At 33.7% G+C, this 262084-nt stretch overlaps 33 protein-coding genes, 3 long non-coding RNA genes, 1 other non-coding gene and 5 pseudogenes across 54 annotated transcripts; 20 read left to right on the top strand and 22 right to left on the bottom strand.

The window, feature by feature from the left end:
• Positions 1-1171: 1171 nt before the first annotated feature.
• On the top strand, positions 1172-5490 carry LOC146933536 (cationic amino acid transporter 1-like). Of its 3 annotated transcripts, none has more exons than XM_085705318.1 (3): positions 1172-1310; positions 2386-2767; positions 4016-5490. In XM_085705318.1, exons 2-3 carry the CDS (start codon positions 2389-2391, stop codon positions 5383-5385), a joined length of 1749 nt encoding a protein of 582 aa, XP_085561444.1. In that variant the 5' UTR covers positions 1172-1310; positions 2386-2388; the 3' UTR covers positions 5386-5490. The 3 variants fall into 3 exon arrangements, with proteins under 3 accessions (XP_085561444.1, XP_085561443.1, XP_085561445.1); XM_085705317.1 differs by having other exon boundaries at positions 1210-1480; XM_085705319.1 differs by lacking the exon at positions 1172-1310 and adding an exon at positions 1406-1543.
• A 4072-nt stretch (positions 5491-9562) lies between these two features.
• Positions 9563-11888, top strand: LOC146933537 (Ubiquitin carboxyl-terminal hydrolase family protein). 2 transcript variants are annotated; one of them, XM_085705335.1, is made up of 2 exons: positions 9563-11266; positions 11508-11888. In XM_085705335.1, the coding sequence occupies exon 1, from the start codon at positions 9812-9814 to the stop codon at positions 10979-10981; it is 1170 nt and encodes a 389-aa protein (XP_085561461.1). In that variant the 5' UTR covers positions 9563-9811; the 3' UTR covers positions 10982-11266; positions 11508-11888. The 2 variants fall into 2 exon arrangements, with proteins under 2 accessions (XP_085561461.1, XP_085561462.1); XM_085705336.1 differs by having other exon boundaries at positions 9563-9768; positions 9957-11888.
• Positions 11889-14725: 2837 nt separating this feature from the next.
• LOC146933538 (DNA damage-binding protein 1) lies at positions 14726-26105 on the bottom strand. The gene is made up of 19 exons (XM_085705337.1): positions 25777-26105; positions 25635-25683; positions 24832-24891; positions 24622-24713; positions 24009-24060; positions 23804-23866; positions 23639-23688; positions 22291-22366; positions 21289-21498; positions 21055-21161; positions 20799-20907; positions 19801-20001; positions 19444-19659; positions 18441-18551; positions 17199-17474; positions 16575-16849; positions 16108-16459; positions 15729-16013; positions 14726-15533 (listed from the first exon to the last, which is right to left on the bottom strand). The coding sequence occupies exons 1-19, from the start codon at positions 25878-25880 to the stop codon at positions 14952-14954; spliced, it is 3270 nt and encodes a 1089-aa protein (XP_085561463.1). The 5' UTR covers positions 25881-26105; the 3' UTR covers positions 14726-14951.
• A 2143-nt stretch (positions 26106-28248) lies between these two features.
• Positions 28249-31240, bottom strand: LOC146933539 (Carbohydrate-binding X8 domain superfamily protein). Of its 2 annotated transcripts, none has more exons than XM_085705339.1 (5): positions 31161-31240; positions 30889-30966; positions 29333-29677; positions 28676-28706; positions 28249-28555 (listed from the first exon to the last, which is right to left on the bottom strand). In XM_085705339.1, the coding sequence occupies exons 2-5, from the start codon at positions 30944-30946 to the stop codon at positions 28462-28464; spliced, it is 528 nt and encodes a 175-aa protein (XP_085561465.1). In that variant the 5' UTR covers positions 30947-30966; positions 31161-31240; the 3' UTR covers positions 28249-28461. The 2 variants fall into 2 exon arrangements, with proteins under 2 accessions (XP_085561465.1, XP_085561464.1); XM_085705338.1 differs by lacking the exon at positions 31161-31240 and adding an exon at positions 31082-31134.
• Positions 31241-35784: 4544 nt separating this feature from the next.
• Positions 35785-39063, top strand: LOC146933540 (uncharacterized). Of its 2 annotated transcripts, XR_015007499.1 has the most exons (3): positions 35785-36325; positions 36995-37114; positions 38364-39063. It is a non-coding gene; the product is annotated as an uncharacterized LOC146933540 (long non-coding RNA). The 2 variants fall into 2 exon arrangements; XR_015007498.1 differs by lacking the exon at positions 35785-36325 and having other exon boundaries at positions 36340-37114.
• A 91-nt stretch (positions 39064-39154) lies between these two features.
• Positions 39155-39940, top strand: LOC146933541 (uncharacterized). The gene is made up of 3 exons (XM_085707840.1): positions 39155-39493; positions 39556-39606; positions 39686-39940. Exons 1-3 carry the CDS (start codon positions 39155-39157, stop codon positions 39938-39940), a joined length of 645 nt encoding a protein of 214 aa, XP_085563966.1.
• Positions 39941-43943: 4003 nt separating this feature from the next.
• On the top strand, positions 43944-45633 carry LOC146933542 (protein kinase PINOID-like; annotated as a pseudogene). Its single transcript, XR_015007500.1, has 2 exons — positions 43944-44642; positions 44741-45633. The product of XR_015007500.1 is annotated as a protein kinase PINOID-like (transcript).
• Positions 45634-49022: 3389 nt separating this feature from the next.
• On the bottom strand, positions 49023-50799 carry LOC146933543 (uncharacterized). The gene is made up of 2 exons (XM_085705341.1): positions 49922-50799; positions 49023-49837 (listed from the first exon to the last, which is right to left on the bottom strand). Exons 1-2 carry the CDS (start codon positions 50670-50672, stop codon positions 49023-49025), a joined length of 1566 nt encoding a protein of 521 aa, XP_085561467.1. The 5' UTR covers positions 50673-50799.
• Positions 50800-53973: 3174 nt separating this feature from the next.
• Positions 53974-55078, top strand: LOC146933544 (uncharacterized; annotated as a pseudogene).
• Positions 55079-60153: 5075 nt separating this feature from the next.
• On the bottom strand, positions 60154-63113 carry LOC146933545 (uncharacterized). 2 transcript variants are annotated; one of them, XM_085705342.1, is made up of 3 exons: positions 62746-63113; positions 61599-61811; positions 60154-61382 (listed from the first exon to the last, which is right to left on the bottom strand). In XM_085705342.1, the coding sequence occupies exons 1-3, from the start codon at positions 62920-62922 to the stop codon at positions 60636-60638; spliced, it is 1137 nt and encodes a 378-aa protein (XP_085561468.1). In that variant the 5' UTR covers positions 62923-63113; the 3' UTR covers positions 60154-60635. The 2 variants fall into 2 exon arrangements, with proteins under 2 accessions (XP_085561468.1, XP_085561469.1); XM_085705343.1 differs by lacking the exon at positions 61599-61811 and having other exon boundaries at positions 62746-63035.
• Positions 63114-68440: 5327 nt separating this feature from the next.
• LOC146933546 (uncharacterized) lies at positions 68441-70074 on the bottom strand. Its single transcript, XR_015007501.1, has 2 exons — positions 69798-70074; positions 68441-69249 (listed from the first exon to the last, which is right to left on the bottom strand). It is a non-coding gene; the product is annotated as an uncharacterized LOC146933546 (long non-coding RNA).
• A 2218-nt stretch (positions 70075-72292) lies between these two features.
• LOC146933547 (uncharacterized) lies at positions 72293-75274 on the bottom strand. Of its 3 annotated transcripts, none has more exons than XM_085705352.1 (3): positions 74728-75274; positions 73847-74008; positions 72293-73617 (listed from the first exon to the last, which is right to left on the bottom strand). In XM_085705352.1, the coding sequence occupies exons 1-3, from the start codon at positions 74824-74826 to the stop codon at positions 72466-72468; spliced, it is 1413 nt and encodes a 470-aa protein (XP_085561478.1). In that variant the 5' UTR covers positions 74827-75274; the 3' UTR covers positions 72293-72465. The 3 variants fall into 3 exon arrangements, with proteins under 3 accessions (XP_085561478.1, XP_085561476.1, XP_085561479.1); XM_085705350.1 differs by having other exon boundaries at positions 73823-74008; positions 74728-75270; XM_085705353.1 differs by lacking the exon at positions 73847-74008 and having other exon boundaries at positions 74728-75273.
• Positions 75275-78754: 3480 nt separating this feature from the next.
• On the bottom strand, positions 78755-81162 carry LOC146933548 (uncharacterized). 2 transcript variants are annotated; one of them, XM_085705354.1, is made up of 3 exons: positions 80831-81162; positions 80111-80317; positions 78755-79949 (listed from the first exon to the last, which is right to left on the bottom strand). In XM_085705354.1, the coding sequence occupies exons 1-3, from the start codon at positions 80924-80926 to the stop codon at positions 78966-78968; spliced, it is 1287 nt and encodes a 428-aa protein (XP_085561480.1). In that variant the 5' UTR covers positions 80927-81162; the 3' UTR covers positions 78755-78965. The 2 variants fall into 2 exon arrangements, with proteins under 2 accessions (XP_085561480.1, XP_085561481.1); XM_085705355.1 differs by having other exon boundaries at positions 80111-80284; positions 80831-81097.
• A 4564-nt stretch (positions 81163-85726) lies between these two features.
• On the bottom strand, positions 85727-87820 carry LOC146933549 (uncharacterized). The gene is made up of 2 exons (XM_085705356.1): positions 87564-87820; positions 85727-87064 (listed from the first exon to the last, which is right to left on the bottom strand). Exons 1-2 carry the CDS (start codon positions 87639-87641, stop codon positions 85898-85900), a joined length of 1245 nt encoding a protein of 414 aa, XP_085561482.1. The 5' UTR covers positions 87642-87820; the 3' UTR covers positions 85727-85897.
• Positions 87821-90417: 2597 nt separating this feature from the next.
• On the bottom strand, positions 90418-93583 carry LOC146933550 (uncharacterized). 2 transcript variants are annotated; one of them, XM_085705344.1, is made up of 3 exons: positions 92827-93583; positions 91766-91984; positions 90418-91565 (listed from the first exon to the last, which is right to left on the bottom strand). In XM_085705344.1, the coding sequence occupies exons 1-3, from the start codon at positions 92890-92892 to the stop codon at positions 90618-90620; spliced, it is 1233 nt and encodes a 410-aa protein (XP_085561470.1). In that variant the 5' UTR covers positions 92893-93583; the 3' UTR covers positions 90418-90617. The 2 variants fall into 2 exon arrangements, with proteins under 2 accessions (XP_085561470.1, XP_085561472.1); XM_085705346.1 differs by lacking the exon at positions 92827-93583 and adding an exon at positions 92150-92307.
• Positions 93584-94755: 1172 nt separating this feature from the next.
• LOC146933551 (uncharacterized) lies at positions 94756-96814 on the bottom strand. The gene is made up of 4 exons (XM_085705357.1): positions 96730-96814; positions 96620-96688; positions 95979-96224; positions 94756-95890 (listed from the first exon to the last, which is right to left on the bottom strand). The coding sequence occupies exons 2-4, from the start codon at positions 96680-96682 to the stop codon at positions 94958-94960; spliced, it is 1242 nt and encodes a 413-aa protein (XP_085561483.1). The 5' UTR covers positions 96683-96688; positions 96730-96814; the 3' UTR covers positions 94756-94957.
• A 1419-nt stretch (positions 96815-98233) lies between these two features.
• Positions 98234-102543, top strand: LOC146933552 (CAAX amino terminal protease family protein). 3 transcript variants are annotated; one of them, XM_085705358.1, is made up of 7 exons: positions 98234-98367; positions 98696-98922; positions 99227-99287; positions 100049-100173; positions 101835-101897; positions 101990-102114; positions 102252-102543. In XM_085705358.1, the coding sequence occupies exons 1-7, from the start codon at positions 98265-98267 to the stop codon at positions 102382-102384; spliced, it is 837 nt and encodes a 278-aa protein (XP_085561484.1). In that variant the 5' UTR covers positions 98234-98264; the 3' UTR covers positions 102385-102543. The 3 variants fall into 3 exon arrangements, with proteins under 3 accessions (XP_085561484.1, XP_085561485.1, XP_085561487.1); XM_085705359.1 differs by having other exon boundaries at positions 101990-102089; XM_085705361.1 differs by having other exon boundaries at positions 101990-102049.
• Positions 102544-102713: 170 nt separating this feature from the next.
• Positions 102714-103912, top strand: LOC146933553 (protein NOI4-like). 2 transcript variants are annotated; one of them, XM_085705362.1, is made up of 3 exons: positions 102714-103097; positions 103273-103464; positions 103581-103912. In XM_085705362.1, the coding sequence occupies exons 1-3, from the start codon at positions 103089-103091 to the stop codon at positions 103605-103607; spliced, it is 228 nt and encodes a 75-aa protein (XP_085561488.1). In that variant the 5' UTR covers positions 102714-103088; the 3' UTR covers positions 103608-103912. The 2 variants fall into 2 exon arrangements, with proteins under 2 accessions (XP_085561488.1, XP_085561489.1); XM_085705363.1 differs by lacking the exon at positions 102714-103097 and having other exon boundaries at positions 103264-103464.
• An 8043-nt stretch (positions 103913-111955) lies between these two features.
• LOC146933554 (very-long-chain 3-oxoacyl-CoA reductase-like protein At1g24470) lies at positions 111956-119119 on the top strand. The gene is made up of 3 exons (XM_085705347.1): positions 111956-112676; positions 117259-117328; positions 118650-119119. Exons 1-3 carry the CDS (start codon positions 112057-112059, stop codon positions 118899-118901), a joined length of 942 nt encoding a protein of 313 aa, XP_085561473.1. The 5' UTR covers positions 111956-112056; the 3' UTR covers positions 118902-119119.
• Positions 119120-120188: 1069 nt separating this feature from the next.
• Positions 120189-121568, bottom strand: LOC146933555 (S-adenosyl-L-methionine-dependent methyltransferases superfamily protein). The gene has a single exon (XM_085705364.1). The coding sequence runs from the start codon at positions 121218-121220 to the stop codon at positions 120462-120464; it is 759 nt and encodes a 252-aa protein (XP_085561490.1). The 5' UTR covers positions 121221-121568; the 3' UTR covers positions 120189-120461.
• A 2179-nt stretch (positions 121569-123747) lies between these two features.
• On the top strand, positions 123748-136851 carry LOC146933556 (uncharacterized; annotated as a pseudogene).
• A 9917-nt stretch (positions 136852-146768) lies between these two features.
• LOC146933557 (uncharacterized) lies at positions 146769-147306 on the top strand. The gene has a single exon (XM_085705366.1). The coding sequence runs from the start codon at positions 146822-146824 to the stop codon at positions 147122-147124; it is 303 nt and encodes a 100-aa protein (XP_085561492.1). The 5' UTR covers positions 146769-146821; the 3' UTR covers positions 147125-147306.
• Positions 147307-150249: 2943 nt separating this feature from the next.
• On the top strand, positions 150250-150808 carry LOC146933558 (uncharacterized). Its single transcript, XM_085705368.1, has one exon. It carries the CDS (start codon positions 150307-150309, stop codon positions 150619-150621), a length of 315 nt encoding a protein of 104 aa, XP_085561494.1. The 5' UTR covers positions 150250-150306; the 3' UTR covers positions 150622-150808.
• Positions 150809-152052: 1244 nt separating this feature from the next.
• On the bottom strand, positions 152053-152938 carry PSBY (photosystem II BY). The gene has a single exon (XM_085705367.1). It carries the CDS (start codon positions 152796-152798, stop codon positions 152190-152192), a length of 609 nt encoding a protein of 202 aa, XP_085561493.1. The 5' UTR covers positions 152799-152938; the 3' UTR covers positions 152053-152189.
• Positions 152939-154590: 1652 nt separating this feature from the next.
• Positions 154591-155119, top strand: LOC146933560 (uncharacterized). The gene has a single exon (XM_085705369.1). The coding sequence runs from the start codon at positions 154649-154651 to the stop codon at positions 154964-154966; it is 318 nt and encodes a 105-aa protein (XP_085561495.1). The 5' UTR covers positions 154591-154648; the 3' UTR covers positions 154967-155119.
• A 3542-nt stretch (positions 155120-158661) lies between these two features.
• Positions 158662-159312, top strand: LOC146933561 (uncharacterized). The gene has a single exon (XM_085705370.1). The coding sequence runs from the start codon at positions 158724-158726 to the stop codon at positions 159024-159026; it is 303 nt and encodes a 100-aa protein (XP_085561496.1). The 5' UTR covers positions 158662-158723; the 3' UTR covers positions 159027-159312.
• Positions 159313-161460: 2148 nt separating this feature from the next.
• DIS1 (Actin-like ATPase superfamily protein) lies at positions 161461-167367 on the bottom strand. The gene is made up of 9 exons (XM_085705348.1): positions 167006-167367; positions 166341-166800; positions 165752-165898; positions 165263-165355; positions 164905-165024; positions 164252-164362; positions 163792-163917; positions 163146-163244; positions 161461-162081 (listed from the first exon to the last, which is right to left on the bottom strand). Exons 1-9 carry the CDS (start codon positions 167053-167055, stop codon positions 162001-162003), a joined length of 1287 nt encoding a protein of 428 aa, XP_085561474.1. The 5' UTR covers positions 167056-167367; the 3' UTR covers positions 161461-162000.
• Positions 167368-178363: 10996 nt separating this feature from the next.
• On the bottom strand, positions 178364-179190 carry LOC146933563 (uncharacterized). Its single transcript, XM_085705349.1, has 2 exons — positions 179000-179190; positions 178364-178667 (listed from the first exon to the last, which is right to left on the bottom strand). The coding sequence occupies exons 1-2, from the start codon at positions 179102-179104 to the stop codon at positions 178578-178580; spliced, it is 195 nt and encodes a 64-aa protein (XP_085561475.1). The 5' UTR covers positions 179105-179190; the 3' UTR covers positions 178364-178577.
• A 3762-nt stretch (positions 179191-182952) lies between these two features.
• Positions 182953-185041, top strand: LOC146933564 (Transducin/WD40 repeat-like superfamily protein). Its single transcript, XM_085705371.1, has one exon. It carries the CDS (start codon positions 183519-183521, stop codon positions 184845-184847), a length of 1329 nt encoding a protein of 442 aa, XP_085561497.1. The 5' UTR covers positions 182953-183518; the 3' UTR covers positions 184848-185041.
• Positions 185042-186718: 1677 nt separating this feature from the next.
• Positions 186719-187920, top strand: LOC146933565 (ribosomal protein-like protein). Of its 2 annotated transcripts, none has more exons than XM_085705376.1 (2): positions 186719-187221; positions 187336-187920. In XM_085705376.1, the coding sequence occupies exon 2, from the start codon at positions 187344-187346 to the stop codon at positions 187773-187775; it is 432 nt and encodes a 143-aa protein (XP_085561502.1). In that variant the 5' UTR covers positions 186719-187221; positions 187336-187343; the 3' UTR covers positions 187776-187920. The 2 variants fall into 2 exon arrangements, with proteins under 2 accessions (XP_085561502.1, XP_085561501.1); XM_085705375.1 differs by having other exon boundaries at positions 186719-186778.
• On the top strand, positions 187083-187229 carry LOC146933566 (small nucleolar RNA snoR137). The gene has a single exon (XR_015009279.1). It is a non-coding gene; the product is annotated as a small nucleolar RNA snoR137 (small nucleolar RNA).
• LOC146933567 (protein SIEVE ELEMENT OCCLUSION B-like) lies at positions 187855-191564 on the bottom strand. Its single transcript, XM_085705372.1, has 7 exons — positions 191304-191564; positions 191105-191209; positions 190368-190819; positions 190148-190257; positions 189803-189945; positions 189144-189635; positions 187855-188709 (listed from the first exon to the last, which is right to left on the bottom strand). Exons 1-7 carry the CDS (start codon positions 191496-191498, stop codon positions 188092-188094), a joined length of 2115 nt encoding a protein of 704 aa, XP_085561498.1. The 5' UTR covers positions 191499-191564; the 3' UTR covers positions 187855-188091.
• A 1120-nt stretch (positions 191565-192684) lies between these two features.
• LOC146933568 (glycosyl hydrolase 5 family protein-like) lies at positions 192685-196007 on the bottom strand. The gene is made up of 4 exons (XM_085705374.1): positions 195560-196007; positions 195144-195391; positions 193860-194380; positions 192685-193268 (listed from the first exon to the last, which is right to left on the bottom strand). Exons 1-4 carry the CDS (start codon positions 195965-195967, stop codon positions 192769-192771), a joined length of 1677 nt encoding a protein of 558 aa, XP_085561500.1. The 5' UTR covers positions 195968-196007; the 3' UTR covers positions 192685-192768.
• Positions 196008-197733: 1726 nt separating this feature from the next.
• Positions 197734-201310, bottom strand: LOC146933569 (E3 ubiquitin-protein ligase RGLG5-like). The gene is made up of 12 exons (XM_085705377.1): positions 201144-201310; positions 200562-200909; positions 199996-200080; positions 199762-199902; positions 199565-199678; positions 199393-199490; positions 198989-199068; positions 198816-198921; positions 198593-198720; positions 198300-198483; positions 198090-198146; positions 197734-197978 (listed from the first exon to the last, which is right to left on the bottom strand). Exons 1-12 carry the CDS (start codon positions 201153-201155, stop codon positions 197898-197900), a joined length of 1434 nt encoding a protein of 477 aa, XP_085561503.1. The 5' UTR covers positions 201156-201310; the 3' UTR covers positions 197734-197897.
• A 7816-nt stretch (positions 201311-209126) lies between these two features.
• LOC146933570 (uncharacterized) lies at positions 209127-209981 on the bottom strand. Its single transcript, XR_015007504.1, has 2 exons — positions 209398-209981; positions 209127-209309 (listed from the first exon to the last, which is right to left on the bottom strand). It is a non-coding gene; the product is annotated as an uncharacterized LOC146933570 (long non-coding RNA).
• LOC146933571 (paramyosin) lies at positions 209442-213994 on the top strand. Its single transcript, XM_085705378.1, has 5 exons — positions 209442-210912; positions 211025-211101; positions 211275-211386; positions 211571-211687; positions 213505-213994. The coding sequence occupies exons 1-5, from the start codon at positions 209590-209592 to the stop codon at positions 213859-213861; spliced, it is 1986 nt and encodes a 661-aa protein (XP_085561504.1). The 5' UTR covers positions 209442-209589; the 3' UTR covers positions 213862-213994.
• A 954-nt stretch (positions 213995-214948) lies between these two features.
• LOC146933572 (uncharacterized) lies at positions 214949-216791 on the bottom strand. The gene has a single exon (XM_085705380.1). It carries the CDS (start codon positions 216419-216421, stop codon positions 215237-215239), a length of 1185 nt encoding a protein of 394 aa, XP_085561506.1. The 5' UTR covers positions 216422-216791; the 3' UTR covers positions 214949-215236.
• A 296-nt stretch (positions 216792-217087) lies between these two features.
• On the bottom strand, positions 217088-220781 carry LOC146933573 (Pentatricopeptide repeat (PPR-like) superfamily protein). Of its 2 annotated transcripts, XR_015007502.1 has the most exons (3): positions 218109-218244; positions 217856-217914; positions 217088-217195 (listed from the first exon to the last, which is right to left on the bottom strand). XR_015007502.1 is itself a non-coding variant. In XM_085705379.1 (2 exons), the coding sequence occupies exon 1, from the start codon at positions 220640-220642 to the stop codon at positions 219095-219097; it is 1548 nt and encodes a 515-aa protein (XP_085561505.1). In that variant the 5' UTR covers positions 220643-220781; the 3' UTR covers positions 217873-217914; positions 218109-219094. The 2 variants fall into 2 exon arrangements, 1 of the variants encoding a protein (XP_085561505.1); XM_085705379.1 differs by lacking the exon at positions 217088-217195 and having other exon boundaries at positions 217873-217914; positions 218109-220781.
• A 3820-nt stretch (positions 220782-224601) lies between these two features.
• On the top strand, positions 224602-227033 carry LOC146933574 (protein-tyrosine-phosphatase MKP1 pseudogene; annotated as a pseudogene). The gene has a single exon (XR_015007505.1). The product of XR_015007505.1 is annotated as a protein-tyrosine-phosphatase MKP1 pseudogene (transcript).
• Positions 227034-228315: 1282 nt separating this feature from the next.
• Positions 228316-232145, bottom strand: LOC146933575 (uncharacterized). Its single transcript, XM_085705386.1, has 7 exons — positions 231833-232145; positions 231633-231732; positions 231037-231157; positions 230811-230932; positions 229691-229812; positions 229452-229606; positions 228316-228746 (listed from the first exon to the last, which is right to left on the bottom strand). Exons 1-7 carry the CDS (start codon positions 231957-231959, stop codon positions 228732-228734), a joined length of 762 nt encoding a protein of 253 aa, XP_085561512.1. The 5' UTR covers positions 231960-232145; the 3' UTR covers positions 228316-228731.
• Positions 232146-240747: 8602 nt separating this feature from the next.
• Positions 240748-244377, top strand: LOC146933576 (alpha-galactosidase-like). The gene is made up of 12 exons (XM_085705387.1): positions 240748-240769; positions 241176-241244; positions 241687-241846; positions 241952-242209; positions 242381-242555; positions 242725-242786; positions 242908-243071; positions 243229-243326; positions 243423-243481; positions 243578-243712; positions 243812-243893; positions 243980-244377. The coding sequence occupies exons 2-12, from the start codon at positions 241183-241185 to the stop codon at positions 244249-244251; spliced, it is 1527 nt and encodes a 508-aa protein (XP_085561513.1). The 5' UTR covers positions 240748-240769; positions 241176-241182; the 3' UTR covers positions 244252-244377.
• A 312-nt stretch (positions 244378-244689) lies between these two features.
• On the bottom strand, positions 244690-251351 carry LOC146933577 (SKP1-like protein 19 pseudogene; annotated as a pseudogene).
• Between the last annotated feature and the right edge of the window lie 10733 nt (positions 251352-262084).

Raw genomic sequence — 262084 nt, forward strand, 5'->3', positions numbered from 1 at the left:
AAACATTAATTTATTATTTTCTTGATTGAGAGAGAGAGAGAGAGAGAGAATGAGATTCAAATTCACTGTTTCATAAAGAAGTTGGTTTTAGATTGATTGCTGGGAAATTGATTTTTACAGTCCATCTCTACTTCTACTTCTAATTCTTCTTTTTCATTCTCTTTTATTTTGTAGCCGAATCATTTAATAAAATCGCAGATTGGATGAAAAAGGACAAATTGTGATGAAAAACCACACATAAATTTCAACCTCGTGGGTTGAGATGGGTTGGTGTGTTGTGAGTAAGGAAGATGATATTGGTCGTGAAGAAGGAATGAAAGGAAAAAGACAACCCATGTGATATAATTGTTTTATTAATAGCCATTGATTTGTTATTAAAAGAAATGAACGGCTAAGATTTCGCACAGGAGAAGACTGGAGAAACAGTCCACGGAAGACAATCCTTTCCCGTCAAACAGAATTTAGAAAGGTGACTTGTTGTTCAAATTTCTTTCATGAGGTCCGGTTAGCGACTATGAGAACACATCAATGTCACCATTATGCTAACGGGTTGAAGACTATTAAAGATTACATAAAGAAAGTTTGAAATTTTGTCCTCGACACTTCTAATGGATGATTGAAGAGTGTCCTTTATTACAAACTTAGTTTTTTGTTTTTAATTTAATCCTTTCTTTTTTTTCTCTCATGTTACCCAATAAAAAATCACCATAGCCTATGTATCAGAATGAATTTTTAAACAAAAGCTTAGCAGACATTTTTTTAAAACAAAATTGAAGTATCCTTTTTCGGCTTGAGATGCTTGTCATGTCAATCAACAACCTTGAATGCGTCACTGAAGTTAGATATTTTAAGTTTGGAAGCAAAATAAAATAATAATCTATATGAGATTAATTACCTATTGTAGCATGTAAAAAATGGATGATGCACACTTGAACCTCTTTTATGAGGTTTTACATTAGATGGAGAGCCATGATTGCTTAAATAAATAATAAAATTATAAACTTGATGATTTAATTATTATATTATAAGTGTGACAATCACATCATTCACATTAGCAACTACCCATTAGCAAGCTTGTATCGGCGATGTTGCAAGCAGTACACTTTCGTAAGCTTGAAATACAACAATAATATTCGAACGTCCCAATTATTCTTTTTCCTATGATATCACCAGCATACTATATATATCATATCAATTTTTCTTCTCTTTGTTTAAAAATTTATTCACCTTATGAGGTGTACTTAAACATTTTCCCTTGAAATATATTGTTTCAACATAGCCACTTGCAAAGCAATTAGATTGGACCGAATGTATCATCCTTGATCTTTTTTTCTTTCTTTTTTTATATATGAAAATCATATTAGTACCCTCTATTTAACATGTTGGCTATAAAAGATTATGATCCACGTACTAACGAATTTTTAAAGGAAAAATGGAAGATGCAATTTCTTCATCACCTTCCGTTTATCCCATTCTCCATGTGGGTGTTAATCTTTTTATTGTTTTCCACGTATCCTGAGTTTATTGTGTTTGCATGTAAAAGGTTTCGTCTGTCACTAGTTACTTTATTTTTATTTTTTTCTTTACCGTTTTCAATTTGGTTTAACTTGTAGGTATTGGTGCAATTCTCTAATATTGTGTGTATATAAAATCAAATTATTCGTTCGATAGTTTTTTATGATGTATACTTTACAAAAATTATCGTTGGATTGAAAGTTTATAACATATAGATTATCTCTATATAATATATATGATTTACGTCTAAAGCCTTTTTATTCTTGTTCACAATGACAATATCTCAAAAAATATTGACACGGTAAATAAATGAATTGAAAAAATTGAAGTTATTGCAGTTTTAAAATGAGCGATGCTATTTATCTAGATAGATTTTTGTCCCGAACGCTAGCGAAAATTAATTGTCCAATAAAATTGTTTGCTGGCCACAAAGGAGGTGGTGGGGCATAAGATTGTTTCGTGAAACAATCGGGATAAAAACTGTCGCGATACATAACAATTTCCTTTTAAAATTTATAAAGTTGTTTTAAAATTTAAAGATTAAAATTAAATTGGTGGTTTGAAGCTAGAAACTAGATTAATGCTATACATAGGGTGGAAAGCAAAGCTCGATGTAGCTGTCATTCTCTAACAAATGAACCAAATATTTGTTTACATACATACTAACATTACCCTAAAAAAATGGTAGACCATTTATAGGAATATTGTAGTTGTATCCTAGGTTAGTATAAATTACACAAGAATCTCACACTCTCAAAAGAGATTCCACACACATGCTCTCATAGCACATACACATATTAATTCTTGTTCTCCCCTAGACTCTTAAGATTGGTTTAAACTGGATTGATCAAATTAAATTATATGACACAGGAGATGGGTACAGAAAACAGTGGAGCAAGAAGTGAGTTTTTCCCAGAAGATTCATTCAAAAGTTTAGGTGATTATGGAAAAGCATTTATGAAAACACCATTTAGGTTGAAAGATAGAATGTTTACACGATCAAAAGATTACATGGAGATTGTGGAGATGAAAGCTAGAAGCAGCCATCAAATGAAGAAGACTTTGAATGGTTGGGATCTTATTTGGTTCGGAATCGGCGCCGTCGTCGGTTCCGGCATTTTCGTTCTCACGGGTCTTGAAGCTCGTGAGGAGGCTGGTCCTGCCGTTGTTTTGTCGTATGCTGTCTCTGGTATCTCTGCTTTGTTGTCTGTTTTCTGTTACACTGAGTTCGCTGTGGAAATTCCTGTCGCAGGTTTATTACACTGTCTAATTTTTCTTCATTGCACTATGTTTTTCATTTCATGCTTTAATTTATCTATGAATATTATACCTTTATTTAGGAAATTTATTTTGTGATTTATTTTTTAAGGAATTTTATGATTAAATCATTACAAATATACTTTTTGACAATTTCTTAGAAGATGTAATTACTTAAAGAAATTTATATATTTTTCTTTAAAAGTATGTTTGAATAGAGGATTTTGAAGGGTGGAGAGAGATGACTTATTTATATTTTTTAAATTAAAAAATTTATAAAATGTTTTCTTACTTTTTTTAATGAATATTCATCGATTATATATATATATATACACACACACACACACACACACACATACATATATCAATGATTAATTACACGTCCTCGTGAGCTTAGCTCAGTTGGTTGGGACAATGCATAAAATATGCAAAGTTCGGGGTTCAAACCCCGGCCACTACCAAAAAAATGATTAATTACTCATGAATTGAAGGTAAGCGGGGCAATAAGCTGATCCGCTAAGTCTTTTTGTAAACACAACAATCATGGACTTAGCATTGCTATGCATTCCCACCTGTCTCCCCTTTCTGGCGGTCTTGGTTTTGCCGCCTGACTATATCAATAAAAAATATCCAACAAAGTCATGTTTATACTTAAAGCTGGAAGTTCCTTACAATGAACTATATGCATCCTAAATATATCCAGACATACCGTACGAATAACATCAATTAAATGTGATTGAAATGTTATTGTGACATAGCCCTCCAAAACTCACCTTAAAAACATACTCTAAAACAGCAATAAGAAAATATTAGTAAACAATACTTTTTAGTCTTATGCATGCTTCTACTTCTAATCTTGATGTTATATGTATAAAATAATTTACATTTTTGGATCTTCAAAATTAAAAATTTCCTTACTTGTGATTGCATATCATATTTGTCATTTTTTATCTCCTATTTTTCTATACATTTTGTATTTCTTAAAGTTAGAAGGGATACAGTATATAGGTAGCAAAGGTGTTAATTTTTAATTTTTTTATAGTGTTATGGTTATGGACTTCTGTTTTTTCTTTTAAAAAAAAAAAATTCTAAGCATACCCTCTTACCTTAAAAGTTAAATCCAATGCATACTTAATCACAAGAGAATCCCATTTTCTACATAATAGTTGATTTGGCATATTTAGTCACTTAAATTTAAACTTGAGACTAATTGAGTTATGTGGGTGTTATTGTTTGTTATCAGGTGGGTCATTTGCATACTTAAGAGTAGAATTGGGAGACTTTGTGGCCTTCATAGCTGCTGGAAACATACTCCTTGAATATGTTATAGGAGCAGCAGCCGTAGCTCGATCATGGACCTCCTATTTTGCCACCCTCTGCAACAAAAATCCTAACGATTTTCGTATAATAGTCCACAATATGAACCCTGATTATGGTCATCTTGACCCTATTGCTGTTATAGCCCTCATAGCCATCGCCACCCTTGCAGTCTTAAGCACCAGAATCTCTTCTCTCTTCAACAAAATTGCAACAATCTTTCATTTAGTTGTCATTGCCTTCATCATCATTGTTGGCCTAATCAACGCCAACCCCGAAAACTATGCTTCATTTGCTCCTTTTGGTACCAGAGGTGTTTTTAAAGCCTCAGCTGTTCTTTTCTTTGCTTACATAGGCTTTGATGCAGTGTCAACTATGGCCGAGGAAACTAAAAACCCTGGCAGAGACATTCCTATTGGTCTTGTAGGATCAATGGTAATTATCACTTTCATATATTGCTCACTAGCAACAACACTATGCCTTATGCAGAACTACAAAACCATTGATGTCAATGCACCATTTTCGGTTGCATTTAGTTTTGTTGGATGGGGATGGGCTAAATACATTGTTGCATTGGGAGCATTGAAGGGAATGACGACCGTTTTGTTGGTTAATGTTGTCGGTGCCTCACGTTATTTAACTCACATTGCTCGTACTCACATGATGCCTCCTTGGTTTGCTCTTGTTCATGAGAAAACCGGGACACCTTTGAATGCTACAATTGCAATGGTTACAATAACTTCCGTGGTTGCATTTTTCACTGATCTTCGTATTCTTTCAAACCTATTGTCGATTTCAACACTTACTATTTTCGTTCTTGTAGCAATTGGGATTTTAGTGCGTCGTTATTATTCAACTGGGGTAACTACAAAAGATAATCAAGTTAAGCTCATTGTATGTGTTGTTTTGATTATTGGATCTTCATGTGGCATGTCAGTTTATAGAGCAATGAGTGATGGTTGGATTGGATGGGCATTTTCAGCACCATTGTGGCTTTTAGGAACCGGAGGTATTTGCCTTCTTGTTCCACAAGCAAAGAAACCTAAAGTTTGGGGGGTACCTTTAGTTCCTTGGTTACCTTCTTTTTCTATTGCTATAAATATATTCCTTCTTGGATCTATTGATAAAGATTCATATATAAGGTTTGGGATGTGGTCAGGGATTTTGTTGATTTACTATTTTCTCATTGGTTTGCATGCTTCTTATGATGCATCAAAGGAGGTTGAAAGCAGACATACTATGGCTCAATATGTTGACAAAGAGATTAACAATGTTGAAGAGGAATGTAAAAATTAAAGGCAGGGGTAATTAGCCAAGGTATGCTTGTTTAGTGAATATGAATTGTGGCAAATGTAAGATAATAAAGTTATTGGACTTGAAATTGAGCTTCTATGTTTCTAAGTTAGTGGTCCATTAAGTATTATTATATATTCTATTGTAACTAGAACTTTTACCCGTGCTACCGCCCGGGTCATAAACAATGAAGAAGTTAATGTGTTGTTTTATGACGTCCGTTTGTTTGGATTTTTTTTGAAAAAAAATCTATTTTTTAACTAAAAAATTACTTTTATATTTTTTAAAAATCATTCTTGATTTTTAAAAAATCCTAATAAAGTCAATTTTAGCCACAAAATGAAAAGCCAATTAAAATAGCTTTTTCTAAATCTATTTATTTTAAAAATGCAATGAAATCAAGTGCAAGAGTTTCAAAACAAACTAAAAATGATTTTTATGATAGTAAGCAAAGAGAAGTTTGTCCTAGTAGATTATTTTAACCCAAAATATTTTTATTTTAAAGCCGAAACAAAGTTAAAGATCAAACGGTTATCCTAGTTTGGCGCCTAGCAATTAGTTTGACTCTGAACAACCATATGCAACTCATGGGGAACCCTGCAATTAATAACCATAACTCCTTTTGAGTGTTGTAATCATTGCATTCATTAGTGGAGAGAACAATTGTTGCAATTAAATTGTAAGCATTGGTGTTAGTTATAGTGGATGCTATGAATGGATAACAGAAACACATACAAAAGAATTCTAAATTAATAAGAATGTGCTTAACCTTATGCAGCAAAGCCTAAAAGAAATCTATTGAAGTTTAAATCTTGTATAAACTCCAGCAAAATAATTCAGAAGAAGTAACACATTGAAAAGGAAAAAAAAAACATTCATAAAATGCCATATAAATGTCCTCTTTAACACTGGACATCAAAGGCAACCCTTCAATGCTCTATAACAAAGTTCCAGTTATGCCAGAAAATAGAATATAAGTAGTAGAATATTTTTCTCATCATGGTCAAATAGGGAATGCATAGTTTGGAGTAGACTTTACAAACCTCATTTATCATTGAAATCAAAGACACATTATTGTTGTCATGATGTTATTTACCGGTAAAAAAGTCTAAAAGATGATAACTTCATCACATATATTGGAAGCAAACTTCTAATGGAAAAGTCCAACTCAATGATTGAAAAATCTACTTGCTTTTGAACTTGCTCACTTGATCTTGTGAATGTCATGAAAATTAGAAACCAACTATATAAAATATCATAGATAAAGGTAAAGAAACGTTGCATGAACAACAACCACAAAACTATAAAATAAAAAACAATCAAAGCATACGTAGAAAACAAAACACATCTAATTATTGACAACTCTGCACATCATCTTAAAGTTATTACAAAAGCTCAATCTATTGAGATCTCAAATCTGCATCCCGAAAGAAAGACATACGGGAATTGCAAAAGAAGCTCCAAGAAAGCAATACAAATTCACAAAAAACACATCAGGTCTGAAGGAAAACAAAATATCAAAAAGACTCCCATTTACAAAATATCATAATCAGTGACACCACCACTTTCTCTGTTCTAGGCTTCAAACTATGCAAACATTTCTCCGTTATAAGCTTCAAACTATGCAATCGTAGAAGCAAAATGAAAATGGGTTTGGAGATTGAGAAGAGGATGAAGGAGTTATGTTTTGAGAGAGAGAGAGAGAGAGAGAGAGAGAGAGAGAGAGAGAGAGAGAGAGAGAGAGAGCTGCTCTAAACTCAGTTATGAGAAAAGAAAGAGAAAGAGAAGTTTTGTTTTAAGAAAGATATGATCATGTGGAGCAAGATATCATATTGATTTGATACACACATTTAATGCACCATTTGAATATGGAAGAGGAAATTTGAATTTCAAACCAATGTGGTGAACCGTGCAAGTCAAATAACAGTAAATGCAATCAACCCAACATTAACATCTAGCATTGATGTGTGTAATCAAGAGTTAAAAAGCAATCAATGAAAATTATATCCAACGTGACCAAGAGCATGAAACGTAACATGCATGGGAAAATGAAAATTTGAAGTTTGATCAAATCAAAGGATGAGATGAGATTATTTGATCCAACGGCTAAGCATGATTGGCGCCCAAAATGGTAGGTTTAGGGTTTTGCAATGTTATTAGCAATGTTAACAAAGATTAGATATAAGTATGACATATTGATAAGTAATACTATTGGTATTCTATGAAAGTCTGAAACCCTAGTTATCGTCTCTGTTTTGTTATTCTCTATTAAAAAATCAATTTTACACGGTAAAACAATCTCAGCCGTCGATTAGAGATCGTATGGCCAAAATCTGTTACAGCATCATGTTGTAACAGCACTGAATTCAGATCCAGTTGCATGTGGTCTTTTCTTTTTTTCTTTTTTTTTGATTAAAAGTATGTGGTCTTTTCTTATTATTGGTGAAGACTATGTTAAATTTCTAGTAATATCTGACAATTATTTTTCCAAGTGAACTGAAGTGTAAGAATTTAGCTATATATCGTAATCTCTGAAAATTTAGAAGTTCTACAAGAATATTGGGTTAAGATCCTCTCCATTTGTAATTTGTTCCATTTGTTGCAATTTGGAGAGAGATAGACACAAAAAAATAAGTGGTGGGTCCTATCACTAAGTGGATCCCACCATCATTAATTTTTTTGTGTCTATCTCTCTCCAAATTGCAACAAATGGAACAAATTACAAATGGAGAGGATCTTTACCCAAGAATATTATGAATGTATAAGTGTAAGGCACGTTATCATGAATAACAAAACTCAACTAACATAAAAAGGATTATAAAATCTCCTTAAGGATTTGAATCTTCAAGCAAACCTTGGATTTTGGAATAGCTCCTAGGGAGAGTCACTCCACAATTAAGCATTCATCATAGCAAGTTTTGCATTTGTATTTCCTAAACTCAGAATTGCTTACATTTCTTGCATTTAGGCAATCGTTAAAAGAAGCATAAGCTTTGAAAATTCTTAATAGATCAAACTAGCTCTTCACCACTAGAACATGAAAAATTTAAATATATGTTATGGTTAACTCGAAAGGAGATATGGAATATTCACTACTAGTTTTTATTAAAAAATATTTGTAATGATCAAACGAAAAAAGGATAAGAGGTAGTCATCGATTATAAAATTGCTGTAGTGACTAAACTAAAAGATAATCAGGAGTAATCACTACTAGTTTTTATTAAAAAATATTTTCAATGATCAAATCTAAAGAGAATTTGGAGCAATCACTACTAATTTTTATTTTATCATGAAAAGTGATTTTTTTTTAAATCATAAATTTACGATGAATGCTGAAAGTATATACATAGGTTGAGTTAAGTAAAAAAATAAACATGAACTTGTGGTAACATAAATTAAAGAAAAAAAAATTGAAAGACCAAATCGAGTCTTTCAAAATTTTCTCCTGGGCCAATTCCCTGACAAAAAATAAACTCAAATTAGCCCCCGACGTTTTCATACCGAGGACAAATTAGCCCCTAACTCATTGTATTAGAGGGACTAATTTATCCTGAATATGAAAATGTCCAAGGCTAATTTAGGTTTATTTTTTGTCAAAGACTGTATTGGCTCGCGAAAAAAATTGTGAGGGACTGATTTGAGTCTTCACTCTACAAAAAGTAAGTATTTGGGAGGTCTAAACATCAATTTGTAAAGAGAAAAAAAAAAGGAGATGGTATTGTGATTCCAAGCCCAATTCTCATCCTTTTTAAGAGGGTAATTGCTCTTCTCCCATCTGTTTTTGCTCATTTCCGTCAAATATATCGAGCGTGAGTTAACTCACATAAATGTATTTTGGGGAATTAGTCACTTTAGTCCCTGAATGGGAAAGGAGTAGTCGCTTTAGTCCCTGAATACAGAGAAATTGCAAAACAATCCCTGAATGTAGACTCTGTTAGTCAATTTCAGGGACTAAATTGCATTCAGGGACTAAATTGACTAACAGAGTCTACATTCGGGGACTGTTTTGCAATTTATCTGCATTCAGTGACTAAAGTGACTACTCTTTTTCTATTTAGGGACTAAAGTGACTAATTCACCATGTATTTTTTCAACGTGAGTTAAGTCAATTTTCAGCGTAGGGCGGAAACGAGGAAAAACAAAGGGGGGGATAAAAGCAATTCTCTTTTGAGTGCCCTTCATCATTCTTCATTCACTAGAAACAAAAACATTTTTATTTGAACAATTAAGAAAAAATTAAGTAGAACAAAGAAACAAAACAAAACTCAACAGCTGCTGCCGCTTTGAACTCAATTGGCCGGAAAACAACGGCGGAGATGGCCGTCGGCCGCCATAACTGCGCCACCTCCATTCCGCACAAAAGCGTCGCGTTTGACAACATAGATTGTAAGTAAAGAGTTATCTTCTATTCCGTTTTTAAACAAAAAGAATGTTTCGTCCTTTATTTAGTTCTGCAAGAAATTATGGTTTCCTTGATGGTGTTCGACAAGGATATATTTACCAGCAGAAATTTAGTTTGGTTAATATAAAATTGAAATGGGTGAAAGATAGGACAATGGATTCTGTTGTTGTAGGTAAGAGGGATCTTAAGGCCGCTGGAATCCTTGTTTCAATTATTTATTCTTCTTCTCAAGATTATGTTCCCATTTACCGTCTTTCTCGGCTTCGCGGACAACTTGGACTTCCGGATGAAATTAAGCTTGCTGTTTTTATTAGAAGATATCCTAATGTTTTTGTTGAGTCCTTTTTTCTTGATAGTGGTGGCTCTCCTGTTCCGTGTTTTGGATTGAGTCCTGAAGCGATGAAGATTCATCGCGAGGAGGTTGATATACTTCGGGAAAATTCGTTGGAATTTAGAGATAGGTTGTGTAGATTGCTTATGTTAACAAGAGATTGGATGCTTCCGCTACAAACTATTGATCAGTTGAAATGGGATTTGGGTTTACCATATGATTACCAGGATTCTTTTGTAATGAATCACCCCGAAAGATTCTCTTTTGTTCGTCTCCCTGACGATCGTGTTGGTTTGAAATTGTTGGTTTGGGATGATAAACTTGCTGTATCAGAGTTAGAGAAGAATGCTTCTTTACAACAACAGGTAGAAGACATAAAAAATGGAACTTTGGCATTTCCAGTTAGTTTCACCAGGGGTTTCGGTATGAAAAGGAAAAGTATGGAGTGGTTGAAAGAGTGGCAGAAACTCCCATATACTTCGCCTTATGCTGATGCTTCTCATTTGGATATTCGAACTGATGTATCTGAGAAGAGGGTAGTTGGAGTCTTTCACGAGCTTCTTCACCTTACACTTCATAAGCAAACCGAACGTAAGAATGTTAGCAACTTACGCAAACCCTTGGCGTTACCGCAGAAGTTCACTAAAGCGTTTGAGCGTCATCCTGGTATTTTTTATATTTCTAAGAAGAACGATACCCAAACAGTTGTTTTGAGGGAGGCTTGCAATGGCGGGGAACTCGTTCACAAACATCCCCTTGTGAAAATTAGAGAGGAATTTGCAAATCTGCTGAAGAAAGGACTACTTGATAGGAGTAGAGGTGTATACAAGAAAAGTATAGACGCTAATTTGATTGAGGAAGTTTGAAAGAAAGTTTGCATTACTGAAAAAATTAAGCAGTTTAACTCTAAGGATGAATCGCTGATATTATGAATATGGTTCAGATGGCCCTCTACATAACCCTTGTTAATATATGTTAAGGTTGTATTTCTCTTTTGACATAATGTTCATGTGGTTTGGCATAGTGAGATTCTTGAAATGCCTTGATGGGATGCATTAGTTGCCCTGTTCACCAACTTCTTCCACTTAACCTGTGAAGGCCTATCAATAAAAAGTGGCAAGGGTGAGATGGACATGCTGGCAAAGGTACAGGTACTGCTGCAACAGAATTTCACTGCAAGAAAATTTTATTCCAGAATGTTTCAAATTCTTTATATTTTTTATACAAAAAACATCAGGTTGCCTATACTGCTAGCATATTTTCTTTGCAAGCTAATATACTTTTCCAGGCATTTACGACATGAGGTTTTTGGACATTATATTTTCTTAAATGAAAAACCGGACGAACTTTATCAGTCTGTCCTAACGGAAGTTTTATTTTTATAATGATAAGATACGGAGGTCCAAGCTTCAGATATCTTGGTATGTCATGTTTCCAGCCACAAGTTGTATGTTTTCTGTGGGGAAAATGTTTTCTGTTAGGAAGAAGAAACATAAGGCAATTGCCACCACCTATAAGGAAAGGTGTTTCTGGTCATGTCTGGATTGCTACACTGTCAATCTTTAGATATCTGTTTCTTATTTTTTTAAGATAAAAATCTAAGTGAGATAGGTTCTCAGACTTACAGGTCAAGCAGGTCTCAAATGCTCGAAGAGCACTTACACCGATATTTGTAGATTATCCACCAACATAGTTCTCATGTTATCAACGAAATTTGAACTCAGTCTTTGTTAAATCTTTGTATATTATAAGTGAGCATCTTTATCACCTAAATCAGCCTTTGTTGTTAAGAAATCTTTTTCTAGAAGCATAAATTTCACCCATATTTGTTTCTTGAAGCATAAATTTAACCCCTGATGTTGTACCCAAAAAAAAAAAAAAAATTAACCCCTGATGTCATTTAAACAATCCAAAATTACTTTACCAAATTAAAGTCCATAAATGACAAATATCATTTAACAAATTAAGTTGATTCAAACTTTTTAATGAGTAAATCTATATTTTGAGAAGAGTAGTGCACTGGTGTTCGAATAACAAGCTGCACCAAAAAAACAAATACACATGCGTGATTGAATCTAAAAAAAATCAATAAATTTTCAGTTTTACCCATGAAATTGGACACTTGTATATACCATGCTCCCTTTGTTATCAAAACAGATTCTAAATTACAAAATGTTAATTAGTCAGATTATTCCGTTAAAGAGTATTCTAATACTCAACTAGTTTGTGTGTGTTGATACGACACATCAATTGCTTCTTAGAGCATCTACAATGCTAGAACCAAAATTTTGTTCTTCAATCATTTTTTGTGGGTCCATGGATGACACATAAGATTTAAGAACCATCACTCATTTTTACTTCAATGCAAGAACCATATTTATGTTCTTATATTACTTTTTAAGGTCCCACAATAAACCCCACATAGCAGCTTTTTGTTATGTAGAACAGGTTCTTGTGGTGCAGCCGTTCTCCACCTTGGATGACAAGTGGATGTTCTCCAATGCTAAAAAATAACAAGAACGGTTTGGGTGTGTAGAACATAGTGTAGAACATGCATTGGAGTTGCTCTTGGTCATCTAAGCAAACTTCAAAAGATCAATTTTCCAATTTTGATTTCCTACCGTTACAGCCGAATGTTATAATACTCAACAATCCGATCTCAAATTGATGATCATGATCATTTATAAATCAATTTTACCGTTGTATAAAATCAACAACCAAAATTGTCTACTATGCAAGTCAAAACGGGAAAAACCTGTCAAATTGGGTTTGGTTCGGACGGGTAACCGTGGGTATGGGTTTTGTTGCCATGAGAAAATATTACTCAATTTTTAAAAGAGTGTTACTTTTCCCACCCTATGGCCTTCTCGCGCGCCCTGCAAAAATTCCAAAAATACCCCTGGTCCGGATTATGTTTTCCAGACCAGATTGTTACTGTTTCCGGATTATAAAATCCGAACAAAGATGATATGAATATTTTGTGTCTTTCTTTGATGTCAAGGGTCTCTGTTGACCGTTATATGAACCCCACATAAGCTGAAATGCTATTGCAGGGTTCATAGGAACGGTCAACAATGACCATGACACCACCGACACTCCTACAATACTTAAAAAATTTGAAGAAAATGGAAGGAAAGAGGTGAAGTGAAGAATGAATGTATTTGTTGAAGATGGAAGCCTATTTTTAGCCTTAAACAAGTCCTAGGTCATTAATACAGTCAATGAAAACGTGTTAGTAGTTGTAACCGTCCAACCACTAATTGATGGCACTCTTTCAAAAGAAGTCAAACTCTCTTTCAAAAGAATCCAATGCTGAAGCATTCCGGATTATACATTCCGGAATGTCCTTAGCCCTACAAAGAAGTGCAAACGTTCCCCTCGTTCACCATAAGAGCACCATAATCGCACTAATCCGGAAAATATATTCCGGAACTAAAAGGTGCATTCCGGATTGTATATTCCGGAACGCTTCAGTGCCATGGCCGGTGGTCTGCACCACACGCATTTGTCGGTGGTCAAGTCAAAAAAACGTGTTTTACCACGTTTTTTGACTGCATTAATGGTTTCCCAACCATTTTTCACCCACCCCTCCCTATAAATACCCTTCCAAACCCCACCATTTCTCACACCATCCCTCTCCTCCTCTTCTTCCTTCTACAACCATGGTGTTCCATCGTTGGCCTTTCATAGATAAGGGCCTCGTTGAAAACTTTCAGGGTTTGTATGAACGGTCAATGAGGATGGAACCGCGCTGCAACGAAGGGCGGTTCATCTGAGGGTCATGTGGGTCAGTGTGGTTATTAGCTTCGTCTGTCGGGGCGTAAGTCTGAGCACCCCCCACCTCCCTCAGGGGCATTTGTTTCTTCTTCTCGTCCTCCTCTTCTCTCCTCCTCCGGTTTTCCTCCAATAAGCAAACTACTGGTATGTCCCATCACATATCAGTGGTTTGGCACTTAGGAGATTAGAATTAGGCTCTTAGGAGATTAGAAATAGATTTAGGATGTTATGTAATAAGCTTAAAAAACTTGAAAATTATTGTAATGTATTGTTCATATATTAATAAAATGAGTTGTTTTTATGTTTGTGTCTTTTTATTTATGTTTTTTATTTTATTTGCATTTTATTTTAAGAATTGTAGAACTTAAAATTGCAAAAGTTCTGCTAAAATACTAGTCCGGATTTTAAAATCCGGAGACATCTGAAAATTACTAACAATGCATTCCGGATTACGAAATCTGGACTAGGGGTAAAATTGGAAAAAAAAATAGGGCGCGCGAGGAAAGCCATAGGGTGGGAAAAGTAATCTCTTGAATCCAACCGACAAAGCATATAACTACCAGTATTGAGACAACATTTAACCAAGACGTAATCATATGGTCTCAAACAAAAGCAACGGTTTGTACCCAAAAAAAAAAAAATCAATTAGAGAATCTGATATTAGCATTTTTCTTTTTTGTCAAGATTAGCATTTTTTTAACGCATCGAGATATAAGCAATATGTCAACACAAGACGTCCGATTCGACCATCTGATTTCTTACCCCTACTTAATCATTTGTTACATACAACTGTAATACGTAACTGACAGGTTGAAAAAATAATACATAAAGAAAATGGAAAGCTCAGTTATGCCTCTACATATTAACATACACCATTTGTGATCCATTGTCAAATGCAAACCATTCCATAGTCACAGCATCACTGAAGGCAAAAGCCATGGTAAAAGTATAAAACATGGTTAAGTTATTCTAACCCCAACAAACGCACAAAAAAGAAGAAAAAAGTTACAAGGAGAATAAAGAATAAAGAAACAAAAGAAGCTTCAAATGAGGATAAACTCAGTGCAACCTAGTCAACTCTTCTACTCTCTTGGCTAACTCCTCAACTGAAACTTCCATCGCCTTGGAAATCTCATCCATCTTACTGCGTTTGAGATCAAGAAATGACTCGATTAAATCCCCATCCAAAAAGTTTCTGGCTTCTACAGTTTTCTTCTCATTGTTAAATGATCTCCACTGCTCGTGGCTGAGTCCTCCAACGCCTTTAATCACCTTCCTCAAGTTTGACTGAAGCTTCTCTAAGAATACATACTGCTCATGAGGAAGAGAGGCGATTACCCCAATAACACCATTAATGGTGCCAAATATAACAGTTGGAATCTGGCCTACGTCGGAATCTGGCAAGCGCATAACAAGAGAGCCATGCCGAAACCGATTGATAAACTCTCCAAGGTGATACTCACCAGCCACTTCAAGACGACCCCGTTCTTCATCAGTGGCGCCTTCGCTATTTTTTCGAACAGTGAAGAGATTGAAACTGTTTTCTGCACCAAGGTATACATCATCATCGAGGATTTCAACAGCTGACATCCAATTTGCATTATAGTCCCGAGCTCTCTCCTCAATAGCACCTTCCTCATGCTAAAACAATGAAAAGCAACAAATGTATTATTACAAAAGGAAACTGAGAACTCAATATCCAGAAAATTAATGTATCCATCCAGAAAGTATTGTCATGTCTATAAGAGAGGAAAGAAAAAGGAAATGGTAACCTTGGAAAAGTGAACACTTGACATTGACAGATAACTTCAGCATTTAAGACAAACTCAGACTTACCTTATAGATTAACAAGGAGATGGACTTCATCAGATCACCGACTACAATAAAATCTCCTCTAGTTTGCACATATAAAGCCAGTATGTGCCCGTGGTGTCCACATTCGGACTGTAATTCACGAGTACCGTCTTCCCGGAGCACCCACTTGTACAGCTGAATCTTTTGATTAATAGCAGCAAGCAATTTACCATTAAACGCGTTCAAGCAGTAAACAGCTCCTTTTGTCTCTTTCTCGGCAACTAACTGTAGCTTCCCCTCTTCAACAGAAAAAACGAGAATCCTTCCCTACACTCACATTGAAATAAATAAATAAAATGAAGGTAGGATATTAGGAGCTTTGACTAAATCAATACCGAAGAATGCACATTTATCAATTTACCTTGGTTGGTTCATTTTCCTCAGGCAATACATATGCAGTTCCAACACAGTAATACACGTTATTATCATCTGAGAAGGAGCAGCTAATTATAAAGCAACCATATTCATAAGTGTCAAGTGGATAAACTGATATGAAGTCAAAAGTCTGGTCATCCAGCAAGCGGACAAAATGCATTTCAGATTCTTCAGCACTTGCTGAGTTATACTTCAAACTACAAATAGCAAATGTCCTAGTTTGCTCCTGATGGCATATCCGCCGTGCATGCTCCCCCAATGGAATAGTGCGAATATGAAGTTTTTGTATGTCATCAATGGTGCCAATAGTAAGCTCACCTTCTTTTGCAATCGCTAAACTGTTAAAGTCGTTAACATTGGTTGAGTACCATTCTGAATAACGGATTTTGCATTGAAGTACAAGACCCAGAAACAACGATAGGGGATAAATGTGGAGCAACAAAAACAATATACCTGTCGGGAAAAGCAGCAGAGTTGAAAGGGCACATGTGACTCACTTCCTTCAGATTAACATTACTATAAAGTAGTTTTTTGTTACTACTATAAATCACAGTTGGCCGGTCAGATGCAGCAAATACATGGGTAGTATTCTTGGATGAGAAAGTCCGTAGAGTAATAGGTTGTGTTCCAAGAGAGACCTTTTTCCTATCTGTTAACTCGCCCGTGCTTGTGTTCAACATAAAGTTTAAGAGATGGCCATCACCAAGGGCACATAGCAAGTAAGATATCTGGAGAACAAAATGGTAAACGTGATAAACTTTAATACAATGTTTTGAACTAGGAAAGCAACCACCATTAAATAGATGGAAAATGAGAATGCAAGCTTGGCAAATGTGTAAGTAAATGTTTGAACATTATAAAAATATTTAGCATGAGCAGATTTGAAAAAAGATATCAATGTAAAATATACCCACAACTACCAACATATGTTAAAACCTAAAATTGCTAACAAAAAAATTTAACTTACAATGAGAGAGATGAGTAAATTTAAATCATAATCGGGCATTTTAAAAACAAAATAACTGAGTAGAAGCGGGATAGCAAAACATAAATAAAGATAGCTTAAGGAAAGCATACCCCTTCAAACGCACAAAGAAGAACAGATCGAGGTATTATCTCTCCTCCTAAATGCTCCTTTGTGATGAGATTAAGGTCAGGAAGAGAAAAAAGTCTAACACTTATGTCAGTCCACATTCCAACTGCTGCTAGCTGACTCTGATTGGGATTTTCACCAATGGGATTAATGTCTAGGCATGAGATTTCATACTCCAGTTGGGCATGCTTTACTTCTTGTAATATACCATCTCCAATTTCGAGGTAAACCAAGTGCCCACCACCTGTAGCCAACAAAACCTGTCTCCATGTGTAACAACAATTACTAACTTGACTACAAAATGGGTGTTGGAATAGTAAAATGCAACAATGGAAATGTGCATAACGTAAAACTGTAAAAATAATGAGTGAGGCAAATTGACTTAAATGGAATAAGAGGAAAATTTTGAGCATGATAGGATATTGTGCCAAAACTAGCTCTAATACCAATTGATAAGTATAAATGTACTTGGAGAGCTCTCCCTTAAAAATAAAAGCTGGTTATTAAGGGAAAAAAAACCCAATCACTTAAATACTTTTCCGAGCATCCCACAAATAAATAAATACTCAAGTCCCTAAGTCTTCTAGTGATGAAAAACCCTTTCAACCCAAGAATAAATAAAGTAAAATTTGCATATTCTAGGGAACTAACCTTTGGAGAATGCAAGCAAACGATTTTCTAAGTGAATGAAATATTGAAAGAAGGCATTTGAAAACTAGAGCCTTCACACCAATCTAACACTCATTGAAATTTGAAAGCCTCTACGAATCTTCCTTTTTACCCCTAGAGAAGACATAATCGTTGTTCAAATAAATTCCCGAAAAACTAGTGACAACTGTTTTACAAACACTAGTTCAATTTTTCTCAGGACGTCTTTCTCCTTTTAACTTAAGAATTAACCCAAGGTAGCAGCTATTAGCATTACATTCTACTTCAATGACCCTATAAGTTTTTAAAACGAAACTTTCCTCCATATAGCACTAGCAGCTGCTAGCGGAACCAGTACTCTATAAACTAAAGATAGGGAGCTGCTTGTTGATGACCAGTTGTCAACATCCTTACAGCTAAGGCATATCATGATATTCCCATGGGAAAGAGATGGAGAAGAAATTTGAAAGATAAAGTGATTCTGACTCTGCTTAGAAATGCCACATTTCAATTAGCAAACCATGCAAACAACATCAGCACTTTTAGAAGATAACATTTATAAAGTATCCAAATCAAACCTGGGTTGCATTGGCAGTAGCTACATTTACTGAATAGTCTGACGGTGCATGCCACTCATTCAGGAGCTCTCTGGTTGTGGAACTGACTAGTCTTACAGAGTTTGAAGTGACCTGTTAGGTTGGTTTATTAGATAATGATAGGTGACTAAAATTTACTAAAATAAATAATATAGAATAGTACAACAGAAGAATTTTAGTTTAGGGTATCAACTAACATATATTACTCAGTCATAGATAAACTCCAAAGGAGAATGCAAAACTTAAGTATTCACTAGAAACTTCAAGAATAACCACACATTTCTTCAAAACTTTGGTTCTTTTGATTTCAACAAGTGTCAATTCTTTCTGTTAGATTTAAATTATGACCTATCAGTAATCTTTGTATTCATTAAGACTATAACTCTTTGACATTAATTGGAAAAAAAACAATAGAAAACAGCAGCAGAAACTAAACTTTATCCCACTCGGTGGGGTTAACAAATCTACACAAGATAATATCTTCTTTTAATAAAGATGATTTCATTTGAAAGAAAAGTGACAGCAAAATGGAGACTGAGATTGAAAAAATTTGAACACTAGTATATATATTTTGAACAACTGTTGAAATCTAATGAACACCATAGTACTAAGAAATAAATCCTGTCTTGGGTAAAGATATGAAAATATCTGTACACACATTATACTAATATTTTGACTCCAGATTATTTTTATATATGCATCCAGAAGATTGAACATGCCATTAACAGTTCGAAAGGGGTACCTTATTATACAAAAAATGGGGTACATTCTTTGTTATTCAAATTAGATTACATGAGAAAATTTTAAAATTAAAGAAAAGTGGTCATGTAGAAACCACATGACAGCATTTCTGCAGCTATGAACTGCTTTGCTTTGTTGACAATATGAAATGCTTTGTAAACATCCATATTTCTAAAATTATACAAAGATGTAGGTGTTCAGTTAACAAAAAACACCATAGTAGGAAAAATAGATAAAAACCTACTTGTACAAGTTGATTGTGAACTGCATCATGGCAAAATAATGTCTGTACTTGAGAAGAGAATCCCTCAATCTCAGTTTCTTCCAGCTCATCCTCGAGATTCATTGCTAATATTCTTGTTTCACTTATAAAACTTACAACCAGGAAAGTGTCAAAAGGATCATCTGTTGAGGATCTTAGTGACCACATTCCTTTGATACCTTGAAGTTCTACTGATGCCTACATAAAATGAATGCATCTGAAAATTAATATTTTACAAAGCATGTATTATTTATTATAAAAATAAAATAAAATCTTTTTCTTTTGGTTGAGTCTTGGATGCAAAGGTCCGACAGAGAGACAATAAAAAAGAGGGCTTACCTGTTCATTGATACCTATTCCATTACGAACAACACGTAGGGAACCATCCTTGTAAGCTCCAGAGCAAGTCACAACCTGACCTTGGCCTTGCCTTTCAAGGTCTACCACACAGAAGTCAACAATGGGCCCCAAATTGACATACCTTTCCAAGACTTCCACATAAGAACCTTTTGAATCAGGCTGAAGATTTAGTTTAATGAGCTGTATTTTACACATCAGAATTTGTTAATAGGTGTGTCTGAATATGGATGTGAAAGTAATCAGCAATGTATATGCCATAAAACACTTTGAAGGTCTTAAAAGCAGGATGAGAGAGCAATAAAAGAAAACTAAAATATTGTGAAACACTCCATATTGTAACTGCTAGATAGAGATTAAGGGCAGTGTCCTGCTTATATTGTCTTGTAGATTTATGTTTTGGATCATGCTAACATGTTGCCCTAAGGGCACAAGATAAGGTTTCCACAAATAGTAAGTATTTATTGAAAAAATTAATTATCAAAAGTTTAAGAAATAAATTGCCACAATTTCCAATATATAATTTCCATCTTTAGTACCTTGACATTTGCCATTAGGGCACATGTTAGCATTTCCCTATATTTTTACCTTCTCTTTTCATTTGCTTTGTCTTGAAGTTGGAATATTAAATATTTGTCATATATATGTTGTTAAATTATGTTTGGTGTACTAGGATATGTTTTTTAAGAAACATTTCAAAAGCCTCTTCCAGTTTACCAAAACTCTGTTTGTCAGCCTTGCTATTTACTGTATAAACAAAAACATACTCTCAAAAAACAACACTTAAATCAGTACTTCTGAGAGTCTGGATTTTGAATACAGCTCATAAGGAAGCAACCCAACAAAAGATACAGACTCCATGCGACGTTCAAAACTAGTGCTTCGGGAAGTCAGAGTTTCAGATAAAATCGACTTTCAAGTATGTATTAACTTAAAAAAAAAAGAAATTTATAAAATAATTTTCAACTTCCTCACCCCACCTGTGAATCTCCATAGCTTGAACCAATATAGACAAATGCATTATCAAGGTATGAAATCGTAGATGCAATGGAAGTCTCCCCAAGGGGCTCTATTTTGAGACCAGTAACCCTACAAAATAAATGTCTATTATAAATCATAAGATTCGGCAGTTAAAATAGTAATACTGACTATTCCATCAATCAACGTGCCAATGCACAATACAAAGAACAAATATAGTAAGCTGACATTGAAACAAAACTACGAGTGATTGCGTACTTTTCTTTCTCGTGGGTTATTACAAGTAGACTAAGCAACCCTGTATGGTCACCAAGTAAATATCTAGAACCATCGGGATCAACTCTTCCATAGGCTTTTGTAATTGCCTGAAAAGTACATAAGGTATAATTTAGACAAGCGCAAAAATTTGTGACAAATTGGTACAGTTCATGAAAATTTGAAAATCCACAATGTGACTTAAATGGAATGAGAAGATACAATTATTTAACATACAGCTCTGATTGGAATAGCTTTAAAACCATTAGCACTGCAGTATACTATGGTTTCTTCTCCAATAATAAGCACACCACAGAGTGGTGGGGGAACCGGTATCAATAAATCAGCCCCATTATCAAGACTGTTTTGAGACCATGGGCCCTCAACAAAATCTTTATCCTTAAGAGCAACCTCATATGTTTTAACATGACGGGCATCTTTGTTATCCTGACATTGATGAAAATGTAATATCAAAATGTTAAGCTAAAAGCGGTTACGTTTCGAGCCAAATATATTACATAATGGAAATAGGAAAAATTGCAGCAAATTTCATTAACATGAAATCATACAAACAGTGAATAGATTAAGTTATGCAATTGTATAAGTCCAACCATAAACTGTAGAACTATGACATATGGCTCTGAAACCAAAAACATTTTAAAAATTGTCATAAACATCTATCAACATCAACAATTTCGATACAGATCACAATGCAATCCTGATCCTTTTTAGTTACTGCTATGATATAAGAAATTATCTATTCTACTTCCCATAAACAAATCTTTTTCTGTCTCAAATATATTAACTTGAAAAACGAAAGGAATTATTATCCTGGTTTAATGCTTGCTACAAGAACATAATCTTTAGAGCAAATGAAGACAAATTTCCATTCCTAAAAATTGTGAAATGAACAAATAACTCTCTCAATAAATTTGAAGTAGCATCCTTTGAACACATACTGCCATAATATTTTTAAGCCTTCCTATGAAGTGTTAGATTTCTAGGTAAATTTGGCAGAGAAGAATTCCAACGCATTTGAAGAACAAAACTGTTGATAAATGCATAAATTCAAACAAGATCAAGAGGGTGTAGTAAATCTCCCCTCCTTCTATCCAACCCAAAAGAGTTGAGAAAGGTAAAGCAAAGAAGCAAAAGGAAATAACAGCTCAGAGACTATTTGATGAACTAAGGAACTAATATCCCCCAAAACGATAGGTAAGATAGTGTCAAAAAAAAAACCTGGTAAAGAACCACGATAGTTGGCTTTGGACAACCATACAGAAATTTAATGTCCAAAACTTGGAGCTCCTCAAGCCTGAAAACAAAGAGATCATAATTTTAATTATCATAAGCAGAGAAGGAAAATAAGAATGAAAAAAAACTATTAAATTTCTTTAGATTAAAAAATAATTAACAGCTGTAACTGTTTAACAACGTTAAAGACTGGTTATTTGTTACCGTTATGAGTTATGACCCAGAGAAACTGTAATGAAAAGAATAGAAATGAATTATTGAAAATTCGATAGGCAATAAAAATGAGGCATAAGATTTCCCCCAAGGGTTTCTCCTTCACAAAGGTTCTATCTTTTCACTTACAAGCAATCAAATGCATATAGACATATTTCAGCATTCTTTATATATCCTATTTATACATATGTCTCCTCTAACTAACCAATTATCTCAATTTGCTTAAACCTCCTGCATCACCAACAACTCTGGCATTCGGAGAATTTAAAAGATCACTTACACCCATATTTTAATGTCCTCTAAGATAACATAACTGAAAGCTGAGTGTGAACGAACTTGCAAGCCACTGTGAGATCCGGGGAGCAAAAATAAACCTAGGGTTGCATTTTTTTAAATAACAGCGGGAACCTAATACAAAAGACTTAAAGAAACTGAACTGTATTTCCAATGGTTTAAAACCATAAATCCATAAACGATTCCACCATGAATGATACAGTTTTTTTATAACACATGTCTTGTTGAGGAGCTAATGAGCTATTATCAATTTGTAGTTAATTTTGAATTGAGCAACAGGCCAACTTACTATTTATTGATCCATTGACCGAGTTATGCTACATACATGTTTTCTTTTTTCTTCTCCATATAAAGATGGCATTATTATCAACAAAAATTGTCTCTTCTACATTAATAAATGATTAATATGACAGATAACTGAAAACGGGCAACCCGGTGCACTAAAGCTCATGCATACGCAGGGTCCGGGAAGGGGTCCCACCATTTGGAAGAAAAAAAAAAAAGGTATCTCAACCATCTAACCGGTAGGAAGGTTGGCTTTTAAAACCATAACCTCTACTAAACTTGATAAAAACAAATTATTCCAAATATATGAATAGTTCCTTTTGCTGTTTCAAAGAAAATGATATGTAGACATGAACATGACACAATATCCAACATGACATAAGTTCAAAGGTCATGCTTACGCAATCAGGACTGTGGTAACTGGTAATCATTAATCAAGGTAATTGACTCATAATTATATGATTTATGCATACTTAGTGAAGAACAAATTGAAAATAAACACCAGTACATCTACACAATCAAAAAACTATGATGTGATTACCTGATATTAAAAGCTTCCTTGAGCTGTCCTTTATTGTCAAAGGGAATAACCTGACATCAATGAACGTGTAATTATTCAAGTTATGAACAATTGAACATTAAAACCTGAGTCTATGGTCATTCCAATCCATTTTCACAGGATAAAGAATAAGAAAAAGTTGCGCACCTTAAACAAACCGTCATACAAGTGGAGTCCAATCAACCTACAATCAGGATCTATAATACCAATCTGCAGAGTGAAAAAAAAAATGTTGAAATAAACTAAAAAAAAAAAATCATCTGATCCTAGACTATCAAGCATTGATGTTCTTATAGAATTGGGTGAACAAATCACCACTCAAGGTTGATTAGAAGTGTAATAATTTTAATACCTGACCATTATCCGTTGGTCTTCCTATACGATCAGAAACATCCCCCATTGATCTGGATGGCAGAAATGAAACAGAAAATCCAACAAATAAATGAGCGAGTAAAATATTACGTTTAGGACAGAAGCCTATAGCTATACATAGATAAAACGATCAGAAACGTCTAATTATGGATTTTGATTTACAAATACACTGTTTTTAAAAAAAAAGACAGAAGTCAATCTATAAGTCTATCTTTTGATATATATTTTAAATTTAAAAAAAAAAAAAAAAAAAATTGAAAGAGCAACATGATACATGAGCATATAATATCATGTTGTTCCTTTGATTTTTTTTTAAATATCAAATAAATATCAAAATATAGACTTAGCCCTCCAAAAATCAACTCGCAAACACGCCCTTACAGACTGCATATGAATAATGAACTTCCCCATTCCAAACAAATTAACAAAATGAACTAGTGCATCAATAAATTCGCAATGTTATTGCTAGTACAGCCATATGATATTAACCACAGCTGACTGCTGGTGAAACCTTGCTACACTACATCAACAATAACTAAACATATTTTGAAAAGAAATTATAAATGAAAGAATTTGAGTTTTCTCATGCATACCGTGTAACAAGCTCGGATTTCTCGGTATCCCATTGAAGAACACAAAACTTGTATCTTTCGGTAGCAATGAACAGAAAATCCTGTGTTTCACCCTGTTTGAGACACAAACAAGTGGAAAATAAAAAGAAACCAGAAATACCTTAGTTTGAGAACAAAACAAAAATATATTATATATCATTCAATAAATAAAGATGTTTTTATGATTCTCACATGAGGGCGAAATAGCTCAAGCGTAGCAATTCTTCCATATAACGGCACATCCAAAATAGACTGCAGAAAGAAAATTCACATTTATCTGATTATTCCATTACAATTTACATAACCATCCAAAATTGAACATGTAAAAAGTAACAACAACATATTCGAAACAAAAGCATTAAGCACAAAACTGTAATGGATGTTCGTTACCACTTCAGGACGAGCCAAAATAAATTCTATTGATTTCGACATTTTTGGTTTCTTTAGAGTATAATTGATTTTACCATTAGAATTTATTCTAACTTGGGCCATGTTTTGATTGACTAATTGAAGCTTATCTACTGGCATAAGGCATAAGCACTTAAAAAGATTGATTGAGATAACCTATCGAGACAGCCTGTGACACGTTAATAACCTATTTTCCGCTTATTATTATCACAGGCTCTCAAATATATAACTTGTGAAAACATTATACAAAAACAATTTATTTTATACTTTGTAACAGAAATATCTTATACATAAGCGCTTATCCTATAAGTTGCAAATTAAGTTGTTGATCCAAACATGGCCTTAAAGCTAGAATTTGAAGTTTTTGATTCTAAAATTGATTTTTAGACTCAAATTCAACATTCTACTCAATTTTACATTAATATATCCATACATAAATCACTAAAAACTAATAATTGAAAATCAAATTTCCACAGGACCGAACAGAAATCACTTTATGGTTGAACTAAGTTTTAGTGGAAATCAATTAATTGAAAATGAATATTTAGAAGCAAAGACACAAGAGAATATAGATTTGGAATATATACCTGCAAGCCCTGAGCAGTAAGCAAGTGAATCTCGATACGAGTACATTTCCTGGATGAAAATTAAAAGAAATGAATCAAGAAATTGAAAAGAAATATTGAAAGAACCCTAAAAGAGAGAGAGAGGGAAAGAGGAAATACTGACGCGAGAATGAGATTGAGGTCCTGAGGACTGGTAAAATTGCCGACGCAGGAGTGAGTAACGTTGGTAGGTTTGTGAGCGGTAACAACGTAGTTCCATATACTCATCTTTATCTTCGAACAGTTTCTCTCGGTGTTGATGGTTTTACAGTGAGAAATGCGATAGGGTTTTGAGTTTCAGTCTTTCACTTCTCACAACTACGGAGCGGTGTTAACAATCACTCGATTGATTGATTGAGTGAAGGGTGGTTTGATTTGATTGGGCCGTTGTGTGCGTTGCGACGCCACTCTCTCACTTTCACTTCTATATGACCCAAACCCCTCCTCGAATTTAGGTTCTAGTTCTGTTCTAGACAAAACTATTTCTTCACAAAAATATGTTTTTTGTGAGAAAAAAAAATATTTGTTCTATGCAAATATACACACACTTATGTATGTGAACGTAATTCTTCGGATATTTATTTTATGGAATAATTTTTTATTGGTAGTAATCAAACTCGATACTTCGGAATCTACAACGCTCACACACATTGTGTATCAATCACTTGCGCTAGATTTAATGGCTCATTTATTAAAAGAATTAATTTACGTTCTCATGTAAAGATTACAACTAACATGAATTCACGTGCGAAAAAATAAAATTCATATGACTTTGCGCGCACACAAAATTCACATGTATAGGCATAATTCTCTTTTTGTTCTTTTTTTTCTATAAATATCATTATAAAATTGCTAAATCTGCATTTAACGGTCATTGATCTCCAAAAATGAAATTTGAATCCTCTAATGTTTGAATCAAACATAAAAGCATCATGTTTATCATCTTACCACTAAAATCTACTCGACCTCATCTATATATTTTTATGGTTATATTTTTGAAATTGTTAAACAAATAAATTTTAATGTTAAGATGATGAACAAAACTCTTCATATTTGAATTAAACTAAACATGAGAGGTTACTATCCACAAACTTTTTTTTTTGAAAGAACAAACTTTTCTTTTGATATTAAAGATTTAGACTTTTTACTAGAATTGATGGTTTGGACTTTGTGTTTATTGGATTGCCGAGGCTAATAGAAAAAAGGTTATTTTTTCCTCAAATGAGGGTCTAAGGCACCAAACATAATCACTCCCTAACTCTACGAGGTGCATCTACCTCCATTCACTTCCCTATAATAGTGATCAACGTAGACAATCCATCATATATCATAGAAGATGTGGCAACATGAGAATCACTCTTTAGCAATAGTATTAGTTAGTCTTCATTTAAGTGGACAATATTAGTGGACACTATGGGATTGGATTGTACTAGAGATTTAGTAACCTCTCTATACATAATTTTGCAAAATAGTTTATTTGTGCTAACCAAAAGCTAGTTTCTGTTATACCAAAAGCTCCAAAGGTGATGTCAAACACAATTTCTCAGTATGAGGCAACTTCGTGTGAGAAAGAACTACCATATTACCAAATAGTCTATTTGTACTAACCATTTAGATTGGGTAACCATTTCAATAACTCATCACATGGAGATAGAGATGGATATCTCATCCCATCACAAATCATTCAGTAACACGAGACAATAAAATTCTTCAGAAATTGAAATACAAGTAAAACCAAGAGAAACAATTGAAATACTAGTAAAGCCAAGATAAACAAAATGCTTAAGGTACCATCAAGTAAGAGAAAAGCTTACAATTGAAATACGGATTAATAGACAATTGCTTTTCTCCCTTTGTTTTTGCTCATTCACATGCCAACGTGAGTTAACTCACCTTGAAAAAGTCGAACGTGAACTCACATTGAACATAATTAAGAAAATGAGCAATTTTAAAAGGGAGAAGAGCAATTCTCGGATTAACATCCCCCAATACAAGCTCTTAAAATGGGTCCTGTATGATGGGGACACAAGCCCAAAAAATTGGGGTTTTTTGGCCCAGTCTAATTAGTTCATATAAAAAAGCTATACTTAGTAAAAATATTAAAATTATTAATAAAAATATATTTAAATACATAATAGTAATTTGATTCAATTCAAAAAATAAAACTTGAGTTCAGTTAATGTAGAAAAAACCACACTGTATCCAATCATATTTCTCATCAGATAAATAATCATGAGAAACTAATATAAAGTGACATTAGTGACCGGCTAAAAACAAATATAAAGAGAGACTTGGAAAATAAAATGAATGAGTAAACCAAAAAAGATGAGAAAATTATATTAAATGGATCGGACTAGTTTAGTCCACATAACCCATATAATGGGAAGTCAATCTTAATATATAATATGCGCCTCAATAACAAATGAACCGCTCTATTCTAACTCATTTATGTAATCGAATTCGTGAGATCAAAACTGATCGAGTCAATTTATTTGACAGCTCAAATATCAACTATAAAAACGGAGGGACCCTTAAAAAAACCAGAGGGCCATCAAACAAGCAGAAAACAAGAAAAAAGAATATTGAGGCGCCAAAAGAAACGAACAGTTTGTAAATTAAGTACACTGCAAAAAGATATAATTTGCACAATTATAGATTCCTGTCTTAGCCCAACATGAAAGCTAAGAATACCTTAGCATCATCAACATGACCACTATTACAAAATGCTAACAAAGCTAAACTCCCTAACATTCCTCTAATTCCTTTTTCCTTTTGTCCACCGACCATAACATAGTATTGGTCACATCCATTAGTATGAAAACAATAGCAGAGAAATGAGCTTCAACCACACTAAACTTTTGTTATGCTTTCCCAGTGATGGTGGAGCAGAAGAACCAACAGAGCTGTAACATAAAACAATGAATTGCTATTATTAATTATTAATGTAATAGTAAAATAAAATATTTGTAAGTTTCTTTCAACTTTGGCAAATTAGTAATGTTATGATATGATATGACACATACCCAGGTGAAGAATAGACACAGTTTCCATAACCTGAAGAGAAAAAAGAAAAACACAAACGGTTAAGTATTATGTACTCAAATTCCACAAAGCTGGATTAATTAAAGTTGTGAGAAGAAAATAAGGTGTCCATTTGTGCATTGCACTTAATGTTGAAAAAGCACCCAACAATAATGTGTCAAATGTAATCTTTATGTCATCAAGTATTATGCTTTCTCTTCTACAAAATAATACTTCTAGCATACACAAACAATAGCTCACATTTAAAAGTGATCCTCCAGTATCTTCTAACAAACTAAAAATTAGTTGGAAAACTTTAAGTTTCAAACTATTAGCATATAACTTTTTGCAATTTTAGATAGAAAACTTTAGTTTCAAATTTAATAAAACTGAAAATGATTAAAACAAATGAAAGTCCATTGACAAACAAAGATGAAAGGTAGAAGTTACTGAAATCTTCTGCACAATGATATATATTCACCAAGAAGCAAGAAATTCAGTAAGGAACACACAATTGATACTTTTTACAGATTGCATAAGCATCATTTTAACCAAAAAGTTAAAGTATAAACTTCCATATTTAGAATTCCCATATTTAGAATTCCCATATTTCTTTATATAAACTTCCACCAAAGTAAAACATATCAAATTGAACTTACTGGGATTCTGTTTTGTCAAAGTAGCAGTTCCTCCAAAATTGCAAGCAATATCAGAATTCCCATTTGTCTGATAATAGCTATTGAAAGCAAAAGAAGCATGAGAAAGCAGTGTGTCTGGATCATAACAGGGTCCACCTTTCTGTATGGCTTTACAATCAGCCATTCCAAGTCCACATGCCCAATCTAGAGCATTCTGCAAGTCAGCTTGGGAAACACCAGCTTGTGCCACACACCATGTTGTGCCATCAAGGAATGTTGTATTGCCTTCTGGTGGTGACAATGTTCCATCTGGAACTGGAATCACTGCATCTGATTTCTCTTGCACCACAATTCCCCTAGCCATGCCTAAAAACAAAATTACTAATAAGTGTGTGTTTGTTTCTGCTATGACAATAATTAATTTTGAACGAAAGTAATTTATGTTTGGATACAATTATACTATAAAGTATGTGGAACAATAAATTTCAAGCTAAAAACAATTTAATAGGCAAAAGCTCCAAGTTAGAATTAACTCTATAAGCAAAATTAATTTTACTCAACATTCAAACATTTCAAAACCAATTCTACACAACTATAACTAATTTTGACTCCTCCAAAATGGGAACCAAACATGCATTAAAAGAGCAAATCATGGCCGCTAATGCTATACATCTTTGTAAATTATGGTGTGCTATTGCGATATTAGAAAAAGCTGCATTTTTTAGCTTTAGCAAAATTATGCATCACCGTGATTTTGCCAAACTTCTATGAATCCAAACATGGACTTTATGAGCCAAAAAGAAAAAGAAATGGTCCTTCAATAAAAGAGAACATCAGTAAAAGAAAGTGATCTCGCATTTTATATATGCCTCAAATATTTATTAAATTTTAGACTAATTTAGGGATTCTAGTATGAAGGAAGTAAGTAAAGTACATAACACTATCACTATTTTCCTTCATCTTCCTCTTCAAAGTAAAAAACTGTCCTGCTTTGCAAAACCAAAATACTAACACAGAATGGTTTTAGGGTTTAAACCAAAATAAGATTGCAAATAATGGCTTAAATGAGATACAGCAAATATTCCATCACAATACTCAGAAATGTAACTCAACAAAAGGTTAAAAGAGCTTAACAAAAACATAAAAAATCAAGTTTTCCCTTTATCTGATTAATTACTAGACTACAAGATGAAAAGTGAAGATTGGTTTGTTTAGAGTACTTTATTTTAGTTATCTTTCACTTGCTAAGATTACAAAGAAGAGCTTTAAGCACACTTTCTCTTGCTCAAGAGTCAAATACTATTCCATTTTCTCTGCAAAAGTAACACAAGTCACCATTTTTACCTCCCCAAATAAAAATAGCATTCCAATGACAAATCAGAAAACTAAAAACAAAAAATAGAAAATGAATATTTTATTTAATTTATTAGTTGGCATCAATGTATCGTAAGAACAATAAGATCTGCTAAACTAGACTACTCAAGAAAAATGCAACCATCAAGTTAGCATTTTTATATCAAGGGAATGATCAAGAACAAAAACAAGAATGAAAAACAGAAAGATACAAGCAAACATACCAAGATAGCAGCATTCCATGAAAGCTAGGAAAAGAAAAAACCATATTTTCTTTCTCATGGTTTTGAGGTTGAAATGATCTACAAAAAAAGTTATTTATAACTTAAAAAAAATATTCCAAACTTCTATTATATGTTTGAGAGAGTAAGAAAAAGCACTTATTTTAGTGTCTATGGAATGGAATAAGCAGTTTACTTGAAGAAGGTTTTATTTTCTTTTTCACTTTTTCTGAATTTTAATTTATTTTAGAAGAACAATGCAATGAAATGCATACCTTCTGAAGTAAGTAGTACTATCTTTGGCAGAGTGGAGCAGTGAGTGTATTTTTAGTCTTTTCGCGCTCACATAGCTACACACACAAAAAGGTGGTGGTACTGTCCAGCATGTAAAAGAAAAACTTATTGTCATTTTCAACAATTAATTTATTTCTTAAAATATGCATATAAATCAATTAAATTGCCTTTAAAGTACTACTATAGTACTTGTATAATAAAATTCATCAATTGAGTTCAAACTATTCGGATGTTATTTATTAATTTTATATACTTTAATGTTTAAATTGAAGAAATGATGATATTTTATGGACTAAATTAACGTTTATTTTATTATTTTTGTAATGGCAAACTTTATTACTGTTGGAACTGAGTTGTAAGAATAATGAATATTATGGTATTGACGATGTCAAAGAAATTTAGGAGAACAATTCACAATTTAAACTTTGCATTTCTTATGTTTTTCACAACATTCGATGTTTACTACTGTTGCTAATTGATAATAAAATTGATATTGCGTTTGTTTCATGAAAGTCTAAAAATATAATTTTGAAGAGTTGACTAATTTTTTTATTTGGATGATAAATTGAAGAATTTTAAGAATGAATATTTTTTTAGATGATTTGTTAGTACTGTGTCTAAAGAAGTTTGAAAATTATCTAAAATTCAGATTTTTATTTGAAGGGAATGATCTCTACAATTAAGTTTTGAGAAAATTATACTCCTCTCCTCTCAAAATGTTTGAATTACGCTCCCCTCTCCTCTTATGTTAAAATATACACTTTCCTCCCTTCTTATTCAAAACATATTAGAAAATATTTCACTTCTCTCCCTTGAGAGAAGCTTGAATTACATTTCACTCTCTTCTTATGTTAAAATCTACGCTTTAGTCCCTCGATAATTTTTTTTTATTTCTAATAATCTAGCAAAAAAAAAATCAAACACACTTCAAAGAAAAATAATATTGTGGGTCCATTTTAATACAACCAAATTTTGAATACATATTTTTCGCTATTTTTTATTCACAATTTCATTAACATATAGTTTTAAACCCTATTATAAAATATGAAACAACCCCGAAAAAATTAAAATATGTGAAAAATTGCTAAAGTCGATTAAGTATGGTTATTTAAAAGTGAATTTTATTCTCTAAATTATAAGATTAATAACAAAATATTTACATTTAATTATCATTGACATTTAAATTATAAAAAAACAAAATTATTTAGTTTTTAAATGGTGATTCAAAATTATTACATATTATAAAAATATTTATTTATGTTAAAATAGATTAAAGTGTAGTGCATATTTAATGATTAAGGGAGTGAGTTGTAATTCAAGCATCTAATAGAGAAGAAGAATATAAATTTTACTTTTTAAGGGAGAGACGTGTATGTTATAACATAAGAGTAAGAGGAGTGTAATTCAAGCTTTCTCTCAAAAGGGGAGTGTAATTTACTAAAACTAGTAATGATTAGTCGTAATGAAAACGACATATGACTATTGACTAAAAAACGACATATGTCCATTGACCAAGAAAAAACGACATAAGACTTTGCTTAATAAAATGACTCCTAAAATGGATTACATCATTCCCTCAAAAAAATGAATTGTATCAATATGGACCGTTCGATTAAGTCCATCTAATTGATCAATATAACTTATAGGGAAAATCATCCTATCATCAAGCAAGAAAATTGTTGGATTAGTTAGAAAGAAGCAAGATTACTATTGCATGATGGGATTGGCAAGAATCAAGGGAGTTAGTGGTCTTTTTTTGTTGGACGATATAAGAGTTCTTACCAGCCTCTTTCTGTTTTTATGGTAACCATGAAATTGTTCACGCCCAACCAATTCAGTCACGTCTCATTATCTCATCATTCAAAACTAACTGATATCACAATGCATAGGGCATTTGCTTAAACCTAAAAAATAATTATCATAGTAAATGAAATCGGCAAATAGGAATTTAAAGGTTAGACAAGTTTTCTCGTGAGCCGATGAAAGGTTAGGTGAAGGGTATGACATCCAAATGAGAGATAGTTGATTCTTTCTCGAATTTACAAATTAGTATACGCATCTTAGAAACATCAGATTTAGTCAAAGTTTTATAAAAATGGACGATACAAAACCCACGTTCCATGTTTATAGCGTCGCAAACTGCAAGGAGGGATGAGTAAGGAGACTCATTTTAAAGGAAGGTTGCACACGATGAACCTTGTCAACGGATCATGGTGTGATGCGTGAAGCTGACAGCCGAACGTGGGGCACCACGAATCCATCAGCGAGGAAAAACCAACACACCATCCACGAAAATAGTCGAGCGTGATTAGACATTGTATGTCACATTGTTTCATCACGTAGGAATAATTTTGCCAGTAAAGACCTACTTTCTACAATGTATTAGACACAAGCTATTTTTATTCTTCTATTTTATCTTTATTTACATGTATTTATTAGTCAAGTAGCAAAAACTCGAAAACAATCGTACTTAACGCTCTAATGGAGCAGTTAATGAACCTATAACTAACGGGAACGATTCCTTCCCCGGGTTAATCTCTTGAAGAAACGAAATCACAGTTGAAAACATCAGCCAAATACTCGACTAGTCTCAAACTCCATCAACATTTGAAGAAAAAAATTACAAACATCTAATAATCATATGCCGCACGTGCAAGTAGAATTGAATGGTCCCTCAGTCATAAAATAAACGGTCGATGAAACTAAAAGTTGGGTAATTTAGTCCTAGTAAGTGTGGGAGTGAAAATAAAAGTTTACTGTTTTTGTTCACTCAAAATGGCCTACCGTCTTACGGATTTAACCCACTGGAAGAAATAAAACTTACTAACTTGGGGTCACATTATCACTCAAACACCCCACGTAAAGAGAGCTTTCAACCCTCCACAAGTTTTTAATTCAATTGGTAAAATGTTAAAATTGTACGCGTGGGTTTTCAATGATTTTTGTTGTTTTGGTTATCTAAAAAAAATTCCCATCCCATTTGTTTCTTGTACTTACTATTATAAATGAGATATAATAAGTGAAAAAATACATAGTTAGCGATGTGTTCCCATTGGACCACTGGGATGTGTGAAAAAGTACATAGTTTGATAGTAACCACTGCACATCTATGAGAATCACCTTGACCCCATATGGCTTGCATGTCATTAGATGACCTACGCGCCACATTTAAGCTTGATAGGGTGAAGTTTATTAAGTGAATAGATGAATTTATCCATGAAATTGTGACTATGATCAAATTATATCATTGAGTTTTTAGAATTACCAACAAAAATAATCCCTACGTTAATGTAGCGGTTAGTCAATATAGTATCTGTTTGGTATAGTGTTTTCCCATAGTCATATTATTATCATAGTATCATAGTACCATAGGTAAAATGTATTGTAATATGTAAGGTTTAGAGTTCGATCTCCAGACACTCTACTTATTCACCTTTAAGAATATGTTGGGGCCGAAGTTTGAATTCTGAACACTTCACTTATTCATCTTAAAGAGGTGAATTTCTAGCCACTAAACTACTTAACAAAAAAAAACCCTAACATTCGAACAAATCGGGTCAAATATCCACACACAAAAATAAACAAGTTAAGTAGTTTTGAATATGTGGTGTTTTTGTACACCAGAAAAAAGAGAATTGCTTTTTTAACTCCCTTCCCCCTCTTTTTGATAAATAACTCTAAAAAGACATTTTTTTTTCTTCGGATTTAACATATTTTGTAGATAACTCCCGAAATATATTTTCATCCTAAAGAGAAAAATTGAGGGGGCCAGAAAAGCAATTCTCCAGGAGAAATAGAAATAGGGTTGCCCGTTTATTGGCCCAACAGGCCCAATTGTTTTTGATAATTTTCTTTTTATGAAAAAACCAAACAAACCCATAATTTTGTTGGCTTAAACCTAAAATTAAGCTTGCTTTAAAATTTGGGAAAGAAAATGGATTGTATCACTTAGTTAAGTTTAATGAATTTTGTTGAACAAAGCTATAATAGTAAAAAATAATGTATCAATTATAATAGTCAATTTAATTTTAATCTATCGATATGTAACAATGATGTGTTTTGTCCATATGATAATCATATTTTTATTTAACGCGTCATGTGATGTTGTGTAAGGACTAAATTCGATGAACCGTCTTGATTGAAATATTACAATTTGGGAAGAAATTGCTGATTCGTAGAAGTTATGAATGAATTTGATTGAACTTTTCAAGTTTTGAGACAAAATTTGTTACTCACTCAATATATATTTTTTGTTGACAAAAGGGTTGAAAACATATTCCTTATCCTCTCTTTTCCTTGCAAAAAAAATCCCAGATTCTCAGTTTGACAATAGCGATCCTCCACGTTAAATGTGGGATATATACGGCAAGAACAAGACATATGACATGAAATGGATTTGCTCTACGCCAGAGATCGGGAGTTCAATTCCAGCCTGGACTAAAATACACACATCATCATACTTATTTCTAATATGAATAACATTGCTAACAATTTGTGCCAACCCTAATTCCTAATGATTTTGGCTCCAAATTGTTCTGGCCATTAGATCAATCTATGAATTGAAATTAGTTGTTTTTGAAAATTACAATGCATTTATTTTAGTCAGTTTCCAAACAACTACACACTGCTCAATTCCAATGCATTGGGTTAGAATTGAAACATTTCATCTCTGCCATCCTCCGCTCTCCCTCCCCTCCCATGGCATCTCCCTTTCTCTGCTCGCCTTGCCTCCTCCGTCGAGATCTCGGTTGATTTCTCCGTTTCTCTCTTCACACCAGGTCGAATCTCTCTCTTTCTCTTTTCTTATGCTTCTCCCTTTTTCGGTTTATAACTTATGCTTCTCCCTTTTTCAACTCCACTGGCGCTGAACATGACGGTCAGATCCATGCCTCTCAGTTGTGACGGTTATAGCAAGGGAACCTAATATGATACATAGGGTTACTGTTCTCCAATGAACGAGGTGATTACAGAACCTTTGTATTCTTCTACACTTCAGAAACAATTTGGTGACGATTTGTTTCCATATTTGTCTTTCTCCACAAATCTATTTCATATATGTTTACGTTCCATTTTTTTTGTTTCAACCATGGAAAATTCTCATGAGAACAAACAAAAACCACCGAATGTGAAAGATAAGCTAAAAAAGGTAAATACGAATTCCTCTTTGTGAATAAGTTTCCCTTCTTAATTCTGTCCAGCTGTTGTTTGCTAGGATTATATGGAGTATTGTGAATTTGAAATGGGTTTTAAAACATTGAATGAAAAACCAAATTATATGTGAAAGTTCATAAATAAGTTTCTCTTCTTAATTCTGTCCAACAGCTGTTTGATATATTGTCTCTATGAACTTTCACTTATAATTTGGTTTTTCATTCAATGTTTTAAAACACATTTCAAATTCACAATACTCCATATATCCTTTTGAGTTTTTAAATTGTAGCCATGACTAATAATAACAAAGTTGGTTACACAATTGGTTAACCTTTCTATTCTATTTTGGTTTAATTTTTTTGATTGATATTTTGCATAGAAGGTTATATCTATGAAGTATAAGGTTTGGAGATGACATTGAAGATTTCTTTTGCTTTAAAATATTTTGAACGGCTTGACATGTTCTTCAAATGAATTGTTGTTATAAAAGTCATAATTTATAACATTATATAACCAATACTTTATAAAAGCTATAATCCATATATTGCTAAATGATTGTAGTTGTTGCCATGCCATGCCCAATCTCTTGCTTTTGATTAAGTGATTTTGTTACATCATAGATTAAATGATTCTCTACTCATGATATTGTTGTTGATGATCTTAGCTTTGACTTAGAAGGGCAATATATTGGAAGCTGCTCTGGTGATGGAAGCTTAGTTCTTCATAGACAAAAACCATGTATATCGGAAGTCTTGCCCAATTGTCTCCTCTTCACATAACATGGGTACTCTCTCTTCTCCTTCTATTATTTACTCATACTCACATTCATTCAACCAGTTAGATTGTGTAGATTCTTAGAATTGAAATTGAAAATGAATTGAGAGTACTTTTAAATTGATTGTCTAGAATAGTTATATGCATCATGTTGAGACCACAAAATTTCAAAAAAAAAAAAACTGATTCAATTATGTGTTTGGCTTTTGGCTGCTTGAGCATGAGTTTATTTTGAGGTCTTTTTCTAATTAGTTTTTCCTAGACAACCCTGGCTGCATCCTCAACAATTAGTTAAAATGTTGAGTGGCTGATGGTTTTATGCACAACCACAATGTAATATTGATATTAAGGTTTCCAATAACATGGTACTTAATTTTAAAAAGCTACATAGAAATTAGGAAAATTAAGGTAATCTCATTTTTTTAATGCGATTTGGATTCCAACTATATTTGAATTATTTTATGCATTTCCTTATAGAATAAGTTATCTATGATTTTTTAAACTATTTTTTGCTATAATTAATTTAATGAAAACGTGCAGTTTTGATCTGTAAAGAGTAAATAGTAGAGGCAATATATGTGTGGTTAGGTTCTTATAAAATAGTTATCTATGTTTTTTTTGGAGCTATTTTTTGGCAATAAACCTATATTTTTCGCGCCCCTCTCTCCACAATCTGAATTTCAAAATTCCCTCTTCAAACCTCTTTATCCGGCGCGGAACCCTACCCTTTGGTGTTCTCTACATTTGTGTTCACAACGTAATAAATGTAATGCAATTACCTATACAATTAACTGTTCTGTATCTTCCTTTGATTTTCCTATCTCTGTATCTTCCTTGGCCTTTCCTATATAAAAGGCAATATCCTAATTAGTTCAATGTCACTCAACCATCTTAATTCCAAAGCATACTCTGATGAGTGATGGCCAACGATGAGATCAGATACCTTATCTCTTATCATTGTTTGACAGGTATCCTTAAAAGTTTCTGACCCCTGGTCTTCTATTTTAAAGATGATAGTATTTAGAGTATAGTTTAAAACTCATAAATTTTCGTGTTGTATGTAAAAGGCCCATTGAATCCGAATCATGTTGATGATTTGGAGAAGACCGTAAAGGAATTGTATGTGAAGTATAGGACATACATCATAGAGTTTGATGTTGATCATGTGGGTTTATTACAATGGTTTACGTTTTGTTTCTGTGTTATAATATCAGTTGTATATTCATTAATGGCATTTTGATTTGGTTTTGTGCTTTCAGGGTGACGTCATGCTGCCAACCATGTTTGGACATGACTCTGGTGACCAGATTGGTCGTTACGCGACGTATAGTTATCAATAGCGCCCCGCCGCCCGCTTAGCGCCCGCGATAGCGGTTTTTTTGGCTTCTCCACGTTAAACTGGGTCGGTGCGTGTCAGTTGGCCGATGCGGTCAAAAGCGGCCGCTATTAGCCGGTGCGGTGCGGTCTGGGAGCGGTCAAAATCGCTGATCCATAAAATGAAGATGAAATCAAGGATGAGGAATGAAGATGAAACGCATGACTGCTATTAAACAGATCAAGGATGGCTGGAAGAAGAAGAAGACATAGAAGTAGGAAGAGAAAGAGAGAAAGGATGAGGAATGAAGATGGTTGTTGTTAATGTCAGATCTGAAAGAAGAAGACTGGAAGAAGAAGAAGAAGACTGTCAAGCGGCAGCCGCACAGGAGGAAAGAAGGAAGACTGTCAAACTAGGTTAAAGTTGTAGAAATTTATCTGGGCCCTAGGGTCTAAGGCCCAATACTAAATGTTTTCCTTTTATAAACACTCCACTCTTTTACTAATACACACATGTCTTTCAAAAAGAAAAATAGTAGTAATATATGGTTGCTGTTAATGTCTTTCAATAATGGTTGTAAAAATTAATAAACCTCTACTTGAGCAATAAAATAATAGTAGTAATATATGGTATTTTAGTATTTTTCATGAATTTTGAGTAATGTTTAAGGTGTTTTAGTATTTTTTTTTTCTAATAGTATAGTATTTTAATATTAAATATATTAATGTCTGCGTCATGAAAAAGCGCCCGCTTCGCTCCCGCATCCCGCGCCGCGTCAATTTTTGGGGTGGCCGCGCCGCCCCGCATTTCCGCTTTGACAACTATGACGCGACGTTAGTTGATCCCAACTTCAATGAGTTCGAAGTTTTAGTGCAGAGGAATCATGGTGGCATTTTTCTGACCAAGGGATGGCGCGCCTTGCATTACTTTTACAATGTTTCACTTGGTGCATGGGTTACCGTAGTTTTTGTTGGAAATAGAAAGTTTAAGATAAGAATGAAGGATATGTTTGGTGAAACGATTCGATATCCAACTTTCAGCCCTCCCATGAAGTTTGTCGTTGACAGGAATGACGTTTATCCTAACATGATTCATGGTTTTCAATCCCCTTCGGACACGATGTTATGAATTTCCAGTCCACTTATGAGAAGAAGTTGTCTAATGATGAAATTAAAGCTGGTGTGATGGTAATTGCAGTACTGAAGTGCTATGTCCATTTCTTTAGTGTGTATATTTTCATATACCAACAAGTTCATGGTTTTTCAGGAACTTGCTTATAATGGATTCTGTGAGCTAATCCTTGATAGGAGAAATACTGCTTTGAAGCTGGTGGATGATTGTGGGAATAAGTGGGATTGTACTCTCATCTTTGATAGTAGGCCATATCCTCATTTTCTGGTTGGTGGTGGTTTCAACCGGATGATTCTTGCAAGAAGGGTCAGAGGTGGTTGCCATGTCATGGTTGGTGCACCTGGTGTTGGGAGCAATGACACACTGTATTTTAGAATTGTTTGCTGCTAGGGTTTTATTGTGTTATTTAAGAACAGTCTCCATCGAACTTGCTATTATGTGCCTGCTTGCTAATTTTAATTATTATGAACTTTGTGTTTTGCTGGAGTGTTGCGATAAATGCACCTCTTTTATGAATTATTTTATGTAATTTCCTTATTATTAACTTATCCAATGTTAATGCTTATTATTAATATTCCAGTTTATTCAGTTTATTATATAATATCCAGTATAATTATACGCATACCATTATTCATTTTTTTTCTGTCTTATGAATGATTGTGTAAGTATAACATCAGTAACTTCTGTTTGTGTTCACCATAACACAACTTTTGAAATATCAGAATTTTTATCATGTGGTGTTGTTTATACTTTAGCAATGGGATAGTCTCCTATGTTTGCTTTCAAAATGATTTTGGACCATAATCATTTCAATCATCTAATATTGATCATGGTTATACTTGAAAGTTTCCTTGAGCTTAGGATTTACAGAACTAGTTGACAGTGCATACTAGCTGTTATGTGTTTTATGTTAACTATGGTCTACATATATGAGAAGTATATTCCACCATTCCATGACAATTTTATTATTCTGCTGAAAACTCAAACAGTTTAGACGAATCCTCAATATGTATGTTAGTATTTGGACAATTATGAAAACATCTTTCTAATCTAACTATGTTGACACATGCTGGTGTGGTAATTCTCACTCCAAGTATGAATTAATTGGCAACATAATAATCCAATCATGTTGTCACAGAGACACTGGTGGAATCCTTTCCAAGTATCTATTACATCTCAAATTGCAATCTAACTTAGAGAGTCGTATATGGTCATTCCAAAAAAAAAAAAAAAATTACTTACGGGTAAAAGCTTCTTTATACTAAACAATTATCATATATACGTATAACATGTGTTTTTATAAAAGACCGGATGATATTTCGCACCTATATTTTTTAATAAAAAAGGTAGGTAATGTTTAGAACTATATATGACCCGTGCGGCAGCACGGGTGAAAAGTCTAGTTTTATGAATTGAAGACCTCTAATTTAATTTTATCGTTGCCATTCTTCTTGAAAAACTAAGAAAAAATCTATATCATCTCCAAAATCTATGTTATGAAAAAATTTAAAGCCGTTAAAACCGGTTGACTAAATCTTTCTCCTAGTTTAAAATATCGTGTCAAGGAAAATCCAGACTTAATACTACAATCACCTTACTAATCACATGATCAAATTTGGATTGTTTAGGTATAATATCATATATGGTGAGACAAAATCTGCAGTTAGATGAACAACCACTGATAAACAAATTTTTATATTATAGAACCAAAGAAGATACTGAAACAATGTAGAAGTGTAGAACAATTTGGGAACATACGGCGTGGACATTGTATTATTATGGTACCGAGGTGGAGGAACTGAGATTCCCACATGATTTTTTTTATATCTGTGTTGTCTTGATGCAGTTGTTACGTTAATTAATTGTTTTTATTGATGAATTTTCATTATTGTTTCATGTATTAAACTAACTTATAATCTAATCTAAATACGTAAAGAAGATGAACGAAATTAAGATGCTGCTTTTGTTCTCTAGTTTATTGTTTTAAGTTGGTAGCATGATGTCACAGTGGTCTTCAGCAGATCGTAGTTTATTGTAAATCAAGGTTGAGTTCCTGTCTAATGTAACATATTTTGTCCTATTGTCGGCCTATCAAAATAGCGGGAATATTGGTTAGTGTTTTCTTTCTCTAACCGCCGGTGCTTCTTTGGAATTGTCCTCTCATTATAGTTCTCTACTTTGTAAACTAAAATTTATGAACGAAACAATACGTTGCTTAATGCTTATAATAAATAGGTTATGGATTTCCTAAAAAAATAATATGATTAAGGATGACCATCTAAAGAACTATGCTCAACACTTTGAAGGCCTAAATACTGCACCCATCGAGCAAAAGCCTAATCTTGTGATCATAAGTTCTTCGCCTATAAAAGGACCCTTCGTTGTCACCACAATGTACACATTATGTATCTCTTAATCTTTCACTCTTTGTTCTTTTACTAACTTGGTGCGTAGATATACTATACATGGTGGGCGGTTTGATAGTGAAAATATAATAGCAGATGATCCAATTGATTTTGGAGAGATTTTGAGTGTCAGATATCATTTTAGAATTTATGGTTATTTATAAACAAATATTTCCGTCATCTCTCATTCAATGCACGACCCCATAACGTGCGGAGATATCTTGAAGACTTAATTGAAAATTGGAAAATAGAACTTTTAAATATGAGTGCATATGTGCATGTCATTATTAATATTAACTGCGTCTCTGTTTCTTTAGGCATTATACGGTCATTCATGGTTCATCATCAACCTTTTCATTAGACAATTATGTTTGAGTGCATGAACGCCAAAAGGCTAGCTTGATGGAGTACCAAACATAAAATTGTGGTTCTAGATAAGTCAATTATTGGAGATTTTTTTTTATCTGCCCTGTTTTTTCACTTTTCTAAAAATGCTCACGCTCCTTACCGTATTTAATAACACACAAATTTAAGTAGTACATAATAATCCTGTTATCCAATTTTGGAGAAAAAACAGAGAAAAGGAATACTGATCCAGTGTCCGTAAAATGAAAAGAGGATATTGATAGGATAAATGAATCCTCGACTGATTTGTACTCCCTCCGGTCTCAAATGTAAGAAACTTTTCACTTTTTTGGTTTATTCAATAAATGATGTATGTGGTCTATAATAAAGACCACATACATCATTTATTGAATGAATCTAAAAAGAGAAAAGTTTTTTTTACATTTGAGACCGGAGGGAGTACTATTTTCCGACCATAAATAAGTTATAGGTAGTAGTTTTAGAAAAATGGTATTTGTACAGAGTTCTTTCTCATACTAATCTTATATTTGACTAATAAAAAAAAAAGCTGTCACAAATGGTTTGTGAAATATCACTTCCTCTTAATTTTATTTTTTTTTAAAATTGCTAACAAATGTCCTAAAATATAAATATTTTAGAATTTGTGCAATCAAATTTAAAAAATCTAAAAAATTACATTTTTAATGTAAGAGTTTTTTCTTTTGTTTTCTTAACTAGTATCATATGATAGAGGAGAATACATTTGGTGCATCGGTGTTGTATTCAAAAAAATAAAAATAAAAAAACAACATATGAATTGGCAACACATATTTTCACACATTTTATAACTCCATTGATCCTAACTTTATGCTTCTCCAATTTTTTCCTCAAAGTAAACATGTCGCCAAGGAAGGATAAAGCAAAGGTAACTTAATCAACGTTACACAATCTTCTCTGTTTGGCCATTAATTCAACGTTACACAATCTTCTCTGTTTGGCCATTAATAAACACTAGCAGATGCATAAAAAATTACAAGCAGGATTGACCGTTGAATAGTTGACTTACTGAACCTTTTTACAGAGGCGTTTCAGTCATTATAGACAATCCCTATCTCTGCCTGCAAAAACAAAAAATACTACTACAAAAAACATAAAAATTGCTTCACACAACACAGTCTGTAACACACGCTCATGAGAGTAACCTACCCAGTAAATTGTCAAAGCTTGAGCTATGCTTCAAAGAAACCTTTGCCACGTGACAAACTTTCCCTTCCTCAATTCGTCACACCCCTATACTGCACTGCTACTTTCCCCTATCCCCCCACACGTACCAAAACACACCCTCCCTCTCTCTCTCTCTCTCACGTGCACCCTTCCCACCCTTTTTCTGTGTTAAACTCAGTTTTATTTTAACCTCATTAGCTTAAATACACATCACAACCACCTCCCCCTATACCTATACTCCTATCTATACCCTATTTCTGGCCTAACCTGTGCCTCCTCTTTTATTAATCTGAATAAAAATCTTCGTACAAATAAAATTTAATTATCTTACCCTTTCAAAATTTTGTGCTCCCAAAACCCTAACCAAAACTTTCACAAACAAGAAACAAAGCCTGCACTTTCTATATAAATATAATTAACCTCGTTTCATTCAACCTACACTACACTGATTCAAGTTTCAAAGTTCAAACCCTCTGTTGTGTGCAATCAACAGTGAAACGAAACCCATACTATTCCAATCTTTTTCTCTTCTTCTTCTTCTTCTTCTGTTGTACCATGTTAGAAACTGGTGCACGTGATTCTGAGTTGAGTTTAGAAACTGTGAATTCAAGTTCAACACAACGAAGCTCAATGAGCAGTGAAAGCATTTGCAGCACTAGTTTCAGCCGTCTTTCATTCGACCTTCTTCCGCCTTCACCGGAGAGTCTCTCCCTCAAACCTCACCGCTCCTCCGACTTCGCTTACTCCGCCATCCGTTCCGCTACCTTCCGTCGCAAGTCCGCTCTCACATTCCGTGACTTTCACCTCCTCCGCCGTATCGGCGCCGGAGATATAGGCACTGTTTACCTCTGCCGCCTCAGAAACGAAGAAGATGACACTTGTTTGTATGCGATGAAGGTTGTGGATAAAGAGGTTGTTGCATTGAAGAAGAAATCACATAGAGCTGAAATGGAGAGAAAGATTCTGAAAATGCTTGATCATCCTTTTCTTCCTACACTCTATGCTGAGTTTGAAGCTTCTCATTTCTCTTGCATTGTTATGGAATTTTGTTCCGGTGGTGACTTGCATTCCATACGCCACAAACACCCTCACAACCGTCTTCCTCTTACTTCCGCTAGGTAAATCTCTCAAAACACAGTCTATTTTACGAATCTAAACTACAAGAACTGAATGTATAAGTTATATGCTCATGTTATTTTTGTATATTGTTACTCAGATTTTATGCAGCTGAAGTATTGGTGGCATTGGAGTACCTTCACATGCTAGGAATCATTTACAGAGATCTAAAGCCTGAGAATGTGTTAGTTCGATCAGACGGTCACATTATGCTTTCAGATTTCGATCTTTCACTTTGCTCAAATGCAATCCCAGCCGTTGAATCATCAGATAATTTACAAGATTCCACTTTTTCATCAACATTACCCTCCCACACTCGTTCCCGTTCTTTTCCTACACCATTCACTTGCTTTTCAAACCGGTTATTCAAGTCACGTAAGGTTCAAACCGTTCAACCAAACCGGCTTTTTGTAGCTGAACCGGTTTCTGCCCGCTCTTGTTCGTTTGTTGGAACACATGAATATGTCTCGCCGGAAGTTGCCGCCGGAAACTCCCACGGCAACGCCGTGGATTGGTGGTCGTTTGGGATATTTATCTATGAACTTATTTACGGTCGTACTCCGTTTGCGGCTCCATCGAATAAGGAAACACTGCGTAACATCTTAAAAAAGCCTCTTACTTTTCCAACACCCACGGCCTCAAGCACGCTTGAACTCTACGCGCGGGATTTGATTTCCGGGTTACTTAATAAGGATCCGACTCAACGACTCGGGTCTAAACGTGGGTCGGCTGACGTCAAGAAGCATTCGTATTTTAAAGGGATTAATTTGGCGCTGATTCGTATGTTAACGCCGCCTGAAGTTCCTGGCTCAAGAAAGCCAAAAACGATGTCGTTTTATCATGGGAAAGGGTAGTAATAGCAATAGTAGTAGGGGGCAACAAACGGCGTCGTTTGATGTTTACTTTTGAAAAAAAAGAAAAAGATGAATGATGGATTTTGTACCACGTCTTCAATGACGTGTATTTTGTATATTGGACTATTGGATCAGTTAATTGTCTATATGTCTATGAACATAGGCATATATAGGTGACTCAATTTAATAATAATTAATTAAAAGCTGAACTTTCCTCTTGGAGTATGCCTACAGAGGAGACCAGCGTTGAAAACTGGCTGGATAATACTAAATGGAGAAGATTCGTTGCTTTGTTTCTTTTCTTCTTCCCTACTCACATTTTATAACACTGCCAAAATGCACTATGAAGTCAATATTATACGCAAATAGAAATTCGTCAACTTAGAAAAATGTAAAATTATGGCAGCATTTAAAAACTCAATGAAATTAATATATTGTGATAGTTTAATCCTACCTAAACCGAAAGGGTTTAGTTACAACTCATCATCGATCTGTTTAAAGAGGTATAATTAGGTAGGGTACCAGTTTTTAACTTGTTTCTGCCTCAATGCAGGGAACAAACAAAAAACAGGAGCGAAGTAACGTGCGGACAATGAAATGTGTGTGTATGTGGGTGTCGTCCGTTTGATACCAATACAATTTGACCTTAGAAATGTTAATTGAGGAGTTTGTTTCATATTATAGAATCATATTTTTGGACATGATTATTCTTGTGGAATACTACTATCATGAAGAATATTATTTTCGGGTATATTCTATAATATTCATGCTATAATTTAAGCTACTATATTTGATCAAGTTTTAGTCCTTTTTCATCAATATTTGGTTTCATATATTGTTCATGGACACAAACAAGATACTTTATAATTCTTCAATAAAACACACAACATAATCTAACTTATGCTCGTCATGGACCTCAAAAGTCTTTTAATCAACCAAGATTTTCTCCATCTTCTCTCCACGAGCAATTGTAATTTTCTCCATCTTTATGGAGCCTTTATATTTCTTGTGCATGGAGTCCCAAATATCCTTCGTCATATCGCACATGAGAATTGTCTCCATGATTGACCCATCAATTGATTGGAAATGATAATTCTTGACCTTGAGATTGCAAAGCTTGCTATAATTTGCTGACTTTTGTTGCTATGGAGTTGCTTTTGTTGATGCTATAGTGACACCTTTCTCATTTCTCAACCTATCCCCATTATTCCTTCGAGCAAAGCAAGTTTTCCATCAACACAGCCCAATGATCATAAAATCCATCGAATTTGGAAATTGTAGGTGGCATGAAATTTGATGTTTCAGCCATAATCGAGACTCCATAACATGAACAATAGACCAAGATTTCAAGATGAAGTTGAATTTGGCAGAAGAAATTCAAACGAAAGGCGAATCATGAAGTAAAAAAAAAAAAAAAAGATGAACATGTGTAACCGAATACAAAACTAAACCAAATTGTGTTTTTTGTATTGTTTGAGCAAACATGACCCGAGCTTGGGCACCTAATACATATTGTAGGATAAAAAATGTGACTAGTCATTTATCTTGATAGAACATATTGTAGGATAAAAATGTGACTACTCACTTAAGTTGGTATATTAATTTATGTAAGTTTAATTTTTATTAAGTAGTAGTAAACGATGTTATAATTTTTGGTTATGTGGCACATGAATTGTATTTTAAAGGTTTAATTTAGTCCCTTTAACTTATGTTGAAAGTTTAATTTGAGAGTAATTCTTAGTTGGTTACATGACCAAACCATTTCCCTTGGTCACAACCAACCAATAACTGACACTTCATCACATTTAAAGAGAGGAGAGAGAGGAAATGGAAAATGTGAAAGAAGAAGAAAAACATAAGAGAAAGTGATCAAATGTCATTTCTTGGTCTTATGACCATCCAAGACTTTCTCTTAATTTGATCCCTTAATTCTTTATAAAGTCCAATTTGTTCCCAAAGTCAAACATAAAATAATTAAAAAACAAAATAACATTACACATGGACGAAACATCAAGATCTTGCAGAAAATTAATTTGACTTTGACTAACGTATTGCACATAAGAGACTAACCCATATTAATAAAGATAAGTTAAGAAACTAATTTATCGATTTTAAAGTTATGAAATCAAACTGAATTTTAAAATAAGTTAAGGTGTCATTATTTTTGTTTTTTCTATTAAAATATTAAAATATCTCAAACAAAAGATAGCAAACAAATATTTTTCAAGCAAAAAACACAAAGCTATAAAACTATCCTTTTTATTTATTTCACTTCACTTTGGACTTACAGGTTCACGACATGCTCTTATCAAAACCCCAATAGATTATTATTTTCTTAGGGTGTGTTTGGATGGAGGGTTTAGGAGGGGAGGGTTTAAATTTCATTTTTAAATTACGGACACTATAAAATATTTTTTGAAGAGTTAACATATTAACATGATGAATGATCATATAATACTTAAATCACACTTAATTTATTTTAGAGAAACATGTTATATAGTCCGTAATTTAAAAAAAAAAAATAAACCATCCCCTCCATTCCCCTCCTAAACCCTCAATCCAAACTCACCGACTTTATCAACACAACAAACTTTATCAACACAACAAAGCATAAGAACACAACTACTTCAAAAACCTCAATGCTCACTAAAAGTGTTTTTACTTTATTATGCAGAAATGTAATTTTTTCAAACACCTTAGAGGAAGAGTGTTAGAGCGGGACTCCTACTAACATGATGGCTTATCAGTTTTAAATAAATAAATAAATAACTATTCAGGTCATCAAATAAGCAAATCTATAAGATGGGCATTCAAATAACTTTGCATAAATAGTTAAAAAAAAAATACAGCTCCAACTAAATTCAATGTGTCATTGTGCGAAATTTTTTTTTTTTTACCCTACTTTATTGCCAAAAATCCAAAACTACCCTACTTTTTCGAAAAATTGCAAAAATACCCTACTTTTTCTGACTTTCTGGTACCACTCCACTTGGAGTTGCGGGGTACCCTAAAAAGTGACAAAATTTTTGTCCTTATTATACCCCTCAATCTCCACTTGCGGGGTACTTTATATTTTTTTTTTTCCGAAATTTTATGCTACAACGCAATCTCCACTTGCGTTCTATTTTTGGCATTTTTTTTAAAATTTTTAAATACCCCTCTACTCCAAGTAGAGTGGTATAATAGGACAAATTTTTTTTGCATGCATGGTGTACACGTTAATGATAACTTAATGATAATAATAATAATAACTTAATAATAATAATAATAATAATAACTTAATTTAAAAAAAACTAATTAAAATTATATAACATTTAAAATACCATAAAATCTACAATTATTATAAAACATGTATTATTTCATCTACTATAAATACTTCCTTTAATTTTTCAATTTATCACACCATTTCAACTTATATTAATAATGTTAATTTAGGCATTAATAAAAAAGTAATTATAATAATAATCATAATATTTATAAAATAAAACACATACGAAATACAATAAATATGAAATAAAGACTAGATTTCTACTGATGTCTAATATTAATGCAATCTTTGCGGGAATGACCAGGCATCCTACAAACGCCACATCTTCTCTCAGTTTCCACATCGTCCATCTCGGTCCTAATGCGAGTAATTGGTGGACGACCTTTCTTTGCCCTACGCATGGACTTGTTGGGAACCACCTTCAGTCCTTCATAATCAGGCCAATATGTCTGGTGGTGAACCACGTCGAAGTGGATGTTGTATACGGCGTATACACACTCATTCGTGAATTTGTTATCGACAAAAGTCTTGTAGTCATGACGAAAGCTAGAACATGCGGCAATGACATGTGAGCATGGTAGGTGTAACGCTCTGAATCGTCCACAGTCACACCATTTATTTTGCAGGTCCACCTTGTATTCTCCCTTTGGTAATCCTTCTCTATGGTCGATGGTTTCACGGACGGAGAAGGTATACCGATCCCGGTCAAACTGAGTGACATGATGACTGTTGGATTTAATCACCTCACCCCTGAGATATTTCATGATGTTTTCTGAGAATGGCTCACCAGAATTTACCCTTGCCGCTGCCTCATGTCCTCTTTTAGCAAACAAGGCCGCCAACCTGTAATATGATGCTTTCACAATAGCTGTGATCGGGAGTCCTCGAATACCTTTATAGACGTTGTTTTGTGACTCTACCAAGTTACTTGTCATGTGGCCCCATCGTCGACCATCATCATGTGATTGAGTCCACTTTTCTTTGGGAATGTTGTCCACCCATGCTAAAGCCTTTCGGTCTGCAACAGCAATTTCGGATCGGTAGTATTCAAATGTTGGGATGTTCATGGCGTAGCCTGCATTGTTTTGCAAAAAGTTAGTTGTGTGTTCTTTAAACAAATAATATATCGAATTTACAATGAAAGAGATATAATTTTTACCCATGCCTTCAACTTTCTTCTTAAGTTCTCCATCCTTGAACGATCGCATAAAGTTTTGTGCAATGTGTCGAACACAAAACACATGGCTTGTCGGAGCATCGTGCCATCCATTCTGTGGATCATCATACGCGCTCTTTATCGAAACATGTCTATCAGAAATGAGGCATATGTTCGGTTGTGGGGTGACATGCTGCCTTAGATTTTTCAAAAAGAAACTCCATGCCTCCTTGGTCTCGCCTTCGACGATTGCGAAAGCAATGGGAAATATCTTGTTGTTCCCATCTTGCGCAACAGCTAACAACAATGTTCCTTTGTATTTACCATACAACCAAGTTGCGTCAATCTGGACAATTGGTTTGCAGAATTCGAAACCCAAGATGCACGGACGAAAGGCCCAAAAGAGACGCTTGAAGACAATCTCATTGACCACTTCTGTTGATGGGACCGTTTGAAAATCGATAATTGTTCCTGGCAAATCTTTTTCCATAACCATCAACCACTGTGGTAGTTCTTTATAAGACTCCTCCCAGTTACCATAAATTGCTTCAATTGCCTTATTCTTTGCTCTCCATGCCTTTCTGTATGAAATTGTGTAATTAAACTTCTCGCGGATGTGTGTCTTTATAACATTCACTGTAATTGAAGCATCCATATGAAGTAGTGACATAACACTTTCACATATGACATTGTAACTAAGTTTCCGATGATCTTGCGTCAAGTCTGTTGAGACACATGTATGAAGATCCTTCATTTTTCCAATCTCCCATCTATCACTTTTTTTCCTCCACGAGGCCCGCAATTTGAAACCACAAGTTGTATCTTTACATTTGATGACAAACCTTTCTGGATCTGATTGCTTCACAGAATAATCCCATGAATTTTTGATGTGATAATATCTAATTGCGAGAATACAATCATTTTTGTTATGAAATTGCATCCCCGGAGCAATATCTTGATCGACCGGAAGATTCATTGTCCGATAAAGCTCAGTTGAGTGGTCATCATTGACATTGCGCATGGACCTTGGTGGGTTGTAAGAAGCTCTAATCGGTGAAATTGGTAGTTGTGGTATAACATCGTCTTCGTCTTCTTCGTTCTCATCACCGTTTTGTGCGGCAAGGAGTTCTTCATCATCATCTTCTTCATCATCTTCAACTTCATCGTTTGATTGATCTTGGAATTGGGAAGTGTATATATTAATTTCTTCGTTTAAAGTTTGGGGTTGTGTCGAACGGGATGGTGTTTCAGAGGGATGAGGTTGAGTTAATAATCTTTGTGGTGGGTACTCATTTTGTGACCATTGTGACTGAAAAGGTTGCGATAAGGGTGTATCGTAAATGGATGAGGGGTTGTAGTGTGGTCGGGACGACGACGGGTTGTAGTGTGGTTCGGACGATGAGGGGTTGTAGTGTGGTTGGGACGATGACGGGTTATATTGTGGTTGGGACGATGACGGGTTGTAGTGTTGTGGGTTATAATATTGTTGTTGTGGTAGACTTTGGTGTTGACTAGAACTTGATGGGTAATTTAACTGAACGTTGGATGTTGGATTCTTCATCTCGAACGTAACATAAAGCTCTATATAGGACAAAGAACTATGACTTTTATGTACGTCAAACATAAACTCGACATCGTCGTTATCAGTGATTCTTAACGCCTGATAGTGAATTGTGGTAGTTCCAACAAACATGGGATTCCGGCATATAATTTCAGACACAACCATATTATTTCCGATGCATACTTTTTCCGCTATTCTTTTTTTGAGATGCAAGTAAGTACTAGCCATACTCACTTTGAAACCTTTGGTATACTGACTTTGAAAAAAAATTCTAGATTCATTTTGTTTAACTTCTCCGTTATAGCACACGAAAACGTTTATATTTGGGTGTGGTGCCATTGGTTTGGTCTTAAGAAATGAGAAAGATTAGAAATGGTTTTGATGCAATAACAATATGGAGATACCATCTATATATGCTGTTTAGTCTCCATTATTTGTGCACCCAATTATAAGCTGTTTAGTCTTCCATTATTTGTGCACCGAAGTCCTCCAATTATATGCTGTAAGGACCATTATTTGTGCTCCATTATTTGTGCACCGAAAAAAATAGTCAAAAACGTTTTCACGCGCGAATAGAACGCAACTTCCAGTTGCGTGGTAGTGTGTCACGCGCGAGTGTAGCCATAGAACGCAACTTCCAGTTGCGTGGTAGCTGACCCACGCACCAGCTGCAGGGCACAACGCAAGTTGGAGTTGCGTGGTAGGTGTGCACGCGCCACGCTTATTGGCTGTTAAAAGACAGCATGTCGGTTCTTTGGAAACTTGTTGTATGCTTCACGTGAAGTGCCATGGAATGGTCATTTCATGCAGAAATTTCATGCAGCAATGAATGACTCTTTCAACACTGTAGAAAACCATGCGTCTGCTGCTTTCATGCAATTGTCATTTCTATGATTTATTGAGTACTGTTAATTCTGCAAAATGTATAGTTTTCTAGTTCACTTCACAGAAACCACACTACTACTTCCACCATTTACACTCATTCTTTATATTATAAATACCACACTTCTCTTCCTACTCTTTACACATATTCAAATTATATTACTCACTACTACTTCCACATTTTCTTACTCACTCACAGAACCTTTTATTTCTCAAGCAATGGCATACTTGTGGTTGGAAGATGAACATAGATCCTTGGAACAACACATCAGAAAATGGGTATATATAAATATTAATGCAGTTTTAATATTATATTTTATGATTCTTATTAGTTTTAATATTTTCATAATTTTATTTATTTTGTTTTTTAATTATTAATTCAGTTTTAATATTATGTTTTATTGTTGTTAGTAATTTAAATATTTTCACACTTATTTAAATTTTGATTTTTGTTATGATTAATTATGTTTTAATTTTATTCCTTTATTATTAATTCGTTTTTAATTATAGTATTTGATTTTTTTTATTTTATGACTAATTTTTTAATTTACTTATATATCTTCCCTATTTTTGATTAGGATGAAGAGGGTCAACCTCTAACCACTCGTACACGACAACACCAACAACCAAGTCGTTTTATTGAAGATTATCTACGTCAAGCTGGATTTTTTGAGGTTGCTCAAATAGGGCAAGTAGGGCGTTACAAAATTGACAGGCATATCGTAACCGCTCTTGTAGAAAGGTGGCGATCTGAGACACATACATTTCATTTTCGAACGGGTGAATGTACAATCACTTTAGAAGATGTATATATGTTACTTGGCTTACCTTTTGGAGGGCAAATTGTTACGGGTCCTCCCCATCTTTCGTGGAATAATTGTGCTCAGCTGATGGGAATAACTCCTCCACCGCACAAAACCGATGGTTTTACTCTCTCGTTGGCGTGGTTAAAGGATAATCTTGTTGATAATGACTTCAATGAACAATCGCCTCCAGAGGTAAAAATACAACACACTAGGAGGTACATACTATACCTCATTGGAGGGTTCTTGTTTCCAAATACAACTGGATTATTTGTGCACAACTCTTGGTTGTATTTGTTAAGGGATTTTAATGAAACAAGAAAATATAGTTGGGGGTCGGCAGTTTTGGCTTACCTTTATCGTGGCTTGTGTGAGGCGTCACGCCCAAACATAAAAGCTGTTGCTGGATGTCATTTTCTCGTACAAGTTTGGGGATATTGTCGGTTGAGTCATATCGCTCCGAGAAATGACAAACCACTCGAGTGGCCGCTAGGATTAAAGTAAGCATGGTCACTACATTTTTTTAATTAATTCCCTCGCATATTCTCACTTCTTATTAATGTTATTATATGGTAAATTAGTTACTAATTTTTTAATATCATTTCTTAGATGGACAGGAGTAGGTTCAAGATACTACGAGAATCCAAGCCACGACACTATAACTTATAGAAGAAAGTTTGATGACATACTTGAACATCATGTAATATACCTTGATTTTTAAATTATTTGTTTATATATATATATATATATATATATATATATATATATCAAAATTGTTAAACGTACACTAAATATTCTCTTTTGTTTGTGCCAGTTTAAATGGAGACCATACAAGAAAGTTCCACACAATGTGCCTGATGACTATTGGGATTGGACTGCAACAACTTACCTTATATGTTTTGACAAGGTAGAATGGCATCCAACCGATAGGGTCATGCTCCAATTTGGTCTGCCACAAGAAATACCGGGGGCCCCAAAAGACATGCGGGAATTCCATGTGTTGGACAAACGGTACAAGACGTGGTACGAATCCAATGGTTTTCGCTTTCCACAAGAGAGCCAACATTGGGACAATTGACGTCGTTATACTCTACCTCGCATGCGGCCAAGATCACTCACTCATACTCATGCGTATATTGAGTGGTTGACAACCACATGCAACCCACGACTACGGATTTCAATTGACACAAAACCATCTAGTTCAGATCCAGACGAAGAAGAACAGCCGGAGCATCAACCTGAAATTCACAATGACCAACCACCAATTCATGATGATTTTTGGGATCATGATATTTTTTCCCAACTACAAGATCATCAATCCCAACCACATCCAACACAAAACAGTCATGGTTCTATAATGTATGAATTTCTCGACACCCCCCAACAAAATATCATCCAACCACCACCATATACCACTCCGAGAAATGCATATGACCCTTATTATCAGTCAACTTATCAACAAAATTCAATGCCAAACTTTGGTTACAATGACCCAAACCAAGCTAGCACGTCCAACAACAACTACTTCTCCTATAATGACCCAAACCAAGCCGGACCGTCCAACACCAATTACCCCCCCTACAACATCCCACAATACCCAATGTACACCAACAACCCACCAACACCAACAAACCTACTATCTCACTTCTCTCCGGCTTCAATTAACTCCAATGAACAATTTCTGGATTTGGGATGGCCAACAAGGGAACACGATGTGTCGTTGTCGTTGGGTTATGGTAGTCAAGTACAATCAACTGCAGATAACAATGACGAAGACCAACACGACCCTCAAGTAAATCGTGGAAGACATCGTCGAAGACGAGGGTGTGGGACCGCAGGGCATTTATAATAATTGTAGATTTTATGGTATTTTAAATGTTATATAATTTTAATTAGTTTTTTTTAAATTAAGTTTTTATTATTATTTTTTATGCATGCACCACAACATCACGTGATTAAATGCATGCAAATTTTTTTTGTCCTATTATACCACTCTACTTGGAGTAGAGGGGTATTTAAAAATTTTAAAAAAAATGGCAAAAATAGAACGCAAGTGGAGATTGCGTTGTAGCATAAAATTTTGAAAAAAAAAATAGGAAGTACCCCGCAAGTGGAGATTGAGGGGTAAAATAAGGACAAAAATTTTGTCACTTTTTAGGGTACCCCGCAACTCCAAGTGGAGTGGTACCAGAAAGTCAGAAAAAGTAGGGTATTTTTGCAATTTTTCGAAAAAGTAGGGTAGTTTTGGATTTTTGGCAATAAAGTAGGGTACAAAAAAAAAATTTCTCATTGTGCAAGTCATGCATGAGTTGGGAAACAAGAGTGTCTTAAAATCAAAATAGTCATAAACTCAGTAAGCAAATCCTAAAACCACTACCTACCTACCATGAATAAAGTAGAAAATGAAGATGAAGTTGCAACACTAAATCGAAGCATCCATCACCGAGCAATGAAGAAAGGGTTCGACTTTAGATGTGGCAGATTTGAGTGTTTGAGATATTCTAGTAGACTCATCCATTGCTGTGGCCAAGTCCTTTTGGCAAGAAGTCTCTTCATCTAATATCTGTTTCTTCCGTGCTTCAACTTTTCTCAATTTAATCTCAGCATCTTCAATGGACCTCGTATTATTGTCTCTTTTCTCTTTTAGCGTGCCAAATTGTTTTTTTTTTACGCTAAACACCAGCTTAACATTTCATAACATAGAGAACATTACAAGCAGATAACGTTGACATTGAAGGGGCATTCCCCAACAATTTTGAAGATCCAATACAAGAGAAAAACCCTACAAGAGCATGATTTGCAAAACACATAAACTTTACTGACAAATATGATAAATTAAACCAAAATTCATAACCTAACAACCCATTCATCAACAACTTCCATCTTCTACTGCCGACAAAGGAGATGTGAGAATCCAAAGTCTTTTTTCCTATCCAGTTACGGATCATTTTTTTGGCTTCATCACGCGTGTTTCGACTAAACTTGGTCTCGGATTTGTTCACTTTATCATGCTGGACAAAAATCAGTTGATAAAAGGCAAAGGTATTGAAGTGGGGAGCATCCTCATAAATAACTACACAGCTTATGTGCTTTATAGCATCAAAACTCAGTTGTGATACACTTTTAATAACTAAACCTGAACATAAAACACATAACACAATACTGCACACATATAACGTAAAATCAACAACAAACACACAAACACTTAAGCATAAAACAAACAACACAAAGTAGACTAAACTGCAAATCAACCATGGAGGCTTTGGTGGCAGACGACACAGATCTGGATCCGGCGGCACAAATGCGCTCATGGAAGTGGAGGAAGTGGGCGGAGGTTCAGGTGGCGGCCGCTCAAATGGGGTCAGATCTGTTATGGTTGAGGTTATGTGAGTGTTGGTTGGAATGGTGGTGAGTCTCTCACAGTGGAGGTGGGTAGAGATGGAGGAAGGGTAAAGGGGAAAAACAACCCTCCATAGCGGGGGAGAAAAGGACCTCCATGGTGGAGGAGACAAACCTCCATAAAGGAGGGATGAGAGACCTCCATGGCGGAGGGGGTGGAGAGCCAGAGATCTGAAGGGGAGAGGCAGTAGCAGCAAGGGTGGGTTTTTAGAGAGAAGTGAGAGAGCTTCTCTCTCCATAAAGAGAAATTTTTACATGGGAGCGAACCTAACACGAAACTTTTAAACGTAGCCAATTACAATATGACATGTATTTAATAAAACTTAAAAAAAATACAATTTAATTAAAAACTGGAAACGGGGAAACCGGAGGTCTCTCTCTCCAAGTCTTCTCCCATGGTTGTTCTCTCTCAAACAATAGTTAAAAATGGGTGTCTCTCACCGTCGTTGGATTTCATCTCCCATTCTTCTTCTCTCCTCCTCATCTTCTGAACCCTCTTATCGTCCTTCTTCTGCTCCAGACCTTCATCCCTCTCCTTCCCACAATTCCAATAGTTGTCATGAATCAGAGCCAAGCCATACTTAAGTTTGTGAAATTCCTCACGACACAAAAGAGAATGCTAAGGATTCATGATTTAGATTTCCTAAAGAAATAGATTGAGAAAAGGAGGACATGCAATTGCAAAGTACTACCGAATATGCCATATGACATTAAAAACAAGCAATTAATTAATAACGAAAAGGGTTTGAGTCTAGGTTGGGAGTGGATGATGGTTTTGTAGGGAGGCACAAATGGAGGGCGCTAGTGGGGTTGGGGTCTGTCTGAGTAAGGAAAGAGCTAATAGCCACGTTATCGGTCTTGTCTTGTTGATAACCTTGAGACCGGCGAAGACTGCGCTCCAGCTGGTGGTGAAGGAAAGGGGGAAGGAACTATAGATTAGAAGGAGCTGGACATGAACCGTCACGGTCTTTCTGGTGAATCAGTGCTGTTTGCATAAGGTTTAGTTGTAGTTCCGCGGATAGAGGAGCTGCCTCGAGCATTGGTATGAAACCTGGAATATTTTATTTGAAATCGCGATGAGTTTCGCCAGGGCCTCTTTCCTCCTCCCTTTTCTGCTCACTCGTAAGGGGTCCGGACCCCCACAAAGGGAGAGGGAGTCGACTGAACATCTCAGCCATTGGCGGGAATTTCGCCCGCATCCGATCCTCAATTCCTGTTCACTCCAGATGATCGTGTTGGGTGAATTGTGACCTCGTACGATCGTGTCGGGTGAGCAACAGCCGCTTCGTCACAGTACTTACTTATGGGCTAACGGGTCACACTTTGGCCAAATATCCTACAAAGAGACTCCCGAGAGCCAGAAGTATTAAAGGAATGGCCATAGGAATGGGCGCATCATGACATCGTAAGATGTCTCACCCGAATGAATTAGTTGGTACGCAGGTGGCTAAGTTGTGGATATGTCGGGTCCTCCTGTCTTTCTCTCCTCTCGCGAATGTTCTGTATTTTATTATTTTTTAATTATTATTTTGCTAACAAAAAAATTTGATTGGTTGCTTAAAAGTGACGTGTTATGTTCGACTTCACCTAAGAATTTCTCCTCTAGAAAAGGGTGTAGCGTGCCAAATTGTTTAAGTGTCTTCTTTGCCTTAAAAAAAGTTAAATCTTTGTTGCTAATGGAAGTAAACTAAAGGATACTTAAAAGATGAGAACTAGAAGTTAGAATTAAATGACTTGCGAGGAAAATTGACTTTATTTTTATCTTTCTTTCATCTTATTTATTATTTCTCTCTCATATAACACACAAAATTACACTTTTGAATTTAAACCAACCATTCAATAGTTTTCTTCTGACTTATTCTTCTCTTTAATAGAGAACATGAACCAAAGGAAATGTGTCATTGAAAAAAAGGAAATTCGAGATATCAAAACCCAGAAAGAAAGTAGTGTACCATACACCAGCAAGTGAGTCAAGATATGTCTTCCCATTAATGTCATATACATGACTCCCCTGGTTTCATTAAACAGGTAAACTACACACACAGAAACTATAGAAGTCTTTTAAATAAAATAAAATAAAATAAAGGGAAACTTCATTTACTAACATACATTACATTACAAATAACAGAAACATAGCCTGGGGACCTAAAATTAAGTAGATGCCCATTCCCATGTCATTGATAACATTTTCCACAAAGAAAAAGATAAACCAAACAAAAACTTGAGATCAGGAATGCAATTAGTTAGCACCTTTGTTTGTCCTAAACATCATGCAGTTCCAGAGATTAGATTCTTATTCTTCTCTTTGAAGTGGTTATTTTTTTATAAGAAAAAAGTTTACAGAAATTGAATTTTAGGTAATTACCAGTGACATCTTCACTCCTACAAATACTTGTGAAAAGTTTTAAGACTCAAAGAACACTCCTACAAATACTTGCATATGACCAGTGACATCTTCAGATTAAAATTCCTTCAATAAAAACAATCTTACATTAACATAAGATTTGATCTCATGTTCTTTTTGAGATATGAAGTTAACAATAAGCAATAGCATAAATGTACGTACTTGTGATTTATTTTTGTTGATGCAACACAACCTCTCTATTTTGAACCATTAACCGCTTGATTACAATATATAAAAATTAAATCATAATTTATTCTTGTTCCTTTTTTTTTTTTGACAATAGCTCTATTCTTGTTATAGATAACCTTGATTAACAATTTATTAATTAATTTTTAAATTTTCGTAAGTTCTTAACACTTGAGGTAATCCTATCTAAGACATATCGGACACTAAACACAAATATCTTTCGAACTTTGGTTTATTATGTTGTGAGAGCTTAGCCCATCTACTAGGCACAATCACGCAACCTTGTTGGAACCTTGCTTAAAGCTTTTATTAACCCAAAATAATATTATCAGCTAAAATAAATCGTATAAACTAGTAATGGAATGAGACAACAATGGAATTGTGACTGAAACTCCAAAATTGTGCCAGAAAGCACTCTAAACTAAAGTTGGCGGACGGAGGTTGCTAATTCTTGACAAACATATGCTGAGTCGTAAATTGAAAGATGAAAATGTGGTTTGAGAGAAGATATGGGTTGTCTAAAAATATAAAATAAAAATCGGATAATTGGTTGTTTGTGTTGCCTCTGTTCATTCTTAGTTTGCCAAGTGAGCAATAATCTTATAGGTATATAAGTCAGGACCCTAATAGTGTAAAACAATACAAACACAAGCTAACAAAGATTTGCAAAATAAACTTCTATTAAAATGACCACCCTAAAACTTACACTCTAATACCATCCCTTTTATTTCACTTCACTTTGGACTGCATAATTCTGCAGGTTCACATCATGCTCTCATCATAATCCAAGACAAACAAAGATACCAGGCCTAATCCACCAAACCCCTATAAAAGGAGCAAGAGGCACACTCTACTCCTTTACACTTCAGGGACCATACTGAAGGCTTACATGCTTCACAATCATAAGAGACCAGCCTAAAATGACAGACCAAATAAAAATAAAACTGATACAAAATGTTAAGAAGTGTTTTAAAATCAAATAGGTTCTTGAATAAGCAAGTTAAGAAGTGAACCACTGCATCCAACTAAGCTTTGAAAATCAAAGTTTAACATTAACGTGTTTTAAAATCAAGAACTAGACTACTTCAAGAACTTAAATGCTCACTAGACTACTTCAAGAACTTAAATGCTCTCTGAAGTGTTTAAAAATCAACATAGTCATAAACGCAGTTAAACAAATCCTAAAACAACCACCATGAATAAAGCAGAAACAGGAATATGAAATTGCAATACTAAATTAAACCATCCATCACTGAGCGTTTCAGAAAGCGACTGACTTTAGATGTGCAATACTGGACTGTTTGAGATATCGAGGTAAACTCATTCTTTGCTGCGGTCAATCTTTCTTTGCAAGCAGTCTCTTTAACACATATTTCTTCCAAATTCTCTGACAATTCTCTCATCTTCTCTGACAATTCCTTTATCTTCTCTGTCACTACCTTCTTCTGTTCTTCAAAAACTTCCAATTCACTTTCAGCATCTTCAATTATTGTCTCTTTTCTCTTCTAGAATATCAAACTTATCCAGAATTTTAATTGCGTCAATTACCTCAGCTAGACTCATGCGAAGCCATTTAAGATCCAGTTGCATACCTTGTTCGTATCCGTTGACAAGAGCAATCTTGCTTTCCACGAAACTTTTTTCGATTTTTTTATGATCCTTATCTCCAAAGTCGTGTAAGATTCCACAGATTATCTCCAACAATTTTGAACGGTCTTTCACCGACTTTGTCACACAATTCTTAGCAATATCTCCATGCTTGCCGATAATCTTTCTTAATGTAGGCATGAATTCTGGCTTCACTTCATATCCATAAACAGTGTCCTCAGGCTGGCTTTGAATTTCCGAATCAACCTCATCATCACCATCATCATTTCTCAACATGGCAACCACTTCAGTAAATTTGAGGAGGCTAAAAGATGGGGATGATGATCCAGCTCTAGAAATAGACATCATATTTGTTACTTCCTCAAATCTATTTGAGGCTTGAGTTTCCTCTGCCAAAGGTTCCTTTTCATGAGGGATAATTTCTTCAATTGTGTTCTGTCCATCAATTTGATTTGAATTATTGGACAAGGGCATCTCAGGTATACCTGCTGTTAAGTTTTCAACATTTTCAGCCTCTTTCTGCCCCAAATCTGGTTCCAATGTGAGAGGATGAGCAACTTGTACCAGGTCTCTTGATGGGGATTGTACTTGATCACAACCTTCCTCTTCAACTTGATATGCCTACATCAAATTTCATAATATGTATATAATTAAGAATTAAAAATTCCATCTATATATAGATGATTTCTTTGATAGTAAAAATCTAGAAGTAATAGATGCTGATGAATGTTGGCAGAAAATAGAACTAAAAAACTAAGATGAAATAGGTGTTATGAGGCATATACTTGCATATAATGTGTGAATAAGAAAAAGAAAAATGTATTTTTTATTTCATACAGAATTGATTGTGTTGGCTGGTACATCAAGTTGTTGGATGCTATCAGAGGAAGAAGACTGTTCTCTTGAGATCTTAGGCTTTGAACATCTTAGTTCAGTTTCTATAAGCCTTTTAGAAAATCTAAAGTCACGGCGATCAGAAATCACGTTGGAATTCGGAGGTAATCGCTTTCTAGCAGAGACAGGGCACTCCCAAGAACTCCAAGACTGTGACTGAACATATACACAAGCCAACAAAGTTGAAAGTAAGGATTAAACCAACACGACAAAGACATTTTGTTTAGAGAAACACAAGAAACATGTCAATGTACATCCTCTTTGTATATTACTGACATTCAGAATATTGAAAAAAGAGTAATTAGCATATATACATTGATTTACAAGTTAAAATTTTTGATTTCTTGTAAACAAACAACAATGTTGTATTGAATGTTAAAATATATGGTTTATATTACAATATTGAAGAAATTTTCCTTAAAATAATTTCTACCTGGTGTGGGTAAAAAGGAGAAGATCATGAGAATGACAAACACACAAAACTCACTTTTCATAATTTAAAAAAAAAATCTCTCCTTTAACATGGAAAATTCTATGGTGAAGTCTTGAAAATGACTTTTCTGGTAAAGTTAACACTATAACATCAAAAATGCAGTGAGTAACATCCCACTGATTGTACGGTGACATCAAAAGTTCAGTCCTCATTGTATCATCAATCCATCAAATTAACAAGACTACACTTAATCTAATTTGATCCTACTTTGTTTTAAGTGTAACACCCCACAAAGTGTAACACTTAAGACTATTACATAATATCATCAACTCTGTTTGCATGTTAAATATGCCAACGGTAAAATAGTATCTGTAAGTCCAAGATTTTGCAAGCATTACTAGATGAATTACAATTGATCATTAATCAACAATTTAAAAATGAATCAAACATTAAGATAAAAATTAACTTTTCCAAAAAAGTCAGTTTACCCTTAAATAAATTCTACCTCTCACAAACTGAAATCATCATCCAAGTTCATGTTTTTTTTTTTTTTTCAATAAAAATGTCAACTTTAAAAAAATTCCACTTCTATAAAAGCTAAAATGATAATCAAAGTTTATGTTTTTTTTTTCCTTAAAAAGAAAAAAAGATTATTACCTCAGAGTGGGAAAGGTTGTGATCTTCTATTTTCTGCTTCTTTGGTCTCCCCACTTTCCTCTTCTGCTTTTTTGGTCTTCCCCTCTTCCGGGGTTGTATGACTAGGTTGCCTTCCTCGTCCAAGTGTTCCATTTTTTGCTTCTTCGGTCTCCCTCTCCCTCTCCCTCTCCCTTGCATGGTTATGGCTATGTTGTTGAATAGGTAGAAATGAAAGAGGTTTTTGTGTGTGTTGTTCTTAGTTAGTACAATGAAATGAAATGAAAGGAGTGTGAATGCCAACCTAAGTAGATTAGAGTAGAGACCGTCTGTTACACTAAAAGGTGAAAAAGATGGCACACGTCAAAGATTCTCAATTTGATTTTCATTTTATTTTTCAACTAACTAATGTGCTCTTTCTATGTTGAGTCAATGCTAAATGTGGTCTATAGTGGACCACTTCTTTCACCTTTGGATTCATCTAATCTAGTTTTCAAATGTGAAACACAACACAATCATGTTCTGTGATCAAAATTTATTACTCTTAACTATTTCAATTAGAGAAATAATGTTAAATAAAACAATTAAATTTTGTGTTTGAAAACTCGATTACATGGCATAACTATGGTGTCTACTATAGACCACATTTAACATTGGCTCACCATAGAAAGACCCACAATTAATTGTGTGTATTCAACCTAGCTAACCCCTTGTAAGTGTAACAGTATCCTTTCATGATTAATACCTATGGGATGGGATGGGATGGGATGGGATGGGATTAAAAGACTCCCACCTTTTATGATTAAAATGAAGGAGAGAAACATGAACAATTAATTACTCCTTGAGAATTGGTTATTTGTCGCATTCATACAATCACGTGTCTTTGGTCGTTCGATCATGTATGGATAATCTAGATTTAAGATTAGAGTTATAAATAAAATTAAATCCTTTTTTAACCTATCTAATTAATATAGTAACTACCCGACTGCGTTAAAAAAATTGACGGCATCAAATCTTATCTCGGGTTTTAACGTGGATTATGAAAATAAATCATATCTTGTGTCTCTTTTCCCGATGTTGTGTTACAATCTAAACACACACACTCCCCTCCCCCAATAGGAATCCAAATTGGATTCACTGCCATCAAGAAAAACACACATTCAAGACAATCTAAAACGTTCTATTTTGATCAAATGGTTTAAAAGAAAAACATATTTAATTATTTATTTTATATTTTAAAATTTCGAGATTTAATCTGGATTGTCCAATTAAGATTGGACGGTTTATGATGTCTGATTGCATGAATACGAGAGAAACCCGGTCTCTAGGAATCAAGGTTACTAAATTCATCAAATTTGTTGGGAAGGTTAAGGAATCTATTGTAAAAATGTTGCTAGGTATCAAACTGAATGTGATGACCTTGTTAATGATGAATATTTAACTAAAGATGCCTTCGATTGAATTACCACTTTTCCATCAAATTTAGTTTCAAATTAGGGTCATTTATAAACTAGTATTATTTTTCATGAACAATTCTTCGGAGATGAAACTAATCTAGCCAATATTAATTTGAAGATAAAATACTATGTAAGTCGAGACCTTTCTACCCACAAAAGACTTATACACCACCTCATGCAAGAAAGACTTAGAAAATTGCTGTTCACACATTAGAGAAGGCTGGGACACACATGTAAAATACGTTTTTGCCCCCTCGGCAGTTAACTGCCGAGGAATTAAAAATCCGGCTGCAGTTAACTGCCGAGGAATTCCTCGGTAGTTAACTGCCGAAGTTTTCTGAACATAATCAGAACGAACAGAAGCAGTTTCCAGTTTCATTCTTTTGGTTCAAACACATCCAAATTCACTCCAAAGCACATTTTCACGAATTGCAAGTCAATCATCACCACATTATCACAAGTAAGTACCCTTAATCATTGCAATGTTAATGTTAGTTTGTTTAGGTTTATTTTTTAAAAAAATTAGAGTAGTTTGCATGTGGTTAGGTTAATGATGATTTGATGATTAAAATTGACAATTTGATGATTGCATGTGTAGTTTTTGAATTGATAAATGAATGTAGATGTTGCCTATGCTGTTTAAATGATAATGTGGCTTTGAATGGTGGCAAATGAACACAATTTGAATATGTTTTATACCTTGCACACAAAGTGTTTGATCAAATGCCTCAATGATAATTATATTGATTATTTAGTTAGTTTAGGTTATGGAAATGATAGAAGTGATGTTAATTATAGTTTGATTAAGTGTATATTGATTTTTTAGTGTATTTAGGTTATGATGTAAATGATTAAGTGTATAGAAATGATTAAGTTATGATGGTTATGATGTATATTGATTTTTTAGTGTATTTAGGTTATGATGAAAATTATATTGTATGAATGATTTTATTGTAAGTGTATAGAAATGATTAGTTTAGGTTATTGATTTTATTATAATGATGATTGTATGAATGATTTTAGGTTATCGAAATGATGTTGATTGTTGTTAATGTTAATGATTAAGTTATGACTAGTGTGTTTAATGTGTTTGATTATGTTATGGAAAATGATGTTAATTTATTAAAAATTTGTGTAGATATGGCCGATCAGGAGCCCATTGATCCATCTAAGATGATAGGTGGTAGGCGTGCTCAGACACAAAGCTACCGGAAGGAGAAGGAGAGGAGAAACGCACATATCCCAAAGAGGGGAAGAGGTCGGAGGGGGGGGGGGGATGGCTCAGGGAGTTCTCAGCCTTCTGAGGCTTCTCAGGCACCGCCTGAAGAGTCGTAGGTGGTTGACCCGACCCAGGCGGTGGAGTACCTGAATTATCAGGATCACCATGATGTGACCGACGGTGGGTACGACGAGCAGTATATGCCAGAGCAGCCGCATATGCCAGAGGAGCCAGACGAGGATGACATTGCAGCAGCGGCTGCTCCGGAGGTGTTGCCTACGGACGCTCCCTTTCCTGGAGGACCGCAGGACATATCTTTGCTTCACTCTTATGCCAGTCATGTGGCATTGCCGCTTTGGTATAATAAGGATGACGTAAGTATTTTTTTTTTTTAAATGTTCTTTTTTAAATGTTAACTTTTATATATGTTTTTTTTAATTCCTTTCTTTATGTTTAATTATTTTCTTTATTTTTCCTTTCTTGATTTAAATTGTTTTATTTATATGTTTAGATTATATGTTTTATTTATATGTTTTATTGATATGTTTTATTTATATGTTTTATTTATGTGTGATTTTCTTTAAATTGTTTTATTTATATGTTTTCTTTATATGTTTTATTTATATGTGACTTTCTTTAAATATGTTTTATTTATATGTTTTATTTATATGTGATTTTCTTTTAAATTGTTTTATTTATATGTTTTCTTTATATGTTTTATTTATATGTTTTCTTTATATGTGATTTTCTTTATATGTTTTCTTTATTTTTATTTTAGCATTTGTTAAGTTTAATATTTATTAGTTAAATGTTTACATTGTTTAAACTATGTTTATTTTTCTATTTTTGCAGTGCCGCAAGAAGCGTTTTTTAAAACCAATTAATCATGGCCCCAAGATTTTGAGTCTCGGACGTCCAAACCCCAATCAGAGATGGTTTTGGGATCCGCTTATGCAGAGTGGCTTACATGATTTGGTATACTTGGGCTACGCCACTGTGCCTCACGCTTTGCTGATGACTTTATGCGAGAGGTGGCATTCCGAGACCAGCACTTTTCACATGCCTATGGGGGAGATGACTGTGACTTTGGATGATGTCGCATGTCTTATGCATGTCCCGATTGAAGGGCGGATGTTGGGCCACCGGAAGAAGATGCTGAGACATGAGGGAGAGGCACTACTGATGACTCACTTGGGTGCGTCGAGGTCGCAGGCAGAGAAAATCTGCAATACTGAGTATGGTGGATACATTAGTTATCCTAAGCTGAGGGAGTTTTATACGACGCACCTTGGTAGAGCCAACCTTTTGGCGGATACACAGGATCCAGAGGAGCTGGAGGAGTTGGAGAGGGTTAGGACTTATTGTGTGAAGTCCTACCTTCTATACTTGGTTGGATGCCTGTTGTTTGGGGATAGAAGCAACAAGCGCATCCAGTTGATTTATTTGACGACTATGGCGGACGGCTACGCGGGGATGCGTGCTTATTCATGGGGAGGGATGGCACTTGCATACCTGTACGATGAGTTAACTCAGGCTTGTTTGCCCGGAGACAGGCAGCTTGGGGGAAGCGTGACACTGCTCACTGTAAGTAAAAATTAAATTTAAATTTAATTTTTTTTGTTAACTATTATTATTTTGTTATATTTTGTTATATTTTTTCGTTAACTTTAATTTTTTTTGTTAACTATTATTATTTTGTTATATTTTGTTATATTTTTTTTGTTAATTGTAAATTTTATTTTTTTAGTTAACTTTAATTTATTTATATGTGATTTGTATGGTTTATGCAGGCATGGTTTTTGTCGCACTTCCCTAAGTTTTACACTGTTGATCCAAACCCGGACTACATTGAAAATTTACCGGTTGCGGCGAGGTGGACTCTTCAGAAGGGTCATGGAGAGGGGGCCACGTATCGGTCATTGCTTGATCGCATTACGTTTGATGACGTATGCTGGAGGCCGTACGAAGGGCACAGGGAGTTCCAGCCTTTCGAGGAGGTATTTTGGTATTCTGGCTGGATCATGTGCGGCGACCGTAGGGTGTACCGTCACCTGCCGGAGAGGGTATTGAGGCAGTACGGATACGTCCAGTCCGTACCTAGACCTCCGACGGATGTTCCAGCGCTGACACCGGCTGAGATTGTGCAGGCCTTCACGGACTTCCGCCCTCGCACGCTTAAGGCGGATGATTGGGGTGAGCAGGCAGGAGAGCAGCCATGGCGTATGGCAGAGGGCTATGTACGATGGTACACGCTTATGTCTCACCCTCAGATTTTGCCACTTCTTCCGGGAGATGTTCCGAGGCCTCCAAACGAGGAGCAGATCGTTGCAGAGCAGTGGGAGCGGTACGAGGCGAGAAGCTCCCCTGACACCTATGACATGGTTAGCGGCGCTGTTGCCCATGCTGATGAGTTTTTGGGTCAGGAGGTGATGAGCATGACCCCTCAGCAGTTGTATGCGGCCTTGCAGGATGTTAGGCAGCAGATCGCGCCGATCATTACCAGGAGGAGAGCCCAGAGACCGAGGAGGAGACACCAGCAGCACCAGCATGACCAGGACCAGCAGTAGGATTTTTAGGATTAGGACTGCTAGTATTTTTAGGATTTATTTTTAGGACTTTGGTGTATTTTCATGACATTTGGCCGTTTTGTTAGTACAGTACATTTGTTGTTACTTTGTTTGGATGACATTTTTTTATGACAATTGCTCGTTTCCGTATTATATTTTCAATTTCAGTTATGTATGTAATTTGATTTGACTAGCTTTATGGTTTGGCATCGAAACAATGTGTTTACAATGTGTAAAAACACATGTAACAGGTTCTGCCTTCAACAGGTTCTGCAAATTCTGGCTTCAGGATTACTCGGCAGTTAACTGCCGAGGAAAAGATGAAACCGGCGGTAGTTAACTGCCGTGGTTTTCCTCGGTACTAAACTGCCGAGGTTTTCCTCGGTACTAAACCACCGAAGTTTGTTTTTTGATTTTTTTTTTTGATTTATTTTGTTTACTTAGAATTTTATGTTATTTAAAATATTGCGATAGAGTGAATTCGAATAAATATTGCGATAGCGTGAATTCGAATAAATATTACAATAGCATGAATTCGTTCGAATAAATATTGCGATACAGGTTTCGTTACATTACATAAATGGGGCATTCCAACTACAACAACTGTCTTACCTCTGAAATGGGGTAAATTCAAACTTGCCAAACGGCGAGGACTCAAGCATTTCGCTCGCTATTCATGCTTTCCTTTGAAAAGAATAAATTTTTGTCAGGCTTGATTTAGATGAAGGTATTCAAGTGCCACCGAAATGAGGTCCATTCCTTGACACCTAATACCTTCATCTAAACCAGCCTAACAAGAATTTAATCTTTTCAAAGGAAAAACATGAATAGCGAGCGAAATGCTTGAGTCCTCGCTGTTTGGCAAGTTTGAATTACCCCATTTCAGAGGTGAGACAAATGTTGTAGTTTGAATGCACCTTACCCTAACTAAAGACGATCTTCTGGCGGAATCAAGTTGTTGATGATATCTTCAGTTGATCTCAGCAACGTCACCCGCATATCGATCCACTGGAACTTTGTGTGCTCCCAATACATGCTCGTCACGTTTTCGTCGTTCTTTAACTCCACCCAAGTGAATGATACGCTCCCCTCGTCGAGCTTTGGACGTTTATACAAAATTTTTTGCACCCTCCTTGTGTCTCTGGGGTTGACTCCTTGGTAGAATTCATTCAGTTGATCCTTGAGACCTCTTAACGCTACATCAAGGCACCGAACCTTCAACCTATGAGTTTCTCCGCCGTTGAATGTTGCATGAACGTCGATCCATCCGGCCATTGTTTCAAATCTACACACATAGAAATTTAAAAGAATCAATGAAAAACTCATTCAAACATTGCAAATTATACATAGACTCTAAAAATCATAAAAATAACCCTAAAATGTAATTGTCTAAAAAAAAAAATTAACGTAAAATATAGCAAAATTATTCAAATTATATTTACTCTTAAAATAAATCATATAGTCTTACTAAAATAAAATTAAAAATATAAAACACCAAATAAAAAAATAATCCTAAAATTTTTAAATTATAACATAATCATCATGCAAACATTTTAACAAAATTAATCAACTAACATCTAATCTAAAAATGATTTATCACATGTAAATCTAATTAAAAACTAAAATAAAAAATTAATTTAAAACACCAAATTAAAATATAACCAATAAACTTTAAACTATAACATAAACATCATACAAACATTTTACTCTAAAAATGAATTATACTATGTAAATCTACTCAAAAACTAAAATAAAATAAATATACTCAAAAACTAAAAAATAAAAACATTTATAACAACTAAAATTTAAGTTAATAGCATTATAATTACTTACTTGTGATTTTGTTGAATAAATTTGGTTGGATTTGGTTGGGTTATTTAGAGAGATTTGTGAGAGAGATTTGAGACAAAAAATTTGAAGATGTGATGAATAATGGAGATGAGAAAGCTTCTGCCAGACTTGTAGCAGAAAACTTCGGCAGTTAACTACCGAGGAATTCCTCGGCAGTTAACTGCAGCCGGATTTTTAATTCCTCGGCAGTTAACTGCCGAGGGGGCAAAAACGTATTTTACATGTGTGTCCCAGCCTTCTCTAATGTGTGAACAGCAATTTTCAAAGACTTATGGTCCTCCTCATAACATACCTTCAGGCCAATGCTACAACGGTGGCAAAAGACCTATGGGCAACCATCCTAGGATTGTTGGAGGTTCACAGGTAACAAGTCAATTCTTCAAAAGCAGGAGTTTGAATCAACTCCCAAGGGGGAATAGTTCGAACCATATTGCATTAATTTATAGTTCCAACTATAAATTGGATCTCTCATATTTTTTTCTTAGGGACTAAATGAACCTTCACTTTTTTTTATTTTTTATTAATGAACCATATTACATTATTTATATATACTTCTTATTAAACTCTCTTTAAACCCTTGCATAATAATTTTTTTAATTATTTGACCATCATTTGCTTAAACCAAGTGATTGAATTGGGCAAGTGATTCTCCAACGAATCTTTTGAGAAAGTCTAAGTTCCATTCTCGGGTGAAATAATTACTGACCAAACTCTATTTACCTTTCAAATGAATTTTAAATCACTTGTGCCCTCTTCCTCCAAGAACCAGGAGGTTAACACTAAAATGAATTTGCTAATTTTATAAACTTTAAACTTACAAAAACTATTGTCTATCTCGATTCTATAGAAAATTTCATTTGTTTTGATGCAAAAAGAGATTTAGCAACAAAAAAAAAAAAAATGACAAAGGGATTCTATTTATTTATTTCAAAAAATATATCGGGGTGGGTTCTTAAAAATCTTAAGAGAGTAAAATCACTACAAACTTTATTTAACAAAAAAAAGATAAGGTTTAGCTAAAGCTAATAAATTATCCTTTTAATTAATTTATAAAGTTATTATTCAAAATAAAAATTAAATTATAAAGTTATTATTCTTTTTAAGAATTTTTTTGTACAGAAATTGACTTCCACATACTTCACCACAAGTCATGAAAATTTCAAGACTCAACAAATACTCAAGTATTTACATATAACATCTTCGCATCAACATCGACAATAAGATTTTGATCTCAAGTTCTTTTTTTTTTAGATATGAAGTTTTTTGTTGAAGGAATTTGAGATATGAAGTTATTATCGGTATGTATGTACTTACTTGGTTTATTTCTATTGATGCAACACAGACTGTTGGGACTTATTATACACATGAAAAGAGTCCAATTCAAAAGACTTGTCCATCAAGTAGATGACTCTAATAAGTTAAGTACCACATCGAATAACGCATTTATCTAATCAACCTGACATGACACTCGTAACAAACGACACCAGTAGCTTCTTATGTAGCATGCTCAATTAAACTAAAAAGTGATTATGCAGCTTCTTATATGCTTAGCATGTGTTTGGAAACTCACGAAACCACGGTGAAAAGTCACCGTAGGCAAAAAGCTACACCAACTGGCTTCTCAAAACCACGGTGAGATCGGCTTTGAACATGCAGTAACGGTTACTCACCGCACAAACAAACGAGCACTTAATGCGTGGCTTTCATTTGTTGACTGTGCTAAAGGGCTTCTGCCATCTACCGAATGTAAAACCAGCTCTTATAGACATACATCCCATTTAGCCAATCCAAAGGTATACAGCAGGAGAGAAAATTTATACATGAAAAAGGTATCTTAATTTTCCTGTGAATATTTCCTAAAGCACAATTAATGGGAGGACTTGCAAAATGTGACAAACCTATTTGTGAAAACTAAAGAAAACTATCACACCCAAATTCAAGCTTTAGGGCCCAGACATTGTTGATGGATTTATTCTCTTGGTGGTAAACCAATATCATGCTCTTCTCTCACTAAGATTACTGTCTAATGCCATTAGTTCTCTCCAGGGTATCTGGATATAGTGCTATGGTTATGGACCAAAAACATATAGATGACACTCTAACTAATAAATCATGCTATACTTTGAGTTAAGAAAATTTTCACTTCTTATTCAGAAGTAAGCAACATGTTCTATGGAATAAACAGCAGATTTTTTTATAGCTATAGTAGGAAGAGAATAATCAATTTCCTACAAATTTTCTAATAGATGTTCAACCAGCCAGATGGTGATTAAAAGCAAAACTACTTCAAGAGCAACGAAGCATAACAACACAACTAATTCAAGAACTCAACTCAAGTCAATGCTCACCTGGGGTGTTTTTACTATATTCAGCAGAAATTCAATCTTCCCTTATACCTCATAAGAGGAAGCGTGGGACTCCTATAACATGATTGTTAATTTGTTTTCAATAAATATACCACTTATCTCATGCAAGCATTTTTAAACATCACTCAGCCACATTCATATGGAAATTCAAATTACCGTGCATAATACTTGTCTATAATCTTAAACACTTGTAACCAAATTCAATGAGTAATTGGTTAAGTCATGCATGACTTGGGAGACAACACAGTCTTAAATAAAAAAAGTTATAAATGCAGCAAGCAATCCTAAAACAAACCATCCACCACTGAGCATTTCAGAAAGCGTTTGACTTTAGATTTGGCATACCCAACTGTTGTAGATATTGTGGCAGACTCATCCTTTGCCATGGCCAATCTCTGTTTGCAAGCAGTCTCTTTATCACATATTGCTCTCAACCTCTCTGACGCTTCCTTCTTCTCTTCTTCGCATTCTTTCAATTCACTTTCAGCGTCTTCAATGAGCCTCCTGTTATCGTCTGTTTTCTCTTTTAGCATAACAAACTTCTTCATAATATCCCTTGCGTCAAGTGCCTCAACTAGCCTGGTGCGAAGCCATTCGACCTCCACTTTCATACTTTTTATTTCATCCACCTGTTCAATCTTGGTTTTCAGGACTTCTTCTCTGATGTTTGTTGCATTCTTTTCGTCCAAATCTGATATAATTCCACATATCATCTCCAACAACACTGAACGGAATTTTATAGACTTTGCAATGCAATTCTTAGCAATATCTCCATGCTTACTGATAATTTTTCTTAACATAGGCATAAATTCCCGCTTCACTTGATATCCATTAATCGTATCCTCAGGCCGGCTTCGTACATTTGAATCAACCTCATCACCATCTTCATTTCTGACCATGTCAACCACTTCAGTTAGTTTGATGCTAAAAGATGGGGTTGGACATCCAGCCCTTGAAATAGACTTCATATTTGTCACGTCCTCAAACCTATTTGATGCTTGAATTTCCCCTGACAAAGACTCCTTTTCAAGAGGGGCATTTTCCTCAAACCTATTTGGCACTTCCTCAAACCTATTTGAGGCTTGAATTTTCCCTGACAAAGACTCCTTTTCAAGAGGGGCATTTTCCTCAAACCTATTTGGCACTTCCTCAAACCTATTTGAGGCTTGAATTTTCCCTGACAAAGACTCCTTTTCAAGAGGGGTGTTTTCTTCAAATGCAATCTGTCCAGCCATTTGATTTGAATTCTTAGAGAATGACATTTCAGCCTCACCTAATTCCCCCACATTCTCGGGTATACCTGCTGTTGAATTTTTAACATTTTCAGCCTCTTTATGCTCCAACTCTGGTTCCATTATGGGAGGATAAACAACTTGTACTAGGTATCTTGACATGGATTCTACTTGATCAGAACCTTCTTCTGGAACTTGATTTGCCTACACCAAATCTCATAACATATACAATTAACTATTAAAAACTCCACTTATATATAGATGCTTTCTTTAATAGTGGAAAACTAGAAGTCATAGATGCTGATGAATATTGGCAGAAAATTAAACTAAAAGATTAAAGATAAAATAGATGTTATGAGGAATATATATATGCATATATGTGTGTAAATGAAGTGTATTTATTTCATACAGAATTGACGGTGGTGGCTGGTACATTAAGAATTTGGATGTCATCAGAGGTAGAAGAATGTCCTGTTGATATTTTAGGTTGTGAGGTTGCTCCCATTTCAAGAAGTCTTCTCGAGTATCTCAAGCTCCGGCGGGGATTCGGATTTAACTGCTTTCTAGAAGAGAGATGGCATTCCCAAGACTCGGACTGAACATATACACAAAGCAACGAGTTGAAAGTTAGGATCAAACCAACAAGACATAGACAGAAAAAAAAATAGAAAATCCCAAGAAACATCTCATTTTACATCCTCTTTGTATATTACTCTTCTTTTTTGGCACCGAGGAGAATTGAAACCTGAAACATTGAGAGAAGTACACTCCAAAGTCCCAAGCCAACACCACCAGGCCAAAACCCAAATGGGTTCCTCTTTGTATATTATAGACATTCACTACCAGGATAATGAGTACTAAGCATATACATTGATGAAGAGGTTTTGCTTTGTTATAAACAACCAAAAGTGTTGTATTAAATGTTAACATGGTTTTTTGTACAATATTGAAGAAATTTTCCTTTCACACTTCCTACATGCTGTGAGTAAAAGTAAGAAGATCATGAGAATGAAACACACAGATGAACAAAATAATAATTTTCATGTGTAGTGAACAAAAATCAAGTGGATGAACAAAAAAAGTAATATTTTTCAAGAGAAATTGATTTTGGTTCCAAGTTCACGTTTTTATTCAATCTCATATCAATAAAAATGCCTCCTTTAAACGGTTCCTACTTTTTTTTTGGACAGAAACATAAAATCATCATATTAACACTAATAACACAAATACTGATGCAAGATTTAATCTAATTTCATATCATGCATGTATAATTGTTTAGAAGCTAAAACAAGAGAAAGTTGATGAAAACATCACCATGTTGTTATTGTTGTTTGTGGTTGAATCTGAGTTAGAAATGTTGACATCTTCATCCCTTTTGTTCCTCCTTTGTCTCTTCATCCTCCTTGGTTGCATGATTGTATTCTTGCAGCTGCAGTACTCAGAAAATAAGAGATTTTTTTGTGTGTTTGTGTTTCTCACTACACTAATGCACTTTTTGAGTATAAGACACGGTTATTTATTTATTGTTTTCAATGTTAAGAAAATAGTTGTTGAGGGGTAATTGTAATGGGACAAAATAGTCTTGGTAATATGATAAAGGAGTGTAGGAGCAGGACTTAGGAGACCTTTGATGTAACAATATACCCAAATAAGTGATTCTCTCAGTGCTAGGGTTGTATAGCTTAATACTAAATGAAGAAAAAAAGCAGGGAAGAGTCACATGCAAACTCAGCTAGGCATCCAAAGCAAGTGATTCTCTCACAGCTTTTCGATTTATACTTCATTAATTGTATATCATCTTTTGAGTTTTCTTTACTTTCTTCATGCTTTTTTGTTGGGTAATTTTTGTAATTACCATCATTATATGAAGTTTTTACCATCGATTAACAGTAATTAATCCTGTTGAAGAATCTATGAGACACATAAAATGAGTTATTTTGTCTTAGTATAATTTTTTTTCCATACACGTAAGTAGGAATCAAACCCTTGATCATAAAATATTTTTCGTCTAAAATACTAGTTAGCAGGACCTTGTTATAATACTTTAGACGGAAAACATTTAGTTGGTCATATCATACATATTTGGACATATTTTTGAGAAAAGTTAGAAAAAAAAAGGATAAATTAATATATATTTTTAATATAGTTAAAAAAAATGTATTTTGTGTGTACCAAAATCATGCTTCAAATACGTGTGAACATACCAAAGCAATGGAGATGCATTTGGGCACCTACTCATTAGAGCACTCATAACATTCTTGTTTTTTTTAACCGTTCTTGTTATTTTTCTTCTTTTGCAATAGACGAATTTTTTTTGGTCCTAAAGTGAACGAACGATTGAAGAAGAAATAGTGTAACGATTTTTCTGTTGTAAGAACTAATTTGTCTCTTTTTTAATTAATGTTAGACTTAACGGTCAATTTCGAAATAATATCATTATAAAAAAAATCAATTTTGTTTTTAAAGTGAAATAGATAGATATTCGAGGTTCGAACCCTTAATTAATGTTAGATTTAACGGTCAATTTTGAAATAATATCATTATAAAAAAAATCAATTTTGTTTTTAAAGTGAAATAGATAGATATTCGAGATTCGAACCCGCCCCAGTCAATTTCAAAACAATATCATTATAAAAAAAAATCAATTTTGTTTTTAAAGTGAAATAGATGGATATTCGAGGTTCGAACCCGCCCCTTATATATACATGTAATATCTCTAACAAATACTCACAAAACTAGAATGTATCACTTTACCAACCATTAATCATTTTATTTTGAAAACTCTATTTCTTGTGTTATTTATCTGGACAAGTGGGATTTAATCTCCGTTTCTTGAGTAAAACCTATTTCTTTCAAGCCGGTAATAAATTATAAAGTATCTACCACACTCGTTTTCTTAGGACAAACGTTGAATGTTATAAAAAATAAAAAAATGGTTACGTTATTATTTTGACATTTCACACGTGATTAATAGAAATCGGTGTCAAAAATGGTTCCCCTAACCCATGCATCCCTCAACCTCAGCTCCACCTTCGTTTTTCTCGTTCCGACACCCCTATAACAACCATCGTTGGAACAATATTATCGGCCTTCTAATGTCATTCACTACATAGTAAACCAACCATCCTCTGGAAAACAACAATGCTGTAGAAGCTGAAGCTCCACATTGGTTAGTTTTATTCCATAAACTCATAATTAAATTCATTGTTTACTGTGTTAATGTTTCTTCAACAGATAGATATCTTAGTCTTCTCATTTTGCACCTACTTGTTAAGTAATGCTATTAAATATTCTTTGGCCATTACAGGTGTAGAGTTTTTAGCTTATGTTGCTAGTTATCTACTTGGCTGTTGTAACAAAACACAGACAGTTTGGTGAGCAATGATTATTGTAATCTTGTTATATCCTATTGAAAACACAACTTGCATAATTTGGTCTTGTAAAATTTACCTTGTTACATGCATTCACATTCCTTCTGTAAAAAAAATCATTCATTTACATCCTTCAATACTGAAAACTGAGAAAACATGATACGTGTCTAATGTAAATCAAGGTTGATCCATATGTGCACATTTATGCATACATATGTTTTTTTTTAAAAAAAAAAAAAACAAGCTTGGATCACAACACCTTCATATTACCTCAAAGGCAACCCTTCAACTAATTGATGTTATAAACAAAACAATAGAGCAGCTCCTCCAATACACAACTAAGAAACTGAAATTCTACCAAATCAGTACACCACAGATTAACAGATAACTAGAACACAGGTAGAAACAACCCTGCAAATGCAATCATACTACAACTATTATCATGTTGTGTAAACACAGGTACCGTGGATCTTTTGAATTTTCTGAGTATCACCAAAGCCTCAAAACACAGCTACAAAGATACAAAATATTCCAAAAATCGACTACTATTATCATGTGTAAACCTAGACTTTTGAGAATAAAATGATAAACATGGCCAGCACACACTAACAACCACGCCCTGAAGGAGAAAAATGAATGCTGCATAATAACAGAACCAGACTCCGAGGTCTTATCAAACAAAAACAGATCCTGATCCACAGACAGACATAATTGGAAGCACCGGCCTCTGCACAAGATCAGGATACTGCACTGACAGATGAAAAACTGAAGCCGAATAATGATATGACAAAAGTAACAGTCCAGCACCTAAACACTATTAACCGCTCCCAAACAAACTAAAAGATTCAACAGCCACTCCCTTAAAGAGTAATTAAATACTTTAGTCCTCGATCTAAGAATACTCCACGATAAAATCTTTGTCTCCCCCTCTACCTTTTCCCAACTAAAACCGACTTGATTGAAAATCATATCGTTTTTAACCTTCCAAATTGTAGAGACGTTTGAGAACCAAATTACACCGAGGCTCTCCCCAATCTTCCTATTACCAGACACAAGCCCTTTGATTAAAAGCATAAGAAGAGCATACCCACCTTAACCGAGACACCAAGCCATTTCATGGTCTCCCTCTAAATTACAGATAAAATAGGACAGCTGAAAAATATATGATTTACGGTTTCAATCTTACTGGACCCATCCACACAGAGAACAGATGAGTTCAAATAAACCTCTCTTTTGCTAAGATTTTCCTTAGAAGGAAGCCTATTATGGAAAAGCTGCCAAACTAACACAAACAATTTAGAGGGAATTATCGGATTCCACCACATCTTTGGCCCACTCTACTTCTTCCAAGTCTACCGCACTTAACAGATGGTAGGCCTCTTTCTCACAACTAAACTAGTTGTAAAATCGAGAGTTAATCAATTTTATCGAGTTTTACTTGATCTCATAAGAGTTTATAAAAAGAGAGATTACAAGCATGTTAACTTGTTTTCGTGACCTAGAATTGTAAACTCATCAGAGTTTAAAAGTTAACTGAACAGCTTAACAACCTTGGTCTGAAAGATAGCAGTCTCAATTAACTGACTATGTAGCTTCTTATATGCTTAATTAATGTGTGGCTTTTACTTTATCTTCACTTAACTGTGCTAAAGGGTTTCTGTATGTAGAACCAGCTCTTGTAGACATACATCCCATATAGAGAAACCCCAAAGGTATACAGTAGGAAAGAAAATTTATACATGCAAAAGTTATGTTACTTTTCCTGTGAACAGTTCCTAAAGCACAATCAATGGAGGACTTGCAAATGTGTAGTCCAAGATTATGCTCTTCTATCAAAGAAAACTGTCTAATGCCATTAGTTCTCTCTAGGGTATGTAGATATATGCATATAGCATCATGGTTAATTTGTTTTAAATACATATAGCACTCATCTCATGCAAACATTTTTAATGATCAATCAGGCCATCATATAAACAAATCTATGCAAGCATTAATATGGAAATTCAAATCACTATGCATAAGTACTTGGCTATAATCTTACACTTCCAACCAAATTCAGTGCGTAATTGTTCAACTGATGCATGAGTTAGGAAACAATGTCTTCAAATCAAAATAGTTACAATGCATTAACAAATCCTAATACCACTACCATGAAGAAAGGATGAAGATGAAACTGCAACGCTAAATCAAACCATTAACCACTGAGCATTTCAGAAAGCGCTTAACTTTAGATTTGGCATACCCAACTGTTATAGATATCGCGGTAGACTCAACCTTCGCTCTAGCCAATCTCTCTTTGCAAGCAGTTTCTTCAGCACATATTGCTTCCAGCATTTCAGACACTTTTTTCTTTTGTGCTTCACATTTTTCCAATGCATTCTCAGACTCTTCAATGAGCTTCCTATTACTCTCTTTTTTCTCTTTCAGCACTGCAGATTTCTTAAGAATATCCTTTGCCTCACGTACCTCAATTAACCTCATGTGAAGCCAATCTACATCCACTTTCATATCTTTTATTCCACCAACAAGACGAATCCTGTCTTCCAAGACACATTCATTGATATTTCTAATATTGTTCTCTTCGAACTCGGCTATGATTCCACAAATTATCTCCAACAACGCTGAACGGCCTTTTACCGACTTTGTCAAACAATTATTAGCAATATCTCCGTGCCTTCTGATTATTTTTGCTAATATGGGCATGAATTCTTGCTTCACTTGATATCCATTAATCGTTTCCTCAGGCTGGCTTCTCATTTTGGAATCGATCCCATCATCAGCTTGCTGTCCCCACATTTCCACCATTTCAGTTAAATTTAGACTAAAAGATGGGGACGAACATCCTTCCCTTGAAATACACTTCGGATTTGTTACTTCCTCAAACCTATGTGAGGCTTGAATTTCCCCTGCCAATATCTCCTGCTCAAGAGGGACACTTTCTGCTTCAAATGTATTTTGTCCAGCTATTTGATTTGAGTGACTGGACAATGACATTTCAGGCTCACCTAATACCCCCACCTTTGGTGTACCTACTGTTGAATTTTCAACATTTCCAGCATCTTCATTTTCCAACTCTGGTTCCACTATGAGAGGATGCATAACTGATACTAGGTATCTTGATGGGGATTCTACTTGATCAAACCCTTCTTCTGGAACTTGATGTGCCTGCATCAAATCACATAACAGATAGAAATTAACAATTAAAAATTCTATTTACACATATAGTTACTCTCTTCAATTCAATGGTAAAAAACTAGAACTCAGATGTTGATGAATGTTGGCAGAAAATTGCATTAAAAAACTTTAAAATAGATGTTATTTCATACAGAATTGATTGTGTCGGCTTGATCATTAGTCTGTTGGTTGTCATCAGGGGCAGAAGAAACTTCTCTTGAAGATCTTGGTAGGGGTGTTGTTTCAGTTTCTTCTATAAGCCTTCTGCAGGATCTCAAGCTGCGGAGGCGATCGGAAGTCATCCTGGTATTTGGATTTACTTTCCTCTTTGCAGAGGCAGGGCAATCCCATGACTCAGACTGAACATATATACAAGGCAACAAGTTGAAAGTTAGGATTTAACCAACAAGACAAAGACAATAGTGAAAAATATATATTTGGATAATGAGTACTAACTACTAAGCATATACATTGATGAAGAGGTTTAGCTTTTGTTATAAACAACCAAAAGTGTTGTATTTGAAAGTTAACAAATAGTTTGTTGTACAATATTTAAGAAATTTTGATTTCACACTTTCTATCTAATGTGAATAAAAATAAGAAAATCATGAAATGACACAGAAAATACAAATTTTCAACCAGTTCGCCAAAAAAAGTAAAAAAAAAATTATCAGAAAAAAAAAGATTTCCACTTTAAGTAAGATAAAAGGGTAAAAGGAGAAGAGATTGATTTTGCTTCCAAGTTCATGCTTTTTTTTTTTTTTTTATCAATCTCATTTCATATGATACATGAATACTAATCTAGAAGCTAAAACCTGAAACTCATTATTACAAAGCATTTTGAAACAAGAAATCAATGGATGAAAGTTTACCTGATTGTTAAGGTTGGTTGATTCAGTGTGTGAAATACTCCGAGCAGCTTCACCCCTATTCTTCCTTTTCGGATTCCTTACTATCCTCCTTGGCATGGTTGTGTTGTTGAATGCAGAAAATGAAGAGAGGTTTGTTGTTGAGTAGAGAGAGAAATAATGAAAAGGTTTTTGTTTCTCACACGCTACAATGTTGGGACAAAAAGAGTTGTTGAGGGAATGGGACAAATTTGATTGTACTATGAAGAAGGAGTTTGTGTGTTGGGTGAGACCGTTGCAAGGGTTGTATTTTTAACCAAATGTAGAAAAAAAAGGAGGGAATGGACCACATGCTAAACATACCCAGAAATGGAAAACAATTTATCACCTTTATCTTTGATATCTTTGATTTGATTTGATTTGATTTTTTGTTTCAATGTTTGGTTTGGGTCATAAAGTCAGTATTTAATAACCTGAAATGTAAAAAGAAAATACTTGAAATAAAAGAATGAGTTCAAGTTGGAACACAAGAATAAAAAATTTGAAAGAAAAAAGAAGAAGAGTTTTTAATAAAATAGTGGCTAAAGTGCAACTTTGGCCCCCTAACTTTCAAAAAGTTGCGATTTTGGCCCCTTAAGTTTGAAAACTACAATTTTGGTCCCCTATGTTTTAGCCCCTTTGCATATTTGGTCTTTTTGGTCAATTTTGACCGGTCAACGCCCATGTGGCATGCCACGTGGGTAATTATTAAATTAAAAATAAATAAAAAAATCATTTTTTAATTAAATAAATGAAAAATCTAATTAAAAACATTTAAAAAATCAGGAAAATTGAAAAATTAATAAAAAAATTGAAAAAAATTCTGAAAATATTAAAAAATTGTGGAAAAATGAAAAATTAATAAAAAATTGAAAAAAATTCAGGAAAATTGAAAATTAATAAAAATGAAAAAATACGGAAAAAATTTAAAAATTCTAGAAAAATAAAAAAAATCTGAAAAAATACGGAAAAAATTTAAAAATTCTCGAAAAATTAATAAAAATAAAAAATGATTAAAAAATGAAATAATCTAATAAAATGAAAAATAATGAAAAATTCTGAAAAAAATAAAAAAGATTAAAAATTTTTGGAAAAATGAAAAATTAATAAAAAAATTGAAAAAAATATTAAAAAATGAAAAATTTTCGAAAAAATTAAAAAGATTAATCATGTGTATTTATAAACCGAGCTTAGGTTTTTTCAGTGTATTTATTTCCAAAAAATTTTCAGTGTATTTTTGTGTATTTATAAACCGAGAATAAGGGAAAAAAATATGTGTATTTATAAACCGAGCTTAGGTTTTTTGTGTATTTATTTCCAAAAAAATTTCGGTGTATTTTTGTGTATTTATAAACCGAGAATAAGGGAAAAAATATGTGTATTTATAAACCGAGCTTAGGTTTTTTGTGTATTTTTCGAAATTTCAAAATTTTCATTTGTATTTTTTCCGGGAACTTTCGTGTATTTATAAATTCGGAATTTTTGTGTATTTATACACTGAAAAAACCTAAGGTCGACATATATACTAATGAAAATTTCGAAAAATACTAATGAAAATTTCGAATTTTTTTTAAATATTTTCCAGAATTTTTATTTTTTCATTAAAATTTTAATTAGAATTTTTCCAGAATTTTAATTTTTTTCATAAAATTTCGAAATTTTATTTTTTCATAATTTTTTTTTTTCAGAATTTTTAATCTTTTTTATTTTCTTAGAATTTTTCATTATTTTTAATTTTATTATATTATTTTATTTTTTTAATCATTTTTTATTTTTATTAAGTTTTCCAGAATTTTTAAATTTTTCCCGTATTTTTTCAATTTTTTCATTTTTCAATTTTCCAGAATTTTTTTATATTTTTTTCAATTTTTTTATTAATTTTTCATTTTTCCAGATTTTTTTTAATATTTTCAGAATTTTTTTCAATTTTTTTTATTAATTTTTTAATTTTCCTGATTTTTTAAATGATTTTAATTAGATTTTTCATTTATTTAATTAAAATATGATTTTTTATTTATTTTTAATTTAATAATTACCCACGTGGCATGCCACATGGGCGTTGACCGGTCAAAATTGGTCAAAAGGACCAAATATGCAAAGGGGCTAAATCTTAGGGGACCAAAATTGTAGTTTTCAAACTTAGGGGGCCAAAATCGCAACTTTTTGAAAGATAGGGGGCCAAAGTTGCACTTTAGCCTAAAATAGTAGAAGGACTATTTTTTTCATTTCAGTGAGTTTGAGTGCTACCAAGTAATTTCTTTACTTCATATTCATCTTCTCCTTTTTGCTTATTGTTTTTAAAACTTTTAGTAATATCTTTAATTAACAAAAATTGATTACTTGGATAAAGTTGAGAGTTTAAAAGTGATTGGGTTGGGTTGTTTGGGAGTTAGAGTTGATTGAGTGTTTGAACTCGTTTGTTATAGGTTCAAATAAAAATGACTTTTAGATAAATAATTTGAGGGATTATTTTTAGAGACTTTTCAAAAAACCATAAACAATGATTGAGAAAGCAAGTGAACAAATGTAAAAAGAAAATACTTGAAATAAAAGAATGAGTTCAACTCGTATGTCCGCCACTAAACCCGCGGACATACGAGTTGGCGGGCCGGCCAAACAAAAAAAAAATTTGAGAGAAAAAACAACAAATTTTTTAATGCATTTTTTTACAACTTAATTGTAACAAAACACTATGTTGCTGTTATCATAAAAAAATAGACATCAAATAAATTTATGGTAAAAAGAAGATAATTAACAAATTGTGAATTCAACATTATACTTAATCGTATTACATGTCCCCTTGAGCTTAGCTCAGTTGGTAAGGACAATGTATAACATAAGGTCTGAGGTTCGAACCCCGGACACCACAAAAAAAATACTTAATCATAATATAAGGAAAAGTCACCAACATAAAACAAATTCGCAACATAAAACAAATACTAAAATATATCCAACAACCAATATAAATTCAAAAGGATAAAATAATTCTAAAAAAAGAACGAAAAAACAAGTTAAACAAGTCGGCCCACCCTAGCCCTGCCCCGTTTTTTCAATGACTTAAGTGGGGTGAGCCAACTTTAGGAAACGAGTTCAAAACTTCGACTCAACCCGTCAAAAATAGGTGGCTAAATGGACCGGCCCGACAGGTTGGACCCGTGTTGCCACCTCGAGTTAAAATAGTTTTTTTATTAGTGTGGTTGAAAAAATATAGATAGATATCATAAACTATATTTTTCTATCTCTTTTAGTAAAAATTGTTTTTTTAAAGTTAATCAAAATAGCTATATCATTTTTCAGAATAAAAATCATTTCGTTAAAAAGTGATTTTTGCGAAAAGTTTACACACAAACATAGCTATAACATAAAATAAAATGAGTTTTGAAAAACCTAAAACAAACTTTCAAGTAAGTTGTTTGATGGCCGTTTCCTTTTGAGTTTTGATTTTCTTCTAGCCTTTGTTTTTTGTTTTTGATCGACTTTGGTAGATCCCTTGGCTTGATTTTTGTACTGTGGAACATGTTTTATTGCATGTACTGTGGAAGTTATACCCTACACCCCTACATTTATACCTTCACCCCAACAATTAACTTAAAGTACCAAATTTACCCTTTATATAAAATAAAACCCAATCACACCCCACCTTTTTTCCTGAAAACGCACAAGTGTTCACCCCCACCTTTTCGCACAGCAAACAGTAAGAACCCTTCTTTACTCAAAACGTTCGATTTGATTTTTTCTTTAACATGCATCAATTCTTGCAACCCTTCTCTGCACATTGTTGGATGTAAATTTAATTAAAATAAATACAATCAAATTAAAAGAGGAGATAAGTGAATTGGGAATTGCAAGAATGATCGAGAAGCATGCCAAACCCAAAATCTGGAAAATAACAAAAAACTACCTAATTATTTGATTCATGCCATGGCTTTCGTTGGATTACTCATAATCTGGATTTACTATCTTAACACCCAAATCTTTGATTCTTTTGAAACAAATACAAAAAATCAAGAGAATTGATGGTGGCACATGAAACCTTTTTCTAAGATTTGGGTGAGAATCGGCCAAGATTAGATGGGAGTGATTAGGTAGGTTTTTTTTGCTTTTGATAAAAAAAAAAATCGGAAATGTCAATATGAGTTTTCCGAACTTAAATAGCTAACCAGAAATGTATATTAAAGTTTTCCAAAAAAAAAAAAAAAGTGTTAAAATGCTATGTGGGGTGAACTAGGAATCTGGAAATTTTTGCAAAAGGGGTAAAATTGGATTTTTTAATAAATTGTATGGGTGAAGGTATAATTGTAGGGTGCAAGGTAAAATGTCCTCGTTTTTATTCTGGCTTCATAAAAATAAAAATATAAACTTGCGCAATGAAACAGATTTCCCATCTGTAATTGTAGTGCTTAACATGCATTAGGTTTGGTAGACAAAAGGAAAGTAAGTTCATACACGCAAAAGGTATGTTACTTTTCTTGTGAACATTTCCCTAAAGCACAATCAATGGAGGACTTACAAATGTGACAAAGTTATGCTTGAAAACTAAAGAGACAAAACATTTTGAGCTACCCCCCAAATGGTGATTATAGCATCTCAACTAGTAAGAAAACAATCAATCAATTTCCAATACATTTTCAGACAGATGTCCTACCATATGGTGATCAAAATCTATTTTTCTTTAGACTTTATTAGCCCAACAAAGCATAACAACACAACTACTTCAAGAACCTCAATGCTTACTTTAATTTTCCCACACACCTTAGAGGAAGAGTGGGAATACTCCAATAACATGATGGTTAATTTGTTTTAAATAAATATACCACTCATCTCATGCAAACATTTTGAATGATCAATCACAAATAAGAAAATCTGTAAGGCACATTCATATGGAAATTCAAATCACCATGCATGCATAAATACTTCGCCATAATCTTACACTTTGCCACCCAATTCCACGAGTAATTGTTCAAGTCATGCATGAGTTGGGAAATAACATAGTCTTAAGCCAGTACCATTGAAGGAAAAAAAAAAGAAAAAAGGAGATGAAATTACAACATACTAAAGCAAACCATCAATTAATGAGCAATCAAGAAATCGTCTCACTTTAGATTTGACATCTTTGACTCTTTGATATGTTTTGGTAGACTCATCCTGCATTCTAGTCAATCTCTCGTTCCAATCAGCCTCTTTATCACATACTGCTTTCAACTTCTCTGTCAATTCCTTCAACTTCTCTGACACTTTCTTCTTCTCTGCTTCACACTCTTTCAATTCGCTCTTAGCTATTTCAATGAACTTTCTAATGCTGTCTTTTTTTTCTTTCAATGTGCCACTCTGCTTAAGAATCTGCCTTGCCTCAAGTATCTCGGTTAGCCTGGTGTGAAGCCACTCAACTTCCACTTTCAAATTTTTTATATCATTAACTTCACCGATCTTAATTTTCAGGTCTTTTCGTTTGATGTTAGCAACATCCTTTTTGTCCAAATCTGATATTATTTCACAGATCATCTCCAAGAAAGCTGAACGAAATTTCACCGACTTTGTCACGCAACTCTTGGCAATATCTCCATGTTTGCCGATAACTTTTCTTAATATCGGCATAAGTTCTGGCTTCACTTGATATATATTAACCATGTCCTCAGGCTGGCTTTGCATTTCAGAATCAACCTCATCATCTTCCGCTCCCGCCATGGAAACCAATTGAGTTAGTTTGAGGCTAAAGGATGGGGATGAACATCCAGTCCTTGAAATACACTTCATATGATTCTCATTTGTTACTCCCTCAACCATAGGGATCCTTTCTTCTTCAAATGTATTTTGTCTAACCATTAGACTTGAATGGTTGGACGGTGAATTTTCAGCCTCATCTTCTTCCTCCCTCATTTCTTGTCCACCTACTGTTGAGTATTCAACATTTTCAGCCTCTTTATGTCCCAGCTTTGGTTCCAATGTGGGAGGATCAGCTATTTGATGAGAACTTTCTTCTGGAACTTGAGCTGGAACATCAAGCTGTTGGATGTCATCAGGCGCAGCAGAACATCCTTTTGATATACGAGGGTGTGAACATCTTGACAAAGATGTTGTTCCAGTTTCAACAGGCATTTTAGAGGATCTCAAAGAGCATCGGCGATCAGAGGATCTTAAAATGCGGTGTTGATCAGAAACCATTGTGGAATCCAAATTTAATCGCCTTCTAGTAGAGACAGGGCAATCCCTAGACTCTGACTAAACATATCCATAAGGCAACAAGTTGAAGTTAGGATTAAATTTAAAATATCAAAAAAGATAATATTGATGAAGAGGTTTTGCATGTTATAACCAACCAAAAATGTTCTATTCAAGGCTAAGCTAAATATTATAGAAAATTTCTTTTAACACTTACTTCCTGCTGTGAGTAAAAATGACAAGATCATGAGAATGGCGTATGGTGAACAAAAAATGACTTTTTAGTCATTAATATTGGCCAATTAAAATTCTATGGTCCATCAGGAAATGAAAAATGACTTCCACTTAAAATAATCTTTTTAATAAAAATGTCAACTATTAAATAATTTCTACTTTTCTATAAGGCAAAATCATCACCAAATCCACAGAAATAACACATAACACTTCAAGGTTTAACAAATTTCATTTTATGCTTACTACTAGTCTAGAAGTTAAAACATGACATACATTACTTACATCAACATTAGGAAAGAAGAGAGGAGAGTGGATCAAACTTTACCTTGTTGTTAACTTTGGTTGTTGACTCACCCAAGTTCTTCCTTTTCTTCATCCTTGCTTTTCCTTTCTTTGGAGGCATGGTTGTGTTGTTGAGTCCAGAGAAATATGAAAAGATGTTTGTGTGTTGTGTGTTTCACGTTGCAATTGTTACTAATGAAATTTTTGAATATAAGACTAACAATGTATAGAAATTCTCTCTCTACCACATACACACACTATTATTGTTTTGAATTTTGAAACAAAAGTAGTTGTTGAGGAAATGAAACAAATTAATTAGTACTATGAATTAGATACTAGATAAGGTGTAGGAGACCGTTGGAGGGGTTTATATATATGTAAAATTGTGAATACTAAATGAAGAAAAAAAAGGTGGGAAGAGTGTTAATTCTGAAAACATACACCAAAATGGAAGATTCTCACCCTTGTGGTGTCCTTTTAGGGTGAGTCAATGCTATACTGTACAACCTCCACATTGGCAGTGGCGTATCCAGGACCCTGAGTCAGGGGTGCAAAATTTTAACTCTAATATATACATATATTTATATATTGAAATAATACAATTTTGAGTGCAAACACAAATTAGTCCCCGACTTTTTAGACGGTCTCAAATAGGTTCTTCGAATTATAAATATTTTAAGAAGGTCTCCAACTCAATTAAATTATCAAGTTGGTTCGTATATTTAACAACTTACTATCAATTAAGTTCCTATATCTTAACAATATTCTATGAATTTATTCCTTATATATCAAACAAATTACTATCAACTTTATTCCTAACATATTATCAAGAAGATTAATATAAGTGAAATTTCACAGAAAAATGAATCTTTCTAAAATACTTATAGTCTTTGATATCTATTTAAAAATGTTCTACAAAGTCGAAGACTAGTAAAAAGATGAGTAGTTCAACTTGTTTGACTTAAAAGAAAGAGTTAATAGTTTTAAACTAAGACAAAGGAGTAGATGCATTGATTAAAGTACTAAAATAAATAAGTTTGCATAAAAAAGGATGTAATTATTGCTTAGTAAAAAGTAAAGACTTGTATTTCTAAGACAATGTTTCTATTAATGGAATCCTTAAACAATGCTCTTAGGACACCGGTTAGAAACCCGTAAGTTATTAAGTTATATATTCCTTACTTATGCCTGACTTTAGATTTAGAAGATTAAAGCATTAAATAAAATGGATTGCTATATTAATTAATAACTAAAAGACAAAGGCTACTATAAAAAGTAAAAAGTAAAGGCTTAATTGCACTTTTTGCCCCCTATCTTTTCAAAACTTGCGGTTACTGCCCCTTAACTAATTTAAATACAAAACAGCCCCCTAAGTTTGGATTCTATGGCAGTTTTGGCCCCCAAGGCTGACGTGGCACCCCCAGAAACTTAGGGGGCTGTTTTGTATTTAAATTAGTTAAGGGGCAGTAACCGCAAGTTTTGGAAAGATAGGGGGCAAAAAGTGCAATTAAGCCAAAAGTAAAAGGCAAGTTGATCTCAAAGCCTTGATGCTCCATGCCTCAACCTCCCATAAAAACACAAGAAACCCAAAAAGGTAGTACTTTGAAACGCAAAAAGTGGGAGAGCCAGCTGATTGGTGCAAATTAAATAATTGAGGGTGTGCAAAGTAGCAGTAATACTGAATAATAGGGGGTAATATACACAATTTCAGGGTGTGCAGGTGCACACCCTCACCAAGGTGTAGCTCCGCCCCTGCACATTGGAGAAGTTTTATGTACTCTTCCTACAATTAGTGGGTTTTATTCCATAAACGCGTAATTAAATTCATTGTTTCCTTTGTAAAAATTTCTTAAACAGATAGATATGTTGGTCTTCTCATCTTGCACTTATTTGTTAAGTTGGTCATTGCACTGAAAGAGTGTTAAGCTTATTATGCTTGCTAGTTTAAGCTTATTTCTTAAACTGATTTCTTGCATTATGAAGCAGCGGGAACTCTGGACTCTGGAGGCATTATTTTAACAACACGGATAGTTTAGTAAGCATTGACTATTGTTATTTGTGTTTTATCATATTGGAAACACAACTTCTCGAGAAGAGTAAAATTAACCAATAGAAAGTATGTTTTTAAAGAAGATTAATTGAATGATTTGAAGGAACCTCAAAAAGAGTGTTGCAGAAGGAATCAAATATCCCAACTTGGTTTCTTTCAATTGGATTGGAGAAGCAGAACACATAAGGTGTTGATTTTGTCAATGGAATAAGGTGAAGAATCTGTGAATGGTGGAAGAATAGAAGAACCCATTTAATTTCCAAAAGATTCAAATCTCATCATCCAAAAAATACATGTCTTTTTGCTTGATAAACTCTTCTGAAATGCCCTACAAATCATCCACTCATTATATCCGAAACTAAAAGAAGAGAAAGCCCAATCATACCGTGCCAAGCGATTGAGTTGAGTAAGTATTAAATTTTTTTAACCGAAAGAAACATTATATTTGAAAAGATAGCACTCTCAATTAACTAATTATGTAGCTTCTTATATGCTTAATTAATGCGTGGTTTTATTTTATCTTAACTGTGCTAAACGGGTTTCTGCCATCTGGTATTTATATATAACCAGTTCTTATGACATACATGCAGAAGGTATGCTACTTTTCCTGTTAACATTTCCTTAAAGCGCAATCAATGGAGGACTTGCAAATGCGACAAAGTTATCCATGAAAACTAAAGAGACAACATTTTGAACTATCCCACCCAAATGGTGATTATAGCATCTCAACTAGTAAGAAAATAACCAATCAAATTTCCAGCAAATTTTCAAACAGATGTCCATACGGTGATTAAAATCTATTTTTCTTAGATTTTATCAGCTCAACAAAGCATAACAACAGAACTACTTCAAGAACCTCAATGCTCAATGGAGTTTTTTTACTTTATTCTGCAGATATTTAATTATCCCACACACCTTAGAGGATGAGTGGTGCTCCTAATACATCATGGTTAATTTGTTTTGAATAAACATACCACTCATTCATGCAATCCTAAAACCACTACCATGAAGAAAACAAAAACAAAAAAGAGGTAAAATTGCAACATACTACAGCAAATCATGAACCAGTGAGGAATTAAGAAATCGGCTGACTTTAGATTTAGCACTGCTGATTTCTTGAGAAGTCTTGGCAGAGGCATCCTGTCTTTTAGCCAATCTCTCTTTCCAAAGAGCCTCCTGATCCAATATTGCTTTCAACTTCTTTTTCTGTGCTTCACATTCTTCCAGTGCACTCTCAGCAATTTCAATGAATTTCTTATTGTTGACCATTTTTTCTTTCAGTGTTCCACTCTGCTTAAAAATCCCCCTTACCTCAAGTATCTCTTTTAGCCTAGCATGAAGCCAATCAACTTCCACATTCAGTTTTTTTATATGATCAACTTCAGCGATCTTCTCAGTCAGGTATGTTTCTTTGATGTTAGTAACATTCTTTTTCTCCAAATCTGATATGATTTCACATATCACCTCTAACAACGTTGAACGGCATCTTACCAACTCTGACGTGCAATTCTTTGCAATATCCCCATGCTTGCCGATAATTTTTCTTAATATCAACATAAGTTCTGGCTTAACTTGATAGCCATTGACATTGTCCTCAGGCCGACTTTGTATTTCAGAATCAACCTCATCATCATCACCCTCTCCCGCCATGGCAACTATCTCAGTTAGTTTGAGGCTAAAGGCTGGGGATGAACATCCAGTTGTTGAAATACACTTCATATGATTCTTGTTTGTTACTTTCTCAACCATAGGGATAATTTTTTCTTCAATTGTATTTTGTCCAACTATTACATTTGAATGGTTGGACAGTGAATTTTCAGCCTCATCTTTTTCCTCCATCATCTCTTGTTCACCAACTGTTGAATTTTCATCATTTTCAGCCTCTTTTTGTCCCAGCACTGGTTCCAATATGGGAGGATGAGAAACTGGGTCTGATACTAGGTATCTTGAAGGGGATTCCATTTTATCAGAACCTTTGTCTCGAACTTGACATGCCTGCACCAAATCTCATAGTAGATTAGATGAATAATTAACAATTCCATTTATATATAGATGCTTTCTTTAATGTTAAAAAATTATAACTCATAGATGCTGATGAATGTTTGCAGAAAATTGCACTAAAAAAATAAGATAAAATAGATATTACAAAGGATATGCTTATATGAGTGTAAGCATGAAACATATTTATTTCATACAGTATTGATAGTTTGGGCTGGAACATCGAGCTGTTGGATGTCGTCAGGGGCAGAAGCATGTCCTCTTGATATATGAGGCCGTGAACATTTTGACAAAGATGCTGTTCCTGTTTCAACAGGCACTTTTGAGGATCTCAAAGTGCGTCGGCGATGAGAAATTTTTGTGGAATTCATATTTGATTGCCTGCTAGCAGAGACAGGGCATTTCCTAGACTCCGACTGAACATATACACAAGGGAACAAGTTGAAGTTAGTATTAAATTTACAAGAACAAGACAAAGAGATTTTGTTTTAGAGAAACCCAAGAAACATGTCACTACTGTACACCTTTGTATATTACTGACATTCACAATAGTGAAAAATATTAATAACCAAAAATATAACCTGTCATGATATTGAGAACTAAGCATATGCATTGATGAAGAGTTTTTGCATTGTTATAAACAACCAGAAATGTTGTATTGAAAGCTAAGGTAAACATTGGAGAAATTTTCCTTTAGCACTGTCTCCCTACTGTGAGTAAAAAATGAGAAGATTATGAGAATGACACACAAAAGAAAAAAGATAACTTTTCATGTGCTGCAAACAAAAATCAACGAGACGAACCAAACTTAAAAAGTTAATTATAATATATCCACATTTGAAGACATGTATATGCTATATATTTAGGTATTAATCTTGGCTACTTAAAACTTCCAAGTTCGTATTTTTTTTTCAATCTCATTTCAATAAAAATGCTTCCTTTAGATAATTTCTATTTTTCTAAAAGGAAAAATAACATCAAATCACAGAAATAGCACTGCAAGATTTAATCTAATTTCATATCACGCATACTATACTAGATATGTGAGTAAAAAAAAGAGGAAAAAAATGATTTTGATTCCAAGTTGATGTTTTATTTTTCAATAAAAATGCTTCCTTTTAGGTAATTTTTACATTTTATAAGGGAAAATCATCATCAAATCCACAGAAGCTAACTAAAACATCCATACTAGTGTTTAATCTAATTTCATATCATGTATACTATACAATATACATTAAGAAAGTGGGTCAAAATTTACCTGGCTGTTGTTTGCTTTGGTTTTGGACTCAGCCAAGTTCTTCCTTTTTTGAATCCTTGGAGACATGGTTGTGTTCTTGAGTGTGTTGTTGTGTAGAGAGAAATGAAGAGAGGTTTCTGTGTTGTGTGACTCAAAATGTTTAGAGTTTCTCTCTCTATCACAGACACTAGTTTGTTTTCAATGTTGGAATAAAAGGGAATATGACACATTACTTAGTACTTTGAAAGAGTGTGTTTACCAAATGAAGAAAAAAAGGAGGGAAGAGTTAATTCTCAAAACATACCCCAAAATGGATGATTCTCATCCATTTTATTTTATTCAATTAATTTTGGGCTCCTAAAAGTATTTTATTTCCACATTTTTTTAATGTTTATACCAACTTCTTAATATCCAAAAAGCTTGAATAAAGTTAGATATTTGACTCTGGTTTTTTTATAAAACTTATGTTAAAAGACAATGTGATGCCAAGTTTGTATTGTATATAATATGAAGTATTTAGTTTTAGTGTGTGGTTATAGCGACCGGTTTTCCTTGAAACCGGTGATAAACGTACTTATGAACCATTTTTTCTTACAGCCTGCATTAGATGTTTAAAAAACATTTCAAATAAAAAATGGTTAGGTTATTACTTTGAGTTCCTTCTTTCTCAAAATCCCTCAACACAATATGTGGAATCAAGTCTCCGCTGCAGTATGCAGAAGCATCGTTGCACCACCTAATTGAACTCACACAGCACAAGAAATAGTGAGAGCTCCATCCCATTGTCGGAAACACCTAAAGAGTTCATCCCTCAACCTCAGCTCCACCTTCGTTCTCCTCGTTTTGGCATCACCTTTGCAGTAATCATCGTTGGAACAGTATTATCGGCCTTCCAATGCCATTCACTACATAGTGAACCAACCATCCTCTGGAAAACAACTATAGCATACAAGCTGAAGCTCCACATTGGACAAGTTTTATCTACTGTTCCTACAATTGGAGGATTTTATTCCATAAACTCATAATTAAATTCATTGTTTCCTTTGTTGAAGCTTCTTAAACAGATAGATGTTTTGGTCTTCTCATCCGCCACCTGCTTGTTAAGTAATGGTGATAAAAAAATTGGCCATTGTAGTGAAATAATTTTTAGCTTATGCTTGCTAGTTACCTACTTGGTTGTTGTTTCTTTGTCTGTTTACAAATGTTTGTTAGTGGAGTTTTTTTTATTAACCTCTCAACTTTGTCTGAGTAGAAATTAAATTAACTAAAAGAAACTAATTATATTTGAAAAGATAGCACTCTTAATTAACTAATCATGTAGCTTCTTATATGCTTAATGTGTGGCTCTTATTTTATCTTAACTGTGCTAAAGGGTTTCTGTCATCTACAAACTTATACAGAACCAGCTCTTATAGGCATACATCCCATTTAGCCAACCCAAAGGTATAGTTCAAGATTACGCTCGTCTTTCACAAGGATCACTGTCTTGTGCCATTAGTTTCTCCAAGATGTCTAGATTTAGTGTTGGCTGTTGTGGTAATGAACCAAAATGATATAGATGACACCCTCTAACTAATAAATCATGATCTATTTTGAATTAAGATTTTTTCCACTTCTTATGCAGAATTATGCAACATGTTCTATTCATTATTCAATAAACAACCTCTAGTAGCAATAGAATAATCAACATATGTTCAACCAGATGGTGATTAGTATCTGCTTTTCTTAGACTTTATCAGCCCAACAAAGCATAAAAACACAACTACTTCAAGAACCTCAATGCTCACTAGTGTTTTTACTTTATTCTGCAGAAATTTAATTTTCCCTCACACCCTTAGAGGAAGAGTGGGAGTACTCCAATAACATGATGGTTAATTTGTTTTTTAAAAATATACCACTCATCTCATGCAAGCATTTTTAGTGATCAATTAGGTCATCAAATAAAACAAATTTATGACAATAAGGCCCATTGATATGGAAATTCAAATCGCCATACTTGGCTAAAATCTTACACACTTGCAACCAAACTGTTCAAGTCATGAATGCGTTTGGAAATAACAGTCTTAAATACAAAACAGTTATAAATCAAGTACGCAATCATAAAACCACTACCATGAAGAAAACAGAGAAAGGGAGATGAAATTACAACATACTAAATCAAATCATCAACCAGTGAGCCATTAAGAAATTGTCTGACTTTAGATTTGGCATCTTTGATTCTTTTGAATGTCTTGGTAGACTCATCATGCATTCTAGCCAATCTCTTTTTCCAATCAGCCTCTTTATCACATACAACTTTCAACTTCTCTGAAAGTTCCTTCTTCTCTGCTTCACATTCTTTCAATTCACTCTCACCAATTTCAATGAACTTGCTGATGCTGTCTTTTTTCTCTTTCAGTGTGCGACTCTGCTTAAGAATCTGCCTTGCCTCAAGTGTTTCAGTTAGCCTGGTTTGAAGCCATGCAACTTCCACTTTTAGGTTATTTATTTCATTAACGTCATCAATCATCCTTTTCAGGTCCTTTCCTTTGATGTTAGTAACTTTCTTTTTGGCCAGCTCTGATATTATTCTACAGACCGTCTCCAACAATGCTGAACGCCATTTCACTGACTTTGCCAGGCAACTCTTAGCAATGTCACCATGCTTACCGATAATTTTTCTTAATGTCGGCATAAACTCTGGCTGAACTTGATACCCATTAACAGTGTCCTCAGGTCGGCTTTGTCTTTCGGAATCAATCTCATCATCTTCTTCCTCTTCCGACATTACAGCCATTGCAGCCATTTCAGTAAGTTTGAGGCTAAAGGATGGTGATGAATATCCGACCCTTGTAGCACTTCTCCTATCATTCTTATTTGATATCTCCTCAACCATAGGGATACTTTCTTCTTCAAATGTATTTTTTCCAGACATTAGATTTGAATGGTTGGACAATGAAATTTCAGCCTCATCTTCTTCCTCCCTCATCTCTTGTATACCTACTGTTGAATTTTCAACATTTTCGGCCTCTTTATGTCCGGGCTCTGGTTCCAATGTGGGAGGATCAGCCATTTGATGAGAACCTTGTTCAGGAACTTGATATGTCTGCGCCAAAAATCATAATAGATCAAATAAACAATTAACAATTCCATTTATATATAGATGATTTCTTTAATGGTGGATTATTTCATACCGTGTTGATAGTTTGGGCTGGAACACTAAGCTTTTGGCTGTGGTAAGGGGCAGCAGAATGTCTTCTTGATATACGAGGCTGTGAACATCTTGACAAAGATGTTGTTCCTGTTTCAACAGGCCTTTTAGAGGATCTCAAAGTGAGGCGGCGACCAGAAGATCTCAAAGTGCGATGGAGATCAGAAATCATTGTGGACTTTGGATTTAATTTCCTTCTAGGAGAGACACGGCAATCCCTAGACCCTAACTGAACATATACACAAGGCAACAAATTGAAGAAGTTGGGATTAAATTTAAACCAACAACAAAACAAAGAGAAATCTTTTTAGAGAAAGCCAAGAAACATGCCATTGTACATGATCGTTGTAAAGTGAAAAATAGTAGATCATGAGAATGAAACCTAAAAAAGGTTACTTTTCATGTGTAGTGAACTAAAATCAACAGGGTAACCAAAAAAATATAACTTTTTTAGTCATTAATCTTGGCCACTTAAAACTCTATGGTCCGGTCCATCACAAGATAGATGAGTAATTTTTAAAGTTTCCTTTATTAAAGTAGTAATTTTTATGAGACAAAATCACGCAGAAACTATAATGGTGTTAGAAGGTAAAAGAAGATTAGGAAAGAAGAGAGAGTAATTACCTGGTTGGAATGTTTGGTTGTCAACTCAACCATGGTCTTCCTTTTCTGCATCCTTGGTGGCATGATTGTGTTGTTGATAAGAGGTTTTGTGTTGTCTGTTTCAAGCTCAAGCTGCAGTGTGAGTGTTCTACTTCTACAAATGAAATGAAATTTTAGAACTATGTAGAATTTCTCTTTCTCTTTCTCTTTCTCTTTCTCTATATGATGTTGTTTTGAATTTAGGATTAGGATTGGAAGAAAAGGGGATGGGACAAATTACTACGGAATAATGTAGGACTAGGAGACCGTTGGAATTGTATAGGTGAATACCGAATGAAGTAAAAAAAGGAGGGAAGTGTTTATTATTTTCTGAAAACATACACCAAAATGGAAGATTCTCTCTCACCCATTTCAATTAATTGTAGGGTGGGGTCCTTTCTATGTTAAATGTGGGCCACCTCTTTTGACCTTTGGATTCATCTCATCCTTTTCTTGGTGTTGGAACGGCCATCTACTAGATGAAGATTTGGTACAGAAGAGATGTGTACTCTATGCAGATCATGCTCAAAATTTGCTTCTGTTTTTTGGTCAAGTAAGCATGGAGTGTTAATCCTTACTAAATTTATTTTTTTAATTATTATTTTAAATTTAACACTTTTTTTTTTGAAATATTTAAATTTAACACATTAAGAACGTTATAAAGAAAATATATGTAGAAAATAAGCTCAAAATATAATTTATAGGTTTATATTTTCATTATTTTATCCTTAACTTTTGATTTTTTTTTTTTGTGGTGGCCGAGGTTTGAACCCCGGACTTTGCATCAACTGAAAGTTCACGAGGACTAACTTTTGAAACTTTAAACACGGCATATTTATTAGCAAAAAATTCATATTTACTTAATTTAAATAATACTTTTTTTTGAAAAAACAATATATAAGATTCTAAACATGTTTATAAAAATATTGTATATTATATGCAGGAGTTGGGGTTAAATAATACTATTTTTTAAAAAATTTAGAAGTTTGAAAATAAATAAATAAATTTGGATTTGACATGGAATAAATATGTCACTTCTAGCAAGATTTTGATATGTCACTTTTTTATCAGAGTTAAAAGCAAATTTTGATATATTTATAATGACCAAAAACTTATTTAACCTTAAACAATATGTGTTACAAATTATGTAAGACAGGTTTAGTAAAAAATAATTACATAAAGATTTTGAATAAATTATAGAAATATTAATAAACTTTTTTTGAAAGAAGAAATATTAATAAACTTGTATATATATTTTTTGTGGTGTCAAATTTATATATATTTTTCCTCGTGAGCTTAGCTCAGTTGGTAGGGACAATGCATCGCGGCCACCACCAAAAATTTATATATATATATATATCTAACATTATGTTTTTATTCTATTATTTTTATTCTGGTAAACTAAAAAAACTTCCATTATTATTATTATTTTTTGTTGATAACTTGTATTATTTTTATATCCTTCAAAAAAAAACTTGTATTATTTTTTATTATGGTCGAATTATTTAATTTTGAGAAAAGCGAGAAGCAAGAGCAACCCAAAACTTTGCAGATTTCATTATTTATTTATTATGAAATATCAATTACATGCTTCATATATTATGTATGTAGTATCATTCATTCATACATGGCCATGCTTTATCTCTCGCACACTCTCAATTCCTGGAGTTGCTGTAGTACTATCGCTCACACAGCATACTCTACTGCTACCTTCATCACTCTCCCTCACAGTTAGTTAATCACACTCTAAACCTTCTTTAATTTCTATTTTTATTAACCCCGTGTCATGTAATTCAACTTAATTAATTGCTGATAGCATAATTACTTATGTATAAGCTATCTCTATAACAAAAAATGAAATTATTAACTCAAGTTGTGTTCATATAAACTTGTTTTTATAAGTTATTATCAAAAGTTTATGGGAATAAGCTAAAATCATAAGCTGTTACTATAAGCTCTCACAAGTTGTTCTTCTCACAGTAGATAAGATAAGCTCAAATAGTCAATTCTAACAAGCCTAGTGAAATTGATTTTTTTTTTTTTTTTTTTTTTTTATAGGGAGTAGATATAACACATGTTCTTTTGCCAAGAAATCCAAGAGGGAAGGACCTGATACATCTGTAGATCTCTCAAACGACAAATCTGTTCAAAATGACAACTTATTGGACACTTCTCTTAATCCACTTGTTGAGAATGCTAACCCTATTCCTTCCAGGAGTGCTGTGCTTCAAGCTTGCATACTGACTTCTGGTCTCATTGCTGCTTTCGGGACAGTGATTCGCCAGGTTCTCCTTCAATCCGTTTCCAACTTTGTTGCATTTTTCCAATTCTATTGTATTGTCTATTTTAGCGATATAACATGCTTGCACAATAAACATACATTTCATTTCGCCATCATAGAAACTATTTCAGTATATTAGCAAGGAGAGTTAGTTGAATTCAGGCTGAAAGTTCTATTATTAACAACCGATTTCTTAATGCCAGCCAAAGCTTGGTTTTACACAAGATTGTTAGCCGTGGAAATTTGCATACACAAGATTGTTTTTTTTTTTTTTTTTTTTTAATTAATCTTGTTTTTACAACTTGCAGGTGTCTCATGTTGCGTCAATAGAAGGATTGCCGGTCTTGGACTGCTCTACAGAAGTATCATGTATTACACTTTTATTTACTTCTTCCTGCTTTTCTGTTTTGCAAGTTTCTGCTAATTCTCTTCGATTCAAATTGATAGAAAGATAACATGAATCAAAATAAAATAAACATTGTCTCAAACATGTGGTATTACCATAAAGCAATACTGTTGTGGGTGAAATACTGAAATGCACATGACAATTTTGGATTTTCAAGTGGTATCACAGGTGAAAATTATTGAACATGAAGGTTGATAATTTTGTAAATTTCCAACCATAAACTTAAAAGTACAACATTTCCTCTGAAATGTTCTTAATAATTGGTGTGAGGCTTCACATGCTATGATATATTTATTGTGGGTTATGACTTTATCATGAACATTGACATGTAATCCAAACTATCTTGTATTCTGGTGGTGGGACTTTAAAGATAACCTGAATTGACTTCTAATGTATTTGTGTAACCACACAGTCACTATTGTTCCCAAAGTTAGTTAGGCTTAGTTCAGTTAGGAGTTAACCAATTTTGTTATAGCTTCTGTAGTTACATATGTATAAATACTTACTTGTACACGTCTCAATTTACAATGACAAATACAAAACTGATTCAGTTACACTTTCTTCTCTGTCTCTCTGAATCTAGAAACTTCTCTGAAGCTAACCAATGGTGATTACAGAATTATAACAATTATAACTGAGCTGATTTCTTGTGGTAAATGCGTTTAAAGTATTTGTTGTGATGAGTGAAGTATCTTAAGACTTTTTTTTCTCCTCTTATATGCAGTTGGTTTTGAAATGTGGCATCTTGAGATGATTACAGGAATTGTAGTATTAATATCATCAAGTCGCTATTTGCTATTGAAGACTTGGCCGGATTTTGCTGAGTCTAGTGAAGCAGCCAATAGACAGGTAACTTAGATGGAAACCATAAAATCAACAGTGAAATATTTATATTATTGAATGAAAAAGATGAGCTTAGAGCTCTACAATGGTGGGATAGTAGAAAATGAAAGAGATAAACCAGAGTGTGAACACTCCTACCAGAGCATAATGCTCTTAACCAGAGAGAAACTCTCCTAACAAACTCTAATAATAATTCTCCACGAGTTACACACTACCCTTCCCTCTCTTTTATAACAGAAAAGTTCCCTAAAATCATGAAATATTCTAACTGACTCCTATTTCATCTGTTAAGGTTAGTTATTGGGCTTAGGCCAAAAACCAGTGTTCTATCATAAGTGAAGGAACTGGATTCTCTAGTCTACAATCAAAATGTCACACTGTCATTGCAGTTGGACAATAAGCACTGTTGAATGAAGATTGGAAGACTCACATTTTGAGTTAGCCTTTTAAATCTGAAACTCACATGGTGGAATAAACTTCCTGCCAAGTAGTAGAATCTGAAAAGGAAGCATTGAAGGTGAAGTGGCATGCACAGATCCTCTTAAACCTAAGGTAATTGTTATGAGTAGCAAACTGTCAGATAAACGTCACCACGATTATCAATTCTCACGCAATACCTCACTTCCTTTTATTTCTTATTCATTGGTCTCGCTCGCACGAACAGATGAATCCTGCTCCCAGTTTTCTCTGTTAACTGTAACGAAAGCTTCCGAGCCATCAGTTAGTTTTGGTTCTTTTCTTGTGAAGCATTTTAGCTATGAATTAGTAAAACTGATGCCTTTGCTATGGTGTCCGAGTAAGTGTTTTATCTTTGAATTAGTTAGTATTTGCAAGCTTCGGTTGACTGTCAAACATCTCTCTCTCCTCCGTCAAACACTTCCTATTTCACGAGAATTCATAGAAAATCGAATCACGGAGAAGACTCTGAAATCAGTCATGTCGTGTAACAAGGAACCAACACTGTAGTCACTCATCAATTCAAAACAAAAGGTGTGAATATTAATGAACACATTGCACAAGACATTAAAATGACGGTTTCACTCAGTCTGCTGCTCCCGAGATCCTGTCTCGGTGACCCCAAGAAGAGAACCAAAACCACCCAATGGCTTGAAAGCTTTCGTTACCATTAACGGAAAACTGGGAGCAGGATTCATGTGTTCGCAAGAGTGAGACAAGTGCATAAGAGAAGGAAGCAGGTTTCAGATTGTGCGTGAGAATCAATAATCGTGGTGATTTTTATTTGAGAGAGTTTGCACTCCTAACAATTACCTTTGGAGGCTTAAGAGGATGCATGCACGTTATAAGTCGTGGCTACCATAAAGTAGCACTTATTGAATTTAAAATATGAATGAATAGTTTGGTTTTCACCCAACAGTTACGAGTTACTAAATGCATGGTATTCTGACTGCAAACAATGATAGTCCATAACTGAATCAGTTCATAGCTCTAGAAAATTCCTTTAAGATAGTGTAAGCTTGGCATTGTTATTAGCGGATTGCCATTTAAAATTTGAATATTATATAGTAGATGGTATTTAGTTAGTTAAGTAACTGTTAGTGCAACGAAACTAGAAATAATTCCGGCCAGCAATGACTTTTCTCACAACTCAGTTGCTTTAGTCCATTTTTGTTTTCTAAACTCTGAAAATATTTTGTTTTCCAAATCAGGTCCTTAGCTCTCTCCAACCTTTGGATTATATTGCCGTTGCAGTTTTGCCTGGAATTAGTGAGGTTAAAACAGATTTACTCTTCTTGGCTTATTTTACCGTTCTTATTTATTTTTCATCATGACTTAAATCACATCCTACCATCTTGAATTCCAGGAACTACTTTTCCGCGGCGCAGTTCTGCCACTTTTGGGAATGAACTGGACGAGTATTGCGGTAGCTGCTTTAATCTTTGGTGTTTTGCACATAGGCAATGGTCGAAACTATTCCTTTGCCATCTGGTGCATGTCCCTAATTTCTGAAAATTGGATTGTTGATTTAAATTCCTTTTATCGTATCCTCTCCATGGCACATCCATTTTTCATTGTTGTGTTGTTAACCTGATCTAATTAGAATCATATTATTGTTTATGTTTCAGGGCAACCTTTGTTGGTCTTGTATACGGATATGCTACAGTTTTATCCTCTAGCCTTGCAGTTCCCATGGCTTCTCATGCAGTGAACAACCTGATAGGAGGGCTTTTATGGCGGTACACATCAAAGCAGAAATGAAATGAGTCATTACCATCTTCCATCTCAATAGATAACTCGCTATATCTACATTATTCAACCTCCCCGTCGATGGGTTTGGTGTTATATAGTATGATTCGGACTCAGAAACAATCCAAGAGATCTGTTTGCAAATGTAGCAACTATTGACTGCAAATGCTTTCTCCATTTTTTAAGATAAAATGTAGGAGAATGTAAGTCTGTATAGTAGATTTTTGTTGTAATTATGACCAAAACTATGTCATGCAAATTATTTACCATAAATAGATAACTAAAATTTGTAACAAAAAAATTAGATCTTGGTTTGGTTAATGTTGTTATTACCTGTTAGGATTAGTTAACTTTACCATTTTCCAAAAATGGCCTCATTCCTTTTGGGACAAAACTTTGGTTTTCTGCTACCCTTAAAGAATATTCCCCTTAAAATAAAAGGAAAAAAAGAAAACAGAAAAACCAAATCACCCGCGTGTTGGACGAGTGGGGCCACGCAGGAATGTAAGACACAACCAACATCTAGCTTGCATTACGCATCCTTTCTTATTCCTTACCCCTAGCTCTTATAAAATCTTACATTTCCAATCTGTTTTTTAATTCCATTCAATCTCTTCTTCCTTCTGTTTTTCTCTTCTTTCTCATCTTTGTTGTCTATTCCTTATCCCCCTTCACAAATTTGGGTAACCATCAATCATCACAAAGGCTTAATCTCCATGGCTTCGGTAAGATATTCCCATCCAAACCAATGATTTTAATCAATTTTATTTGGTTTTTCAATTTTTACTATTATCATAAATGAATCGTCTTTTGTTTATCATGTACAAAAGGGTATCTTGATCATCATTTATATTGTTTAGGTGTGAAAAATTAATCTATGTTTTGATTCATATGATGCAGTATGAAAACAACGGAAGGCCTTTACCCAAGTTTGGGGAATGGGATGTGAATGATCCTGCATCAGCTGAAGGATTCACTGTTATATTCAACAAGGCCAGAGATGAGAAAAAAACTGGTGGAGGAGGATCAGGCCGAGTTAATTCACAGCGACTTAGATCTAATTCGCGCAAGGATGACGATAAATCCTCCAAGGTAACATATCAATTCAATTGGTTACATTAATGTATTTTCTCTTAACAATACCAACAACAGTGTTTGTTATGATTTTGAATGAGGCATCTAATAGTTACACATTATTTTTGGTGCAGAAAAAGTGGTTTTGCTTTAAACCGTAGACAAACAAGGATGTGTGCTATGCTGCACAGAACATATGATTCCATTCAGTTTTCTTGTGAGTTGTTCTGAGGCCACATCTGTCGCCAAAACATGGATTGGATACAAAAAGACAAAACAAATAATCGTTATAGTTTCTAGTTTCTAGTTGTTTTGTCTTTCTTTGCCACCTAATACATGTCATGGATCTATCTAGCTACTTGTATTATCCTCCAGCCAAAAAAATGTAATAATATATGTAAATAGGTGTGAATGAAAATAACTACGTTCTGCATTTACAGAAAGCAGATATTGTTGGGTTTTAAAACTTTCTACATGTTTTTGTGCCTATGTATACCCCTTGGATTAGGCGTATCATAGTGTAACATATGTATCGTATCTGATATCAACATGACACGATACGATACATATGATTATACCGAATTATGTCATTTTCTCAAATTATTATTGGTGTGAATGTGTCTATCTCGTGTATGATGTCCGTGTATAGTATGTGAAAAATCTTTGTATTATTTGTATTTTTAGCTTTTGCCGTCTTTATAGAGGAATCTTTTAATAAATTGTGAGGATTGGGAGTGGGATTAGTGTCGTTGAATGAAGACAAAATGCTACCAGCAGCAGCATGTTGCTGACCATGACTGATAATGGTGATGATATGCATTTTAATACATAATTTATATGGTACTAGACAGTATATATAAAAAATAACGTAATGTTTTAGTAATATATTGTCGATTGATTGACTTGAAATAGAGGCGTATTATTAAATGATTGTTTAGGAAGGTGAAACACGATGCTTATTTACATTTACATTTCTTATTGTTTTCATATTGGCCTATTGGCAATGAAAATCAATCTTTAAGCTACTTATAAGATTGGTGGTTAGTGATCTATATTAGGTGTCGTTAATGGGAAGAAAAAGGAAGGAGAAGTTGATACAAGACAAAACCTTTTGACATAACTTTGTTTAATTAAATATTAAGAGAATGAATGGGGTTTTAGCTTTGACAAAAGGCTCATAGAGTACTTCATATTTAGTCTCAACATTGCATTTCAACGTTCCAAATCATGACTAAGGAGTCTTCATATTTAGGAGGTGCAGTTAGTAACTTAGTATTCATTAACACACCAGGCAATTGTGGGGTATTTGTCTCAACGTTATGTTTCAAGGTACTGCTGAAAAATTCTAAAAACACCTCCAATTTATTGAGTTACAATTTGTACATTCATGTTAATATTAGTGATTCCTTCTCATCTCCCTTGATTTTGCCTAACTTAACCTTCTCTCCCGGTATAATTGATCACTATATAGGCATGAAAGCAACAAATGGGTATGAAAGACATTTGATTGTCAAAGACATGATTTGATTGAGCAATGAATAAACAAATAATTTGACTCTTTTAAAATAAAGAATGCATTTTAGTTGATGTAAAATTATAAGTGTGGATTATAAAATCAAGAACTGAACTAATAATAATAATAATAATAATAATAATAATAATAATAATAATAATAATAATAATAATAATAATAATAATAATAATAATAATTTGAAAGTCTGGTTACATTTTCCCCTTGACTTATATTTGAATTTTAAATTGGTCCCTTAATATTAAAAGTTGTCCTTTTTATCCTTTATTTACTATGTTAACCAAAATTGATCATTTTTGTCAAATACATGTAAACAATGTTAGTGAAAAGATGATGTGACATCTAGTATGATTTCATCCTAAATTATCCTCTGAAATGCATCATAAAAGCATTATTCTTCTTCAAATCCTAAGGTTTATAAAATTATTCATCTTCCCAAATTATATAGTTAATAAAATATTTCTTCTTCTCCAAATTGGGGACATCCACCCTTACACATAAACAACTGTTGTGAATTAAGACAAAACACATTAATACTTACATATGTGAAGCAAAACTAATAGCAACTAAAACTAAAATATCAAACAAGCACACAAAATAAAACAAGACACAGAAGAAAAAGGAAAACACAATGACATTTGTTTCCCTAATACGACCCAAATTTAACCTACAACGGGAGAGAGATATCTCAAATTTTCTATCAATAAGTTTTTTACAAAGAACCCAAAAAGGTATAAAAAATTAGCTTTAAGTTTTAAACTCTAATTTCTACCATTTCTCTTTCCGTGATCAAGATACTCAATGATTTCAATATTTTGACTGTGTTTCAACTCTAAAAATGTCCTTTTGATTAACCCTAGGTTTGCTTTACAAAAAAAAAAAAATGTTTTTTTCTTTTTATCATTTTTCATTTCTGTGTACCTAAATTAAATGTATTTGTAGTTATGATTACACAAGCATTGCTCGCTTGAAAGATGCCATGGACGAGCCTATGGGTTTGTTAACCTTTGATTATGATCATGGATTGATGTTAATAAAGGTGCAATATATTCTCAGTCTACTGTGTTTATTTAACCATGTCAGCTCCATATCAGAGCTACATATGAAACTATGATGAATTGATTTAGCGTTTGGAGTTTGGACGGAAAAGACCAATGAGTTAATAGTGTAAAATGGAAAGAGTAAATTGACTTTTTTTTTCAATTAAGGGACCAACTTAAACCTCACCAATAAGTTAAGGCTAATGCTAACTTGTGTTTTTAAGATAAGTTAAAGGTCTCCTTAAAACTCCGAAAATATTCTACACATAACCATCAGAAGTTACGTTTTGGTCCAACCTAAACGCACCCATTCTCAAAAGATAAATTTTGATGCACCAATCCACTGATTTAATGACAGGCTATTCTTTTAACAAATTTTTGATGTGATGGTTATATATAGCGGTATTTTCGGCTTTTTAGGGAACCTGTGAACAATTAAAGGGACATATAGAGCAACTTTCTTAGAAATAAGAGAAGGGGTAGCTCTAAACCTCATGTATGCATTTTATTTGCCTAATTGGGAAAGGGCTACTAGGAGATGGCTTTTGAGATGGGCCAATATATAATTGTGGACACCATAAACCATATATAATTGTGGACACCATAAAAATATTCACGGTCACGACGATTTATCTTGATCTTGACCAATTATTTTTAGAAAATTGCTCTTCTAACTTTAAGAATTTCCCTCAGCAACAGTTAATTGTCGTTTGCGTTCTGGTTTTATAGAAACAGCAACTCCAATTACTCGCCTTACTTTTCAAATCACAAAAAAAGAAAGAAAAAAAAACTCCAAACTCCCTCAAAGCAACAAGCATCTAATTTCATGTTTCAAAAAAAAAAAAACAAATAATTTCTTCAAATTCAAGTCACTAATCATTCTAATAACAAGTAAGTATTCATAATCCCTTACCATTGACATTTTATATTTTATATGTTCCATTTTTTTGTTTAAATTGGAAATATTTTAGTGTTTATGGTTTATGTAATTTTTTTTTTGTAGTAAATGATCAAATGTTTGCATTATGAATGCTGTTTAGACTAGATTTAAGTTTAATATGGTAGTTTAAAACATGAAATAATCCAATGAACCAAGAATTTATATTTTGAACTCTAAGTATTTGATGAAATGTTTGAAAGAGTTTACCATTGATTTTTTTTTTCATTTCTTATGTTTTGTATATATGGTTGACAGGCATAAGCTCGTTCGCTAGATCTAAACAACCTCCATCAAGTAGATCTGGACAAACTATAAAGAACCATAAACACATATCTGGTAGATTATATGACCAAGTTAGTCGCAATTTACAACACTGGAAAACTCAGTGTTCAGGGTCCAGGTTGATGTCACGTTGTTAGATCTGAAGGATCAACTAGATTAAATCAATTGTCGACTCAACCACAAAAACACAAGGAGGGTGGACAATGTTGAGTATCGTCGTCCATCGATCGACTGAGATGGAAGTGTTCAGTTCACCCATATGAAGCTCAAGAATAACGACGACGTGTGAACAATGTTCTCAATATTTGGTCAACACAATACTAAAGGATCAACCGAGTTGGATGCTTCATTGGTTAGATATTTTGAAGATATTCAAAAAAGTTTAATTGGTTCCAGAACATAAAAAAAATCAGGGATTGCACGGAGGAACTAGATGAAGATGTTAGGTTGTTTGATCTGTGATCTATTATGTTGTGCTTTATTATGTTGAAATATTATGTTTTTTTAGAGAATGTTGTATCATTATGTGGTTGGATTTAAGTTTAATTCATTGAAGTTTATGAAAATATTGGCATTGAAGTGTCTTACTTAGTTAAGGATTTACTAGTCTATTTGAGAAAACTCAAAATAATGGAGAAAACATGTTTTGCATTCTACCTAATGAGTTGTGCAAATCCTTTACACTAAGTAAATCCTTTGAGTTTTATAATCCTTACCCTTAGTAAGACATTTCAATGTCAACATTTTCATAAACTTCCATGAATTAAACTTAAATCCAACAACATAATGAGACAACATTTTTAGGAAGAATGACATGTTAGGCTTTCTTAATTGTGTATATTTACTCTAATCGCTCGATTTGAATGGAGATAAAATAAAACTATAAATTATCATATATCGTTTTCTATTGTCCTAAGCAAATGGCATGTTAAACAATTGGAAGGATATTGATATGTGTTTTGGAGAAGTGTGGAAGGTGATGTTATTCTGGTGCAAGTCAGAACCCAATGATAGTTAACTGTCATTGATTCTTTTAGTGAACGACAATATAGGGTTAGAAATGAGTCGAACCGAGTCAAACTTAAGTTCATCTCGGCTCGTTAAAAATGAACTCGGCTCAAAACTCAACTCGATTATGCCACAAACTTTTTTTTTAGTTCGAATTTGATTCGACTTAAGCTTGTGAACAACTCGGTTCGGCTCGAATTAAAGGAACTAAAAAAAAAAAAAAAACTATAACCAAGGTTTTTAAGAGAGACAATTTCAAAGGAAAACGTAAACCTTTGGGTTTAATTAGCACATAATAGCTAATCAGTGGCGTATCCAAGACCCTGAGTCAGGGGTGCATAATTTTTAATTTTAATAATTAATATTAATATTAAAATTATAAATTTTTATATATATGTATATATGGTTACCAAAATTTGATCTAGTCATATTTTTTAGTATTTAATAAATATACATGAGCCTTAATACATTTATGGAAAACTAAAAGTCTACCAATTACAGTAAATAACATTAAAAGTCATTTTTATGGAAAAATTAAGAGCATTAAACACGTCATTCATGGGAAAATTAGTAGCACTAAACACACCAGTTAATATCAGTCACGCTAAACTGGCATAGTCTTGTGAGGAGGTGCAAAACTAAAATCTCAGGGTGTGCATATGGCAATAAAACTAAGAGTACTGGTGCAAATAACAAAGATCCAGGGTGTGCAGGTGCACACCCTCAAGCATAGCTGGATCCGCCCCTAAGCTAATAGCTAATTAATCCATTAGCCACAGTACGTTAAGAGATGCATCATCAGGCTACTCTTTTATATAGACTTTTGCTCAATATTACGCACAAAGTTTTCGATGTGGGACAAATGTAGTTTTCATGCTGCATTGTTTCTACGAGTAGCTAGTCTCCATAATTTTGATTCCCCCTCTATATAGCACTGCAATTGTTATTAGAGAATTGTGTATGGATATGCAATGAGTCACGTTACGCATCTCAGAATCGTAAGGTTATTAAAAAAGATAACAAGAGACTTTAGAATCATGACTCATGCCTGAATTGTGAACAATAGAAAGAGGAAATTAAATGGGATTGGTGGGAGGTGGAGGTTGGACTGAAACTAGGTTTTTTTTTTTTTTTTTTTTTTCGAAAGGGGGGACCGAAACTAGTTATCCATCACTAAATTATGTATAACTATATGTACCTTAAAAGATGGAAACATCAAGGAAAAGTACATTAAAGTATTAGATCTAATAGATCCTTGGTAATTATATAAATTAGTTACAATAATTTGAAAAATACAGTTCACAAACATATAGGATATTCTATTACCCACAAGCAAGCACACAAAATTTTTTGTCATCTATATGTGGCTAGTTTAATTTTCATCGAAGTTGAATAAATTATCCCCATTTCTTCAAATGGTAACATGATCCTCACATTTGGAAAATTGACCATAAAGTTATTTTCATCAATTTTTAAAAAGTTAATTAATCTAACTATCTTAGATTTGGATCCTCTCCAGCAGCTAAATGGTGCAATTATAGTAGAAAGGAAAATGCTACTTCTCAAGAAAAATAGCTTCAAGAATTTTTCAAGACACAGTTGGCAAATTTTAATTGGATGATTTATTTGTCCACTTCCTATTTTTCAGCCACACCTCCTTGAATTGTGGCAAATAGTGCATTGTGATTGGCTACTCTTTATTCTTGAAGAATTCTTGATGTTATTTTTCTAGAGATATAGCATTGCTCTAGTAGAAATAGTTAAATCTAAAAAGAGAAATTTTACCTCTCTACTCTCTAACGGTTCTCATTGATGCATCGTGATGTTAGTATTTTCAACTTAAACTATATACTCTTAGTTCAAACTACTCAACCCTCTTTACATATACAAATGCCTTAAAGACACTTTTTAGCATAATATACATATATACATATATGTATATGTGTGTCTATATATATGTGTGTGTGTATATATATATAGGGTTTGCTAACTTGGACCAACAAAAAAAGATGAAGGTCTAAGTCAGTAAAAATGCACATTTTTATTTGGACAAAAAAACAATATATACTAGTGTAAACCAATTTAAAGTAATAAATAGTTTAGTAAATATCTTTCAAACTATTTGTTATAAAATAAAAGTGGTTCCAAGTGTGAAAAATCTTTGTATTATTTGTATATTTAGCTTTTGCCGTCTTTATAGAGGAATGTTTTAATAAATTGTGAGGATTGGTGAGTGAGATTAGTGTCGTTGAATGAAGACAAAATGCTACCAGCAGCAGCATGTTGCTGACCATGACTGATAATGGTGACGATATGCATTTTAATACATAATTTATTATATGGTACTAGATATAATATATATAAAAAATAATGTAATGTTTTAGTATTATATTGTCGATTGATTGACTTGAAATAGAGGCGTATTATTAAGGGAAATGATTGATCAGGAAGGTGAAACACGATGCTTATTTACATTTCTTATTGTTTTCATATTGGCCTATTGGCAATGAAAATCAATCTTTAAGCTACTTATAAGATTGGTGGTTAGTGATCTATATTAGGTGTCGTTAATGGGAAGAAAAAGGAAGGAGAAGTTGATACAAGACAAAACCTTTTGACATAACTTTGTTTAATTAAATATTAAGAGAATGAAAAAGGGGTTTTGCCTTTGACAAAGGCTCATAGAGTACTTCATATTTAGTCTCAACGTTCCAAACCATGGCTAAGGAGTCTTTATATTTAGGAGGTATAGTTAGTATTCATCAACACATCTGGCAATTGTGGAGTATTTGTCTCAACGTTATGTTTCAAGTTACTGCTGAAAAATTCTAAAAACACCTCCAATTTATTGAGTTACAATTTGTACATTCATGTTAATATTTGTGATTCCATCTCATCTCCCTTGAATTTGCCTAATTTGAGCTCCTCTCCGCTATAATTGATCATCGTCACTATATAAGCCTGAAAGCAACAAATGTGTATCAAAGACATGATTTGACTGAGCAATGAATCAGATAAATAATTTGACTCTTTTAAAATAAAGAATGTGTTTTAGTTTTTTTTTTTTTTATAGGGAAAAGAATGCATTTTAGTTGATGTAAAATTATAATTGGAGATTATCAATTATATTTGAAGTTTAAATTGGTCCCTTAATTTTAAAAGGTGTCCTTTTCATTCTTTATATTTAGTTTGTTAACCTTTATTGATCATTTTTGTCAAGAGCAATGTAATATATCAAGAAAGATTTTAAACAACAACGTTCGTGAAAGATTGTTATTTTTAACAACAAAATGAAATTTATTAAAATGAAATGAGAGTAGTACAATAGGTACTCACCCACCAAAATAAAAACTCAACAATCTAATAATTAAGACAAAGTAATGAATTAGTGAACCCTTCATAATACATAAATCCTACCCATCCCCTTCTTTCTTTCTTCCTAAAAGCTACCACTTGCTTTTATAGCCTCTACTACCTCATCAACCCATAGGGACTTGGAGGAGAAAATTTAACGGTTTCTCACCTAACAAATCTTCCATAATGTTGTGTGTTAGATAAGGGTTAGACCTTTTCGGTATTTAATTTTTCAAGAATAATGATGGAACACAATCAAGAACAGAAATGATGCTCCCTAATAAAAGCAATAACACGTTAGGTATACGTCATTAAACACATTTAACGTTAGCCATCTCCTCTCACTATCACTATAAATCCAAAAAAAAGGAATAAAGGACACCCATACACTACAGTAGAATTTATTTAAGACTCAAAGCTAACACTTCCATTCACATTCACAATCACATACCACAATGCATCAACTTGAAGTACTCATTATCTTCCTCCCATTCCTCCTAGGTTTAACCTTAACATTCAACTATTTCATCACACTCACTACATGGATTGTCAACACATGTCTCCGATCCGACAAACACCTCATGAAAACCTACGGTTCATGGGCTCTAATCACCGGAGCAACCGACGGCATCGGAAAAGCCCTAGCCTACCAACTAGCACAAAAAAATCTCAACCTCATTCTTGTAAGCAGAAACTCAAAGAAACTTGAAACAGTTAAAAACGAAATCATGACAAAACATCCTCACATTCACATCAAAACCATCACCATCGACTTTTCCGGAGACTTCGCTGACGGTCTCCGGGAAATAGAAGTTTTGGCTAGAGATTTGGATCTTGGTATATTGATCAACAACGTTGGGATAACTTATCCTAAGGCTATGTTTTTTCATGAGGTGAAGGAGAAAATGTGGACGAAGATTGTGAGTGTGAATATTGAAAGTACAACTAGAATAACGAAAGCTGTTTTGGGTGGTATGATAGTAAGGAAAAAGGGTGCAATAGTAAATATTGGGTCTGGTGCTGCGGTGGTTGTGCCTTCACATCCTCTCTTCACAATCTATGCTGCAACTAAAGCGTAAGCTATAACTTTCATCAACCCTAGTATAATTCAACTCTTTTGGTACTATATTGTCTTTTTCTGAGACACTGTCTTCTTTTTTTTTTTTTTGAAGAATTGGTAATTTTGTCTCTTACATTTTCTTTTCCTTTTATCATTGTTATTATTTTATTTCACTCTTTTTATTTTTTTTTTTCTAGAATTTATTCCACTCTTATATTTATATTTGGACACAAATATGTTTCATATACTAATTTAACACTATTTTTTTCTCTATTTCTCTTTCTCTCGTATCACCGGTATATCACATGCATAGTTCTATTTCATTATTACCACACTTGCCACACCTCTTAAATGTGTATCTCCCATCTCTCAACCCAACTGTTATTCATGCATATCAAGTTTACCGACGCCAAATAAATGTGTGCCTTTTTTTCATTGTAAATGTATTTTGAATTTTAAAATAATTTAATAACAAGCGGTAATATATTATTATCACCATTATTTATTTTTTTAGGGGTATTATTATTATCTATGAAAGGTAACAATATACTAACACAAACTTTTAGAAACTACTCCCTCCGTCCCGGAATAACTGACCCATTTTCTAAAAAAAAGTGTCCCAAAATAACTGACTCATTTCAATTTTCAATACAACTTTCATCATTCCCAATACAATATATTCCACTTTCCCCTTTATTTATACACTTTTCTTAATCTGTGTGAAAAACCAAAATAGGTCAATTAAATTGGGACGGCGGGAGTACTACATATGTCTCAAAATATAAAATCTTGTTGAGTTTTTTCTTTATCCTATTTTACGATCTCTTTGAATTTTCAATTATATTAAATATCACATCACATAATAACAAAGGGTTGAAGGTACATATAAACTTCAATGAGTAATTCATGATGTACCGACTACTACTGAGTTTACCAACCATAACTCAGGTGATTGTCTGAAAGAACAGTGCAGTAGGTGAATGAACATTTATGATGTACCGTTCGAGGTAACACGAGAAATGATATTTGAACAATTATTTTTTAATAAGTCGTGGGACAATCAAAATATACTACTTCCTCCGTCCCGGAATAACTGACCCATTTTCTAAAAATAAGTGTCCCAAAATAACTGACTCATTTCAATTTTCAATACAACTTTCATCATTCCCAATACAATATAACACTAAATAATACTACTACTTTTATCATTTCCAATACAATATATTCCACTTTCCCCTTTATTTATACATTTTTCTTAATATGTGTGAAAAACAAAATTGTGTCAATTAAATTGGGACGGAGGTAGTAATGAATATAGGTATTGATACAAAAACCAAAGCAATAGAAAAAGAAAGTAAAAATACAATGTAAATATGAAAGAAAAATTTGTCATAAAATAGTTGTTCAAATATCATTTATTTACTATTAAAAGAAAACTAAATCCTCATTTAAAAAGTAGAATAGAAGTTAGAAATAAAAAAAAAAATATAACTATTAAAAAGAAAAATGTATACACATTATTCAAACGAGTATAAGAAAATTTTGTGTCTATGAATTTTGAATACAAAAATATAACTTGTTAAATATAGATTTTCAAACAAAACCATCTCTATATATTTTCTTTTAAACCACAATTTTTTCCAAAAAAAAAAAGGAAGAGTAAGAGAAATTGTAACTTGCAAGGCGTTGTTTTCTCTCATATATTCTTAATCCAAATCAAAATGTAAAATGAATTTATACAGATACGTGTGCATTTCCTTACTATTATTTCCATGTTTTTACGCAATTACTACTTCCATTTTTATAGACAGATACTTGTATATTTCCTTATTATTATTTCCATTTTTTTACGCAATTATTATTTCCATTCAAAAACTGTTTTTTACTAGCACCGATTATTAAATAAGGTGGGAAGGTGACATTAAAAATGGGAAAAAGGACAATGAAATTGGCAGGGAGAGCAGCTGTATATACTTGATGTGTAGGGGTGGAAATAAGCTAGGTCGAGCTAGGCTTTGCAAGACCTGAGTCTTGGCTGCCAACTTTTTTGAAGGCCTAAGTCTGGCCTGCAGCCTGTCATAGGCTTATTTTTTAGGCCTGAGTCTGGCTTACTGAAAGCCTGATATGATCTGTTAGCCTGTTTAAAAGCATATTTCATATGAATATCTTTTAATAAGCAATGTGATCTAAGTTTAAATAGACTAGCAAACTAATATATCAATTAGATTAAACTCTCTTTTAATAATCAAGATGAGTTTTTAGGGAATTTGATTATATATTGTATCATATTTCAATTCTAGTTTATAATAATAAATTGAAATATGAAAGGAATATGCTAGGCCGAGCTAGGCTTTGCAAGGCCTAAGCCTGGCCTGCGGCCTGTCATAGGCTTATTTTTTAGGTCTGAGTCTGTCCTACTGAAAGCCTGATATGACCTGTTAGCCTCTTTAAAAGCCTATTTCATATGAATATCTTTTAATAAGCAATGTGATCTAAGTTTAAATAGACTAGCAAACTAATATATCAATTAGATTAAACTCTCTTTTAATAATCAAGATTTCTTCTTTCTTCTTTTCTTCTTCAAAAGATAATCAAGATGAGTTTTTAGGGAATTTGATTATATATTGTATGTGTTTGGCAACACGTTTGAAGCAGCCAAACCTCCATTTTCTTTTTCAAACGTGGTTTTCAGAATTTTTTTCTTGTTTGGGTGAATGAAAAGTGCTTTTAGAAAACGTACGTTTGGGTTCACAACGCCGGTAGACATAAAGCTGAAATTCCTAGCTTCCACGTTAAAGCCAAATCGCGTTTGGGTTTTCATTTTCGGTGATTGGAATACTTTACCAAATTACCCATAACTTTCTTCTTCACTCCAACCTTGTGTTTTATCTTTGAAACTCAACCACACAGATCTGAAACTCAGCCACACAGATCTGAATTTCCTTCTGCAAGTTGAAGGTCATTTCACAAGGAATCTTTCAGCTTATTTGATAAGGATGGTAGAAAGAATTGAATGAAATTATTGAGAAAAGTGTGTAGAAACATTGAAGAAGTTGTAGAAAAGTGTGGTAGTTTTTTCTTTTTTGATTGGTTGTAGTGTTTTTTTGTTGAAAAAAGAAAATCATTTTTTTAAGTTGGGTTGGGTTGCACTGATTTTTGTTATAAATGTGATTTTTTTTTATCACCGCACCAAAAATACAGCTTGGGTAAATATAAGAAATTTTATGTTTAGGGGTGTTTGGTCATTTTACATTCAATATCAATTTTGATTCAAACTATCCAAACAATATCATCAAATAAGAATCACTTTTAAACAAGTGTATCCAAACATAAATCAATTCACCTCAAACTCACTTTTAACCAAAATCAATTATCTCAAACTCAATTCTATCAAAATCAATTCTCGCCACCGCCATACCAAACACACACATTGTATTATATTTCAATTCTAGTTTATAATAATAAATTGAAATATGAAGAAAAAAAATAATGTATACTAATAAGCTTAAATTACTTAAAAAGTTAACAAATTTTCATTTTAATTCAAAGTATAAAATATAATATAATAATAAATAATATTATTCATATTTACTTAAATAGGCCGGCCTAATAGGCCTAAGAGGTTTTTTGAATGGCTTGTGGCCTGACCTTTTAAGCTAAATAGGCTTCTAAAAAAGTCTAGGCCTTCTCTGTTTAAGAAAAAAACCTGCTCTGACCTGACCTGTCGTAGGCTAGGCCGTAGGCCCTTGTAGGCCGGCCTGGCCTATTCCCATCCCTATTGATGTGATAGTGGCAATGTGGCATGCATCATGTTTTATATTACATTTTAGCACCGGTACGGTACATATCTGAAGGAGTAAAGAAGAGGTTATTTTTTGAGGTGGAGGTTATTACTCACTCCACAAATCTTAGTTCAACAACTAAGATTGCTCAAATTGATAGGAAGAACACTCTAACAGGAATTCCGATCTTGATTTCTCAATTTATTTATGTGTAAATTTTTAATAATTCTTGTTATTGTCTATCAAATAAAAAGTTATTAAGTTCAAACTTATGTTTTCAGCTATTTTATATGGTTCTATCTTTTTTCTTCATTTTTTACTAATTAATTTTTTTTAGAGGATACTAATTAATTTTATTTTTTTTTTGAAATAATTAATTTTATTATTATTCTTTCTTTTTTCCTTCCACTAATCTATTTTATTTTCATTCGCTTACCAAAAACTATAAGCTATATAAGGAAAAGAAGAAAGACTTGTTAATTTGAGCACAAGCTGTTGAGCACACTATTTAAAACATCCACACACTAAAATACATTTTCTTTAATTATTTAAAAAAAATATTATTTTATTATGTTCTCTCTCCATCTTTTTTCAATAATGTATGTACTATGTATGACTAAAGCTAGTCAGATGAGTTTTTTTTTAATATATTTCAGTCAAATGTTAATTTATTTAAATAAATATGATATGAAATAGTATCATATTTTTAAAACACACCATTTCCGCTATCATTGGCTAGTATTTTACTATTCGTTTTTGTATTTTAATTTTTAACATGGCAAAAAATGTTACTTAACGAAACAAATGTCATGCAGATATGTAGATCAGTTTTCAAGATCTTTATACATGGAGTACAAACAGTATGGAATCCACGTGCAATGTCAGGTATATATTGTTTTTAAGTTTAATATGATGTATTGAAAATTTAAAACAAAAACAAAAACAAAAACAAACAAAAAATAGCAATACAATTATATACTAGTACGAATTATGGCCATGTAGATATGTAATGATATTTTTGTAGAAAATCATATAACAAAGTGATACCATGTTAACCTATGATTAGATGACTTTATAAAAGAAAATGGTCACAAGAACAAATGAATGGTGCTACTGCTAATTAGTCACATAAACATGGGAATTTTTTTTTTTATAGTAATAAAGAATTGGTTCTACTTTTTATTCATGTTTATTATTTTTTGTGTTCCTAAACATTAGTGATAAGACTAGCTCTAAATATATGGGATGACACTAATATTTAATTTTTTTTTTAAAGAAAGTTGAGTTGTTATATAATTTTAATTTTATTGTGTGATTGGAATAACCTTTTTTCAAGCTAATTCATTTTACAAATAAAAAATAATAGTTTTAACTACTTTTAATTATGCATTCAAAGTGAACCAAACATTTAATTCCTCTTTAGCATTAAAAAAAACAACTCTTTTCTTACACGACAAGAATTTCGACAAATTCATTAGAAGAACATTTCCTCCCCTTCCCTACAGGGGCGGACCTGGACTCCCAATATCAGTGTGGCAAAAAAAATTCCCGTAAGAACCAAGTGGATGTTGTTACTCACCTCTAAGTAGCAGATTAATTAAGAATATAATTTGAAATATAAGATTCTAGCAACTTGTTATGTGAATCATGGAATACTTACTAGGTAGAATCCTAGTCCATGAAATTAAAAATATATATACATTTATCCCAAGTGATGACATCAATTTGATATCTTCATCTCAAAGAAAAATCATTCAGACTTTAAAGGAAGTGTGCAAGTGCTTGTGAGGATGTGAAAGAAGAAGAAAACGTGGGCTAGCTGATAGGAATAAAAAAAAGAAAACTGATGAGCTGGGCTGTTGGGGTGCAGTGATATAAAAAAAAAATATTGGGCCTGAGCTGGTGTGGCTATTGCCACACCCTGCCCTGCTCAGGTCCGCCCCTGCTTCCCTAACAGATCTTAAGGAACAACCGAGGTGGAGGTTATGTTTGACTACTGTAAAATACATCCAAACGTATAAATCAGAGACCAAATGCAATATATTTATGCATCGAGCCACACTAGTATTATTATTTTCATGCATTTAAATTGAACCAACATGCATGTGTGTTGCGGCTCTCATTTTTTGATTGAATTAGCATGGTCAATTTCTCATTCGTATTCTTGCTAAATATATTAGTGTTGATAATATTGCATGAAATGAAGGTACCACTATATGTTGCAACAAACATGGTATCAAGGGTAGCATCAATTGGAAGAGATTCTTTATTCATGCCAACACCTGAAGGCTATGCAAGAGCCTCTATTCGTAAAATTGGGTATGAAACAAGGTGCACACCTTATTGGGCACACTCAATTCAGTGGGCATTTGCACGCTTAATCCCTGACCCACTTCTTGATTATTGGCGCATGTCCATTGGTTTGCGACGTAGGAGTAGTCACAAGAACAAGGAGTAGAGTCTAGAGAGTTAATTAGGACGCTTATCACTGTTTATATGAATGAGTTTGAATTTAACTTGTATGGATTGGTTCCTATCAATAAAAGAAAAGATAATGTTGTTAATTGCGAAGAGGGTGAATGTGATAATGAAGCAGGAAATTGTGGACATTTGTTGGTCGATAATGAGTTTGGAATTTTTTTATGAAATGAAACGGGAAAAGGTTTGTTTGTGTTAGTGGGTTGGTGGAATGAAGCGGGAGTATATTTTTTGATAATCAAGCGTTGTTAATTATAACATCAACAACCAAGTTACGCTACATGCATCACACCTTAATGTTCTATATAAACTATGTTTGAATCAAACCTGCTAGCCTCTGAATCTTTTCTAATAGTTTTTTTTTTTTTATAGTTTTCTTAAAAACAAAATTATCTATTTTGATTTGATTTTCTTCTATTTTATCTACTTTTCGTACTATCGCATCTAAATATCTTTTCTCTACATGCTCAAACCACCTAAATCTATTTTTTACCATATTTTCTACTCGTTTAATTTTACCACGCATTCAACACAACATCATCATCTCTGCTACACTTACTTATTCTCTTATTAGTTTTTAACTGCTCAACACTCTGTACCATACAACATCGTCAGTCTGACTGTTGTCTGATAGGTGGTTAATGTGATGATGATAATAATAATAATAATAATAATAATAATAATAATAATAATAATAATAATAATAATAATAATAATGACCTTTTCAAAAATAATAATAAAATAATGATGATTTGGATATTGGGTGGTGTAAAATTGGTTGTCATGTAATTTGTAACTCTAAAGAAGTTTAATTTGTCATCCTCCAAAAAAATATAATTTAGAGTGGTAATAATTGTATCCTCGCTAATTAAACTTAATGTAGAATTAGTGGATGTGCATTGTCAATGTAAAACAATTTTATATTATTTTTTTTTTGAGGAAAAAACAATTTTATATGAGTAATGATATTTTGACATCCATTTGATGACAACTTTGTTGACAACCTTGTTTTTCTCACTTCTTATTGGTCAAAAACAATGGAGAGAGAAAAATGAAGAGAGAGGATAACAACATCATGTGAGTATGAGAGAGAAAGTTGTCAAAAAGTTGTCAAAAAGTGGCTGTCAAAATATCATTTCCCATTTTATATTGACATCTAATAAGAACTCGCTAGTTTACCACAACAAAATTGTTGTTCCCAAACTATCGATTAAATCATTAGATGCATGCAGTATGCCTAAAGTTATCCTTAAAGTCATTCGCAATCACAAAGTGGCAAATATGCACAATCAATATCCACTACCCAACGTCAACTTCATCAAACAAATCAAGTATACATGCTTCATTTGAAAGATAAGAAAAAAACAAAATCTAAATCCATTCAAATATATCCAGAAAAATGTAAAAAGAAATTTAACAAGAATAACAAAAACAAAGGTAATTAGAATTCTACAGAACCAACATTTCTGATGAAATGTGTGTTCGGTGTCCGATATCGGTGTTTGGTGTCCGATCCGGTGTCTATATCATTGCTCATATGTTAGAACCGACGATGAGCGGGTGGTGGTTTCTTGCGAAACACAACTTCAGTATCCAATCCAAAACCATCAACTTTACGAACATGAACCAAAACCGAATTCTTGAAAAGTTCAACAAGAGGCTCAACACTGTAAAGATCATTAGCGGAATATTTATCAGCACGACGAGATAACGCCACGTGTAACACACAAACACCATTAGGTTTCAACGTGCGTTCAATCTCAGCGACAAATTTGTGAGGATAAAGCGCATGATCAAAGACGTTGGAGAATTCAAAATCGAACGTGTCGTTATCAAACGGTTGGTTATGGAAATCACCTTCCACAACCAACGGTGGATGTGGAACAAGGTCCATTCCGATGGAATCAACAACGTTGATTCGTCGTAGAGCTTCGACTTCTTGTCCAACCCGTGCACCAATGCATAATGCTTTGGATGTTTCTTGGAGGAGATTCTTGCTCTTGAGTTCGGAGAAGAATTTGGCGAAAACCGGGATCTTGCGGTTCCAGTCGCGGGTTGTCCATATTTCTCGTAGTTTTGGGTTGAGAGTTTTGTTGAGTTGACGTTGGATGTAGGCTTCATAGGATTTGTAACCGGGTCGTATTGTTAGGTCTTTTTTTGATGTTGTTGTTGTTGTTGTTGTCATGGTGTTGATGGGTTGTGTTGGAGAGAATAGATGGAGGAAGAGAAATGGGAGGGAGAGAAAGAGAGAGATTAGGAAACAACGAAGAATGAATGGTTTTGTTAATGTGATTTTCATGTCCTATATCTTTTGTGTTATGGCATCAAATAATGAACATTGCGTTATACTTGGAATGTGGTTTGTGTAATATTTTGGTTTTTGTGTGAGGTTGAGATGGTTTTTTGGGGGGCCATGAAAATTCTGGAGAGAGATGATTAAAGAAAAAGAGAGAAGAAAAATGTAATGGGAAAGATGGAAAAGGATAATGGATACGTAGTTTATAACGTGAAAATATGGCATAAGATGGAGGAATGCGTGGTGTGTAGTGCGCATGCAGTGTAAATGTGAATCAAGGTGGCATTGTTTCATTCTGTTTTTGTTACTTGTTAGTAACTTTAAGCATCCCTTTAATTTATCTATAATGGTGTCATTATCCATCAATGGCATATAACATGTTATATGGATTCCCCTAAAGTGGGGAGGAGGCAAAAGAAAATTAAATAATTTGGTAACGTACTAAATGGGTCCGATCTTTAGCCAACAAAGTTAATTATGTGACAAATATGCTTGATATACATAGCCATGATTGTAGGAAGTAATAAAGAGAAGTAGAGAACAAGTCAAATTGGATTAATTAGTGGAATCAATTACTATTATGGATTATACCTTTTTTGGTGCATTAAAATTAAAGAAATCATATCGTAAAAATAATAATAAGATATGAGCCGTCCCACGTAAATAAAATATGGAAAGCTTGTGTTAATAAAGGGTTTGACGACAATATAAAATTTCAATTGCAATAGTTTTGTGAAGCACTTTGGCTGCTTTGAAAATTTATCCGAAATAGTGTACCAAAAAACATAAATCATTTTAACTTTGGATTACGTTTGGATTCTGAATAGAGATATATATTTGTATTTTATATGGAACGTTATTCCGTTGTCGTGTAGAAAGGGTAAATTGAACAAGAATCACAATTGATCACGTGAGGTTAAGCTTGAATGAACGTAAATTGCGTTGGTGATGTGAAGTTGCAGAACAAAAGAACCAATAAAATGTAAACTGCAATTTTTGCATATAGGTTCACCAATCACCATATTCATGTATTGCATTGCATCGTTACATATGCAATCATATTGGTCCCCGGGTACCCTGCACCCATTGCAATGGCATTTCAATACACCCAATCTTCAATCGGCACTCCTTCCAACTTATCTCAAAATGTGAACAATATTAGCTACAATTTATATCTGTTAATTTTTTTTGTCCATCTTGGTGTTAACCTTTTATGTTATTGAGATCACAAGGTTCTAAAATGTCGTGAATTTAAATGTTGTATAAGTTTAATCATATAAAATTTAAAAGTATTTCTTCATAAAGCTAGGTTAAAAGCGTACATAAATGTTTTACGGAGTACTTTTTTTATAAGAAAATATTTTATACTTTCAAGTATACTCATTTCTACACATTTCTATATAAAAAAAAATTAGGACCGCTAAAAATGAGACTCTACGTGGTTGTCCATTTCAATGGTAGTGTTGTGTTATGACTCAAAAATTGAAGATTTGGAAAAGTGAAGAAACGTGACACGATTTGGCAACCGTGTCACGATTTCTGAGGGCCGAATGCATGTTTGTCTTGGAGGGAAAACGTGACACGATTTTGGGAAAACGTGACACGATTTTCGGCTTGCTGGGCAAGTTTTCAGGATAAGGTTGGTCGTACCTTGGGTCGTACGTATCAACCGTGTCACGATTTGGACAAACGTGACACGATTTTGACAGATCTGAAACACGTTATAAGCATTCTTTGACCCATTTTGTTGGGTAAGCTTGGTGAATCTCATGGAAACCAAAGGAGGGAACTTTTAGGGTTTTAAATACTAAAGGTTGAGGGTCTTTGGGTGAGGTTCAAAGCTTCAAGATGTGAATCTTGGAGAACCAAAAGAGGGGGCTCTTGGGAAAAGGGTTGGTGCCTTTTGGGGAAGATTCATGGGGTTGGGAAACACATGAGTGAAGAGTCTTTTGTAAGCAACATGGGTGAGTCTTGTGAAACCAAAAGAGAAGATCCTTAGTGAAATCAAAGGCTAAGGGTTGGTTCTCTTTTGGGGGTTAGATTCTAGTGTTGGGAAACAATTGTAAACACCTTGGGTGAGTGAAAATTCATGAGTGTCTTGTTCATTGGTGAGATTGGGAAAATGGGTAGAAATTAGGGTTGTTCTTTGTGAGCTTGTTGAAGCTAATTTCTTGTAACCCATTTGTATCTCTTTGTAAGAACTCATTGATAGTGGATTGGAGAGATCAATCTCTCCCCCAGAGTAGGTCAAGTTGGACCGAACTGGGTGAACATTTCTTGGTGTTGTTATCTTTTCTTTACTCTCTTTATCTTGTTTATTCCTTGGTTGGATTGTGGTTTTGTTATGCACTTGGTTTATAGACTAGGTCTATATTGTTGTTGTTGCTTGTGGTTAATTTTGGTTATTGGTGGTTGCCATTGATACTTGCTCCACACATCATAGTTTGTATTGGTGTGAAATTTGAGTTCGGAATTCACAACAATTGGCGCCCACCGTGGGGCAAGGGGAGAAGTTTGTCAAGTGTGCACCATGGGTACCAAAGGTTACATCTTGGAGATGGAAGCAAGCATGGTTCAATGGAAGTGTATGGAAGCATTGAAGGTTGAGGTTTCGAAGCCGGTCATCCTAGCACAATCGAAGAAGGAAAAGTATGAAGAGAGGAGGTCATGATGGTGATGTCATGGCGGTGATGTGTGTGTTCCCAATTATCAAGTTCGGCCTGGAGAGGCGGTGTGAAGAATACTCGCAATCAACCTTTGAGGTGGAGTGGCAAGGTGGAAGCATAGTGTGAGTACGCATTTGAAAGTTGAGGTAGAGAAAGCTCAACTTGAGGTGGAGTTGATGACACCGGGAATGGTACGACTATGGAGGCCTTGGGTGCTATGCTCTAGTTGTGAGCATGTGAATTCTTCAAGAGGACGGAAGGCATTCCGGGGGTTGAAGAATGTTTGGCATGGCTTGTGGAATTACCGGAAAAGGCCAATGGTAATTGGAGGCAAGTGAATCTTCGGGAGGACGGGTTTGATCACTCCGGGGGCCGAAGAGGTTATGGTGTAGGCTTGTGGAACTACCTAAAAATCCTAGTGTAGTTGGATGCAAGGAACTTCAAGAGGGCGGAAGGCATTCCGAGGTTTGAAGAGGTAAAGGTGAAATCTTGTGGAACTACAAAGTGTAGTTGGATGCAAGGTGAAGAATCAGACTTGGAAGCTTGTGGAACTATCAAGGATGGTTGGATGCAAGTGGAGGTCGGTGTGTGGATCAAGGTTCAAGCGGGGATTTGGACTTGATTGGTGTTGTGTCTTGAGGAATAGTTCAAGGCATGGTTAAGGAGAATGGTGGTCGATGGTTAAAGTGGCATCATCATCATTTTAGAGTCAAGGTGGAGAATGTTGTGTTATGACTCAAAAATTGAAGATTTGGAAAAGTGAAGAAACGTGACACGATTTGGCAACCGTGTCACGATTTCTGAGGGCCGAATGCATGTTTGTCTTGGAGGGAAAACGTGACACGATTTTGGGAAAACGTGACACGATTTTCGGCTTGCTGGGCAAGTTTTCAGGATAAGGTTGGTCGTACCTTGGGTCGTACGTATCAACCGTGTCACGATTTGGACAAACGTGACACGATTTTGACAGATCTGAAACACGTTATAAGCATTCTTTGACCCATTTTGTTGGGTAAGCTTGGTGAATCTCATGGAAACCAAAGGAGGGAACTTTTAGGGTTTTAGATACTAAAGGTTGAGGGTCTTTGGGTGAGGTTCAAAGCTTCAAGATGTGAATCTTGGAGAACCAAAAGAGGGGGCTCTTGGGAAAAGGGTTGGTGCCTTTTGGGGAAGATTCATGGGGTTGGGAAACACATGAGTGAAGAGTCTTTTGTAAGCAACATGGGTGAGTCTTGTGAAACCAAAAGAGAAGATCCTTAGTGAAATCAAAGGCTAAGGGTTGGTTCTCTTTTGGGGGTTAGATTCTAGTGTTGGGAAACAATTGTAAACACCTTGGGTGAGTGAAAATTCATGAGTGTCTTGTTCATTGGTGAGATTGGGAAAATGGGTAGAAATTAGGGTTGTTCTTTGTGAGCTTGTTGAAGCTAATTTCTTGTAACCCATTTGTATCTCTTTGTAAGAACTCATTGATAGTGGATTGGAGAGATCAATCTCTCCCCCAGAGTAGGTCAAGTTGGACCGAACTGGGTGAACATTTCTTGGTGTTGTTATCTTTTCTTTACTCTCTTTATCTTGTTTATTCCTTGGTTGGATTGTGGTTTTGTTATGCACTTGGTTTATAGACTAGGTCTATATTGTTGTTGTTGCTTGTGGTTAATTTTGGTTATTGGTGGTTGCCATTGATACTTGCTCCACACATCATAGTTTGTATTGGTGTGAAATTTGAGTTCGGAATTCACAACAGGTAGTAATGCCACCACTGTATCTATATTATATAAATTTGTGACCTTCCTCAAGTCTATATATGGAAGTATTTTTCTCATCATATTTTCATGACATGTGGCACTCTCAATAAACAAATTTTCTTATCATATTCTTATGACACGTGGCACTCTGAACAAACAAAGCATCCTTATGCATTTGGCTTTCAATACTCTTCCATATTAATATTTGTAACCATATATATCATTTTTTTTAATACATATATATCATGTATATATTTTTTTGGCCAATTCATGATTCTTTTTAGCCAATTCACATTTTTTTGAATTTATGAATTAATGAAATGAACTAACTTTTATTTTTATTTTCATGATGATAATATAATAATAATAATAATAATAATAATAATAATAATAATAATAATAATAATAATAATAATAATAATAATAATAATGTGAGACAATTTTATTATAATATATTTTATAATTGATATTAAAGAATGAAATTTTAACGAGATTATTTTATATAATATCATATTTCAATTGCATGTGTATTTGAATATGAAGAAAAAATTGCATATATTCTTTAATCTATTAAAAAGATTATCAAATTTATAATTTATCGAAAAGTATAAAATCTAAAAAACTAATAGTAATAAAACAAATATTATTTCATTAAACTGTTCTTTTTTTTTTAAGAAATATCATTAAGCTGTTCACCCTACAAAAAAAAATCATTAAGTTGTTCAATTTTAATTTTAGGATAGGAAAAAAAAAGCGGAATTGAAGCTGATTGTATTAGTCAAAGAAAATCATAAACATATCGAAACCATTATTTCAATTGATTTGTATTTAACAAACTTTTTTTTTTTTGGACAGAAAAAAAACAACTTAATGAGCTCATTTTATTAAACAAGAAAAAATATAAAGATTTACCTCATTTTTTTTTTTATGTTTTTGTTAATATTTTATAACATATATCGAGCCATATTATTAAACAAAAAAAAAACATTTTTTCTTTTGCTCATAATAATTCTCCATCTTTGGACCTTGCCATTAAAACTTATTTAAGGCTGATTTAAGACTGATTCTCCATCTTTTGCCAGATTGGTGTTTTGGGAGCAAAACTATTTAAGACCTAACCGATAAAACCGATAAATTATTAAACAAATTAAATGCCATTCAACTAATAGTCCTATTTTTGTTCTTTTTCTAATGCAGGTCATTTAACAAAAAAAATATTCCTTAAAAAAAATTATATTTTGCTTAATAGGTAAGACATGAGCTTGAATTTGATTGGTCGAGATAAATGTGGTTGTTTTACGTAATTGTCCTCTAAAATCTATTATAAATTAGACCCATTGGCCAACACTTTCTTCACACCACAACTCCTGTTTTGCAGTTGTCTTTCATATTCCTTTCTTTTTCTTTCGGTAATTTTCGTAATTTTTTATTCATAATTTTATTCTTAATTTTCAGGTATTTTTCTTCCCTTTTATTTCGTTAATTCACATCAAAACTCCAATCAGCTTTCTTTCTATTTCGTTGGATTTTTTATATTTCGTTATATTTTTTTATTGTTTCTTCTTTGTATCTCTTCACAACTAAATTACACCAAAAAATTTGTTCACCGTCAAAGAATAAGGATGTTAAATGTTGGTATCGTGAGAATTTGTTGATTTGTATTTCTATTTGGATCAAGATGTGTGTTGTTTCTATTTAGCTTTGTAGTGAATTTGACACGTTCAATTTTTTGATTTTATTTTAGGTATGGAAAGAGAGTTTAAAAAGGCGGAGGAGAGCAACTGATTCGTTTTATAGAAGGCTAGAGAATTGATGAATAAGGATTGATGGACTTGAAAAGTTGTTCCGATCAAGATTCATTCTACCCTACATGCATATACCACTATTAAATTTTTTAGATTCAACTACAGAAGGAGCACAATACTTTATGGGAAGACCAAGGATACATTTTTTCACTAAGAGTCATAATTGTACATTCTTTTACAAGGATGATCATATATTTTTTTAATACATTTTTTCAGCCGTAAACATATATTATGTTATTATTTATTCAATTTTTTTTATATATATTATGTTATTATTAATGCTAAGTTCCACATTGTAATGGTCTTTCTATATGTTATTTATTATTTATTCAAAAAAAATTATATATATTATGCTATTATTAATGCTAAGTTCCACATTGTAATGGTCTTTCTATGTTTGTTTTAGTGTTGTATTATATCTGTTTGGAGGGTAGTATTTGAATGTGTGAATTTTTCTATCACTTTTCATTTAGTCAATTTATCCTACATGTTATTCTCATTTGATTTTATATATTTTAATTTATATATTTTAATGTTGATGTTAAAGAAGAGATTAAAAAGATTATGTTGATGTTAAAAAAGAGATTAAAAAGATTACGAGATTGCTGATTTTTTTTTTTTGGTGTTTTTAATCGCAACTCTTTGACAAGAAGTTCCAAGACTGGAAAACCATTAACATGATTTGGCAGTCTAGATCCTACATTTTTGTCAATATTCCCAATTTGTAAATTGAATAAGTGGTATGTAGAAAATAAATTAATTGATCAATATTTTTTTTATAGAAATAGAATAGAGTAGTGAACGTTGATATACATTTACCTTTTGTGATTAGATGACAAAATATAGAGCTAAAAATTAGTTAAAAAATTGTGGTGTGGTAAAGGGTATTTGTGGTGCGTTTTAAATCAGTTTTGAGGTATAAATCATCCGGTCCAAAAATAAAATGATATGCGTTTAGGTTTATATTGAAAAAAACAAACTGATCCAATATAATGGTTTACATGAATATGTTTTTTGATATCCAAATTGAAAAAATGTAATTAAAATTATATTCTTTTTATAAAAGAAAATTTCTAATTTAATTTTAACTATAATATGACTATTCCTTCAAAAAAAAAAAACTAATGTGACTATTTTCTATCAATGCACTTAATGAATATTGATTTCATAATATCACTTTAAATTAATTTCTCTTTAATTCTCTTTTGGTAAAAAAATATGTAACTTTACTTAAACCATCCACAACAGAGCACCATAAATTAGGTGCTTACATTTATTTCATATGTCCACATCACTCATTTTACGGTAATACTTAATAAGCATCATTTTTCTCCAACCCAGCACCTCAAAATAAATTATTAAACAGGTCCCACAAATAATTTTATATCAATACATTTTAACAACATTTATTTATTTTATTAAGATTTATTAAATGAGACTCATCAAAAATGAAGAGAGAGAGGGTGTTTCCATAGCCACAATTTTCCATAGCCACCCATATATTATTCTCCACAATGGGGGTGCTTATTTAATGTGGTGCTAAATAGGTGAAGCACCCATCATTGTGGATGGTCTTAGATGTGATTAAAGAAGAATGATTTCATAAAATCCATTTAGAGTAATTTTTTTTGCCAATAACTATAATAATTTGAAAATTATTAAATAATCACAGCTCTAATTGTCTTCTTTCTATTTCGTTAGTTTTTCAATTGTCTCCTCTTCGTACATTTTTACAATTAAATGATATCAAATGTCGATTTTGTTTATGATATAAAAACAACTTCTTCATTTTCAAACAAAAATAAATTAAAAATTTCATCAATTTATCGAAAATATTTATACAAAGTCCTATTCTCTTTTGTCTCTATCAGTCGCTAATGATTTTTTTTAGAAGAAGCCAAAACAAAATTAACATAAATAGTTATCATCCTAATACAAGGTGTGGTTGGAGTCGTAACCTACAAAAGTCATACACATATACCACGAAGCCAAATCGGTTGAACAAAAAAAAGCTAAATGGACATTCCAAAATAAACTAAGACCATCCACAACAGAGCACCCTAAATTGGGTGCTTACATTAAATTCGTATGTCCACATCACTCATTTTACCATAATACTTAATAAGCACCAATTTTCTCCAACCCAGCACCTTAAAAGAAATTATTAAATAGGTCTCACAAATAATTTTATATCATTACATTTCAACAAAATTTATTTATTTCATTAAGATTTATTAAATGGGACCCATGAAAAATGAAGAGAGAGAGGGTGCTTTCATAGCCACCCTTCTCCATAGGCACCCATGTATTATACTCCACAATGGGGGTGCCTATTTAATGTGGTGCTAAATAGGTGAAACACCCACCATTTGTGGATGGTCTAAGAGATTTTTCCCCAAGTATGCTAATCAAATAATAAATTACAAGACATGGCTTTGAGCTATAATACTAATATTGGGAAGCATCTTTCAACCAATCATTATTTTGTTAAAGTTTCGAATATTTTCACTCGGTCGTATATGATCATTTTCATAGAAATAAACAGTTAATTAGTCCCTAAACTATCACTCTTTCAATAACTTAATCTCTAAACTATTAAAATCAACTAAAAGATCATTAAATTGAATTTTTTACATGGTCCACTGGTGAGAAACTTCGCAGAGTCTTCGCCTTAGACTCTGCAATTTCTCAGGAGAGTCTTTGCCTTAAAATGCATCTATAACTATGCATTGATTTTTTTTTTTATCCTTTCCTTTTTGGACTTAGATATAACTTAAGTAAAGTATTGATTATTTAAACCATTTGGTTTGGAAGAAAAAGATGTAACACATGTATGTTTTTTTTTTTTGTCAGCAGACAAAATGAAAAGTATCACTTGAAATTAACAAACACAATTGTGCGGTTGAAGTTCAAATTACCTGAGTGAAAGTGTCCAATCTAACAATATAACGACATTGTCAATCGAGTTAGATCTTACAAACATGACAGTATTTTTTTAATATGGCAAAATGAAATATATTAAACCAAGAGAAGATTCCAACTTGGGCAAGAAATGCAAGGCTAAGACTCAAAAGAATATCAAGTTATATTACAAACCAAACACCGGCAATAAAAAGCAACAAAACAATACATATGAACCAAAACAAACACTAGCTAGAAAACAAAGTTCAAACACCCGCCGGCAATGAAAATCAAAAGCTAAGTGTTTAGCTTTCAACCACTAAAGATAACACACATTTTTGTTATAAATGCTTTGTTTATTTTTAATAGATATGTAGATGTTCTCATTTTCATTTTCAATAAATCTAAACCCATTTATTAAATTTAATGGTGTTTTTATATGGTCCATCAGTGAGAGACTTAATAGAGTCTTCATCTTATAATCCACCTATAACTATGCATCACTTTTTTTTTTTTGGTTATTTTCTTTTTTGACTTAGAGACAACTACAACAAAACATTGATTTTTTAAACAAGTTGTTTTAGAAGAAAAAAACATGTAACACGTGTATTTATTTTGTCAATAGATGAAGTGACAAGTACCATTAAGACACATAAAATGGAAATATCCAACGTGGATGGTCGTAGGAGTCAAGAATGAATATGTTTAAAAAATTTGAGACAATTTTTAAGAAAATGATATAAAAAAAATCTTACAAAATTATTATATTAGACAGGACAATTTTTCATATCGCGACATGAATGCATGAAAAAAAATTGTACAAATTTTTCTAAATAATATGTATCAAATAATTAAAATTAGAGTTATAAATACATAAATCATAAAGTTATGAACCTTTTTCAATATTTTTTTTCTTTTTTCCCTAAAAAAACATTTTTTTCTTTTTTAAAAAATTCACATTAATAAAAAAAAATATTTAGAATGGCAAACTAATTTCGTATTTGTTTTCCACCCGTTGTTTACTCTCTCTATTAATAATATAATTATTGTAATTTATTGATTTAATTGATTATAATTAAATTCACAATTATATGTTTAAATTTAAATATTAAATACTGAAAACAGAACACAAATTTATGATGGAGATTTGGTGTTAACTTTGTCTGCATTCAATAGAAAGTAGCTTCAAATAGTTATAGTCGCAGTGATTTTTGGATGTCAAACTATTAGATTAGTTTGAATCTTAATTCGGTTCCACCACCGATCTTTCATATTCCATTTATTTTTCAGGTATTTTTTTATTCTTAATTTTTTATCAGTAGCTATCTATAATAGACTAATAAAATCAACTTATACTTAATTGTTGCAGTTCTGGTGATTCTGTTAATAAAGTCAACACAGGTATGGTGGAGGAACTTAAGGAAATGGTTGACGTGTTTAATAAATATGCAAATAAATTTCATCAGGTGCGGGATCATGTGGAACAGGGCGGAACACCAAACTTTTCGGTTAGATTGCTTGGAAGACATAAACGGGACGCGAGGATGCACAATCTACTGACATGTGACGAAGTTGTTGCTCTAATTATTGGTGATTCAAATGATATGGAGAATGGCAGAGATGTTGATGCTAGAAATGCAGCCGAGGAGTATAAGAGGTTGTATGAAACTGAGCCTTATTTCATACCTTTACAGTATCCTCTGTTGTTTCCTCGCGAGGAGGATGGTTTTAGTACAAATATTCCAATTAGATCTGTTGACCATGGAAATAAGAAGCGGACACGGATAATAGTTACCATACACGAATGCATTGCATATAGAATGCAAGACAGGGTCGTTGAGTATGGCAACGTTGTTAACTCGAGGAGATTGTTGCAAAATTTGATGTTGATTGCTATACTATGATTGAATCGCAACGGTTGTGGTACATTAGAAAAAAAAAATCAAAACACCATAAGGTGCGGCATTCTGAATGGTTTGCACGAGGCAATGGATTGGGGTGAAACTGATGCGTCTAACGTTGGATGAAAGATAGTGTGACCGCCGTCCTTTACGGGTGGCAGGCGTTACATGTTTAATAATTGTCAGGATGCAATGGCAATTTGTACGAAATATGGATATCCCGATTTGTTTGTAACAATCACGTGCAATTCAAACTGGCGAGAAATTCAAGATTTTCTTAAAGAATGAAACTTAAAGGCATCTCATAGACCTGATATTGTTTGTCGAGTGTTCAAAATGAAGTTGGATAAATTGATGGGAGATTTTAAGAAGGAAGAATTGTTTGGCAAAGTTGACGTAGATATATATTGTAATATTATGACACCGTCTTTGTCTGCATAATAAATTTATGCAGGTATACATTGTAATACTATGCGGTATACATTGTTGATGTTTATTTATTTTTTAAATAAATTATTACACCATTTTCGTCTTAAAATAAATTATGACATCATTTTTGTCTTCGTAATAAACAGGTCATAGTCACGTTATTTTCGAGTGCGAACTATTGTGTTGATATTGCCAACTGTACTAACAGTTATTGTTTTGTTGGCAGGCATGTACACAGTCGAGTTTCAAAAAAGAGGTCTTCCGCATGCTCATATCTTGGTGTGGTTGAGTTCAGGGAACAAACTGAAGACGGGTGCTGACATTGATAAGATCATATCATCCGAGCTGCCTGACAATACACTTTATCCAAGACTTTATGATGTTGTTTCTTCTTATATGATGCACGGGCCATGTGGTGGTGCACGTCCCTTCTCGCCTTGCATGGACAGGGGCAGATGTACGAAATATTATCCGAAGGATTTTAAAGGAACTACGATGATAGACGACGAGGGTTATCCGAGGTACAAACGTCGCGATTTTGGGATACATGTTGACAAGCAGGGGGTCCAATTGGATAATCGCTATGTCGTTCCATACAATCCACATCTTCTCATTAGATACAGAGGTCATGTAAATGTGGAATATTGTAACAAATCCAACTCCATCAAGTACCTTTTCAAATACGTTAACAAAGGCCCTGATATGGCATTGATGCAGTTGTCTGTTGACGGTGATAATCGTGATAAGTCCAAGCCGGTTGATGAAATAAAGCAGTATTACGATTGTCGTTATGTTTCACCTTGTGAGGCTGTTTAGAGGATATTTGCTTTTGATATACACCATAAATGGCCTCCTGTTCTCAAACTAACGTTTCACTTGCATAATGAACAATCGGTACTATATGATGGTGATCAAGACATCGAGGATGTGGTGATGTATAACGAGAAAGCGTCTACCATGTTTCTCGCGTGGTTTGAAGCAAATCGTCGGTATGTAGGCGTGCGATCTAACGTGTGCTGAATTTCCAACAAGATTTACTTATGAGAAGAAAGACAAACAGAGGCAGCCACATAAACTAGGATATCAAATTGGAAGGCTTCATTACATGCCGCCTGGTATAGGGGAGTTGTACTACACGAGGATACTATTGACTGTTCAGAAGGGTTGCATGGGATATAGATGCATAAAAACAACTAATGGCCATACCTATGACACGTTCCAGGAAGCATGGTCTGCTTTGGGATTACTTGACGACGACAGAGAGTTTATAGATGGTATCACGGAAAATGGTGAGTTAGGATCAGGCCATCAATTGCGTTGGTTGTTTGTGCATCTCTTAACCACTAGCACAATGACGAGCCCTGATATAGTATGGGCTGCGACATGACAATTACTGTCCAATGGTATCTTATTTGAACTTAGGAAGCATCTGAATATTCCGGGTAATGTCTATTGTACTTATTACGAAATCTATGCACCATTTTTGTTTTCTTTACGATCTAATTTTTGCATTTTTTTCTCTAGCTAAAAAGGCACAGTTTAGAAAAATGTTTAACACAGTCGTGCTCAAAGTATTTTATGCCTATCTCAATAAATATATTTATCTATTTAAGTAGTGATAATAAACAAATACAATATTCTTTCAAAAAAAAATAAACAAATACACTATTAAATATTTTTTTATTTCATGACAACGGGTTTATACAGCAATATATAGAATAGAATGAAAGGATTTAAATACGAGTGTATGCACGTAGGAAAATAATAACTTAAGTAAAACAAAAATAAATTCAAGGCTACCTAACAAAGTAGACACACCAGAGAGCTTTTCACTATTTTTTTTAGACGACAAATATTATTCTTCGTTGAGAGTGCATAGGAAACGCCAAGCACTCGCAGAAATGAACAGAGGATGAATACAAGAACCAACAAAGGCAACACGCCTGCACCAAAAAAATCATGAGGCCAAGGTGTAAACTAGGTTGCCTTAATCAAAGACCAAACCCAGCAAAGTACCACGACAAACTGTGGTGCTACCTACACGAGAGTACCCCTGTCTAACAATCTAATGCCCACAAAGATCCTCTAAAAAATCGCAGCTGCACTACAACAAGCCAAAATACCTGCAACTAAAAAACAAAAAAGCCAAGCGGACGCAGCAACAATTATGCACACACAGAAGCCTCCCAGCCAGCGGCTACATCACGTAGTAGCAGCGCAAAATTGACACCAACACACCCATAGATAATGCAAACATCATAAGGTTAATGCAGGACCTACTGCCAACGCCACAAAACTATCATATATAGCTTTTCCACTATGTATATCTTGGTTAATTTGATCACATTTTCTGTTCTTTAATTGATTATTTTTTCATGTTATCTAGATTAGCGAGCTATCATGACATCATTTTGTAGCAGTTCCTATATCTATTTATTTTCGCGTTAAATAAATAATGGCTTGGGAAATCCTTTACAAATAAGCTTATTTTTTTAGTTTGAGTTAAGCTGGAGAAGCTTTTTTCGATTAAGAATTGAGTCGTGACTTTAATATCATTTTTTTCTGTTGCATTGCATATATTCTCTTACTATCATTTTTCTTCAGGTGTTAATATTAATTTCGTGACTTTACATTTAATATGAAAATCTGCATATCGGTGACGATGACATGAATAACCTGTGTTTGATTGAAATTGAAATGCTACTTCAGGAAAACAGACGGTCGCTTACTGACTTCAAATTTATGCCCATGCCAAACGCAGCAGACATGCCAACTTTCACAAACAAGATTATCGTTGATGAGCTAAATTACAACAAAGTTGATCTGGAAAAGACACACACTGATCTGTTATTGATGCTGACTGATGAACAAAGATGTGTGCATGACAAGATCATGGTTCTGACGACGGTGGTTTCTTTTTCTTATATGGTTACGGTGGTACTGGAAAAACCTTTATATGGAAAACATTATCGGCTGCTGTTAGATCGAAGGGGTTAATTGTATTGAATGCTTACGATGGAAAAGGATAGTCCTAGAGCAGATCTGGTGCGTGCTACAAAGTTGATAATTTGGGATGAGGCTCCAATGATGCACCAATGGTGTTTTGAGGCAGTTGACCGATCATTGCGTGATATCATGTCCAAGAACGATCCCCTAAATGAGGTTAGACTTTTGGTGGAATGACAATAGTTTTAGGTGGTGATTTCAGGCAGATATTGCATGTTGTCCGAAAAGGAACGAGGCAGAATATTGTTGATGCCACAATCAATTCATCAAAGATATGAGCTTATTGTAATGTGTTGAGGCTTACTGTTAATATGAGATTGGGTGCATCTTCGGTACCTGCGGAGCAGGAAGAAATTGCTAATTTTGGCAAGTGGATACTCTCAATTGGAGACGACAACGACACTTCGGATGAGAATGGTGAAATGAAGGTAGAAATTCCTGAAGATTTGCTCATGTCGGACACAACAAATCCTTTGATGTCACTTATAGACTTTGTGTATCCCGATTTGAATGATAACCTTGGTGACCCGCTATTTTTCCAAGAAAGGGGAATACTCGCACCAACGCTTGATTCAGTTGAGCATGTTAACGAATATATGATGTCACTGATTCCAGGTGAAGAGAAAGAGTATTTAAGCTCTGATTCTGTTTGTCGATCGGGTGAAAATTCTGATGTCCAAAGCGAGTGGTTCACAACGGAGTTTCTTAATGGTATTAAGAGCTCTGGAATTCCAAATCACTGGTTGAAACTAAAGGTGGGATGTCCAGTTATGCTGATGAGAAACATCGATCAGGCCAATGGACTGTGTAATGGTACGAGGCTGACAGTTACACATCTAGGGAAGAGCACGATAGCTGCTACCGTAATTACAGGAAAAAGGGTAGGTACCAGGGTATTCATTCCCGGGATGAATCTTATTCCGAGTGATCCAGGACTACCCTTCAAATTCAGGCACAAACAAAATTTCCATTGACACTTTGTTTTGCAATGACAGTAAATAAAAATCAGGGTTAATCTTTATCTCGAGTGAGAGTTTATCTTCCTAAGCCCGTGTTCACGCATGTACAACTCTATGTCGCTGTCTCTCGAGTTAGTTCTAGAAAAGGTTTGAAGCTGCTCATCTTTGGATGAAAAGGAGACCACAAATGTTGTGTATCGCGAAGTTTTTCAAAAAGTATGATCATTGATTATGTTTTAGAATTGATGTTGCTATAACTTAGGAAACTAAAGTTGCGTATTGTTTGGAAGTCGTTTTTTTTTTAATTTCTTTGTAAGGCAGACTGGTCATTACAGGACATGCAATTTCTATATAAGCAGATCCTCCTGCTATTGACTTTTAGTTGATGCACTTTTCAGGTATAACAATACGCGGAACTTTTTCTTTTACATCGTTGTTACCCTAAAATACAATATTTACATTAGACCATTTGTTTTGTAAAAAATAAAAACAAATAACAATTGGCGTTTCTGTAGCCCAAACTATATTTATACACACCCGTAAAAAATTTAACGTTTGCATTCACAGACTAGGTGTATACATCTGACACTGACTATTATATAAAAAAAATACAAATATTTTAGTTTTAATGATTAATAAAATACATTATGTCAACAAATAATAATATACAGTACGTCGGCGTATTTTTGCAAAAATATTGCATATGCTAAGTTTAACAATGAATACATCTTATACTACAAATAATTAGTATAAGTATAAATCCAAATACTTTAATCGTTATGTGCAATGTTTAGATATTTCAAAATATATACAAAATTAACAAAATTAAGATGATATTTTTTTCCATATCAAATTTAAATTATAACCACATTTATAACTTTAAGATAACATAATATAAAATCTATACATTTGATCAAATTTTTTTTATTTCCCCGTGCTTGGCACGGGTCACTATACTAGTTTGTATATATATGCGAAGGAGAGTCTTCAAATACAAGATAAGTAGGATTCTTCAGCAATTTATACCCATCGACCAAAAAATTTTAAAAAAAATATACCCTTCTTAAGAGCATCCACAATGGTAGTAAACTATCTTTAAATGAGTCATACATATACATGTCATTTATTTATAATTTTTAAATAAAAGTACATTTTAAAGACTCAATGTCTCAAATGGTACTAAACTAAAAAAAAAGTCTTTAAATAGATCCACTAACATGTACTTTAAAATGTGCATTTAGAAAATAAACAAAAACAAATTGAAAAGAAAAAGAATCACGCGAAGATGGTGCACACTACTTTTTTATACTTTATTTTATATTTTAATATTGGGACTTTTTACTTGTTGAAAAGAGAGTCTTTATATAGTTGCTGGTAACTAATAGATACCTCTCCTTTTCTTCCTCCAATGGGGGTCCTTAATAGGTAGGGGTTCTTGTAAAATAAAGGACTCCCCGTAAGTGGCGTAGCCAGGACCCGAACTCAGGGGTGCAAAATATTTAACGTTCGCTAATAAATATTATTAGTGTTAATGCGTATAAATTACCAACAGTAATTTTTATGAAACTAATATAACAAATATTATATAAATTCTTTTTTTTTTAATGACATCAACAAGATATCAATCTTATATGCATATTTATTTAAGGGTATAAATGAAAGTGAAAAATCCACTATAAAACCATGTATTCCCTTTATATATAGTATAGATATAATATAATTTTTGGTGCGTAAAATTTAGGATGAGAGGATGATGTCTTAGTCTAAGGTAGGAAAGATCTTTGATCTCAAAAAATACGTATTTACATTTACTTCGCTACAATGGTATTAGCGGGCTCGAATTTGGAACCTTTAAATTCAAGGACTATGTTTTTAGCACTAGATCAAACCTTAAATTTTAAATTTTAAAAATCAATATGTAGCATATAGTATTGTAATTAATGGTGTGTCTATATATAGACACACACCTGCACACTACTGATTAGTGGCTTAATATTAAAGGTTTGTCTAACACTAGTATGGACACCCGTGCCAAGCACGGGCTAGAATTTCGTCATACTTAAGGGAGATGATATTGTGATGTATCAAATGTCATTTAAAACTTAACATTGGATAAAAAGAGTGCACATTGAACAACAAATAAGTGACAAAATACATACTTAAGTCTTAAAATTTCGAATAAAGATGTGATATTTCTCTCACTTGTGTGGTTGGTCTTTCTCAAATATGTCAATCCACACCAGTGTTTGCTCCCCATAAGGGCCAACAGCTGTATGATGTCCCGGTTTAATATTGTAGGAGAGAAGGAGTGGTTCTTGGTGATGAATCACGAACACGAAGACTCTGACACTTAATGAAGAGATGTTAATGTGTCAAGTGAGTTAAAATTACAGTTTAAGAAAGAGTAGATGTTGAACAACCCAACGTAGTCTCCCATGAAAATCCAAACATTATGAAAATCCAAACATTAGACACAATTAAAAATCCAATTTTATGTGTCTAACTTTTTTCTAAATTAATCATACAAAAATATCTAACTCCTTCAATAAACTCATAAAATTACCGGCAACTCACTCAATCTCTGAATTTAAAGTTTCCTTTTTATTAGACATATATATTTCTTGATCTCAAGTTTCTTTTTCATCATATTTATTTTTCTAGTTTTCATTTTATTTTCTCATGAAAGAAAAGAACATAAACCCCCTATATTAAATTAGAATCAAATCGCTACTTTGACCATGTTGTGCCTTCGTTTGACGTTATTTGACTATGTCACATAATCACAGACACGGAGACCCGCACACTTGAGGGAGAGATGTTAATGTATCAAATTTGAGTTAAATTTCTACGATGGATGGAACAATAGATGTTGAATAACTTATAAGTAAGATGATCATATACATAGACCTAAAGAATTTAAATGAAAATGTGGTGTCAATGTGAAATTTGACCAAATATGTGTTATGTTGAGTCGACACAATACGTGCTTATTAGACATTTGAAATTGATGTTGAATTTGTTTAATGAGTTTAATATTTTGGTATCATAGTTACTTAACAATATCCAACTCTTTCAACAAACCCATAAAATTACCAATAACTCGTTATTTTCCCTTATCATTTCTTTTATATATTTAAATTCCTTTTTCATCTTATATCCTTTTCTAAGTTACTTTCTCTTTTCTCATGAAAGAAAGGAGAAAAAATACCCTTCTATGAAATCGCCACCAACCCACATTTTTTTACCATTTGTACCTACGACACCTTATTCAGCTATTTCACCAGATCATAGACATAGAGTCTCACATTTAAGGGAGAGATGTAAATGTGTCATGTGTATTTGAAGTTCTCTATTATTTGCAATAGTAGAAATTGAGCAACATATAAGTTAAGTTGTTGGATGAAGATGTGGTTAGTCTCATTTGCGGGGTTTCTCTTAGCTATATACAATGATCCAACCAATTGTAGACTCCCTCAGAACTCGGAACTTTATGATTCTAGGTTTGTTAGTTTTTGGATTCCATTTGCTTAATTTTTTTGGTCAAATAAGTAAATGGTCCCCCTAAATATACAAACATTTGATTTTAATTCCCCTAAAAAATTCTTTAGGTTTTTAGTCCCTCCAAAATTTTTCCATCCATAAAATTAGTCCATACTTTTCAGTCTACTCATGTCTAACCTTTATATTTTTTAATAAAAATTTTCAGAAATGGGTAGAATATTATGACAAATATAGGTACATAAACCTCCGTATTTGTTTTTTTATTTATAATTTTTGTCTCTCTTCTCATGTAAGAAAGGTACATAAATCTTCCTTCATGAAACCACTACGTACTAACCCACCTTTTTTTACAGATGTTGTGCCTCTGTTTGACCTTATTAAAGAGTTTTAATAACATATAAGTGAGACGACTCATTTACCTAATGTCTTAAGATTTTGTGTGAGGACGTGGCGTCAATCTCACTTGTATTGTACATTGAGATAAATTCTTTGTTAAGTTTTACATGTCATTTATTTAATTTATATATCTTAAGCTTTTGTTATGCCTTTATATTATCTTATTTGGTTACGTTACCATATCACAGATGCAGAGAGTCTCACATATAAAGAGAGATATGTTAATATGTCATATGTCATATGTGAGTTAAAGTTTCACATTAGATGCATGAGTAGACAATAAGAAGCGTATAAGTGAGACGATCCTTATACCTAATATATATCTTGAAGATTTGAATACAAATGTGGTGTCAATATCACTTGTGTGGTTGCTCTTAGTCTAATGCGATTATCAAACTTAGTATAGACTCCGCTGAAAGTCCCAACATTGTGGTGAATTCTTTTGTTCATTTTTGGATGTCATATGCTAAATTCTTTTATCTTAAATTTTAGTTCTTGTACGTATGTCATTCACTTTGGTGCATTTTTTTCTTGAACCCTTGTTATTTAAAATTCCTTCACTTTGTTCTTTGGTGGGATCTGACAATAGAAAAATGTAAATGTGTTATGTTAACAAAATAGATGCTTATTAGACATTTGAAGTGAAGATGTGATATCAATCACACTTATATGGTTACTCTTAGTCTAATATGATGATTCATCCTAGTGTAGATTCCCCCGAAGTTCCAACATTAAGATGAATTATTTTGTTTGTGTTTGGATGTCATTTTTATCCTAAAATTTAGTTTTGAGATGTCATTTGGTTTCATACTATTTTTTTTATTAAACCTTTATTATTAAAAATTCCTTCACATTTTCTCTTTGGTGGAGTTTTTTTAATTAAGTCTAATTTCTTGGTAATATAATATCCAAAAATCTTCAACTCTTTCAACAAACTCATTAGATTACCAACAAATCACTTTATTCCTTATACTCTCACAATCAAACCATACACCTTATTTTTTTCCTTATCATTTTTCTCATGTTCAAATTATTTTTAAATCCTTTTCTTTTTTCTAACTTCCTTTTGCTCTTCTCATGAATTTTTTATGGTGTTTGTTTTATTCAATAAAAACATCAAATGGTATACCTCAATAGTCATTATCATGCAATGATCATTAAAGAATTATCCAGTATACCTTTTTCTTTCTTAAATTAGTCATAAATATATAAAAAAAAATTACCTTAAAAGACATTTATGTGCTATGAAAAAACATAACATGCTCTTTTTTTCAAGTCAAATTTTATAGAAAATCAGTAAAATTGAAATTTAAAAAATCACGGGATATCATTTAGTTCTCCTGCAAAATGTTGTTGTTGTTGTTGTTGTTGTTGTTATTATTATATGATTTTTTCCATATTTATACTCTTGTATATTTTTTTTGAGGGAATTTATACTCTTGTATATTGTTGTGGGTGCATTTGGTCTTATTGATGAATACAGTTCATTTGATTAATTACTAACAAATTAGAAATCTATAAAGGGAGATAATTCAAAATGCAATATTATTGTCAAATGAAATTCAACATGACAATAAAAACAATTCAGTCAAGGAAAATAACTGAAATTAATGGAAAAAAAAATTCTTGAAGGCCAGATTAATGGAAAAGATCTCCTTACCTCTTTTACTTGATTAGATTTATGCTTGAAATAACCGTTATTTTTGAAATCATCATCCTTTAGAAAATTTTGATTACACACGAAGAGAGAACATGTGAATCTAGAAATCTATCTAATACTAAATGAACGTACAGTTAAAACTCTATAAATTAATAATGTCAGGACCGGAGAAATTTATTAATTTAGAGAGTTATTAATTTATCGATAAATTAATAATTATTAATTTAAAGAGTTTTTAAGTAATTTTACTGTACATACCAAACAAAAAGGCAAATTAGTCTATGCCTCTTAGAATTACGTTGCAGCGAACCTTGGGACTCAACGTAAATTAGTAACTACTGTGTTCATATGCATTGGAAATCAATAATGACTTTTGAAGTACAGTAAATATAAACAAGAGGAACAAATGTGTTCAATGTATTCTTAATATATTTTTTTTTCAGTTTCTATGAATTATTAATTTATGATTTTCTTGGGACCGAAAATTATAAAGGGATCTCCCGAAAAATTATTATCTTATTATTTTATCGAGTTTTTCAATTTTTTATCGAATTTAATAATTTATGAATTATTAATTTATTATTTTAGAGAGTTTATTAATTTACCGAGTATTAAATTAAAGAGTTTCTACTGTACTTGTCAGAAGTGAAATGAAGTTTCTTTAATTTTTTAACTGGAGTTTTGCTTTCATTTTTTCTTTGAAATTTAAATCTTTTAGCATAAAGTGATAATTAGCATTTTATTTTGACTATGAGTGTAACTTGCAATGTTTCAAACTCCTATCTGTCCTAGTGGGCTTAACTCAGTTGATAAGGACAATGCATAATATATGCAAGGTCCGGGGTTCAAACCCCGGCCACCACAAAAAAAAAAAAAAAACTCCTATCTCACAAATACAACATCCTTTAAAAAAAATCTTGCCAATACAACATGAAGTCCTTCAATATAATCTTACCGTACTCAAGACTATATATGATCTTATTCTTCTGCATATAAGATTTGTCATTAGTCATTCACTCCAAAAGTCATGGCTTTATTTTTTTTGAGGGAAAAGTCATGGCTTTATATTTTGATGTCATTGACGCTTTAGAATACGTATAGTTATTTATTTATTTTTTATTTTTATTTTTGCTCCACAAGATTAAAAAAAATATAGTCATATAGCCTATGACACTTATGGTGACACTGACTTACATCATTTTCTCAGATTATTATCCATATTGGTGTTTGTGTCGTGTTTGCGTTTGGCTTCATAGAATATAGCTATATCATGAGAATTGTGAGTTAATGTTTACATCCTTGAATTATTCAATTATGTCTTATTGTGATCTATTATGAACTGTGTTGAGGAAAAGGCCATAAGATCACGTGAGATGGAATTGCTAACTGCTAAGTTATATCGTATATTGGCTATCATGAAAACAAAGTGAACAAATAACAAAGTAGTTAGCAATTTTTTTTTTAAAAACCGAATAAGATAGCATCTAAACACAAAAGTGAAAACAACAAAGAGAGAGATACAACTACGTACACATGGTTTAATTGATAAACCAACAATAGTTAAACAAACCTATAGTAGAATAATATGTTAGTTTATAGTTACCACAAATCAACCATACATGAAAAATAGAAAAAATAAGCAAAACCAAAAAATCAATTATCAACTATCACACAAAAAACAGGTTGAAGAAATATAAAACTGGTAGAAGATAGATCACTATTCTATTTCTATGACAAACGTTTAGATTGGAAGCTATATTTACAGTAACTTAAGATTAATAGAGACACGTTAGAAAAGAATTCAGTAATTCTAAATGATTATGGTCTTCACTACCAAAAAAAATGATTATGGTCTTGTTAAAAAACCACATATGACTAAAAATCACATAAGCAATTGCGTATGATTTGTGGATCGTAGAATAGAAAAAGTGATGGAATCTGCTAAAATTAAAGGCTAATTAGTTACTTTTCCTGATCGCTTACATGAATTGAAAAGCAATGCATTTTTTAGGAAAAGTAATGCATTTATTAGCAATTAAAAGTAAGAAGAAAATTTGGTTAATTTGCACCTTGTAAGTTAATGTTTTTTGACAAATTTTCACTATTAAGCAATTAGAATAAATGACAAATTTTAATATGTATCATGCATGTGATTCAATATGTGTTGAAACTTATTAAAAAAATATACGTTCTAATATGAATGAGTGACTACGCAATAACCAATAAGCAAGCTTTATTTAGATGAGTATGCGTGTGTTAGTGATGTTTTGTGTTAACCCATAGTAATCCGGGTTTTTTCATTCAACATGTCCTTAGAGAACTTATTAACCATTTGAACTCGATTATTTGGTTTGTGTATTAGTCATATCGAGGTGTATTAAAAATGTTAATTTAACATATTAATTATGTTTACCAATGAATAGTATCAAGTGTACTTTATTTTTTATGCTTTAAGGGGCAATGCTTAGTATCGTGATAGTAGTTTCACGAACCACTTGCAATATATAGCAGTGCCGTTCTTTAAACTACAAAATTTAGATATTAATTTTTTTTTATGCGCTATTACAGCAATTCTACTTTTTTTTTTTTTTGATAACGAACCATTTAAAAAAAATTGGGGAACTATATTAAAACAATCCACTAAGGCAGTTTATTTATGTTCTAATAGGTTAGAGAGAATCCAAATATTTGTGGAGCTTGCTAGAGAGAATATGCGTATATAAGATGCTATCTTATATTAACATTTGAATTTGGATATGAGAAAGGAAAAAAAAATCTCCAATCTTTAAATTATTAACTGATTTTGGTTAGCCAATTAGAAGAGATAGTAAGAAGATTATCCTAAAAGTTGTCACAAAATTGATTGCGCAAATATCACTACTCTTTTTATTATTACCACTCCAAAGTTAAAATCCACTTCGAGTTTGATCTCGACTCAACAGTGATGCATTTCTTCTTGTCTACCGGTTTGTTTCCCTCTCAAGTTATTACCACTCCAAAGTTAAAATCCACTTCGAGTTTGATCTCGACTCAACAGTGATGCATTTCTTCTTGTCTACCGGTTTGTTTCCCTCTCAAGTATAAATAGGAAAAATAAAGAATAAATCAAATTTAAGCACCAAAATAAAATATAAAAGAGAAAAATATTTAAAAGTAAAATAGCAACATAAGAAATAAAAAAAAAAAAGAAATGTTAAACAAAGAACATATGAATGTATCAAGAGATAGAAAAATTAGCGAGTATTAAGGTATTAAAATAAATAGAAGGGGGTTGAAAGCGGTTATATTTGACCGTAGTAATAGCAAAATCTTTCATATACATTTTAATTGATACATGATGCATTTCTTCTTTTTTCTTGATTGACTTCCACATAAGATAAAAATCCGGTAGAAAACAAAAAACGTATAAGCATCGGAAAAAAGAGAAAAATACAAAAAAGAAAATGGCAAGATAAAAATCACAACAAAAAGAAAATTAAGAATAAGAAATAAATATTAGCAATACATAGAATGAGTATTGAGGGATAAAGGAAAAGAGAATAAGGTTGAAAATAGTGATTTCGAATGTGGCAGTTCTTGAATGTAGCAATGCTTCCTTTATATACTAATCGTGGGTAGAATGATACTTTGCATAAACTGTGAGATTGATTTCTTTGAAATCAAGGGTAATATTGATTCTACACTAATAGCATTGAAGACATTGATTATTTTTCTATAATAGTTTAGCATAAAACATGGGATTGTGGCGATATATGAGGAGGAGAGTTGATGAATGAATATTTGAAAATTTTCTACAATAATTTAGCATAGAACATGGAACTGTGAGAATGAACATTTGAAAATTTTCAATAATAATTTTTCGAAATTAGAGTCGAAAAAGAAAAAAAATATTTATTCTTCTTGTTCTAATCTTGATATAATTTAGTTTACGGTGATAAGACAATATGGTTCAATTTTTTTTGGTGTTGTTTTACATATTTTTTTGGTGTTGACAATATGGTTCAATTTAAATGTACAGAATACATATAATTATTTCATTTTAAATAAATGGAATGAATGTAATATACACAAAACGTAATTAAGGCAACTTTCTTGATCAAATGTACAATGCATTGAACATTTTTATTAGAGGAGCAATAAATGCTTGAGAGAAACTTGAGACGCCACGTGTACTTTTACCCAAAGAAGTATGTTTTTGTATTATATAAAGATAAAGATGTGCAACATTGCACTTGTTAAAACAACTAAAAGTAGCAAGTTTTTATTGAAAATCAGTAATTATTTATTGAAAATTTATTTATTTAACTCTTATATCTATTAAAGAAATTACACTATGGTTTTAACCTTTCATGTATATGTTCCATTTCTTTCAAAAAAAAAAATGTATATGTTCCATTATCATATTATATATATCTTCATGTTATTGAGATCACAAGGTTATAAAATATTTTTGGAATTTCAAATGACCAACGGCTTTCCTCACACTTCGGATTATTACTATAAAATGTATGTACATTATCAACCCTTTTCCGACGACTATTCCAACCCACAAATAAAACCCACCAACATTCCTTTATAACATCAACAACAACGTAAACAAAAAAGCACAAACACAAACAAAAACGTAAATAAATCATGGCACATTCAAGGCATGTTGTTATTCTCGCCCTTGCAATGTTGGCCATGATTGGCCTTACCTATGCTGCAGATGCACCAGCACCTATTGAAGATGACGGCGATGAATATCTTGTTGGAACTAGAAGCGGGGATCCTCCTTCAGCAAGCGGCGGTATTGTGGCGGGACCCATCGGTGGACCCGTGCCTCCGGGTGCCTTCGATAGTACTGCGCCCGCACCTAGTGCTGCCTCTAGCGTCTACTTCTCCACCGTCGCAGGAACGGCTGCAACTGCTGCAATCGCTGGCTTCTTCTACTTTTGATATTATATATCATCATCATGTATATGTCTGATCACTACTTAGTTATGTATTGTTTAACTTCGTACTGATCATTCATGCATGTAATTTTTTATTGGATATGTAATGTAATCGTTACATATACCAAAATCTGGTTTTGATCTGCAACAAAATAAAAAAGTTTGGTTTTGATGTGTTTGTAATAATGATTTGTGGTTCAATTTTTTATTAACCTTGGTGACTAGATTTAATCACTATAAATAGTACGTATATAAATTGTTGAGAATGTTGAATTGTGGAGGAACAATTATTCTTTTAAACTAGTACCGGTATTAGTTTGTTAGTTTACTTTGACAAGAGAAATAATTAAAACATCTTAACATTATTCTTAAAAAAACGCAGAGGCAATAACAATGGGACAGAAGCTTGAATATCTAGTTTCTTGAAAATGCAGAGAAAACAAATGGGACGCATAACCAAACAGGATCGAAATCATGATATGAAAATTTGATTATGTTGTTTGTACCCAAAAAAAAAATGATTAAGTTGCACGTAAATGAGATTTAGGACCATACCAACACAAATGTAATTAAAAACATCCACTATAATTGTCCAGTGTTGAATCTACCTTCCCAGATTCATCAAAGAACTCTATATTCATAAAAAGAAGTTACACAAGTTAGATTCATGTGTTAGATTTCTAATAAAATAATTTTCGTCCTCGGACATTTTTTTGTTATTAAACACTGGATGAATAATTCTTTGAAAAAAAAAATACTAGATGAATAATTGAACATAACTTGAGAACACATTAATATTGGATTGAAATAGAAACGATGACACAAACCTAAAACGTTCAGAGATTGCATAAGTTCGATCCAATCACTATGATCAAGCCGAATGCAGCAGCAACAAGAAGTCTACAAGACTTTCTAGGTATAGTAAGGAAAACCACAACTCCCTCACTTGATCAATTATTTTCATTTTACAAGTGTATATAAATGTTTTATGTTTTATACTCTTTTTTATAAGAAAATATTTTATAGTGTTAACTATACTAGGACCCCTAAAAATGCGACTCTAGGTGGGTTGTCCATTTCAACAGTAGTAATAGTAATGACACCACTGCATATGGGAAGGAGAGTCTTCAGATACAAGATTAGTGGGATTCTCCAGCAATTTATCCCATCGACCAAAAGTCAAAAAAATATTTATGTGGAAACAAGAATGTTATGATCCAAATATAAGCAAAGCTCAATCATCAAAGTGTAATCAACAATTGATTAGAGAAAAGAGACATGTGTCACTTGATCCAACAATTAAGAGATAATTCTCATAAGAAAATATCCACTTAAACTTCTATATAAGGGAGCAATAAATAGAAAGAAAGGGATGATGAAAAATGATGAAAATCTCTCATCTCTCTTTGATACTCTCTAGTAGAGAGTAAGTCTTCTTCTATCTTTCTACAAGTTTCTTATATGTCCATTTACACTATATCCATCAATTTCTCTTGTATTGTGTAATTCCGCGAACTCAATACAAAGTGGTAACGTTTAGGGCACACAAATTATTAAACTTGTTGTGTACCCATGCACAAACACTCCTTTAACCTTCAATTTTACGATTTGAAAATCAATGGTTAGGATGTAATGGTGAAATTTGCAACCGTTGAAAGTGTATTTTTGGGATGCATGTGTTTATCAAATAAAAAATATATTTAAATTATAAATACTAGAACAATAAAATATATAATCAAGAGAGTTTAAATGAAATGATAATAACTCTCTTTTTTTTTTGTTTTTTGTGGTGGTGGCCGAGGTTTGAACCCCGGACCTTGCATATATTATGCATTGTCTTTACCAACTAAGTTAAGCTCACGAGGACAATGATAATAACTCTCTAGCAGCTTAATCAAATGTCCTAACTTTTAATCCAGTCTTAAAAATGCAGCTGTATTAAATCTCTTGAGGATATTTGATTTTTTTTTATAAAAAATAACAATAAAATATATAAATATAAATAACGGTTAACTTGTTGTGAGTAAATTTTTTAAATTTTTTCTCAACTTTTATTTGACATTGTGTACAAATAAACCTATTTTCTCATATTCAACTTTGTATGGTTTTTCTGTCATTTTTTATGAATTATTAGTTACTATTAAATTTTAAAGAATTCAGTTTAGCAAAATAAACTAGACTCTCGTAACATGACGAACTAAAATTCAAATCCTATATAAAAGAGATGTTCATCTTTAATGTCGGACAGTGCCTTAAATATAATTACCTAATACGAAAATAATGTGTAGAAACCAAAAAAGAAATTTTTATTTTTGTCAAAGAAAACAAAAAAGAAATTTTTATTAAATGATTAACATGTCAAGAAAAAAGTAAAAGGAAGAAAGAAAAAAAAAGGCAATATATATTTTAAATTATTCGTTACATTCACGCTGTTAATGAAAAAAAAATGGCCAAATTAGCTGACAAAAAAGATTTTTTTTCCCTAAAAAAAAGAATAGACAAAATTATTATTATGTATTTTTTTTATAAGAAAGGTTTACATTTTATTTAAGCCTCATTCTAGAAACACTTTTTGTACATTTAGAACATCACTACATCCATACCATTCAATTTTCAAATGATAAATCAAAGGTTAAATGTATGTTTGTGTACAATTTGTGCACCCTAAAAAAGTCACCATACAAAGTTATTTCACTATTTGTGTTATATTTATGTGGGAACAAGAACCTGCCCTAATTAAGGCCAATAAAGTTAGAGATTTAGTTCTCAAATTACTCCCTTAACATAATGAGTTAGCGATTAATTTATTCTTAGTATGAAATTGTCATTAATTATTTTAGATTTTTTTGTCAGGGATTGAATTGATTTGCGAAAAATTGTGAGAGACTAATTGAATTCACTCTTCTATCTATTAAAAAATTACATTTTGGTTTTAACATTTCATGTTTGTTCCATTATCATATTATCTTCATGTTATTGAAATCAAAAGGTTCTAAAATATTTTTATAATTTCAAATGACCAACAGTTTTCCTCACACTTCGGATTACTATAAAATGTATATACTATATTATCAACCTTTTCCTACGAATACTCCAACCCACCAACATTTCTTTATAACATCGACAACAACGTAAACAAAAAAGTACAAACACAAACACAAACACAGGCACAAATACAAATAAATCATGGCACATTCAAGGCATGTCGTTATTCTCGCCCTTGTAATGTTGGCCATGATTGGTCTTGCCTATGCTGCAGACGCACCAGCACCTTCCCCGACTGAAATTGAAGATGACGGCGATGAATATCTTGTTGGAACTAGAAGCGGGGATCCTCCTTCAGCAAGCGGTGGTATTGTGGCGGGACCCATCGGTGGACCTGTGCCTCCAGGTGCCTTCGATAGTACTGCGCCCGCACCTAGTGCCGCCTCTACCGTCTACTTCTCCTCCGTCACTGGAATGGCTGCAACTGCTGCAATCGCTGGCTTCTTCTACTTTTGATTATATATATGTCCTCATTCATGCATGTAATTTTTTAGTGGATATGTAATGTAATCGTTACATATACCAAAGTCTGGTTTTGATGTGTTTGTCATAATGATTGAGGTTCAATTTTTCATTAAGCTTGGTGACTAGTTTTTGTTGGTTTACTTTGACAAGAGAAATAAAACATCTTAACATTATTACAGACGGTGAATATTTTTATTTTTTTTTTTGAAAGAACAGACGGTGAATATTATTAAGTTAAGAATTTTTCATTTATAATATTTAACGCATAAACAAACGGGATCGAAATCATGATATGTAAATTTGATTATGATGCTTGTACCCAAAAAAAATGATTAAGTTGCACGTAAATGATATTTACGTCCATACCAACACAAATGTAATTTAAAAATTATTAACATGCAAACAGAGTTGATGATAAAATCTTAATTGTTACACTTTGTGGGGTGTTACGCTTAAAACAAGGTAGGATAAAATTAGATTAAGTGTAATCTTGTTAATCTAATGAATTGATGATACTATGAGGACTGAACTTTTGATGTCATTGTACAAAGAGTGGGGTGTTACTCACTACATTTTTGATGTTATAGTGTTAACTTCACCAGAAAAGTCATTCTCATGACTTCACCATAGAATTTTCCAAATTTTTTAAAAACATCCAATATAATTTTCTATAAATAAATATGACGTTTAAGTAAATTTGTGAGCATGAAATTTAATTTCTAATAATGAGCTAAATGACAATCATATATTCTCTAAATATGATGCCTTAAGAAAGATTGACTTATGAAGTGCAAGCTTTACATATCAATTAGGTTGATGACTCTAGTCTCTAGTATAAGATCAAAGGAATCACATTACTCATAGTACCGTCGCCAAGCTAACAGCCTAACACTGTAGTTACATTTTTTTTTTCTTTCTTGAGGGACTATAGTTACACAAGTTAGATTCACCTTATATACTACCCTAATGTGTTTCTAAATAGAAAGTGGTATTAGGAATCAGAATTTTGAAGGAAAAGAAAGAAGCTTGGAAAGCTTTGAGAGAGATTTAGATTCAAATGGAATCATATTAACAAAAGACAGAAAATAATACAGTAAGATCTCTGTATAGAGCAATTAACGACCAAACTAAATGCTAACTAACTTTAACATGCTAAACAAATTCCAATACATATTCTGTAACAGCCCCCTCAATGTCAAATGTTTTAGTCTTTGCAACTACTTACAGTTAATTCAACAAATTTACAAGACATGATATACTTAATCAACACATTTTGCTTATGCATTTATTATGTCATAGCTAGCCTAATGAAATCAAGATGTGCATACTGCAGCTACTGGAATGATTCTTAACTAGCAAACTAAATGCCAACCAACTCTAACAATCTTAACTAATTCCTAACAGAATATATATTCAGAAAGATAAAAAAAACACAAACAACAGAATGATTTATATAGCATTAAAAATATACATGTTACAAGAGAAATGAATGATTTATATATCCCATAACAACAACAAAACAAAAACTAAATTTTATTTTTTATATATAAGAAAAAGTTTCACTGTCTCATTCTGTTGATTTGGTTAAGAGCAGGCTGCAAAATATTATAAAGAACCCAAAGAATAGCTGGTGCTACCACAAACAACAGAAGCTGACCCCTATTATCACTACCAGCAGCTTCAGCAATTGCAGCCATTTCACTAGCCATTGCATCTTGTGTTGACACAAACCCTGAAGCTGCTAACCCACCACCAAGACCTAAACCAATGATAACTCCTTTATCGTTACGCATACGGTTGATTTGGTTAAGTGCTGGTTGAAGAATGTTGTACAGAACCCAAGCTATGGCTGGAATTAATGGTAACAGAAGTGCTAAACCACGGTTGTCTGATGATCCTTCTGCTATTTCAGCTATTTGTTGTGCTGCAAAAGCTGCATCACAGGTTGAGAGTGTTGAGAATATTGCTCCTGCTAGTGCTGTTCCTGCTATGGAAGTTGATAGTTTAATGTTTCCTGTTGTGGCAATTCCCTTTGGAAGAAGGTTCTTGAGGGAAATGAGGGAAGTGGGGTTTGTAATGAGCTTATTTGGGTTGTGGAACTTTGGTGAACTAGTAGTGTTCAAGGACTTTGAGTTGATCATGGTCATTGCAATGATGGTTGATGCCATTGATGAGTTGATATAGATGAGAATGTGAACGGTGTTTGAATTTTGGACCTGAGGAGCAATGAGAGAAAGTGGCTCTAAGTAGTGGTTGGAATTTTGGGTTTGGAAGTATATTTGGTAAAGTGAGCTTTGAGAAATGAGGACCAATGGGATTGTGGTTTGTAGATTCTTTTCTTATCACAATAGTGTGCTTGGTATGAGATTTGGACCTCATATTTTTTGGTGCATTTCTTATCATTTCACTTATGTGTGCTTCCTAAAATGCATTATGTTATGTTCTTTCATTATAAATAAATGTGAATAATATTTTTTTTTTATTTCTATATTATTATATTAGATTTTGTAGTTTGTGTTTAATTATAAATGCGTTAACATTTTCAATAATTTAAGCATATTTATCGATATTTATTTTTGGCTATTAAAATATATTGTTCTAAAATAGAATCAAAAAATGATTACGTATAAAGTGAAATTCTTTAAAATGTTATGTTAAATATCAATCTAAAATTTAAATTTATTGGTTTGTTAGTTAGTAAATCTATTGAAAGATAGATCAAATTACTTATTTAAAGATGTTGATATGAAATAGACAATTAAATATGTTTTTAGTTTCAACAAAATTGTCATCTTTTAAGTTATTTCCTACTTAATTTTAATAGTTTTTTTGTCCACACAAACAAGCTGCATGCCCCCCTCAAAAAAAAAAAATTGCATGCAGTCTTTGTCCTTGCTAAAATAAAATTTGTTTATTTATCCATTAAATCTATAAAAAAAATTACTAATTTTTTGCACATATGTTTAGAACAATATACAAAACTTATTTGCTAATTTTTTTTTACTCTTAGATGAATTAAATATGAATTTTTTTAATCGCTAAAAGTTTGAGGTAAAAGTAACCAAAATATAGGCGTGGAAATCAAACTTTGAACTTATTTTTATCAATGAAGTTTTTTATAATGGTCTAAATATGTCTGCAAAAATTTGATAAAAAATTTAAGAGTTTAAGGTTAGTTAAACAAATTTTGTTTGGTCAAGGACTGAACCTGTGTGCAAAAAAAAATATTAAAATTAAGTAAGGTCTAAACTTAGAAAGTCTTTAATTTATAGGAACCAAAAGTATATTTAACCCTTAAATATATTAACAATTTCTCAAAAAAAAAAACTAACAAATCATATCAAACTTTAAAAAATGCTAATCTTAAAACTAAAAATAAGTTTATTACAAGTAACAAATTACTCAATAATGTTATTATTCCATACTTGACGATTATAAAGTCTAGCTTAAACCTTCCCTCAAAAAAAAAAGTCTAGCTTAAACCAACTTATTCCTGCCCCAATCTACAGTATGTTGTATTGTATCATTAGGTTGTAGAGAATCCAAATCTTCATTTACCCAAAATATAATTTATTTTTATTTTTTTTAGTTGTGTTGCAACTATAGGACGCTTTAATTTAAGTAGAAAGATGAATTAAGTTGGATGTGGATCTTAAATAAATGATTCGAAGAAATTTAGATCTAACTATTCCATTCCCTCTTTAGACAATAACATGAAGACCCAAATTTTATTTTGAGCAAATTTCTCACTATAACTAACCATAGCCATTTCTAGCAACAAACCCAAAAAAAAAAAAAAAAACTAGCTTTAAATAGTCTAAATTAGATGTGTAAGAGTGTTTGATACCAACGGCTATACTCACACTTCGGAATACCTTTGAACTATTATAATTTTATTTTATGTATATTATGAATCATTTCCTACGACTACTCTAACCCACCAACATTCCTTTATAACATCAACAACAACATAAACAAAAAGTACAAACGCAAACATAAACACAAACACAAATAAATCATGGCACGTTCAAGGCATGTTGTTATTCTAGCCCTTGTAATGTTGGCCATGATTGGCCTTGCCTATGCTGCAGATGCACCAGCACCTGCCGAGAGTGACTGGGAAGAAGATGACGACGAATATCTTGTTGGAACTAGAAGGGGGGATCCTCCTTCAGCAAACGGCATCAATGTTGTGGCGGGACCAATTGGAGGACCCGTGCCTCCAGGTGCCTTTGATAATATTGCACCTGCACCTAGTGCCGCCTCTACCATCTACTTCTCCTCCATCGCAGGAACAGTTGTAACTGCTGCAATCGCTGGCTTCTTCTACTTTTGATTATATATCCTCATCATGTATATGCATGATCACTACTTAGTTATGTATTTCTTAACTTTGTCTTGATCTCTCATGCATGTAATTTTCTTAGTGGATATATAATGTAATCATTACATAAATCAAAGTCTGGTTATGATGTGTTTGTCATAATAATTGTTGTTCAATTTTAGATTAAGCTTGGTGACCAAATTTAGTCACCATATATATAAATTGTTGAGATTATTGAATTATGGAGAAACAATTATTAATTTAAACTAGTACTAGTTTATAAATATTATAAAAGTTATTTAATTTGACAAGAGAAACAATTATTATTAAATTATGGAGAAACAATTATTATTAGTTTACTTTGACAAGAGAATTAAAACATCTTGAACGTTATTAAACCTGTGTAGACACCTCAACGAACTCATGTGGACACTCCTCGGCCCGAGCCGAGGACAATGATTTTTCTTACCTGCTCCCATTTCGAGTCAAGAGAATGGTAGTAAATATCACAAAAGTTAAGAACTTTTTAGCTGTAATATTTTATAATTTGATTTATAAAAAGAAAGAACTTGTTAATTTAGGCGGCGGGATGAAGGTCGTGGTGCAAGTAAGATGGAAGCTTGAATATCTAGCTTCTTAAAAATGCAGAGGAAACAACAATGGGACGCAAGATTTAGAGATTAGACGCATAACCAAACACTAACAGGAATGAAATCGTGATATGTGCATTTGATTAAGTTGAACTTAAATGAGATTTAGGTCCATACAAACACAAATGTAATAAAAAAGGGTCAATATAATGGACTTTTTATTCATAGATGGCAAAGATATTTTAACAACTTCCGTGAAGGTAGATTTGACACACAAAATACAATTATTTCTAAGTTTGTCTTGAAAATACAAATTAATTATTTGTCAATGTAATGAAAACAATTTTTTATAAAGACTTGCAGATTTTGATTCTTTAACAACAAAACTTGTCACTAAAAACACAACAAAACTTGCTCCAATTAGTTGTTACTCTCTCCGATTTCGTTGATAAAAACCAAAAAAATTAAAATAATGGCCCACATCAAAGGGTCTTTTAACGCTTTAATATCCCCATTTAGGGGAGGAGATTGTCTCCAGTGGTTTCTCTCTCATGTGTAATCCAGGCCCTCCATTAAATAGGTGAAATAATGTGTTGTAATATTAAAAAGGGAGAGAGAGTGTAATTAAAGGTGGATGATGAGCCACTGCAGAAAACAGGAGAGATCTTCACTGGAGAGGATCCACTCCCCCCATTTAGATCACAAATTTGAAGTATGGGTACTTCTAAAATGGTGAAGTACTTGTATCGAATACGTGTATGGTACTTGTAGTGTACCTACCGATTCCTATCCATTTTTACTTGGTTTTTTTTTGCGATGGTGGATATGGCCAAAATGTGCATGCATGCAGTGGAAAAATAGCAGAAAATATTTTGATTTTTTATTGTATTCCAATTATCTTTCATGTTTTAGATGAGAATAGTGGAGGCGGTGGAGGAAAAAAAAAGTAAATCTCTAAAACATAGAAGTGAAGTTACACACATAATTAAAATATAGGAATATTATTATACTAATTTTATCACAATTGAATTACTTTCTTTCAAACATATTTTCGTCCTCGTGAGCTTATCTCAATTGGTAAAGACTGCGCATAATATATGTAATGTCCGGAGTTCAATTCAAACCTACGCCACCACCAAAAAAAACATATGTTTCTACAAAAACGGCAGCAATAATTTACTCAATAATTTTCTACATATTTTATATTAATGTACGTTTGATTTTTAAAATTTGTCATACTTTGTGTACTGAACATGTATGCATCATAGGGCCACAACGGGGTTTGAACCTCGAACCTTTGCATATATTATGTATTGTACATACCAACTGAACTAAGCTCATGAGGAGGACGGTATAACATCAAAATAATTTGTTTTAAATATAAGCAAAACTCAATAACAAATATAGTTATTCCCAATTTATTCTTGAATTAAATTTAGATTTATTTTTTCAATTTTTGTTATTCTTGTGATATTGGCATGTTTACAAGTTCATTTTTCAAGAGACATGAATTATGTCATCAAAATTTTAAGGGTCGTGAGGATCTTTTTAGGGATACAAAAGAGCTTAAGTCCAAAAAAGAAAAACTAACAAGAAATTAAATGAGGAGTAGAGACTCCTTTAACATCATCACTAATCAACCGAGAAAGCTCGATCGAACAAATTTTAAATTCTGGCAATCCCATCACCCGCAACACATTTAAGATTGGCTAAAGCATCCACACATTTGTTAGTCTCACGGTCAATACGAGTGACAAATATGAACATTCCAACTCATCTCCAAGAGATGATTAATATTTTTAATAATCCTTCCGCCTATTGCATTCATACTGCCATTGTGACACTGGTACCCCTTTGTAAGCTTTTAATCACCACTTCCGAATCGACACATAACTCTACAGCCGCAAAACCTTTCCGACTTGTGAGATTTAAACACTCTAAAACACCCCATAATTCCGCCACAAAAGCATTACAAATACCCAAACTTTTAAAGAAACCACACACCCAACTACCCATAGAATCACAAATCAAACCACCACACCCTGCCAACGAACCCTCCTTACAAGTACCATCAGTGTTTAACTTCTCCCACCCCTCATGAGGCGGAAACCATTGAATAAAGTCGTCACTTTTGGCACTCTATGCACCTTATTCAAACTATTCATTGCTTGAAAGTGATTATTTGCAGCTTCCTTTATTTTTTTTCCATGCATTTTCAGGTATGTTGTAATCATCATCATGGTTTTCGTTGTTTCTCCATTGCCCTTAAAGAGTGGCATGGTGTTAATCAGAAAGCGCTCCAACTCACCATTTTCTTTGTTATCCAAAACTTCATTCAAATTAAGCATTGCACATTGCTGCAAATTAACAGCAAAAAAACTGATTCCTTTGGAGACACGGAACAATATTAAACCAAACAGACATACATAGTATTTGGACAGTCATGGAGTGCGTGCAGCGACGTTTCCGCTGTACCTTTACACTTACAAAGAGGATCGCCAAGATGCATTCTGCTCTTGTGGTAATTGGTAAGCAACCTACCATGTAACAGCTGCCAAATGAAATATTCAACTCGTTCTGGGACTGCAAGTTTCCAAATGAGTGATGCTATTGACAGCGAGACTTTTTATCCCGAACGTATAGCGAAGGAACAACAGCCATTGGATCACGTGATTTGTGGAATAAAAAGGTTGGTGGAAGTAAAAGGGAAGGTGCGCTACATGAATTATTAGGCTGTCGTGAATATTTCGTGGATTTTGTTTCGCGAGATGTAGCATTAGTCTCTTAAATAATTGAATCAAATGCTGAAATTTAGATCTAACCAGTCCATTCCCTCTTTAGACAATAACATGAAACCTCAAATTTTTTATTTTTATTTTGAGCAAATTTCTGACTATAACTAACCATAAGCATTTCTAGCAAAAAAACTAACCATAACCATATATTGTTGATGTATACTTCCATAAATAGTCAAAATGTGAGGTGTAAGAGTGTTTGATACCAATGGTTTTTTCCTCATGTTTCGGAATACCTTTGAACTATAATAATTTTATGTATATTATGAACCCTTTCCTACAAATACTCCAACCCACCAACATTCCTTTATAACGTCAACAACAGCGTAAACAAAAAATACAAACACAAACACAAACAAACGCAAACACAAACACAAATAAATCATGGCACGTTCAAGGCATGTTGTTATTCTGACCCTTGTAATGTTGGCCATGATTGGCCTTACCTATGCTGCAGATGCACCAGCACCTATTGAAGATGACGGCGATGAATATCTTGTTGGAACTAGAAAAGGGGATCCTCCTTCAGCAAGTGGTGGTATTGTGGCGGGACCCATTGGTGGACCCGTGCCTCCAGGTGCCTTCGATGCTACTGCGCCCCCACCTAGTGCCGCCTCTAGCATCTACTTCTCTGCCGTCGCAGGAACAGCTGCAATTGCTGCAGTTGCTAGCTTCTTCTACTTTTAATTATATGTAACATCATCATGCATACGTAAGATCACTACTTAGTTATGTATTTCATAACTTTGTCGTGATCACTCATGCATGTAATTTTTTTAGGGGATATGTAATGTAATCATTACATACACCAAAGTCTGATTTTGAAACAAACTAACAACTCATTATATGAAATGTGTTGTTGTTTGTCATTTTGAGAGGAGTTATGTAATGTGTTTGTTATAATAATTGTTGTTCAATTTTACATTAATCACCATATACAGCACAATATAAATAAATTGTTGAGATTGCTGAATTGTGGAGAAACAATTATTCTTTTAAACTAGTATTAGCTTATTCGTTTACTTCGACAAGGGAAATAAATATCTTAAACATTAATAAAAAGATGGTAGAAATTATAGTAAAAGTTAAGAATTTTGTATGTATAATGTTTGAGGATTGGATTTAGAAAAACCAAGTACATGTTTGTTCAGGCGGTGGGATGAACGTTGACGTGAGATGGAAGCTTGAATATATACCAAGCTTCTTGAAAATATAGAGAAAACAACATTGGGACGCAAAATTGGATGCATAACCAATCAAGATCGAAATCATGGTACAATTTTTCTCATTACAGTTTTCTGAATTCGTCAAACTAATGATATGTAAATTTGATTATGTCGAAGGTAATTAAGATTTAGGTCCATACCAATAAATCTAATTAAAAACATCTAATATACTACTGCCTTTTAATTCACGGATGAAAATGGCAAGACCTTTAACCACTACCGCTAGAGAAATGATATTTTGACAACCACTTTTTGACAACTTTTGGACAACTTTCTCTCTCATACTCACAAGATGTTGTTATCCTCTCTCTTCCTTTTTCTCTCTCCATTGTTTTTGACCAATAAGAAGTGAGAAAAACAAGGGTGTCAACAAAGTTGTCATCAAATGGATGTCAAAATATCATTACTCCTACCGCTAAGGTGGATATATTTTTTTTAAGATTTTTTTAAATAAGCTATGGTGGATTTGATACCATGCAAAATAAATATATGTACTGAGTTTATCTTGTAGTAAATACAAATTCAACATTTGTCAATATAATGAACACAATTTTCCATACAGACTTGCGTATTTTGATTCCATCACAACAAAATTTGTTTGTGTGTTCCAATTAGTTACTCTCCCTACAAGTCCAGTCTCGTTGATAAACAAAAAAAAAATCAAAATAATTAGTTTTAAATATAAGAAAAAAATCAATAATAAATGTAGCTATATTTATTCTTGAATAATTTATATTTATCTTTTCAACTTTTGATACAGTCGTAAAATTGGCATGTTCACAAGTTCATTTGTCATCAAAAACAAATTATCAGTTATCACGTAATGCAATTAATAAACTTTCTTAAAGGATGTACTCTTTTTTTCTTCTTCTTAAGTATAAGACCGAAAAGTGTTTTAAAATGTTGGACAATATATATCTCAAAGAGCAGTGTTAGAGACACTTGCTTACACACTCTCTTAAATATTTTCTCAATGTATAGTGCTGCGTCCCCCTCTTTTTCAACCTCTTACCTACTAACAGTACAACAGATTGAGATTGTTTCGACATTTTTTTTATTCTGTACTTTTTGACATCTCACATTTTCGCCCCCCGTGTTTTGACACTTCATCTAGAAACATCAAGGGCTCCAACAAGAATCGACATTGAGCCAAACACCGGTGAAGACAAGAGCAACGATAGAAGGAAGGAGAGTACGGTGAGGAGGAAGTGGTTGTCGATGGTGCACTGGAAGAAGACAATGGGGTGGTCATGGGAAAAGAAGACGAAGGCGGCGAGGATGACAATGAGGAAGACGACGGGATGAAGTTGGAGTGGAATTAATGGAAGACAAGTGAACATCTTTTTTCCATTGTTGTGGTTCTTGATTTACTTTAATGGCTTCCTCCGCCAGCGGAATTTTTTGTGTGCGGCGAAGCCTAAAGTTCCCCCAATGAGTCACCATCATTGTGGATTTTATCCACCCATCGATACAGCCCAGAAAAAATTGAAGTTACCCTAAAAATTCAAAAGAATGATGGAAGCTGTTAGTGTGATTATGGCAGCCTTTTTTGTTAACAATAAATGCTTTGTTTATTATTTAAAAAGAAAATCTAATTGAAGATGACAAGTCTGATCTGCGGTATATTTCTATGGTGTGAAGATGGTACTGAAATTATATTGCAAAACCTTCATATTGACAAAATTAAAAGACAAAGGTACAAGTGCAACCGTTTGCACTTTGCACATATGACTTTTGAGATGCCAGTTATAAATATATTTTTTAAAAAAAAAAAACTATTAAAATATTCCCCTAATTTGAAAACTAGTAAACAAGTGAGGAGTTGAAAAATTAGAAATTTGGCGCCATACACATGGAGTGTTTGTGGGATAGTGTTTGAGCGAGTGACCATAGCATTTCTCTATCTCAAATCATTAATAGTCCTGAAGTGTGCATTACATACCTAAAAATGCAAAAATTATGTGATTAACATTAACACAAAACTTGCACTAGTGCTTATTAGTATTACAATTCAATCCCAACGAATTTAATCTCCTGCCTAGAAAAGTACTTAATGTTATATCAGTCCCAACAACAAATGAAAAAATGCAGAACATTACCAAACTCTAAGCTGAACACTAAAAATTGCCATTCAGCTCAGCCAACATTTTGTCAAAAATCAAATTCTATCTACCAATAAGTACCATCTGGACCTGCTGGCAACCATATTAACCACATGATGACTTGAAATTGGCTTCCTAGGAAGAACTGCAAGAATTAAAACTGGAAAAACATTTTTTTTTCACTGAATATACATATTTTACACTTCTGCTACCCTGGAAGATTGGAAGAGAGACTGTGAGATGAAACGAGGATCAAAATAACCAGACCATAATTTCCTTTTTTTATATCAAGAGAAGAGACTGCATCCATGGTCAGCTAATTCATCTTTTGCTTTAATACATCCCCTTGAAAACAGGATTTGTGCGGCAAATGCTTGCTCCATATTCTTCGTATTCTGCCTTTGTATGACAAGCCTGCACATTGCGAGCCAGAAATTATAAACACACATTAGCTCTGCACCAAGAACGGATGGAAACAACCAAGTGATGGGCTCAAGTGGTTAATGAGCTCCACCAATGGGCGAATCGTTCGAGAGAGAACCCTAGTTCAATTCCTGGGTGGAACAGTTCTTGGCCAGGCTTCACTTACCACACAGCCGAACTCCAGATTACTAGGGCCCCTTTCCCCTATGAACCAGAGAGTTAACACAGAGAAAAAAAGAAAAAAAAGGATGGCAACGGCTATTTTAAGAACAGTAAGAAACTATGGACTCTGTCTTCCTGGGAGAAAGTTTTTTTTTTTCATAAAAAGGACATCTTAATCTACAAGGAAGACGACTACAACAAACCTAGTTATCTAAATTTTGAGTGAATCACTAATTTAGTCTTTCAAATTGTAGGTATTAAGCAATTCAGTCTCTGAATTAACAATATTAAAATATGGTCCAAGAAATTCACATCATCAATCACATCCAAACTAGTCTTTTGAGTCAATATAATCCTTCAAATTGTCTTGGAGTTGGACGGATTAATTTGATCAAGATTTTTAATTTCAAGTATCACTTTAGAATTTCGTTCCTTTTTAGAGATTAAATTGTCAGACCCTACCATTACAGAGACTAAATTTGTGATTAACTCCTTAATTTTACACGGATCCAATATCATGTTTTCAAACCAAGGAAACAATACCATAAGTCGTAACCATTTAGTTTTTTAACATGCATGCAATCGTAAATTCATTTAATGTGGCAAAGCATTCAACATCAACCCAAATCACAAATGATAAGCAAAGAAAAGTAAAAAAACTACATCCAGGGCATTGTCATGCAATCCATTCACCGGTGCTTCCTCGGGAGCAAGACATAATCTAAGATTTTTTACAAACAAATAACAGTATAACCTAAACCTAAAGAACCGTTTTATCCAACATCATAAGTCTCAGAATAAATGTGTCCAGGTCAAAAGAGATTATTATTTTGATTTTTAGACATGGTAATAACAAGTCATAACCCAGAAAAAGGTAAAAGAAAAAAGCATACCGTAAAAAATTCAGGTGTTGATGCAAGCACTGATCCACCAAACCAAACTGCAAATCTTTGGATAGGATGGCTGAGTACATTGACCTCGACTGGATGTGACTGTGGAATTCAAGAAGTGAAAAGAAAAAAAGAGTAAGTGCCAGATCAAACCAATAAACATATGGCTGCGAGGCTTTTCATAAACTATGAAGCACTGGCACTCCTCGGATTAGACGTGTCCTGGTGTCAGACACGTGTCGTGTCCCACTCCGACACGACACCGACACATACAATTATACTGAATTATGTGATTTTCTCAAATTATTAGCGGTGTCGGCATGTTAGTGTCCATGTATGTATCCGTGCTTCATAGTTCACAAACACTGCCAATGTGAGAACTTCTTCCAAACATGTGTACATGTGGAGGAAGACTTGTCTAGACGTTGAATACATGAGTTAAGTAAAGTAAACCGAATCAACCAAAAACTAACACCTCATTATTTTAAATCATGTGGAATGAAGATTTATGTAATTACATAATATAAAATAACAATGTGTCAATGGTTGACTGGTTTTATTCCATATAGCTTAGCTATTGCAAACAAGGTTTATAAAAGAATTTTTCATGTGATCATCAGTTTAAGTAAAGGTATCTGTTAACTCTCACTTTTATCTCTCCATTAAGGCGCGCTTCAGCTGCAAGGACACGAGCATCAACTATTTTCTTTATATCACGTTGTAATCTCCTGTGAAAATCCTTGAACATTGTTGATCCTCCTGACAACACTATATTCTGAAATGAAAAGGACAAAATGGGCAAGTCGTAAAGAGGTCAATCATTAAGAACATGTAAAGTGGAGGGATTGAAACTAATAAGATCATAAATCAAAGATCTGGGGTGGTTTTCCGACTGATAAGCCTCTGGGCCAACAACAGAAAACGCACTTCGCCAAAGATTGAGATTTACAAGTTCTCGAACATTAAGGTTAATCTGATTACTCACTAAAATTTAAAATTTCAAGCATGTCATTTTAAAACAGCATATTGAAATATTGAAATAAAGTTGGTACTTTCAGAGCATATCTTATGCAAAATGTCACCAATTAAATTGAGATGAGGTGCTTCACCTTATATAATGATCTCCTTGTGTCAATTGGCGCAGACTGAATGCACTTGTCTATTACAACAGGCAAAGGAGTGGTGAAGTCGCTGCCATATATCTCGGGATTAAAGAAAACCTGCAAAAGTAATAGGGTAAACCCACGGGAATCTTTAAATCACCAATCCTATTGATTCAATGACCAAAATATTACACCAAGGAATGCTACATTTTCATGATTTCTTTAGTAGATGAAGGAACAAACCTAAGGAGTACAGAGATCAATAGCTAATTGGGATCATCAAGTCTCTTAGGAGACTACTTGATCAATGATCCCAGGTTCCAATCCCAACCCGGATGTGCATTGCCTGCACTTAAGCATCCCTTTCCCATCCCCTATCAGGATTTAGAAATCGTTGATAACCCAAAAAGGAAAAGCAACAAAATTTTTACCTTAAAACCAGAAGATATAATAAGGGCAAGGCAAAATGAATAGTACCATTTTTTCACAGATAATCCCCACTAAGAAAGGTGTTTATTCATGACAGAAAATGGGAGGTAATCAGGTGTATGTTTATTTAATTCATCAGTTCACGACTCAAGCTCAAGTATTATGACCCAGAACTTTCTCAGAGATGTGCTATGGATGATAGAGAAATTATAACGGGCCAAAGAACAAACCTCGGGGCCAAGAAAGCGTTCATAGCCAATATCACAAGAATATGGAGCCCCAGTCTTTGGTTTAACGCCTCTCCATTGCTTGATATACTTGGCTGGTTCTTTGTCATGCTTATTATATTCCTGAGAGAAATTGAGCAATTATTATAAAAGAAAGTTATCAAATAAATCCAATAGATAACTTTATGTCCCTTAATTCACTAAAAAAGAAATCAAATTAACGTGCTGAGAAAGCTTAGACATTGAACAAAAAATGTTCGGATTAACAAAAAAGCAAAGAAACAAAGCTATTGGCAGCATCACACCACAAACTCCTTAAATGATTATGCCAAAGAAATATAAGCAGTGAACTCAAGACAACCTTAACTATGTCAGAGCAGGTGTAGCAATGCATTTCCTTCACTTTCCGAGCCACTTCGAACGAGTCTTCTGGTGGTATATTCTCTCCTCTTTCCTGCACAAATCAATGTAAACATGAGACAGTTCATGAATCTGGATTAGCAACTTGCAGATCAAGAATTGAATATTACAACCTTGGTCAGTACCAAAACTTAATATGGCAAAACGTATGAATAAGATCTAAAATCATGGTATAAGTAAACTTCACTTGAATCGCTTCTACTTATCAACTACGTAACGACAACAGTGTTATCATAAATACATCAAACCCCATTCATCCATGATTAGCATTAACCAATGCATGGTTTCACACTTTCACTATCGAGTCTAACTAAAACTAGTAATTTGTGAGAACCTTTAATGTTAACAAGCATACAGTCACAGATTTTAAAATTAAGGAACAGGTAGTAGTGGCACAATAACATTCTAATTTTATACAAGGATTACCTACCCGCATTAGCTGCTGGACGAAAAGAGTAACATCCTTTCCCGCAATAGGAACTGATTTGATGCTACTTCCAATAACATAACCATCCGCAACTGGTACAACATGTGTAGCCCCATCTCCGATATCAACTACGACTCCTGTCATCTCACACTAAAAAGAATTCTAGATCAGCCTAAAAACTTCAAAAAACAATAATATATTACTTAAAATCTCCAATATGCTAAGCCAACATAACATTCTATATTCAACAGATGATAAACTATCCCATGCGCTTGTAATATTACAAAACCACCGCAACCAGTTCTTACTCAACAGAGTGATTCACTTTCGGTTTCAAGCAAGATATCCAAAGCATTTTGTGTTTAGAATTTAGATAGCTAGCTAGCAAGTTGTACAAAAGATTTACCACGGGTTTGAATAAATAAAACCCCTTCAAAACTAACCATCCAATTCCATTCCATTATTCCAATTCTATCAACATAATACAACAGCCGGCAGCATCTTTCCGCTAGGCAAGTTTCGTAAATCAGACAATGTCATAGTATCCTATCATAATAATACAAAATCTTTTTTACTAGAACAAATTACACACCTTAGACGTAGTGTAGCCAGCAGCGAGAGCAAGCACAGAATTCACGGCAATGTAAAGTCCAGGCACATTAAAAGTCTCAAACATAATTTCCCCAGTATACTCACGACTCTCAGGCGCTGTCAACGGACTCTCGGTCAAAAGAAAATAATGATCCTCAGGATCACACCGCAAATAATTGAATATACACTGCTGCCAAAATCGCTCCATGGCATCCCAATTCTCAACCTGACCATGCTTAATCGGGTAAGTGAGATTATAAGTACTACTAGATCGAGACTTAGAAAGCGCATCGTCTCCAATAAAGAAATCAAGATCAGCCATAACCCCAGCATTATGCTGTGCAATCCAATTTCCTTTAGAAGAACTTCTCGATTGATTCAGAAACGACTCGTTAATCGCAACCACACTAGGAACAATAAAACAAGGTTCAACATTACCAGCAAAGCCCATTTTCGTATACCTGCAACAAAAACACATTTTTACAAATTCAACACAAACCCAATTCGGATATCTCAATATCACACACAATTCCACAATTCCAATAAAAAAAACTAAAAAATATCCCATTCAGGCATTTCAACAAACACATGGTGTGCAATTTTGAAATTATGTAAAAAAGAAAGTAAACCCAATTGGGTAAATAGAAATGGAGTGAGAAAAGGTACCCGGAGCCATTGTCGATGACAACAGCAGGACGAGAAGCAGCTGGGTCCATTAGAAATATCAAAAAAATGGTGAAAATCGGAAATGGATCTGTGAGAGAGTAATTCAGATCCAGTAGAGAGATTTAGGCAGAGGATCATGGTAGTGAAAAAGAAGAAGAAGAAGAAGAAGACTTTGATCGAAAGTGAAAGGAGCGAGTTAACGTAAGATTGTGGTTGTTGGTGATAGCTCTATGACTACTACTACCCATAGTTTTTGTTTTCAACTATGATAATAAATTCATTCAACATTAATTTGAGAAATGAATCATAAAACAAACTCTGTTTTGTTTTCCTAAATATACTTTCCTTCTCAATGGATCTTTCTTTCTTTCTGTTATGTCTCTTCTTCTTTTATTGTTGTTATTATTATTTCCTTTTTTAATGTTATTTTTTTTTTTGGTTTGTTTGTCCGTAAAAACCAACAGGACAACCTAACCTTTCTTTTTCGGTATTGACGGCAGGTTAATTTGGAGGGTACAAATGGGTGGGGTTGTTTTGATTATAGGCCGTGTGATTTCTAGCTTCACCTGAGTAGATCATCACTTTCAGAGTTCAGACCCACCAAACATGAAAATTATTCATTGAAAGATTAAATAATAATTAAAAAAACATTTTTATGTTATTTTTTATTTATTAATTAATTCAACCGTTAATTTTGTCAAACATTATAAATTTAACTCACGAACGATAACTAAATTAGTTGTCAAGTTAGCTTATTAGTTAGGCTCTAAATTATACGTCACTTTAACAATTTTACATTGATTAAAAAATGTAATTAATGTTGTATAAAAAATAGTAATTGTGCCATGTTTTATAAAAATATCTTTTATTAATGGTATAGAAAATATAAATTAAAAGAATTGAAAAAAGAAAAAGTAATAAATAATAAGGGACATAATAGGAAAGTAAACATTAATGATTCTTTGATATTGTAAAATGACATATAATTTGAAACAAACAAAATTTGCTAGAATGACGTATAATTTAGAACATAAAAAGTATTTGTTATCTTTCACAAGTGGAGCATAATTCTCAACACACTTCATGTTTAAAATAAAGTAATCCAAATTTCATGTATCACCACGTTTTATATGGTTTATTGAGAATTTAAGAATTTCATTTTTGAATTTAGAAGAATATGGGGGTGGAGGTGGGGCTTTCATGCCGTTATTTTTGTTAAAAATTGATAGTATTGTGTAGTATGTTCTAATTTTTAAAAGAGCGTATATATTACTCAATTTTACAAATTTTGCAACATTTATGATTTGCCATATTGATTCACAGTTTATAAATACTTTTTTTTTTACAAAACAATATACAAACATGTGTTTTGTTAATTTTCACAAGACATTTAATAAGTTATGTTATAAATTAATTCACAATTTACAACTACATTTCTTTTTTACAAAACAATTTACAAATACATGTTTTTCTCAATTTTCACAAGTCATTGAATAAGTTATGTTATAAATGAAACCATGCTTTTGGATACAACTTACAAAATTAAAATATATTCAACATAACTTGTCAAAATAAATCATAATTACATCTCATAAGTTACAAAACAATTCGGTCTTCACAATCGAATGATATTGGGAACTATTTTCTACTAAAATATGTTCATATAAGCATGGGCGGAGCCACCACCTCGCGAGCTCGGGCACTCGCCCGGGTTCGATCGATATTTTCTTTATATTTCGCCCAACCCAATAGCCCATTGATCCACTTGAAAAATTAATTTTTTTGGGCAAACTCAATATTTTCATACATGCGCTCACAAAAATTCTTGGCTCTATAATTTTTGTCCAGGCTATGTAAAATTTTTGGCTCCGCCACTGCATATAAGAGGATAATATTATAAGGAAAATGCTAACAAGTCCCCTCAAGATACTTGTTAAGAAGTTTAAATAAAAAAATTTGTCTTGAGAATGATGCATTCAACACACTAAAATTTTAAGGGTCGTGTTAACTTGTGCTCTTATGGCACATGTTAAGCAACCTAAATAGAGCAATTTTGCATTGAAAAACACAATATAACAACTTTTAAGAAATTGAATGCACGCCTTTTGATATGTGTATTTCTATAATGAGTATCTTAACATGTGCCTTGAGGGCACAAGTTAACATTAGCCAAATTTTAAAAAGTAACTTTTTCTACATAAAATTTACCAATTTTTTCTATTTTTAAATTCTTAACAAGTGCCCTTGTTAGCAAGACTCATATTATAATATCATCAATTATTCATCACTTGTGATTTCAACGTTGAATTTCACATTAGAAGGTTTCACATTACAAACGTGAGTGTCTCATTTTCTTATGAGAAATTCTTAGCAAGTGCCCTTGTTAGCAAGACTTGTATTATAATATCATCAATTCTTCATCACTTGTGATTTCAACGATGAATTTCACATTAGAAGGTTTCACATTACAAACGTGAGTGTCTCATTTTCTTACGAGAACATGAAATGTTGATGAAAAGTATAAGAAGTAGTTAAAAAACATGTAAACAACTAACTATTTAATCATGTTTGCTCAAGAGATTTACAATTAACTTTTATTTTTAAAATACTTAACATAGATGATATTCACAACCTTAAATAGACACATTTAGGTTGAAATAAAAATAAATAATTTTGTTTGTCTGAGTATTTTTCTTTTAGCTAATACTGGAAAAGAATATATATATTGTTAATAAAAATCAATTGGTAAATTGATGCATATTTTAGGTTTTAAAACGGTCTTTGTTACAAAATTTAGATTCTCGTTCAAATAGAAATTTTTCTTACCTATTTTTAATTTCATTAGGCTGAGAGTGCTTGTCAATTCCTCAGGGAAAAAAATCACGAGAAGATATTCATTTGCTTTTACCCTCGCCAACAATGGAAAGTTAATGGGTATTTACCGCTGCAAAATTCTTTAAGAGTTTTGGTAAACGTTCTAACATCGATACTTGCAAATTAAATAGTCCAACATCATCATTCTCCTTTGTTGCAATTGCTGCAATAATTGTTTCAAAGGAGTTATAATTAGTCACCTTCATCACTTCAATCTTAATAAGATTTATCCATATAAGAGATATAATTAACCTTATCACTCTATTGTAGCTTGCAGTCTCCAAACGTATCAAGTTTCAGATTGGTGATGAGAGCACCAAAGTTTTTAATTTGCAATATCAACTTAACATCCTATATCATCGTGTTCAACCCCTCTAGGTGCGGAATCATTTGAAACATATATAAAACACAGTTTACAAAATTTGAGTATTTAATATTAATTTAATAAATGTTATTTATCAATCAAATATGTCTGAAACTTCTTTTTGCACCATTACCATCGTACTTCCCTTAGTTTCTTTTAAATCCAAGCACACCCATTATGGATATAACCAAATTTCATGTTTTTTCAGATTTTTTGTTCTTCAATAAGGTTCGTTTTAATGAAGTTTAAATGCGAAAGTTGTATGATATATGAACTTTTTCAATTATAAATCCAGAACTTGTATCCACCAGTCACAAACTATTTTAAATAGTTTTACATTAAACAGTTAAATGTAATTACAATTGTTTGATATTTCATTATAAAAGAAAAAAGCCTTAAATCATCCCTGAAAAATGTCATAAATCAGTGTTCCTTTTGAGCAAACTATTATCTTTTTAAAGCAACTCTATAGTAACCAAAAAAAAAAAAGCAACTCTATAAGTTTCTCATGTTGAAGTCTTATGTGATTTCTTGAAGATAGAATTTAAATTACAATCAAATTAACGCACGTTAAAATAATCACATTTCTCATTGATTGACATACTAGGGTATGAAGTTTTGCATAAAATCTTTGAGTTTTGGTAAAAACTAAAATATTTATTTCTTTAAAGTCAACTCCGGAGGTATAAATACATAATATTTACCACTTAAAATTGTAACAATTTTCATATGAAGTGGGCAGAGCTTGGAGCAACAAGTGACCACAAAAAACAGAAGTGTTCCAAGCATTTACACTGATGAAGATATACTCCTTATAAATCATGAAAATAAGATTTTGTTAAAAACTCATAATGGATATATTTTGTACCTTTGGTAATGTTTTCAAAAATATATTTTAAATGAATCATATACCTTTTTACATTTAGTAATGTTTTTAAAAATATTTTTCAAATGAGTCATATGCCTAGAGTCAAATTAAATATTTCTTCTATTAAGGTACAATTCACAATCTCTTACCACACCAAAATACAAAATGTATTTTGCGTTGAAGAATGAAAAGCCACCACAATATTTTACCATCAAACTCTCCATCATACCCAGTTGACAATGTCATGTTGTCTTCATATTTTCAAATCCATTAATATAACTGACTTCAATTTAAAAAAATAACATATCTCACATTTTATGAAATTATGAATATCATATTAAATATATATTTAGATACAGTTAAATCTCTAACATATATAAAATAAAATAATCATACCTTTTCCAACGCAACAACACCACAATTTATTTGTGTCTAGCCATTATCCCTTCATTGAATCACCATTCATAATTTTCAAATGTATAAAGTTTATAAAATTTTAACCATAATTTTCAAATGTATAAAGTTTATAAAATTTTAACCATAATAGACAAAAAAATAGTATATTAGCTTTGCATAATCCTCATCCAATCACATTTTTCAAGTTGAACATAGAATGTTGATTGACATCCCAAAAAAATTCCAACATATTATTTTCTCAAGAAAAAAAATAAGGAAGTGTAACCTACATAAAAATAAGTTAACTAAAATTATAATTAAAGTTATTATTATTTATCATCTTTACAACTTCGATTTATTCAGAATGGTTAAAATCTTTCTCTTGAAAAAATCAACACATTGATTATGATAGTTAGTTTAAATTTTCAAGATTATATAAAATACATAATTATGTGAAAGTTTGAAGATGTAAAATAGTTGTGTTTTTTTATGAAAAATTGTCTTACTATTTATTTCTTATTTTCAATTTTAATAGTTACAAAGAAATATTATTAAACTAAGGTCTGAACTCTACACAAATACAAAGTTAATACATCCTCAGATAATGGACATGAAGAAATGGACATGACAGATCATACATAATTAAAAATTTCAAAAATCTTAGCGTAAAAGGTACCCGACCTAAAAGACAAACATTATTCATTGATCGAACAATGGACAAAAGACTAACTTTCTTTGATTCTATATATGTGGTAACAAGATAGGTTTTAGGGTAGTGAGGATTGTTATTATCCTTCCGGGGTTTATTTTCCTCCTCATCCTCTGGAGAAGAAAAACAAAAATCCAAGTGTTAAAATAACACAATTGTGAGAAAATCATTTTCTACTAAAAATTAATGTTTATAAAAGAGGATAATATTTCAATAGCATCAAATTCTTCATCATTTGTGACTTAAACGACAAGTCTCACCTCGGAAGGCTTCACATTACAAATGTGAAGGAGTCATTGCTCATCAGAACGTAAATGACGTTTCCCCAAATGACAAAATTCATGTTGACAAAGTGATAGAACTAGTTAAAAACAAGCATGTAAATAATTATTTAATAATGCTTGCTCAAGAGATTCACAATTTTATTTTTAAAGTACTTAACATAAATGATTTTTAGACACATTTAGATTGAAATAAAAATAAATAATTTTCTGTCTAAATATTTTTCTTTTAGTTAATATTGAAAAAGAATAAACATATTGTCAATAAGAAATCAATTTCTAAATTGATGCATACCTCACATAAAAAAAAAAAACTCATTATTGTATTGTATAGGTTCACAATCAAAGGCATTCACACCTCTCCTAATTTGATGTTTAAAAGATTTGGACTATTCGGCATTCCCTCATAGAAAATCTTGAGGGGAGGACATTCATTTACCTCTACTTCCACCAAAAATAGAAGGTTAATGCAGAACTTACAGCTAGAAAACTTGTTAAGGTTTGGCAACCTATCAAACACCAATAAGACCAAATTAAGTAACCAACATCAACATTGTCATTTGTTGTAATGATTACTTCAAATGAGATACAACCTTTAGCCTTCATCACTTCAAGCTTGCCAAGACTTCTCCCTATAGAAGAAGTAATTAAAATTATCAGTCCATTGCAGTAGGTATTCTCCAAATATATTAAACTATTCAAAGATGCACATTAAGGAATCAAGTTTGTAAGATTGGGACAATATTCAACTGCGAGGTGTCCAATAAACTCAAGAAGTGGGTGGGGTCCTTCACATACTTTAGGTAAATCAGATAGCCTCAAACTTTTTAGCCGAATCTCCTCATTTAATATTCCGTCATCAAGGAATATTTCCTCAAAGGAGCATGATTCAAGACCACATGCACTTCGGAGAAGCTCACGAGTATACCTCATTTACCAGTATACCTCTTCTTGGACATTCATCGGTGATCATCATTTAAGGTTTCTCTTCGTGACTTCTCATTGTTTTTATCGAAGTTCACATTCCTTATGTCACACATTATGTTCTCATCAAGTTTATCCACCTCTGTTTTCCCTATCCGATTTTCCGTTCTTTTCGTTCACGTCATTGTTCTTTCTGCTCTTGATGTCGTTCTCATTGTTTTTGTCATCGTTTTCATATTTCTCGTTGCCGTTTGTGTCGCTGTTCTGATTGTTCATGTATTGTTCCAAACCAAAGTTTCCTTTGTCGTCGTCATTCTTATCATCTTTATATGCAGGTCTGTTGTATTGGTTTTTTTGCTATATCTTTTTATTCTGTTTGTTCATGAATTGAGGTATCTCCTCACAATTTGTTTTGTAGTGTTGTAACTGAAAGTTGAAGCAGTTAGTATTATTAATATCTTTCTTTCTTTTGTGGGTGGTACACACACACACAGATATATATATATATATATATATATATATATATATATTTGCTGTTGAATATGCTAGCAAAGTAGGAGAAATCATTTGATGTCTTGAAGACATTAAATCAAGTCACAATTTACCAGTATCTCTAATTTGGTGTCGGACTAATAGTTTTTTTGAGGGTGTTTTCTTGAATCAATTTTGTTCAAATTGTTTGTATTGGTGTGTGTATTTGGTTTTCTCTTTCTGTTAAGACAAGCATAAAGCAAAATGTAGGTGAAGGGGACCAAACATCACTTGGGAGATAGCCATCTCTAAGACATGCACGTAAAATGAGTCACTTGTTGAATAACCGGTCCATATTTAAAATGCAAGTGAAAGAACCACACTTTTTTTAGTGTAGTATAATTTCATACGTCGGTTTAACAGAACAAATAAACGACGTTCATGCTTAAGGGAAGTCTATGTCTATTTGATGTCAACTTAGGGGAGGTTGGTGTTTATTTTTAAACAAGAAGGGGTGTTTGTATCATTTAAAGAGACCTTAGTGGAGGTCAATGTAATTTCCTCTTTTTTAATTGATGTTATTTAAAATTTGCAGATGTTTAGTAATTTCCTGAAGAAAGTTGTTAGGATGACAAGAAAATGTTCGGTGGACTTCAAGGATAAGACTCCTGAAACCAATGTTATATTACTCAATATTCTTTTGTTTTTAAGGATAACTCATATGTGCCATATACGAGAATATCCTGAGGATGCATTAACTTTGTATTTGTGTAGACTTCACACATCATCCTAATTAGTTTAATAATATTTATTTGATTGATAAAAAAATATATTCATTTAACGTTAATGTCCATATAACAAATAACATAGTTACAATAATGTTGTCTTTCAAAAAAAAAATGTTACAATAATGTTTATAACATATTATTATAAGGTTGTTTTTATTTTTCTTATTTTAACGTTACAACATTAATATAACTATGTTTTTAACCAAAAAAAATTGTATAACAAAGTTACAATGATGTTATTACATTACAACAATATTTTAATTAAAAAATAATCATAACAAACATGATTGTTTAGAACTTTATAAAGGAAATAAGTTCTATTCTAAAAGACTTTTAATGGTTTAAATTGTTTTTCACAAAGATAAACAACACATTTGTATTATTTTCAAGAGATTCAATCATAACCATTTTTGTTAAACCTTCATTATCAAACATTAGAATCATTCCTCGGTTCTTCAACGTAAAACCATATCCAATAAGCCCAAAAAAATGTGCAAATGAGGAATTTTGAATTTCCTTACTTTAACTTTTGAAGTAAAAAGATTGTGCTGTATATGGTTAAATTAGAAACAACTATGTCAACCATATCTAATAGACCTTAATTTTAATATGGAAGATATACATAAAAGAAGAATTCATAGAGATCACTTTCTTGCTAGTAAATATACAGAGAACTTTAAAACCAAAATCATCAAAATTAATATTTTATAAAGGTATCAATTAGCAAATATAAACTGAAAAACAACAACAAATATCTAAATAAGTGATTTTTCACATAGATCTAGATTTTTCTTCGTGATTTCGTCATCTGAGTGTGGCGGTGTGTTGTTCGTCGTCTTGTGCGGCGTTGTTTGATTTCCCGTCTTGGTGCGGTGTTCATTTGATTCATATTGAAAGATAGATTTATTCAATCAAAGATTTGGGCGTCAACGTTGCAGATCCGGAGGCATGGGTATTTCGGTCACTTTAATTTTATCATATATTTTTGTAGGCATTTTGCCGTTATATGCTATTAACTTGGATGCTGTGAGTTTGTTCGCAGATTCATCCTTTACGTTTTTAGCGGTGTTGAATGATGTACTCTATCGATTTGAATGAATGAATATCATTTTGTTTTTGACAAAAAAAAAAAATCAACGTATGAACCACAATGAAAAGGGAGATGTAGAAACAAACATGCCTTTTATGTTAATTCAACTGTTATAAGAGAAAGACCGGGACATGAAAACCGTCGTTTTTAGATTACCCCATGATGTAGCAATGCTACCATCTATAAGTCTGCTAGCTAGTGTAGCGATACCAACGTTTATCGCACCATATATCAAAACCTTTTTTTCAATAGCTTTCCAGAGGGACAATGCCTCAACGCAACCACGTTAAAACTGTTTATGTAGACATTCAATGTTGGGTTGTTATGTCCAAATTCACCGCTCTCAAAAATAGGGTTCAAACAGTCTTGATTTGAAACAAAACTGATTGATTATTTGATTTATATATAATACTTTTGATGAAATATTCATATGTAAAATTAGGCTTGAATTAAAAAACACCACCCATCGTTTATCTCATATTTTACCGCAACATAATTGTTCTGGATCGGCTAAAACCTTTAGGCCCAATACAACTACAACCCAAATAGCGCATTTGACAATATTACTCGCAGCACACCCCTTCTCCGCGAGGGGGGGGGGGGGGTGCCGCAACTAAGACCAGTTCAAATGAATTGTAACGTCTCTGCCCACGTTCCTGCGAATCTCTCCTCGACGGTTACACTTCCTACGAATTCGTAACCGCCGAGCGCACATGTGTCTTACAACTACTCTGCAAACACCCACCTTTATATAAAGGGGACTCCTCGCAGTCCCCAAGGTAAAATCTATCTTCTCTCTAAACCCCCATTATGATCTCTTACTGACTTGAGCGTCTGCATATACACAACCCCCCCTTTCTAGTATTCAAACTGACGTATTCCACCACATTACAACCACCGCATTAAAGAGCACCAACATTCACCTTCTGATCATGTACAATCAATAACCACATATTCGTCCAAACTAATTGAACACTTTATTGCATATTCCATAACATTCATTGTAAGAGGAGACATAAGTTATATATTTAAAAACGTAAAGGATTAAGTCGAAAAAAAGAAGATAAAATACGAAAGTGCTACCTGAAATAAATTAAGAGACAAATTGTGTGATTTTGTCTTAATTTAAGGATGATTTAGTTCCAAATACTGTGCATGATTTGATTAAAATGTGCAAATTATTCAAAAGATTTCAGCTTAATGATAAGAAGCCGACTATGTAACTTTTAAAGAATATGGCTCAAATTCCACCAAGACAATTGTAAATTAGCCCCGCCCTAGGAGAATTTTGTACTTGGTTCATACTTACTTTAGTTCTCCGTGAGACAGTTGGAAACTAAGCTTGACTAACTTTAAAAAAATCGTGTCACTAAGTACAAAATGACTGCAAACAGAGGCAACAAAGGAATGTTACGACAGTAACTGCAAAATGAAGTGCTATCCTCAACTAGAAAAGGGCAAACTTTCACCATAAAATGTGTGGCTGGCCAAAAGGCAGCAGAGCAGACACCATGTGGGCTGGAGATAAAAGGAAACGGGCAACTGGGGTTTGTTTGAGGTAAAGACCTAAAAGGTTTCTAATCTACAAATGGTTCCGAAAGAGAGGATGAAGTCAAAATAATAACCTTAAAAATGGCATACTGACAAAGAAAGAAGGGGAAAATCAGATTTTGCCACTTGTTGGCACAACAAAGCTATCCCATGATTTGGCTGCGATTTCGGCCGATATCCAAACAACACAAACACATCCCCATGAGTTTGCTATAGCAGTCAGGACACTTTGCTAAATCATGATAGCAATGCTATATGCTGCCATTGACAACCCTCTTTAGAATTTCTAGCATTTTGAACAGCTAAAGCCAATAAGAGATTTTCTACTTCTACAAGCACCTGCTTATGATTCCAATAATGTCAATACCTTAGTATGAATCCAACATACAAATCACCACTAATGTAGTCACCTGCCTATTGCTGTTACTGTTAGTATTACCATTTTGTGATTCATCAATATAATGATAAGAAATTCTGTAGGAAATTATGAAAATCTCTTGTATTGTGAACAGTTAAAGCCAACAAGAAAGATATTTTATACTTCTAAAAGCAACCACCTATGATTACACCAATGTAAATTCGTAAGTATGAACCCAACATGTAAATCATTGTATTGTTGCCTTCCAATTACAGTTAATATTGCCACTTTTTGATCCGTCAATATAACATAGGGAAATTAAGTAGGGTAATCACGATAAAGAGATTGAAGAAGGGATGCTGTTGATGCATCAGTGCTTTGATATAATTTGCTGCCCAACAAGCAGGCAAATGTATCTAAATAAAACACAAACAGAAGTGTAAGAAAGCAAACATATACTCAAAGGAAATGACAACAGGATATGAAATATGCATCGCAGCCAGATCAATAGCCCACAAATGTAGACTTAAATTCCAGCAACTTCCACACATGATCCCTACTAAGTCGGCTTCCACATCTCACACTTTCAAAGGAAAATAAAGTTTCTTGGTTGCCAAAAATAAGCAATGCAAACGGTGAAAATATAGTTCATAACCCGAGCCAAATACCGATACACAGACAAAATCGAGCAAAGCTAGCATTGTTCCAACAATTATTGGCAAGTACCATTTTAGGGAGCAATATCATGTATAACATCAAAGGACAATCTTACATATCCACTCAATTAAATTTGAAATGCTCGTCGAGTACCATATTTTATTTGAGCATATGACATTACATTGACAACAAGAGAAATTACAAAGCAGAGGATAGAAAAATTACAACATTATGTTTGAACTCAATATGAAGAATCCTTCTGACTGGCTTGCTCCCGAATTAATTGTTCTCTGACCCTTCTGATCTCCGCTTCCTTCTCCAACCTCTCTTGCTGCAACACATTACACCAATTAAATAACACAAAATATTGATCAAATATTCATAATAATACTGCAGAATGAATATACGAATCAAAATCCTTAAAGAACAAATTCACCACAGTCAATAACTCAGTTACCTCAACATTGCACACATAAGTAACAATTCGTTATAAGATGAAATCTAGGGTTTGAAATTTTTGTTTCCTCTTAAATGAGTGAAATTAATCAATACAAAACAAATATAGTGAAATTGAAATTAAATATGGAAATTATCCGAAAAGGAATAGCAAGAATTGAATTTTGATTAGAAGATGAAGAATTCGAAGAAGTAAGGGGTAAGAACCTTTTCGTCCTGATGAAGAGCGATCCAGACATGGACTTTGTCCATGGATTGCCAGAAAACGAATGCTGCCAAGGACATTCCAAAGTACGTTGCAACCTTCACCATTTTGAATCTTTATTCTGCAATTCCTTCTTTGCTTCGATTCAGTTTCAGAAATCAATTTTCTTTCTTTTCCACTTCTTCGTTGAGATGAGATGGGAAGGGAAAGTGAATTATTGTGAAAAACACTTTTCTCGGGCTCAAACTTTCGGCCCATCATTATTTCACATAGACCAAATATTTGCACCTCCATCTTTTACTCTCTTTTTCTCATAAGTTCTTTTACTAAAATAATCTCTATATGAGGCGTGACAGATGTTAAATTGAAAGTTTTTTTTTTTTTTTTTGAATAACCTTAAATTGAAAGTTTAGACTCTATTCATGTTGGTCTATTTTCAATTGCATCGTCCCCGTGAGCTTAGCTCAGTTGGTTGGGACAATGCATAAAAATGCATAAAATATGTAAGGTCGGGGTTCAAACCCCAGCCATCACCAATTTTTTTTTTCAATTGCATCGTCATGTTTTACTTATTATCAAAATACTCTTAATTATTGTGTATGTTTTTATAATTAATAAAAAATATTATAATAATAGTATAAATAATGGTATAAATAAATTAGCTCTCCTAAATCATAATGGTAAACCGGAAAATAACAATAAAAAACATAAATTATTTTTAAAAAAACTAATATTGGAGCAAATTTTTTAATTCTTATCATTTAATCGATATGTTCATATATTTTCGACATGGATGTAGTAGGATTTTTTTCCAAAATATTATTATTATTTTTTCAAACTGGATATCCTATTCATTCAACTGAAAAAACTAATCCTCCAAAAAAAATTCTCATGATTTTAACTGGTGATGATTTTCAGAGCTATATTTAAATTCAAGATCTTTGATAAAGTTGCATGGAACCCGAACCATCTTATCCAAAACATTTCATTGTGGGATAATTGAAATAGTCGACCATGATCAAGGTTTGGTGTTTCCAATTCCATCATGAGTGATGAATATCCCTTGTTTTCCCTAAGTATGAGTAAGTGATCTTCTGTATCTGAAGAAGTTGGGAGAGGGAGTTATGTATGTGGTTACTAAGTTATTGAATTGCGGGAACTTGGTTCTTTGTTCCTCGTCAAACCGAGTTGGGTATAAGGCCAACTGATTTGATGATTTAAAGATATATTCAACATGTGCGGAATTTAGACTAGAGAGTATCGACTAAGGTAATTAATGGAAAATGTTAACTTGTGCCCTTGGGGCACAAGTTTAGAAATTATACATAGAAACTTTTTTTTGAAAAGTGTGCATTCAATGCATTTAAATTTTAAAGTTTTATCTTTTCAATGCAAAAGTTATCTTTTAATTCCTTTTTTAGCTTCTTAACTTGTGCCCTTAGGGCACAAGTTAACATGACCCTAAAAATTATAGTATGATGATATATTAGTCCATAGTTTTTCGAATATAATGTCTATAGCGGCGAAGTGCTAAATAAATTTTGTTGTTTCATGTATGAACTACAAGGTTTTATGTCTGTCCATTGTTTTACAAAATTTAATTTTTCGGCAGAAAGAGCATAAGTATATAACTCGAAACAAAAGTATAACTAAAATTTCTAATTTTTTTTTAAAATACATGTTAATTTTACCGTTAACGGCGTTTTTGGTCTTTGCCATATGAGACAAATTTGGTTTTAGTCTCTGTAATTATTTTAAAGCAACTCCACCCTTATCATGTTATATTCTTTTACATTTGGTCCTTGTTGTACATTTTAGTTTCAAAGTGAGTTCAACTCAATCCCTATGAACCAACATGATTTTAATCAAACTGACAAAGTGCATGTTTGGTATTACATATGTTTGTCAAAATCAAGATGATTCACTATCACTTTCACAATGTGATTCTTAAGGGAAAATACTTTGGTGACATAATGTCACCGTGACATTAAATCTGGGCCACACAAAAGTGTTGTGTTGTGTGGCTCAGATGTGTTGTATGTGTTGTGTGGCCCAGATGTTGTGTGGCCCAGATTTAATGTCACGGTGATGTCACCCAAGTGCTTCCCGATACTTAACATGTACAAAAAGTGTATGTTTACAAAAACTACAAAATATGTTGCCAAAAAAAAAACTACAAAATATAGCTTATGTAAACTCAGAGCAGTTCAATGTTATTTTAATAAATTAACTCAAACCTAATAACAAACCTGCAACAAAACTACTGCACATTTAGAAAGAAGAAAGTATAGCATACTGTGAGACCAAACTATGGTCATCAAACTAAAGATTTACACAAAAGATTGGACTTGGCTTAGCGCCTTAGGCTCAATGTAACTTAGTTAAGTACAAAATTTAACGATTATATTAGAGCATGTTCTCCCTAATAAACTTTTGAATTATAGACAAAACGACAAAAAAATCATGGTCAACACTTAGCAAAGTTGAGCACCAATAGGAGACAAATAAATATTTTAAACTTTTTTCATGAAAAGAAAATATCCGCAGGACGTATAAAATACGTAATTTGGAGTTTTGTATCTGAGCAATGCTATATATCTAGAAAAATAACATCAAGAATTCTTCAAGAATAAAGAGTAACCAATCACAATGCACTATTTGCCACAATTCAAGGAGGTGTGGCTGAAAAATAGGAAGTGGACAAATAAATCATCCAATTAAAATTTGCCAACTGTGTCTTGAAAATTTTTTGATGCTATTTTTGTTGAGAAGTAGCATTTTCCTTTGTATCTTGCTATCTGCGTTCCTTTTCATTCACCAATGCAATTTCGTGATGTAGCCATGCATTTGTGCAGGATTATTTCACAAATGATGACCTCCCATTGGCGGATAGTACCATAGAATACTGGCGATAGCTTCGATGAATGAATATAACTCGCGTGGTTGGTTAAACCAAGAACAACAATTTAACCTCAAAAGAGCAATTTCCATTTAAAAAATGCAAGTGTGCAATTAATACTACTAGTACCAGTATAAAAAAATGGCAACTTGAACACCGGCAACGTTTGACCCCAAAAACAATACTCTAGCAAGCAAGTGGCAACCATATATAAGCGAGCACAGCAATGCGTATTCTACGCACACGCCAATCCTGGACCTGTTTTAAGAAAATGAAAAAGAAAGCAATAAAATGATTATTTTTTTTGACGAATAGAAAATTTCTATTGAGTTATTAAAAAATCACAATTTTTAATATAACATTGTCATAGATTCAGAGTATACATCCTCCGGTCACTATTATAAGCAAAACTTTGCATTTTAGGTTCATTCATTAAATGATGTATGTGGTCTATAATAAAGACCATATACACCATTAATTGAATGAATCTAAAATGCAAAATTTTGCTTATAATAATGACCGGAGGGTGTACACCATTATTTACCGTTGACTAATCTTCTAAGAAAATTTATTGAACACTAGAAATGAATTATCCTTTTTCAATCGGATTTTTTATCTATAGGTTAAAAAATTTCTTGAGTAACAAGGTCTAACAATGCAGCAAGCTTTCCAAGAAAACGGTAAATAATTTTTTTCGATAAATAGAAAACGAATTAATATTTTTCCTTCTCAATAATATAGAATTATATAAAAAAAAATCTATTGAAAAATGTATTATTTTTTATCAAGCAGTATGATGGCTAAAATTTCTACCACTAGAGTTGGAACCTGAAACTTGAATATTACAATGTCGTACAAACTAAACCATGTTCACGGGAACACTACTGAATTAATATGAAAATATATCATTTTCTTACAACAATGTCATAGATTCGAAATACTAATCTTCAACGATAATTTGTTGCACACACTCAATGAATATATATATATCTTCTTAATCAGAATTTTCATCGATTACAATAGTAAGAGATTGAACAATGACCAGTACTTATTTTAAATGTTGAAATTCTAATCACTTGGATCAATTACATATAATTGCAAATACACTATTCTTTAGTGCTTTATTAAATTAAAAATCACAGTAATGATATTTGAAAATCACAGTAACAATTTTTCTTAAATTTATGACGTACATCTACACCAAATAATATCGATCTTTGAACAGTAATTCTACAGTTCTACTCATTATAAACGAGATACAATTCTAGTGGACGATACCTCAACAGCAATATCGAATTATCCAATAATAACCTTTTCCCATCTGTCAAGTTGGCTTTTAATTGATCATCCTCCGGCAAGCTCACTAAATGCTCACTCCATCTCTGTCTCTAAGAAGAAAAAAATAACAAAAAGAAAGATACCCCAGCCCGTCGCATTAAGAAAATAATTAACCTTGGACCCATCGCTCCTTTCTTGTCCCCTTTCTTGGCTTCACACCATTACCCTAAGCTTTCCTCATCATCTCATTTCACTATCATATTTTAATCTATATTTTCTGCGTTACTTTCTCTCCCTCACAACATAGTATCCATATTCAAACTATCTCTATCTATCAACTAATCATGAGGTTACGGTGGTTGTTAGACACATGCTCCTCCGCCAACTGCGCCACCACCACCCACAACTCAACCATCTCACTCCATCCATCTAAGAAACAACAACATGCATCTGACTCAAGCACTTCTTCTTCTTCAACCCTAAACTCTGACGACAGCACCTCAACTCTCTATAGCAACTACTCAATACAAACACTCCCATCAGTTCCATCTCTCCAAAAACTCTCTTCTCAAAACCTCAACAACTTCTCCGTCTCCTACCACTGCATCACCTCCCTCACACCCCACTCTTCCCGCCCTATCACCTCCCTTGCCCTCCACAACAACCTCCTTTACGCCGCAACTGAAAACCAAATCAACGTCTACGACCGTCAAACGTGTACATATCTCCACACCTTCAACACCAAATCCATTTCCTCCGGTTCAACTAAAACCATCGCCTTCTCTAAAGACATGGTCTTCACCACTCACCAAGACTGTAAAATCCGTGTCTGGAACCACCACCACAAAAACAACAACAACCACTGCAAGTTAACCACTCTTCCCACCGTCAACGACCGTCTCCGCCGTTTCCTCCTCCCACAAAACTACATAACCATCCGTCGCCACGTAAAACGTCTCTGGATTGAACATGCCGACGCTGTCACGGACCTTGCCGTCTCCAACGGCGTTATCTACTCCGTTTCATGGGACAAAACACTCAAAATATGGAGAATCTCTGATCTTCGTTGCTTAGAATCCCTCAAAGCACATGAAGACGCGGTCAACGCGGTTGCAGTTTCTAACGATGGAACCGTCTACACAGGATCATCGGATAAACGAATACGCGTTTGGGCGAAACCCGTTGGAGAAAAAAAGCACGTTCTAGTTGCGACTTTGGAGAAGCATAAATCAGCGGTTAATGCTTTAGCCCTAAACGAGGACGGTTCAGTGTTATTTTCAGGTGCATGCGATCGTTCGATATTAGTATGGGAACGAGAGGATAGTGCGAATCATATGGTTGTGAGTGGGGCTTTGAGGGGGCATCAGAAAGCAATACTGTGTTTGATCAACGTCTCTGATTTGTTGCTGAGTGGTTCTGCGGATCGGACGGTTAGGATTTGGAAGCGGGTTTATGATGGGTCGTTTTGTTGTGTTGGTGTTCTCGATGGTCACCGGAAACCGGTTAAGTCGTTAGCGGCAATTCAAGAGTATAATGATGAGGATGAAAGTCAAAGTTCTCCAAACGGCGTCGTTTCTGTGTTTAGTGGTTCTTTAGACGGTGAAATAAAGGTTTGGCAACTTTCTATTGGGTGTGATCTGGCCTCTCAGGGTCAATATTTTCTGAATTCCTAGAATAGAATGCTGTAATAAAATCAGAGTATACGAAAAGAAGAAGTACAAGGAATGTGTACAAGGACAAAGTACAAATTAGTATTTGATTTATATTTTTATTTTTACTATTTGTGGTAGGGCAAGAGATCTAATATCCAATTCAATTTTTGGTGGAATCATATGTGGTTTTTGAAATATAACGTTGTTATGATAAATATAAATAGGGTTAATAGTGTTTTACCCCATGTAATTTTTTTTGGATTCCGTCATTGTAATTTGAAGATTTTTTCGGTCTTAGACCTTCATGAAAAATTCTGCCCCTTGTAATTTGAGGAAATTTCGGTTTACCTCCCGCAATTTGAGCAAATTTCGATTTACTCCCTGTTAATTTGAGCAAATTTCGGTTTACTCCCCTGCCATATCATCGATTTTGTACAGTCAAAATTCATAAAGGTCCAAAAGTAAAAAACTTCAAATTACAAGGATGGAATCCAAAAAGAAAATTTTACGAGGGAAAACCGGAAATAATCTATATTACAGGGGGTAAAGCACTATTAACCCATATAAATATTGACAATTTATGAAATAGATAGTATATATATTTTTTAGGGGAAATATATGAAATATTTGATAGGCTAAATTACATCAGGGCCCTTTATGTTTGAGGTTTGTAATATATTGGTCATTTTAAGTTATTTTGTTCACATCTAAATTCTTTTGAGGTTTGTAACATATTGATCCTTTAAGTTGGGTCACACATAAGTCATTTAAGTTTGTAAATATTTTCGATTTAGTTCGTCAGACACATCATCATTTTTGTAACGTTTGGTTAACAGATGGACTAAATGGAAAACGTTTATAAACTTAAATGTGTGACCAAAATAATGTAAAGCATCAATCTGTTACAAACCTCAAACTTAAAGGACTTATGTGTGATCAAAATAACCTAAATGATCAATCTGATACAAACCTCAAAATTAAAGGACCACTTGTGTAATTTAACCTATTTATTAATAATTAAAAAAATATACAATAGTTCTAGTGAACTTAACTCAGTTGACTAAAAAAATAACAAAGAAACCATATATGCTGATATTAAACAAACATCTATGTTAAATGAACCATATTGATATAACACTTCAAAATAAAGAAGAAAAAAAATGAAGCACATAAATCAAACTAAGTTCTTCAACACTTGAAAATTACTTTTGCCTCTTTACTTAGTCAGTGTTTTTTTTTTTGGCTTAATGAACCTCTTTCACCTGGGTTGGAACTTTATACCAAGTAATAAAACAATTTTTTTATTAGAAATATTTTGTATAAAAAACACTTTTTAGTAGATATGCATATATCAATAGATTTATTGGGCTTTGCAGGCTTTTTTGATAGCCAATGTCTGACTTATTTAATTAAATATATATTTTTAAAACCCTAAACCTTTTACTTTTAATAAATAGGTTAGACAAAATCAACCTTAAACATGTCAATTTTTTTTTTTTTTTGAAAGAAAGACTTAAACATGTCAAGCTGTAATCCCCTCTAGACCGATCAGACATATTCCCACCTTTATTTGTTGGTACACAAAAAAAAAAGGTCAGAAATATAAAAATTTAAATTTTCCAAAAAAACATAAATTCCAATTTTTCTCTACATAAATGTGACCTTAGTAATTTAGGAACTTCAAAAAACTTGGTGAGGTAAATGTATAATTTCAGAGGTATGTGTTAAAATTTTCTAAAAGTACTAAAATTTTGGTTAAAAGCCCAGTCGTATATATGGGTCCCGGAGTCCACAACTTCCCTTTACTTTTTCAAAGCCCACCTACTCTCATCTTCAGTTTAGGTTTCTTTCTGTTTCATTATAAAAGCAGAGCATAGGAAGACAACTTTCTCATCAACAAAAGCGAAAAACCCTAGCCGCAAGGCAAAATCAAAAGCTGTTTCAGATTTATAGTACGTTTCACTCTCCCAGTCTAATGTTGTTTTTATTCTCTTCTTTCTAAGAACTATGTTTTATTTAGTGTAGTTTGTTAATAATCATCGCTTTTGATAGGCGTTGCGTTCTTCGTTAGTTTCTCATGCCGAAGTACGTGTCAACGAAAGCGTATATCAATATCAACACGGACTTTTTTTTTTTTCTTAATTATTTGTTAATTAAAGAAAAAAACATCTGCGTATTATCACCATCGCAGTTTGTTTTATTGTCGTGTTGCTATATTTTCATAATTTATTTTAGTTTTAATTTTTATGAATTGTTGTTGCTTCACAATGGTGAACCCTCCTTTATTTTGAAATGGGAGGTTTCAAGTTTCCCGAAGCATAAATTAAACCAAAAAAACCAGTCTCTAACGGCTCAGTGTAATTTAATTTAGCTACACTACGCCACCTGTCTACTGGTACATTTCACAATTCATTTTTGCACACCTCTACTTTGAATTAGTTTTTGTTAATTTTTTATTTGATTATTTGATAATTTGTGTAATTAAACCAATATTTATTTGTTTAATCAGTGGTTGAAATGGAACAATCTTCCAAGCCAAATGTACCTTCTATACCTGAAATCAAAATGAAACAAAATCAGAAAAAGAAGATTCCTTCGCCAAAGGAATTGATATCCTATTACGAATCACAAGGAATGGATTCACAAGAAGCCTCATTGAAGGTCATAGAGGATTTACAGAAGGCGTTGTTTGGAGTAATTTCATCTGGTAAAGGTAAAAAGGATAGGCTTATAAATGAATCTTCTAGAAAGATGGATTCGGTTAATCAAAGACTTGCTATACTTGATATGAAGCTTGATACTAAGCCTGGATTTGTTGAGACGTTTGCAATTGGGGTTGTTTCTGGTGCTGCTCTTAATGGAATTGGTGCTATAATGCCTCACATTCTTTCACCTATTGCTCAGATTTGGAATTCTGTTACCTCAGCCACTAAATCTACCCCTCAATGACATTTTGTACCCTTTTGTTTTATTGTTTAATTTAATTTACAAATGTAAAAACGGCTAGTGTTCATTTGTTGTATTATAGTAGTTTTAATTAAGTTATGTATTATTTGAACATCAAAATACAATCTCAACATTTGTTACATCACAATTACAATTCATACATCAACAATATAGATATAACGTCTCAAATAATGTATTCTAGTAGTGTAAATAAATAAATGAATAAAAAGATATCACACTCTTTAAATCTATGTATCTTATTTTTTGTTTGCTGATATTTTATTTAGGGGTTAAGAAAGGTGGTTTAGTAGTGTGTGATTCACTCGTTGCAGCATCGGTACATGTAGAACTTTTCCATTGGCTGGCCACACTCAGCACATACAATCTTGTCTGGAATTGTTCCATCAACTCCTGGAAGTATTAACCTGTTACAATGATGTGGTTGTTGGATTCCTTGTATGTAATCATCCATTGCAGGCAAAACTCCTTTATCATTCACATCACCCTTCCACTCATCCAACTCATTAAGGCACTTTAAAAACGAGTCACCTTTGCCCTGTGTCATTCTTACTGTGCCTTGACTTATTATAGCCCAACCAAGATCACTGCTATCAAAGCTTAGGATTCTCATTATTTCTAGCATTATTTGGTCATTTTCCACTGTTTTGCTTTGTTGTAATTTGGAATGCCACATGCTTTCAAGCCTAACCCAGAAGAACCAAATTATTGTTGGGTCGGCGAGTACGTTGCTCAGATTTTCGTCATATATGGTTTTGTTGATTCTTTTAACTTTCTGTCCTGGGTTGCTTTTCCCTACATACATCATTTCCAGTGGAATTTGTAGAGTTCTTGCCATTGATTTTGCAGCACTTGTGAATTTCCTGATCCATTCCATATCATCCCCTCCATACAAGCATATGTATTTGCCTGCCGTTACCTGAAACAATGAATAATAAGATCAAAAGAACGGAAGCATATTCCATGCAGTAATTGCGTGACGCAGTTGCTAATTTTGATTGTCCGGTCTAAATCGGTGGCCAAGAAGATTGTTTATAACAGACTTTATGAATCGGTGATTTGAGCTGTCTGATATCAAATTAACATATGATATTGTCTACGCATTTAAACATGTAATTCCCATGGAATCTGGATCCCAAAAGAACAATTATTATACTAATAAGATCAAACGTTAAATGGATCCCCTATCAGTCTATCTTTAGGACGGTGAGGTCATTATTATAACTGTCGTGTATTTGATGAAGGAGAAAGGTGAGAGAGACAATAAACATATAGCTGCTAGTTAGCCACTTTATTAGTTTGGTTATGCTATGTTCATATTCATATATAGAGAATGAAAAACATAGGACTAACCCAATCAAAGAGTAATGGATCAATTGTATCTGCCAATAGTGCAAGTCCCCATGCTTCATCTTTCCAAAGAGCTTCCTCCCTTAAGCTAGAGAAAGGATAAGCCATGCTTCCCCAAATCCACATCATGTGTACTGCATTCAGGTTCACAACCTTCCCCTGTGGATCCAACACCACAAGCATAGGCTTTGTGTTGAAAAGCCACACCTCCTTAATGTACCTGATACTTGCCGGCTCCAGAAGTGAAGGGTCATAAACTGAGTACCATGGCATCATTGATTGCAGTCTCTCAAACTTCTGTTTTGTTTCGGTCCACGAGGCTCCCTTTTCCACAATTGGAATCCAAACAAGTTCATATTGACTTTCTAACCTTGTTGAATCTTGGCGCGATTCTTGATACATTTGTTCAAAAATCACAACCTCTTGATCAGATATATGGTGGAGGTCTGTTATGTAGAGCAACACAATTTTCTTCCTCAACACCTCAATGCTAACCTGAAGGCAGAAAAATGATTATGAATTATAGATTAGTTTATTGAAATTGTTGTTGTAAGATTGCATTGTTGTTATTGTTAGCAAATCTTGATTAAAGCTGATGTCAATAGAATATAGATTCACATATATTGTGTGTGAAATGAAGAAACAACAGATTCTATGCTAACCCTTTGCTTGGTAGAACCATCAAACAATGGCAACGGATCATCCTTGCAGCGAATCAAAGCTTTTAGAACCTTAATGTTATCCTGGTGAGATGTCTCAAAAAGGTGCTGAAGTGTTTGAAATGCTTCTTTCTGTTTGTTGTCATCTGCATCATAACATAGTGTTTGGACGTATAGAGATTAGAGAAATTTTACCCAAAGAAAAACCATACAGTGTTTCTTCCTCATCTTCATGATTAACACACATGCCTAGTTACTGAATCCAGTAACTAAATTGACTTAGGCTTGTTCGACAAGTTCAATTCTATCCGCTATCCGCTATATTTTAGCAATCAAAGCCTTAATTACCTAAATGTTGACGACAGATGGCGAGCTGATTTTGAAGGTGACCATTCATGCTGTCTAGCTTCTGAGTCAAACTGGAAAGCTCCCATGTCTCTGTTGTTGATGTCATGTATCTAAAATCAACATGTTAGAGTTAATATTACAATACAAAAACAAGAAAAAACATTAAGATATTTGTTGTTGGTGCAGGAAAGAATTAAGAATAAGATAGATATAGATGTACCCTTGACCCAAGCCAATGATGCCGAAAATATGGGATGCACATGCCACAATACTCCTAATAATCCAATAAACAGCACTAGGAATAAGAGTGGAAGCAGTCAACGTTTCAGGTGCTTCATGGTCAGTGTACTGATCAGGAAGCTCATGAAACTCCACAATGCAATCAGTAACATCCAACATGGCCTTGAGAAGATGGTTCACAGCTTCAAATTTAGGTCCTAAATCATCAACTTGATTCAGTGATTCATGAATATGCTTCAACAATGCAACTGATTTAGCAAGACGGTTGGTGGCATAAAGCTGAGCTACAAGCCAGAATTCCCCTAGGTTGGCTGCAAATGCTGCTAATGCTATCACCACTTTGGCATCCCATGAATAGCTTGATAGCATTCCAAGTATTCCTATGGCTATGGCATGAGCATCTCCCCCACCCATCATACACTTGCAAGATATCTAATACAAGCATGCATCAAAACATTAACAACTTGAATTTGACATATCTAGTTCTAGAAAATATTCGGTTTTTAGTGCCGGCAATGCATTTTTTGTAGCACAGTTTTCAATACTGTCACTCGTATTTGGGAGAGCTTGTATAAACAATTTACGGCATGTTAATAAACTGTCATAGCTTATGACGATAATTTATAATTTATACGAAAGTAATTTGACTTTATTTAATCATTTATTATAGAAATAGTGTTAAATATGCATGCTGATGCATGGAGATGGATGGGAAACCTCGCATGAAATTTTGTTAATTGCGTGATACGAAATCTCTAGCACGTCTGATAAGTCAGACTCGTTGGCATTATCCTTAATGGCACCCATTTGCACTTGCTTTCCCTGTGTAAAATTTCAAAACAACCACAAACATAAACATAGTTAATTAACAACCAAAAAGCATAAGGATACTAGGTCAATATATGCATACACATACCTGAACGATGTCAGGGATGAGAGAAGCTGCATGGCGAAAAACGTCTTGAACAACATTAAGTAGAGGTCTAACATCAACATGTTCTTCAATTGGAGCATGAGTGGCGCGGATTTGTTTTGTCATAACCGTATCATCTGATGCCGAAAACATGTGGCGCATAGCTCTAGATTGGTTCTTCCGTGGTACCATTTCCATTTTTTGATGAAATAATAATGGTTAAGATCACTAGTTCACCACAACTGGGTTAATTCGACTAGTGTTAGTCAGCTAGTTGTATGCAGAATGCAATATATAGTGAAATTGATGCCAAACTCTGTTGAATTTCTACCTTGCTTGTGTTTTGGTTCAAACAATATAAAAAGTGACAAGGTGAAAATGAAATATTGGATAAAGGATTGGCAGAATTTATACCTTTCATCAGTTCAGACTTTCTTATTATTATTGGTATCTTCTGTCAAACAGTTGTAAAAGTAAAACGATTTACACAAGAGTGTAAACTTTTATGGGAAATTAATTAATGAATTACTAACTTTTATACTTTGTTTCTCAGTAACTCATTAGTGTCTAGGCATCACACTTTTTAGACTAACACGTTGTAAAAATTATGATCAATACAAAAATTTAATTTCTTAAAAGAGGAATCATGACATAATAGTTATTGCAAGAAAGGTATAAATAAAATCATTAACATCGTTGCAACTTTTGTGATGTGAAAGAATCATTACTATTTAGTACAAGTGTCATTACTATATACGATTTTTTTATACCATACTTTTCCTTTATCATAAAACAATCAAGGTAGAGATTCCTCTGCTAACTTTTTAATCCAAGAGGGCCATAATGTAGTACTAGGAGTGGATTGTAATTTTTCATTTACATTTTTCACCATAATACTAAATGCAGTTAATCTAATATTCACATGGATGTATTGACCACAACACTTTCTTGCTATTGAATTAATTGCTGATGATACTTTTAAGGCTTAATTAATGATTTGGTCCCTTAAGTTATTTGTTGGTTACATTTTGGTCCCATAAGTTATTAACGTTACAATTTTGTCCCTCAAGTTATTTGTTGGTTACATTTTGGTCCCATAAGTTATTAACGTTACAATTTGGTCCCTTAACTTATTTTTTGGTTTCGTTTTGGTACCTTAACTCTTCCTCCGTCAACCACTCTGGTCCTTTATGTTATTAGAGTTAAGGGATCAAAACGAAACCAAAAAATAAGTTAAGGGACCAAAACGAAACCAAAAAGTAAGTTAAGGGACCAAATTGTAACGTTAATAACTTATGGGACCAAAATGTAACCAACAAATAACTTAAGGGACCAAATTGTAACGTTAATAACTTATGGGACCAAAATGTAACCAACAAATAACTTAAGGGACCAAATCATTAATTAAGCCAACTTTTAATGAGTACATATGGTCTAACTAATTTACACTAAAATAGTTAAAATAAACTTATTTTGAGTTCAAATATGGTTTCATAAAAAGCTCCAATAAATTTAGCTCGGATAATGTCAAGGTTGATGAAATCGACCTCCTCCCGCTATCAATAAGTTTAAACCATTGGCTTCCAGGGTCACATGAATGATCATTGCTCAAGCATTTACAGGCGTTGGTCACAATGATGTTGTTATCATTCACATCTAGACAAACATTTGTTGATCCACTGTTAATTTTTGATGAAAGGTGCAACTTGGAGTCTGAGATCATGTCCCATTTAGAGTTAGGATTTGAGCATAGTATGCTAAGTGTTGCAGGCATCCCTTCTTTCACTGCTTGTATGCAATAGTATGTACCTTTTATTGATAGTATCTTCTGTGGAGTGTAGTTCCAACCATCAGAAAGAGAGCATGGACCTAATTTTAGTGGCTCTAGTAGTGACTTCCTTATCACGCAAAGACCGGTTGAAGGATGGAATATCAGTTTGTGTGGATTGCCTACTGTTATGCCTGGACCTGTGCAATGACAAAAAGAGTATATAATTAAAGTCTTCATAAAGTGGTCAGAATTAAATATGTTATCTTAGGAGTCCCTTATTGGATGATCTATAATCCAAAAACGCGTTTATACGTGGGTGACATCTGTCACCTTACAAACCGATTTTGTAAGGAAGTGAATTTATACATGAGAGACACCTCTCACATTACAAACAGGTCCTGTAGGGTTGATTAAACCCCAACCCAAATTCTAAGATATTATTTTTAGAAGTTAAAATCACGATCAGATCCCTGCAGTGACCGTGAGCCATTAGATATAGGTGCAGTTGGATCTTGCATCAAATCTAACGATTCTGTAGCAGCTGCACCATGCAGCCGCTACAGAGGACTCAAATTAGATTAAAAAATCACATTTAGTTTTAGCATCATAGAATTGACAATCGAGAGATCAACCGCCAAGTGGTGGTCATTGTAGTTCAACTAGCCAAAGGTCAATTGTCAGATTAATCTAACGATTGAGAGATCAATCCAGCAACAAACTTCTGATTCGATGAGAAATAGAAGAGATATTCAAATCTGAGAATTGAAGTTTAGTAATTATGTTGTTACCTCGAAATGGAAGTTGGAGGGAAGAAATCCTTTGCAAGAAGCTAGCATTTCTAACTTGTGTCCAATCCCAATTGAGAATCCCATAAAACTCTTCCATTCCAATAACCCCTTGTCTAAAGTAGTAACTACCAACCAATGTCCACAAGGCCCAATCCAAATCAAGTTCAGCTGCATATGCCATAAAACAGTTAAGATAACGGTTGTCATTGACATTAGTGCCCCTCAAGTCCACACCAAATTCACTCACAAACAATGGCCATCCTTGGTCCACTAAGTAACCAGACATTCTCTTCATATTTCCAGCCACTTGTCCACATACTTGATTTGGGTTGCCTGATGCCCAAGCTTGACCATCAGTAAAGGCATACCAGTGTGCTTCAAAGACTAGTTTCCCCTTGAATGTTAGGTTCACTGGTCTTTTGGCAATATAGGATAAGTCTTTATCAAAATTTAATCCAGATAAAATTACAAGAACATCTGGATTTGCTGCATGAACTGCTTCTGCTCCTTGTACCATATACCTTCAATTCAAACAAACATCAACTTATCATCCATGTAACATGTATTTTTTATCTTAAAAAAATGGAACATGTATTTTTCTTTCTCTACACTTTTAGTCTTAAATTTGTTTTTATTCCTCCATAATAAGATAATCACTCCTTTTGATCCCGATAAAGTTTTTCAAATGTTTTGTTGGCCACTCTTTTCTGTGAGAAAAGGGGACATGCACCGTCAGTATAAACTAGTTTTACACCTACGTCTAATAAAAATGAAGAATTTGGCAGTTATTCTAAAAAAATGGTTACAATATATGATTAGCTGACAAGATGATGAATTTTTATTGGACGACTACACTGTTAGTGAACCTCCATTAAACTCCTTTTCTAAATGTGTCACCATTAGTCCTTTCCATAACTTTCTCTGTCAGAAATTATATATGGCAAACAAAAAGACATGGTAAATGAATACCACTTCATTTATAAATTTTATGCCACAAGAGGTGACATGAATTTTCTTTGCACATATAATTTCTAACTTAAGAAATTATAGAGGGAGTAATGTTGTCACATTTAAAAAAAATAAGAAGACTGAAGTTTTTAGAACTAAAAAAGAGAGGTTAAAGTTTACGAAAATAATTTGAGAGCAAAGACAACAATTACTCTATTTTAGGAACTAAAACAATATTTAATCTTTGTTTTCACTAAACCATTATTTATATATGCATCTCTAATTGGATTTTTGGCCTTTTAATATTTTTCTTCCAGTCTAAGTAATCTTTGTTACCTGTACCAGTCGTCGACATTCTGTTTCGGACCTCTAAGTTCATTCCTCAAGCTCATGCCAACCACATTAGGCACTCCATTGAAAAGAGTAGCCATTTTGGTGAGGCCCTGGACCCACAGATTAGGGTCAAAATATTGGTCACCAAAAAATCCATTACCATCAGAGTTACTGCAGCACCAGCCTGGCTGTGTAATATGGTTGTCCAAAATCACCATCACATCATTGTCACCAAGACTTTTCACTACTGCCTGGAGTCACCACCACAAAACATTGCCCCACTCTTAGCTCAAAGTTTAAACAAACATATAGAATACGTATAAAATACTTTTTTAATCAGATAAATTACATCTTCTTACAAAAAGCTAGTTGGTCTTATAAAATTAATTTATATGCATAGAAATTGTAAAATTTTGTACCTGAAAAGCTTGAATAAGGGAAAGATCAATGATGGAAGGATTATTTGATTGAAAACCAGCTACAGATTGAAGAAGACCAAGGTTCTGAAATGATTGTCTAACAGTAAGAGAAGAAAGAGTATCATTAGTAAGAAGAAGGATAGGCCAAGTGAGCCTAACACAGTTAAATCCCATAGACTTAATTCCATTAGAAATAACATCCACAGGCTTTTTACTGAGCCCTTCAGCCACCACAGCATCTAAATGAGACACCCAATTCAAACATGCTAGTTTCACTCTTTCTCCATCTTGATTCACTATCCATCGTGAACTTGTTCCTAGTGGAACACCTTTCACTGCCACCACCGGATTCAATTCTAATATGGTTGCTCCGATTAATATCAACATGATGCACCGCCACAGACTCATTTTGTGTTTCTTTTTCTTATGATATGATATGATATGATGTGATCATAAACTAATGATACTGTCGTTTATATATAATAATATATGATCCATGCGGCAACATGAATATTCAATGACAAGTAACTTTGTTGTATCCTATTTTGTCATCTTTCCTTTTAAGTATATTTAATATAGTCTTGTACTTTTGTATACGCCTTACCACTTCATCATGGAAACAAGTTTTATGACATGGTAAAAGATAAAATATAATCTAGAGTTGCTGACTTCAAATTTATAATTTTTTTGGGATGTTTGAACTTAGACTTCAAATTTTTTTTTGGGATGTTTGAACTTATTTATCCTTACTTTTTCTACAAGTGTTATGTTGGCGGTGTGAGTGTGACCATGTTACGATTTTAGTACGCCACGTGTTAGATTTCTGTCTCGGTTTTAACTATTTAATAATAATAATCTGCATTTAAATAGTTTAAATTAAATTAAAAGAATAATCTTCAATTTCGAACTGAGCCAACACGTGTTGGTAACATAAATTATTACAGTACAAGATTAAATTAAATTACAAGAATAATCTTCAATTTGGCAAGTATTCTGGAGCTCGGTCGGGAGCAATGTTAGAATTTGAACTCGGATTTTCTTATACAATTCGTCATTAAGTTCGTTAATCATTTATTCATTTCAAAGCTAATATTTAATAAATAAATTACTAGTATAAATTTTGATAATAAAATAAAGGTCTTGCTTAATAAATTTTGCCGGTTAAAAAAAATTCATGCTTAAAAAAGATAAAATAAAGTTCCAAAACCAAAATTACATTTTAGATTAGTAGTTGAGTTCCTAGCCCTTCTTCATTTAAAATTAGAGTCTTGCTAACCAATACCCTAAAGATATTGTTTAAGAAACCCAAAAAAACAAAATTTGTCTTGAAAATTTAAGTAAAACATATGTTAAAGTCATAACTACATAATTTTTAATACTATAAAAATAACTATTTTTGGATGCTTAAAGAATGTCTTAAAGGCACTTGTTAGAATTTCTGGTAAAACAAAATTAAATAGTTCTTAGTACAGGAGAATCTTATGTTAGATTAATACACTTCCATAATTAATACTGTTTTTAGTCAAAGCATAATTAATACCTCAATGGTAACAAGATCCCTCAAAGAAAAACAACAGAAACAATTACTTGTAATTTACACCAGTCTATAATAATGTTTTTCCGTTTGAAGTAAAATTGTTGGCTAAGCTAAATTGATAGAGAATTCGAGAGACCACCTATACGTGTAATATTGTGGCCTCATCATATACTATAGAACGTATCGTGACTCCATCCAATTTTGCAGTTTCAAGTTATATAAACACTTTCCTTCAAAAAAAAAGTTATATAAACACTTCAAACATTTTTTGTACGTAAAATTAATACTTAACTTAAACGTGGTGGATATATGATATATTACGTAAACTTTGGCGGCATATTTTCTGAAAAATGCCAATTCAATATGTGTCATACACTCCATGCCATAGGTTCGCACTTGAAATCAAAATAATGACAATATTTTTTTTTGGCTATTGCTTCTACTACAATTTGTGCACATTTTTGGTGTTTTCCTTCTAGTCAGTCCTTCACTCCTTTGTACCCCAGTAATTGATTCTCTCTTTCATCGTGACTTTATTTTGTATTTGAAAATAAAAAAAAAAAAAAAATGATTTGAAGTAATTGATTTCTATGTTTTGAAGAAGACAATTGATGCAATAGTAATTAACTTGAAGTAATTTGATGGCACACAACACAAACTTTATATATACAATGAGGCAACACTAGTTCATTCTGTAAACAAATCCTCCTAACCCGACATAGTTTTTTTGGTTCAAAATTGTGATAAATGATTCTGTACAAGAACAAAATGAATCCTCGACAGCCGTCAAATAAACAAAGCTTAATAAAGTTTTATTCTGGTATCGATTGTGCTCCGGCAAATAGGGCAAAATTCAAGGCTTTCTCCACATTCACAACAAGTCTGTACCATGTCAGAAAATAAAATTGCAAAGTAAAGTTAATAATATATCCTTTTAAGACCACCTTAGGTTCAATTCAAGAAGAATCAGCAGCACATAATTTAATCGGTTACCTGATGCCCGCAACCAAATGCCATATCCTTCGCATTAGTAAGACAAATGGGGCAAACCTGCAGTTAATCAACATGCGAATTATCATTGAAAGTGACAAAGAAATGATCATTAACCATGAATTGATGATTATGCCAGGGTTCAAGTGAGCAAAGCTATACAATGTCTCAGGCAAACATGATGATGGTGAATGGTCCTAGATTTTTTAATACCTTATTGTCATATAAACCACCTGAAGACGGTTCCGTGCTCATTTCATTTTCATTGCTAGCATATGTATGTGTACTTTGCTGAAAACTATTTGAACGAAAAGATATTGTGGCGTTACTAGAAGAAGCCCTATCATATTGAGGTGGAGGTAAAGGAACCCTGTCTGGTGAATATCCCCTTCGTGTCCTACATTCATCAAGGAAGACATGATGCGAATTTAGTTATTATCTGAGAAAAACATGTATGATAGGTCATAAGTTATATATTTTCCTATATAACATATCAATCAATTTACCCCAATATGCTGTGGTCTATGGTTGCTTTATATTGAGAAGGTATCTCCATCAAAGCTGCTAGAGCAAACTCTGTCTCTTTTCGGTTTGAATCCACATTTCTTGACATTATTTCCGTAAAATTCACAAACTACACAGAAACCAAAAGTAAAAACATTCACATTTCTGCACAGTAGTAAGATTTGAATATGGAAAGCCAATATGGTCATGCACATTACACCAAACCTGAAAATTGTCGAAGGCTCGAGCCGGAATGTTATCGTCAAATTCCCTCATCATATCCCATGGTCCATCTCCAACTCCAACCAAAACTATCGACAGTGGATACTCGCTGCAATTTAGCGAGTGTAAGAATCCAAGATAGCGTATCAGTGGAGAGAAGCAACTACAAAACATACCTGGCTTTCACTATTGCATCAATTGTCTTCTTTTCCTGAGAACTTAGCTTGCCATTCTCTGTGTCAACACTTCTTGTCACCTGTGGCAAAATTCAGGTATCAATTTTTCAAGATCTTGCATAGGAAAGGAAAAATGAATATCTACAATTGTCATCATGTTGAAGTGTGATTTATGAGCTAAATGTAGCGGATATTATTTTTATTACCGTCATTAACGAAGTAAACAATAAAATTTGCTATCACGAATCATGATATAATTACAACATAATTTCTTCTACAAGACGCATAAGAGAGTCATTCACATAACTAGCATAGTAATTCTTTGGAACTTATGGCCAGTGCATATTTAGAAAACTACTTACAATTTGTACTTTTGAATGGAATGAAATGTGCATTAAAGATACCTGTCCATCAGCAATTATAAGCAAGACATGATATTGGCCGCCACTTTTCTCAACAATAGTCATGGCCATCTCAATAATTGGAGCAAATGAGGTGGGTCCTGTAAGATAAATTCAACGAGTCATGTCAAGCCTAATTAAAAAGTGGTATAGATGCTATCATCGAAGGCAACACCTGCGAGTCGGAGGCATGGAACAATCTCTCTATATTTTGACAAAACTTCTTCAAATCCATTGCAGCACCTCTCATCTGAATGGAAACTAAAGACGTCTTGATCATGTGTTGATGCTGACATGAGAAAAAAGAAAACAAAATCAAGTTTTGCTATTTGGAAACAATAAAAAAAATGGAAAAAGCATGAAGATCTTTACCATCTCCAAATCCAAAACAAGGAATCAAGTTATCCTCATCAAACGCAGTTAATGTTTTCCCAATAATTGAGATTGCTTGTTCATACGGATTTTGACCATTTCCAATGTGATGTAAACTTTTTCGATTGAATGACCTCTTCCCTGATTTTCAAAGAGAATTATATATATTATGTACCACGACTCGCCGTAAGAAATTCAATCATCAAGATATGACTTATTAGTAAGTGACAAAACCTGTCCATTCGTTGCTCTTTGTGAAATCAATGCCAACAATGAGATTAGATGATTCCAAGCCAGCACGTGAAAGAGCAGTGGTAACCTGTGTGCAATTATTTCATTAAACTATATTACTTCATTACAGAAATCTATGAAATTTTAAGAATAGCAATCCTGATTGATCAATAATATGAATACGGTTACAAGTAAAATTTGTTATGGACATTTTGATATTGAAATCTTAGAAAAGAAATAAAGTAAAAAAAAAAAAAAAAAATCATCAGTGAGATTCAGCAATATATTTTCTCAAACAAACCTTTGCACACTTGGACTAACTACTGGCTAATGACTAAGTTTTCTTTGTTATTGCTAGAGATAGGAATATTAGAAAATGAATATAGCTTCAAGATAATGAAGAACATAAAAATGATTGACAGTAGTTTCTTTAGCAGCATCTCCTATTCTCCTTTCACCTGATGTGATGGAGAGAAAAAATGATTCCCTTTCTTTTTTGTTTAATACTATCCACACACAAAACACAAGTATAGAGTAACAAATCATAACAACACAACAATCTGAATTACCTCGTCAAGAGAATGATAATCATCAGCAATCCTTGAATATCTCCTATCTAATTTCCTATTTGGCCGTGAATAATCATGAGAGGGAGCCTGTGTAGGGCGACGATGATTAGGCCTTTGATATGGATTTTGCTGTGGAGGGTATGGATATGTTGATTGTGGATATCCATAGTTATTTTCCCATGAAGATGAAGAAGAACCAACAGAGCCATATGATGTTGATGGTGATGATGATGATGAAATTGCATGTCTCGTCTGAGACCCTTTTGAACTCTTACCTCCCATTACCGTCTCCTTAAAAATCAATGCAAGGAAACACAGAACCACAACCAAAGCTGTAAAAGTATCCAGCTGAACCAGAAACACAAAACAAAGTGTTCAATACATACATATATGTAATAATATGTTTATATAGGAACCAAATTAACTAGAGTTACAAAATTTCCAAAACTAGAAATATGAAAGAGAAGAGAAGACCAAGAAAAATAACTCAGGCGCCTATTAATGATGACTGAATCAAACCAAAATGTTTTCCACTAATATGCTAAAAAAGAAACAATCACTATAACATGTTTTTCCATGTACCTCTAGATGCATTGTTTCCACAAAAGAATTGCAAATGAATTGTGTGAGAGAAATGAATTAACAAGATGATGATGGATATAGTTTGATGTGTCACGCTAATGACGAAGAATGGACTGACTTATACTTGTTGAACAAGCTATAATAAATGGAAGAAGACTATGAAGTATGAACGAGGAATGCTGGTGTTAGAAGTAAAAACCAAAACCAGCAAGGTCAGTCAACTACAATTGTTTTATTGTCCTGTTGACAAGTGTACTCCACTCTATCATCACCTCATAATAAATGTCACAAGTTTGCAAAAAGAATTTTTGTGAATATCACTTTCAATTTTAATTAAATATTGACTATTGTTTTTCAATTGTATTTTTTTATTACTACTATGCTATAAGCAAATTATATGCAAGAGCTAGAAATTGAACTTTGACTGTTTGTTTAAAAGATCAAATCTTTTATCACTTGAACCAACCCTTTTTTAGTTTTCAATTGTATCTTTAATTAATTAATATTATGTGTTTCATTTCCATGTTGATAATTTTTTGGTCAAGTACTTAGACTCAAATACCTCAAATGTAAATAATTCTAAATTCGAACTTGGGTTATTGCATATCAGAAATGACTTATGTGACAATTCTCTCATACTTTCATTGTACTTTTATTTCCCTCTTCCTTTTTTTTTTTCTCTCTCTCTCTCTATTGTTATTGTCCAATAAAAAAGAAAGATAAAGGTTATCACCAAAACTTGTTTAAAATTGGTTGTCAAAATATCATTCCTCATTGTATATTGACAATCTTGTAGTTTCCAATTGAGTTGTAATTATACAACAATATCTTTTATTTTGTATTTATAGTAACAATAATGATAATTATATCAATTTCTTTAATTTGATTGAAATAATCAAATATGTCAATTATTGATCAATGTATGAGAGTATGTGGTTCATTTTATTCTTTGAATACAATTATATTCCCACAGCTACGAAAACTAATATTTCAAATCATATTAGATTTTAGAGGCGACACTCACCTAGTCTCTCAATTTTAAGAATTTAACATGACTTCATTTTCATGGTTGGAGTTTAACCTCGAGATTTTTTTTTGTGATCAGGGTTCAAACCTCAAATCTTACATATATTATGCATTGTTCCTACCAATTAAGTTGAAGTTACGAGGACAAACCCAAGATTCTAGTTAACAAGAAGACTTAGTCAAAATCTTAGCAAAATAAATAAAGGAAAATATAAAATATAACTTAACTAAAATAAAAACTGAATCATATAATATAAATATAAATTATAGTAACATGGAAGGCGCCTTGTAATTTTCATGGATACTTCCACGAGTGTAGAGAGGTAAATCCTTACACGTCTATAGGAAATGTCTCCGTAGTCTGAAACTTCCTAGAAAACCCCTGCAGGAAACTCCATTAGTCTATTTATATTATACTAGTTATAGAACCCGTGCGTTGCACGGGTTGGATTATAGCTTGTACTTAAGAAAATAAAAGTTGCGGTATAATCATATATTTTTTTTATTGATTTATAATATTAGTCCTATGATTTTTTTTAAATATTAATTCATACTTAAATAGGAATATTGTTTAAAACATGAAGATTTTATATTGATTTATATCGTAGATTCGTGTAAATATTATATGGATAAATAATATAGTTTTTGGTGATCCTATAATATTTAATAATTTTAAAGACATGTATCATAACTTATCTTAATGCAATCATATAAGAAAATTCATTTATGATATCGTAGTGGTGTAATAATATGTTACTTTTTTTTATTTTTATTTTTTATCTTGGAATCTCACATTCTTTTCTATTAGAGTCAGAGTCATTAATGCTTGATGTGAATATTATTCATAAGAAAGGTTGCAATAAATTCAAGTTAGGATATGTCTTTTTCATCTTTTGACCATGTTCTTTGAAATTACGCAACATGACCTAACTATTTACTTCTACGTTCCTATTTCTTTGTTAAAGTGTCCTATATTCATTGAAAAAAATTATCCTTATGGTGATAAATTAACTTATTTTAAACTTTCCTATCAAACCTCTATTTCTGAAATTTTATTCTAACTTTTATTGGTCCAAATTATTTTAGACAACGGTTTGATTTACCTTCTTGTCACATTACTCAATTCATATTTTTGTTTGTCTATTTTTTCCAATTAATGTTTATGTTCCCAGGTTTATTAGACACTATGGAATAATAAAGGGTGATATTTTTTTTCTAAATTATGCTTAATTAAATTAATATTAGTGATTATTAGATAGAATAAGAGTGGAAAGTTTTTCTAAGAGTTGCCCAATTCTAACTTAAAATTAGATAGTATAAAAGAGAGTGAGACTTTTTCAACCCAAGACACTAACTTAAATGAATGCTTTTTAGTAACATTTCAATAAAAAGCAAAGAATCAAATTAACATATTGTTTCGTTTTATTTTTTGTTTTTAGTAATATTGATTTACGGTTTATATTGCGAAACAGAAGTTGAATTTATAAATGCTTGCGATAAGAAATCCTTGTCTTTGTAATCAAATTAATTTTTTTTAATTTATTGAAAAAAAAAAACAAACTTGGTAGATCTTTTGAATTATTCTTTGATTAATAATACTACTATAAATATATTTTTAAACTTATATCCTCGTCAAGTGAATATAGAAAATAAAATACATATGAAATATGTTTTAAGCACAATCACTACATCAGCTAGAACAATAATAAGTGTGAATGAGACCTTATTTTGCATTCAACCACCTATATATAGACATAAAAAAATAAAGAAAGTTAGAAAAGTAAACTTATACACATTATATCAATTAAAAAAGGGCTAAAATACATGAGAAAGTATTGACGAACAAAACCTAACATATACTACAAACATTTAACACTCTTTCTCAAAAATCACATAATACAACATGAGTGAGTAACTGATCATGGTTATGGAATAAGAGTCAAGGAATAGAGAAAAATAATATTTAAGATAGGTGTGACAAAGTTATTTTAAAAAAAATAATAGAAAAGTAGTAGGTAATAAAAAAATTGTAACTAATGAATTTATTAATCTAATTTATTTTAATTTGTAATTTACAACCTTTCATTAACCTTCTGTCAAAACAAAAGTCCTTGTGAGCTTAACTCAGTTGATAGAGACAGTGCATAATATATGTAAGGTTTTGGATTCAAACCCCGACCACCACCCAAAAAAAAAACCTTTCATTAACCTTTAATCAACTGTTTTTACCATTTCCAGAAATATAATTTTAGTGATCATTTTATTTTCTCATTTGTAACATTTTTGTACTAGAATCATTTTGTCATTCTATACAATACTCTACATAATATTATTACATCATGACAAAATTATGATTACACCAACTTTAACAGTTTAGTGGTTCATATTTTTCAAATGTATATAAACTTGATTAAGGATATGGAAATTATAAGTGTGAAAATAAATATAGTTTTTTTTAACAAAAAGAAAATAAATATATATAAAAACGGGTTAAAGATACACACTTACATGAGTTGCCATTTCATATACTTTGTGAGCACCAAGGATGCAATGAAAGCAAATATAGAAGTATCTTTTATCCTCTTTTCCTCATTAACATGAAAAATAGTAATATTCACGTTAATCAATGAAATAAATTAAGATTATGAAATATTATATCAATAAAAAATGAGTGCTTAAATATTTTACCACTATATATAATAATAAAGTAACTTGAGTCTTTAACGTGCTATAAAAATCAACAAATTGTCAAGACATATGCAAAGTGCACGGAAGAAAACAAAATTCATCATATAAAATTTATAACTATCGTCTAAATTTTTTTGTGGAGAAAATGGTGATGACCCAAAATCAAAACTTATGCCAGAAACATAATGTACAAGACACATTATACACACAAAGATGATGGATTGGAGAGTTGTAATCAATACAAATTATAACTTATGAGTTATGGAATAGTAAAAAAATAGTAGTTTAAAGGTTAATGAGTTAAAGTTGGACTTAACAAAATATAGCTAAATAATATTTCAAAAAAAATATAGTTAATTAATGTGTAACTTTTATTCTTGGTAAAATTTTCTAGATGTTTAAAAAGAAAAATTGTATAACGTGTGTCTTTGAAGTGACGCTTTTTTTTTTCTTTTCTTCTTGAGTAACATGCATATCCGTTTTAGAAAATACATATATTTATTTATGCATAAGACAAAAGAATGGCAATGAGTTTTATAATAAAAGTTGAGAGCATTGATCAAAATCCCATATATGAATACATTAAATTGATTTAGTGGAAAATAAATAATAGTGAATAAGGGTGATATTTAAGAGTGGGTAGCAAGGTTTCAATAGAAAATGAGAAATTGAAGCTCATATAGGTATGCCACATCATCACAACTCTTGCATAAGAATAGCTCAAGCTTCAAATTCAAAGATAGATAGATAGATAGATAGATAGATAGATAGATAGATAGATAGATAGATAGATAGATAGATAGATAGATAGATAGATAGATAGATAGATAGATAGATAGATAGATAGATAGATAGATAGATAGATAGATAGATAGATAGATAGATAGATAGATAGATAGATAGATAGATAGATAGATTTGAGGCAAATTCAATGTGCATAAGTCATTCAATTTAACAATATGTAATAGGGACAACATTAATAATTAAAAAAGAAGTCCCCTTTTATGATGCTTCAAATGGCTCCCCAAACTAGAATAAGATTGTGTCCCAGCATTACATCAGAAGTAGCCAAAAGGATGATGAGGTAGCTATCTAATTGTTGCAATTCAAAAGGCTGGTCATGATATTTCCAAAATTGAACCTTCATATGACCCTTATAGTCATAGACTGCACTATTAAAAAAAATCCATACCCTCAACTCAACAACAAGTTCTAAGACTGATGAGTCATAATTCAGTCTATTTTAATGCATTATTTAGTTTAGTTTTATTTAGATTTGATTTTATTCTATTGCAAATTTATTTCCTTTTTGAATCTTTTACTTCAAATTGCATTTTATTTTATTTTAGGAACGAATATATGATGGAAGGTGTCTTGGAGCAAAAGAAAGAGGACTGGAGCAAATACAGTGCGAAAATACGAAGATACGGAGACAAAAATATGTCTCCACAAAGTCAAAAGCTTGGCACGGCCCGTGCCAACATGTGGCACGGCCGTGCCACCCTCCAGATGCTCTTTTGCTGCTTTTCTTCAAGCCCAAGTTACTCTGTTGTAGTTTTACTGATTAGCCCTTATAGTTGCTTAGATTTTAAGTCAATTGTAAAGCTATAAATAGAGTAGCTCTCCATCATAAACATTCATCTTTATTCTGGGAATCAATAGTGACAATTGTTTTCTAAATAAAGTTCACCTTTTATTTCTTTATTTTCTTGTTATTTATTTTATGCCTTCTCTCTTCTCCCCCATGTCTACGATGAACGTTAGTGAGTAGACTTCTCTTGTCTTGGGATTGTTGGATAAGTCTAATGACATAATCCTAATCGAACCAAGCTTTAACCCTAATTTCATGTAGCCGTAATTTCTAATTTAGATTCACCGTTTTAACATGGATTAACCATTATCAAACTGTAGAAGTGAAAGTGGAGGGTTTGATAATTGTTAATCCATCATCTCAAATATCAATTCATAAAGCGAAAGCGGAGCTTTGATATTGGAACAAGTGAATCTAGACAATAATTGCAAAGGCAGCGAAATAGTCTTTGCAATTATTGAGACATGTGTAGTTTCAATCCTTATAAGCTTCTTCTAGTAATCAAGTCAGCGAAATAGGCTTGGTTACTATGGGTAAACTCTCACCGGACTTTTACCGGAAAGGTGAGGGGCTAAAGGGAAACCGGTCTTTAGAAATTAAGGTGTAAAACATGAGACTAGAAGTTAAGGTTTTGGCTAGTGAAGGATTTGTCATTAGGATGAACCAATAATCCCAAGGCACTTTTACTTTATTATTGTTATTTTCTTATAGTTAAAAATCCAAACTTTATTCTCAAAACCTTCATCTAATCGTTATCTAAAGTTAATTGAATTCATAACTCCCTGTCGGAACGATACTCTCTTTTACTACTATTACTTCGATAGACCGTGCACTTGCGGTTTGGCCTATCAACCAAATCCAATAAGCTTGTGATGATTATATTAAACAATCAAGTACCATGTCACTAGAAAAAAGATCCATCAAGAGTTATACCTAACAAGCAAAAATAAAGTCAAAACTGATGGACCACAAAAACAAAGATAGAGTCACTGAACATAGTCTTTCATGATAATCCAAGAAGCATCAACATTAGACCATTATTTTTTCCTTTCTTTGAGTTTTTCGTGCATCATATTCGAATTCTAAAATTCGAAATGTTTTAACGTGTTTTGGAGGTTTTTATGGGGTGTTTATGCCGTTCGGATTCTATAATCCAAACAACATAGGATGCGTGAGAAATCAATAAGGTGGAAAAAGAATGGGTCTTAACATTATATATAAGTGTTATTGGATCACAATTTTGTTGTTCAACACGGTATTTATACACGGTGTAGATATAATTTCGTTTGTATTAGCAAAGGTCCAATCATACAATATCCTAAACATTATGTACACCACTTCATCAAAAAGCAATCGGTGCCCGAACAACCAAAAGTTTAGAATTTCCCATAATTTGTAATCAAAGACTCTCTAATGTTTGACGGTAATTGAAGCCCGTTGTTCGTAAGTCGTAACAACCTTTCAAGTTCCAACGACTATCTCGACAGCTACTTCACTAGTCGTATAAAAAGGTTATTGGACTACACCTCAAGGTACATACAATTTATCCTTTAAACTCTCATAATTTGCCCTTTCACTAACTTGAATCAAAGTGTATGCAGATACCCCCACCAAATCGCATCTCGACGGTTGTTGCTCGACCAAAGTCATTATTTTGATCTCACTAGATCAACTATAAAATGATTTTATGATATAAATTAAATTGTGATTTATTATAAAAAAGAGTTAAAAAAAACATCTATATCATTATATAAAGACGGCTCTAATGTTAACTAAAAAGTAAACTATTTTATACAACTTTTTATGGACAACTTCTTTCATAATAACTCATTTTTATCAAATTTAAATTTAAATCTACAAAATATTTATAGACAAATAGAAAACTAACTAACTATTTTAATTCAATTTTCAAATTTAAATTTTAAAAAATGAGCTGTGAAGGCTAATTTTTTCCAAAAATATTCGATAAAAAATGGTCATAAGGGAGTTAACTCTTGAGTAGGGAGAAAAATAGGTCAAGCCGAGCTAGGTTTTATAAGACCTAAGTCTGACCTTATAAAACTAATAGATCAATTATATTAATCTCTCTTTTGATATTTAATACGAATTTTTAGAGAATTTGACTATATATTATATCATACTTCAATTCTAGTTTATAATAACTCATTTAAATATGCCAAAAAAATTATAATTTAATTCAAAATATAAAATATTATATAATAATAAATAATATTATTCATATTTACTTAAGTAGGTCGGCCTAATAGACATAAGAGACTTTTTATTAATGACTTCTGGTCTGACCTTTTAAGCTAAATAAGTTTCAAAAAAAACTTAAGTCTTCTCTATTAAAAAAAAGTCTGGTCTGACCTGTATAGTAAAATAAACAAGGCAAATCGTGAAATAACAAATCTAATATATCATATAAATTTGGCTTAATTGCAATTTTAATCCTTTTATTTTCACTCTTCACAAAATTGGTTTGTGAAGGATTATTAATGTGGTGGATGAGTGAAAAATGAAAATGAAAATCGTAAATAACCTTACAAACTTCAAGTTTGTTGATTAAAAATCCGTAATTCTCACACTTTAGGTTTTAATCGAATTTGGCATTGGAAATCCATGATATGCTTATTTTATGCTTTCCGTGGCGTCTAAATCATCAAATCTACTTCAAGAAGCACCCTCTTCCTCCTCACGCTCTTATTTCGCTTCAATCCATCTTTGATCTTTCACCATCGCTACCGTCTCTGTCTCTTGTTTTTTTCTAATCACCGTTTCTTCTAAAAGAAGTTTCCTCCCTCATCCACATCAATCCCCTGTGCTCACGCCCACAATACCAATCTTCACTCCAAACTAACCTTAAATCACATTTCTCTATACTTTTTTTGTACTTTTAACTATTTCAATTTTATTTTAACACCTTTATTACTTTTCGAATTAAAAAACCTTAATTAAAATTTAGAGAAAATTTCTTAATTCAGAAGACTGGTTGGTTGGTACGTTGTTCTCACGTCACGGTGTTTCTTCTTCTTCATCCATCGACAACCTAAACCACAATTACATTCAATTCGATTACTTCTTAATTCATATTTATCCCAATTCTTAGGGTTTATCATATTTTATATGCTATTCAATTAAATGTCCGGCGCCGGCGACTTAGATGCCGATTCGGTGCTCAGCGACGTCGAGGACGACGGCGCCGATCCAATTCCGATCACATCAAATTCACCTTCACAGGATGAAGTCTCCGTTGAAAAATTCCGTGAGATTCTCGCCGAGCTTGATCAGGAAAAGCAAGCACGCATCGCCGCCGAGAAAGCCAAAACGGAGTTACAGACTTCATTCAACCGATTAAAGGTGCTTGCTCAAGAAGCCATACGGAAGCGCGATGAATTCGGCCGGTTGCGTGATGATGCTGTTAGGGAGAAGGAAGAGGCTACGAAGCTTCTAGAAGAAACTGCGAGGCAATTAGAGGAATCGGCGAAGGAGCGGCAAGGATTACGATCGGAGATTGAGAAATCGAGTCATATGATGGTTACTGGAATTGAGAAGATTTCTGGTAAGGTGAATGGTTTTGGTGGAAGTGGAAGCGCTTTGCCGCGGTCGCAGAAATATACCGGTATGGCTGCGGTGACTTATGGTGTTATAAAGAGAGCGAATGAGATTGTTGAAGAGTTGTTGAAACAGAATGATGCAAGTGTTAAGGCTAGGGATCAAGCTAGGGAACAGATTGAACAGAGGAATTATGAGATTGCTATTGAGGTTTCGCAGTTGGAAGCAACTATTAGTGATTTGAGAGATGAGGTTGCGAAGAAAACTGCAGCCGTTGAGGGTTTGGAGAGGGATTTGGTTGTTAAGGATGAGAAGTTGAATGAGGTTTCTGAGAGTTTAAGGAAGGAAGAGAGTGAGGGTTTGCAGTTGAAGGAGTTTGTTAATAATTTGGAATCAAAGATGGAATCGTTGAGGCCTTTGTTGATTGATCAGTTGAATTTTGTGTCTAAGATTCACAACCAGATTTGTAGTGTTTATAAGATCATTGATGATGCTGGTTATTCGGAGCTTTCTGAGTCGTTGTTTGTGGCGCAAGAAACGGATATTGATGAGAATGTACGCGCCTCTTTGGCTGGGATGGAATCTATACATGAGTTGACTAGGATTGTTGTTCAAAAAGTTAGGGATTTGGTTGAGGAGAAGAATCGTGAGATCCAGAATTTAGATGAGACTGTGAATAGGTTAGTTAAGGAAAAGGATCAAATTGGTTCTTTGCTTAGGAGTGCTTTGTCAAAGAGGATGGCATCCAATCCGTCTTCAAATGAGTTGTTTTTAGCGGCAGAAAATGGGTTGAGGGAGGTTGGTATAGATTTCAAATTTAGTAAGATTCTTGGAGATGGAAAGCTTGCAGCTTCAAATGACAAGTCAAAAAAAACGGAAAAAGAAGAAGAGGATGAAATATACACTTTGGTAAAGTTTTTGTTTTTATTTCTCTTTCTGGTTTTCAACGAAACTGGTTGTTCATGTCTATGTTTGTGTTTTGAAGATACCTTGTTGAGTTCTTTACGTATCCACTGTGCAGGCTGGTGCTTTGGAGGATGTTGTTAAGGCATCTCAGCTTGAGATCATTGAGCTGCAGCACACTGTGAATGAATTAAGGTACTTGACATTAGAATCAAATGCACAGTTGTTTGCTATTTGTCTAACTTTGGGTTTTGATAAGTGAAAGTATTCTCTGCATTACTTACTGAAGAACTTACATCTTTGGTGTATCTAGCTGTGCTGACGTCGTGATTTTTTTTTTCTTTGCATATTTGCTTAACTCCATTAAGGGCAGAGTTGAGTTTACTTAAGCAGCACATAGAAGCCCAGGCCAAAGAACTCGACCATAGAATGCACCGGGTGGAGGAACTTGAAGAGAAGGAAAGAGTGGCAAATGAAAATGTAAGCTTAATCACATTTGCTTTAAGTTTAATATGATCCCTTAATTGTGAAGGTTTTGTCGACTTTTTTCATTTTGTAGAATGTATGTTTTGTCATGTGGTCATGGGCTGTGGGTAATTTGCGACAGGCATTTGGTGTCAATACTTTTCTATCTCTTAGAATCAATTGTCTCTTTATAATGCAGATTGAGGGGCTAATGATGGACATTGCGGCTGCTGAAGAAGAAATTAACAGATGGAAATTAGCAGCAGAGCAAGAAGCTGCTGCAGGCACAGGTGTTGAACAGCAATTTGTGGCACAGGTATGGAATGCTATTAGTTAGGAATATGTTTTTTTTTACAAGTTTGCTATGTTTGGAGGACGTAACTGAATAAATTTGTAAGTTGCAGTTGATGGCATTATTCTATTCTCTATTTTTAATTTTTATTCTGTTATGCTCATGTATATTTAAATGCACAATTTTATTTATTGGCAATTTGGCATGTTTTCCAGCTTTAGTTGTGCAATGATGAATTGAGTACTGCAAAATTTTCCGTTAATTTAGAATATACACTGGTTGTTTGTGATTCCATGTTTATGTCACTGCGATCACTAAAATTATATTTCATACTTCATTATTTGATGCCTACCTTTTCCCTTTAGCTCTATGGTCTTCCAGAATTATTTCTTCTGTAAATTGAAGCAGTTAATAGTGCCATATACACATATTCCAGTGTAGTGTTGTGTCCTGCAGCTGGAGCGCTGGACCACACCGAAATTATATTTATTTGGAGCAGCAATAGTGGTCTATCTAAATTGCAGGCGGATAGTGAAGTGGAAAAATTGCTTTTGGGGCTGCCTTGGCTTAAAAACTATAAATTTTAAATCCCTCATTCCCCCCCCCCCCCCTTTTTATTTCAGCCCCTGCAGATTTTTTAGATGGTTTTTCACAATTCATGTTTTCCCCCACCAGAAGGGAATAGATTTCAAAATTATTCATTCTTTGAAGTTCGATGTGTGTCATGCTAGGTTGCTGTGCTTATCCCTTTCACTGCTCATCTCCAGCAAGGGATGAACACATTTTCCTGCAAAGCCCTTTCTTTTGAAGCTGCTAATGCATTTTCAGGCAGCATCTTAGCCTCTGCTGAGTTACTCCTTTCAGACTCAGTTCATGGTTCATACTCAAGGGCCCCTTTTTCCTTTGCTGCCACTTTCGTAACTTCATCCTTTGTTTCTTCTTAATCCCAATGTGAGATACACCTTCTTTCCATTCTCCGTTCTTCTCTCCTGGTCAATGTTGATTGTAGATTCTTGGTGGGGGTGTAAATGAGCTGAATGAGTTATTCAAGTATGGTTTCTTCCAAGCTAAAGCTCAAGCATGGTTTCTTCAAGCTCAAGTATTGCAGCCTTGAGCCATTGATAATTTGTGTACTTACTGGAAAGTTGTAGTTTCTTTATACAATTACTGGAGAGTCGTAATTTTATTACTTATTAACTTTCCCAACTTCATTTTTCAAGTGTCATATTAAGGACAACATAATCGAACCATAAAAAAATTAAATGAACCAAGCGTAAGCTTCTAATTTTTGAACATGTCAAACACTATGCTTAGATGTAGCTTGCTTGAACATATGAGTTTATGTTTGGGCAAATTTTTCTTTCGCTAGCCAAGTCTAAACTTAGAGCACTCCGCTTGGCTCAATTCATTTACACTCTTTATTCTAGCTCATCTTTGATGCAGCCATGGCATCTTCTTACTCACGACAAACTCAATGGATCTTTTCAGCCTTGGTGTTTCTCACGGTTATTGACTTGTCAATTACACCTTAGAGTAATGTTTGTTATCGGTCTAGCGTTTAGACTTTTAGTTTTGATGATATGCCTTTGACTTTGGGCATTTTTTGGAGAATTTATTTGTGTGGAGTGTTGTTACATTTTTTCCATTATTTTTGGTACAGTTGCCATTCGTTGGCTGCCCTGCGCTGCTTGGGGATGAACTAATTAGGCTGTAAATCTGGTAGATTGGCATTTTAAAATGAGATTACTTTAAGCCACCTGTTAATGGATATTATGACTCTTCCTTGTATTGTCAGTTAACATGATTATTCCTAATCATAAATACTTGTTGCAATTCTGCAGTTGTCAACGCTCAAGCAGGAACTTGAAGAGGCAAAGCAATCCATGTTGGAATCTGAGAAGAAATTAAAATTCAAAGAAGAGACAGCAGCTGCTGCCATGGCAGCCAGAGATGCAGCAGAGAAATCTCTCAAGTTAGCAGACTTGAGGTCTTCTAGACTAAGGGACAGAGTGGAAGAGCTCACTCATCAGCTCGAAGAGTTTGAGAACAGAGAAGACTTGAGGGGCCGAAATAGGCCTAGATATGTATGCTGGCCATGGCAGTGGCTCGGCATGGACTTTGTTGGAATTCAGCAGCGGACTGATACGCAACAGCAAACGGCTTCTAACGAAATGGAGCTTTCCGAACCTCTCTTATAATTGGAAATTTTTTTTATACATATTTTCTCTCCCCTTGTGTATTTATGTTTGATTTCTTCAATTTTATGTCACAGAATGGTAGTTAACAGTAACAGCCTGTTCTTAATGTAGTAAAGCCAGTGTTGGTCGATCATTGTCATGTTGCAGCAGCATTTGGCTTCAGTAAGTTGCTATTGCAACCTGATTATTCTGTACATTCCTTTTATGCCTTCATGGAAGCATTCCACATATACTGTCGTTACATTACTGTAACAGAAAAGTCCATACATGGTTGTGTTTTCAATGGAAGTCTTTTTGTCTAGTGGACGATAAAACTGCAATTTCCCAGTTTGAACAGGGTCGGAAATAGTAGTTAAATCGTTTTTTCTTTTTTCTTTCAAGATATGAATTTAGAATTTTTTCAAAAATTTATGAGTATGAAGTCTTTCTAACAGTATGGGCTTAATCAGGGTAAGCCATACTATTCACAAGTTTATTTTATTTTTTCGCAAAAGCTAATCACGATACCTATTTAAATGTCTATTTTGTGATAAACCTTACAATAGGTTGTAAGCTATCACTAGATAGTTTTATATACCAGATTCAAGTTAAAGATTTTTCTTTTTAGATGAAATTCAGGTTAAAGATGTAAGGAGCTATTTTTCGCTCCCCCGCATATTAATCCCTTTTGTATGACGTTTTGGTTAGTTTTTTTGTTTTTGTTTTTTAGCTATAATGAACCGAAATGCAAGACATGATTTAGTTGTGAGTGGTGATTTAGTGCCAAGATAAGGAGTTTCCTTTCTGGGTTTAGCTTCTGTAGCTGAATTGGTTGATGGAACAATATTTTTCTCTTCTATTTGGTGCAATGTAAATAGCATGTATAAGACAAATCTTGCTTTGACAAGCTGGCCCGTGTGATGTATGATAAATACCTAAATTTAAATTATATAAATCTCGAAGCATGAATTTGAGAATCTATCTACTGGCATTAGAACTTGTGAACTATTTGAAAGAACTTGTAAAAACAGCTTATGACACATTCATAAACTATTTTCAGCTTATTTTCATAAGCTTTACAAGAACAAATCATACACAACATCGGAACTTAAAACTTCAAAATAACAAGTCCTTAAGAAGCTGTTTTCTTTAAATGAATCAGGAAACTGTTGTCAGTATTAATAAATGTGATAACCTGTGATTATTCTAGTGCAGAAAAAATTGTGTGATACAAGTTTGTAGTTTAAGAAAAACTACATGTTCATGAATTAAAATTTAAATGTTAACTCCTTAAGATGTTATTCGTAGGAGGAACAGGCAAAATAGCAAAACCAAAATCCCCCAAATTTTCTAGGACAAAAAAGAATACCAATGTTACAATATAAGTGTTACCATATTAGCGTTTCGTTCTGCACTTCCTTTTCATCATTATCCCTTCAGGAGGGCGTGCCACCATGATACTGCAACGGCCATAAAGGTTATATGAATACCTTAAGATGGTTCCTAGTTTTGATCTTGCCCTGAAAACTCCCCTCACTTCAAGCAAAACGCCATTGCTTTCCATTTGTTTCACAAGCCTCTGTGCCTCGTTTAATGGCAGCTGAACTTGACTAGTGACCATATGAATATATGCAAATCTTGATTGAACCCTTGCAGCTGAGAAAGGCTCAACATATTGAGTAGCAATAAGGGTGCTTCCGTAGTACAGATAAATGATCACTGAGCTGAAATCCACATGCACTTTTTTGTTTGGATTTGTGAAGTTTGTGAGCATAGTTAAATCAGCATTGAGTAGATAACCAACATCAAGGTATGCAGCATTTAGGGTGACACTGGACACGTCAAAATGTGGAATTTGTGGACGAAAAACCAAGTACACTATGAGGACTATTATGCCTCCTATGATTATGATAAGCCAAAATATTACACACAAGCAAGCACCTATCCAAGTTAAAGGTGGTGATTTTTGTTCTTTAGGAAACCTTATACCACCGTGACGCCGCTCATGGCGTGGTGTCAATTGCCGCCGAGGCTCAGGAGGGTGATCAGGCGGTGGTGGTATTACTGACGGCTCTTGAAAATTTACCCTTGACTTGCCTGGCCGAAGATCTTGATCTCGATGCTTTTTGCGCGAGCCTCCACGCGGTGGTTGGCTGATGCGGTTTCCCTTGCGTGGAACTTGTAAACTAGGTGGTTGGTGATGACCTTCTTGCTCAAGGTGAAGGGGAAAATGACTATCATGATCTGCACGCAATGGAACATGATCTTCATGGTGTGGCAATGGAAAATGAGGTTGGGGATGATGAGATACATCTTGTATAGGTGCTGCTACAGGAAGACGTGGTTGGCCACGATGGTGTTGGTGTGGCACTATTGGAATGGATGGTTGGCCACGGGGGTGTTGGTGTGGCACTGTTGGAATGGGTGGTTGGCCACGAGGGTGTTGGTGTGGCACTGTTGGAATTGGTGGTTGGCCACGGTGGTGTTCATGTGGCACTATTGAAATTGGTGGTTGCATTTGATCTTCATGCTGAGGTCGCAGTGGTCTAGAAAAGTGAGGGTTGGTTTCTCGACGAGACATGGTTTTTGTGGAAAATGTACAAGGAAGAGAAACAGGAGGCTAATACTACGAAATGTTATTAAGATAATGTAAACCAGGACAAATCAAGTCCAAAACAATAATTAAAAGGCATAAAAGAATGAGAATGACTTCATGAGAACTTCAAGGATGATTCATGTACAGGCAAAGAATCAAACCTAAGCCAAGTATGTGGGTCTAGTCGGCTACATGTTTCTAATTTTTTTTTTTTCTTTTCTTTTCTGCTTTAACATTCAATTTGAGTGTTTCAAACATGAAGTGGCAAGTATCACTTATTCATTCAATATATCGTGAATCCAAGTCAACAATAGAGAACAAAACTTTGTATGAATTTGGAAGTGGAATAGATTTTCGGACTAACAGATGTCAGAATTAACAGAACCCTTTTAAAATGTATTTATTTGAGAAAATCATTTTATTATATTAAAGATTGAATTTACATGCAAACAAAACCAACTGCACAAGATACCTTCCTTCAACTTTAGTCCAAAGTACATGGACCCCAAACCTATGAATTGCAAGTTCAAGAAACCCATCAAGTTTTTAAGTGTTCAATCTAAAAGAAATCATTGTGATTAGAAATAAGTAAATCAAATCCACATAGAAGCAGATAAGAGTATTCGTTTTAGAATTACAAGTCAAAAAGAGCAGCTAAAGCAAGATTCTTCTTTAATTGTCTTCAACTTCAATTTACTATATTCTCCAACAAGTACAGGTCGTGTATATAGCTAACAATCCCCAAAATCCGAAATGCGGCTGTAGATGGGAAACACCAATGTTTCAGCAATCACTATTCTCCATTTTCTGTTTATTCAACAATCTTCAACATAGCATCATAGAATTATTAGTAGTGAAATACTCGAAGAAATCAAGTAAGACAACCAACTCAAAATCATAACAAGGATTGGTTCATAGTATCATTACTTCCTTATCACAATAAGATGAATAACGCAGTTCAAAACAGGGTTGAACGCTATACAAATTTTCTATATAAAAACTTACACCTAGAACTATTGATTATAAAGTTTTAATTTTTTTTTAATTAGATAGAATACTAATAGATTATTGAAGTCAACCCAGTCCCCAGCAGCACAGAATGCCAAAAATTAAGGATCAAGATTTATAGTTACACGTACATGTTTTGTTTCACATTGAAGAAAGAGGATGAAAGAAGACCATAGTCCAGCAACAAAAGTGGAAAATTACCAAATATCACAAGATTTGGTAGCTCCAAATCATTCTTCATTGATTCAGCAGCTCTTAAATGATTCATAATCATACATTCATGTTCCTCTTGATTCGTAAGTTTTTTTTTTGTATCAGACAGAAGTTGGCAGGGCAACAATGGACAAAAGCATATTGAAAAATAATTTTCAAATGATAAAAGAATGAGCTGAAGTTAATAGAGTAACATACGTGTGTAAAGTAATGAATGATTAGGGTAACATTTCATTAGAGAAGCTTGAAGTTCCGTACTGCAGATAGAAACAGAAGCATCAACATTCACCAAAAATAATCCTAATATAGGACAGAAAAGTTGGAATTTACGACAGTATAGTCAAGCAAATACACATTATTTCTATTCTATATCAAATCTGTGGATCTTGTGCCAGCAACACAGTTTTCCCAGAGTCTAATAAACTTGAATTTTGAAACCTAACAAAGCTACCTTGTAGATCTTGCATTTTTGTAATTCTCTGTTGAATCTAGATTAACACAAATAGTAAGCCGTCGATCTGTTACCCAAGGTTCCACAATGCTTGGGGTATGAAACCTTGGATGTAGCCCACAAGGTGAAGTTTACAAGGAATGTTTAAATCCTGGTTCAAACTTGTGTTCTGCAGCCCATCAATTCACAGATGGTATGGTAAATACTAAATACCATAAACTCTGTCCCGGAGAAACAAAACATATATTCACCAACATTAAGGGTTAATGGTGAATATATTCCAAGAAGGGCACTATACTTTTTAATTAAGAGTACAGAACCATAAAATGACAAAATTGTTAATCATCAAGTGTTTGCTACAGAAGGCTGAACAGTGGATATGAGTCAATCTGAATTGAGCTGCCACTCATCAAGGATTTAATCAAATAGCACAGAGCCATAGTATTCAGAATCACTCTTGCTCCAAAGAACACCAACTTAAATTATATAGGCAGCTGGACTTATTTCAACCAAATCATTAACTACTGATATCGACTGTACTGGGCGAGATTCACACCAATAGCTCCCCATGTATAAAAATGGGCGCAGAGTAGAATGAGTATACTGTATTGACGAATACAATCTGCCAGCTGAAAGTTTGTTGAAAGTATGAAACAAAACTTGCTCACCACTTCCATTGGCAGCTAGAAACCATTACAGGACTATCCTGGTTATGGATTCTCTACCAGAAGCTGGCCAGTGAACCAGTAGTCTTATACCATGCAAAGGTATGTCTGGTCATAAATAAGGCATGGGATTGCACCATGAGCAGCATGCAAATGATTATACTGATTTGCAGGTTGTCATTGCCTGCAAAAATAAAGTAACTTCACCAGCTTGCTACACTTTCATGTAGTATGTTGAGAGAAAAACGTATAAGCTGCTCTGCCATTTGTAAGAAAAGGCATGGTGAAGTTAAGAGGATCACAATGCAAACCAGTACAATGTCATGTGCCATCTCTTGACTGAACGGCGTTGACTAGAATATTAGAGAGATCTCCATTAAGTGTAAAGCCTTTTTCCATCATCTGATCCCAAACCCTATATGCCTCTGAAATTTTGTTTCCCTGAATGAGCACTCCAACTATCAAGTTGAAAGTGACCTCGTCCGGATCTAATCCTTTAACCTGCATTTCTTCGTATAGACGCCAAGCTCCCATAACTCTAGAAGCCTTGCAAAACCCATTTATGAGTGCATTGTATGAGACCACATCTGGACACACTCCATTCTCCACCATGTCACAAAAAACATCATAAGCCTTATCAATATTCCCGGACTTGCACTGATGGTCAACTACTGTGGTGTAGAATATTACGTCAGGAACAATCCTCATCGCTTTCATTTCAACAAGAAGCTTGTTAGCAACATTGGAACCACCTTTCCTTAAAAACGCTTTTATAAGCACAGTGAACGTCACCACGTCTGGCTGAATCCCTTTCCTACACATTTCCTCGTACAACTCATAAGCTCTCTCAATCCGCCTCACCTTGCAAAAAGCCACAATAATAGTATTGTAAGAAACAACATCACACACCCCTTTACTCTGCATCTTGTTAACCATATACAAATAAGCCCTATCCACCTGATAGGCCTTACAAAACGCCTTAAGCAACTCATTATAACTATACAAATCAGCCATACCACTCCTCTCCATAGTCTCCACCAACCTTTCCGCCTCATCAACCGTAACTTCATCACAACCATAATTCAACAAAATATTATAAGTAACCAAATCGGGTGCACACCCATTCTTACTCATAAACCCTCTAATCGCTTCCGCCTTATCTTTCTTACCCATCTTATAAAACCCATGAATCAAAGCATTATAAACCAAACAATTCACCTCAACACCACCACTAATGACACCAACAACAAGCTCGTAAGCTAACTCAACATAGCCACCACTACACAAACCAACAACAAGTGCAGCACATACCTTAAAATCAGGCTTCAAACCACTATCAATCAATTTACGCCAAACATGCACGACATCATCAAACCTCTTCACTTTACACAATGCATCAATAATAATAGTATAACTAACAACATCAGGCTTTCTTCCCTTCAAAGGCATTGTCTGAAACAATTGAAGAGCATTTTCTAACCGTTTTTCGCGGCAGAGAATGTTGAGATAGATATTAAAAGCCCAAATATCAGGAACAATGCCAAGATCGTCCATATCGCGGAGGAGGGATTCAATGAGCAAGAAATTCTTGACGGAGCAGAGTGCAGTAATGAAACGTGAGTAGGTGAATGGGGTGAGAGAAAAACCATTGGGGATGACATGGTGGTGGTAGTAATTTTCGGCGAGGTTGAGGTGAGAGTGACGGAGGAGAACACCGATGAAGCGATTGTAATCAATGCTGAATAAGCGACAATTTGATTGGGACATTTCGTCGAACAGTTGGATTGCAGTGTCGATGAGACCGGATTTAACGTAGTATGATATTTGAGAACGGTATAGTAGGCGCCTTGCAGCGACACTGTGATACATATCACGTAATGTTCGTTCATTTGTTCATTCATTCACTTTATGTTGTTTCTCGTTCTTGTTCCTTCCTCCTTGTCGGAGTTGTTCCTACGGGAGGGAAGAGGGGGAAAACATGACACTGGTGCGGTGATGCTGTTTTCAGTGTTTGATTGGGCTATGGAGTTTGGACTGGTCTTGATGGATAAACTTACTTAACAAAAAAGCTGTAGGACTAGTTCTACTTACACCCTATTTTCCCCACATCCACCCTCCCCTTTTTCTTTGTTGGAAGTTATCTAGATAACTAAAAAGCAATGATATCTCTAATGGTATGGGCTCAAAAGGTTCAACTTCGTCCAACAATAAAGTTTACGTCAAGAACACCAAAGCAATACAATAACGAGATACAACGACAAATACTTATGAGGCGTCTATCGTCATCCCAGAAAACCATCTCATCTCCACATAAGGAATCCAGGAGCACTTACGTGTTCATTGCCTTAGACGTTAACAAACTATCATATAAGTATCAAATTGTTACTAGGACCACGAAAATCATTCAAATGAGATAGAGACCACTGCTTATATTCGATTTAATTTCTTAAACAAACTGATCAATATTCATAACAAACTAAAGAGTATATATGACAAGTTGACAACAAATAAGAAAGTAGAACTTTGGATCAACATTATAAATAGAGGGGGTCTTCTCCCTATGTGTGATCACCATATTCTCACAATACTCACTCACTAGCTACCTGAGAGCATAGTGTCTGATTTTAACATCACATTGCCTTTTAAACGTCCCCACCCCCTCAGTTTGGAGAAGAAGCGTACGATCAATAACAAAGTATTTAATAGTTTGTCGTGAATAATACATTTTGTCTCGGAGACACATTGCGTGACATAAGAAAATTATCCATCAAGCGAAAAAAAAAACAAATAGTTAAGCATTACTCAAAACCTAAAAGTCTATAAAGAAAAGTCTTAGACTTGTCTCATAACACATGAAAAAAATGAAAGACTCTAATAGGTCAAAGACAATTTGGATATTATACCACAAAATGTGACATTCACTACCCAAATTTTTTTTAAAAAAACAATTTAATTAAAAATAAGGAAAAAAAATTTCAATAGTTTTAATGGAATGCATTAAGAGTGAAAAACAGTTCTACATTATTTCAATAAGAAACATCATATTACCATGCAAACATATATTATAAACCACTTTGTAAAAAATAATTGTCAAATACTCAATTTTTATTCGCTTTGGTGTAAGTTTTCATTTATCTCTTTTAAAAATAATTGAAATATTTTTTTTTTGACAAGAAATAATTGAAATATTATAAATTGTATTTTATTTATTTAGTAATAAGTTTAATAATAGCGGTTGAAAATGGTGGTTACTTGAGCTAGCGGTAGACATTTGTTAGAGTGGTGATATGTGGGCATAGATGGTTAAGAGGGTGGTTGAAGGTAAGTGATAGTTAGAGTGGTGACTGACATTGGTCAAAGTGGTGAGTGTCTGCGGACAACTAGTGGTTACATGTTAGTATTCAAATAAAAACAAGAATTATAAAATGTATATTTGTAATTTTAGAATTTAAGTTTTTATTTTTTGGTTTGTATGTGAAGTAGCAAGTGCTGCTTAAAGTTTACACACCACAAAGTCTTGAATTCAAATCAGATGAAGGTATACAACCAAATAATATTGACTTGCATTAAACTAAACCTTACCAACAATTTTATACTTTATGTAAAAAAAATCAATTTATAACTAAAATCATACACTTAGAACTATCCCTCACAATCACAACCCCAAGCTTTCTACCATTTTTTCTTTGTACAAAATTTACTACCATTTTTATTTTAACTAATTAGATCTTCATCGGTTACATATAAAATAATAAGAAACTTGTTTTTTTTTTTTTTGTATGAATGGGAAATAGTAATCGTGTTATTTGTTATTTAGATCTAACGACAAGACTCAAATACACAAAATACTGAGAAGTATTGCCTAATTTTTTTTTTTTGAGAAGTTAAAAATTATAGGTTCAAATCCTCTCTCCAACTTATAAATTTTCCTACAATTTTTTATTATATGATATATATTTGCAAGACGCATTTGACGTCATTATTGCACTTTATTGAAAAGGTTTTGGATTATGTTGATATAGAAACGTCACTAAGAAACATGTTTCCCATGGTTATCATTTCTCTCGCTTAACAACCTTCTCATGCGTCCTATTTTTTTTCTTCCGAAAATACCCTTATATTTTTTGATTCAGTATGGATTATATAATCCAAAATATGTTTATACATAAGCAACAATCATAATCTCTCCCATTTCAATAGTTGTGAATTTATCTTTTAAAAACAACCAAAACATAGTAAAAAATGATAAAACCTGTCAAATAAAATAAAAAATACTACCAAAAAATTCTAAAAATCAAATAAAGTTAATGCAAATTTTTGACAAAAAAAAAACTAATGCGAATTTTTTCGGATTTTGATGAGAATATGAAAAATTTTAAAAAATGAAAAATAAGTTTAAATGATAGAATTTTGGATTTTGAGATGTAAAGTCACGTAAGAAGTCCCTTTTAGGCAAGACTTGGTCCTTGCTTTTTCTTATGATTTTCTGGGCAAGTTTCGGAGTAATCCGATCAAGTAGCTTGAAAATCAAATTTTCAACTAGAACACGGCGGGAAAACCTAACAATGATCTAAAACATAAGAATAAGGGTTATGATGGTTCATATGGCTCTTAAGCTGGCTATTACTATTGCAAATGAACTCGGTCTTTGTGTTGTTACAATCATATTTGTCTATTACATAATCCGAATTGGTTTTTCCTCTGAATTCTTGGCACAACAAGGGTATACGAGGTGTTCAAATTTTATTATTTGGAAAAACAAGGAACACACTCTATACATGGAGTGTTTCAGATTATAAAATTCGAACTACTTATTGTGTTCGGATTGTATGTATAAAAAACTCATTTTTCACTAAAAAAAACAAGGGAAAAATTCGTCTAAAATATTATATAGGAGTACTAAATAATTAAAAGTGTTTGTTCTTAAGTTTCAATTTTTAGACGGAAAAAAAAATATTTTAGACGAAAAAAAACTCTCACTTTAGTGGGTCAAAGTAAATATTTTTTCTATATATAATATATCTGGTCAAAATGAAACTTTCATATCATAATATCCATCATAAAAGAAATACTTATAACAGTTTGACTGAGATAAAAAAAAAAAAAAAACTCACAGTGTTAAAACTGATAAAAAAAAATCAACAATTTTATGAATACTAATATCCTAATGATAGAGAATAAAACTAATATATTCTTTGTTTGACTCAGAATATAAAACAATATTAAACTTACTTAAAAAAACAGTACTAAACTCAATAGGATTTCTCATAAATTTGTTCAATAAACATTATTATAGCTTTTTATTATAATACTACAAAAATAGTAATAAAATATAATTTTTGAAAGAAAAGTAAGTCAATTAAAAATAAATTTGAATGAGAAAGTAATAAATGTAAAATTCAAAAAATAGTATATAGTAGTACTATTATAATGTTTAAATGACTCTTATTGTGAGCTGGCAGTTTGACTCAACATGTCCTAGTCAAATATAAAGACCATGACCACCTTTTCTAATTGTACTACAAAATTTAGCAAACTCAAACTCTTCTCTCCACTTCTCTGTGCCTCTTCCTCTAAGCTCCTTCAACACAAAGTACAAGTACAACACAAAACACTTGTTTCTCTTGTAACCAAATCTATTTTGTTGCAAGTTTTTCCTTTTCTTCAATAACCCTATTTTCATATGAAATTTTCCACCTTCTCTTTACCTTACCCAATATAGCTAAATATGAGTCAAAGATTAAGACAGGGTCAAGGGTTTTAGGTGGGAAAAAAAAAAAAAAAACTAACCACAACACAAAACATCACAAAACAACACCTACCATTTTACTACCTTTTTTCATATTAAAAATATTTCGTGTCTTTTTCGTTACCCTTTTGATGTCGGAGAGTAACGACCGCGCCGCCACCGGTGGTGGCGGCAGTGGTTACCGGAGTACATTTTCACGGTCAGTTTCATGGACAGACCGTTCACCTTCAAACAGAAGGCCGCCAACACCGTCGGCGGCGGTGAAAAACAAAGCACGATCGTTGCTTCCACCGCTTCGTCCTCTTTCCATCAACAAACGCAGCATTGAAGAATGGCCAAGTGCTGGATCTGACGATCTCGGAGTTTGGCCGGAGACACCAAGAGGAAGATGTTCAATCACTGGTTCAGAGTTTCAGTTCACAAGAGACAAGTTAGCTTTCTATGACAAAGAATGTTCCAGAATCGCTGAACATGTTTACCTAGGAAGCGACACTGTTGCGAAGAATCACGAGGTTTTAAGAAAGAATGGGATTACTCACGTGCTTAATTGTGTTGGGTTTGTTTGTCCTGAATATTTCAAAAGTGAATTTGTTTATAAAACTCTTTGGTTGCAGGATAGTCCAACAGAAGATATAACAAGTATTTTGTATGATGTTTTTGATTATTTTGAGGATGTTAGATTACAAGGTGGTCGTGTTCTTGTTCATTGTTGTCAAGGTGTTTCTAGATCAACCTCTTTGGTTATTGCTTATCTTATGTGGAGAGAAGGACAGAGCTTTGAAGATGCTTTTCATTATGTCAAGAATGCTCGTGGTGTTACAAATCCTAACATGGGTTTTGCTTGTCAACTTTTGCAGTGTCAGAAAAGAGTGGTAAATGCTGTTAATGCTATGCCTTCAAGTCCTAATTCTGTTCTTATGATGTATAGAATGGCACCTCATTCACCTTATGATCCTCTTCATTTGGTACCTAAAATGGTTAACAAGCCTTGTGCTAAAGCGCTTGATTCTCGCGGTGCTTTTATTGTTCATGTTCCTTCTGCTATATATGTTTGGATTGGTAAAAATTGTAGTTCTGTTATGAGTTGTAATGCACGATCGGCAGCTACGCAGGTTGTTCGTTATGAGAAAGCAAATGCTCCAATTCTTTGTGTTTGTGAAGATGAAGAGCCAATGGAGTTTTGGGTTGCTCTTTCTAACCAGAAATTATTGTTGGGGAGTTCTGATAAGGCAGAGGTGGTGGGGACGGATTCTGATGAAAGAATGGAGATTGATGGTGATGGTGTTGTTGATACGGGGATTCATCCTAGGAAAGTTGATGAGTATGATTTGGATTTTGGGATTTTTCACAAAGCACTTGCTGGTGGTGTTGTTCCACCCTTTTCTGTATCTAATACAGGATCAGAAACCTTGCTTCCTGCTAGAGAAAATAGCTGGGGAAGACTAAGGAGGAAGCTTGCTAATGGCATCATGAAAGGTTTGTTTACATCTTCCAAATGCTGTGATACAACCTCACCGAAGGACGAATTAAAGGTGAATGTGGAAGAAGAAAAACAACATCCTGTTGTTGATTCTTTACCACCTTCCTCAAAGCATCTTTCTGGTTCATCTGGTTACTTAGACTATATTATAGATAGCAGCTCGGACAAGGCAAAAGATGGCCCTGTACTCGTTGATCGCCTTGTTCCTAGTGTTGGGTCGTCGTTGCCACCAACTCCTCGTCGAAAATCAGATTCTTTTCCCTGTTCTTTAAGTAACAGCCCGAAATTCTGTTCCAAGTCGCCGACATTTTCTCCTTCCAATTCTGATTGTGATAGTTCCTTTACATTTTCGCCTGCATCTACACATTGGTCTGATTTGTCATTCATGTCCTCTCGGCCGCCATCGCCTTCTTCTGGACTTGATTCAGCTGAACAACCTTTTTATGTTAAAGATGCATCTTTCTTAGAAAGATCCTCTTCACTTCGCAAAGATGCTGCTGTCTCTTCATCTTCAGAGACAATTTTGTTTAATCACACCACGGTAGGGAGAAAAGGGTCTAACTCTAAACCCTCCATTGCAGAGCGCAGAGGGAGTAAACTGCCGCCTCAAATGTTGGTATCTTCTGTTAGTGAATCATCCCGTGCTCACAAAGTCCTGGTAAGATCACAGACATTCACTTTGCCTGCCCGGGACGATAATTTGATGAAGTAGCAGTAAGCAATCTGATTGTAGAACATAGTGGGAAATGGCTAATATCAGATGCAGATATCATTAGTGGTTTAGTATACCAGTTGAAAGTGATATTTGCAGAGGATCTTTGTAGTATGAAATAGTGTCATGACAATTGACAATGGTTCAATTTTGTTCTGTATAGCCATAGTTGAGCCTATAATATACTATATTTTTTTTAGGTAAATCTGCACTGTTGCCTGAATGTGGGAGTAAGCCTGCATCGCTGAGCAATAATAACGACAGAGGACTTGTGAATTGCAATCAAATTTAATTCAATATCGAGTCTATTTTTCTCTTACTTTTTTTTGGGGGGTGGGGGTGGGGGTGGGGGGTATTTTTCTTGTTCATTTTGTTCATGCCAGCCAGCCAGTGTGACTGCGAAAGATATTGGCTTTGTGGTTGTTGGTTTTTATTGTGAAATTGTTTTTTTTAAATAACAAAAAAATGTCTGAAAAATAAATAAAAAGATAAATGAAATAAACAATAATAAATATGGTAAGCGAGTTAATAAGAAAACAAGATATAAAGAAAGAAAACAGGAAGAAAAAAAACAAAAACAAAAAATGAGGGCTACAAGTTGGGTGAAGTATCTCTTTAATAGATGTGATATTTTGATCAATGGATGAGATTTTTGAATTTATTAGAGTCATTGCAGTTGAATCTTCTGTAGTTTCCCGCATTTGCGAGAGCAGATTTGTTTTTGGACAAATGTAAGAAGACAGTTTAAAAAAAAAGGAGAGATGATAAAATTTGCATGCAAGTAAATTTAGAGGCAACATGGAATTTCAACTGAAGTAAATCCAAGGTATCACTTTCTGACCAGCACATCCATAAGTATCACTTTCCGAGCTGCTGAAAACCAACTCTAAATACCAACTGATAAGTATCTAAGCACTTGGAAAATCCTCCCTTAAAAATCAATTATTAAAGGGGAAAGAACTGAATCACTTAAATACATCAAGAATCACATACTAATCAATGTGGGACTTGAACACCCCATAATACCAAAGTACCTATCACAATCCCACAAGGTCACAAAGGAAGACCGAGAAGACGCACTTGTTAGGCCACAAAGATTGAGTTGAACTTTGAAGGTCTATATAGTGAGGTGGACATGCTTAAGAGAAAAGGGAATCTGAATTTCATAGAAGTTAATTTTGAATGTGCATTGAGCTTTTGAGTTTCAGTATTCTATTGTAATATGAAGAAGTTAGTAGTTATGTTAATTGATTTCGTGATTAAAACTCATTCAACACCCCTCGGCTATGGTCACAATACCGAAAAATCATATAAAAGGTGATGGGTGTGACTGGTTTCGTAATAGATAATAAATTTTGAAGACTCGATAAACATATTTCGATGTTTTCGGCAAAACCAACACAAGCTATAACAAGTATCTTCATGCTTCATTGGTAAACTATCTAAGAGGTATTGCTCCAAGCATTCACCAAAAGAAAGATATGTCAAAAACATAAAAAACGTTTTTCATTGTTTACTGACTATAGTTGCTGTATTATTATTATTTAAATTTTTGACAACGGCAAAAGCTTGCTCACTAAGTTGTTGCCTTACAGATCATAGAACACTAACTGAATGGGTCACCATTCCACTCGATATATCTCTTCACTCTCTTTTAATACCAAACACTACAATTTGAAGATAAAAAACTGTACAAACAAAAAGTTACCTATGGTGAATGTCACTGTATCACAATTGATAGGACGTGAATCGCCCTATGACTAATTAAGCACCTTGTTTTTGGTGACTTTTATTCACCTTGTTCTTTTGCAGTACAACACTACAACTAAAAGACAGAAGTTTGAGCACATAATCTCTATGACTAATTAAGCTATTTACCAAAACCTACCCTTAGTAGCGCAACCTTTCTGTCTTTTTCTTTTATAGGGAGAGAAGATATGACATTACTTAGACTCCTATAGCTGCACATTGAGATCAGTCGCCTTCTTTGCCCTTAGTACAGCAAATGCAGTATGCATCAAGCAGATTTTGCCTGCATATAGACCAAATCAACCACTTTCAATCAAGATTTAATGAAAATTCCCCTTTCAAAAAGAGGTGTGTTCGTGGAAACCAACAACAGCAGAAAGAACTACCAAGCACGCAACTCAGCCCATATTGTCAACTAAAGAAATTCAAATGATATCATAATATCCAAAGGTGTGAAATCTTGACTTGGTAAAGGAAACAAGAAAAACAATGGAACAAAATGCACTACAACGCTTTACCAGCAAAAATTGTAGAAATGACATGGAACTCAGGAATATTGGACTAATTTTTACAAGTACCTCCAAGGAAGTGCTCAAAAACAAGAAATATTGATCATACGTAGCAAAACAATAATGCTATTTGTTACACAAAGATTGTAACTTCAGACTCAAACACTTGCAGCAGCTAATCATATTCATTTGTACATACTTTGCCAAAAATCTTTCATACTAAAAAGGTTTCTCCATGTAAAAAATGTTCCCAAATTCCTTGTTTAAAATTTGTTTATTAATGTTTGAGGATCCTCCATATATCTGTACATTCCAATAGACATGGAAAGATTTTAATGGGAAAAGGTAACCATTCATAAAATATCCATAACCTGAAAGCTAATGCTTAATGTGTTGGCCATATCCACACTCTTACCAACACATAATAAAAAGTTGTACAGTAGCAAATTCAATAACTTGAAGGATTGTATGTTGCTTACATGCAAAAGCCTCCTCTTTGCAAGCATTATTGTTAAGATGAGAGGAACCATTCCAGCAGATAAATGCTTCAGTGTGTGACCACTGACAGTATGAAAAGTCACTGCATAAATCAATCTATCGGCAGTCTCTTGCATCATAGCTAGAGGGTAAAATCCTGCGAAGATTTAATTTGAAACTGAGAGCAATTTAAAAGAGTATTGCATTGAAACATGTGTTATACCATACCAAAAGTACAAACCTGCAGCCCATAGCCAATACGTTGAATATGCGTACATTGGAGGCAACAAATATGCCATGAGAGGTACAGCAATGCATGATACAGTTTGGACCAGAAGATATGGACGGATGTCACCAAAGAACCTACAATAGAAAAAAGCTGAGTGGAAAAAGGAGCAACTAACATTGAATTGTCAACATGATGCTTAATTGCTTCATGGCTACTTCCATCAAATGGAAATTATTCATCCGAGGGGAATACGAGATTCAAAAGAACTAGCTTAAAAGCATCTCAAATGGTACAGACCCTTTGAACATCACCCTTTTTATTTTATAGCACTTAAGCAGCTTTTTACTCCAATGGTGTAAGACTGTAAGTGTAACTCTAAAAAGTTCATTAAATGGGACTTCATCAATTCCTTAAAACTTGATTGGAAAATGGTTTTTTAATGCTAAGCAATTGTTCCTCACATATAAGGAACCATCCTTAAAATTGATGATCATGCATAGTAACTTCCAATAAGGAGTGGTTCCATAAGATTAAGAGCTTAGTAATCATTGGATCTACTATAGTGATCCCCCTAACAACTCCTAGCATTTTCAGGGGTGGAACAATCCAGGCTTTTTTCATTTTATATATCACATGATGATTAACCGAGACGCTCTAGCACTGCTTCCTAAAAGCAGTGTGTCCCTATTGCAGAAAATTCCCCACTGCTGCCTATCATAGGTGTGATGATTTACTTCACAGACGAGGCCGTCTTTGAAGTTCTAAAGTTTGTTTAACTCTCCGGAAAAAAACATTAAGGCTGTAAGCACAAATGCACCTAATCCTTGACACCAACTCAACCAATCCACGATGATGGTAATTAATTCATCTGAGGGGATTACAAGATTCAAAAGAATTGGCATAACTTTTGGCATTGTCTTAAACAATCCTGATATTATGAATCACAAATACCATAAATCATATATCTATGACACCTATGTTGACAGAAGCAGCAAACTATTATCTGTATGAAGAACAACTTGCTCACGTTTAGAAGAAGAAATTCATCAAACTACATAGGAAAATAAAAACAAAATCCTGGTACGAGTAAGAAAAATAACTCTTCCAAGTAAAAGAGACAGAATTAGCTTGCCTCCAATACACACTACTTATCATAGCAGCCATTTTTAGAGGAAAAATTGAAATCGTTCCCTTCTTTGCATCAACCCTTTCAATGATGAGAATTGCCACCAGTGAAGCAAAAGCAACAGTCATCTACATGAACAAACAAAAATCAAGGAATCAAAATTGTCAAACTAAAATGATAAAAAAAATGAAAAACAATAATGACTGAAACGATCTTCCAAGAAAGAACTCACCGGCAACCTGTCGCAAACAAGGCCATTATCATTTGGCCCGAGATGATAATATGCAGACCCAAAACCTACTGAAGTCACAGCCACATAAAAACATGTCCAACCCCATAGCTCACCTTGGGAACTTTGGCCATAAATTGAATTATCAATCATATAATTCACAACAACAATAACATAAGCTAAAAAAATTGAGTGAATAACCGAGGGGCTGTTTGGATTGACTTATTTGAAACTATCTACTGACATAAGCACTTGTGAGACTGTTTGGAAGACAATTTGTGGGAATTTATGAAAACAACTTATAACATATTCACAAACTGTTTTCAGCTTATTTTCATAAGCTAACACTCATAAAGCTTATGACATATTCATAAACTGTTTTCATAACCTCTCCAAGATAGCTTAAGAAAACAGCTTATAGCATATACGGAAACAATTTAACTTTATTTATCTTTTGTTATAGAAATAGTTTGTACATAAGCGCTTATCATCATAAGCGTTTATGCTATAAGCTGCAAATTAAGTTGTTTATCCAAACAGAACCCTGGTGGTTAAGCCTAAATGATTATACCAAACTATAATTCCTAAGATGGAAATACCTTAAGTTAAAATAGTTGCTACGATGACAAAGCATAAGCCCAATAAGACCAATAACCATGAAAGGTAAATTTGATATCACATTAAGTGCATTGGGAATACCTGAAAAACAATAAAAAAAAAAAACAAACACCCTTTAAATGAAAGACCCACAAGACCAAATTGGTCTGAAATGATTCAGAATCACATTTTTAAAAATTACCGAAGAATTCACGCTTATCAGCGAAATCATGGTACATCTGAGGTTGAGGAATGGATGGGGTTAGCTTCATCAATAGATAGAATGAAGCTACCGCAACTACCCATGCTTGTGCAGTGCCTTCTTTCATTGTTGTTGCTTAATGGTTGAGAATGTAAGAAGAGAAAATGGGTCACTGAGGAAAAGTAGCAACGGAAGGGAGGGATGATGTAGCATGAATGCCGTGACGGTGGCGGTTGTCGGCGTGACGGTCTTAGCCGCCATCAGGGATCGGACAAGATAAACCGCGCGAGTTTGTCTTTTTCTTTTCTTTTCTTTTCTGGTTCTGTCCTTTTTCAGAAATATACTCAAATTCAATTTAATGGATTTTAGGAGTTCATTTTTTTTCTTCTTTCAAATAAGTTAGTGGCAAGTGGATGTGTATAAACCGAGGACCTTGTATATTTTATGCATTGTCCCTACCAACTGAGCTAATCACTTTACTTTAGGTGTTATCTTTTTTTGTTGTGGTGGCCGGGATTCGAACCCTGGACCTTACATATTTAATGCATTGTCATACCAACTTAGCTAAACTCACGAGGACACTTTAGGAGTTATCTACTGTACATATTAATTTTTGGTTATTTTTTATTTTATTTTAAATTTGCGTAAAAAATAAAATAGAAAATCTCACTATACCAATGGAAATCGTTTATCATGTATTTTTTTTTAATTATATTTGGTTGTAATATTTGAATTTTTTTTAATAAGTTAAACTAGTCCATTTAAATTAACATGAGACTTTAAGAAGAATCACACTCAAAGATTTCAAGTCAATATTATCGGACCAATTCAAATGGGTTTATTTGATCATATATTTTAATTGAATTAGTTTATTTTTATAATATCTATATTATGTTAGTTAATTAAATTTCATTTTTTACTATTTATTTTATTATTTTTAGAATTCAAATTTGAAAAAAGAAGAAGATTGTAACAAAAAATAGTTCACCTGATCATGGCGATCTTCTTTTCTCCATAGTAGAGGGGAGACATAGTCTTGTTTATTTAAGACGTGTTTGGATGAAGAGTTGACGAGAGAAAAAAAGAGCATGATTTATTTTATTTTTTAAAATTACGAACACTATAAAATATTTTAAAAATTGAAATAACAATATGATAAATAATTATATAATACTTCAATCATGATGTCACGAAGTTCTGGAAACCGATCATAATGGCATCATGGTTGTTGAGGATGTTCCTCAATTTACTGTATTTTGGGTGGATGATCACTTCAGAAAGAATATGAAGAACTTCATCTTCCAAAGTGACCATCTACCTTTCTAAGAGAGGCAAAATTTGGCAATGTTGAAGATGTTTGTTGATAGTTTGAGACCTTATGCATACATTGATAAAAATGGTAACTTTTTGATCAATGAAGATGATCATGTGTTGACCAAAACTTGCTTCATTGACACTTATAATTTGGCCAGGTGTCAAACTCAAGATGCGGATGATGATCTTCTTCGTTAGTTGTTTAAAGTGATATTTTAATCTTGGCAATCTTTGTTTGTTTATTTATATGTGTGGGCAATGTTTCTTTTGTGTTTGCAGAGACAATGTTTGATTTGCAACTAAGGTTGGTGAAATTGCATAAATAGAAAAGTGACAAGGGGAAACTGACAAAGTGTCCTTCTTCATCTAGATTGAAAACAATGTCTTTGGATGTTCTTGTAGCGATGATAGAGATGTCCATTTCCACCTCACATGTCAAAACTTTTTTGGAAGCCAAGATACATCCTTGCTTCAATAGATTTTAGTGACATTGTTTTGAAAAGAGAAGGAAGTGAACTATTCTCGAGAATTCTTTTACAGTAGCTTTGGAAACAAAAGAACATCCGGATGTGGAAATACTCGACCATGATACTCTTCCCATGGGTAAATTGTTGTATCTTTCTTCCTCTTGGTATAACCATGATCTTATCTTAGTAGAGACAGAGATAAAGGTTTCAGAGGTCGATACAACTTATAATCACAATTTCGGTACCGGAAGTTAGCCTATCTGATGGACAATCTTGTTATGGTTCATATTCTCTCTGTGGTCCAAAGACCAAACTTTAAACAACATAAAGTGTAGATATTTGTCTTTGGTTTTGGAACTCGAGGTTGAAAAGGGAAAATGGGATGCAAAAGAAGCGCAATGTATGAAATACTATCACCGATCTCTTTTACAAATTGAGGATTTCAACGAGTTTGACCGTAGAGTTGGTCGTCAAGACTAAGCAAGTAGATGATACAGGAAAGAAGAGGAATTCTTTTTCATATAAGGTGAAGGACTTAAAGAGGTTGTAAAAAGAGAATGAGGATCAGTTGAAAGTGACCCAGGAGAAAGTCTCATAAGTAGGGATGATTCACCCTGCTTTTATAACCCCTCGAAAACAGTGGGGCACGTCAATTTAGGTGGGTTGGTAGGCCGATCCGTTAAACAATTTTTTTTCTTTCATTCAGATGAAACATAAAAGTTCATGAATTTTGCTCTTTACCCAAATGCTTTTGCTCACTCCCAAAGTAAAAGTCCAAAATACCCCTACGCAACTTAACATGCGCTAGTGTATTTTGAGCTTATGTTAAGTCACGCTACGTGACTTAACATGCGTTAGTGTATTATGAACGTGACTTAAGTCACGCACCACTAAGCACTAGCGCAAGTTAACTCACGCTAGTTAGCCGATGAAGAACAAACGTTTTTCCAACTTTGGTCAGCTTTTCAACAGTCTTTCTACACGTTTTTTTCCCACAAGAACACGTTTTTTTGACCACATTTAAGTTAGATACAACCTAGTGTAAATCCTGGGCGTGAGTTAACTCACGCTAGTGTTAATCCTGGGCTCAACAACACGTTTTTCTGACTTTGTTCAATGCATTTTAATTGATTTTACACGTTTTTGTTAAGTTTTTACACGTTTTTTGACCCTATTTATGGTAGATATAACCTATGTTACAATCTCCTCCCTATATAAATACACCTCTAAACTTCCCAATTTCCTCACACCATCTCACATTCTCACTCTCCTCCTCACTCTCTCCCCCTATGAATGTTCTTCCTTTCCTTCTTTTTTTTTTCGTTCTATATTTTGGTGTAAAAAGAGAAAGAATGATAAGTAGTGGGAATGCTGGGGAAAATATAAGTAGTGAGCAGCTTTCTTGGGCAAAAAACCACATTGGGTAAAAAACTAAATGTGCAAATTTAGTTTTACCCCAGGAAGGTCGGTTTTCTGGTGGTTTACTTTTAGTTTTACCCCAGGAAGATAGGTTTTCTGGTGGTTTTCTTTTAGTTTTACGCCAGATAGTTCGGTTTTTTGGTGGTTTTTATTTTTTCGCAGTTTTAGTTTTACCCCATTGTAAATGTAATAAGAATTATATTAATAAAATGATATTTTATATTTATTATTTTTGTTTCTTTATTTCATTGTTGCATTTATTTTACGATTGCGTATTGAATTAATAAATTCAAATAAAGTAAATTATAATAAAAATTGCGATAGCGTGAATGCGAATAAAAATTGCGACAGCGTGAATTCAAATAAAAATTGCGAGAGCGTGAATTTGAATATAAATTGCGATAGCGTGAATTATCTTAAAAATTGCGATAGCGTGAATTCCAATAAAAATTGCGACAACATGAATTCAAATAAAAATTGCGATAGTGTGAATTCGAATAAAAATTGCGACAGCGTGAATTCGAATAAAAATTGCGACAGCGTGAATTTGAATAAAAATTGCGATAGCGTGAATTTGAATAAAAATTGCGATAGCGTGAATTTGAATAAAAATTTGAATTAAGGTTTCGTTATATTACATAAACGACAAGTATGTCAACAATTACATTACATTTCATGCACCTTACAACTGCAACAATTATCTTACCACTGAATGGGGCAAATTCAAACTTGCTAAGCAGCAAGACTCCAGCATACGATCAACATCTTGAATGATGGTATTCAAGTGCCAACGAAATGAGGTCCATTCCTTGACACTTGAATATCATCGTTCAAGATGCTCATCATATGGTGGAGTCCTGCCGATTAACAAGCTTGAATTACCCCATCCAGTGTAAGACAATTGTTGCAGTTGGAATGTGCATTCCAACTACAACAATTGTCTTACCTCTGAAATGGGGCAAATTCAAACTGGCCAAACAACAGGACTCAAGCATTTCGCTCGACATTCATGCTTTCCTTTGAAAAGAATAAATTTTTGTTAGGCTTGATTTAGATGAAGGTATTCAAGTGCCACCGAAATGAGGTCCATTCCCTGCACTTAATACCTTCATCTAAACCATCCTAACAATAATTTAATCTTTTCAAAGGAAAAACATGAATGCCGAGCGAAATGCTTGAGTCCTCGCTGTTTGGCAAGTTTGAATTACCCCATTTCAGAGTAAGACAATTGTTGTAGTTGGAATGCACCTTACCCTAACTAATGACGATCTTCTGGCAGAATTAAGTTGTTGATGATATCTTCAGTTGATCTCAGCAACGTCACCTGCATATCGATCCACTGGAACTTGGTGTGCTCCCAAAACATGCTCGTCACGTTTTCGTCGTTCTTTAACTCCACCCAAGTGAATGATACCCTCCCCTCGTCGAGCTTTGGACGTTTATACCAAACATTTTGCACCCTCCTTGTGTCTCTGGGGTTGAGTGCTTGGTTGAATTCATTCAGTTGATCCTTCAGACCTCTTAACGTTACATCAAGGCACCGAACCTTCAACCTCTGAGGTTCTCCGCCGTTGAATTGTGCATGAACGTCGATCCACCCGGCCATTGCTTCCAATCTACACAATCAATGAAAAACTCATTCAAACATTTCATCAAACACTTGGTGTGCATATTATACATAAACCCTAAAAATGATAACTACAACATAAACATGCAAACATCTAAATAATTAAGCAATATTACTCATTTGCATGTAACATTGTATCATATCTTGCAAAAAACAAAATATCCAAAATTTAAACAAACCCTAAATCTAAAAAAAATCTAATCTAAGTGTAAAAAATCTAACATAATCATGCAAACATCTAAACATCATAACAATTAAGCACTATAAGTCATTTGCATGTAGCATTCTATCATTTCTTGCAAAAAAAATTAAAATTTTAACAAAACAATAAACCTAACAAATTCTAGATTAACAACAAAAAATCTATCATACCAACATAATTTAAGTGAAAGCTTACTTGTTCTTGTTGTTGTAGTGTTGTTTGATTTGAAGTTGAAGGAATTTTGGAGTTGGGTAATTTGAGAGAAAATTGAGATTTGTGTGTGTTGTTGTTTGAAAATGAGGCAGAATGTGGTCTGCCTGGCTGATAACAGCACGCAACGTGACTTAAGTCACGTTCAACTTATAACTAGCGTAAGTTAACTCATGCTACGTGAGTTAACATACGTAGAGGCATTATGGACTTTTACTTTGGGAGTGAGCAAAAGCATTTGGGTAAAAAGCAGAATTCAAAGTTCATAATTCATGGTTGTTACTAACAAAAATAAAAAAGTCTTTCATAAAAAATCTTGAGTTATTAACATGATTTGTCCTTTTGTTTTTAAAGAAATATGATTTGTTTTTGTTATTAGTGAAAAACGCTCGAACACAATTAGCAACATCAAATTAATGATTTAGTGTTATACTCTCCGCTCCTCAATAGATGATTTAGTTGACTTCGACACACATACCAATGCATATGTTTTATCTTTGATATCTTCAATTCTCTACTAAAAAAATTATGAAAATTTAATATTTTAAAAATATTCATCGAGACGAATCCAACAACATCTTACATGATATTATTTATCTTTATGAATTAGTAGAAAAATATGGTCAAAGTATGTCAAGTCAATAATGTAAATTGTCAACTAGGTCATCTATTGAGGGACAGAGGGAGTAACTCACATCATTTATGACTAAAAACAATAGAAATATGGCAATTGTTTGGCAGGTTTTGAGGGCTAACTTAAGTGAAAAACCTCAACTTGTAAAAACAATAGAAATATAATGGTAGGTTAAACGTGCCTGTCTAACAGACAAGGGGAACATCAATTAAGAGCTTCAACCATCTTGATGACAACATACTATTGAAGATAAGTTCACATGCCTTTAGTAATCATGTTTTATTTTGGATAATTTTTGTATGAACATGCAGATGACTTTTGTAAAGAGAAAGGTTTTATTTTTGTAAGTATTTGATTCTTTTGTTTCCAATGTGCTTTCTTAAAATTAAACATTTTACAACAAGTTTGTTCTGAGTTCAAAATTTCCATCGTGATATGGAAATTGAATACTTAGCTATCTTCAGAGGTGGACTTTGTTGTACAATTTCACATTCCTCGAGGAGTAAGAGAGGTTCAAAAAGTCTCCCGGGAGGGTGGTGGTGGTTCTAAGGTCCGGCGAGGGCTCCGACCCAATTTTTTTTGCAATTTCTTATATAAATCCCCCTGAATTTCTAATATAAACTCCTATAAATTAGGCAATTTATTTAGATTTTTGATTATTTGCTTGCAATTTCTTATGTAAACCCCTATAAATATGTTGCAAATTTTTTTTGCCTAGACTTTATATTAATCCGCTCTGCCACTTTGAGACTTTTTGTTTGACCACAAATATTTATGTTTTGGGGTTGTGTAGACATACTTTTCCTCGTTTGATCAATTTTATGTCGTTAGTAGGTCAAAGAACGTTTTGTTTGTATCTTGCGTTAAATATGTTTTTAATCCTTATATATATATATATATATATATATATATATATATATGTATTAATTTTTCGTTTTACTTCCTCTAAAATTTTCTTTCAATTTTTAGTTCCTATAAAATTTTCAATCATTACTTTTGATCCTTATTTTTAAGTCAATTTATGTGTAGCATTTGTATTTTTTAACAAAAATGTGTAGAATATTGTAAAAATCTCTCAAAAAAAAAATTAGATTATAATTTAATTCATATTTTGTTAAAAAATTCTAATTTTTTTAGAGAGATTCTTATAATATAATAAAATTTTATTCAAAAATATGAATTTTACATGAGTTTAGTTAAAAATAAGGACCAAAAGTGAAAATAGAAACTTTTAGGGCACTAAAAACCGAAGATTTTTTTTTGAGGGACTTAAACGAAAAGTTCGTATATTTATAAAGACCAAAATCATATTTAACCCTTGTATCTTTTTGCATAAAATAATTTAGGAAGATGTACTTTCTAAGGACATTGCTTTTAATAATGTTCAATAACTTACAGACTTCTTAATTGTAGTATTTCAAACACATCAACTATAGCATTTCTTCAATTTATATGTGTTTCATGTTCTTAAAAGTGGCTTTCCAAGCAAAGTTTGCACGATGCATGCTCATTTTTCTTATTTTGACTATAATTTGATAAGTTTCTTCCCAATAGGGTGTGACCTTCCCCTATGTGTTTTATGAGTTAGTAGAAAGAGTGTTCAAAAGAGAGTGTCGCTAGCATTTCTCTTTATGAGTATTACATCATCCTCTTAAAATTATGTGGTTAACGCAATTGTTGTATCTCTTTGCAGTCCCTTGTTTGATAATGGCGTCCCTTAGGACGGCATTGTTACAAGTTTTGTCTAGACAATCAAGCTCTTTCCTTAGGAGTTATTTGTTATCTTTGAGACCTAGTAGGTGCGTTGTTCTCCAATTGACTTCCCTATTTCAACAAGGATGACTTATTTGGTTCCATATGTAAAGCGATATGGTGATTCTCCTTTGGTCGAATCGAATGTGACATGGATATGTACGCTGCAGTATTGGATGCAGTTTGTCAGCCTAATTTCATTTGGCTTAATCGAATCTTCTCTTTAATCATCGAAAGAAACATGATTTACTACTTCTACTCGACCATTCATTTTGGCATGCTTGAAGTGAGCTGTTATGTTACCTTTAACTCCTCGAGGTATTCTCCAAATTTCCTATCTGAAACTGCGCTCTATTTTTGGTAACCACGACTTTTTGGATTTGAATCTTGCAAAATGTTTATTTTGAAGAAATGAAGCATATTGTTCGACTTAATTCTTGGTAGAGCTTCTACGTTTATAAATCAATTTTATTTTACATATTACAGGGTTTTAACTCCTCAAGGTATTCTCCAAATTTCCTATCTGAAACTGCGCTCTATTGTTGGTAACTACGACTTTTTGGATTTGAATCTTGCAAAATGTTTATTTTGAAGAAATGAAGCATATGGTTCGACTTAATTCTGGGTAGAGCTTCAACGTTTATATAAATCAGTTTTATTTTACATATTACAAGTATTTTTTTCTTTTCTGTGACGACCAAAATCAAAATTCGGTACGTTTGCAATGACCAAATGCATATTTTAGCCGTTATTTCATAATATTGTGCGCCCATACACTTTTCCCCTCCAGTTTCTATACACATGCCTAGATTATATTTAAAATTTAAATTAGCATTTGTTAAAATTTGACAAAGTTTAAATTAAAATTTATAATAAAAATAAACTATTTTATTAAGTAATAAAAGCTAATCATCTTATTTAGGTTACCTTAAGAAAAGCTATTCATTTTTTTAGGTTACCTTAATAAAAGCTAATCATTTTTTTAGGGTAACTTAAAAAAAGCTAATTGTTAGTGTCCTAAAAAATCCAATGCTTCTAATTCAGTTCCTTCTTATCCAAACCAAACATGGTGTCATGTTTCTAATTCAGTTCCTTCTTATCCCCAAAAACACCTCGTGCACTCAATCTTTATCAATTAATAGCTGCCTATACCAGAATTAACAAAATTCAAAATTCCATTTATAACTTTATTATCATAACCATTTTTAGCAATGGTTGAAATGAAATTTGATAACCTGGACAAATGCCACTATAAAATGATGTCGAATACAAAGAAAAAAAATGTGCAACCCCTTCAAACAAGGCAGCAAAAGTAATCAACTAATAAAACCGTTATTATGATCCTCTTCATTTAATGTACATTACATTTTGACAAGAGATAGACACGATGAACATAACAACATTTCATTCCGACAAGAGATGGACACAATGGCTCACAATGACAATAATAATATTAACATAATATTATTATTATTGTAATTGTGTCTAGCTCGAGTCATTGTATCTATCTCATGTCCATTAAATAGAAAGAATCTCAAACATTTGTTATGTTGCTATCAATGTCATGTTACCTTTGATTTATAGGCATTATCATTATTTTATTACTTTGCTGTGTTTTTTTTTTTTTTTTTTTTCCAAATATAATTTAAGGTTTTATCTTAGAAAGTTGGATATTTTAACAAGTATCTAACTATGTGGTGTGTTATATGTTGGAACAGCCGTACCATGAGGGGTTTTACACTGTGCTTAGTCTCTTTCTTGGTTCTCTTTGGATCCTGGTTTCAAAGGTTTGTAAATGTAACTATAGAACCTTCTTTTGGTTATTTGCATTTACATTCACATTGGCATTGCTTGCCATTGGAGGTTGCTTTTGAAAGAAAGTTTTTAATAATCACACTTTAAATCATAAATATAGTGTCTGGTAGTTAAATGTCTGTTTGGGGAAGTTATATTTAATATGAGCAAGGTCCTTGGAATCAACTTTTGAAATCAATAAAATAAAATTCATTTTGGACCAAGGACCTTTGAGCCAAATAATCCAGGAATAATTATCTACATATATATTTCAACATTATGTTTATTGCTACAAATTAATGTTACTTTGATTTATTAAAGAAGCTTCGGCGTAGAACCGTGTGAAATGATTTTTAAATCTCATAAGCATTAAGCAAGCTTCAATTTTGTCATTATTATATTTGCCATAATTTATATACGAGTGTGTCATTTCAGTGTGTCATCACAAAATGTAACTAAGAGTGACATACAACAAGCTACCTTTCCACCAAGAGGTTGGAATTCCTATGATGCCTTTTCTTGGATAATTTCTGAAGAAGAATTCTTACAAAATGCTGAATTAGTTTCTCAGCGTCTCCTTGCTCACGGATACGAGGTATAAATACTGAAAGGAACTATTATTTGTGGTTGCTTTTACTTTCCGTGTTAGCAATACTTTTGTTATTGATATTGATTTATTTATTTGTTTCTACATTTGTAGTATGTTGTCGTCGATTACCTCTGGTATAGGAAGAAAGTCCCGGGCGCTCATAGTAATTCTCTTGGATTCGACGTGATCGATCAATGGGGAAGGATGGTCCCTGATCCAGTAAGGTGGCCTTCATCCAAAAGTGGGAATGGATTCACTGAAATAGCTAAGAAAGTACATAGCTTAGGTTTGAAGTTTGGAATTCATATTATGAGAGGGATTAGCACACAAGCTGTGAATGCAAACACCCCTATCCTAGATACAACAACGGTATTATTTTGATTTTCTGCTATAAATTTATCCTCTATATATTTATGCATTATTAATTCACAAGTACATCACTAGATAAACTCAAATAAACAATTTCAAAATAAGGCAATTCAAAGAGACACATAATCTAATTTTTTTTTTCCTTATTGACCTTTTCTTGCAATTTCACAGGGTGCTGCTTATCAAGAATCTGGTCGAGTATGGTATGCAAAAGACATAGCAATCCAAGAAAGGCGCTGTGGATGGATGACCAATGGTTTCATGAGTGTAAATACAACGTTAGGAGCAGGGAAAGCATTTTTGAGATCCCTTCATGAGCAGTATGCTGCTTGGGGTGTTGATCTTGGTACTCGCACAACTAACTAACTGTCTCAACATTTTTATCATGTCATTGAAGACAATCATGATGATTTTAAATCTATAAAGTATTTATTTGGAATTGCATTATCATGTTATATACACAGTTCTGCCTATGCTTTGCAGTAATTTTGAAAGATTTTATGACTTTCTTTCAGTGAAACATGACTGTGTGTTTGGCGAGGACTTGGATTTAAATGAGATAACCTATGTATCTGAGGTAATCTTCAGTTTCCAGTTTCTTATTTTCATCGCTACTATTTTCTCATAAATAAACACTCGAGATCTCAATATTTTCGCTATGATTATCTACAAACTTATCAAACGACATGTCGTGCCAGGTTCTCAGCAAGATTAATCGCCCCCTTTTGTATTCTCTATCTCCCGGAGTCAAGGCCACACCAGACCTGGCCAAGCAAGTCAGTGGACTAGTCAACATGTATCGCATAACAGGAGATGACTGGGATGTATGGGGAGATGTCAAGTCTCATTTTAATGTGTCAAGGTGATTATAAGCTGTTTATACTTGATTATATAGTTGTTTAAGATGTTTTTATTAGTCTTCGAAATATGTTGCAATAATGCCACTTCTTTGTTTGTGTTTTGTTATTTTACCACCAATTCAACATTACCTAACTTCAGTTCATTAAATTCTGAATCAGGGACATGGCTGCAGCTACTTTGATAGGAGCAAAAGGTTTAAAAGGAAATTCATGGCCCGATTTGGATATGCTACCATTTGGATGGCTAACTGATGCAGGTGATAAAACTCGGAATTTAGATAGTGTGAAGCATTCTCTCTTAATTAAAAGACTTGTTGAAATATGGATTTTGAACCTTTTTTTTCTTTTTATAGCTGTAAATGAAGGTCCACATAGGTCTTGTAGGTTGACACTAGAAGAGCAAAGGACACAGGTATTGATGAATAGTACAACTGAGTTACTTTCTTATATATTTTTGATGCAATTATGTGCTTGCATGCATTATGATCAATTTATTATTATCTCACAGATGACTTTGTGGTCTATGGCAAAGTCTCCCCTTATGTATGGAGGCGATGTGAGGAAGATCGACAATGCCACATACGAAATTATCACGAATCCTACCTTGCTAGAGATTAATCATTTCAGCTCAAATAATAAGGAGGCATGAACCATCTATTTTTATTTTTTATTTTTGTAAAAATAATTGGCATGTGAAGGATAAACTTAACACGAATATTAACATTTTTAACCGCAATGACAGTTTCCTTATGTCACGAAGAATGAAACGCGTAAACAAGTGAAAGAGATAAGATCTAAGGAAGCCCCAATGCAATCTGTAGAAGGTGAACTTTAGAACTTATTATTTTTTGGGTTATGTGATCTTTCTACCTTGTGTTTTAGTACTCATAGTGCAAGATGGACACTGCAGGTGTATCTAATGCTACTTCGGCTGACATCCGCTCTTGGATTGCGACGGGAAGGAAAGGAGAAGTGTATTTGGCTTTCTTCAATCTAAGTGAACAAAAGACACCAATATATGCACATAGATCAGATTTGTCAAAGGCTTTTACCGGCAAACGCATCCGTTCCTGTAAAGGTCAGGAATTATGGAGTGGAAAGTATGTTGCAACAAAGAAAGGTTCAATATCAACGGACGTGGATGTTCATGGATGTGCACTATTTGTTCTAAATTGCAAGTAGTTTGGCTTCTAAAATTATTCTTTTAAAAGAAAAAATGGCACATTGTTGACTCATTATTGTAAGAGCAAGAACAACACATTTCATTGTTTGTTTCATTTGTTAATAAAAATTATGGCTGATTAAGTATGCTCCTTTCAAGTGGTGTTGCACATTTTTTTCTTCTTCTATTAATACCTTATATATTGAAAATAAAAGACCCAAAAGGGGCATATCAAGTATAATAGCACAAACTAAAAAAGAGAGAACTTAAATTCTAGACCACATCCAGATTATAAAGAGCAAATTTAGCAATGCAGGGATCTAAATGATTTCCATCTCTATTAGTATTGAAGAAAGAAAAATAAAAAAGCAAAAAGAAAAAGGAAAAAATAAAGCTCAAGTATTTTATTTTGATAAAGGAAAATATGTTACCAATGAAACAAAGAAATTCAATAAAGAAGTTGAAGATTGAGTATAGGTCAAAGTGTCAAACTAGAAAGTCACTAAAAAAAAGAAACAAAAACAAAAAACTAATAGTAGAAGAGAACAATACATCAAAATAAATGTTTCAACATTGCAGCTGATTCATTCATTCAAATGCCCATTGATTTTCCCTACGAACTTCTTCCTCTTCCTCCGGAGTGTAATCATTCTTGATGTGAAAAGTCTCTCGAATTTGCTCCGGTGTCTTCCCTTTGATCATGTTCGCCACAGTCTCGCAGGTAAGATCCAGCAAGCTCATGATATCCAAGTAGTTTGCAGCAAGAATGAGATCGAAAAGCGTACCCTGCTCAACCTTCACGAATTCACCATCCCAATTCTTGAGATCATCTTCTGAAGGTTTTTCATCATCTGCGGCGGCAGCATCCACATGCTTTTTACAGTATTCAATCACCTTTGCCAAAATCTGTCCAGTCACATTCCAAACAGGGATAGCGTTGTCGGCACATTCTTCCTCTTCCTCCGGAGTGTAATCATTCTTGATGTGAAAAGTCTCACGAATTTGCTCCGGTGTCTTCCCTTTGATCATGTTCGCCACAGTCTCGCAGGTAAGATCCAGCAAGCTCTTGATATCCAAGTAGTTTGCAGCAAGAACGAGATCGAAAAGCTACCCTGCTCAACCTTCACGAATTCACCATCCCAATTCTTGAGATCATCTTCTGAAGGTTTTTCATCCGCGGATTCAGCATCCACATGCTTCTTACAGTATTCAATCACCTTTGCCAAAATCTGTCCGGTCACATTCTGAACAGGGATAGCGTTGTCGGCACAATCGTCTTCGATCATGTGCTTGATCGTCTGCGATTTAAGCGCCACCGCCTCAGAAACCTCGAAGGTTTCGCTGTCGAAACTCTTGAGAGTGATCTTCTTGGTATCTGATCTGAAGACATAGCAGCGATTGAGCAAAGGTGTGTGAAATCGCTAACCCGAACTTTCTTCTTGTAGGTGTGTGAAATCGCTAACCCTAACTTTCTTCTTGTTTGTGAGACTGATTGAAGTACTTCTCTTATTTATAAGCAAAGCGTTTTTGTATCCGTATTTTTTAACAAAATCTTTCTTAGATTCCGTCAAAAAATATGGAAGATATAACAAATTTTTTTTTTTTTTTAACGAAAGATATAACAAACTCAACAAAAAAGAGGATTTTTTGGTGGTGTCCAGGATTCGAACCCAGATCTTACATATATTATGCATTGTCCTTGTCAACTTAGCTAAGGTCACGGGGACACAAAAAGGAGGATTTAAGATATGATATAACAAACTCATTAGTATTTGACTGATTTCAAATATATTTTTTTGATCAAGTTATCTTTTTTTTTGATCAAGGATTTCAAATATATTTAAAATAACAAAATCTTTTTTATTTTATGTACAAGTGAGTCACATATTCCTTAAAATCTATTAAAAAAAAGGCTTAATAGCAGTTTTCGCCCCATAACTTTCACGAAGTTGCGATTTTGGCCCCCTAAGAAAAAAAAACTACAAAACCGCCCCCTCCCCAAGGCAAAAAATAAATAACACGTGGCACCTCACTTAGGGTGCCGCGTCAGCGTAGACCAAGTCAAAATTGGCCTTGGGGGCCAAAACTGCCACAGGTGCAAAACTTAATTAGGGGGCGGTTTTGTAGTTTTTTTTCTTAGGGGGTCAAAATCGCAACTTTGGAAAAGTTAGGGGGCTAAAACTGCTATTAAGGCAAAAAAATAATTAAAAATATAATATAATTGTTAATTGATTATTTCCTATGGAAAAAATTAGGCTTAGATGCATTTTATACCCTTAACTTTCAAAAAATTACGATTTTGGCCCCTAACAAAAAAATAACAATTTTGTCCTATATCTTTACGCAAATAACCTCTTTTGACCTCTATCTATACAAATATATGCTCTTTTGGTCCTCTATCTTTAGGGGGGTATGCATGCTCTTTTGTCCCCTTATCATTACAAAAAGTTACGATTTTGGCCATTGTTTTCGACCAAATGGTGTCTCCTAAATAGTTTTGCATCGTTTTGTAAGTTAGCCAAAAAATTAATAATTGATTCTTGGTCAATAAGTATCAACATAAGTTTCATGACTGTTACGTTGTAATCTATACATAAGATTCATTAGTTAGAGTTGGAATTGGAGGCGTAATTTATTCTATTGGGAGTCGGAGTACATATTAAGAGATGTTCAATTACAATCAAATGTGCAAGATAGTTGGATATGGTTAAATCTCACAGTGAAATTTGGGCAGCCATGACAATATTGTGGTAGACCTAAGCAAGAAGCTTTGGTCCAGTCTAGTACCCTCAAAGGTGATCTTCATGGTGTGGTGTATATGCTTAAAGGCGGTCTTCCAACAAGGGAGTTGCTGGTGTGTAGAGGTATCATTGACAGTAATGTAGGCAACTTCTGTGGGTTAGAGGGGTCGCGATCTTCTTTGTAAACTGTTTGGAGTGATATTTTAATTTTGGTAATCTTTGTTTGTATATTTGTATGTGCGGGCAATGTTCCTTTAGTGTGCAATAGAGGCAATGTTTGATTTGCAGCTAAGGTTGATGAAATTGCATAAATATGACAAGGGGAAAGCGACAAAGTGTCCTTCTTCATCTATATTGAAAACAACATCTTGGGATGTTCCTATAGTGATGATATAAGATGGCCATTCCGACCTCACATGTCAAACTTGTTTTGGATTCCAAGATACATCCTTGCTTCAATAGACTTTAGTAACATTGTTTTGAAAAGAGCATGAAGTAAACTATTCTCAAGAATTCTTTTACACCAGCCTAGGAGGCAAAAGAGCATCCGTATGTGGAAATACTCGACGATGATACTCTTCCCATGGGTAAATTATTGAATCTTTCTTCCTCCATGTCTAACCATGTTGTTATCTTAGTAGAGACAAATATAAAGGTTTTGGAGGTCGATGCAACTATAATCACAATTTCAGTCTTTCGGGACAAAAGTTAGCCCATCTACTGGTCACCCATGGTCCAAAATTTAAAAGGCAAAAAGTGTAAATACTTGTCTCAGGTTTAGGTGCTTAGGATTGAAAAGGGAAAATTTGATGCGAAGGAGAGCAGTGTATGAAATGCTATCACCAATCTATTTTACAAATTAAGGATTTCAACGAGTTTGACCATAGAGTTAGCCGTCAAGACTAAGCAAGTAGGTGATATGGGTTAGGAGAGGAATGATTTTACGGATAAGGTGAAGGACTTAGAGAGTTTGAAGTAAGTGACTGAAGATTATTTGAATCGACCAAGGAGAAAGCCTCATAATTAGGGATGATCCACTCTGCTTTTAACTCGTCGAAAATAGGGTGGGGCATGACAATTTAGGTGTCCAAATTTAAAATGTCAGTCTGTCTCTTGGCGGGCATGTGGCTGGCAAGTCGATCTGTTAAATTGTTTTTATCTCTCTTTCATTCAAATGAATCATGAAAGTTCATAATTCATTGTTGTTATTAACAAAAATAAAATAAAAAACCTTTCTAAAAAGATCTTGAGTTATTAACACGATTTGTCTTTTTTCTAAAGAAATATGATTTATTTTTGTTATTAGTGAAAAGGGCTCCAATACAATTGGCAACATCAAACTAATGATTTAGTGTTATAACTCACATCATTTATGGCTAAAAACAATAGAAATATGGCAAACAAATATATTAGACTAGCATGTGATCAGCCATGTCTTCGCTTTTTTAATAGGTTTGGAGGGCTAACGTAAGGGGTCAATTTATAAACCTCAACTCAGCCCCTCCTATAATGGTAGGTTAAACGGGCAAGTCTGACAAACTCAACTCATTTTGCCATCCCTACCCACAATGGAGGATATCAAGAAAGGCTAAAATTGAGCTCGATGCCAAGGTTCGTCAGCCTCATGAGGAAGCATCCAACAAAGGGAACATCAATGAAGAGCTATCAATGAACATAAACCACCTTGAGGACAGCCTATTGGAGATAAGTCCACATGCCTTTAATAATCATGTGAACCAGATAAATCATTTGAACCTTGGAGTAGTCTTTGGATGGGTGACCTACCGGGAAGTTTCCCAGTAAGCGCGTGAGTGAGGACAAAACACGCTGAAAAGACTCGTGTTGATTTATAGGGTTAGTCGGCAGTGCTTAAAGTCGTATGGGATGTTACAAATGGTACCAGAGCAGACCTCTCCCAGTACGGTGTGGTTCGGGGACGAACCAAGCGGAAGCTAGTGAGCATGTAACACCCACGGCTGACGAGGGCAGGGGAGTGGTCGCCGGTGCACAAGGCACGACAATAAAGCGGCTCCCGACAATTTTTAGAGGAACCGAATCACATCAGAATGAGAGGGATCCTGATGTCGTGTAGGTATGAGACTACATGGTTGAAGGAAGGCTTATAAGAATTGTTTGGTACTACCCTCCCGATAGTTTTTAGGGGAACCGAATCACATTGGAATGAGAGGGATCTTGAGGCCGTATAGGTATGGGACTACATGGTTGAAGGAAGGCTTATAAGAATTGCTTGGTACTACCTATGTCAACAAGATGCATATTCTTTTTGGTAGTTTATTCCATAAGAACTCCACAGTTAAGCGTGCTTGACTTGGAGTAGTCTTTGGATGGGTGACCTACCGGGAAGTTTCACGGTAAGCATGCGAGTGAGGATAAAACACGCTGAAAAGACTCGTGTTGATTTGTAGAGTCAGTCGACAGTGCTTAAAGTTGTCTGGGATGTTACAACAGACGCCACGCAAATGTGACCTACCGGGAAGTTTCACGGTAAGCGTGTGATAAGTGTTTAAAAGTGATATATTTCATATAGGAGTTTCGGCATTTTAGTGACTTGTTTTGCAAGATTCTCTATGGAAAACTCCAAATATTGTGTTAATATGTCATTTATGCTTTTGAGCCCTATTCTACCCTTTTTGTGCAGGAAAATACAAGCAAGGAGCAAGAAAAGTCAAAATTCAAGGAAGCCACGCCATTAGCGTAACCTACGCTATTAGCGTGAGGAAGAAAAGCCCAAGGTCAGAAGGGTACGCCAATGGCGCACCTGGAGCGTGAAATCTGGAGCACTTGTGAAGAACACGCTATTAGCGTAAGCTACGCTATTAGCGTAATCACTCCAGAAAGGTACGCTAATAGCGTACCTGGAGCGTAGCAGGCCATGAAGAACCACGCCATTAGCGTGAGAGACGCTATTAGCGTAATGAGTCCAGAAAGCTACGCCATTAGCGTGGCTGGAGCGTAGAAGCAGGGCAAGGCCAACGTGGCAGCAGCCCATTGGCCAGATTATAGGCCGACTTACCACGCTATTAGCGTGGCAGGCGCTATTAGCGTAGGTACAAAAATACAGGCCCATTTAAATAGCATTCTTACCTCTCTTTTAGGTCATTCACTATTCCATTGATATTTTTTATACATTCTAAGAGAGAGGTCAGAGCTATTTCCAAGAGAGAAACACAAAGCAAGTGATTAAGGAGTAGATTCAACCCTAGATTCATTGAGACATCAAGGATCTTGGCATGGAATCTTCATCTTTCCTTCATTCCTTGCATTAGTTTACATGTCTATGTGTGACTATCACCTTCTTTGTAGTATTGAGGTAACAATCAAGATATTATGTAATCTTTTGATCTTTTAATATATAAGGTTCTAGCTTAATGATTCAATATTGTTGTTATTCTTGCTTTTAATGCTTTCAAAGAGATTCAAGATGATTTGGACACGAACTCTTGAATCTAGAACTAGAATAACAATCTATCTTATGTTATATCACTCTTGACAAGTTTGTAAACCTTTGATAATTACTTTTAATCAAGATTTTAATGCTTTCGGATACTTAATCAGGCTGGACACGGTCGATTAAGTTATCCGATCGACTTTGTTATCGTTTAAGGGACACGAATGTTTAAACGCTAACTTAGAAATAACAATGTCGCTTTGGACACGAATGATGTTGTAGAAATGATTGTAATAATATTGGTTATAAAGCTAGAGTCTGTTAATTGATCGAGAGATTGCTGCTGTTATGCTTGCTCGTTATCTTATACCGCAAGCGAAATAGTTCGATCTCTTCCCGTGTTTACTTTATTGTCATCTATGGATATAGTGTTACAAACAAACATTTTATAAATGATACCTTAATGTGAAAGATTGTGAAAACGCTTATGATATAACGCAACTCCCTGTGGAAAACGATCCTATATATACTCACGTGTACATAGTTATATGACATGTAGAAATTCTACATCAAAATGGCGCCGTTGCCGGGGAGTAGCGTATTTTATATTATAAGTTTTGAAACAATTTTGTCATGTTAAGTCAACTTTGCACAAAATTCTTTCATGCATATACTTATACACTTATATCATTCATTATTTTTATGCTAACCACCTGGTATAGTCTTGGTGAACTTTGTTTATGCGAGGTACCATTGCTAAAGAAGACCTACAATTTGATCCTGAGATTGAGAAAACTGCTAGGTTACTTAGGAAGCAAGCAAAGGAAGCTAGGAGATTAGCCAGGCTGGCTCAGCCGGAATCTTTACTTTTTATTCCTTCTCCTTCCGGTTCGGTGCATACTATTTCACTTAGTGGTTTTTCACACTCTTCTGAACTATCATCTCCAAGGAGTGAACCAGAAGTAGTCATGGCTAATGAAGGTGAAAATGATGCTCTACCAATGTGGGTTAGTCCGAGGAGGCTAGCTAATCATGGAAATCAAAATGCCAAGCAAGTCGAGTTGAAATCGGGGTTGATAAACTTGATAACTCATAACCAGTTTACCGGTATGGATCATAAGGATCCATATAGACATTTAACCAATTTCTATGGTATCGCCGGGACACTTGGTATGAAGGAAGATGAGGAAGAGGGTATGTTTGTGAAATTGTTTCCTCATTCTTTGATCGGAAAGGCAAAGGAGTGGTATATTGATCAACCAACTTCTTTGATGGAAAACTGGACGGAGCTAAAGAAAGCGTTTCAAGAAAGATTCTTTCCGGAGGATAGGCATATTGAGGCTAAAACTTCAATTACAACTTTTGCTCAAGGCCAAAGTGAGTCTCTTTGTGAAGCTTGGGAGCGCTATAAATCATTGCTAAGGAATTGTCCAAAGCATGGTTTTGATAGCCAAATGCAGCTATATCTTTTCCGTCAAGGGCTTCAAGACATGTCCAAGACGATGCTAGATGCAAGTGCTGGAGGTTCTATTGCTTTGAAAAATCCAGCTGATGCTGTCAAAATCATTAACCAAATGGCTCTCAACACAAGAAAATCTTCTCACAACCGGAATCCTCAACAAAGGAAAGCCGGTATCCTTGAACTAGAAGAAAATGATGCGGTCTTAGCTCAAAATAAGCTTCTCACTCAACAATTAGAAGCTATGCAAAAGGAGATGAGAGCTATGCCAAAACAAATTCTTGAATCTCTCAAGCAAGAAGGAGGAACCGCTCAAGTCAATACTTGTGGACTTTGTACGGGGGATCATCCCACCGGCTATTGTCCCGCTCCCGGTTCTTTTGAAGAGGAAGAGGTCAACTATGTGGGAAACCAACAAAGACCTAACCAACCACAACAAGCCGGAACCTCACAACAATCCCAAAATCCGGGTACTTCTAACTTCCAAGGAAGATATCCGGCCAATCAAAACTTTCAAAGGCCATGGAGGGCACCTTACAACAATAACTACCAATATCCACAATCAAACTTCTACCAACAACCTTACCCTCAATTCCAACAACCATTCAATAATCAATACCAATTCCCACCACCAAATAACCCCCAACAACCTAACAATTCCCAAAGCACCGAAGAAACCTTGAAGCAATTCATGCAAATGTCCATGGCTAACCAGAAAAACACCGACGCGTCCATCAAAGGCCTTGAGACGCAAGTTGGTCAGTTAGCACAACAAATGGCTCAAGGTCCTCCGCAAGTGGGAACTTTCACCGCTAACACTCAACCAAATCCTAAGGAGCATCACAAAGCATAGCAGTCAAAAGTTATTGCTACAAGGAGTGGTAGAGTAGTAGGTAAAGGGGTAGGTGAAGATATTGTTGTTGAAGAGAAGGATGATGAAGTTGTCAATGAGGAGGATAAGGAGAAGTTCGAGGAGGATGTTGTAGAGATAGAGAAGGAAGTGTATATAAAGAATAAAGAAGAATTAGTTGAAAAAGAAAAAAAAATCAAAAAAGAGAACTAGTGGAACAAGAGGAGATGGAGAGGAAGAAAAAAGATGTGGGGAAAGATAAAGGGAAGAAACAAGAAGTTGAGAAGCAAGTGGTGGCTCAACACTTACCATACCCACATGCTCCATCGAAGAAAGACAAAGAGCGGCAATATGCAAGGTTTCTTGAACTCTTCAAAAGTTGCAAATTGATATACCATTCTCAGAAGCCTTGGAGCAAATGCCGGTCTATGCGAAGTTCATGAAAGATATCCTTTCCAAGAAAAGAAGAGTCAACGATGAAGAGACGATCCAAATTGATGCCAATTGTAGTGCTATTATTCAAAGAACGTTGCCTAAGAAAGAGCAAGATCCGGGAAGAGTCACTCTACCGGTAGCTATTGGCACAACACATGTAGGTAAAGCACTACTTGATCTTGGATCAAGCATCAATCTCATGCCTTTGTCCGTTGCCAAAAGAGTTGGTGACCTTTGTATAAAGCGGACTAGGATGATGTTGCAATTGGCCGACAAATCCTTTGCAAAACCACTAGGTATGGCCGAAGATGTTCTTGTAAAAGTGGACAAATTTATTTTTCCGGCTGACTTTGTGGTTATGGATGTCGAAGAAGATGAGGATGTGCCTATCTTAATGGGAAGGAATTTCATGCAAACGGCTCGGATGATGATTGATCTTGATAATAATATCATGAAGGTCAAGGTAAATGATGAAGAGGTTACTTTCAACATCCGAGAAGCCTTGAAGTACTCGAAAGACAAGGGTGCATGTTTCAAAATGGATGCAACCGATGAAGTCATCTTGACTACTCGGAAGCAATTGCACAATAGAACACCCCTTGAGAGTGCTTTGGTGGACGCACTCAATGCTATTGATGAAGACGAAGCAAGTGCCATTGAAGAGTGTTTGAAGGAGCTAGATTCCTTGAAGGAGGTTCTTCCTAATCAAGCGATACTTGAAGATTTGAAAGAAGAATCCAAGGAAGAAGCAAAAGTTGATGACACCAAGGTAGAATTAAATGTTTTACCATCTAATTTGAAATATGTTTTTCTTGAGAAAGATGGTACAAAACCGGTGATCATTAGTAGCTCCTTGTCCATCGATGAAGAAACAAAGTTGGTAAAGGTCCTCAAGGCCAACAAGGAAGCGATAGGGTGGAAATTATCCGACTTGAAAGGGATAAGTCCATCTTATTGTATGCACAAGATTATGATGGAAGAAAACTACAAGCCGGTAGCACAACCACAACGCCGCTTGAATCCAAACATGAAAGAGGTGGTGCGAAAGGAAGTAGTGAAGTTGCTTGAAGCCGGCATGATCTATCCTATCTCGGGTAGTGCTTGGGTAAGCCCGGTTTAAGTAGTTCCCAAGAAAGGAGGAATGACGGTGATCACTAATGATAAAGATGAGTTGATCCCAACTAGGACCGTCACCGGATGGAGGATGTGTATAGATTATAGAAGACTCAATCAAGCAACAAGGAAGGATCACTTCCCCTTGCCCTTCATGGATCAAATGCTTGAAAGACTCTCCGGTCAATCCTTTTATTGCTTCCTAGATGGTTACTCCGGTTACAATCAAATCACCATGAACCCAGATGATCACGAGAAGACGGCTTTCACTTGCCCCTTTGGTATTTTTGCTTATCGAAGAATGCCATTTGGTCTGTGTAATGCACCCGCAACTTTTCAACGGTGTGTTCAAGCAATATTCTCCAACTTTATTGGTAAATGCATGGAGGTGTTCATGGATGATTTCTCAGTTTCGGTTCGTCATTTGATATGTGTTTGAATAGCTTGGATACCATGCTGAAGCGGTGTATTGAAACTAGCTTGGTGCTCAATTGGGAGAAATGTCACTTCATGGTTACCGAGGGTATTGTCCTTGGTCATAAGATTTCTGCTAAGGGTATTGAGGTAGACCAAGCAAAGGTCGATGTTATTGGAAAGCTTCCACCACCGGTGAATGTCAAAGGTGTTCGGAGTTTTCTTGGTCATGCCGGATTTTACCGGAGATTCATTAAAGACTTCTCAAAGATAGCAAAGCCTATGAGCAACTTGCTCAACAAAGATAAGTCTTTTATTTTTGATAATGAATGTCTTTTAGCATTTGAAACTTTGAAAGAAAGATTGACCACTGCACCAATAATCATTGCTCCTAATTGGAATTTAAATTTTGAATTAATGTGTGATGCAAGTGATTATGCTGTTGGTGCGGTCTTGGGTCAACGTAAGGATAAAATTTTTCATGCTATTCACTATGCAAGTAAGGTTTTAAATGAGGCACAAATCAATTATGCCACAACTGAAAAAGAGTTACTTGCAATAGTTTATGCAATGGAGAAATTTCGTTCTTACCTTGTAGGTTCCAAAATTGTTGTTTATACTGACCATGCAGCTATCAAGTATCTCCTTACTAAGTCCGACTCAAAGCCAAGGCTCATCCGTTGGATGTTGTTGCTTCAAGAGTTTGACTTAGAGATCAAAGATAAGAAAGGCACGGAGAATCTTGTAGCTGATCACCTTTCAAGGTTGACAAACAATGATTTAACCAAGAGTGAACCGGAAGTTCGTGAAGAATTTCCCGACTAAAGGTTGCTTGCAATCAATGTGAGACCGTGGTTTGCCGACATGGTGAACTACAAAGCAACCGGGTTCATTCCGGAAGATTTTAAATGGCAACAACGCAAGAAGTTCCTCCATGATGCTAACCACTATGTGTGGGATGAGCCTTATTTGTTCAAAATTGGAGCGGACAATCTCTTGCGTAGGTGTGTGGATGATGAAGAGGCAAAGAAGATCCTATGGCAATGTCATAATTCGCCCTATGGAGGTCACTTCAACGGGGAGAGAACAGTCGCAAAGGTACTTCAATCCGGGTTCTATTGGCCAACTCTATTCAAAGATGCCAATTTACATTGCAAGCATTGTGATGAATGCCAAAGAACCGGATCAATGTCAAAGAGAAATGAGATGCCTCTACAACTCATCCTTGAAGTGGAAGTGTTTGATTGTTGGGGTATAGATTTTGTTGGCCCTTTTCCTTCATCATATTCAAATGAGTACATCTTGGTAGCTGTTGATTATGTTTCAAAGTGGGTGGAAGCCGTAGCATCGCCTAAAGCCGATAGCAAGACGGTAGTGAAGTTCCTAAAGAAGAATATTTTCACCCGGTTTGGTACACCAAGAGTTCTTATTAGTGATGGAGGGTCACACTTTTGCAACACACAACTTGCCAAGGCCCTAGATCATTATGGAGTCAAGCACAAAGTAGCATCACCGTATCATCCGCAAATGAATGGACAAGCCGAAGTTTCCAACCGGGAGGTCAAACGAATACTTGAGAATACGGTCTCTACATCTCGGAAGGATTGGTCGGCTAAACTTGATGAAGCTTTGTGGGCATATAGGACTGCATACAAGTCTCCTATAGGCCTCACTCCTTTCCAAATGGTCTATGGCAAATCTTGTCACTTACCGGTCGAGCTCGAACATAAAGCATTTTGGGCATTGAAGTTCCTAAACTTTGATCAAAAGAAGGCCGGTGAAAGAAGAAAAGTTCAAATGCATGAGCTTGAAGAATTGAGAAATCAAGCTTATGAATCTTCAAAGCTCTACAAAGAAAGGACCAAGAAGTATCATGACAAGAAGATCATTCTGAGACAATTCATGCCGGGGCAAATGGTGTTACTTTTAAATTCAAGACTAAGACTGTTTCCGGGCAAATTGAAGTCTAAGTGGTCCGGACCTTTCATGGTTAAAGAGGTCAAACCATATGGAGCTGTTGAACTTGAGGATCCAGTCACAAAAGCCAACTTGACGGTGAATGGGCAGAGACTTAAGCCCTACTTCGGTGGTGAAATTGATCGGTGTTTGTCGACGATTTCACTAATCGAACCATGATTTCTTCAAAATGCGTCAAGCTCAGGACGTAAAACAAGCTCTTGCTGGGAGGCACACCCAGTTGTGTAAGTATTTTTTTTTATGTTTATTGCATATAGTAGTAGTACATAAGCATTGAAAGCTGAATTGAAACAACAAAGAAAAAACTGATCCTGAAGCATCACGCTAATAACGTAAATTTCGCTATTAGCGTGGGAGCTACAGAAAGCTACTCTAATAGCGTAGGTTTGGCGTAGGAGAAATTTTTTTTTGTGGGCCCAGGGGAGTAACTCCCCTTAACTTCCCACAACCCCTCATTTACCCATTTTTCACGGTTTCATTCATTCACACACACAACCCTAACTCACAAACTTCTTCTCTCACACACATAACCCTAACTCACAAACCCATTTTCATTGTTTCAATTCAAGTCAAGTACCACACTTTGCATTGCATTTCTGCTTGAATTTGCATCATTCTAACAGGTTTGTTTTCCTTTTCTCCTTTGCTTTAATTGAATTGAAAATATCATGCTTTTAGCAATTTTAGAAATGGTTAGGTTAGGGTTAGAATTTTGCTTTGTGATTAGAGACTGTAATTCATTGATTATAGTTTGAAAAGGAACAAGAATCATAACCCACATGCAACAAACATTCATCTTTTGATTTTGACCCATTTTGTAAAAATTGAAAAATAAGGGTTTTGAATGATTTGTGTGCCAATGTTGTGATTCTGGTTCCTTTTCAAGATTATATTGTGTTTTAGAGACATAGGATGAAACCTAGGGCTGAAAATTGCTGGTTTGTGCTGAGAAATTGCAGGAACAAGAATTTTGAAAATTTGGAAATTGCAGGTACGAAGAAATACGCTAATAGCGAAATCTACGCTAATAGCGAAATTTTTCCAGAAAATTTCGCTATTAGCGTGGCAGGCGCTAATAGCGTAGTTCTTCATACTTGCCCAGATTTTCAAAATTTTTGATGTTTTTAAATGACCAATTCTAGTTTGTGCTAATATTTTCTATGCAATATGTTGGTTTTTCCTGGTTTTGTTGCAGATGGCACCTAAAAATGTTGAGAAAACTACCGGGACCAAACGTCCAAGAGGCAAAGCTGCCTCGACCTCAGCCACACCTGTAACCCCAAACCGTTTCCCCACCCCTGTCCACTCTGCCAGGTTTAAGAAGATGGCTCAATACAAAACTTGGCACGAGAAAACTTTTGACATTCACCCCGATGGTGAACATTGTGACCTCCTTTACATTTTCACTGATCGTAAGTGACATAAACTCCTTTTTCCTACAACTGAGATTAACACTGATTTAGTAAAGGAGTTCTATTGCAAAGCTACACCTGATGCCTCACCCACTACCCTTGCTGATGCCTTTTCTTGGACTTCATATGTGAGAGGGAAGTGTTTTATCTTGGTTTTCGGGTGTCAAACATTGATTGCGTTTGGACCTTTTAACCGGTGATATCTTATTTTTTCTTGGGAAGGGAAAAAGTAAGCAAAACCCTTGAGAATCGAGGTCCGGGAGTTGTTTTCGCTACGGGAAGGTGTTAGGCACCCATAACGACTATAGTATCCTATAGGAACCGTCTTTAATTTCTACGCGCGCGCTCTATTTTTAAATGCTATTTGAAAATGATATTTACACCTAAGAGTTTACTAAGTCAAGAATTTGAGGGAGAAGAAAGTGTTTGAATTTTTGTTTTATTTGAATTGAAGGAATTTTGTTCCTTGCCTACGTACCCGTTTAAGGGATCAAATCCATCGTAGTTCTCTCTCAAAAAATGTTTTTGTTTTTGTTGGTTGATTTTAAGTTTGAAAATTGGGATTTGAAGAATAAGAGAGAGGCCTCAAGGGCATAAGGTTGTAGAAAAGGTGAGGTGGAATTAGTTATTTGCAAAAAGGTCTAAGTATGATTAAAATTCTTTAAGATTTTTGTTTAAGAAAAGAAAAGGAAAATTCAATGGGATTTTGATCCCAAGGTTTATTAAGAAAAATATTTGAGTGATGTTATTCATATTTTTTTGGAAAATTGATTTTTCTAAGTGTAAATCCTAAGCATTCATCTAAACATACAATCCTAAACATACATCTAAACATGCATATTCTAGCTATATACCTAAAGTGATGTGTGTGCATGTGTCGGTGCTTGTGTCGGTGTACATCATTAGAGTCCATTGTCCTTATTACATCATTGGCCTAGATACATTCTATGGTCTTGCAAGAATTTAAAGGCATAAGAAAAATATTACAAAAGTTCCTAAGTTTTACATTCTAAATTTTTGCATGAATTAAAGTGCAAGAAATTATAGTGCAAGAAATAAGAGATGAAAGTATGGTGTGAGATGCTATGGAAATGAGACATGAAAACAAAACGGGTTAGTAGCACAAAACATAAGAAAAGATGAAATGGAAGCAAGTGAAAAGACGTAGTAAAGCAACTAGGATTTAACGAAGCCATAACCAAGAACTTAACCGGAAAAAAAGAAGGTAAAAGGCTTGAATTCAATATAATGCTAGGCAAGATTTAATACCTAGATTCTCATATTTTTGGAAGACTTCAAAGAGTTTAATTCAATCATAAACATGAGAATCATAGGAAATTAACATGCCAAAAATTCTAAGGGTTCCAAGTCCTCTTACATTTTTATTTCATGCAAGAGAAATTCACATTATACACAAAACACAAAGTCCACAAAAATCACTCTCAAAACAGCAAATGAACACCCAACTTCATGAGGCAAATCATCACAAAAATTACATGCACAATACCACAATTATAGGCCTAATCATCAAGTTCAAGATACATCAAAATTTCGCAAAGTTTTCACAACAAAGTAGCAAAATAACAAAAGACAAACACACATATTTTTTGAAGTAAATTTTGACATGCAATTATTTCTCCAAAAGTCAAGTATCAAGTGCCAAAATTATCACAACGAAAAATCCACAAAAAAACTTAGAAGCTTTTTCCCTTTAAGCAAAAAACACAAGAGTTAACAAGAATTGATTTAATAAAGCACGAGAAAATTTTCATACATTTTGATCAAGATTTATCATGCAAAGACTACTAAGAGTCATCAAGAATCCACAATAGTAATGAGAAAAACACACCTGCATTTTTTGGAACCCTTTTTAGCATTAAAATCACATGCACAAGGGGGGTGCAGTAAGCATTGCAGGGGTATGAACAGCAAAACAGAGAACATACAGCAAGCAAGCAGATCAAACAGTTGGGCTTAGCAAATCCAGCACTAGGCTGGGTCGGTTTGGACGGGTCGGACATGGGTTATGGGTTGAGGAAAACGGGTTTGGCTTAATGTATGAAAACGTGAAGCTGATGTTACAAAAATTCATTCATAAAAAAAAAAACCAATTCCTCTCTTTCTACTGCAACACGAAATCAGTCATCTTCCCCAATTCTCCGGCGAGATTGGACGTTCTGGCATGGTGGTCGGCCGGCGGCGCCACCGTGCCGGAGTACCCAAACATCGTCAAATTCGCATTTCGTTATCATTTTCGAATCGTCTTTCATTCCTCTACTCAAATCCACACTCACGAATTCAATATAGGCTCACACCAGTCATAGATCTAAACAAGCAAGTATGGGAATTTAAAAACAAGAAATTACCTCTTCTTTATGAATCTGGTTCGCTCTTCTCCCTTTGCTCCTTCTTTTCGATTCTGGATGGTTTTTTGTTCCTGCTTTGGCTTTGAAAATGAGTTCTTGATTTTCAACGGAACTGTTTTGAAGGACGATCGGAATGGTGCTGGATTTCTGTTCGAAAATGCTGTTACGGCTTCAAGCTTCTTCCTCTTCTTCGGTTTTGACTCTGGATTTGCTTTGTGGTGAACGTGAATCAATCCTTTTTCCTCCTTTCACGGTTCTGAAGCCTTGTTCCTTTTGATGCTTTACGATCAGAATTTGACAGCGTGAATGGGTGCGCTTTTGTGTTGTGAATTGGATCAAACCACGATCGTTGACGCTACTTCGATTCGAGACTTAGAGGATTGCGGTGAATTCAATGGACAGGGACAGTTTTGGTGTTGATTTTCGGTTGTGTTGATGAGGACTCGGTTCGATTTGTGTATGTGATGGTGATTGTGGCTTTTTGCGGCGGTGACGGTGGTGGAAGGAGCTTGGAAGTGGCAGTTGGAGGATTGGTGAAGGTTGAAGATGAAGTTGTAATGGTTTTGTGGTTGTTTATGGTGGTTGAAGTGATGAATGTGGTGGTTTATGGTGGTTGAAGTGATGAATGTGGTGGTTTATGGTGGTTATGGAGGTTAGAGGAGTTAGTTAGGGTGGTTTTGGGGGTGGAGAAAGTTAGTTAGAGGAGAGAGAAAGAGAAAAAAAGAAAAATGATTTTGTGATTTTTTGTGTATTTGTGAAAATAATTAGTGTAAAAAATGATTAGTGTGGACTTTGACCTTGACTTGGACTTATTTATAGATGACATGGTAAGCTTTGGACCAATGACTGGCTGCCACATGGCACTGAACTTGTAACAAACTCTTATGGACCAATAGCATTTGGACACATGGCACTTGGACTCTAACAAACTTAAAAAGGGATTAAAATGCAAATAACAAAAGTATAAGGACCAAAATGAAAATTAAAACTAAAAAAGTAAATTGAAAATTAACGTAAAGTGTGTTGGAACAAAATGTGTTTAACAACGAACCTTAAAGAGTTTTGATGATAACAAGGTATTAAAAATTGTAAATTGGACTAGCTAATATTTGTTCAAGTGTACAGGACCATAATTATGAAGTCACATCATCATTGGTTCTGAATGAGCAAATAAAGAGCAAAAGAAAATGAAGCTTAGATGATTCTGAAGGCAAAGCGCTCCTGAAGTCAAGCTGCTCCTGAAGAAATAGCGCTCCTGAAGTAAAGCTGCTCCTGAAGAATAGTGCTTCTGAAGACAAGAGGTCCAGAAGCCACATCATCAGAAGCTGCGTCATCAGAAGCTGCAGAAGTCATATCATCAGAAGCTGCATCATCAGAAGCTGCCTCATCAGAAGCTATTTCACCAGAAGCTGAATCTCAACTGGATTTGCAAAAGATTCAAGAATTGAAGAATTATCAATGCAAAAGCTGTCCATTGGATTCGAAAACACAAACAAAGGATTAGTGGAATTTTGCAACGGTCATTTCAAAGGTGTTTGAAGGCTTGTGCTTGCATTTTGGACGAAAGCGTTGACATTGTACTTTGTACGAATTGTACAACCACGTTCTCCACTACTCTGTTTTGTGTCTACGCTTCAAGACAAGAAAACAGCTCCAGAATACGGTCTCGCCTGCATA

This window comes from Medicago sativa, chromosome 4 (genome assembly GCF_051527215.1).
Source record: "Medicago sativa cultivar Bolivia chromosome 4, Bolivia_mono, whole genome shotgun sequence".
Lineage (NCBI taxonomy): Eukaryota > Viridiplantae > Streptophyta > Magnoliopsida > Fabales > Fabaceae > Medicago > Medicago sativa.

Bases quoted from the DNA above. Each gene is read 5' to 3' on its own strand.
- LOC146933563 (XM_085705349.1), bottom strand. From the start codon at position 179,104: ATGGTGAAGGTTGCAACGTACTTTGGAATGTCCTTGGCAGCATTCGTT. The intron at 178,668-178,999 runs GTTCTTACCCCT...AATGTGTTGCAG, and splicing joins CTCTTCATCAGGACGAAAAG to CAAGAGAGGTTGGAGAAGGA.
- LOC146933567 (XM_085705372.1), bottom strand. From the start codon at position 191,498: ATGGAAATGGTACCACGGAAGAACCAATCTAGAGCTATGCGCCACATG. The intron at 191,210-191,303 runs GTATGTGTATGC...AATTTTACACAG, and splicing joins TCATCCCTGACATCGTTCAG to GGAAAGCAAGTGCAAATGGG. The intron at 189,946-190,147 runs GTAATTAAGGCT...GTTATGATGCAG, and splicing joins CATCTGTCGTCAACATTTAG to ATGACAACAAACAGAAAGAA.
- LOC146933568 (XM_085705374.1), bottom strand. From the start codon at position 195,967: ATGAGTCTGTGGCGGTGCATCATGTTGATATTAATCGGAGCAACCATA. The intron at 195,392-195,559 runs GTACAAAATTTT...TGGTGACTCCAG, and splicing joins CCCTTATTCAAGCTTTTCAG to GCAGTAGTGAAAAGTCTTGG. The intron at 194,381-195,143 runs GTAACAAAGATT...TTTGAATTGAAG, and splicing joins AATGTCGACGACTGGTACAG to GTATATGGTACAAGGAGCAG.
- LOC146933541 (XM_085707840.1), top strand. From the start codon at position 39,155: ATGAAAAAGCGCCCGCTTCGCTCCCGCATCCCGCGCCGCGTCAATTTT. The intron at 39,494-39,555 runs GTTTATCCTAAC...ATGAATTTCCAG, and splicing joins TTGTCGTTGACAGGAATGAC to TCCACTTATGAGAAGAAGTT. The intron at 39,607-39,685 runs GTAATTGCAGTA...ATGGTTTTTCAG, and splicing joins AAATTAAAGCTGGTGTGATG to GAACTTGCTTATAATGGATT.
- DIS1 (XM_085705348.1), bottom strand. From the start codon at position 167,055: ATGGACCCAGCTGCTTCTCGTCCTGCTGTTGTCATCGACAATGGCTCC. The intron at 163,918-164,251 runs GTGAAGCACCTC...TTTTCATTTCAG, and splicing joins CAAGGAGATCATTATATAAG to AATATAGTGTTGTCAGGAGG. The intron at 162,082-163,145 runs GTATGCTTTTTT...CGCAATGTGCAG, and splicing joins CAACACCTGAATTTTTTACG to GCTTGTCATACAAAGGCAGA.
- LOC146933545 (XM_085705342.1), bottom strand. From the start codon at position 62,922: ATGCAAGGGAGAGGGAGAGGGAGAGGGAGACCGAAGAAGCAAAAAATG. The intron at 61,812-62,745 runs GTAATAATCTTT...GTATATGTTCAG, and splicing joins ACAACCTTTCCCACTCTGAG to TCACAGTCTTGGAGTTCTTG. The intron at 61,383-61,598 runs GTATGAAATAAA...AATTTGATGTAG, and splicing joins CAGCCAACACAATCAATTCT to GCATATCAAGTTGAAGAGGA.
- LOC146933549 (XM_085705356.1), bottom strand. From the start codon at position 87,641: ATGCCTCCAAAGAAAGGAAAAGCAAGGATGAAGAAAAGGAAGAACTTG. The intron at 87,065-87,563 runs GTAAAGTTTGAT...GGATATGTTTAG, and splicing joins CAACCAAAGTTAACAACAAG to TCAGAGTCTAGGGATTGCCC.
- LOC146933560 (XM_085705369.1), top strand. From the start codon at position 154,649: ATGGCACGTTCAAGGCATGTTGTTATTCTAGCCCTTGTAATGTTGGCC.
- LOC146933572 (XM_085705380.1), bottom strand. From the start codon at position 216,421: ATGTCTCGTCGAGAAACCAACCCTCACTTTTCTAGACCACTGCGACCT.
- LOC146933547 (XM_085705350.1), bottom strand. From the start codon at position 74,826: ATGCAACCAAGGAGGATGAAGAGACAAAGGAGGAACAAAAGGGATGAA. The intron at 74,009-74,727 runs GTGATGTTTTCA...GTATATGTTCAG, and splicing joins CAAACAACAATAACAACATG to TCCGAGTCTTGGGAATGCCA. The intron at 73,618-73,822 runs GTATGAAATAAA...GATTTGGTGTAG, and splicing joins CAGCCACCACCGTCAATTCT to GCAAATCAAGTTCCAGAAGA.
- LOC146933554 (XM_085705347.1), top strand. From the start codon at position 112,057: ATGCATCAACTTGAAGTACTCATTATCTTCCTCCCATTCCTCCTAGGT. The intron at 112,677-117,258 runs GTAAGCTATAAC...AATGTCATGCAG, and splicing joins ATCTATGCTGCAACTAAAGC to ATATGTAGATCAGTTTTCAA. The intron at 117,329-118,649 runs GTATATATTGTT...CATGAAATGAAG, and splicing joins GAATCCACGTGCAATGTCAG to GTACCACTATATGTTGCAAC.
- LOC146933539 (XM_085705339.1), bottom strand. From the start codon at position 30,946: ATGAGAAAGAAAATATGGTTTTTTCTTTTCCTAGCTTTCATGGAATGC. The intron at 29,678-30,888 runs GTATGTTTGCTT...TTTTGTTTTTAG, and splicing joins CATGGAATGCTGCTATCTTG to GCATGGCTAGGGGAATTGTG. The intron at 28,707-29,332 runs GTAAGTTCAATT...TTTTCTCTTCAG, and splicing joins TTTGACAAAACAGAATCCCA to GTTATGGAAACTGTGTCTAT.
- LOC146933561 (XM_085705370.1), top strand. From the start codon at position 158,724: ATGGCACGTTCAAGGCATGTTGTTATTCTGACCCTTGTAATGTTGGCC.
- LOC146933538 (XM_085705337.1), bottom strand. From the start codon at position 25,880: ATGAGTATATGGAACTACGTTGTTACCGCTCACAAACCTACCAACGTT. The intron at 24,892-25,634 runs GTATATATTCCA...TTCTTTCTGCAG, and splicing joins TTACTGCTCAGGGCTTGCAG to TCTATTTTGGATGTGCCGTT. The intron at 16,460-16,574 runs GTATATTGTTTT...CGACTTTAACAG, and splicing joins TCTGCTGCTTTTCCCGACAG to TTTAGCGATTGCAAAAGAAG.
- PSBY (XM_085705367.1), bottom strand. From the start codon at position 152,798: ATGGCATCAACCATCATTGCAATGACCATGATCAACTCAAAGTCCTTG.
- LOC146933564 (XM_085705371.1), top strand. From the start codon at position 183,519: ATGAGGTTACGGTGGTTGTTAGACACATGCTCCTCCGCCAACTGCGCC.
- LOC146933571 (XM_085705378.1), top strand. From the start codon at position 209,590: ATGTCCGGCGCCGGCGACTTAGATGCCGATTCGGTGCTCAGCGACGTC. The intron at 210,913-211,024 runs GTAAAGTTTTTG...TCCACTGTGCAG, and splicing joins AGGATGAAATATACACTTTG to GCTGGTGCTTTGGAGGATGT. The intron at 211,688-213,504 runs GTATGGAATGCT...GCAATTCTGCAG, and splicing joins AACAGCAATTTGTGGCACAG to TTGTCAACGCTCAAGCAGGA.
- LOC146933552 (XM_085705358.1), top strand. From the start codon at position 98,265: ATGGCCATGCTTTATCTCTCGCACACTCTCAATTCCTGGAGTTGCTGT. The intron at 101,898-101,989 runs GTTAAAACAGAT...CTTGAATTCCAG, and splicing joins TTTTGCCTGGAATTAGTGAG to GAACTACTTTTCCGCGGCGC. The intron at 102,115-102,251 runs GTGCATGTCCCT...TTTATGTTTCAG, and splicing joins AACTATTCCTTTGCCATCTG to GGCAACCTTTGTTGGTCTTG.
- LOC146933536 (XM_085705317.1), top strand. From the start codon at position 1,433: ATGGAAGATGCAATTTCTTCATCACCTTCCGTTTATCCCATTCTCCAT. The intron at 1,481-2,385 runs GTGGGTGTTAAT...TATATGACACAG, and splicing joins CCGTTTATCCCATTCTCCAT to GAGATGGGTACAGAAAACAG. The intron at 2,768-4,015 runs GTTTATTACACT...GTTTGTTATCAG, and splicing joins TGTGGAAATTCCTGTCGCAG to GTGGGTCATTTGCATACTTA.
- LOC146933551 (XM_085705357.1), bottom strand. From the start codon at position 96,682: ATGCCACCAAGGATGCAGAAAAGGAAGACCATGGTTGAGTTGACAACC. The intron at 96,225-96,619 runs GTAATTACTCTC...GTATATGTTCAG, and splicing joins CAACCAAACATTCCAACCAG to TTAGGGTCTAGGGATTGCCG. The intron at 95,891-95,978 runs GTATGAAATAAT...TTTTTGGCGCAG, and splicing joins CAGCCCAAACTATCAACACG to ACATATCAAGTTCCTGAACA.
- LOC146933548 (XM_085705354.1), bottom strand. From the start codon at position 80,926: ATGCCAAGGAGGATAGTAAGGAATCCGAAAAGGAAGAATAGGGGTGAA. The intron at 80,318-80,830 runs GTAAACTTTCAT...ATATATGTTCAG, and splicing joins CAACCAACCTTAACAATCAG to TCTGAGTCATGGGATTGCCC. The intron at 79,950-80,110 runs GTATGAAATAAC...GATTTGATGCAG, and splicing joins AAGCCGACACAATCAATTCT to GCACATCAAGTTCCAGAAGA.
- LOC146933555 (XM_085705364.1), bottom strand. From the start codon at position 121,220: ATGAAAATCACATTAACAAAACCATTCATTCTTCGTTGTTTCCTAATC.
- LOC146933543 (XM_085705341.1), bottom strand. From the start codon at position 50,672: ATGAAGGATCTTCATACATGTGTCTCAACAGACTTGACGCAAGATCAT. The intron at 49,838-49,921 runs GTAAAAATTATA...AAAACAATGCAG, and splicing joins GAAGAAAGTTGAAGGCATGG to GCTACGCCATGAACATCCCA.
- LOC146933576 (XM_085705387.1), top strand. From the start codon at position 241,183: ATGAGGGGTTTTACACTGTGCTTAGTCTCTTTCTTGGTTCTCTTTGGA. The intron at 242,210-242,380 runs GTATTATTTTGA...GCAATTTCACAG, and splicing joins CTATCCTAGATACAACAACG to GGTGCTGCTTATCAAGAATC. The intron at 242,787-242,907 runs GTAATCTTCAGT...ATGTCGTGCCAG, and splicing joins AGATAACCTATGTATCTGAG to GTTCTCAGCAAGATTAATCG.
- LOC146933537 (XM_085705335.1), top strand. From the start codon at position 9,812: ATGTTTCGTCCTTTATTTAGTTCTGCAAGAAATTATGGTTTCCTTGAT.
- LOC146933573 (XM_085705379.1), bottom strand. From the start codon at position 220,642: ATGTATCACAGTGTCGCTGCAAGGCGCCTACTATACCGTTCTCAAATA.
- LOC146933553 (XM_085705362.1), top strand. The intron at 103,465-103,580 runs GTAACATATCAA...TTTTTGGTGCAG, and splicing joins ATGACGATAAATCCTCCAAG to AAAAAGTGGTTTTGCTTTAA.
- LOC146933557 (XM_085705366.1), top strand. From the start codon at position 146,822: ATGGCACATTCAAGGCATGTTGTTATTCTCGCCCTTGCAATGTTGGCC.
- LOC146933558 (XM_085705368.1), top strand. From the start codon at position 150,307: ATGGCACATTCAAGGCATGTCGTTATTCTCGCCCTTGTAATGTTGGCC.
- LOC146933569 (XM_085705377.1), bottom strand. The intron at 199,903-199,995 runs GTTTTGTCACTT...TTTGAAAATCAG, and splicing joins AAAGAGCAACGAATGGACAG to GGAAGAGGTCATTCAATCGA. The intron at 199,491-199,564 runs GTGTTGCCTTCG...TTTATCTTACAG, and splicing joins TCCATGCCTCCGACTCGCAG to GACCCACCTCATTTGCTCCA.
- LOC146933550 (XM_085705344.1), bottom strand. From the start codon at position 92,892: ATGTCTCCAAGGATTCAAAAAAGGAAGAACTTGGCTGAGTCCAAAACC. The intron at 91,985-92,826 runs GTAAATTTTGAC...GTATATGTTCAG, and splicing joins CCAAAGCAAACAACAGCCAG to TCGGAGTCTAGGAAATGCCC. The intron at 91,566-91,765 runs GTATGAAATAAA...GATTTGGTGCAG, and splicing joins CAGCCCAAACTATCAATACT to GCATGTCAAGTTCGAGACAA.
- LOC146933575 (XM_085705386.1), bottom strand. From the start codon at position 231,959: ATGAAAGAAGGCACTGCACAAGCATGGGTAGTTGCGGTAGCTTCATTC. The intron at 231,733-231,832 runs GTAATTTTTAAA...ATTGTTTTTCAG, and splicing joins TGATAAGCGTGAATTCTTCG to GTATTCCCAATGCACTTAAT. The intron at 229,607-229,690 runs GTTTGTACTTTT...AAATCTTCGCAG, and splicing joins GTATTGGCTATGGGCTGCAG to GATTTTACCCTCTAGCTATG.